This window comes from Anastrepha ludens, chromosome 6, assembly GCF_028408465.1.
Source record: "Anastrepha ludens isolate Willacy chromosome 6, idAnaLude1.1, whole genome shotgun sequence".
NCBI classification, from domain to species: Eukaryota; Metazoa; Arthropoda; class Insecta; order Diptera; family Tephritidae; genus Anastrepha; species Anastrepha ludens.
This window is the reverse complement of record NC_071502.1, coordinates 98858332-99072741: the sequence shown is the minus strand read 5'-3', so window position 1 is coordinate 99072741 and position 214410 is coordinate 98858332. Positions and strand designations below refer to the sequence as shown.

The following is a 214410-nucleotide window of genomic DNA, read 5'->3' as shown; positions in this document are numbered from 1 at the left end:
CATGCCCATACGCCCGCTCTTTTCAAAACCCCAGCTGTCTTTGAGCCTGAACATTCAGGCAAACAAATTGTTCATATAACCAGGCTTATCGGTGTAATATGACAGATTACATCCACTAGATGTGATCTAATCGACTCAGTGATTGCAACATCCTGTCTCGCCTTAGCTGTTGTGGACTGTTCATTATTGTAGAGAAATTTAGAATTACGTCTAAACGCATTTGCAACAAAACAACGAACCGTATGAAATATCGGAGATATCAACGCCTTTTTCATCCATGAAATGAGTTATGAGTATTTTTTTCTAAGTATTTTCTTAGAGGAGATACTTTTTACAATGGACCATATTCAACCTTCAGTTTAACTCCGCATCATAATAGCACCAGACGATTGTGAAAGATATTGATAATTTAGAGAAGGTTGGTTGAGGTTATAACTTTTTCCTTCCGTTCTAAGTGTAGCACGCAAAACTTTCTTCGATTGAATTTAGCTTGAAACGACTTCTCATAAAAATCAATCGCCCGACTTCACTTTTATAGTAAACTTTTGAACGTTGAGCTTCCATTTGGAGATTCCTGTTTTTGCTAAGTCAATTGCTTGCGTATATTACGTAATTTTTACTACAATCTGGCAGCACATTTTAGGTGTGAAAGCGGCTAACAACGATGGCCGATGACAAACCGCATTGACATAAGTACATATTGTACATCCATACCTGTACATACAATATGTGGCAAACAAAGCATGCGTGAGACCAAGCAAATATCGGCGAATGAACGGACAAATTAATGTGTGAGCGAATGAATACGAGGGTACTCTACCAGCAAGTCGTTCAAATTCCAACTTTACACACTAAACGATGAACCGCGTCCCTCCATAAACCGAAATTGGGGATAGCACACACTAGCGCTCACACACACGCACTCTCATGCATACCACACATCGCATGGCATGTAGCTGCCACGCCGCGTTGTGCCATCAGCAGCGCTCTTCTCGCACAACGCATGCGCTTTATTGAGACGACCTTCCAACTCATTATCATTAATGCCTTCCATAGACACCGACGATTGCTGCTTTGACCTCGCCTACGGCTGGCTGGCTGACAGCGATGTCACCAAATCTGCACGCGACCGCTGCCTGTCTATCAACCAGCCGCAAATTTCTTACACGAAATCCAAAGCAATGACAATTGAATTGAGTGGTCGCACGCATAGGCGCTTGCTGCTGAGTCAGCGTTCTCGCCAGAGGAGCCCGGTCGGCGGCTATTCGTACCTACAATTATAAGTACATATTATGAAACCATTAGGGCGGGTGATGCATGCGGCAGCAACAACACGAATGCTATACGGGGCTACCAAGTTTGACATATGTAAATTCATGCGTGTGGACCGAAAGTGTGGCATGCAAGTGAAATGCTCAATGAGTACCAACAATGTGGACGCCCATTGGGTTAGGGGTGAAAAGAGACTTGAGCGTGTGTGTGTCATTACGGACAAGCCACAATTGTAAAGGGTGCAGAAGTGACAAAGGGCCGTGCCGATGGCAGCTTATTGACTAAATAGCGCTCAAGTAGTCTACAGTTGATGAGAGAGAGAGCGCGCACGCGAGAGCTAAAATGTGAGTGACTTATGCTAAGTGAGCGAATTTCGGATATCTTCCTTGTGTGTACATATGCACACAAATGCCTATGCTATCCACATAAATGGGGGAGGTGGCGGTGGTGGTGCTGGTGCTGGTGAAGATTGCTCAGCGCAGTGCAGTGGTGCTTTTGTAGTGACATGTGTATGTTGTTTGTGTGAGTGTGCGTGCATTTGGTCGCAAGAATATTTGAAGAGTGAAAATTATAGGTTAGCAAGTGTCGGCTGTCACCCTTTACGATTCAGTATTGGCGTGTACTCGACACATACGGAGCAGCAGCAGATTTTCACGGCGCAAGCGAACTGAAGAAAAAACTATATTGCATAGCGGACGGTCAGCGCTGTGTCTGTGAAAAATCAGCAGCAAAAAAACACAAAAAAAAACCGTAAAATAACCTAAAATCAAGCAATGTAAATTTCGACTGCAGTGCGGTGGCCAAAAACTGCTGTTTGACAAAATCTGAGTTGATTGTGCGGAGTTGGTAGGGAGAAAAAGGTGTGAACAAAAATTTTTATTAACGGAATTTCAGTGGTGCTCTAGAAAGTGTGTTGCTGAGAAAAATGTGTCTGTGTGCTGCTGAAAATTAGTTTTTTTATGATACAAAATTTTACAAAAAAGCTATGGCCAGCTTCTGCGGTGAAAAAGCAGACTGAAAAAGTGTGAAAAGCGGCTGCAAAATTTTTAAGCAAAAGTGCGAAAGTGTGAGTGTAAAATGAGAAATAACTTTTCTTGCAAACCGAAGAATGTGTGAAAGTTAAAAAAAGAGACTTCGCAGGAAGTAAGCGAAAATTGGTAGAGCGGAGCACGAATAGGAAACGACAAACTAGTGCAAGCAGGCATTGAGACGGTAAAACCGTAAAAGGCATATAAAAGGAGAAAAAAAGAGTTGGTAGCAAGTAGTAGAAAAAAGGAGTAGAAGCCGTATAGGAAGAAGAAGAACAAGCAGAAGAATTGAGGGAATGAAAAGGGAACAGAAATTGAATGTGAAGGGGAAGTAAGAAAGCCAGCGCAGAAAGTAACCAAAAGAGGAAGCAGGCAATGAAGTTTACGGTACATAATACGAAAGTGATAAGAAGATAATACGCAAGTAGCAGACGCAGGAAAATAAGTTACTAAAAGAAAGAGCTAATAGGAAACCAGAAGAGAAATAAAGGAGTAGGCTTAAAAGAGTAGATCAAAAGCAAAAAGGAAAAACCCATATAGGACGCAAATATTTAGAGAAATAAGCTAACAATTTTATATATAGAAAATAGAACAGCAAAAACAAGAATAAAGAGGAATACCTCAATGCTGAAATTGCAGAAAAATTTACAAGTTATTGACAGCCGCAATAGAAACATCAGTAGAAACCGTAGTAGGAAATCGGAGTCAAATTGGAGTAGAACCTGAGTCGCAAGCAGCCACAACAGCATTGGCAAATAATGAGTAAGTACAACATGAGTGGATAACTGTGCTTCTGCTTCTTCTGTGAGTGTATAGGTGGGAGTGTTTGACAGCCGTTTGCCGCTTTGCGGAAAAAGGCGTGTAAATTCTGAGAAACAAGGAAGCTGCCGATACTACTCCTTATTTAATAGAAAGGAAAGACGATAAAAATTCGTTTGACAACCGTGACTTGACTGGCTTTATAGGAAATTTTCTGAGTGGTGCAAGGCGTAAATGGAAATATAAATATAAGAAAAAAAAATAATGCCGAAATTTGTGAAAGTGATTTGTGAAAATTATGGTTTTTAATTCCCACACTGAGTTTTACGTTGCACGTACGTTTTCGTACGACAGCTAATACTTCCTCGAATGCAATGCCGCACGAAAGCGTATGACAGAGACCGTTTCACATTAGACCTCATCATGCGCTTTCAAACGAATATTAAATGTTGTTTTTGTGTGCTTTTAGACTAAGCTGATAGATATTAAAAAAAAAAATTTTTTTTGATACAATTCTCATAGCGCTATGATGATTTTTCGGTGCCAGTTTTGTTTTACAGGGTCATGCATGTGCATGTGGCATGTAAAAGCAATTATAAAATCCAAAATAAGCCACAAAGGAGAACAGTGATCGCTCAGAAATCAATATATAAATATATTACTTTCACTCCGCTTTCTAACAGAAAAAACCCCGCTTGGCTTTCGGTGCAGATTTTCGTCAAATCCGCCTGGCATTCAATGTGCCACCGGAGTACATTTTTAATTGTTATGCTGCAATCTACTTTAGGCTCAATTTCTCCTAATATTTATATGCATACGTCGTGTTTTTACAACAAATTTAGCAATTTTTAGCACCGTTTCCAACTTGCAACTAGTTTTAAAGAGGGCTTCACCAGAAATGCACTGGAAGGATTACAAACTACTTATGAGCGACGGGCAAAAATTGCGGTTTTCACTAAAAGTAAAGTTTTAATTTAGAGAGAGGCAACAAAAAAAAAACAATACTACATCTAGATGAACATATTGCAAGAACCATTCATTTTTAGTACCTACTAACTGCCCTGTAGGTGTGATGAGTTAGGAAAAAAAGAGGAATATTTATCACTGGGAAAACTTCCCAGGCGGCTAATTCTTCCGCAGGAGTGTTGATTACTGATGCACCAAGATGTCTCAGCCTTAGTTATGTGAAAAAATAACCATTGACAAGAAACAGCTGAGATGATTCCACTTAAAGAACTTCTACATAGCGGCCATTAAGAAAAATTTGGTGCGGTACTACATTCTGCTTTAGAATATTATTTTGTATAAAAATTCTGGAAAAAATGCGAAATAAATTCTAAACAGCCCAAATACCTTTGGTCCATAATTCTGTATTTTCAATAATACATATTCCCCTAATACGAGTATAACCTTCTGTAAAGTGTGCTGTTTTTTTCATTATACCTAACATACGGTTCTCAGCATTTGGCAATTCAGACTTTTGCAACATATACTCGTAGAATTTTGAAATATAGAATATGTCACAATACAAATTTTGCACCCAACCCAAAAAAATGTGCTGAAAAGAACATTTTTCAGGTGGCTAATAGATTATTTCTGTTAGATTCATGGGATTTTGATAATGTTTCAGTCTTAGCCTCACGAGATCAGAACCATTGATGAGACGATCTCACATTCCTGTTAGGTAAGATTAGGGTAGCCTGGTTGGTAGCAAGCCACGCATGGGCCTTTTGGTCCCTAGCGATACCAGATGGAGACCGACCTCTATGAATACCGAAAGTAGACATCATGTATGTAGGATGTCAGCGCTTTTGGCGAATTTAAGTAGAGCTGGGAGCTCCGCGTTTGAGACATCCGCCAGACGCTCAAACAATGGAGCTCCCAGGCATTTTAAACGCGTTATTAGTAATGCCGGACAAACGCACAGAAGGTGTTTTAAAGTTTCCTCAACATCCTTCCTGCATTTCCTGCATTTGTCCGCGTTAGCAATCCCTACTTGTACGCCTTCCTGTTAACTGTGGTTCCATATTGATGTAATATGATATAATTTGTGTCGTTTAGGTCGATGTGGCAACAAAATGGTGCGGAGCGTTAGTTGGATTATGGACGAATCGTCACTTAAACCAACCAACCAATCAGGTCGACGTACACACATTTGAAATTTTACGGTTTCTGAAGTGCAATTGATTATTATGAAGTACATTTTACGCTTCCTGAAATACAATTAACTATTCTGAAATACATTTTACGGTTTTTAAAGTATAATTGGTAATTCTGAATTACATTTCACAGTTTCTAAATTACATTTTACGATTTCTGAACTACAATTAACTATTCTGAAATACATTTTAATGTTTCTGAAGTACATTTTACAGTTTCTAAAGTACATTTTACAATTTCTGAAGTATATTTCAGTATTTCGGAACTACAATTAACTATTCTGAAATACATTTTACGTTTTCTGAAGTACATTTGACAATAAAGTGAATTTTATATTACTATTTCTGAATAACATTTTACAGGTTCTAAAGTACTTTTTATGATTTCTGAAGTGCAATTAACTATTATAAATTACATTTTACAGTTTCTAAATTACTTTTTACGATTTCTGAAGTATATTTCAGGATTTCTGAACTATAATTAACTATTCTGAAATACATTTTACTGTTTCTGAAGCACATTTGACCACTATGAAGTGAATTTTACGATTTTCGAATTACATTTCACAGTTTCTAAAGTACATTTTACGATTTCTGAAGTATATTTCAGGATTTCTGAACTATAATTAACTATTCTGAAATACATTTTACTATTTCTGAAGTACATTTGACCACTATGAAGCGAATTTTATGATTTCTGAATTACATTTTACAGTTTCTAATGTACTTTTTACGATTTCTGAAGTGCAATTAACTATTATGAATTACATTTTACAGTTTCTAAATTACTTTTTACGATTTCTGAATTACAATTGGCCATTCTGAAGTACAATTTACAGTTTCTTTGACCCTTTTCGAAGTACTATTGGTAAAGGTGTAAGTGCTGAATTGTTACAGTTTTTTCGGTATAGGTATGTGCATATGTATAAAAAAAAACATATACATATTTATAAACCAATTTCGAGCATACTTTTATTTCATATTCATATTTTGTGTAACTTGTTTTGTTAAAATTTTTGGTTCAAGAGCTTTTTTCTGTTTTTTTTTTTAATTCTCTTTTATTAATTTAGTTCGATATGAAAAAAAAATAATAATATTCGCTGAGCGAATGAAATATGTTTTGAGGAATGAGCAAAAATTAAGAAAAAAATTGTCTATATAGCAGCTAATGACCGCGTACTGAAAACGAGTGTCATAACTACCTGGCACGCTTTATATCATTAAACTAGGTCTTGGAAGCACACCATTTTTTTTTTTGTTTTTTTTGTCGCGGGGGAAAAATAAAAATAAAAAATGCTAAAATTACATTTTTTATTTTTATATTTTCCCTCTCTTTTGCGTTTAAAACCTTAAAATACGCGACAAAATTACAAAAAAAAGGTGTGCTTCCAAAACCTAGTTTAATAATATGAAATTTTCTTACTTAGTATAAAAAAGCATTTAATGGCTCTATAAGCGTTCTCTAAAAATATTTTATTGGTGTAAAATCTCAGCAATTCACACAATCCCCTTTCTACCGATTATTAAATTTTCGATATTCGAAACTCATTTTTAATATTTCTCAACTTCGTGCAAATGAAAAGCGACCCACTTAAATGTAAATGCATTACTATAAATTTAATTTTAGACACATCGTTGATATTATTTTAGCTGAAAATTGATAACTTTACACTCCAAAGAAATCGATAGTTTACACTCAAACGTCACATTGACCTGCATGTGGAAGCAACTCCCTTGTATTTAATTTCTATCGAATTGCGTGAAAAGAAATTATTAATGATTTGAGCCTCTGAATTTGGTACCTCGCTCAGGCTGGGCTTCTGAATTTTAGATTCAGAATTTTGAACTCTGCATTTGAGCTCCAGAATTAAGGCTTCTGAACTTGGGTCTTTGAATACGAGTTTCGGAATTTAGAAATCCTAGTTTGAGCTTCTAAATTTTAGTATTTAAATTTGGGTCTCATAATCAAGAGTTTTCTTTTCCAGCTTCAGGCTTCAGGTTTTATAATTTAGGCTTCTGAATTTTGGTTTTAAATTTGGGGTTGCTTAGTAGAGCTTCGGAATTTTCGTCTTTAAGTACGGGCTGCAGAATTAAGGTGCTTGATTTTGAACTTCAGAACCCATTTTTCATAATTTAGGCTTCTGAATTTTGATTTTTAAATCTGGGCCTCAGAATTAAGGTGCTTGATTTTGTGCTTCAGAATTTAGGGTTCCTAATGTGGGTTGCTGAATTTTGGTCTTTAAATTCGGGCTTCAGAATTTGGCATTCCCAATTTGAGCATCAGAATTTAGGATTCTGACTTTTGGTCTTTAAATTCGGACTTCAAAATAAAAGCTTTTTAATTTCATCTTCCGAATTTAGGCTTGAGAATTTAGGCTTCTGAATTTTGGTCTTTAAATTCGGGCTTGAGAATCCGATTAGAATTAGGGATCCCTAATATGAGCTTTAGAACGTAGACTTCAAAATTTATGCTTCTAAAATTTGGTTATTAAATTCGGTCATTAGAATTTGGGACTCCTTATTTTAGCTTTATAACTTAGGCTTCAGAATTTGGAGATACTCGGCTTGGAGACTCAAATCAAATGAGAATAACTGACATAAAAACATTGGCGAAGCATACGAGGTGGTGCAAACAGAGGAAGTAAAACTACATTCAGCTTCATAGTGCAACAGTGGACGGATTTTTTATTCTAATTAAGCTGGCGGAGGTCCGTTATTGTCTGCTGAGCAGCGAGAATAACAAATAGGCCATTCATGTGAAAGAAGAACATATTCGTGTATGCATATACATATGGACATATACATACATACATATAAATAAGCACAATTGCATTTTCAGTATTATCGGCTGGGCAGTACTATTTTTATGCTAATGCTGCCAAACTTTTTCACACTTGCAAAAGAAAAAATCAAAAAATTCGTAAAATTTAGAAAACATAATAAACTCAAAATATGTAGGTACATATGTATGTAGTTACCTCAGTACAAATACTCAACATACATACATACACGAATATATGCATGTACACAAAATACGTGGACCACGCTAGAGATCTACAACAAAAAAGGTATTTTTAGCACAAGATTTCTATTCTACAGCTCCGTACCCATTGCCAAAGCAGACGCATGAGGCTTGATTATAGCAGCAGCGTCACGTCACCTCATAAAGCATCGCACTTGAGGCGTTTAAATGCCTTTATGGTGATACAAAAAAGAATACGAAGGGGGAAAAAGCGGCACGGCTGTTGGCGCATTCAAAAAAAAAAAACACAAAAAACATAAGAAAACCAATCATTGCAGACGTAACATACAATACATACATACATATGTGCGTATATTGAGGATTCAAGCAGATAGTTTCGTGTATTCTTGGGATCACAGGATTTCGGTCGCTTTTAAGACCCAAAAATCCCGGAATTGTATGCCAACAATTGCGAGATTTTCGGGATTTGCAATTTCATACGTCGCATAGGAAATGGAGATAGAAACACCCGGTTTTATAGTAAAAAAGCAACATTGAAAAGCACTTTGGGCTTACAGGTACAGCACTTTTGTGACAGCAATTAGCTGTTTTTTTGCATTCAAGGTTCAACTCCTCAAATGAGCGAAATATTAATATTCGTGTGGTATGAAATAATAATAAAATGCATAAAGTGCACGGCCATCCACTTTAGGCATGAACATATTTTTATATAAAGGGTGGTTAAATTTCAAGAGCCGATGTTGAATGTGAACCACACCTAAACGTCAAGTTTTTTTCTGCATTCCATTCGACATTTTTCATAGGCATAGAACCTCAATTATGCCTCAGCGTCATCGAAAATTTCGACCATCGGACGGAGGTGTGCCACCGAGGCCGCGGCGGCCATTTGGCCAATATTTTGTTCCACACGTAATTGAACTATACCAATATTATAATAATAAAGAGAAATGACAATAATTTCCTAAAAAAATTGTATTTGATTCAAAATCTACACCGGCCCTTGAAACTTAGCCACCCTTTAAATAGCAAAATATAGCTCTGAAGTTCTAATTTCAAGTTCAAACCACCAGATTACAAGTCCACTGCTTTTGTATAACACAAACTGGAGTCATAATACTGCGCTTCCGTTTCCGTTTCCTCCGTTTTTGCAATGAGCTTTCTTGCACCTTTTTTAAGCAGATAGGTACACGCTACATGATTAAATGCACATAAATTTAGTTGTCGTCTTTTGTTTTGTTACTAATTTTAACTATACATAAAAGATTACATACATTTTCTCATCTCCCTGTGTGTTGTTGAACAACTACCTCACCGACCTTTCTCGCTTTTTCACTTTCCCCCACTAAATCCACGGCGACCCTCTTCACCACCTGGACAAAGGAGGTCAAACTGTCCCTTAAGGTAAAAGACGATGACACACCAATACCGACAGTAAAAAACCCCAAAATGTTGCTCTCCTTCTCAGCGCACACAACCGCAATGTCCACTAAAGTCCAAAACCGCAACAAGGTCCTCAAATCGCTTGCCGGCCGCACTTGGGGCAAAGACAAAGAACTGTTGCTATCGACATTTAAGGCAATTGGTTGGCCGGTTCTAAACTATGCAGCGCATGTCTGGTCACCTGGAACTAGTGAGACGCAGTGGATAAAGCTACATATATGTCAAAATACTGCCATTCGGGCAGGGACCGGTTGCCTCCTGATTTCCCGGGTTCAACACCTACACAACGAGGCACAAATGCTCCCAGTAATAGAGCATAACAAACTGCTCAGCAAGCAGTTCCTGCTGGTATGTTACCGCAGGTTTCACCCCTGCAGACACCTGCTTGAGCCTGAGCCGCCTCCCAGGCACGTCAGGAGACATCTCTTAGACTACGCTAACGAAGTCCCGGACAAAACTGACCGCAATCTACTGAACCAGACAGGGTTTAGACAGTCAATAAACGACATTCACCGGGAGACCGTCACCACCTTTTTAAGCTCCCGTCCTGTGAATGCCGTAATCGGAGTCCAACCTCCACCTACAGCAGATGAAGAGCTCCTGCTTCCTCGCACGACACTAACCACCTTTTCACATGCCCCCTAAAACCGACTCATCTAATACCCCTCTCCCTCTGGACCCATCCCTACGAAACAGCATGTTTCCTGGGCCTACCCCTAGATGAGCTAGACGAAGATGACAGGTTATATACCCGACACTGGCGGGGCTACTATTACTGTTAACAAACAACAAACAAACTGCGTGTTGCTCGGTGACGGGCGAGATGCTAGAAGCAATTTGAGGGTGATTTTCTTTGGTTTTTTGCGTTGAGCTTGTGAGGCACCCAGGCTCCCAATTTTTCGCAGTAAATCCCATTGAATGAAAGTGACTGAAAATCGTTTTATGATCGCAGTTCATTTTTTCCGTCAATTCATGACTTGTTTGGCGACCGTTCCTCCGCTCCTTCAAAAGAGATTTGAGACGTTTTTCATCGAATTCAGAAGGCCTTCCGCTTCGGGACATGTTACCGATGTCAAACTCGCCGTTTTTGAACTTTGCAACCCATTTCCGCACTGTAGACTCGCCTATGGCACAAATGTTTCAGGCTGCTTCGGCAGTTTTTTGACCTCCATGAAATGCAAAGAAGCGCAGGTGTCGAAAATGTTGATTTTTGCCTCCTGGGTATTCCATTTCTAAGCCTCAAAACTCATAAAAGGTTAACTACCTTAAAAATACATTTAAAATAGTTTTGTAAAGCAGCAAAAATTTCTATCGAATGCATATTTACTCTTTGCCAAACAACAAACAAATCGTTGAACAATAAAAGAAAATATAAAAACGCTATGAAGTTATTCCCCAACCCAATATTATATGGGAGAGCAATACATTCATATTAATTCTAAATCCCGAAACCAGTCCCGAAATACCGGGACTCATTCCGGGATCCGAAGATTAATATAATTACAGCACGAGAATACCGGGATCGGGAAATGAGAAAAAATGTCTTCCCCGGGTGTATACTTGTGCACACACGCATGGCCATGTATACATACATATGTATATATGTATATATGTATGTATGTATATACGCCTATGAGTGTACATATGTATAATAGCAATTGAAGCTATTGCAGCAATGCAATAAAAATTAAAGTACTAATTAAAAAAAACAGTACATCAAATCAAAACAAATAAATTTGCAAGCAGATTTTTTCTGCTGATTGCTCATTTTCCAGTTATATAATACGAGCTCGCACCAAACCTCGCAATTATTATGTCATTGCAATTGCCATTGAAAAGTGAAGAAAACAAGTAGCGACAAAACAAAATGCAAAATTATGAACACGAACAAGCACATTAATAATGTACAAAAGCAAAGAACCTCAACTGTTTTTCAACGGACAAACTCGCCACTTCCGCTTTGAGTTCGCAACGAAAAATACAAACATACACACATCCACACATACTTTGCCAAACAAACTGGCAAGCTGCTAGGCTACATAATCGTATGGCTGCTACTGCCATCCTCATCCTCATCACATCGCTTCGCATGGCATCTCATCTCATCACATCACATCTCAATTCATTTATTATTCTACCTCTTGTTCTTACGCTTTATTTTCCTTTTCCATTGTGTGGGTTTCTGGGTTGCCGCAAAATTCCGCTTATGAAATTCTTGCACAATTCCTCGAATGCGGCGACATGTGCGATTGTACGAGCATCAATACAAATACGCATACTTACAGAAATGATTACATACATAAATATATGTATATGTATAGGTGTAGATATGTACCTGCAAATCTTACGAGCATTCATAGAACCACATCATACTAGTCTATTCCATTTTCAACCACTTATGAGTACTTAATTCAGCACAGTTTCATTTTCAGTTTCGGTTACTAGCATTTTGCCGCCCCCACCAGTAACCAGGCACAATGTGGCATGCCACCATACATGGAGCAACTACATACACACATACATACATATAACAGATGGGCTGAAAAGTCCCGGGCCTAACAAAGACATCACATGCTTTTTTGTTCACAATTTGCTTTATTCATCAACGTCATTTCCATCAAGAACAACGCAAACATTTCAACGGCGCACAGTGCGGCCGATTCCCGAAAAGCTGGCCAAAACTCAAAAAATTAAGTAATTGATTAAAAATTTCTTACTCTTAAAATTTTGAAAATCCACCCCCTTCCACCCCTATTGGCCACCCCCTCACGTGAAATAGCGTATATTCAAGAACATAATCAAGATGCATGTAAATTTATATGTTTTCGGGGTCGCTGATTAGCAAGTGGTAGCAGCTGAATCTTGTTTTATTCAGTAACCATTACTTTTTTGAGTAACCTTTAATAGGTTTCAAAGCAGCATATGACGGCGTTGTATTACTATACAGTTTGAAAACTCAAATTTTATAAAAAAAATTGCAAAAAATGTATCTACGTATTGCTGCAGCTAAAAATTTTGTGTCGAGGTATTGATATGTACTAAAGATTTCTCGTATTTTACTAACCTTCCGAAGATGATTCCATTTGGTTTTGTTCAATTTACTCCATTACAAAATCTTTCAAATGTGTACAACTTTCACTATTCGTCGGCAGTAGTACGATGCTCAAACGAAGGCCACGTTGCGACTGAAAATACAGAGGATACTTAGGGTACAGGACGTTGCTATGAACGGTTTTCACTACTCAAGGCATTACTGTAGCCAACCCAAAGACAAAAAAACTCTATCTAGAAACTTTTTTTTCGACTTTTGGCCAGCTTTTTCGGAATCGGCCGCACTGTGCGGCGCTCTAAAATTTCAATACCAAATTTGTAGAACGATTTATCTTTTGTCTCAAAATAGGCCTCAGTTTCAGCGATAACCTCTTCGTTCGAGCGAGATCTCTTACTAGCGAGCATTTGTTTTAAGTCTGTGAAGGCGAGTAGTCGGGAGCCAAATCTGCCGAATAAGTTGAATGTGGGAGCAATTCGAAGTTAAAGTTTCACAGAAAAGTAGTGGTGACACGGTGCGTTGCCTTGATGAAACAAATTTGTTTTCATCTGCGGACGTTTCGGACAATTTCGGCCTACAAACGCTCCAATAACGCTATCCAGTGTTGATCGTATTTCCCTTCTCAAGATAGTCGTTGCATATTACACGATGCACATCCCAAAATACTGAGGCCATAACCTTTCCAGCCGATTGTTGTGCTTTCTGGCGCTTTGGACGATGACGATCGTTTCGATTCCAGAGTAAAGTGATGGATCCATATTTTATCCGGTTTCACTGCTCCAAATCATCAACACGTGCTTGTTTTTGGCCAAAAGTGAGCAAACGTGGCACCCACTTCGAACAGAGCTTTCTCATAGGCAAATGCTCATGCAGGATAAAGCCAATATTGTGGGCAAAAAGTAAGGTTAATTTGGTTGTAAAATGAAGAATCTTTATTTATTCTTGTAAATCAATTTCACCCCCTTCAAAATAATCCCCTCTGGGTGAAATACACTTATGCCAACGATTTTTCCAATCCCCGAAACATGCCAAATAGTCCATTTCCGGTATAGCCATCAGCACCTTCTTCAATTCAGCTTTTAACTCCTCAATCGACTCGAAACGCGTTCCCCGGTGTGGTCTCTTGAGTTTTGTGGGAATAGCCAGAAGTCACACGGAGCCAAATCAGACGAATACGGTGGTTGCGAAACAATATGCGTGGAATTTTTGGCGAAATGGTCTCGAAGAACGAGTGCAGTGTGAGACGGCGCATTATCGTGATGAAAAAACCAAGAGTTGTTGGCCCATAATTCTGGTCTTTTCAAACGAATTGCTTCACGTAAACGACGCATAACGCTCAAATAATATTCCTTATTAACAGTTTGGCCAGGTGGAAGGAATTCATAGTGCACCACACCACGAAAATCGAAAAAAGCTGTCATCATGACCTTTATTTTTGAACGACTTTGACGTGCTCTTTTCGGTCGGGCCTCGCCTTTAGCACGATATTCGTTTGATTGGTCAGTTGTTTCAGGGTCGTAAGCATAAATCCAAGTCTCATCTCCCGTATTGATGCATTTGAGCTTGTCCTGATAGTCTGAAAGCATTGTTTCACACACATCACTCGACGACTTTTTTCCAAGAAATTGAGAGTTTACGGTACCAAACGAGATTTGACTTTCCGTAGGCCCAAATGGTTTTTACATATCCTTCTGATATTCCGATCATTTCAATAAGGTCTTTAACAGTCAACCGACGATTTTTGAGCACTAACTCTTTCACTTTATTGACGTGTTGGTCATGTGTTGACGTCGATGGTCGTCCGGAGTGCTCCAAGTCATCAACACGTTCTCGACCCCCTTAGAAGTCTTTGTACCACTTAGAAACATTTTTCTGCGACATGGTCGAATCACCAAATGCCTTCTGCAAGATGCTAAACGTTTCCGCAGCCGAAATTTCATTCCGCAAACAAAATTTGATGGCACTTCTCTGCTCAATCGAATCAGACATTGTAAAAATCGAAAAATGCACTCTTGGTCGTTTGGTAAACACAAGCGTAAAAATATTACTGATAATGACATTCACATGAAAGTTGGCCCAGATGTTATTAACAGTGCTGCCATGTCATGAAAACAATAACTAGAGCGAAAAAGATTCACCTTACTTTTTGCCCACAGTTCTCCTGATATCTTTACAATGTCAGCGCACTCACGCAACTTCACTTTTCGAACACTCAGAACGATTTTGTGGATTTTTTTGATGTTTTCTGGTGTTACCGCCTTATTTGAACGTCCACTACGTTGTGCATCAGCGGTGCCTCTACGACCACGTTTGAAGTCCCCGTGGAGCGAAGTCCCCGTAACACTTTTCAAGCCATTGCTTTGCTTGAGCGATATTTTTTCCCATCAAGAAGCAGTGTAAAATTAAAACACGAAATTCTTTTTGATTGATTGTTTTGAAAATAACAAAAGTAGCGTCACTCTGAGCACAATAACGCACGAACTAATGGATAGAATATTATGAAATTTTAAGAATTGACTTCTTAAGTTTAATATTAACTGAAAAAGCGATGAATGCAATAAAACTGGTGAGTTAGGCCCGGCACTTTTCAGCCCATGTGTTACTTGTGTTTGTATGCATAAATACCATCCCCCTTAACCAGTGGTCGCCTTTGCGCTGCTGCACGCCTTGTCCCACATGTCGCTACCGCAACTTAATCGTTCGTCCGCTCAACCATTTTTAGTTATATTTTTCAAAGCACACACATTGTCTTTCTGTGCTTTGCATTCTTTCGCAGGCTCGACTCTGTTCGTTTGTATCTTTCTCTGTGCTGCTTTCTGTCCATCTGTAATGTGTGTGGCGATTTTTGTATGTATGTGCCCGTTCGTTGTTTGCTCGCCGCTCGCTCATTCATTCATCCTATGCCCTCAGTGCTGCAGCATCCAAGCTCACTGTTGTTGCCTTCAATTTTCAATCGGCTCTCTATGGTGTTTCAGTGTTGCTGATAACTAACATTCTCACTCACAATTAGGTTGGTTAGTTCGGGTTGCTGTGTTACCTGAAGTACCACCGAATAGTTTGCAGGGTTGCATTTTTGGTAGCGATGAGTGATATTGTGGATTTACGAAACTCAGCTAAATTGTCGCATGGTTTACTTTCAAAAATGCAGCAATGAAATCTGCCTTGCCTTCTTCATTTCACTTCTTTCCCAGTCGCTCTGCTTTGCTTAAAAATTCCAATAAGTGTTGAGATTTTTTTAGCGAGACTCTAACTTTGAATCCGGTAGCAGAAAAATAATTCACTACAGAGTCAAAAAATATAAAAACTCTTTTTAAAAAAATTATTTCTGCCACTTTTGTCCATGAAAAAAAACATACAAATTTTTAAAAATTAAATTTTGATCGGAAGTAGCCCACCAAGACTTCCATGGAGCTTAGGTCCCTACTTATCGCTGTCCATTACAAAGCTGGTATCCTTTCGATTGGAATAAACTCCTTTGTTGTGCACCAGTGAATTGATGCATTGTTCTGCTAGAAGTTTCAGAAACCTCCGTAGAGGTTCCCAGCAAATTCCACCACCAAATGGCTGCATTTGGCTTGGCTGGTATGAAGTGCAGCGTGCACTTTCTAGCAAAAACTGCCTAGTTAATTAGCGATCCGCCACCATGATTTCGTTTTTAGCAAGTTTAGCTGGTTTGCTGCACGTCACGCCAGTATTTATGATAGTCATCCGGTTCGTTCAAATTAAATTATTAAAAATTTTCGTCAACAAATACCTAATGGGTGCTTATTTCCCTTCGTCGTGTCACGTGTCATACCAAGCTGATCCTCAAGGCTGTGGAGTTACTCAGTTAAGAGGAGAGGAATCTCAGCTCTCTCTGAGCACTCAGGCAGCATTAAGTCCACTGCACTGCTCTCGGATTCGCTTTTTAATTATCTTTAAATCTACCCAACCTCCGAAGAAATCCGAGTAGATCTTTCGGTGCCAAAGACCTCAAGCCTGAGCCGAGCGAAGGCCGGGCAGACGCACAGAAAGTGATTCGCCGTCTCATCCTCCTCTCCACATGCTGGGCAGAGTGCAGTGTCTGAGAAGCCTACCCTTTCCAAGTGTTCCGCCCATAGAAAGTGGCCCGCCATCAGTTCAACCAGCTGTCTACAGTCTCTTCTGCTTAATGACAGGAGGATCTGCGACAGTCGGACTTGCACACTAAGCTTAGTAGCAGATTAGTTCGGACTAAATAAATATGGATTGGCAATAAAAATTTTAAAGCCCTTTGCAACATGTAATCGGCTCAGGTCTACTAGCGTGGACCAGCTATTTCATTCTTCAAGTACCCAAATATGAGTCGCAGAACTTTTCAGCGAGATCACTCGGATGAACAGAGCCGCGTGAGCGGTTTTCGAGTTTCGAGATATGAATTTGACTTAATATTTGCTTGGATATCAGAGTAAACAAATATTGCGCCTGCTCTTCATTCGCTCTTTAGCATATCCGCTGTTCTCATAGCTATGGTCACCAACTCCGCCTTGGAGACAGTGATTTTGACGCTAAGGTAGAATAAGAAAGAACTCTAAAAAAAATCAAAATTCACCGAACAACAAAGAAGGAAAAAACGAACCACTGCTGCTGGCAAGCCTTCCGAACCATCACTGCGTCGCTTTGATCGCTGAGGGAGTACCAATGAAACTGTTTTCTGAATTTTAACTCAAAAGCCTTTGTGTAGATTGCTGTCTAGAGCTCTTCCGCTATCCACCCTCACTTCGGCGCTGGGTGAACAACATGCTCTCCGAGTCTGATAAGATATTATCTATCTATCAAAGCACTGGGCTTGTTCTTATCTGATCTATGGTCAACCTGACCAGACTCTTTTTTTAGTATGAATTCGTAATAGTAGCGTAGAAAAATTTGAATCACACTAATGACGTGGCCGACCAAGTCTGGATATATTTCAGTTGCTCATTCAACGAATTTCTATATCGATTTCCTGTTAATCGGGGAATTCGAGACGAATAAAAATTTATTGCCTAAAAAATTACTTCGCAAATATTCCCTGCAATAAAAGTTTGAAGTAAACCAGAACATGCGAATGTAGATAACAGAAATCCTACTACTCGTACAAGGCAATATCTAATCTGCTCGAGGTGCTACCACTTGAGCGGTCATTTTATGGCTGTAGTTTATTTAAAAATTTTATTAATGTCAAAACTGTTCACGTATTAAAAATTACTCAATCTTACGCTCGTATATCTTTCATACACATATTTTTATGTGGGGGTTTTCAATAAGGGTGTCCAATTGGGTGGGTGGCTTGCGTGTTTATACAGAAATAAAAATGAACCAAAATGTTCAGATAGAGGGATGATTTTATATGATTTTTCCAATGAGATTGCCGATCGTATTTATCCCTAGCGCTCACTAATTTTTGGTTCAATTTATATGTATTTAGATAAACGAAGTTTTTCGACAAGGTTTACTTCACCGCAGCCGAGTGGATTTGTGCGTGACTACTATTTGATAGATTCGAAACCATTTGAGGCTGTAATACATCAAATTATAGTATTTTATAGTAACTGTAGCATCTTGGGGCAGGCTAGGGCAAGCTTTTGAATGTATCTCCCACCAAAACGATTATCATAAAAAGCCATCTGTCATTCGAGGGCGGCCTAAATTGTAAGCGCATCCATTTTAGGACAATATCAAGACGCACAATACAAATTTGAGGAGAAGCTAAGCCAAAAACCTAAGAAAGGACTTGCAGTTATAAAGATGAGAGGGGACTAACAAAATTTCGATAAATGAATGATATTTTATGTGTTTTTGAAAAATCTAAAAATGGTATTCGTTTTGTAAAAATCATATGATGTTTCATTCTAAACATGAAGAAAATCGGTAAAAAAGGGGATGAGAATGCAGGGAATTACTGATGAAATGTTGGCAGAAACTTCGCTATCAACGGAGCGAGAAATTCATCATACGATCCCTTACTATGAAAAAATCCTGTGGAAATGTTCAGTGAGCCCCAAACTGCGCATAGAAATTTAGAACGAATACAGCATCTCTTAAGACTATTTGTAAGACGTTTCAACGACAGTCGGTTTTACGTTACTGGGACGAACGTCACTGATTATATTCGACCAAAGACTGTCACTGCAGCAGTGTAGGGAATGTTTATGACGCTAAAATAAGAACAACAACCATTTGTAAGTGGTACCAAAGATACCAGATTGCACATTTTTCAGTGGAGGATAAGCCTCGAGAAGAACGATCAAAATTTTCAACCGACGAGATATAAAAGGCTCTGATGAAGGCATAAATTAGCAAAGGTCTACGAATGAAACAAGAAATAATAGCTAATGAATTCTGCTTGAAGTCGAGAGAGGGTATCCCGAATATGGCACGAAGCAGTCTCACGAATTTTGAATGAGAATCAGAAAGAAGCTTTGGTTCGATTTGCTCAATATTTCCTCGGTAGGTTCGAAAACGGAGAGTCTAACAACTTTCATATGATCGTAACATGCAAAAAAGCTAAGTTTTATAAATTTGAAGTGGAAACCAAACAGCAGTCAATGGCTTGAAGCACACCTACTAAGGTCAGGCAATCAAACAGTCAGCTATGAAAATATTGATCTCGGCTTACTTCAACAGCACAAAAACTGTAGCTGTTAAGCCACTAGACAATTTCATCCGGTAGCTGCCAAATAGTATAAAATATATACTGCTTACAAAAAGTGTGCGAAAATTTGGTAAGGCCTAGACAAAAAGAGAAACTCGGTCGCTGCTTTTTACCCCACCTTAATGCGACTGCTCGTACTGCGAAATGAGAAATTTTCTTTCACTTTTAGACATCGCAGAGATTCATACGTCGGCATCTTCATTAGAGCCGGAACCATGCGATTTCGGGTTACTTTCAAATTAAGTTTCTCAAAAAAAAAAAAAATTTAAGGGGAAAAACTTGAGGGGTAAAGTCTTCGGTGGTGATACAGAGCTAATTACTGCGGTTAATGTAGAAGCTAAGAAACTACAAAAATGTGATTTTGAGTACTATTTTCATGTTTCTGAGAACTGATTATCTACAGATTAAAGAAATAAAGGATGGATAAATTTCAAGGGCCGATGTTGAATGTGAGCCACACCTAAACGTCAACGACACCATTGGACTTCTTTTTTAGGAGTTATTTGAAAGAAAAGGTGTACGTCGATAAGCCAGCAATAATTCAAGAGCTAAAGGATGAGATAATTCGGCAGATTAACGGCATAGAACCTCAATTATGCCTCAGCGTCTTCGAAAAATTGGTCCATCGGCTGAACGTGTGCCCCCGAAGCCATTTGGCCAATATTTTGTTCCATGCATAATTGAGCTATACCAATATTATCATAGTAAAGAGAAATGACAATAATTTCCTAAAACAATTCTAGTTTATTCAAATTCAACACCGGCCCTTGAAACTTAACCACCCTTTATATTGAAATTAATGGGGATTATGTGGAAAACAGTTTTCATGTTTTTGAGGACTGAATCTACAGATTAAAGAAATATATTCAAATTAATGCCGATTATGTAGGTAGGTAGGTATAGTGGTTGTCGGTTGACACACCTAGGCCTGCTGTAGCCCCATTTTGATGACACCAGGGCTGTCTCATCTCCTCACTCTACATTGTCCTCATTGAACTAACCTGTGGCCTTAATATATCTAACAAGGCTTGCTATTTTTATATTGGCTACTTCTGCCAAGTTATGCTGATTATGTGAGAATATATAAAATAATGAAGATTAAAAACGAAAAAAAAACATGTTTGTTTCCATGCAACTAAGAGAATTTTGTTTAGTCTCCTTTTATATGTATGTAGATATGTGGCTCCAAAGGTGCCAGAAAGTTACTACTTTGAGTCTGTACTCAATGAAATGTTAGTGAATGAGAGCTATAGTTTTGTAAAAATCACTCATGTTTGAATTATTAAAAAAAAAAAATTTTTTTTTGCACATTGTTTTTAAAATCCTTCGACTTTAAGTTATTGAAAAAGAAAACAAAAAAAAAAAATTTTTTTTAATAAAAAGCTGGACAACTCCTATTGGAGAACCCATTATCTTCTCCACTATCCGGCTTATTTGCGCACACGTATGACAAATACATTTATTTGCTAAGACTATCACTTTCGTTGATAAGCGCTTATCAGTCTGAATACTTACCAATGCTTATCGAAATTTACAACAGTAGGAGTCAAAGCCATAATTATTCATACAATTTCGGTCAAAGTAGAATAGAAGAAGTTCTTTTATAAGCCACACATTCATACGCACCTACTCGAAGAATGTGTGAGTATGCATACATATATACATTAATACACACACATGCGGCTGAAAAAGCCGGTTGCGTGCAAAACACACAACCGCTCAATTGCAGGCATAGGAAAATTACTAGTTGAGTGAAAATGTGCGAGCGAGCGAGCGAGCTACAGAGAGTGTGAGCATCTGAAATGGTGCTTGTTTCGAGTGATTGTAGTGCAGTGATTTGAGTGCATTTTTTCATACTCTCACCAAGAGCAACTTGCTGGGTAGTGGAAGTGTGTCCACGGAGAAATTATACTCGTATGTATGCATAGGTATACTATGATAAATCAAAGAAAGGGTGGCAGCGTGTAGCGTTGTGCGCGGAAATAACCAAAAAAGTAAAAAATGAAAATGGCAGACAAGCTAAGAAATTTTAGCATTGATTTTCAAGGCAGTTGATGTCAAAAAGGCGGCCGCTACTGCAGCACGTCCGGCAGGTGCGCGCACACGGGAGAGCAAAATATCGAAAAAATCCAAAAAACAAAAACAAAAAATATTGAACTGCTGCAGGCAAACAGGCATATTTGAGAATAATTAAAATTTTACTTTGAAATCAATTTGAGTTGCTTGAAATGTGTTTGTAGAAAGACAGAAAAAAAAAGCAGCAAGTCTCGAATACCAATAACGAAAGGCAGCGCAGTAGACGCGGGTAATTGAGTGTAAGAGTTTTGGGAAAGTGAATGAATTTTTTTTTCGCCACAGCAAAATCAAGCCAACAAATGCCCAATGAAGTGATAAATAGATAAAGTAAAGCAGTGACATTGAGACAGAGCCGCTTACAGGCGCGTGTATGTAGTTGTCCATGGGCACATGCATGGGCATGCAAGTAAGTACATGTGTGTGCGCGTGTTAGTGTTACTTTCTGATACTTTAGAATACGCGACTTTGAAAAACGTGCTTTGATTAGTTAATACTCAGTTTGGCATTGCTGCCAAATCGTATGAAAACAGCAAACAATTGGAAAGAACAGCAAAAATAAGAGAATTAACAACAAAATTGCACCGCATTCATACAGCGCCTCTTTGCATAAGTGTGCAATTGAAAACAATTTTCGCCGAAATTTCTGTGCATTCTAAGCGCAACTTTATTGATTTATTTGCGCAGCGCGCTGACGAAAAGCAGTTTAACAAAATAACAAAAAACAAATCACGAAAAATGTGTGATAGTATTTAGAAATTTTATTATGAAAAAAATTAGGCAAAAAAAAAAAACAACAAATACTTACCAGTCTATAAGCTTGCATTCCCCCGAAAAAAATCAAATCAAATCAAAGAAAAAATTGCCCCTACTCTACTCTCCTTCTTCCCTCTATCTTTCAAACATAGTTTTTACTGCGTTACGTATACGCCAGGCTGCACCTCAAAGTGTAATGAGCAAGTCCGGCACGCTGTGTCGTTGGCACACGCACAGCAGCCGAAATTTTCTGGACGCATTTACAACTTTTACATAAAATTGCCGAAACAGCTGGCGGCTAATGATTTTGCACGCTGCCTCATTGCGTTAGTCAGCAGTTTGTAGCCGTTTTTCGCTTTTTTCTTCTTCTAGATATTAGTAACTTATTCCCTATAAGGCGGTTGTTGTTGTTGTTGTTGTTGTTCGCGTTATCGATGCCGCCAACGCGTCGTCAAATAGGCACTTTTGAACTCATGCTGCTTGTGTATTGTGTGCTGTTGTCTGTTCTTGTTTCGCCATAACTGTGAGTGGTGTTGTAAAAGCAGAACCTGCCTGTGGTAGCTGTTGGCGGCTCATCGGTATGATTCATAACTGAATGTTAAAAGGCAGCAACAAAACACAATTGTTGTGTAAATGCAAAGGTGCGTCTGTGTGTGTACATATATTTATATAATAACTGGATATGCTGGTGCATGGGGTGTTTGCAGGTGTATGCGCGCGAAATGGGCGAAATATGAAGGCACAGAGAATGGATGACATGTGTTGAAGTTTTCCGAAAAAAAAAATTTATATATAACAAAATATGATTAATATAAAAAAAGTAACTCAACCATGTGAAGCGAAAATGAGGAATGCAATTTTAGTAAACAGCAAATAAATGTTAAAGAAAATTAAAAAGTGTCGGTCATTAATTCCTTTCCTCTATAAAAATGTAATAGCAACGAGTCTCATATTTTCAAAACAGTTTTGCTTTGTAAGAGAGACGCCATAATCGAGAGAGACGCCTTAGTCAAGCATTCGCTTGCCTCGCGGCCTAAGCTTACACTGCGCATGAAATATCGCACAATTGGAAAACATTTTCGAAAGTGGTCGTCTCTCAGCAGGCAATAAAAAACGACCTGAAGGCGGCATAAATAATGCAATTTTTTGTTTAATAATGTTTACTTTTTTGGAATATTATTTAAAGGGTGGTTGAACTTCAAGGGCCGATGTTGAATGTGAACCACACCTAAACGTCAAGTTTTTTTCTGCATTTCATTTGATATTTTTTAATCTCAGACTAACTCAATTTGAACCATGGAAAGATACACAGTCGAACAACGCGTCAAAGTTATTCACGCTTATTATGAAAACGGGCGTTCAAACCAAAATGCATATCGCGCACTTCATCTTCAGTGATGAGGCGGATTTTCACCTCAGTGGATTCGTCAATAAGCAGAATTGCCGCACTTGGGCGAATGATAATCCAAGAGTGATTGCCGAAAAACCAATGCATCCACAAAGAGTAACTGGTGCGTGGTGCGGTTTATGGGCCGGCGGCATCATTCGGCCGTATTTTTTCCAAAATGAGGCCAGTCAAGCAGTTACTGTGAATAATGTTCGCAATCGTGAGATGATAACGAACTTTTTATGGCCCGAATTGGAAGATATGGATGTGGACGATATGTGGTTTCAACATGGCGGTGCCTCTTGTCACACAGCTAACGAAACAATGGCTCTTTTGCGCGAAAAATTTGATGGCCGAATAATCTCACGTCGCGACGATGTCAATTAGCCGCCAAGATCATGTGATTTGACACCGTTGGACTTCTTCAGAAGAACACCAACATTAACTGCAATCGCAGGCAATGCTACCAGATGTTAAAAAAGTAAAGCTAAATCAAACTGAATGAATTATTGAACAAATTTTTCAAAAATGTGTACTTTACAAAATTATAAAATTACTTTTAATTAGAAAAAGCTAGAAAAATGCCATGAAGAAAGAACTAAAACTCTGAGACTAAATAACAAAAACAAAAATACTAAAACGACGTAACTCATTGTCAAAGTCGCTGAGCGGAAAGTAACGGTACCACGATAGGTGCCATCTCATTATTCTTTCCATCATGGCCATCACTGCTATGACATTTTCGCACTAAAACTCATTAACGCATCCGCAGGAGAGAGCAGACTGGTCTCCGCTCTTTCAGCGTGACATTTATTGGTTCCACTGGCGGTTGAGGCCTTTTGTGCTCGTGCAGGGTAGATATCCACTCACCTGGGTGTCACAAAGCTCAATAAAAGAATCCGTTCCACAACCTAAGTTACATTGTCGAGAAGGTATGTACATATCTGTAGATAGCTAAAAATTTTATGAGTTCTACGTTTCCCTCATTTTACAATAGGGATTTTGATGTCATTGACAGTAAAATTAAAAATAGACGCACCAGCTATAAAATTTTTTGGCCTCGGTAAAAGTTTAAATTAAGAACTCCATTTATTGCTGCATTGATTGAATGCTTTTTTGCATTCCCGGTTAATGCTTTAATTGCGTGCAGGTGTCAAGCGCTATCATTTTTCAATATCATTTTAGACTTTGTAACTTTAGATAAAATTTCAGTCAATATAATAAATAATGGTTCGATATAATAAATTAATATTATTTGCTTTTTTCAAAAATCATTGCATGTTCTGATAACAGAAACCTATGACCGTAATTTGTATGCCATTTTAAGCACTTTCCCCCCCAAAAAGAAATCAATCAATTTCAATTACTTGCACCAAATAAACGAGAATCAGTTCAGTTATCGGCATAAGTGAATAAGGGCAAAAACGGGATTTTCAACGAACGCGAATTTCGCATAGTTTTTCTTCGAATTTTATAGCACTTTGATGGGCAGGGTTAGGTAAAAAACGGTTACTTAACTCAGCACCATATCGCACATTGGCTTAATTTCAAGATAAAAATATGTACATTTTTCCTTAAATATATTTACATACATATGTATGTACGCATATACTTACTAATATATACATGCATACATATATTGACATAAATTCTATCTATGTAGCACCTTAGAATTTTTTCGCATACGATTTCTCTTCAAACCAACTGATAACCGTAATCTTTCTCAACGTGGCACCACGCACTCACCGAAATGTGTGTGTTTACTGTGTTTGCTGTTGTTGTTGCTATGGTGTGTGGCATTTTATTTTCATCGCCGTCCACTCAACGCTGTCCTCTATCTGTTGCGGTTTATGTTATTGCTTTGCTTGTTCTTAAATTTGCACATTTTATAGCAACCAACCCCCTTCCCTGAAGGAAGGAAGAACGAACAAACAAACAATGCGATTTCCTGCGCCTAACGCCCAACACCCAACGCCCAACTCAGCCGGCGTTCGCAGCAAAAATGCATTATGTCACTTTTTATTGACAACAATTATCATTGAGATTGTTGTTGTTGGCGTGCTGGTGCTGCTATTTTGTGTTTGTTTGCTTGCCTATTATCGTTCTGTTGACGTTGCTGGCCGTTGACGACGTCGGCTCTTTAGTCTAGTTGTCTGCTTTACATGTCACTGCCAGAAGGCCATATGATGCGGCACAGTGGAACGAATATGTAAGGAAAATGTTTAAAAATATTGTGACAAAATGGAAGCGGTAGTTTATGCCTCCGACAAAGGCGGCAAATTCATTATTTGCAGCGATAGTAAATCTGTAATGGGCGCTCTATTGAACCATTCTAGCGAAATTCCAATAATCACTCAAATCCGAAATAATATCTTATCAAATAAAAATTCCATAAGCATCATGTAGGTTCCGGGCCATGTCGGAATACAAGGCAACGAGTGCGTTGATGCTAGTGCCAAAGAAGCCGCCCAAGAACCAAGTGAACATTTTACCATCAAAGATATTCGGCAAATTATACTAAAATCTCTTCTGGATACGTACAATGGTCAATGGATTAATTGCCAACACCACTACAAAAAGTACAATCCTACTGGCATCAAGCCCATATATATCCTACACACAAGTCTTCTCAGAAACTCAAGATATTTACACGACTTCGAATCAGTCACACTATAGCCTCCCATTTTCACATCCTAAACGGCACAGTTAAACCAAACTGACCTTTTTGCAACTCAGACGACTACACGACAACATACCTGTTCGATACCTGCCGAGGATGGGAATACACTAGATATGCAATTAATCCTAGCCTTGAACTTTCGAATCTACTCAACAACACAGATGACAATAGCATTAACTCTAAAAATTGTGTTTTTAGTTAAATTTGTAGGGAAGTCTTTTGTTCCAAAATTTACTCGATAGGTGGTGCTACAGTATGTACGGTCCGATTTGACGCTGATTTTGACGCATGTGCCAGCTGCACGAAGAGAAATGTTTAATCCTAAAATTGAGAGAGCGGCAGCGAAGCGTGGCGAGGTTTACTGGTAAAGTTATAAAAAAAAAGGATAAAAAGAAATCCGCCAAAAATTATGAGCAGCTGCATAAAAGTCTACCGGAGGGGCTGTGTTCCTTATATATTTATCATACATATAGGGTGTGTTTTAAGAGCTTAACCACATAAAGTGATAATACAAAACAGAAATATTTTTCTATTATAATTTGAAACTTTAGAAAAAGGCTAATTAGGAAAGTGTTTTCAAGTATTTGCAGCATTTACTTCTACGCGTCATTTAGTTCTTTGCTTTAATTTTCAGAAAGCTTTAGAAAAGACCTTGAAAATATTTGGAAAGAGTAATTTCTTACTTAAATAGCTTTCACTTTTCCCAAAAGCTCGAAAAATTTAGCATCTGGAAAAAATTAAGCTTAAATGAAATCTGCAGAAAAAGCCTTGAATAAGTTTAGAAAAAAAATTTCCTACTTAAATAGTTTTAATTTTTTCCAACAGCTCGAAAAATTGATCATCCGAAAAAAACTGAGCTTAAATAAAAGCTTAAAAAAAAGCTTTGAAAAAGTTTTGAAAGAATAATTTCGTACCTAAATAGCTTTAATTTTTCCCAAAAGCTCGAAAAAATGATCATCCGAAGAAAAGTAGCTTACATGAAAGCTTGAGAAAAAATCTTGGAAAAGTTTGAAAAAAAAATTTCCTACTTAAATAGTTTTAATTTTTCCCAAAAGCTCGAAAACTTGATCATCCGAAAAAACTGAGCTTAAATGAAAGTTTCAGAAAAAGCATTGAAAAAGTTTGGAAAAAACATGTCCTACTTAAATAGTTAACATTTTTTCCTAAAGCTCGAAAAATTGATCATCCGAAAAAATTGAGCTTAAATGAAAGCTTTAGAAAAAGCCTTGAAAAAGTTTGGAAAAAAAATAGTTTAAATTTTTTGCAAAAGCTCGAAAAAATGTTCATCCGAAAAAACTGAACTTAAATGAAAGCTTCAGAAAAAGCTTTGAAAAAGGTTAGAAAAAAATTTTCCTGCTTAAATAATATAATTTAAATTTTTTCCAAAAGCTCGAAAAAATGTTTATCCGAAAAATTTGAGCTTAAATGAAAGCTTCAGAAAAAGCCTTAAAAAAATGGGAAAGAAAAATTTCCAACTTAAATAGCCTTAGTTTTTCCCAAAAGCTAGAAAAAATGCTGATTCGAAAACAATTGAGCTTAAATGAAAGCTTCAAAAAAAAGTTTTGAAAGAATAATTTCCTACTTAAATAGCTTTAACTTGTCCCAACTTTAACTTGAATAAGCTTGGAAAGAAAATTTTCAAATTTTTATCAGTAAATTGTACAGCTATTTGTGCTTAATTTTCTCCAAAACTGGGCACCAATAAGAGTAAGGAATTTTTTCGGTCTTAATAAAAGCTTTCGAAAGAGGCTGATTGTGAGAGTGTTTTCAAGTTTAATTATTCATCGTTTTTTTTTCGTTTTTTTTTAACCGGCAAAAAAGTTCCGTCTTATATGAATACTTCAGAAAAAATTTATTTGTTTTTACCCTAGCAAACGATGGATAAAATTACAATCAGAAAAGGTTTAGTTTGGTTTAAGTAGCTTTTGAAGCTGTTTCTTTACGAAAGCTCTCAAGTAAGCCCAATAAGCTTTTAACCATTAAACTATATTCAACGCGATTAAATTTAGATTAAATAACCAAATTAAGTTTCATTTCAGACAGCTGGGTAAGGCTTTCTCAAGTGGGCATCAAAATTACCAAAGTGAATATTTTGCGATGAAATTCAGCCAGGACTGAGTTCTATCATCCAGAAGCACACTCAGAAAATTTTGTTGTAAAATTCTAAATGGTTTTTTTTTTATTAACTATCGAAGTTTTTTGCAGCGCTTGAATAATTATCACATTTCTCGTAAAGTAAGTATCCGATTACAACGATTTTTGAACTGCAGACTGATAAAGGATGATATTTTCCAAAAACGTTATTTTTGTTCCGAAACTTGATGTTTTGTTTTTGTAAAAATTTTTTTTTAATAAACAATTAAAAATTTAACTAATTTCTGCGCCTCTGGGATGAAAATTTTTTAAGGATATTAACGTAATACACATCTGTGCATTTATGTATGAAAAAAAATGCGTGCAATTCGAAAAGGATTAATTATAATTAATTTTTTTGTGCCAGAATGCACGCTTCGACTTACGCGGACGCGCACGAACACACAAACGGCGACTCGCAGGCGGCTTGCGAAAAACCGTTTTTCGGACACGTCTCAACGCGATATGCTTCCGTAAGATCAGTTTTGCCGACTTTTCCATTACTGGTGTTTACTTGTTTTTAAAGATTGGCCATATAAATAATTTACGTATAACAGAATTTGCGCTTTGACTCTCGCGGAAATGCGTAATGATATTTAAATCAAATGTATTCAAAGGAATGTATAAGCTGTCATGCAAGGTTTCATATATACTTCTTTATTACTAACGTTTATGTTTACATATCAGATCTATACCTACATTGTAAGTTCAGTCAGCAAATGCCCTTAAAATTTCTCGCTGAAAAACAACAACAATTCACGGACGGACACAAAAATTGAAAAGATATAGAAAGTTATACAGATATCGCATATTCATTTGTTATTTCGAGAAAAAATGAAAATCATTCACGCTTTTTACACTTTTCATATTATTATATAAATTATTTATATGGCCAATCTTTAAAAACAAGTAAACACCAGTAATGGAAAAGTCGGCAAAACTGATCTTACGGAAGCATATCGCGTTGAGACGTGTCCGAAAAACGGTTTTTCGCAAGCCGCCTGCGAGTCGCCGTTTGTGTGTTCGTGCGCGTCCGCGTAAGTCGAAGCGTGCATTCTGGCACAAAAAAATTAATTATAATTAATCCTTTTCGAATTGCACGCATTTTTTTTCATACATAAATGCACAGATGTGTATTACGTTAATATCCTTAAAAAATTTTCATCCCAGAGGCGCAGAAATTAGTTAAATTTTTAATTGTTTATTAAAAAAAAATTTTTACAAAAACAAAACATCAAGTTTCGGAACAAAAATAACGTTTTTGGAAAATATCATCCTTTATCAGTCTGCAGTTCAAAAATCGTTGTAATCGGATACTTACTTTACGAGAAATGTGATAATTATTCAAGCGCTGCAAAAAACTTCGATAGTTAATAAAAAAAAAACCATTTAGAATTTTACAACAAAATTTTCTGAGTGTGCTTCTGGATGATAGAACTCAGTCCTGGCTGAATTTCATCGCAAAATATTCACTTTGGTAATTTTGATGCCCACTTGAGAAAGCCTTACCCAGCTGCAATTTCATTGACTCGAAATCTACAAACGAGCTTTTGTTATTTAATTACTACAAATTTTATTAAATATTTGGGAGAGTAAATTATTTTTGAACACATTTTGTTTAACTCTTCAAAGCGGCTTCAAGCGTATTTTTAGCTATTCATTGACATTTTCTCTAATTTTAGTCATTCAAGTTTCACTGTCCACCGCAACTAACCAACGCTGAAATATATTTTCTGATTATGTTCGCTTTTATTGTGGCTTTTGATTTTCTGCTGTCCATTTCGTTATTTCGCTATTGTGCTATTGTTGCCATTTTTGTTGTTTTTATTAGTCCATTTTTTGCACATCTATGAAATCCAAGAACGGAAATTTAATTTTGTGCACAAGTTGACAGCCAGAATCATTGCTCAGCCGATCAGAAACCTATGAGTAAACGTGGTTATATAATTGGGAAAGGGGTTCTTGGAGATAAAATAAATTTGAAAACGTAAGCATACATTAGACAAATTTTATCGACCGTTGAAAATTTATATAAAGCTTTTAAGCTCTTAATCGGGTTTATTGTTTTCTGCTTCCACTGAGAAGCCTTAAGTTAGGCTGAGAGGAGTTTAAGCTTAATAACGCAAACATTCTATGCGAAAAGCAAAGAGTTGGAGCCAAATAAAATGTACAGATGTCAAATATTTATGTACGCGTGTAGCAGTATGCTGAGGCAGTTAGGCACTAAGTTGTTTTTTCTTTCTGCTGGGCTCGACGTGCCTCAGTTCTTTTTTGCTCAATTGAGTCCATATTCTTAGGGGTTCCATTCCAATCGTATTGAGATACCGACACTTATTGCACAACAAAAGCAAGCCTCTCCTTCTTTTAAAGTGATTCCTTAATCATTTTTATCTGGCGTCTTTTGATAGCAACTTTCATTGAGAGAAACTTACAGGCTATTCTTCAGACTATTACTACTACAGGGTTGGCCATATTCGACGGACCCGACGGATTTCGATGACTCTTTGGGCCCATTCCAATCGACGAGGCTTGTCCGCAGGCAACAATCTTTGCGTCAATTGAATCTTATACTGGAATAAATGCAAATCAATGCGGATAATTCGTTGTAAAGTGGTCCAAGCAATGCCCAACTGCTGAGAAAGGCGATTTTGGGATGTCCTTGGGGACATCTCAACACTGGCCCGTACAAGAGCAATATTCTCATCCGATCGCATTGGTCGGTTTTGATTTGGATTAGAAACCTTTCGTACAAACGATTAATGGTGTTCTTAGAAGGCGCACTTTTCACATTACTTAATTTTTTATACGCACGTTGAGTTTTCACAATTGACTTCTTTTGTTGAATGTAAATTTCAACAATTTGGGAGCGCTCGCGTGGCGTGTACTGTTCCATGGTAAAAATTTGCTTGGACTGACGCTTCCAACGCGGTATGTCATTAAGAGATTTGACGTCTCTGTCAAAAGATACAGGGTTGCCAGATGGGTCGGTCCGTTGAATATTGGCAACCCGTACTACTACTACACTACAAAATTTTTCCAGTTGAGATTTAAGCAGGCGGCTTGCCGTCAAAGCTGGTAAGTTGACATGTCTCCTTTAGAGACAGTCAGGCTCCTTTACAGACACTCACGATTTTCAAGCCCAGATCCCTGCAATCTTATTGACAGCCACTAATCAATCTGTATAGACTCTAATGGACACACGTAGAGAATTGGCTTGCACTTTGGCTAGCACTCGATAAACTAAGGACATGAAACTTATATAGTAAATCAAAAACGAAAATACAGTTTCTCAAAAGAATACGATGAGTAATAGACTATCGATGTGGATGCCTAGTAATTCCTGAAGACTCTGCTTGTATAAAAACGAGGAAGACAGAGAATTCATATGGGACATTTTGTATGAATCCAAGTACTTCGAACAATGTGCTTGAGATTTCAGGAAAAGTACGCCTTTGAAAGCGTTGACAGTTTAGGCATAGTATGGCCGAGAGGTTTGATTGGATTCGCCGAAAGATTTGGATGATCTGAGGACATGAAAGGACATAATTGATGAGATATTTGCTGGGAGGATGAGATATTGATGAGATATTATCTTAATAGATGGCTGTGGCCACTCGGGGCTTATCGAACCTAAACAGACCAAATTTCATATATAAATAAACCTAAACAAGTAATTTATATGAAAATTAGGTTGTCTGATTTAAAAGTAGCGCATTACAGTTATAACTAAAACAAAAAGAAAAGCAACAAAAAATATAGTTACATACTTTTTAGTATAAAATTTGTTAGCTTCTCCTCTGTTTCGATCGCTATAATTAGGGTAGTGATAAGAAATAAAAAAAAAAAAAAAAAAAGAAAGAAAGAAATAAAATATGAAAGCGAAATTAAAGTCTATTTATTATGCCGTCTACCATGCACAACACCTCATGAATGCCCAGTTGCTTTAAGAAATCTAAGGTGGCTCTCTTCTGGTCTGACCAGGCCGAGATGTTCTTGGCACATAAAATAAAATTTGTCTGCAACTTCGCTTGATTTTGATTTAAAAATTCAAAGCACAATGCCTATTTAATTATTGTCCAATATATTTAGTTGTTTTCTATAAATATAGGGTGTTTTTTTTAGAGGTTAGGTTTTCAAGTTGGCACTACTTTTTTCGTAGATGGTCTTTTTGACAGCTGTCACTTGATTTATGCTCAGTTTGGTTTGCCATTTCATAATGAATAGACTTACACCTGAACAACGTTTGCAAATCGTGCAAATTTATTACGAAAATAATGGTTCGGTTCGCGCGACGCATCGAAGAAAATTTTGTTCAGCGATGAAGCTCACTTTTGGTTAAATGGGTATCATTTCTAAAACATAATGGCAAACCCTTATCTTTATAATAAAGCTAAATTCTTGGCCATAACATTAAATTATATACGTTTTATTTCATCTTGAAAACCTAACCTCTAAAAAAAACACCCTATATATAAAAATATTGCTTCAATTTGAATTTTTGATGTTGTGTCAATCTTTTGATATCTTTTCCGCGCTAAGCAAAGCAATTTTTCGAAATGTCTATAGTGGCTCAACTCTTTAACGATATGTTTCAATTGATTTCATATAAAAAATCATTTAAGTCATTGATAAATCTGCAAAATTATAACGAAAAATGTATAAGGAAAAATAATAAATAGAAAGAAGAAACCAATAAGGTGGAAGAATTTAGAAATCGAGGTTGAGTAAAGTAACAAAATAAAATTAAAAAAAAAAAAATTTTACTGCCTAGCGGGCATTTTGAATTCTCACCAAAACAGTTTTCTTTTTTTAACTTTAGTCCGCTTTTTATAGTCTAAAATAAGTTTTAAAATCTTACAACTAATTTAAACTCGAGTCGACGTAATTCCTATGGTTCGTCGCTCTTCATCAGGCTGGCAAATATTTTCTTCGCAGACGACTATTATTTTATCAAGTAACGATTTTGCAATTTTATTAAGTAAAATCATTTTTTTATTTTATTTTTTAAATGAATACACCTGCGAAACCGTATTTTCTAGTCTAAAATGACACATCGCGACTTTTAAATAATTAATAAAAACCTTTAAAAATAGTAAGCAGATAGGTAGGTGAAATGGTTGAAGTGCCGGTCTGGCATTCGTCTAGTAGCACTAAAGCGCCGTTTTGATACCATTATGAGACCTCCAACAGGCAGAAATCGACAGCCAACCAGAGCTGTTGATATAATGGAGAAGATTGATTGGATATAGGTTGGCGCACTGCCCCAGGCTGTCGAAGAAAGGAGCTCCCAGTGACCTTAGTGTTCTAGCTGCCAAACCTGGATATTTACAGAAAAAATGCTCTACAGTCTCCTTGTCTGAATGGTCCCCACAGCTTCTGCAATGGGGGTTAAATGGTAACACACGCGGAAGTGTGCCGATCGTCCAGTGACCGGTAAACACAGCTACGAGCTTGGAAATTGAATGGCGAGGAGTCCAAAGAACTTTCTGAGTCCTTCGTATATCGTATTGGGGCCAAATGGTTTTCGAAATAGCACATGAAGAAATGGAGCTGCATCTTGTGAGCGCTTTCCTGAGAAATAATTTGTGCACTTCCCCTTTAACAACTGTCAAGTAAGTCCATAGTAAGTACAATAAGAAAGTACTATATAAAAAAAAAAGAGTAAAAGGTTGAAAATAGAAGAGTACATATTTTTTGCGAAAAATATGCTCTTTGAGTAAAAATTTAAAATCCAAAAATATATACAAAAAAATGTAAAATTTAATATTTTTTTCTAATTACTGTTCGGTTATTGTATGTAGATACATATATTTTAATTGATTTCTTAAAAATAGCACTTAACATAATTAAAAAAAAAAGTTATAAAAAGAGAAAGTAATATAAGAAAAAAAATGTAAAAGAGGAAAATAGAGAAGCTCAGGTTTTTTGTGAATAAAAGTATGCCTTTTAAGTTAAATAAAAATCTATATATATATAAAAGAAAGTCATGTTAGTTACACTATTTATTACTCAAGAACGGCTGAACCGATTTGGCTGAAAATTGGTGGAGAGGTAGCTTAGAACCAGGAGACAGACATAGGATACTTTTTATCCCATTCGAACGCGTTTCCGTGAAGTCACTATAAATGTATATGTGGTATAACAAAAACGCATCTGATATGGAATAACAAAACGCAAATGACAGCTAAGCGTAATGGTTAAGTAGAAAATTTGATAATATAAATTTTGTCAGAAATATAGGTATAAACACAGTAATTTGTATTCTCTTTCACTCTTTCATCATTATCAATGCCGCGACCAAGACGATCGAGTCTTTCCCGACAAAGTCGTAATGCAAGAAGGATATGAAACATTGTAAATGAAACGACTGAAGAGGCACAAGGAATTGCCCGTGAAGAGCGCCGCTTTAGTGTGGCTCGTCTTCGTGCTTCTCAATCACAAGAGCACAGCGAGGCAGCCCGTGAAACGGCTCGGTTGGCAATGCGAAATCGTCGAGCGAATAACACAGACGAACTTATCAATAAAGTATTCCCAAACATCATTAATAACTACAAAAATAATGAACGGTTGAATGAGCGAGCAATTTTAGCGGCTAAGAATAAAGATGTAGATGACCTAAACCACATAATTCAAAATGATATCATTGGAACAATGCATTCATTCAAATCCATTGACTGTGTAACAAGAAGAAGTTCTCATTCCGAGGATCCCGATGATCCCAACCGATCTTCCGTTTGAGTTTAAAATACTTCAATTTCCGATCCGTCTTGCATTCGCCATGACCATTAACAAATCACAAGGCCAATCCTTGAAAGTTGGTGGACTGAAACTAGAAAATCAAAGTTTCTCACATGGTCAATTATATGTGGCATGTTCACGGGTCGGAAAACCATCTGCGTTGTTTGTTATTGCACCTGGTAATAAAACAAAAAATGTCGTGTATCACAAGGTTCTTAACTGAAAAGTGCAATCTATTAAAGCTTCATTGAAATACTTGATTAATAAAAAAATTTACTTACAGCTAGTAAAAATTATAAATAAAAATAATATTTTTTTGCTTTTAGTCTTTTTTGGGCCACTCCAGATATATTTTGATTGTTTTCTCACAAAAACTAAATTCTTTTATTCACAAAATTAATAAACCTGCAAAACCGTACTTTCTAACGCAAAGGGACTTATCGCGACTTTGAAGTAATTTCAGGAAAGTCTATAAAAATAGGAAACATTATAATAAAAATATTTAAAAGAGAGCAAATAGAGCAGTAAATTTTTTTATTGTGGATAAAAATATTATTTTTTTTTTACTTAAAAACTTTAACGGTTAATGGTTAATGGTAGTAAAGGGCTAAGGTATGGGCATTTAGCACTGCAACCATATTTATCTATGCTGTCTATTGACTGTAAGCATGAACTTGTTTAAAAACCTTTTCTTTCTATGCGTCAACCCCGGGCATTCGATGATGAGATGTTCTATAGACTCCTCATCTTCGTAGCAAAATCTGCAGGTGGTGGTGTTAGTTATGCCTAATTTATGTAGGTGTTTGTTGCAGACGAAGTGACCCGTGAGGGCGCCTGTGAGAGTGCGAATGCTCTTTTTGTTTAACGTGAGGGCCATCTTAGCTCTTTTAGCATTCAAACTTAAGAACTTTTTGGAGTGTCTAAGACTCTCTACCTTGCTCCAATGCTGATTTATTAGAGTTTTGGCCGAGTATTTTACTTTTTGTTCTATGAAATTTGATGTAATTTACATCTGCCCCTTTTTTGGCTTGAAAGTCTGCCTTTTCGTTGCCGTCATATCCCTCATGTCCTGGTACCCAAATTAATGAGATATTGGGGGTTAGTTCTCATAGCCCCTGTGATGAATAGGCAAGCAAGCCTTTGTACTTTTCCCATTTTGGTTACCGCTATTTTTTGAATAGATTTGCTCCACCATACTAGTGCCCCATACAGTATGATTGGTCTAACCATTTGGGCAGGGCCGTAGAGAGCATATCCGGGCCCGGGGGAAAATTGCAAATGCGGGCCAAATCCAATAATGTCTAATTCATATAAATACGTATAATCTCGAGTCCGGGCCCGGGGGAAAAAGTAACTTAACTTACTTAATTTTACCTTAAAGTTTATAGGTTGAGTAGATTCATACTAGAGGAATGGCAAGTCTAAGATATGATTGCGTTTTAACCGTATAGTTTCATTGGTTGTGTCTAATAAACAAATAGCAGCTGGATTTATGTGATTAGATAATCGTTTCAGATATCTAGTACTATATTTTCGATTCTCATTCTTTACAAAAGGAATACCTAAGTCGTTATGGATAGATTCATTGGTAATAAACCAAGGGGCATTAACAAGGCTTCGTAATGTTTTTGATTGGTAACGTTGCAAGATCTCCACATTGGAGTTGCTAGCAGTTCCCCATAGCTGTATTCCGTAGGTCCAAATGGGCTTCAGAATAGCTTTGTAGATCCGTATTTTGTTTTCTAGGCTAAGTTGATAGTTACGGCCAAGCAGCCAGTGCATACGTGTTGTTTTAATTTTTAGTTGTTGTTGCTTCTTAGCGATAAATGCTGTATCATCAGCAAAAGTTGCTACTTCTACTTTTTCTGAATTGGGCATATCATCTGTAAATATAGTATAAAGGACAGGACCTAAGACACTACCTTGGGGTACACCGGCATTAATGTTATAAATTTCAGATGAGGCATCCCCGTGCCTTACATATAAGTGTCTGTCACTTAAATAAGATTTAAGTACCAGATAGAAATGTGCTGGTAATATCTTTTTTACTTTGAACAGAAGTCCCTGGTGCCATACCCTGTCAAATGCTTGTTCAACAACTAAAAAGGCTGCAAAACAGTATTTTTTCTCTTCCAGTGCAGCTGTAATTACATTTGCGACCCTGTGTCACTGCTCTGGTGTACCATGTCTTACTCTAAACCCAAACTGATGTTCAGGTATGATGTTATGATCCTCAATTACAGGCAACATTCTTTGCAAAAATATTCTTTCGAATATTTTCGAAAATGTTACCAGCAGACTAATAGGACGGTAAGACTTGACACTATTCTCGGGTTTATTGGGTTTTGGTACCATGACCACAATGGCACATTTCCACTGGGTGCACCAAGTCATCAACTCATAGGGACCATAGCAGTGGAGAAAGAACCCCCCTTTACTGTTGTTACATTAAGTTCAGCTTGGCCTAACGAGGCTTTAATAATCCTCTGATTAAGCATTTGGCTTATCCAATGTGTTAATATTGGGGTTGCACCTCTTTTCTCGAGTGCTGTTTCCATGGATTTGTAATTTGCGTTGTCGAAGGCTCCCTCTATGTCCATAAAGGAACATAGGGCTATTTCTTTTTGATTTAGGGCCTTTTCTATATTGACAACGAGTGTGTGCAGTGCTGTGACTGTGGATTTCCCTTTTTGGTAAGCAAATTGCAGCTTATGAAGGGGTTTTTTGAAGATTACTTCTTCTCTTAGGTGATATTCGAGTAGTTTTTCCATTGTCTTTAGCATGAACGACGATAGACTGATTGGTCTGTAAGATTTTGGAGAATCAGGGGGTTTGTTACCTCCCTTAGGAATAAATATTACCTTCACTTTCCTCCATATCTTTGGAATGTATCCAATATTAGACTAGCTCTGAAGATTTTCACCATGACAAAAATCTCTAACAATATTAAGTATTATAAAAAAACAAAAAATTAAAACAAAGGAAGAATAAAAATAGAAATAGAAAAAAGTAGTACTTTCTATAAATAAAAAATTTTAATATTAGTATCCTTCATCATTGGCTGCTTATTTAACCCTAGAAGGACATTCATATTTTTAGTACACTAAAGACATTCTTCGTCGAAACGACGACCACTCTTTTTAAGCTTTCCTCAGAATGCACCTAAACCCAAAAAGAATAAAATATAAATAAATGCAGTATTTTACTCTAAATATTTATTTAATAGTTTTAATGCTTGTTTATTTATTTTAATATAATATAAAACTTAAAATTAAAAATATTCATATTCAAAAAAAATTTTTTTTTTTGCTCATAACCTCTGACAAACTTCAACAAAAATGTAATATTAATCAAATTAGAATTCATTAATACTTTAAAAAAGTACATTTTATGCTTAAAACTAAAAAGAAAACTCTGTTTTATAGGTCTTTAACTTTATTTTGCACATGAGGCATAGAGATCAATTTTATGCTCCCCACACAAGCTTTTTTGACATTTGGCGCATGAAGATTTGGTCATTCAGCGTTTGGATGATGGACAAATCGCAAAAATCTTTCTTTTTTTGCTTACTGATACCTCTCCATTGAACTAGTGCGCTTTGTATATTTTGTCGAGCTGCCGTTTTTAAAGTTACCACATTAAGTCTTTTATATAAGTGTTTTTGAATGAGAGCAGAGTGTAAACCTTTCATAAATTTTCTGCGACTGATTCTGTCGGACTGGTTTCTGTCCTAATTGGAACATGTTATGGGTGTAAATAACATAACTATTTATATAAGCCATATTGAGTATACCAAAAAATACCGCCATACCTGTCTTATCGGAGCAAATTAGTCTGCTATCAGACCTACGCGTAGTGCCTTATCATCAACTCGCAAGCAGGACATTAGAAATTTGAATCGGTTGTGAGTCATTGTGGATAGGTATTTTGATCCAGAGTAGGACTGATCAAATAACTCTGCAATTGAGAGGTGGTTATCCCCCATGGCAGCTGTTAAAGCTAACATACCGATCAAAGCTTCAATTTCCTCATTGTTTGCCTATTTTCTTTGCGCCGATTCAGTGGAATTAATACACGATCGTGTGCTGATTTCAACGTTGGTCCACTCAACAATTTCTTCAATTATGGCGTCTGTTATAAAAAGTCTGAAAACTTGTAGAGGATCCACAATAGTTTTGCACAAGTGAGTAGGACCACGTACTTGATGTACAATATTTTGTCCATATCTATGAGACGTAGCTTTTTGCATCGACCACTTATGACGGTTTTTTCCACGTAATATGGTTTTAGGGAAAGTAACTATATCAGACTCTTCAAGCAACACATTCAACGGGACATCGTCTTCGTCTGCAGAAACCTCTTCAGAATAATTTTCTTCGTCCCTTAGCTCTCCCAAGTCTGTCTCAAGCTCGCCAATGGCATAATCATCTTCATCCGAATCTTTTAAGTCCTCGTCTTCAGCAAGAAACTTTTCAATTTCCTTGTCATTTAAAAAGGCTTGTTTTGTCATGTCGAATTGAATTATATAAAATTCTTTAAGGAAAAAAAAAAACCTAAAAGCGATATATTACAATATTTTGTTGCAAAAGTCACACAAAAGACATTCTTCGTCGTTTCGACGACGCAAATTTTTTAAAACGGTACTTACAAGTAACTAGCACAGATGAACGTACGCCCACAAGTAAAGCTCAGCAACGACTAAAGCTGTACGAAAAATTAAAGAAAAACAATGAACGGAAATTATGATAAGCAGTTAAATGCAATCGAGCGTCGTCGAAGCGACGAAGAATGTCCGTCTAGGGTTAAGTTTGCTTTACTCCCATTACATATCTCTAGTAAGCCATCTGAGGAGCCAGCAAACAAATGCTAAATAAATAATAAAATTAATATGTAGGTAAATATGTTAATAACTGTACGTGTATGTGTTGGCTTCAGCACCATTCGTTTGCCATTGTTTTTGGTTATTATTATAATTTGTTCTTTTTTTTTATTAATTCATTACATTCAACACATTCCGTTGCATTCCCATACGCTCGCATGCTAGCCGACTTTTATTCACATTCAGCGGCATTCTTCTATTTTCATTTGTGTAGTTTATAATATTCATTCATTTAGTCTGCTCATTCATTAGGCTAATTATCCACTGTAGCAATGAGCACACGAACACTTAGGCAAAGAGACAAATGTGCGAGAGGAACAAAAAAAAAAATAACAGCGCACACAAATTCACTTACAAACAAGTATACAATCCTGGGGTAGATAGGTACACATTTAAACCTACATGCATACATACATATACTCGTATGTAGGTACGTGGGCATGCATAATAATGCTTCAAGTGTTATCCGCTCCACAATCTCTACAAACACCATACACACTGACACTCATACTGGTATGAGGCTAGGAAGGAGAAAAGGTCTATATTTGCATATGCATATCCGGGTATGTGTAATTGCACTGAACTAATAAACTGGTGAGACAAATTTTCAGCTCGAAACTAGCGGTATTTCGGTAAATCCCAACTAATCTGGAACCTACTACATAAATACCCATTAGTTGAATTGCTACCAAAATGAGGGTTTACGAGTATTAAAGGAAAATTATTACCTTAAAATTAATGGGCATTTTCGTACTCTTTGCTCAATATCTTCTACGGCTGAGTTATTGAGAACTGCGCTCAGTTGACTAATCGAGGAGCCAGATTACACTTAAAAATTAAAGAATGCAAAAATAAAATGTATTAAAGAAAACTTGTGCAAAAATGTTTAGAATATAATAAAAAAATTTTAGATTTAAAAATTTTTGTATTCAAATGAATTAGACTAAAAAGATTTAAGTGTGAAAAACAAATAAAATTTTAATTTCATATAAAAAAACTTGAACAAAATTCAAGAGCTTAATATTTTATTAAAATGAAATAAAATGAAACAAATTTTAAGTTTTTATTCTAAATACAAAATTTTAGCTTGAAATAAGTAAAAAAAGATTATTAAAAAACTCGTAATAAAAAAATCGAAGTTACAAAAAATAGCTTGAATCAAAAAAAGTTTAATTTTAAGTTCAAAAATGTATTTTTTTTGTTTTGTTTTTTATTAATGCATCTTAAAGTATAAACGGAATAACGTTTAGAAATTACAACTAGAACAACTAAATAAAATTACTAGCGAGCAATTTTTATTGAACATGTATAAGTTAATAATTAATATACTCGGGCTGTTCACTTGTGATCTCTAGCACGAAGTTAAATCAGCGAAATAGAATTATTACTTGTTCCTTTATTGGTCAAATCCGTACTGCAATATAAATGACAAAATATTCTTAACATAAGCTAGCCCTGACCTATAATCGCTGTGTCAGCGATTATGCTGAATGGATTATGTTTCAACGTCGCGACGGCGCATGAAATGTTGACGGCAACGTATTGTGGAGTTTGGCATAATTGGCATTAAACATTGTTGCAGCTTTGCTGATCGTGCAGAACTGCAGTCGTTGACTTTGACTGACCGGATGTGTTAACTTATATTAAAAAAGGAAAAACTAAGATGCCCCAATATTCATAAATGCATTATGAATGTATAAATATAATATATAACGTACAGCTGCTACTGGGTGCCCATGTGGGCTAAAACTGTTTTACGCTTGAGCCGCCGATAATGAGTGTTTGGCTGAAGCAAAGCCAATGCTTCAGCGTTGACATGTGTACTTAAACGTTGTCTGTGAGCCATGGCATACTTTTTCGCCACGTCAGTCACGAGTAGCATACCTCTCACATAGTATGGAGCATTGACGATGTTGCGCAACACTTTATTTTTTAATCGTTGGATAATAGTCATGCAAGATTCGCTTGAGCATCCCCATAGTTGAATGCCATACGTCCAGACCGGTTTAATGTGCACTGATTTTGAATTATTTAATTTGATACGCCATTTTTTTGCCCATGTTGCAATTGAACTCACCGCTGATAGCAATTTCGTCGTTGTAGTCTCGATCGCTTCTCCAACTGCTGGGATAGCAGTGTCATTTGCAAGGGTTGCGATAACGTGTTGCTCGTGAACCGGTAAGTCATACGTATACAAGAGGTACAGGGGCAAAATATTCCTGGGCAATATCAATTTTAGTTTGTGGAGTAAGCCCGTATGCCAAACTTTGTCAAACGCCTGCGAGACGTCAAGGAACACCGCTGCGCAAACTTTATTTTCCTCTATCGCACACTCTATGGTTTTAACAACTATGTGAACTTGGTCCATTGTGGAGTGATTTTTTCGAAAGCCAAATCGTTCAAAAAGTTTTGTTGAGTTTCAACTTGTGCTCAGGATATCTGGTTTGCTTCCAACGGGGTCTAAGTTTTCGTTTTTTATTTTTCAGCAACTTGATATACGATGTTTTTTTTTCTTATTTGATGTGACATCTTGCTGGGGCGTAAAAAAGTAAATGAAAAATTTGAAAGAACTTTTCATAAAACAATTCTGTTCATCAATAAAAAAAATTTTAGTTTTTAAACACAGAATTTTAATAAATTATTTTTTAGTACAAATAAAAAAATTCAAAATAAAAAGAATTTTTATAAAAAAGTTCAATTTTATGTGAAATTTAAATTTCTTATAAAAAAAAACTTGAATAAAATTCAAAATTTTAGCTTACTAAAAAAGTCGAAGTTTAAAAAAACAAACAAACTTTAATATAAACTAAAATTTTAATTTAATATAAAAAAACTGGAACAAAATTCAAGAGTTTAATTTTTTTTAATGAAATGTAGTTTCTGAATAACAAATTTTATTGTAAGTTTGAAATATGAAAAAAATTTTAGCTTGAAATATGTAAAAAAAGATTATTAAAAAACTCGTAAAAAATTTAAGTTACAAAAAAATAGTTTGAAATAAAGAAACTTTAATTTTAAGTTGAAAAAAATAAGTGAAAAATTTTAATTTCATATTTGAAAGAATTTTTCATAAAAAAATTCAGTTCATCAGTAAAAAAACTTTTAGTTTTAAAACACAGAACTTTAATAAATTATTTAATAAAATAAAAGTTAAAAATATAGATTTATTTAAAAAAAAAATAAAAGAATTTTTATATTAAAGTTTAATTTTGTGTAAAATTTAATTTAATTATATATAATTGGCGCGCACACCCTTTTCGGGTGTTTGACCGAGCTCCTCCTCCTATTTGTGGTGTGCGTCTTGATGTTCGGCCACAAATGGAGGGACCTACAGTTTCAAGCCGACTCCGAACGGCAGATATTATTTTTTTTTATGAGGCGCTTTTTCATTGACTGCCGATGCGCGACCGCTATTGGAAAAATGTTTTTCTTAATTTTGGTGTTTCACCGAGATTTAAACCGACGTTCTCTCTGTGAATTCCGAATGGTAGTCATGCACCAATCCATTCGGCTACGACAGCCGCCGAGAAATTTAAACTTCTTATAAAAAAACTTGAATAAAATTCAAGATTTTAATTTCTTATTAAAATTAGTTTCGAATAAAAATTGTAATTTATCAATAAAAAATTTTAAGTTTTTAAATAAATATTTTAGCTTCAAATAAATAAAAAACAGTTGAAAAAAATCGTAGTAAAAAAATTTTAGATACAAAAACATAGCTTGAAATAAGAAAACCAGTGATTAAAAAAATGTAATAGTAAACATTTTAAGTTTAAAAAAGCCAAATGAAAAATATAATTTTTTTTTTGAAAGAACTACTGATAGAAAATTTCAGTTTATAAATAAAAAATTTAGTTTTGAAACACGAAAGTTTAATAAAAACTTAAATAAATATTACATTTAAATTTCTTATTTAATTTGAATTTATTATTAAAAATAACTTTTTTATTAAAAATAAACAAAAATTTGTTTCCAATAAAATTTATATTCAAATAAAAAAGTTTTAAATGAAAAGAATTACATATAATCAAAAAATTTTATTTAAAAAATTAAATAAATATTGCATTAAAATTTCTTATTTAATTTAAATTTCTTATTAAAAATAACTTTTTTTATTAAAAAATAAAAAATTTTAAGTTTCAAATAAATTTGATGTTCAAATAAAAAAGTTTTAAATGAAAAGAATTACATATAATCAAAAAATTTTATTTAAAAAATTAAATGAATATTGCATTAAAATTTCTTATTTAATTTAAATTTCTTATTAAAAATAACTTTTTTTATTAAAAAATAAAAAATTTTAAGTTTCAAATAAAATTGATGTTCAAATAAAAACGTTTTAAATAAAAAGAATTTTAATAAAATAATTTTATTTAAGAAAATAATAATAAAAAAATTAAAATAAAATATAAAATTTAAGTTCCTTGTAAAAAATAATTTTTGTATTAAGAAATAAAATTTTTTAGTTTTTTAAGAAAAAATTTAAATTAAGGGGGGAAGCTGGTCTAGAGCGCAAAAAATGGGCATATTTTATGAATTTATTTTGACTCAACAAAGGAATCAATCGAAAATCTGTGAAATAGGTTTAATAATATAGCTTTCATGGTACAAATACAAAATTTTTCGTCTGAATTAATTTCAAAAGGGCCGCTGTCCAGCAGTTCTCCTAGGCGCCTTTTTTTCTAGTGGGTCCATTGCCGAAGACGTAAACTCCTTAATTTTTGTCCTGGATCAAAAAATAAAATTTTTTTAGTTTCTATATAACAACAGAAAGAGACGTACGTAGGATTTTTTCGATATTTTGTTTTTTCGCGAAATGGTGCACGTTTGAACAAAAAGTTACAATTTTCACTATAAAGAACGACATAAAATTGTTGATTAAAAAAAAAACTATGTAATATAAATAAAAAATCCTACGTACGTCTCCGGAGAAAGGTATTTCGAATGTATTGTCAAAATTTCGTAAGAATCGGTAAAGATTTGTTCGAGTTATGTCTTCGGCCAGTTTAAAAAAAGTGATTTCGAGAAAAACGCGTTTAAAGTTGTAAGTAGCGTTCGGGGCATACCTGCGAGGCACTGCCGTCGAATGAAAAATTTGGGCATTTAGACATTTTTGCTGGCATCCCTCATTTGGTATATTATTTCTAAGACCCTAAAGCACCTTTGAAGACAAAAAAAAATTTTTCGATTTTTTCAAAGGGGGGGGAACTTAACAATGAAAATGTTTAATACAGGAAATTTCAGTTGTAATCTAAAATTTTTAATTTAATTTAATTTTTATAAAACACTTATGTATCAAATATTAGTTTTTAGTATATGGGCTTTTATGCATTTTTACTAAGTCACTATTACTTTTTATAGCTTGATTTTAAGTCAAAAAAATATTCAAAATGCTCCCACAGCTGCCAACAGTCACCATAAGCAGTCTTTAGTGGCTTCCTCTACTCTATTGTCTGCTGACCTCCTTCTGAATACAGACTACGCATAAATTAATGCTAACCCTTTATGCGAAAAATTTTCGGCTGAACTACTTCAACTTACCGCAACTCTTTAATTTATTGTCGCCTTCAATTGCATAACACATAACTTTCATTTTCCTTTGCCAATTTTATTTAATCAATTTGCTTACCCAAGTACTCCCCACCGGGCTTATTATTACGCAATACATTAAACGCTTATCAGGTTTCCCTGCGTTGCCCCAACGACAATTAATCATTATTGAGCACTTTTGCTCTATCATTACACCTTTCATAGCATCTCTACTGGTTAACAGTTTGCCATTATCTCCAGTAGCCTCGTTATAGCCATTGTTGGCGAAATAGCCGAGTAAGCTGGTATGTGTATGATATACATATGTATGTATGTGTGCACACATGAATTTAACTATATACATACCGACATAGGAGCATACGCTGTAAGTTATTCCTTTCCATATCACATTACAGCATTTTAATTAATTTACTCTGCTCCATCCTTCATTTTTTCTCTCTTTCATTTGTTGTGTGTATCAGCGCCTCGGTACAGCGTGAAGGGGTAGTGGGGAGTGACTCTTGGGCAGATGTCTCAATTCCCTACTTAATGCTTCATATTGCCTCCTCCATGCGCCCGTTAGGGCATAGCAGATGAGGATATGTATGCATACATACATATATACACACATCCACACATACATATTTATGCATTATAATAAATGTATTGCTACATACATGCGCACGTAATTATTTATTTATTTATTTATCTAGTCAAGCCTTCATGTGCCCTTTATGTTTGGTATATCTCTTTCTCTCTTTTACTCTGCTGCCCTACTGGGTGTGCTTGCTTGCCACTTTATGAGTACCCGCTGCCTCTTGGGCTTTTTCACTCCAAGGATTAATTCTTTTGTAAGTTCTTCGTTGTGCAGGGTAGGTCAACAGACTTTGCATGACAAGCAACAAAAACAAGTGGAAACGTTGCCTAAGTACAGCTAATGTTTATTGTTTAATGTTGTAATTATTGATTCGATCACTAACTCTTGAAGTGTTGCTGAGGTGATGGAGCTTATACCCCAGTAAATAATCTTACACACATATCTACACATACATATACAAGTATGTGCATACTACTATTCTGCTTACATTCGTGGAGGCGACAAGCCCCTTTAAGATCAGCCGATATTCGTGTTACACAGAAATGTGTGCAGGGTAAGGAAAAGTTTTGCTTTTGGCTATTGCATTCATATCACTGAACTTTTTGATGGCGTTAGGATGTCGTTAGAGCTTAACGTGACCTCATTTAAGAAGCTCGTCATTCTGTATCGCCAAAGGTCTGTTAATAAAAATAAACTTTACTTCTTCTTCAACCTAAGTAAGCACAACTCGAAATCAAACATCTGGAAAGAGAATTTTTCGTATAAGTACTTAGGTATAATTACAACCAAGCTTTGGAGTCAGTCATTCATATAAAATACTAAGCTTACTCTGGCTTGTCGCTAATTTCTACAGAAGTTGCCTTAACAGAATTGACTCCACATAGAGGCGATGAATGGCACAACAAAATAGCAGATGAGCTGGCAAAGCAAGCATAATCTGCTTGGAAAGTCATACCCAGAAATGCCGCCCTCTTGCTGCAGAGAGAATTTATATGCACTTGTATGTATAGGCAATGAAATGCAGGTAGGTCTAAATAAGATTAAGCATTGGTGCGAATTGCATGGTCCTTCGGCGAATCCTATAAAAAGTACTTTGGTGTTTTTCACTAGGAAACGCAATATGGACGGCCTGTTACAACCCACATTGAAAAGGGTAACACGCCAACTGTCTTCTGAGGTTAAATACTTAGGAGTAATCCTAGATAGTAGGTTTACCTGGAAGAAGACGTCGAGCAGAAGGTCTCTCAAACACTAAAAGTCTTCTGGCAGTGTAAGAGAACCTTTGGCAAGAGATGGGGTCTAAGACGGGCGATAGTACGGTGGAAGGCTCCAATGGTTAATTCCCGAGGGAAATCCTTATACAGACTACCGACAACTGTTTTCTTGGATATCACAGGTGCTATCAGTACGACATCTGGTGATACCCTTAATGCCATTGTGCACTTGCAACCTCGAGATCTTAAAATTCGAAAAAAAGCAATGAAGGCGGCGTACAGGCTCAAGTTAAACGGAGTTTGGGGAAATGAAGAAAACCCGGAGCAGTGCACACTGTTTTCGATGCCAGTAGACAATCGGGTGCCTTTTGTTGGCTTCAGTAGGAAGTATGATGTTTCGATCCCAGGTAGAGATCAATTGTTAAGTCCAGAGGACCTATTAACGGGATATCAGCACACTTTCTACATCGACGGATCCAAAACCAGTGATGGGAGCGGATCTCGATGATACTTAGACGAAGACACTAAGTACTCCTATGCCACAGAACAGATGGCTACGGTATTTCTTACGGACGTCTATGCCATCTTGAACGTGGCATACGGGATAATTGAGAAAAAGTGGCGGGGTAGCAGTGTTGAAATTTGTTGTGACAGTCAAGCTGCACTGAAAACCATTGCTAACCCACGCTGCTCTTCGAAATTAGTCGGTGAATGTAAGAGAAAACTGAACAGTGTTGCAAAACACAACAAAGTTAGTCTTATTTTAGGTGTCTGGACATTGTGGTATTACAGGGAACGAGTTAGCTGATAAACTGACTAATGAAAGCTCTCCAAGTACGGCACTAGGCCCTGAACCCTTTTTAGGTGTCAATTCTGCATCGATTCAACTATGAATTGACAACTTCATGAGGTCTACCCATAGGCGACGTTGGTCTGGGTTGAACTCGTGCAGAGTAACTAAGTGCTTTGTGAAAGAACCAAAAAGGAAAATAGCGACCTTTTTCCTAAAACTCAGCAGAAAGAAACTGAGAGTACTAGCGGGTGTAATCGCCGGGCACAACGCCTGTGTGGTCAGCATATAGCTGCCATGGGGGTTGTCGGCAACCCGATATGCCTATCCTGTCTTGAGGATGACGACACTGCAGATCATTTTCTCTGTAGCTGTCCGGCGTTTTCCAGAATCAGACTTAGGATATTGGGTTACGATGTACTAAGTATGGAAAAGATGCATACTCTTCCTCTTCCGGATCTCTTAAGACTCATCAAACTAATTTTTCTGTCTAACCACCCACATTTTATCTTTCCTATCTCTATTATTTCTACTGAATTCTATCCAGGTGTAGTACAACGGCCTCCTGACTGACTGCTTGAACTTGTCCAACCCCCCACAAATCGAATCTAATCTAGTCTAATGTATAGGCAAGTTAGTGTGAGATGTAATCAAAGTGGGATTTTTCGTGGCCGATATTCGGGCGAAATCAATCCCACTTCTTGATTGCCTGTGAAAAGAGGATATATCAACAGCCTTTTATGTATGTATATGGGATCATATTTTCTGGTCGACCAAAATCAGTTGGCAAGTATCGACTTGAGTGGGCTGAAGAGACTTATCAGAGTCACTGAATGGTGTAACAAGGAGGGCCATACATTTATTTTCGTCCTGCATTTGATGTTATTCACACTGCCAGCCACCGTAACTTAATTCCCTTCATCATCATCATCATCAGAATCATCGTTTCCGTTTTCTCGGTAGCGATCCCACATGGCTCACGTTGAGCCCGATCGCAGCGTGGCTCTATAGGCAGCATCTTTTCTTTTGGCGGCAACATGACATTCCGCGTCGTACCAACTGTTTTTTCGGGCTCGCCGGGATCCGATTTCTTCTTCGGCGGCGGTACGTAGAGAACGAGAAATGTTGCTCCATTGCTCGTGCATGCCGGTTTTCGGGCAGTACTCTCTGAGAGCAGGAGTGAGAGTCGAGTGGCGTATCTTGTGGCAGTCTGTTGTGGTTGCAGCTTTTCGATGTCGAACATTCTTTGTGTAGTTAGCTGTACGCTTTTTGCTGCACAGAGGCGTGTGCGTAGTTTGGCTTCAACAAGGTAATGATTCGAGTCGATGTTAGGTCCTCGGATCGTACGTACATCTAAAACACTGGAAGCGTGTCTTCCATCTATCACAACATGATCGATCTGGTTTCGCGATTTTCGATCAGGAGAACGCCGCGTTGCTTGGTGTATTTTCTTATGCTGGAAGCTGGTTCTGCACACTAACATGTTTCGGACCCCAGTGAGGTCGATCAGCCTCTGTCTGTTACCGGATGTTTCATTGTGCAGGCTGAATTTTCCGACTGTGGGACCAAAAATTCCCTCCTTGCCCACCCTGGCGTTGAAGTCGCTATGCACGATTTTTATGTCGTGGCGGGGGCAGCGCTCATAGAAGCGTTCCCAGCGCTCATAGAAGGAATCTTTGGTCGCATCGTCCTTCTCTTCCGTCGGGGCGTGGGCGCAAATGAGCGAGATGTTAAAATATCGCGCTTCAATGCGGAGTATTGCGGGACGCTCGTACACCGGAGTGAACGACAATACTTGGCGACGAAGTCTCTCTCCCACAACAAATCCGACACCGAGTGGCGGGTCCCAAACCCAGCGCACAATCAGCTATCCTGTAATGTTTCGCCTTCTCACGTTACCTCACTACCGAACGGCTGTTCGGAAGCTACCCAGAGGATACTTGGGCTAATCCCGTGAGTTGTGAGCTGCTTGAACCATATGCAGAAGAATCGTCCTGGCCACTCCCAAGTGAATGGCGATCAGTAACTTTCCCCATTTGCGTGGACTTCTACATATGGAACCATCCTCCATCATCTAAAAACGTGTGCCCCGATTTTACACATTTGACACATTTCATTTCAACAGGGTGTTGCCAGACGTTTGTTTATAAGAAAGGAATTTTATACAAAATATACATAAGTAGTGCAGCATGAGTATCAAGGCAAATATTTTTAAGAAAAATTTTTTTCAAAAACAATTTTTTTCCATAGCGTTGCCACCTGAACTATATTGTGAATCATAAATTTCACTTGAATATTAGATATAGACACCAAATGAAAGGTGTTTAAACCAATTTTAATAAAAAATTAGAGATTTAATTTCGTACCTAATTATGGATAACTGCAAGAAGATTTAATAAAAGCACATGTTTTAGCTAGAGTTGCCAGCTTTTTTTTTTAATTAAAAAATTGATTACAAAAACATATATCAATGCTATAGCAAAGATATCTGCAATGCAATAATATTTTTAACTAGCGTTGCCATCTAATTTAAAAGAATAACTTTAATTAAGGGGGCAGATACCTGAAAACGGCCATATTTTCCCTGATTCTCATTAAAATTATTTAAAATGAAGAAGTCAATATATTTTTTACAAAACTGGCATACAGTTTATTTATATCTACATTAAAATAATATAAACATTTTTTTTTCTTCTTCTTCTTAACCCATTTGATCCCATTGTACTCGCTTGAGTACAGAAAAAGCATCTTTTTCGAAACGACGTCAAAAGCCAACGCTTACAAAATTTTTAAATGTACTCGCCACTTTATAACACAGAGCAATTTCGAAAAGGAATACACATATCTCCTTACTTTTTTTGAGTCCCGTTATCCGTTATTCACTTGTCTTTGCGTGCACGTTTGCTATTTTTCTTCTTTTCATGGTTTAGTTTGCAATAAGCTCTCTGTTTGACAAAATCTAAGTTATCACGGAAAAAGTTCAGTGTTGTAATATTCATAATATATATAATTTGTATACTTTATAACAAAAATACGAAAAAAGTTTTGGAAAAGTGCATTTCGGTAGGTTTAAATTCTAGTGTACTCGCATGGATACAGTGGGAACATTAATATATATTTTGTGTGCATATTTCATGTAGATTTGGTAATGGATGTAAAAAATTTTATGGAAAGAGGTTTCACAACCTTTCTGCGGCCACCGACTATATTGAATCAAGCGACCGTAGTCACTTCGACTTCGCTATTATACCGCCAAATACCCACTGTGACACAGATGAGGAGGACATTGAAGAGGATAATATATTGCGTGATGATATTCCAAGGGATGTTCCGGGCGAAGTTGACTTATTTTTGAGCAGTGACAGTGACAGTGATGATGATATTCCACTTGCAAGCTTACAAAAAAGGCAAAAGTTGTCAAAAGATCTAAATCCAAAATGGAGAAAGAGAATAACAAGTGCGGAAATTCCAGTAACGCATTTTTACGAACAATCCCAACTTGAAGCGTATTCTTTATTGGTAACTAAGAACCCAGTTGAAATTTTTGAAACTATTTTTGACGATGAGGTGGTAAAATTAATAATCGTTCAAACGAAAATATATGGCTTGCAGCAGAACAAGCATGATTTTTGTTTCAATGAGGAGGGTCTTAAAATTTTTATCGAAATTTTACTCTACAGCGGCTATCACTCAATGCTAAGAGAACGCATGTACTGGCAACTAGATGAAGATACCAGAACACCTTTTATAGCCAACAATATGTAGCGAAATCGCTTTCAAGAAATTAAACAGTTTTTGCTTCTTACTGATAACTCTAATTTAGATTTTAGCGATAAAATGGCAAAGATCTCTCTCTAATTTTATGTAAAAAATTTTGTCAGTTTGGTTATATGCACCAAAAGCTGTCTGTTGACGAATCTATGGTTAGGTATTTTGGAAGCCATTCCGCAAAACAATTCATAAGAGGCAAGCCAGTTCGTTTTGGTTTCAAAAATTGGATGATCAGGAGTAGCTGTGGTTATTTATATGAGTTCGACACATATTGCGGTGCGAAAACGGTTGAACGTCAGATAGAAAGTCTCCCATTAGGTTCAAGGGTCGTCTTTGATCTTTTGGCAAACATTCCACATCCGACCGATCACATCGTATTTTTCGACAACTTCTTTAAAATGTCCTCTGAAAACGAACAAAGAACTACAAAAGAAGCAACGGGGGAGTTTGATTTTATGTAAGTTCATCATAATGCTTTATTTGAATAGTTGTTTTGTATCAAATTTTGTAGGTGTTCTGACTCAGGAATACTTTTTGTGAAGTGGAATGACAACAGCGTTGTGACAGTGGGAACAAACTTTGATAGAATTGAACCTTTACATACCGTCAAACGATGGTCAAGACAAGAGAGGCGCAAGGTGAATGCCCATCAACCGAAGTTGATAGCGGAATACAACTCAGGAATGGGAGGAGTTGACCTCCACGACCAAGCTTTGAATACTTACAATATAAAGTTTAGAGGAAAGAAATGGTGGTGGCCTCTTTTCACCACAATGATAAGCTCGTGCGTAGTAAACGCATGGAAGCTTTATAAAATGGCAAGTAAGAGTCAATGCGACTTGTTGCAATACCAACGTGAAATTGTGCGATTTTATTTACGCAATTATTATATCCGGGACATATCTTCACAACGATCGACAACGGCATCAATAGCTGGTTCCTCATATAACCATTTTCCCAAAAGGATATCGAATCAGCTGAGGTGCAGGGAGTGTCACCAAAGAATTCGATGGATTTGTGAGTTACGCAATGTAGCCCTTTGCGTGGAGAGAGAATGTTTCAAAAACTTCCATACTGTTAATCGAACTAATATCCAAGGAAGTCTTTGAAAGTGTATTTTTATTTAATACTCCATATTTTCATATACAGGCAATGTATATACATATTATCCCATTGTACTCGATTGGGTACAGCCCAAAAAATGCATATCTTTGATTTTTTTTCGTGTTTTTTTAAGGAGCTTAATTACACTATTTCTATAAACGTTTTATAAACGCATTTAAAAAAAACTGTTTTATATAAGGTTGGGCTTTAATAGGTTAATTGACGCTATAACCGCTTACGCGATTTTGGCCGAGTTTAACAAAGCGCGCCAGGCGTTTCTTTCTCGTGCTAACCTGCGCCAGTTGGACGCACCAAGTGAAGCCAAGTCCTTCTCCACCTGATCTTTCCAACGTAGAGAAAGCCTTCCTCTTCCTCTGCTACGACCAGCTGGTACCGCATCAAATACTTTCAGAGCCGGAGCGTTCGTATCCATTCGGACGACATGACCCAGCCAACGTAGCCGCTGGATCTTTATTCGCTGCGATATGTCTATGCCGTCGTAAAGCTCATACAGCGCATCGTTCCATCGTCTGCGATATTCGCCGTTGCCTATGTGCAAAGGTCCAAAAATCTTACGCAGACTCTTTCTCTCAAACACTCCAAGCGGCACTTCATCGAATGTTGTCATCGTCCACGTTAGGACGGGCATGCGCCATACGTTAGGACGGGCATGATGAGAGACTTGTAGAGTCTTAGTTTTGTTCGTCGAGAGAGGGGGCTTTACTGCTCAGTTGCCTACTTAGTCCAAAGTACCACTTGTTGGCAAGAGAGATTTTGCGTTGGAATTCAAGGCTGACATTGTTTTCGGTGTTAATGCTGGTTCCTAAATAAACAAAGTCTTTTACAACCTCGAAATCATAACTGTCAACAGTGACGTGGGTGCCGATACGCGAGTGCGCTGACTGTTTTTTTGAAGACAAGAGGTACTTTGTTTTGTCCACGTTCACCACCAGACCCATTCGCTTTGCCTCTTTATCCAGTTTGGAGAAGGCAGAACTAACAGCGCGGATGTTAAGGCCGATGATGTCAATATCATTTTTTTATTTTAATCATTTGAGTGTACCAATTCTTTCAATATACAATTTCAATCGGCGGGCATTGTAGTATCGGCGTCAGTGACCTGAATACAAAAACCAAAATTGTTTTTGTTTATTAATGTCATAATTTCTATATGAATTAAACAAAAAAGGAAAAAAAAATCGCGGAATAAAATGCTTAAAAAAAGGAATTTTGGGGCGAATTTTCCTACTATTTTTGCTTTGAAAAAATTATTTTTTTGAAAATTTTTCGAAAAATTGTAAATTCATGTAGGAAGTAATATGATAAAAAAGAAGTGTGCTAAATTTTAAGGGAGATCGGTCAATAACTTTTCGAGTTATCGTGTACGCCAATTCGAAAAATATAGTTTTGAGAACAACGCGTCTAAAGTTTGAATACAACGTAACTATACCTCTCCCAGCGCTCGAACGCAAGGAATAGAGTCGTCACGGTTGACGATCTATAATATAAGAAGTACTTAAATTTACGTTCTAAAATTTTTTTTGACATATTCTTAAAGGATTATACTAACATTTTATGGAAAAAAAAATTTTTTTTCGCAGTTTTACAGGTATCTGCCCCTTAATTATGGGTTGATTTTTTGATTACAGAGGAATGTGCAGCTTCTCCTCCTTCCATTTTTGTGACGTACGTCTTGGTGTTGTTCCACAAATGGAAAGAGCTACATTTTTAAGCCGAGTGGTGTTCCATGCACGCAGATTCGAACGTACGCACGTCCGAATGGTAGTCAGGCACCAACCCATTCGGCTACGGCGGCCATATGTATGTTTATGTGCTTTATTGATCGTCGTAATTTATGTAGTGAAATGAAATAATGGAGCGTATCTAATAAAATTATCTGTACTAACTTCTTTAGTCCCATTCCAAGTTAAGCATAATTTAACTAATCCATTATTTTGTGGGCACTGCTGTATCAGTTACTAACTCATTTCATTTAAATAGACTCACATAGATGTATGTATGTGTTATTTTATTATTTCTGCTTTACTATAAAAATACGAATTTAAATTTGCTTGCGTCACAATTTTTATATCCCTCACAGTAATAAAATGCTACATATTACCATTTTTTGTTGTCGTATGTAAAGCAGCCACCGTTAAGACTCTCTTCATCCGCATATGCACGAGTACATAGTACAGTGGTCACACAATTTATTCGTACAGCCTGCGTAGTACAGAAAAAACTTTAGCTTTGCGCAAAATATTTGCTGTGACAATATATTTTTTTTTTGGGTCTGTGGAATGTTACATTCCTGATGAATTGCCGCAAACAAAACTGCCATTATTTCAACTCACACTGAGAGATTCCAAGGAAAGCAGGCAGACATAGCAAAATGCTGCAAAACATTTATTCGTACACTTTCAGTTCAGTTTGTTGCTACAAAAGTAATACTCGTAGTAAAAATCGTTTGTGTTTTTACTAATAAAGGGTGATTTTTTAAGAGCTTTAGGAAAGTTTTTCAAAAAAACACACGTAAAATTCAGAAAAATGCATGAAATTTTCATTTAAATCGATAGCACAGTCCATATAATTTAATGTTTGAAGATTATTTCATGCAAATGTTGACCGCGACTGCGCTTCAAATGGTCCATCCGCTTAGTCCAATTTCGGCATTCTCTTTCCAATGTTTCGGCCGGTATTTCACATATAAATGCTTGAATGTTGTCTTCCAATGCGTTAATTGAGGCAGGCTTGTCTGAATAGACACGAGCTTTAACATAGCCCCACAAAAAATAATCTAAAGGCGTTATATAGCACGATCTGGGTGGCCAATTGACAGGTCCCGAACGTGAAATAAAATGTTCACCGAACTCGCCTCTCAACGAGTCCATTGTTACGCTCGCTGTGTGGCATGTGGCACCGTCTTGCTGAAACCACATGTCATGCAAGTCAAGCTCTTGCATTTTGGGCAAAAAAAATATGGATATCATTTCACGGTAGCGCTCACCATTCACAGTTACGTTACGATTCGCAGCATCTTTGTAGAAGTACGGTCCAATGATACCTCCAGCCCATAAACCGCACCAAACTGTGACCTTTTCTGGCTACATTGGTAGCCCTTGCAATTCTTCTGGCTGATCTTCACTCCAAAATCGACAATTCTGCTTATTTTCGTACCCATTGATCCAAAAATGAGCTTCGTCGCTGAACACAATTTTTCGATAAAAAAGTGGATCTCCGGCCAACTTTCCAAGAGCCCATTCTCCAAAAATTCTGCATTGCGGTAGGTCGTTCAGCTTCAATTCTTGCACCAGCTGTATTTTGAAAGGCTTCACACCTAAATCCTTTCGCAAAATTTTTCACGTCGTTGAGTAACAGAGGCCCAATTGCTGCGAACGGCGATGAATCGTTCATTGATGGTCATCAGTAACACTGGCCGATACAGCTGCGATCTTTTCTTCAGTTCGCACTCTACGTAAGCGTTTTGGTGGTTTGATGTCCATTAATGTAAATTTGGTTCTAAATTTAGTCACTATAGCTCGAATAGGCGTTTCGGTGAGTCGATTAAACTGACCATAAAATGGAAGAAGCACGCGATAAACTTTCTCAACAGAACACGCATTTTTATAATAAAATTCAATGATTTGCTAGCGTTGTTCGTTTGTAAGACGATTCATGGTTAAATTATAGAAAAAACTGAAGATGTTTGACAGTGAAACAAAACACGAAACGTGCGTCACCTGTTTAAACCAACTGTTTAAAAAGTCAATAGCTAAAAAATCACCCGCTATTACTGCAATCAAAATAATACAGTTTTTTTTTAGTTTTTCTCGCTGATTCAGTTTCAGTTGGTGGCAAAATGGGACGAAATGCATAAAATTGTTATGAAATTGTACATGGAAAACAAGTCTCTGCGCGAAATCAGCAAAAAAATTGGCAAATCGCATTATACAGTGCAAAGTGTATTGCTAATTACGTTATATGTACCTGTATATATATATATATATATATATATGTGTACTTGACCCTATTTGGGTGTATGGCCGAACTCCTCCTCCTATTTGTGGTGTGCGTCTTGATGTTGTGCCACAAATGGAGAGACCTACAGTTTTAGCCGACTTCGAACGGCAGATATTTTTATGAGGAGCTTTTTCATGGCAGAAATACACTCGGAGGTTTGCCATTGCCGGCGACATTGGGGCGAACGCTATTAGAAAAATGATTTTCTTACTTTTGGTGTTTCACCGAGATTCGAACCTACGTTCTTTCTGTGAATTCCGAGTGGTAGTCACGCACCAACCCATTCGGCTACGGCAGCTGCTAATTACGTGAATACTGGTAAATTGGAAGCTAATCACCACCAAGCTGAAAGGCGAAAAAAATTGTTTTCACGTGCGGAACGCAACATAGTAGCATCAGTCGCGCAAAATCCCAAAATAACCTCCACGATACAATGCCGAAATATTCTAGAGTCTTTATATAAACAGTCAGCATATAAACAGTCCGTAATTGTCTGCAAAACGGTGGTTATCATAGCAGAGTGGCACGCCGCAAGCCCTACATTTCAGATATTAACACAAAGAATTGGAGTTCGCCAAATGCTATATAAATTATAAATATTCAGTGATAAGTCGAAATTTAATGTTTCCGCATCAGATGGGCCTCTAAAAGTTTGGCGAAAAGAAAATACAGAACGTAATGAAAAAATTCTTATTCCTATCATTAAGGGCACCTACCTTGTGAGCCCGAAAAAATGGACGATTGTCATAATTTTTTTTAAATAGGTCTTAGAACTTTTATTCAAATGAGGCATATATCATACTGAAGTGTAACCCTTGAAGAATACATTTTGGTGTTTTTATTTTAAAAAATGTTATTATTTATTGTTGATACCGCCCCTCCCCCGAAAAGCCGCTTTTTAAAAGAGGTTTGCGGCGATCGCGGTAGCGCATGAGCAGCTCAACTGAAATCAAAAAAAATTAAATGATTATTAAAGAAAAATGTTTTTTAGTGAATCTGAACGGTTTATTTACTCAAAACAATTTTTTCTCGATATGAAAACCGCTTTGAATCAAAAACACGATTTTTGAGGGGTTGAAAAATTAAAAAAAAAATTAGTTCCAGCGTACTATGCAAATATTTATAAAAAGTGAACCGTTCGGAATCACGCGGTTGTAACTTCGAATAATTAAAAAAGGTTTATGCAAATCGGCCAAATAATTTTTGATAAATAATGACCACCGCTACGGTAATTTTCAAAAAACACGACTTCAAGATAATCGCGTCTAAAGTTTTGCGTGCACTTCATTTATGGATAAGGTCGCGCGCTGCCACGGTCTGTAACTTTCGTTCTAGTGCTCTGATCTTTATGATTTTATGAATTTATATTTTCAAGATGATGTATTTTTAGAATATGCCATAAAAAAATTTATGATTTTTTAGTCCAACCAAGGTATATAACCCCTCAAGTATGGCGGGGGGAATGCAATGGTTTGGGGTTGCATCTGGAGTAGGAAAAATGGTTTTTACTGGTGATAAAACCATAAAATGGCCAAAAATTTTAGAGAATAATTTCCATGATTGTGCCGTTAAACTTGGACTGAATGCTAGAGGGTTCTTGTTACAACAAGACAATGACCCAAAACATTCATCGTATCTCATGTAAGAAAGGGTTATTTACCACTATAAGCAGCTTAAATATTCACCTCAATCCCCGGATCTGAACCAAATTGAGCATGTCTAGGAACACTTAGAAAGGAGAATCACAAGGAGAGGAGAAAGGAGAAAGCACAAAATAACGTCATTAAAGACGGCTTTAAGTGTTGAGTGGGAGAAAATTGTAGCTAATAAAACCAAGCTATTGATAAAGAGCATGCAACGACGTTTGGCAGCAGTTATTAAAGCTAAAGGCTGCCCAGCAAAGTATGGGCTATGCACGAACAATATTTTTGCATAGAATCGTACCATATTTCGTTATTGCCTTAAATTCTCTAATTCCCGAAATGAAGTTGAAAGTTTTTGTTCCTTAAATATTGAACAAAAATGTGTTATTCTTTACGAATATATGAAAATTTGGACGTTTGTATACACACATCGGGCTAAGTATCAGGTGTATCTGTTTATAAACGAGTGTACGAATAAATTGTGTGACCACTGTATACATATATGTGCGTGTTTATACGAATGTGCGTGCGTATGTTGCCAGATTTGCTGTTGTTCCACGCTTCGACGCCTGCCATACTTGCCTATGCACATTTTTTGCTCGCCTGAAATTGTGGGAATAAGTTGCCGTAATTTGCTGAAGTTTATGCTGCTCGTATGTGAATAAGGCATATTTTTAGGCGCTAGGTTAAGCATACACTGAAAATTCAAAAATTTAAAATTTAAATGGAGCTACATTAAAGCGCATAAATGAGATTTTAATTACATAAATGAAGAAGCGCGCAGTTTGGCTTGCTGAGAAATTTGCGTTTCTGTTTTCTATCGACTGTGAGTTCTCATTGCCGTCGTACACATTCTCTGTCTTACAAACAGAAGGAGTTCTTGTATAGGTTTGGACAAATGTTTTTTATTCAACAATTCGCCAAATATTCGCCTTCTGTTTCTATACGCAATTTTCTTTTCTTTCTTTTTGCAAGTGATCGAACAAGTTCTTCAGGGGGGAACCCACAGCTGTTTTGGGATTGGATAAAAAAGGTCGACAAAAAAGCTAGTTTTTTTTCTAGTTTTCTGTTTGGATGTACAAATTCTGATGTTAATCGTCAAAAATCACTAGACTATCTAGTTTTAACTCATGAAGCTTAGTTTCGTCTGTTTCCCGTCGATAAGGGATTTAAAACGAGAAAGCCGTTAGAACCCTAAGAAAATCACTAAAAATATTCACTTGTAATCTCGTGATTGTGATTTTTTATTATTTTACAATTAGTAACAGAAGTAAGTATACACCGGACACGTTTTCAATTTTCCTCCAATTGATTCCTTCAAACAACCTAAGTTATAACAAAATTGTGTTTTATTTACATGAATGAAATTCAAAATTATATTTAGTCCAAATAATGACAAAATTTTAAAAAGGAACAAAATTATAGCTTTTTATATTTAACTTTATACAAATTCACGTCTCAAAAGTAAGTATACAGTTCATCATATTATTAATTTGTGAAATCAAAAACATAATTAAAATCAAATCCTAGTATTTGGTAGGTTAACTATTAGACTTTACAATCGCTTTAAAATGTGATCGCATTGATTTCAACAAGTTTTCAGTTGCAGCTGGTGGAATTTTATTCCATTCCTCTTGAAGGACGTTTTTCAGTTGTTCCTTATTTCTAATCGGATGTTTACGTATTTGCCGTTTTAAATGTTCCCATAAATGTTGGATTGCGTTGGTATCCGGGAACTGTGGCGGTGTTTCAGCTGTTTTCGCACATTGTATAACAGCCACTCTCGTACAATGTTGGATGTGTGCTTGGGGTCATTATCCTGCTGGAACATAAACGTTCCTCCAAGGCCCAATATCGTAGCGCTTTCTTTTAAATTAATTTTCAAAATATTTAAATAACCATGTCGGTCCATAATATTTTCGATAAATACCAAGTTTCCAACCCCGTTCGCAGCCATGCATCCCCAAACCAGCACAGAACCCCCTCCATGTTTCACAGTGCCGGTCATATTGTTTGAATCCAATTCCGCGTTAACTTTTCTCCAAACTTTTTCACGGCCATCAGATGCACAGATACTGAACTTACACTCATCAGAAAATATGACTTGGTTCCGAAACGTTTCGTCATATTTTTCATGATCTTTTGCGAATAAAATCCGTTTACTCCGATTGACACTACTCACGAAGGGCTTTTTCCTAACATTGCGCCCATGATAACCTGCACTATGCAAAACCCGGCGAATAGTTTGGGTGCTAAATGGTTTTCCAGTCTCATTTTCAACTTCATATTTCAATTTGGGGGCACTTATTTTGGAGTTTGCCCTGATTTTCCGTACGACTAAGCTTTTTTCTCTGGGACTTAAGAGCGGCGGTTGTGGGCGTGCGCTTCTTATTAGTGGTGCTTCCCGCACTTTTATATTTATTCACAATCTTTTGAACTGTAGCAAAACTCCTATCTATCAAACGACCGATTTCTCGCAATGATTTTTGTTCCTTGTGATATTTTATAATCAGTTTTTTTTAAATCATCAGAAAGCTCTTTTCCTCTCGGTGCCATTACTAAAAATGTCGCAAAAATTAATATAAAACGTACTTCCCTAAATTTGTATACTCACTTTAATTATTTCCTTTTAATAGCTTTAACTTTTTTAATAAATAAAAATAAATAATTGGCGCGTACACTTCTGTTAGGTGTTTGGCCGAGCTCCCCCTCCTATTTGTGGTGTGCCTCTCTATGATGTTCAACAAAATGGAGGGACCTACTATACAGTTTATTAAACCGACTCCGAACGGCAGATATTTTTATGAGGAGCTTTTTCATGGCAGAAATACACTCGTAGGTTTGCCATTGCCTGCCGAGGGGCGACCGCTATTAGAAAAATGTTTTTATTAATTTTGCTTTCACAGAGATTCGAACCAACGACCTCTCTGTGAATTCCGAATGGTAATCACGCACCAACCCATTCGGCTACGGCGGCCGCCAATAATCAATAGGTAAAAATAAAGGTTATGCTAACTGAACAATCGTTTGCTGTATACTAACTTTTGTGACATACATTTCGCTGGCATCAAAGACAAAGCAAAGCGTGGATAACGGTACCTAAAATTTACAGCTAAATTCAGGCGCATATGAAAGCTTATCACAGTACGCAATTACCATGTGTACAATATTTTGATTACATATTAAGGAAAACGTTAGCGTCAAACAATTCCACAAACCAGGCCCCTGTATACTTATTTATGTTAATATACTAACTGTATGTTGTTCTGCTAATAATAATCATCATTGAAAAGATTCACAACTTTTCTTAAGAATTCTAAAAATTTCGTATTTTTAGGAAAAATTGCTGTGGTTTCTCCAAAGGCTAACTTTGAACAAAACAACTATTTTTTTCTCTATTAGTAAAGTAAAAGAAACCAAAATTTGAAAATTTAGAAGCCAGACTGAAAACTCGACCGGCTTAATCGTAATAAAGGGTGGTTAAATTTCAAGGGCCGGTATTGATTTTGAATAAAATACACTTTTTTTAGGAAATTATTGTCATTTCTCTTTATTATGATAATATTGGTATGGCTCAATTACGTGCGGAACAATATCGGCCGCGGCCACGGCGGCACACCCCCATCCGATGGTCCAAATTTTCGATGACGCTGAGGCATAATTGAGGTTCTATGCCGTTAATGTGCCGAATTATCTCATCCTTTAGCTCTTCAATTGTTGCTGGCTTTTCGACCTACACCTTTTCTTTCAAATAACCCCAAAGAAAGAAGTCCAACGGAGTCCAATGACATGATCTTGGCGGTCAATTGACATCGCCGCGACGTGAGATTATTCGGCCATCAAATTTTTCGCCCAAAAGAGCCATTGTTTCGTTAAATGTGTGACAAGTGGCACCGTCCTGTTGAAACCACATATTGTCCACATCCTTATCTTTCAATTCGGGTTATAAAAAGTTCGTTATCATCTCACGATAGCGAACACTATTCACAGTAACTGCCTGACCGGCCTCATTTTCGAAAAAATACGGCCCAATGATGCCGCCGGCCCATAAACCGCACCAAACAGTCACTCTTTGTGGGTGAATTGGTTTTTCGGCAATCACTCTTGGATTATCATTCGCCCAAATGGGGCAATTCTGCTTAGGTGAAAATGTGCCTCATCAGTGAAGATGATTTTCTGCAGAATGCAGAAGAAAACTTGACGTTTAGGTGTGGTTCACATTCAACATCGGTCCTTGAAATTTGCCAACCCTTTGTAATGCCAAAGGCCTCACTGTCCTGACGGCTTGATTGAGTGTCGTACTCATAAACCCAGTTTTCGTCTCCAGTAATGATGCGTTTGATGAATGTTGGATCGAAAATCGGATACAGTCTTGGAAATTTTCAGCTTTAAGGATATCGATGCGGCCCCTTTTCTGCATGAAATTCTGGTGGTCCTTTGGGGCCAATTTTGCAGCAATATGGCTCAAACCCAAATCATTAATTTACCAATAATAATATGCATAACGGATTCATTCATCCTTAAGGAGCTCTCTGATGCATTATTTTCGGTTATTGATACCAGTGTTCTTTCATTTTGTTGATGTTTTTATTAGATTTCGATATCGGCAGTCTGCCACAACATTCTTCATTCTCGATGGACTTTGAAGCGTTCATGCCACTCGGAAAGGGCTGTTTGCTTTAGAGTATCATTACCGTAACAGTTTTCCAACTTTTGTAAGGTTTCTGCACCATTAAATCCATTTTTAACTCAAAATGTAATATAAACTCGTTGTTGAAAAAAGTTCGAATCCAATTTTTAAACTGTAAAAACTGTAAAACACATGCAGCGGCGGCGTAACTTTTATAAATGCCAAGCAATGCCGATAAAATTCTGTTAGGAATGTTAATCGCAGATGTGGCAACCTAAGGAAGAAAAAACAGAACTCAAATCAGTTGACTTAGAGTGTCACCTAGTGGTTATTCCAGAAACTTTTTGATCAAGGTGGTACCCCGCAAACAATTTTTTTTTATTTTTTCGCTTTCGATTTTTTTCGCCTCGCAGATTCACTCGCTGAATTTTCCATAGTTTTCAATGAAAATTTAGCCAAATGCTACTCAAATGTTGCATTATTATATCAAATTGTATCGCAACAAAAAAAAAACTGTACTTAAAAACACATTTTTTAGCTGCGTTTAATACAAAAGCTCAGCAAGGATGATAGACTTACCAGGTTTGCTCTTTAAATATGATGAAAAAGAAAATTGTGAAAGGAACTTCGGCTGCCACGTCATTTGGGAGTTTTAGCCGAATTCTGCACCATCATTTCACATGTATTCACAGACTCGTCCAATTAGTCGTTGTTTAGACGACAACGCAGTGTCGTTGGTTGATCTTTTTCGTACGAGGCGTGTTTTTAAAGTAAGTACCGTTTTCAAATTACGCCTCCGCAACGCTGCGGTCGCCGTTTAGCGCATGAGCGTCGTGTAGCTACATCTATTGGGAAGCCACAGACGCCATTACGGAACCATCCGATCGAGTCTACATATGTTGGCGTGATTTGAAAATGCCTCCACCTATTGAGAATCTCGCCGTCTGTGAAGTGCGTGCTGTCACACGGTTTCTCTGTGCTCAAGGCTTCAGATCAGTTGACATTCATCACCAAATAAGTGAAGTGTATGGTGAAAACATTATGAGGGATGGAATGGTGCGGAAATTGGTTAGGGCCTTTACAGATGGCCGCACAAACATTCACGATGAGGAACGAAAAGGGAGACCTTCAGTCATTACCGATGAACTGATTCAAAAAGTGGACTGTAAAGTGAAAGAGAACAGATCATTTACGGTTTCGTCCTTAGCTGAAAAGTTTTCTGTTGTCCCAAGAAGTGTTCTTTAAGAAATTGTGTCCGAACGTTTAAATTATCCGGAATTGTGTTCACGCTGGGTGCCAAAAGTGTGAAGCAGTGGATGCCTAAGCAGGCGGCAATCTTCTTTGACGATGACATACAAAAGCTGATCCCAAGTTGCGATAAATGCCTCAATAGTAATGGGAATTATGTAGAAAAGTAGAGTAAAGTGTGGCCTTTCAAGTGAATAAATTATTTTTGGAAAAAATTTACTTGTTGTTTTTGTTTTATGTTAAAACGGTATTTACTTTAAAAACAGGCCTCATATATCACCTACACAATTTCAGTGTTTTTGTAAACACATCCCAAGTAGCGTCTCCCTATCTGCTGATTCCGTCAAATTAGCTCAGAGCCGAATAGCAGACTGCTAAAGAGTGCATTTCTAAAAATCTTTTAACCATGAAAGCTCAGCTCTCTCTTTGAAACTCATTCCCCGACCGCGGTACGAAACATACATACCAACAAAGATGACTCAATTCAGGTAGTAGTCTGGTTAAATACTCAATTTTTATAGATATTTATTAGGAATTTTTTTTTTAAGAAAATAAAATGCGATCGTTTTGATTTTATAGTATGTTATTATTGACATCAAATAGTGTACAAAAACAATTTTTATTTTTTTTTTACATATTTTTTTGTAGTAGTGTGGCATCAAAGTAAGCGTCTTAAAAACAGATAGGTGACTTGTCAACAGGATTTTGCTTCTTCAGGACATGTGATTGATCTGAAATTTTCATCAGTTATCCCACACATCAGTAGTTCTGGCAGATGCTACTTTCGTTTCTTTTCAGCCCTAACTTTCCATACTACTACCCAAAAAGCATACCTTTTTTCAAAAGTCCGCCATTTTATTATTTCTAAAAAAACATTTCCCGCTGTCACACCGGCCAGAATGACAAGCCTTTTTCTTCTTCTTAACTGACGCGATAACCGTTTACGCGATTTTGACCGAGTTAACCGAGTTAACCAGTTGAACACACCAAGTGAGGCCAAGCTCTTCTCCACCTGATCTTTCCAACGCAGAAAAGGCCTTCCTCTTCCTCTACTATCACAAGCTGGTACCGCATCGAATACTTTGAGAGCCGGAGCGTTTGTATCCATTCGGACGACATGACCCGGCCAACGTAGCCGCTGGAACTTTATTCGCTGTGCTATGTATATGTCGTCGTAAAGCTCATACAGCTCATCGTTTCATCGTCTACGATATTTGCCGTTGCCAACGTGCAAAGGTCCAAAAATCTTACGCAGAATCCTTCTCTCAAACACTCCAAGCGTCGCTTCATCGGATGTTGTCATCGTCCAAGCTTCTGCGCCATACGTTAGGACGGACATGATGAGAGTCTTGTAGAGTGTTACTTTTCGTTCGTCGAGAGAGGACTTTACTGCTCAGTTGCCTACTTAGTCCAAAGTAGCACTTGTTGGCAAGAGAGATTTTACGTTGGATTTCAAGGCTGACATTGTTATCGGTGTTAATACTGGTTCCTAAATAAACGAAGTCTTTTACAACGTTGAAATCAAGAGTGACGTGGGTACCGATATGCGAGTGCGCCGACTGTTTGTTTTGCCCTCGTTCACCACCAGACCCATTCGCTTTGCCTCTTTATCCATTTTGGAGAGTTAGTTCTCCCTAACAGCGCGGTTGTTAAGGCCGATGATGTCAGTATCATCGGCTTACGCCAGCTATTGTACGCTCTTATAAAATATTGTGCCTAAGCGATTAAGTTCTGCGGCTCGTACGATGCTCTCCAACATCAGGTTAAAGAAGTCACACGACAGCGAGTCACCCTGTCTGAAACCGCGTTTGATATCAAACGGCTCGGAGAGGTCCTTCCCAATTCTGACGGCGCTGCTGATGTTGAGCAACGTCATCTTGCATAGCCGTATTAGCTTTGTGGGGATACCAAATTCAGACATCGCGGCATACAGATAACTCCTTTTCGTACTGTCGAATGCGGCTTTGAAATATGGTGTGTGTCGATTCTCCTTTCATGGGTTTTTTCCAAGATTTGGCGAGTGGTGAATATTTGGTCGATTGTGGATTTTCCAGGTCTAAAGCCACACAGTTGGTTGACGGTGGGTTTCAGCCTTTCACACAATACGCTCGCTAGAACCTTATAGGCGATATTTAGAAGACTAATCCTGCGATAATTGGCACAGATTGCAGGATCGCCCTTCTTATGGATTGGGCAGAGCGCACTTAAATTCCAATCGGCAGGCGGGCTTTCATCCGCCCATATTTTGCATAGAAGCTGATGCATGCACCTTACCAACTCCTCGCCGCCATGGTTGAATAGCTTAGCCGGCAGTCCGTCGGCGCCCGCGACTTTGTTGCTCTTTAGCCGCGGTATCGCTTTTTTCACCTCGTCATGGTCGGGTAGCGGAACGACACGAATGACAGCCCTACAGAATAATAATCAGTTTAAAGTTTTCGTTTCAGATGTCCTGAAGAGCCAAAATCCTCTTGACAAACGATCACATTTTATTTACTTATATTAAAAAAAAAAATTTTAAGAATATCTATAAAAATGAGTATTTGACCAGACTAATTATTGAAATATGCACATCTATGTATTATACACGCATATATTAAAATATGGCAAGGCTGGACTTCTAACATCGAATTCAAAATATGGCGCCACTATTTTTTTTTTTTTGTTTTATAAAAAGTTTAGTTGTCTTTTTGGGGTAGAGGCTAGGCAACACTTTGAAAAACCATGCACAAATAACAAAGATGCGCTGTGTGAACTCAGCCTAAACCTGTCAAGGTTGCAAATGGATTTTTATTATTAATGTTTTTCGTTTTTATGTTTTTCGTAGGCACAAAAAATAAAGAAGATATTCTTAATATTTTTCCTTGAACCGCAAAAAATGCCTACAACATTTTGCTGTCCCATTTTTGTATACTTCGCATATCCGCTTCAGAGTAAGCAATAATATGCATGTACGAGTACAAAAACAACAAACTACAATTTGTCAACAATTTGCGCATATTTCTTTCTTCTTTATTGATATTTATGCATTTTGCATTGCTGTCAGCGTTCCAAAATATAATTTACTATTGTTTTCAGAGCAAATGTTGACAATAGCAAAAAATTGAGTGTTAAAACATGAGTGAAAATAATACAAAAAAAAAACAAAAAAAACCAAAGAAAACCAAAGAAACACTTGCTAAGGGCAACGATTAATAACAGAACTGGTGTCATTAGCATAAAAGGAAACAAAAAACGATTAACGTCAATGGATTTTCTGAACGTCAGTCTGTAGTAAATAAAAGTTGCATTAGCACACAAATATGGATACTCATAAAGTAAATAAATAAAATCACTAGACTGTATGTAAAAAAGTACCTGTAGAATTTCCCATTTCAATAACGCAAAGCGAGATCTTCTTCATTCATTTGTTGTGGGGACAAAGCAACTAGTTTTTATACTGACACATAACGAAGTAGTTGCCCTTGGAAAGCTGACCGCCAACTTTTGAAGTGTTCGAGTGAAAAATACTCCCGCAAAGGCAAAGGAATGCAGGATTCGGTCATATAGCTTTAGGGAGGGATACATATATTGGAGAATTCAATGCCAAGTGATCCAAGTTTTCTGAAAATTATTTTATGTATGCTTGAGTATAATAAGAATTAAACTGAAGATATTAAAAAAAAAAATAAAAATTATTTGGAGATTTTTTCCATGTTGAAAAGTTTGGTATGCACCTTTTGAAGTGAAATATTTTCACATTTTTATAAATTTTTATTTTGTTTTATTTTACAGAATAAAATAGCTTAGGTTAGGTTAGAATGGTTGCCCAAAGACTAGGACCACTTCGGATGAAGAAAGAAATCAAATTCATGCTTTATGATACCATTGTAAGGCAAATAGAGGGAGAGAGAGGAGCAAGTGGGGGGGAGGAGGGTTGAATATATGTGTATCAAGAACGATAACTTAGCTGTGGATGTGTTAACTGCTTTATGATGCTGATGAAGTTCATCAGATTTTTGCTATCAAGGCCTGCTATATCAGCAGGCGTAGGTAAAATGTGAGCGCCAAGATGCCCAAATCTTAATTCTGCGTGAGCAGGGCAGCTAAAAAGAAGTTGCTGAGATGATTTCACCGCATCCTTCATACAGCTGATGCAAAAAGGACTCGAAGAAATTCCAACTCTTACGGCACATCTGTGAAGACAGCCATGAAAATTGAGGGCTGAGATTTTGTCATCCTCAACAAATCCCTCGAACGTCTCCGATTCACAAATTTAAGATAAAACACAATAAGTTTTAGAAAGTTTTCAAGAAATTTCTTTTGAGAATAAAAGTTTCTATATTTTTTATAACTTAATGAATTTAGTAATTGAGATTTATTTTATTATTTTTTTGAGATCAAAAACTACATCTTCGGGCTTTTAACATTCTTATACTTCAAATTCGAAAAAAAAAAATTCTTTGAAAAAAATTTAATTTTTTTGTTAATTTTTTGGTTTTGTTATTTGTGAAAAAACAGTCCTCCTCAGATTTTTTTTCCTATTTACTTTTATTAATTTTTTAAAAAATTTCATTTGAGAATAAAAGTGTGTATATTTTTTATATAAAGGGTTTTTCAATAAGGACGGGTAAGTGTTCAAATGGAATAAAACAAGCTGTGTGTGAGTTATTGACAAAATTATTTTTTTATTTGAAGGGCGCATATATGCCATTAAGTGTGGAATATGACATCATTCAAATGCCCGCTTCGGCTTCTTATGGTGGTACGGATCTGAGTGGTCCAATTTTCAATGACTCTTCCGCATAGATCCGGCTGAATTTGAGCGATGGCCTGTGTTATGTTCACCTTTAGAGCATCGGTCGATTGTGGTTTATTTGCATAGACCTGAGACTGCAAGAAACCCCACAGGAAAAAGTCTAGCGGGGCCAAATCGCATGACCTTGGTGGCCAATTCACATCCCCCCTGCGAGAGATAACCTTACCCTCAAATCGTTCATGCAGAATGTCAATCGTGGCGTTTGCTGTGTGGCACGTAGCGCCGTCCTGCTGGAACCACATGTCGTATAGGTCCATATGGTTCAATATGGGCCATAATAAATTGGTTATCATCGTTGTGTAGCGCTCGCTGTTGACGGTGACCGCCTCACCAACGTCGTTTTCAAAAAAGTACGGACCAATGACGCCGCCGGCCCAAAATCCACACCAAACGGTAACTTTTTGAGGATGCATTATCACTTGGTGAACCTCGTGTGGATTGGTGTCGTTCCATATACGGCAATTTTGTTTGTTAACACAGCCATTCATCCAAAAATGCGCCTCGTCACTAAAGATGATTTTTCGCCCAAAACTGGGGTTCTCTTCCAAACGATTCGAAGCCCAGTCAGCGAACAAACGGCGTTGTCTATGGTCATCATCTTTGAGCTCCTGGGTCAGTTGGATCTTGTACGGGTGTAGGGCCAAGTCCCGACGCAAAATTCGCCAAGTTGAAGTCTGCGAAAGGCCAAGTTCTTCTGCACGGCGAGGAATAGACTGCCTCGGGTTCTGCTGTACACTTTCACGGAACGCGGCAATGTTCTCGGCTGACGCTTACCGAAAAATGGGCGAAATGTGCGCAACGGTTGCGTTAATGAACACTCATTTTGATAATAAAGTTTTATCATTTGAACGTGCTGTTCAATCGTGTAACTTGCCATGATGATTTGGCATAAACAACTGAATAATAAACAAAAGATTTGACAGATGTCACCAAAACAAAATGGCTGCCACAGGGCGCCAAAATCGACCCGCGCCAATTGAAAAACCCTTTACTAATAAATTTAGTACTTTTGAGATTTATTCTATTATTTTTTTGAAATCAAATACAGCATCCTCGGTTTTTGTTTTGTTTTTTGTTTTTTGCGAAATACAATTCCCCTCAGTTTTTTTTCTTACTTTTCTTTCTTAATGGCGGAGACTATGGGCAGTAATCTCAGAAAATTTCACAATGGCATTCCATTTACTTTTTGAGTTATATTCAAATACGTACAGCGAACCAAGGGAAAAAACCTTGTATCGGCTTCTTATGTAGAGGCGCTTCGATCAATTGGCGAACGGACGTAATACCTGTATGTATAAGCGTATGTACGCTAGCGCTTCGTTAGAGCAGCTTTTTGTACTGATTTTCAAGAAAATTTTAATTTTTTTCACGGCAGAACAATTGGCGGTTTTCCATTGCTTGCCGAGTGGCAGCTGTTCTGAGAAACATTTGTTTTCTATCATTTTAAGTTTTAGGTGCCCTTGGCGAATTGTGCTCACGTGCGAACTTATACGGCTATGGTGGCTCAATTATTTACTTCATACTTCGCACTTGAATACAAATATTGGTATAGGAAGCTTCTGGGAGGAACTCTCCATTCTCCAAACGAAGTAGGCGCAAATAATTGAAAATTCGATGGGCTGCTTACTAGCATAACAACCTTTAGGGAGATAAATTAGTATTTTTTTTATTCCGGAAGTGGGGCTACGCCCGGCGAAATCCTAACTGGGAGGGTACAACCAAAAGATGTTTAAACAACTCATAACCCTCCCCAAGGATAATCTGAGAATGCTCACTGGTATCCTCACAGGCCGGCCACCATCTGCACATGACTGGGATTTGGTCTACGGACTCTTGTCGTTTGTGCGACCAATCCCAGGAGACTCCAATGCACCTTCTCCTGGAATGCAGCGCTATAGCGCGGAGAAGGTTGAGACATCTTGGCCAACTGTAGCCAAACGAGAGGCACATACGCTCAATACAACCCAGCTCTATCCTGAGTTTAATAAGGGAACTCGGCTTGGTACTGTGATGAGTAGAGGGCACAAAAGACTATTAGGTGGAAGTGCAAACCTCATCCATTCCTTCATTATTCTGGAAGCCAAGCTGCACTCAAAGACTTAGTGCGCATTGATAGTGCGATTAAAACAGCTCGAACTCATCTCATTCAGTCACAGACAAATTCTTCGCTGTAAAGCTAATATATAAAGGTGGCAGGTAACGGTAATGCATCGCAGGAAACTATAACTATGTAGGCGATGAGCTGATAGGGCACCGCGATTTCTCCGTGCACAACGACAATGGATGTTCCTTTGGCTATTTTTGAACAGGCGGAGCTCAACTCAACTCGGCCGGCACTGAATGAAACATTAACTTGCAGGATTGAACAGACTGCGAATTGAACTAAGTCGGCCGAGTTATCTTCTGGTGTTAAGAAAGCCACATCTCTCGTTAATGGTGGAAATCCTAGCCGGATATGTGATGTCCCAGGAATTCAAGCCATCAGACTCAACATAATTTCAAGTCCTTTGTGTGGGAGCTGTGCGGAATATTAGAAGCTGATATCAACTCAGCAAGGACTTGTAGGCTGTACTACGCCCACAAGGCTTAGATTAAGGTATTTTGGTTCTAACTTTTTAAGCAAAGCTGAGGATGGTTCCATATGTAGAAGTCCACGCAAGTGGGGAAAGTTACTGATCGCCATTCACTTGGGAGTGGCCAGGACGATTCTTCTGTATATGGTTCAAGCAGCTCACAACGGCCGGGATTAGCCCACGTACCCTCTGGGTAGCTTTCGAACACCCGTTCGGGAGTGAGCTAACGTGAGAAGACGAAATATTCCAGGATAGCTGGTTGTGCGCTGGGTTTGGGACCCGCCACTTAAAAATCCCCCCCAATGAAAAGATTAAAAAAGCCTCGGATGAGACCTCCCTATACTGATGACCGGTCAAAATCTCGTAAGCGGTAATAGCGCCAATTAAGAAGAAGAGAGGAGCTTGCTGTTTCAAATATCAGTTGCTATTCCCAACTAGTCACCGCTCCTCCAAATGCCTTTTCTATCATCTTTTCTAAACTTTAATTACTTCTTAATGGCATCGAACTGCCTAAGTGTGGCGCTCTGCCTTTCTCTTTGGGTCAGTCCTACAACCTAACCTAATATATCCCATGGTTCAGTATGCAGTTTAAAGTCATCTGATAAACTTCCTGTGCCACAAATTAGTGTCCCAGTCTATAGGGAACGCACAAATAAAACAAAGATTTATGTTAAAAAATTATTTTGCTGATACTTCCTAGAACATTGCCTTGTGGAGTTCACCACGCATTTACCATAAAAATGGAAATTAGCAGAATAAAACAGAATTACTACTTTACTTTTCAATAAATGCAGTTATTGCGAATTCCACATTTAAACGCATACACTGAGGTACTACGTTTAGGTACTCAAAAAGACGACTGAAGGACTTCGCATGCCAAACTAAGTGCAGCTGACATCATCGAAACGCATTTTATTGGCATTTTTTAATAATACAAAAATTGGCAAAACACTCGAGTAAAGTGGCAAATGACGCTAATGTGACAGCAGCGGTGAAAAAAAGTAGTCACTACTCACATACATACATACATACATAGTTGCAGCAATTCATTTGAAAATTCCCATGTATGCACATCTACTGCCGGGGAGTAGTCACACGTACAAATGCAGTCGTAGGATCGGCAGAAAATTTGTTCATTAAAAAAATATTTGCCATTGAACTCGCTGCATTAGCAGTGTACCACGAAGGCGAGTAAATAAGATGTGCTTCAATGAAACTAAGTAGCAAAAAAATGCGCCAGCAATGCAAATTCAAATAAAACATTAAAACTATGAAGAAGTGCTATGCAAAAAAAAAAACAAAAAAAACAAAAAACATAAAAAATTCCAAAGTGTCGTTCCACTGCAATAAAATCTAAGCTCGTAAATATTGCATCATTTCTACATTACTTTTTCCTGCTTGATTATTTCACTAAGGCATTGTCGGTTGAGCAGGCTGCTTTTGCTTTTTCTTGCAGTTCATTCGCGAAGATGCTGCACTTTTCTCTGAGTCAGCGCACGTTCAATGCCCATTGATGGTAACCATGAATTGTTTTCGACGATTTTATGACGGTATCAAGGTTGCTGGGTTAAGAAAAAATGGAGACAAATAAAAAGAAATTCAGCGAAAAAATTGAAAAGACAAAAAACCCACAAAAGTTGTAATTTTTTAAAGTAAGGTTACCTACTGTATTAATGTACAAGGGCTTCACATATTACAAAAAATTATTGAACAAATAAATACTGATATACATATTTACGGTCGTACGCATGCGTGTATGTATGCATGAGTCTTCTTGAGACGACCATATTAACTGATTGAGAAACTGTTGGTACCGAGATTTCGGGATCCCGGATAATTGGGACCGTCTCAAGATATGCATTTTTTAAATTAAAAAAAAAAACTAAATTATTATTTTGCTTTTTGCTTAATAGTTTTATTTTCCACCATTAGCAAGGCCCATCACTTTCTTATCTGAGATTATCTTCCTCTTTACAATTTTAAAAGGTTAAGTGGTTAGCGGTAGTAAGAATTTTCCAAAAATTGGATCTTTTTATTGCATTTTCTTAAAGTATAATATCTTAAAAGTAGTGTATGAAAATTTGAAGTAAGTCCGACAAATACTTTTCGAGTAACAAAGGGAGCTCGGGCGCTCCGGAGCATTCGAGAGCAAGTAGCAAAACTTTACATGCGTTTTTCTCATAACTTACAAACTGCTTTATGGTTGGTTGGTTGGTTAGAGTGGTGATTCAGCCAGAATCCAACTAGCGCTTCCGCATCATTTTGTTGCCACATCCTCGTTACCAACTTGTTTAACGGTTATTTACAGCATGACTATATCCAGTCTGTGCGGCTTAGGAACCTTATTAGGTTGTTGACGTCTAAGCCAGACAGTTGCTCGAGACTCTCGAACAGCGGTTTACCCAGGGTTAAAATTCTGTTCTTCCATAGGGCAGGACATTCACAGAGGAAATGGAAGATTGTTTCCTTTTTCTCCGGTTGTTGTAAACAAGTATGTGTTGTGAGGGATGCCCATTTTGGTTGCTTGTTCTCCTAAAGACCAAAAGCCAGTTCTGACTGCCGTTAGTCTCCAGGCGTCCCGTCATTTCATGTTTATCAATGTCGAAGATTGTTTGAAATTGTAGGTGGGCCATAACGTATTGCTGATTTTGCATTTCGTCTGGTCTCTCCATCTACAATCTGCGACTCGAAGGTATTTTAGGGAAAGTGCAGTCTTGACCGCACCTAATGGTGTGAATACCGGTACTGCAAGAACGCTATTCATGGCAGATACCCCTCTTGCCACTTTATCGGCTTTTTCGTTACCGGGACCCGCTTTATAGGTTTCAATAAAATTTAAACTGCTTTTGAAAAACATAAAAACCTCGTGCCTGAACTAAGGATTTTTTTTTTCAAAAATTTCGATTTTTTTTAACAATTAATTATCGGTTTTTTGCTCGAAAATCTGAAAAATATTTTCTAAGGCACAAGATTATCTATTAAGGGGTTACATGGGTTTCGTCGGCTAAAAAAAGGCCTCTTTTATTTATATTTTTTTTTTCTATGTAAAAAATTATTTATTTATTTCAAACTTTTTTCTGTCTTATATATACATATTTAAAGTATAATTTCGGTGGTTTCCAAAAAAAAAAAAATTAAAACTCCTCCATTGTGACGTCATTTCCGGTGACCCCTCGAAAAAAAAGGTGCGTCCGCGTTGTCAGCATAACTCCTGACAGGATCATCAAAAATGAAAAAACAAAAATAAGTGTTTTAGTTAAGACCACAAACAAGTGCTTGAACGAAGGAAAGAAAAAGAAGAAAAATTGGAGTTTTGGCAGACATTTTTCCAAAAAAATGAAAATTTCGGTCAAATTTGCTTGACATTTCGTTCTTTTTTAAATAATTGTAATTGAAAAAAAAGCAAAATCCTTCAGTCAAGCACGAGTAAATTGTATCTCGAACACTTGTGTAAAATCTCATCAAGATCGGTTGATCGAGAACATTTGACAACCGACTTTGAAAACACAGTTCCGAGAAAAACGCGTTTAAAGTTTTGAGTAACAATAAAAGTGGCTTGGAGCGCACACCTTCCAAAGGCTGTATCTCCGAAACTATTATTCGGATCGACTTGGAAATTTAGGATAATATTTTTGAGATGTTGTAAAAATTAATAAGCCAAAAAAGTCTATTTTTGAACCCACGAAACCCATTTAACCCCTTAATAGAACTAATTTCTCTTGTACGATTGATTTTAGATGCATTTCCAAAGACTTATGAGGATCAGCGCACAAACAGCGATAACTTTTACAATTATTATTATTATTATTTTTTTTTTTTTTAAATTTTGCTAAAGTCAAGTCGAAGCATGATGTATTAGTGCTATGCTTTTATTTTTGTAAAATAAAGCAACTGACTAGCAACAAAAAAAAAATTTGTTGAAAATCATAAGTATTTCGGGCCTCTGACTACCCCTAACCCCTTAAAAATTACACGCACTCTGCTTTGCACAATTTTTAACAGAACCTAAAGAACGACCGCTGTTTACAGGGTGACATGAGAGTAAATAAAATTTCAAATTTCAAAGCAACAAATTTAGCAACATTTCTCAACCTACCCGAATTTCACAGGCGCTCAACCCATCGAAAGTGTAAGCACATTTGTCTACTTAGGTAGCCAAGTCACACCTGACGGCGACGCTAATACAGACTTTGAGCACAGAATAACGAAAGCCAGATAATCATTCGCAAGGCTTAAAAGCATAAGGTACTCGCAGCAGCTAATCACCAGAAAAAGCGAAGGATTTTCCATTCGAATGTGAAGCCTGTACTGCTGTACGGCTGCGAAACGTGGTCCGAAGCGGTTTTAACAACAAAAAAGCTTCAAACTTTTATAAACCGTTGTTTAACTGCTATACTGCGCATATGGAGGCCAGTTAACTGCATTTCTAATGACGAGCGCACAAAGTCCGACTGAGATTGAAATACGCAAACGAAAGTGGAAATGGATAAGCCATAGAATCCGTAAACCTGCGAATGATATTAGCAGAATGTCACTAGACTGGAATATGCAAAGCTCTCGCTGAAGTGGACGGCCGAAAGGAACATGGAGCTGAAGCCTGTGTGACGAATTCACGACATCTGTGGACTCGCTCACCTGGCCGCAGATAAAGTCAAAAACTGCAAATCGACCCCAATGGAATTTATTTGTATCGACACTTTGGGCCCCCAGCAGCCGCGATAGAAAATAATAATAATGCCCGCATTTTTAGCTTGCGGTATTTTGCTCACATTTTGTTGTTGAATAACTTTTTACTAAAATAAAAATTATTTTGAATGATGGAAATTTTTATTTTGCCTTTTACGCGCCCCCGTGCGTGTCTGTTTGTATAGTACAGCTGTCTAGTTATGGCAGAAATACACTGGGTGGTTTGTCATTACCCGCCGAGCGGCGTTCGCTGTTAGAAAAAGTGTTCCCGATAAAAAACGTTTGATGTTTCGTACACAACGCTTCGAACCTGCGCACTTCCATATGGTAGTACTGCACAAACTCATTCGGCTTCAAATAGGGTGACTAATTTTGTGCCACCTTTTATAAAGGTTATCAAATCAGATACCACAAATAAGGCCAGCCATTTACGCAGTCAGATTAAATAGTACTTAAATTAAATTTTTACAGTTAGTTGCTAAATTTGTTTACGTTTTGTGTTTGCTTTTCTGGGTGAATAAGACTCTGCATATATCCATATATCAGACGTAATACGCTTTATTTTCTATTAAAACAGTAACAAGACGCTTCGGAATAATGGATGAATACACAGAAATACATGGTTTTGTAACTGAGCAACCAAAATGCATCCCAACGGTCATTTTTGTCATTCCGAATCCATAGTCTCTAACTCTTTAGTTTTTCTGGAATTGAAAGGCGATTTTTGATAATTTTTGAATGTACAAAAATTTTAAAATTAAATTTAAAACTTCCGCGAAAATTTGTCTGTAGTTGCCATCTTTCAAGTTGCCAAAGAAGTTATAGAATAATCATTCATCTGAAGGGCTCATGCTGCCTTTTCTGTGGGTGTCGCATAAAGCTGTCATAAACCATAAATTTCCTTATGTCTATGGGTTGGTGCCATTCGGAATTCACAGAGAGAACGTAGGTTCGAATCTCGGTGAAACATCAAAATTAAGAAAAACATAAAAATATATCTGCCGTTCGGAGTCAGTTTAATAAACTGTGTAGTAGGTCCCTCCATTTTGTTGAACAATATAAAGACGCACGTTACAAATAGGAGGAGGAGCTCGGCCAAACACCCAAAAAGGGTGTACCAACGAAAATATTGTCTTTTATTTTGGCGTCAGAAGATTCCGAAAACAGACTCGTTTAGTATTGGAAAGTCGCCCCATCTCGGTCGAACGCTATAACGAAATTCTCTATGAGACCCAGTTTAATATTTAGTGGATGAAGTAACACGTTTTTCGAATCAGTCAGTGGTTTGTTAGAGACGCTTTGGCTACGTGGTGAATAATGGTCGCCAGCAGGCCATTCCTTTTTTGCGCAATGATCCCCTGTTGCGCCATTATCCGGCAGACAAAGAAAGCAACAGCATTTCGAGCAGCCGCTCCGTATCAAAATCAAAATGTCAATATGCAAAATCTGAAAAGTCTGGCTCAGTATTTGAATTCGGTGTGCAAAAATATGTAGGGGATGTATGTTAAGGGGACCCGCTGGTCTAGAAATTTAAAACAATCAATTGTTTGTTTTTTCAATATTTCGAAAGTATAAGCTTTTAAGAATATACTGTGAAATTTTCATGCGGTAATTCCAAATATTGCAAAAGCTGTGCCCATTAACTAGGTAGAGAGCGGTCGCGCGCTCCTGTAACTCAAACTTTAAACTCATTCATCTCGAAACGACTTTTTTCGGCCTGGTGTTGTCAAAAAACAAAAAACAATAACAAAAAACTTTTCAATGGCGGTCGTCCGTAATAGGAGCTTATTATTATTTCAATTATTTCGTATTTTTTTTATTAAAAAAACTGAAAAACCCCCGATTCTTAGAGTGTCAAATTCAAACCCGCGCCATTTCGTTAAATTTCTCAATTTTGTTTTTTATTCTAGTACGGGACATAGCTACAGTCGTACCGATAAATTTTTTTTTGTGATTTCAGATAAATGCAAGAGCCAAAATGAACGGCATCGTCCAGGTCCAATTTTTCGGGAGGGTCAACTTCAGCGCCATTTTTAAAATTATTAAAATTAAAAAAAAAAAATTAGAATATTTTTTTTTAATTATAAAATTTAACAAATGTTTTTTTTAATTAAAAAATTTTGTTTTAATGTTTTTTTTTAATTAAAAAAATTTTTTTTAATGTTTTTTTTTTTTAATTTTTGTTTGTAAAAGAAGTTAAATAAAAAGCCTAAAAAATGTAAATAACAGTTTTGAAGTTTTTTTTATTGTAAAAATAAATTCCTGAAAATACCCTAAATTTTCGAGCTTTAGACCACCAGAACCACTTAAGAAGTGATCTCTTCTCCCACGTCACAAATTTGTAATCCTCTGATATGAATGACGTGACGAAAGAGAGGCAAGGAAACGAAGTAATTAATTTTATGGCAGAAAAAATGCAAAAGGACTTTAGAACAATGCTTACAAATTATTATGCTTAATATTTTATTAAAATTATTTTTACTTATCTTGCTTTTCGGCACTTTCGCATTAATATTTGCTTCCTTTCGACGATTATCCGCTTACTCACAACCGTGTGTCACTTTTGGCCGACTCCATTATAGTGCGTTAGCTGTTTCTCGCCTGCGCTTGCTTGTGCTATGTAGAAATCGCGAACGTTGACAAGCCCTACAGCACTTGGGACTTCCAACGAAGATGTGGACATGGTGCCCCAAAATGGAAGACGGGAACCTTCACCTTTCTCGTCTTCCTTTCTGCGGCACCATGTCGTAGATTCGCCTTGCTGAAGCGTCTTCGTTCATACGCCGTGATATGGCCAAGCCGGCGTAGCCGCTTTATTATGTGTATAGAGATGTTCGAGTGAGTTGGCATCCACTTTTTCTCCCTTCCACAAGACTTGTTTGTTTAATTCATATCTGCGCTCAGTCACCAATTTGCCCATTCGGATGTTGATTAATAGATTTTAAAACATCAATTAAGCTAAGTAAAAAGTAACAACAGCATTTTTCACTCGGTTTCATAAAAAAAATGCGAGCTCTCAATGCAGAAATTTATTTCACTGTAATTTTGCTCACTGCATACTCAATATCATTAAAATGGCATGTCCTTGTGACCCAGTTCGCGGCTATAAAAAAATAAAACAATTGCTTTTCATCACACTGTTCAGTTTAAATACTCGTATGCATGTAATTTATGTTTATTTATTTGTTTCAGGTTTATTTCTGCACTGACGAAATGCAAACGAAAGCTTTACGGAACCAAGTTTGTTTGGCTTTTTTAAGGGATTGACGGTTGGAAGTAGCCAAAAATGGTAAGTAATATCGCTTTTTTTAATATTAATTTACAGATTTACTTATTTGATTCCCTTTACTGATGTTTGCGTATTTCAGTTTTATAAATTCTTCGCAAGTGACTTCGAATTATTTAAAAAACTCAGAAAAGAGTTTGTTAGTTGTTTGGCCGAGCTCCTCGTCCAATTTGAAGTGTGGGTTGATGTTTAGTCATAGCAACGCACTAAGGATCGACCATGAAACAGTTTTAAGTCATTTGCGCAACAATTTTACACAAAAATAATGGATTCCTTTTCGCCAAACTAGTATTTCTTCCATACTGAGGGAGGCGAATTAAGTGTGAACGAATTTCAGGGAGGCTCTTCCTTTGATCAAACTTTTCATTCTTCCTCTGTAGTACATTTTCACTGACAGCTAGACGCCCCGAAAATTCCTCCAACGTTGTCTCTTACGAGTTGGCTGAGTCATTTCTTCCAAATGTAACAAAGGTTTCTGGCCATTGTAACATCGAGGGGGAGTTTTAGGGTCGATGAATTAGCAAGACTTGACACCAAACCAAGGGAGTCTCCCTGGACTCATACGCCGACGACTGCACGATAATCGCGTCGGGCAATGACTCTGATGGCCAAGGTAAACGACTACCTCGCCAGCCTTTCTCGCTTCTTCACTGCGAGGAATTTACAACTCTCCCCCACTAAATCCACGGCGACCCTTTTCACCACCTGGACAAAGGAGGTCACGCTACAACTCAAGGTGAAAGTCGATGATACACAAATTCCGACGGTTAACAATCCCAAAATATTGGAAGTCACCTTTGACAGCTTGCTCTCCTTCTCAGCGCATACAACCGCTATTGCAACTAAAGTACAGAATCGTGACAAGGTTCTCAAGTCGCTCGCTGACTCTCGACTTTTAAAGCAATAGGCCGACCGATTCTAAACTATGCTGCGCCTGTCTGGTCGCCTGGAACCACTGATTCGCAGTGAACGAAGCTTCAGACCTGTCAAAACACTGCAAAAAGGACCGCGACAGGATGTCTTCTGATGTCACCTATACAACACCTTCACAATGAGGCCCTAATGTCGCCTATTAAGGAGCATAATAAATTGCTCAGTAAGCAGTTTCTGCTAGGGTGTTACCGCAGGCCTCACCCATGCAGACACCTGCTCGAGCCTCTGCCCCCTCCTAGGCACATCAGGAACGCATCTCCTCTACTACGTGGACGAGATCTCAGACAAAACCAACAGACAGCTACTGGATCGGACAGTGTGCAAACAGGCCACAAAAGATATTCATCGGAAGACTTTCACCACCTTCTTAAGCTCCTGACCCCCGAATGCCGTTATCGGAGTCCAACCACCACTAATCGCAGTCAAAGAGCTCCAACTTCCCCGAGAGTTCCGCGTAACCTTGGCACAATTACGTTGTGGATATTGTAGCAGGTTAAACTTCTACTTAGCCAGAATCGACCCCGACATACTAAACATACATATGTCCCGGACGACACCAACTACCTTTTCACATGCCCCATTAAACCCAGTCATCTAACACCCCTCTCCCTCTGAACCCAGCCAGTCGAAACAGCTAGTTTCCTGAGCCTACCGTTAGATGGGCTAGACCAAGACGACCGGCGATTACGCTACACTGACAGGGCAAAGGTCCTGCTACAACAACAACAACAACCAAACTTTTTAACGAGAACATAGACCTTAGTAAAGGTATATTCTTGCAAATATCCAAGGTGCTTACTTTCAAGAAACTTTCTAGAGTACCGTACAAAAAAAAAGAGTAAGCAACTGAGATGCAGATTCGCCCATCAATGGTGGCCGACCCTCAGCGCTAGCACACTACCACGCTCAGAGGCTCTAGGACCGCAGACACATTATATACATACCTATGTGTAGATAAAGAATAGAAAGCATCAACTTTGCGTCTTCTGTGCCCCAGCCCTACTCTATCTAGACAAAGATTCATCACTTTAGGTAGGCAATTCTTTAATGAGCTGAAATATCTCAGCACTTGAAAAGTATTAGGGATTTTCTAAAGTGTTTGGTGAGTTCGCATAAGTTTTAGGTAGAGATAAGAACAGCCTCACCATGTGAAATTGCAATGGGATATGAGACTCTGAGAGCTGCTAAATCCTAACCCAAAAAAATATTCTTCTTCTTGATTGATTTTTCAGCCAATTAAGCGATGTTAATCGAGTAAAATAAAGCATCGCATACTTTTCTCTGCTCACGAGCTAACAGGCTTCAATTTATAAGAGTAAATTCTATCCATTTTTTTTTTTTTTTTGATCTTTCCAAGAAGAAAGCGTAAGATTTCAGGTCATGCTTCTGCAAAAACGAAGAATATTGAGTTGTTGCCATACAATATTTTGCTCTCAAAATAAAACGATCTGCAAGGCATTTCATTTTGTTATTATTTGGTGATATAGATTTCTTCAAATATCTATCTCTACTGGCTGCAAGAGTATCTGCAGTGATGTCACATTGATCATGAGCTATTTTTTGTACACATATTTGAATCCATTGGCCAAAGCAAGCAGGCTAAAAAATGTTGCAAATCAGTTAACCAAATCGACAGATAATTGTTTCTTTGAGCTGAGCAGACTCAGTAGGCTAACAAAGTATTCACTCGACGAACGAAAATTACATTTAAGTCTCTCAGACTCTCTTCTAGTCCAATCGCATGAACTTCTTCTTCTTCTTCTTGAGTGTACCCTTCATGCATTTGTTTTCATATGAGCGGAAAAGTTATCGAAAAATTGTGCTTCACATAGAAGGAACCTCGTGCGATTTCATGGTAGTCATATGCTCGCAGTGCATCGCATGGGCTCGCATCTAACGATTAAAACTCCAAAAATTTAAGCATTAAAACTTCCATTTATTTTTTTAATTATTAAAAATTAAATTTCTTTAGTATTTACATTTTTGTTGATTCAATTTATAAGCGTTTACCGCTTCAAAATAATTTCTATTTTCTATTTCTATTTAAATACGACACATTTTTTCTTTCTTTTGGATATGGACATGCGCCAGTGCAGTGCCAATGAACTTCTAGTTCTAAACCCGCAAAGCCTTTAGCTGTACTCGATTGCATGTTCATAAAACACTTAACAATCGTTGAACCAGCTGAGTTGCAGGCTGCCCGTCTGCCTGTCTCACAGCCGCGCACGAAGAACGTAATGGAATAATGCAGCCAAATGCTAACTCAGAGGCATGAAAATGTGCTAAAGCAATGCATTTTGTGTACCCTGCAGAGAAACGATTAAATATTGAAAAATATATCTGGTACAAAACTAATAAGATTTCGCCAAATTTGAGCCATACCCGAGTAGCGGAATCTGTTTCCAGGCTATGACAGTGATGAAGCCAACAAGTAAGTACATTCAATGATGTTGCTAGGTTAGGTTGAAGCGGTTGTCCTCTGAGACACGCTCAGGCTCATACCGCATTGCGATGCCGCGTAGAGAGCTTTCCCTATTTCTACTAAAACCAATGTGGACTTTTAAAAAATTTTAGAATACCTCCTATTTCTGCGGAACTGAGATCCTCCAATTCGTTAAAAAATTGTCTGCCGAGAATAGCAAATCTCCGTCTGGGTAGATCAGGACAATGGCACAGAAGGTGTAAGATTGTCCATTCCTCTTCCTCATCAAGACAACTTCTGCAGAAGTCATGTGCTTGCACACCCATCCTTTGGGCGTGTCTACCTATTAGACAATGTTCCGTTATGACTGAAATCAGTGTGCTAAGACTGTGTTTATTTTGGCTTAGCAAAGATTCTGTGCGTTTAGCATTTAGAGTCGGCGATAGTTGACGGGCGATTTTGCAGGTGGCTACATTACGCCATCTTTCGTTTGCTTTCCTTACGATTTCTTCAAGGATAAGCAGCTCACATGTTTGTAAGGGTATGCCTATGTCATTGTGTATGCCCTCATCGGTCAACTTGGTGCCGAGTCTCGCTAGGTGATCGGCTCTAAAGTTTCCCTCAATGTCGCGATGGCCAAGAATCCATATTATCCTTAGGCGAAATGACTCAGCCATCTCGTTAAGAGATGTGCGGCATTTCCTGGCTACCCTGGAGGTTGTCGACTGTTTTGTGAGGGACTTTATCGCCGCCTGGCTGTCAGTGAAAATGTAGATGTCATTTCCGGATATCGCATCACACTATATCAATGCCGCCGCTTTCGTTATTGCCATCAATTCGGCCTGAAAGACACTACAGTAGTCGGGGAGCCGAAAACTAAAGGAGATCCCCAGATGCTCGGAGTATACACCTCCGTCCACCCTGCCCTCGAGCTTTGAGCCATCTGTGTATACATCTGTGGTTTAAGTCGGGCCGGAGGACGATGAAAACTTTTCGACTTCAATAAACGTAATGGCCCATTTTCACCAAGAACTTACCTTCAATTATTTTAAGAGCTCTGTTCAGCTTCAGTAGTATTAAGCGTTTCGATTGCCATAGAGGTAAACGAAGCAGCTGACTTTTATTTGGATTGAAATTTGTAACGACAATGTCTACCACACCTGGTTGTATTTTTATGTAAAGGTGTGTGGTTGTTTCGGTTAGCCTTTTTCGCATTTAGTATTTCCAAATAATGGTAGTAGTACTCACTTCGCTTATTATAGTAACCATTGAGTTATGCTAAAAAATGGGAGCGAGGCTAAATACTTTTATGTTTGAAAATTCTTTCTGACACACGGCCAGAGAGACTATGGCTATACTGCGTGATTTCCCCCAACAATCCCTTTCGGTGGCATAAACTGGCCACCCAGGTCACCCGATGTTAGTCCTATGGATCTTCCTCTGTGAGGGCACGTCAAAGTAAAATCTGTGAAACAAACCCAGTGGCCACTAATTGAGAATATTATTCGCTAGGTTAATGACATCCGACAGTACTTCTCCAACGAGTGGCACGGAGTAAGGAGGCCAACTGTGTATCTATAAGAAACGTAACGGTCAATATTTAGAGCAAATCATTTTTAACTAATAAACTTTACACTGGCGTTCTTTGTATTGCTATTATCATTAGTAATTCTTTTTTGATTTAGCTTATAATTTCAAATTCTGCCACCGGACATCCTGTATTTATTTATAGGTAAGCGAATCTTTCTTTCACTTACGCTGTAACCGTTTATATTGATGGATTTTGGGCTGGGCCTTCGGAAACCAGCACTGAAATTTTCTGATAAATATTTTAGTTTTCAACCTTCTCTGTTACATCAAAAGCTTTCGTTGGGGGTCTCATAATGATATCGAAATGGCGCTTTAGTGCTTTAGACGCTGGGTAGTGCCAGACTGACACATCAATCATTTCACCTACTTACCTGCCTTTAGTTTTTAAATATGAGCTTTAATATGACTTCTATCAGAAATCGACTTATAGCACTTTTTTTCAAATAAACAAAAGCTGGAGACGTCGACTCAACGTATAACAACTGAGACGTGGTAAACTAGATATTGGCGTTAACACGTTGGGTTTTTGGCAGTACACCACCTTCAATTTCAAGATTGCTTCCTGATGTTTTTTTCACAATTAGAGGGACCTAGGGGCTTATAGCTCCTCTGAACAGATCTTTTTATTTTAGGAGAAGCTTTTTCATGACAGAAATATTCGCGGAGGTTTGCCAGGAGTGACCGCTATTAGAAAAAACGTTTCTCTTATTTTGGAGTATCACGCCGACAGAAGAATACGAAATGTAGTCACGCACCAATCCATTCGGTTATGGTGGTGGCAATTTTTCCTATTACTTTGTCCTACAAAAATCGTCTATCGACACAGCATATTTTTCGCTCAAATGACAACCACGACCACGCTTACAGGAAAATATCCTTTTCATGAAATTTTCCATAACCGAATTCCAAAGTGGCTGCACTATGTCCTCGATAGCCTCACGAGCTCCATCTTTGAGGTCTTGAATCGACCCTGGGCTGTTGGCGTAGACCTTCTCTTTCACGTGGCCCCAAAGAAAAAAGTCACAAGGTGTTAATCACAAGATCTCGGTGACCAATTGTGATCACCTCTTCGAGAATTAACACCGTCCAGAAACTGTATCCCGTAAAAGATCAAGGGTTTCCTTGCTTGTATGGCACGTAGCGCCGTCTTGTTGAAAATAAATTTTGTCCAGATCAATATCAGCCAATTCCGGCCATAAAAAATAACACCTGATATTCGAAAACCCTTTATATTGACCATAACGGTATTAATTGCAGCCTTCAGCGAGAAAATGGTGTTATGAGAATGCTTATTGGTTTCACGCTCAACTACGCCCCATACGTAGTAGTCCAGGGGATTAAGGTCTGAGAAGTTAGGGGGCCATAAGTTTGGTGCTATGTGATGATGGAAATTTTCAGCCACCCAATCTTGTGCCGCCATCGCTTTGTGTGAAGGAGCAGAGTCTTGCTGAAAGATGCGTGGGCTGTCACCGCGTACATTATCAATCCAGGGTTTCACTATTGTCTCGAAAACCAGGATATATGTAGCAGAATTCGCTAGAAATCCTTAACTAAATAATTATAGTGGCATGACTTGTCCTTTGTTGCTCACTTAGAACCATAAAAGTGACTGGAGACTTCGTGTGCAGGAGACTCTGCAGAATTGGAACATAGCCATTTGTCATTTCTGCGGTTGGGCAGTTGGTCTTGGTCAACATGTTTTTCGACAGAATTTACCACAAAATCGCAAGCGCTTTTGGGTGTTTAATTTTGTTTAGATGACATTTTGAACGTATAACTCGCTCTTCTCATGTTTGCTCCAACAAAAATTGTTTTCTGTGCACAACTTGAGATTCATAACAAAGATTTTCATGGATAACTCGACGAATTAAATGCTGAGAAACTTTAAGCTCCTTCGTAAGGGCCTTCATAGATTTTGAGAGGTCCACGTCAATGATCGCTTGAACTGATTGAATTAATTTCGGTGCCAGAACTTTCCTCGTGTTTTTTTGCGTTTCGCAGGTTCTGCATCGCCTCCTGTTGCTTCCAATTCACGGCGAACGCTATGAACGAATGAGCGGGCGCTTTTGTGAAGGTTAGAGATTTCTAAATCGGTGTGATTTGCACATAAAGCGACAATAACTGCGAGGCTCTTCATTTATTGAGTGAAGTTGTAGTCCTCCATGTCTTATCTGAAAAAGAGCAAGCAGAAAAGTAATTGTTTCAGGAAGCTATAGCCATATACATACATATACATATGCATGCCTTCAAATACCGTATGCACCCTGTAGCTGGTTGTATGGAAAATGAAAGTGAGTTCGCATCGCTTGATTTTTCTCTAATTCGTTACCAGTGATCTCCGTTCCCTGCCGGGTATGCAGGCGTTTATTATTCGCATAGAGTTTGTATGCCTGTGTGAAAGTAATTAAATTAAATAATTATGTAAAGCTAAAGATATGTATGTGCATATGTTTGTGTATATGTTAACTGCAAGTCGACATGCAATGTAGGCCTAAGCAAATGGATTTATAAGCAAACATTTACATTTCTATGCAAACACTTGTTTTTAAGCATTTTGCTGGATATACGAAGAGGCAACGTTAAATCAAATAGCACATACATACAAACATACATGCATACATACATATTTATGTAATTGCATAGCTACATAGATTGCATTGGTGTGTGTGTGCGGCTAATCTCGCCTGAACCGGCTACTGTGTGCAAAAAATTAAATCAAGCTGCACTTATGTATGTATGTGTGTATGTATGTATGAATGTATGTATGTACGCATGTATATGTAATGTGTTTGCATACTTGTGCAATTTTTTATTGCATTGAATTGCATGAAAGAAAGAAACATGGAGAAATTGGCCGCGGAAAAACATGTACATGGACATGGACATGGGCATAGAGATGGGGCATAAACATGCACCTATGTAGCAACATATGGATTTGTAATAGCTTTTTGCATTCAATGTAATATTTGCAACGCATCACACCACTGATGTTCACACATCCATACATACCAATATTATATATGTATGTATGTATGTATGCATGTAAAGGGTGGCTAAATTCCAAGGGCCGATGTTGAATGTGAACCACACCTAAACGTCAAGTCTTTTTCTGCATTTCATTTGACATTTTTCAATTTGAGACTAACTCAGTTTCAACCATGGAAAGATACACAATCGAACAGCGCGTTAAAGTTATTCAGGCTTTTATGAAAACGGGCGTTCAAATCAAAATGCATATCGCGCACTTCATCTTCAGTGATGAGGCACCATTTTCACCTTAGTGGATTCGTCAATAAGCAGAATTGCCGCATTTGGGCGAATGATAATCCAAGAGTGATTGCCGAAAAACCAATGCACCCACAAGGAGTGACTGTTTGGTGCGGTTTATGGGCCGGCGGCATCATTGGGCCGTATTTTTTCCAAAATGAGGCCGGTCAGGCAGTTACTGTGAATTGTGTTCGCTATCGTGAGATGATAACGAACTTTTTATGTGGTTTCAACAGAACGGTGTCACTTGTCACACAGCTAACGAAACAATGGCTCTTTTGCGCGAAAAATTTGATGGCCGAATAATCTCACGTCGCGGCGATGTCAATTGGCCGCCAAGATCATGTGATTTGACACCGTTGGACTTCTTTCTTTGGGGTTATTTGAAAGAAAAGGTGTACGTCGATAAGCCAGCAACAATTTAAGAGCTAAAGGATGTGACAATTCGGCACATTAACGGCATAGAACCTCAATTATGCCTCAGCGTCAACGAAAATTTAGACTATCGCATGGCGGTGTGCCGCCGAGGCCGCGGCGGCTATTTGGCCGGTATTTTGTTCTATACGTAATTGAGCCATACCAATATTATCATAAAAAAGAGAAATGACAATAATTTCCTAAAAAAAATTGTAATTTATTCAAAATCAACACCGGCCCTTGAAACTTAACCACCCTTTACTTGAGCATATTTACTACTTTCATAGGCATGCTCGCATCACTCATGCGTCACGTTTCGGTGTCATTGCCAGTGTGTTAGCTAATATCGAATTTTCACATTCTAAGTTATATTTGCCATGCATTGAAGGCCTTAACAAGTGGTCTAAATATACTTTCTCACATACTATATTACATACACACTTATGCACGAATACATACATACACACATACCTTGCAGAGAAAATTTCTACTGGTCAATCAAATTTCTGGTTCAGCTTTAGTGTTCATGCGAGTATAACGCGAGGGAGCCAGTTCGCTGGTGTTTAGAATCTCAGCAGTTGAAAATCAGCCGAAATGTAATGCCATTAAAAACAAGTTTTCTGGTGTATTTTTTTAAGAAATTAGTACACTTTATTAACACGCATTACACACCAAGCAAAAATTCACGCATTATTGACTCAGCAATTGAAGGTAATCTGCCATCCGCCTCGCTATTCTTTCAAAGTATGCGTTGTAGCGCAACCTAATTTGGGCGCCAACTAACAATTGGATAAACGGTGAACAACTCAATGTCAGACCTACCTAACGATTTAGTATCCCTGCTACCGAATGGGCACCCAAAAACTTCGCCTTTTCGAGCTTATCCACTCAGTGCTTGTAAGTTTAGAAGATTATTAGCCATGGCAGCAAATGTTTGCGGTACCTAAAATAGATTTGCTATTCTGCTGTGGACAGCTAGCCTGCGATCGCGCAGAGGGTAGTTACCCAGCACAATATTACTATGTTTCTAGCTTACAGCAGTTGAATAGCTATCAATAATCAACATCCTTTGTTATCCCTTATAAATTTAAGACACTAAAATTTGCCGAACTGTTTTAAAGAATCTTCTCGCTGAAATCCGAGTCGTGTCTTTTCGCTGAATAACAGAAAAGTGAAGAACCCTGATAAACAACAAATCGACGTAGTGAAACTCATTTATTCAGTACTGAGAAACCTGCTATTACATACTTTCATGTAGTTCGGACGCACAACTAAGTATCGTTTAATTGCGCTGATGCGTCACTAGTGAAATCGTAATACTTTTTAACCGAATGGGGTAGTTTTTCATTCAATTCCAAATGGTTAGTTGAAGTGCTACTCCATGATTGTACAACCTTTCTTGGCACAACAATGTGAGAAACGTTGGAGTATACAAGGTGGCGCAAAGTTTATCATAGAATTTTGTTTAATTTTCATAAAATATACTTAAAAAAAAAACTTTTTTTTGGGAAAAAAATATCTATTATTTTGTTGAAAATTTTTGTGGAAAATTTTATTCTCAATTTTCAATATTATGTGAATGAATGGAATTGCGTGTTTTTGAGAAAAAAAAATTTATATATTTTTTTGCTAAACTTTACTTTTTTTTGCCGTTTTTTTTTAATTTTTTGAATGAATGAAATTCCGAGCTTTTGGAAAAAATTATATGTTTTTCCTAAAACTTTTAGGTTAAATTCTTTTTTTGTAATTTTTGAATGCAAGAAAAAATAACTAATATATATATATATATTTTTTATATATTTTTTATATTTTTTTGTTAAACATTTTGGGAATTCTTGTTTTGTAATTTTTAATATTTTTTTAATGAATTAAAACCAAATTTTATTTTTCGGTATATAACACTTTTGGTAAAATGAAATTGCAAGCTTTTGGAAAAACCTCATATACAAGGAACTATATATACCTATGAAATGAGACTTCAGCTATTAGACCATAGATGTCGCTAGGAGTATTTTTGAACCTTCCCAAATGTCTTGTTTTTTTCGTCTGTCATCTGCCAACAATATTCAGTTCATTGTTTGTTACGTTTCATACAACAATGCATTTTTGTCGCTTTTAAAAATGTGGAATTTCGTGCCTTTAAACTACGATTAGCGGACATCGTTGATTTTCTGTTATCAATTGAAGAAAAACGCTTCTCAACCTCATCAAATGCTTATGGTGGATATGCTCTAAGTAGAGCACAGTGCTTCAGGTGGTTTAAAAAATTCAGAAGTAGTGATTTTAGCGTGGAGAACCAGAACCGTGACCGGCCCCCGAAAAAGTTTCAGGACGCCGAATTGCAAGCATTGTTGGATGAAGATGGTGGTCAAACGCAAGAAATGATGGCAGAGCAGTTGGGAGTGACCAAACGTTTGAAAGACATGGGCATGATTTTAAAGGTCGGAAGATGGGTGCCGCATGAACTGACAATGTGACAATGCACCGCCACATCGAACAAGAGCGACCCGGGAATTGGTGTAGGCGCACGATTGGGAACGGCTGGTGCACGCGACTTACTCACCCGACTTGGCGCCTTCCGATTATCATTTGTTTGCATCGATGGGCCACGCACTTTCCGAGCAGCGCTTCAATTCTGACGATAATTTCTTTGCGGCCAAAGACGGCTAATTTTTTTTGGCGCGACATCCACAAATTGGCTGAGAGATGGGAAAAATGTGTCGCTAGCGATGGCTATTATTTTGAAGATTAAATTTGTAACCATTTTTTGTTAATAAACGTTTAAAATTGAATTGGTGATCTGTTTTCTATTAATTTTGTAAATTTTTTGAATACATTACAAGTTTTTTGAATATTTTTTTAAATGAATCAAATATATTTTTTTGTTAACAATTTTTGGACATTTTTTGTCATTTTTCAATATTTTGTAAACGAAACGTGCGTTTGGAAAACAGTTATATTTTTTTGTTAAAATTTTTGGGAATCATTTTTTTGTCTTTTTTTAACGTTTTTAATGAATGAAATTGAAATTTTTTGAAAAAAAAAATATAGTTTTTATTAAAAATGTTGGTTTTTTGTTAAAAATATTGTTTTGTCATTTTTGAGTATTTTTTGAGCGAATGATTTTCGAGGGTTTTAGAGAAAATTATTATTTTTTGCTTGACATATTCTTAAGTTTGTTTGTAAGTTTTTTGTTAAACATATTCTTGAGTTCTCTTTTTTGTAATTTTTGATTATTTTTCGAATAAAGATCGAATATTTAGAAAAAACTTTTATTTTGGAGAACTTTTCTTATCACTTTTCAATATTTTGTGAATGAATGAAATTGCAAGTTTTAGGAAAAATATTATTACATATATAATATATGTTTTTGTTAAAATTTCGGGTAATTTTTTTTATAATTTGGGAATATTTTTTGAATGAATGAAATTTCTAGCTTTTAGGAAAAAGTTATAATTTTCTTGTTTTTCTTTTGAGTTTTGAGAAATACTTCTTTGTTGTAATTTTTGATAAAACAAATTTTTTTTGGTAACATTTTGAGACATATTTTGTTTTTTTGTAATTTTTTAATATGTTTTGATTGAATGGCATTGCAGGTTTCAGAAAAAAATTATATGCTTTGTTTTTTAAATTTCGGATACATTTTTTTATAGCTTATGAATATTTTTTGAATGAATGAAGTTTCCAGTTTTTGAGAAAGAATTATATTTTTTTGTTAAAATTATTAAAATATTTCTTTTTTGTTATTTTCAAATACTTTTTGATTGAATGGTATTGCAGATTTTCGGAAAAAATTATATTTTTTTTTTGATATGGGTACATTTTTTTCTATCAATTTTGGATATCTTTTGAATGCATGAAATTGCAAGACTTTAAAAAAAAGTTTTGGGAAAAAGTTTTTTTTTGGTATTTTTGAAAATTTTTTGAATGCATGAATTGCAAGTTAAATATATGTAGGAGAATGCGAAGAAATGATGCATTATTAAATCTTCTTCTTCTTCTTTAGCATGAAAACTGCTGGAGAAATCATATTTGGGCGCGTTGACCCTTTTTTTTCTAGTTTGCCACTAAGCTATGACCTTGCCAAAAATTGTGATGCCAAAGTCTCGTTGGCGCCAGATGACGCCATTTGCAAAAATAGGAGCATTTCCATGGAATTTTATGTCTTAACACATTCATATGTATGTATGTAAAAGTATGTATGTATACACTTTGCTTAAATGCTTGTAAATTTTGTTGTGCAAGAGGCATATGAAGTTTCTGTGCTTGCAGTCGCGCTCAGGCGCTCAGTCCATTGCACCAAATGTTTATTTTTAATATACTTTTATATAATTTGAAGACTATTTTTCATACTTGAAAATACGGAAATAATTTATTACTTAGGCGCCGCTTATTTTTGTTTTTTATACAAATTGTAATCTAGATAAGTCAAAAAGTTGACAATAGACATAAAATTTCAGATTATTTTACCGGGGCTGCTCTCCTATAACGCTGAACCATATTCCTCCTACCCCCTCTCTTCCCCTGCTGGATGGCAAACTAACTAGTAAATCTTTAAAAAACGTTGCGTTATATGCATACACACACACGCGTACATACACACGTATGTAGTTACAAATAAACCACTCTTTAATTAACGCTTTCTTACTTTCTGCTCTCACTTATGTGCGACTTGAGTTTTACGAATGGCTCTCATTTCGTTTCGCCATGCCAGGCGCATGAACTGCGAGCTATGTTTCTGCGCTCTACTCACCATAATCTTCAATTTCATCTCTGCCTTCATCTACTTGTATGCTTTAATGCTTTCTTTTTATGGCATTTATGCTTTCGCACAGATCGCAATTGTTGTTAGTTGGTTAGGCTGGTTGGACTCGCTCTTCATCTCAATCGCAATCTTCATCTACTGACTCCAACTATTGCCACTGTTCCAACTCCTCCAGTACAGCGTTGCCATTGCATTTCAAGTTTCTTTCACCTCAAATTATCCACAGCTTTCTGCAGCCATGCACACACGAGTACGTACATTTGTATGTGCATCTTTTCTTAGCGAGACGCTTCGCTTGAGCAGGTGCTCGTGCTGGAGCTTAAGTGATCGACTCTTTTACTATGTACTTTTATGTAGTTTCTTTCTTGGGCGTACAGCGGACAGCGCATAGCGGCCAGCGGTCGCGGTGGCGTTGGAAGGTGAGGAAATAGCAAGGCGTTCGAGCGTTTGTGTGTCTGTGCTTTTGGGCTATTGGCCTGCTTGTCGTTTGTGCGGTCACACTATTGGGCAGTCGATTTGTCGTCCGCCTCATCTCTCATTCACTCGCTCGTTTGTCCGTTGGCGACCCGCGCGCGCCTTTTTGCATGTACGTGTTTTCTCTTTGCTATGGATCGAATGTCTGTCGCTTTGCTATAGTTGTTGAGGAGTCAGTGGGACGTTAATTGTACGCCATATGCTCGCGCACTATCTTTCGTACCTTGACATAAAAATCTTTCACTTCTTCGTCAGCGCTTTAGTTCAATTTCGAACGGCTTCACGTCTGGCCACATTTATTGTCACAAACGCCATCTCGTCATCCGGCAGTGTAGACTAACGCGAAAAAATCGGCGAACGCAGTCAAATTATAGTGTTCAAGTGTGCAAGTACGAAGCAAAAAAAAAAAAATTCGCAAAAGTGATTATCGAATGCGAAAACGTTTTTTTTTCTGTTTTCTATTTTATTTGCAGCCTAACGAGGCCTGTTGCACAGTCTGGAACCTGCGGTTTCCACGCCTGCGCAGTGGCTGGCGCTTAACATTCAGCAGCGAGCAGACTTATCGAACGCTTCACTCACTCACCGATCGTTCGATCGTTTGTCCGCCGTGGGTTTCAATTATTCGTTTCATAAGAAAGCCAAAAAACAAAAAAAGACACCCAACACCAGTAATACTTTTCATACTGATACCGTCGATACGCGGCTTTTGGTTTATTTTTTTGATTGCTGCACCATTGCTGCTACCAACATTTTTGCCGCAGCCGATGTTGATGTGCTTTTTGTGCGTTGGCTGAACGCGTAGCGTCTGGGTTTGTGTGCGTGAGGCGGTTGCGTTGCTCGCTTTGTGCGAGAAAGTGAAATTAACGGAGAAATTTTAAGTGACCAATGAAAAGAATTGTAGCTTCTTCGATATTCGTGAAAGAATCTGAGAAGTAAGGCGTAAACCAAGTAAAGAAGAGTTTGAGCTTTTGAATTGCGCGAAACGTGAACTCGAAAACGGACGTGTTTTTAACTACTCAAAGAAAGCATGCAGGCATACATATATGTATGTATTTATTAAAAGATATATACATATTTATAAATTGTCAATAAAATGGTGAAATGGTGTTATTTCTTAACGATTTTTTTCAACAGAAAACGAAAAGTTATACAAGGCCGCTGACCCAATTACAAAGTTACCTGATTGTTAAAGAATTTGTATTGACTCCAAAGTGTTTGGCAAAATAATACAAAAAAAAAGCAAACAAACAAAAAGAAAAAAAACGAAAGGAAGCAGAAGCAACGGAGAAAGAAAAATTTCGTAAAATAAATTTTAATAACACGGGGAATATTCATGTATCCACACACGAATCTGCATACTGGAATAACTGCTGTTGATAGAAAGTGAGTTTGCAAGAGATTTTATAGACCTTTGTTTTGTTTTTCAGTTTGTTATAAAATATGTTCGGATTTTCTTATAAAACATTTAAAATGGGATTGATAAAAGTAAAGTAAACAAATAGAGAGACGTACATATGTACACCCCACCCTGTTTAGAAAACCCTGAGCAGTCTGATTTTAAAAAATTTTAATCAAAATACTTTACTTTATTTGGTCGCTTACACACTTTATTGTGCATTTGGCCGATCACCTCCTCCTATTTTTGCTGCGCGTCCTGAAGTTGTTTCCCAAACGTAGGGACGTACAGTTTTAAACCGCCTTCGAACAGCTGATGGTTTTCACTGAGGAGCTTCGTCATGACAGAATTTCATTCGGAGGTTTGTCATTGTCTGCTGAGCGGCAGGCGCTATTAGAAAAACACTGTTTCTATCATTTGGTCTTTCATGCCTGGATACTCGAACCTGCGCACTTCCGAATGTTAGCACCAACCCATTCGGCTAGGGCGGGCATCGTAGAATGATAGTACGAAAAAAAAAAAATTGTATAATCTATAAAAAACTTAAATCAGTCAATGCGGCTCCAGTGGGCATCCCTTTATTCTCAAGCAAGTTCTGGTTTAGGTGGGTATACAACGCGCAAGCCAACAGTAGATAGGGTGTGGAGCCCATTTCTGAGGTAACAAGCACAGAACTAGATCTCTCATCAAATTAGCCCGTCCTCCAGTTGGCACAGCGGTGCACATAGGACACATAGGTCGCGTATGGGGCTTACCTGACTTCTGTCGCAGCTGCGCCGAGGAGGAGGTGGAGAGCGTTGTACGTTTCCTCTGCTTCTATCCCGCTATGGCCAGAACGCGACATCGCTTTGTAAACTCTTAGCTCTTTGTACGTCTGCCAGACTTAGAATCTGCAACCTCTAACAGCTTTTCATAGTTTATTAGAGAGGCGAAGTGATTTTGGCGCATTGGGAATTAGAGGAGGAACTCGAGCTCAAACGAGTGCTATCACAAAGGGCCCGCGAGCCTAAGTGGGCTCCTTCACGCCGTTACACCATAACCTAACCTAACCTAAACTAAGGTGCCACAGAAACCATATTATGAATTTTCACACAGCTAAAAAATAATTGATTGTGGTTTCAAGTCCTTTAACTATTTAATGGCTAAAAACTTTAAAACTTCTTTAAAAGCCAATGATGCACTTACGGCATCTCGTGAGCCACCTAAGTGTTTTGATTGAAATTGTTACCGGTTTTGGAATTTGTTCGGCGAACCGTGAAAAAATCATTGCTCTAGCGAATATCCATTTGCAAACCAATTTAGGCGTCGCTAAGTATTTTAGTAAGCAGATACTCGGCATCTCGCTGTATTTGCATATAATTTGAAACATCAATAGAGTCTTACTATGGAACTCTCAGCGATTACTGAGCATAGTATCCGCTTTTAATGGGAAAAAAATGAAAAATGTCTGACGAGCTCGGCATGATGAGCTCCGCAAGCATCACATGCGCCACACTGGCCACATGAGTTTCGATGTGGTGCAGCTGCTAATGTTTCTTCGCTTCGCTAGTCCTGAGCTTGCAAGAAATCAGCAAAATGTCAAACCTCTTCTAGCTCACTGCGAGCAATCTCCTTAAAATAAAAAGCATATATATTTTGGGGAATGAAATCAATTTCTGCATTTCAACTGCACTTAGAGAAGTGGTTCCCCACATTCCACACAAATAAATGAAATTGGAAAAATTCAGTGCATCTTCAAGAAATAATTTCTCATGTTTCTCATATAAAGCAAACACAATTTAAAGCACTTTTTGAAAGCAGACAGACAGACAGCGAAATATATGAAGAAAGAAAATTTGGTACTATACTCGCGAATACGTATTTGTAAAGGTCAGACGGCCAACGAGTTACCCACCAAGCGACACAAATATAGCGCCTGCATATTTTTACCAGTTTATGGTATTTTTTTTTTTTTTTGTTTTTTAAGTGTTCATTATTTTTTATAATAATAGAGCTCACTGTCTAACAAAAACCATATTAAAGCAAATTTCGAAGTTTATAAAAAAAAATAAGAAAAATTCCATAAACTTTTCATAAAAATTTCATAATTTTTACATAGAATTTCTAGAAAACTTTTCGGTATGCAGTTTCATAGCCTAATACATTTTAGTTTATTAAAGTGCAAGTTTTAAGTCCTTAAAAATTCCGTTGGTTTTATAATTTTTGTTCTGGAAGATGTTGCGCATTTTCTCGCCAGTGAACGACATTTTTCTTTTATATGGGTGCAAATGCGCAATACTTCAGTGAAAAAAAAAAATGTTTCAAAAATCAACTCGAATTTTGTGCTACTTAAAACTTGGACTTTGTAAAACTAAAATTTAATGAACTATAAAATTGCATGCCAAAAATTTCTTTGGGAATTCGAATAAAAAATAATAATAACGTGGAATTAAGAAGAAAAGTTTGTGAAATTTTTGTGATTTTTATACAAAGTTAGAAACTAGGATTTACATGGTTTTTGTTACAAAAGGAGCTACCCTTTTACAAAAAAAAAAAAAAAAATTAGAACGTAAAAAGGAAGAAAAATATTCAAAATTTAGTAAAAATATATATTAAAAAATATTCAGATGAAAACTTAGACTTTGCAAGACTAAAATTTATTGCACTATAAAACTGCATGCCAAAAATGTCTCTATAAACTGTAATAAAAAACGTGGAATTAAGAAGAAAAGTTGGTGGAATCTAGGATTTATCAAACAATATGGAAAATTAGAAAAAGAAACAAAAATAATCACAACTTTTCAAAATATTCAGATACTATCGTTTATTGCGGAACTGGCTGAGACTGGCTTGGTTTATTCAATCGAAGCCACCTTTTCGATGTTGCGGTACGCATTTATTTTTTCCTTTTGGTGGCTACAAACGTTTTAAATTAATAAAAATTGAACCGAATTATTAAATTCACACATGCGTAGTACATAACATGCACATTTTGATCATCTGCATTTTGCGTCTATCTCCACAACAATTAATTTTTGATGCAACACAACGCAAGTCGGGTGACTCTCAGCTTGCCGTAAGTCTTTGAAAAATCCAAAAAAATGCAAGAGAAGAAAAAATAGCTGTAAATATAATTGAAAAAACGTGGTATCTGGGTATGCACTCACACATGCACGCGCATCTGCTAAAAGCGAACTATGCAAATCAAATATGCGCGAAAAATATATAAATTACATGATATATCGAGTTCAAGGCTCGGAATAAATTAGTTGGATATCAATTTATGAAAACAGATGAGCAAAAACAACGTATTGCTATCATATTTACAAATTCCCACACAACCTTGAGCTCGAAATATAGATTGAAAAATTAATTAGTGATACCAAATATTTTGAAATACATGAAAAGCAAAAAATTAGGTTTCTGTGAAGTTGCTCACACAGTTTTGAGCTGGATTAATTGATTAATAGAAAAATTTAGAAATTGAAAGACAAGTTAATAATTTAAAAAAGTTGAAAAGTGAAAAAAAAAACATTTAAAAAAAATAAAATTTAAAAAAAGATCAGAAATTAAAAAGGTTTAAAATTAAAAAATTAAAATGAAAATTGAAAAAGGTTTAAAATTAAAACAGTTTAAAATTAAGAAAAGTTAGAAATTAAAAAAAGTTGAAACTTAAGGAAAAGGTAAAAATTAAAACAGTTAAAAATTGAAAAAAGTTATGAATCAAAAAAAGTTAAAATTTAAAAAAAATTTAAAGAAAGGTAAAAATAAAAAAAGTTTAAAATCAAAAAAGTTTTAAATTAAAAAAAAATTAGAAAACAGTATAAATTAAATGAAGTTTAAAATTAAGAAAGATAAAAATTAAAGGTTAAAAATTAAACGTAAACTAAAATTAAAAGTAAAAATTAAAAAAAGTTAAAAATTAAAAAAAAAATTACTTAAAGAAAGTTTAAAATTAAAAAAAAGTTTAAGTTTTAAATTTAAAAAAATTAGAAAATGGTATAAATCGTATAAATAATTAAAAAAAGTAATGAATTTAAAAAATTTAAGAATTAAATAAAGGTAAAAATTAAAAAGAAGTTAAAGAATTTGAAAATTAAAAAAATTTATGGATTAGAAAGAGTTAAAAAACACATTTAATAAAAAATGTTTAGACTTACAAAAGGTAAAAATTAAAAAAAGTAATGAATTAGAAAAAATTTAAGGATTAAAAAAGGTAAAAATTAAAAAAAAGTTAAAATTAAAAAAAGTAAAAAATTAAAAATAAGTTAAAATTAAAAAGAGTTAAAAATAAAAAACAAAACAAAGAATTAAATAAAGGTAAAAATTAAAAATAAGTTAAAATTAAAAAACAAAACAAAGAATTAAATAAAGGTAAAAATCAAAAATACAATAAGTTAAAATTAAAAAAAGTTAAAATTTAAAAAAATTACAAAAAGGTAAAAATAAAAAAAAAGTTTTAAATTCAAAAAGTTTTAAATTTAAAAAAGTTAAGAAAATGGTATAAATTAAAAGAAGTTTAAAATCAAGAAAGATAAAAATTAAAAAAAGTAAAAATTAAAAAAATTTAAAATTAAATAAAAATTAATTAAAGAAAGTTTACAATTAAACAAAGTTGTAAATAAAAAAAAAATTAGAAAATGGTATAAATTAAATGAAGTAATGAATTTTAAAAAATTTAAGAATTAAAAAAGGTAAAAATTAAAAAGAAGTTAAAATTAAAAAAAAGTTAAAAATTCAAAAATTTGAAAATTAAGTTAAAGTTAAATTAATTAAAGTTAAAATTAAAAAAAAGTTAAAAATTAAAAAATTTTTAAATAAAAAAAATTTATGAACTAAAACAGTTAAAAAAAAAAACATTTTAATAAAAAAAGTTTCGAATTAAAAAAGGTAAAAATTATAAAAAGTAATGATTTAAAAAAAATTTAAGAATTAAAAAAGAAATTAAAAATTAAAAGAAGTTAAAATAAAAAAAAAAGTTGAAAATTAAAAAAATGTTTAAACTAAAAAAATTTATAAATTCAAAAAAGTTAAAAAAAAAAACATTTTAATAAAAAAAGTTGAGATTAAAAAGGGTAAAAATTAAAAAAAAAAGTTGATAAGTAAAAAATTAAAAAGAAGTTAAAAGTAAAAAAACTCAACGGACGACATAGTGCTCATGGTTTCAGAAATGTTTCCACCCACAATCAGTGAGATTATGGAAGGAGCTCTAGTATTACTCAGCAATTGGGCCACATACTGTGGTTTAAGTGTAAACCGAAGCAAAACCGAACTGATGTTATTCACTAAGACAACCAAGGTACCAAACTTTAATGCCCCAAAACTAGACGGCGTTAGTCTTACGCTAACCCAACAGGCAAAATAAATAGGTGTCATCTTAGACCCCAAACTCAGCTGGAAGTCCAACGTAGAGTACAGGGTAAAGAAAGCGAAGATAGCACTTTACACGAGTAAGAAAATGTTGGGTAAAAAAGGGGGTCTCCAACCAAAACTATCCAATTGGTCCTACACAACCATTGTAAGGCCAATAATAACATATGCGGCACTACTTTGGTAGTCCGCAACAGAAAAGAAATACAACCAAACTAGGCTGAACAAAATAAAAAGAACAGCGTGTGCTACTAAAGCGCTCATAACTTATCTACTGCCATTAGATTTACATATAAAAACAATCACTACTTGCAGCGCGGTGAGACTCAGACATAGGAAGCTGGACGACAAAGTCCTGCCATCACAGTAAGATCTTACTACAGGGACCCACGCTGCTCAAAAACCGATCAGACTACACAGTCCCCGACCTAAACTTCAAGAAAGACTTTACGGTACGTTTTCCACCGAGAGCCGAATGGAGCAAAGGGAAGGTGATTGGAAAATACGATATTGAAATCTATACTGACGGTTCTAAGATGAACTGTGATGTAGGAGCTGGCTTCCATTCGGAGCCACTCAATCAATCTCAGTCAATCCGACTTCCTGACTATGCCAGCGTGTTCCAGGCAGAACTCGTAGCGATCGAAGAAGCATGCAAATGATTAAAACTGTACAAGGAAGTTGGTGCAAGAGTAGCTACATATATTCTCCGACAGTCAAGCAGCTATCAAGGCCTTAGACTCCAACTCCATTTCATCCAAAGTACTCTTACAGTGTAGAGAGGAGCTGGAACTACTTAGTCATTAGCTTGAAATTACTCTGATATGGGTTCCCGGTCATAGGAACATACGGGGTAATGAGATAGCAGATGAGCTAGCAAGAAAATATTCGATACTAAACATAGCAGAGGCGGTGGTAGTCTCCACATCTCTGAATACAATAAAAGTATCCATTGCTTCACACTATCATGCTTTAACCGAAAGAAGATGGAAGCAATTAACTAGATGCACTACAACAAGAAAAACATGGCCGTGGTATAAAATCGAAAGAAGGAATCACTTGTTCTCGACCAAACATTTCACGCATCACTGCAGCCCTTACAGGTCACTGGAAGGTAGGGGATCATGCAGCCAGACTCAACCTCCCCTTCAATCCCATCTGCAGAAACTGTCAAGCGGAGGTGGTGAAGGAAAGTCTTTTCCACTACTTATGTGAATGTCCAGGGCTAGGTAGGGCACGACTCCGCTCCTTTGGTAAGCCTTTCCTGCAGCAAATTAATGAGATCTCAGACATCGGGATAAAGAATTTGCTGCTATACTTGGACCTTTATTAAAAAAAAAACAAAGACATCATCACACGAGGACAGTGGTAGTAAAACGGTGCTGGTCACTATTTAGGATTATTTCAGTCGAAATACTCAACCACTTCAACAACAACAACAGCAACAACAACAAAAAACTCAAGATTAGAAAATTAGAAATTAAGAAAACGTTAAATTTAAACGAACTTTAAAATTAAAAAGGGAGAAATTAAAAAAAATGTTTAATTAAAAAAATTTAAAATTAGAAAGAGGTTTAAAATTAAAAAAAAAATTTTAAAAAATTAAAATCAAAGAATATATTTAAAAAGTTAAAAATTAAAAAAGTTGAAAATTAAGAAAAAGTTAAAAATTAAAAAAAGCTTAAAATTAAAAAGGGAAAAATTAAAAAAAGTATGAAAATTAAAAAAAAGTTTAATATAAAAAATGTTAAAAATTAGAAAGAAGGTAAAAATTATAGAGCAGATGATAATATATAATAAAGCAATTATTTATTATTTAATTCAAAAAGGAGTTTATTATCTGGAAACTAAAGCTTTGCAAAATAATTTTCGGAAGAAATTTTTTATGACACACAATAAAAAGTGGCGCAAAATTAATCACCCTGTCGAAAAATTTATAGTTTTGGAGTCTATCAAGTATTAAGAATCGATTATCAAAAAAATTATTCTCGAGAAAATAAATGTTTCCAAAATAATGTTTGAAAGATTTTTTATGACACGAAATAAAAAGCTTTGTAGCTTTGGAGTCTATTATCTATCAGGAATCTATTATCTATCAGGAATCTATTATCAAAAAATTATTCTCCAGAAAATTAATTTTTCCTAAATAGTTTTTGAAAGAATTTTTATGACACGAAATAAAAAGTGGCGCAAAATTAATCACCCTGTCGAAAGGTTTATAGTTTTGGAGTCTATTACCTATTAAGAATCTATTATCAAAAAAATTATTATCTGGAAACTAAATTTTTGCAAAATAATTTTTGAAACAATTTTTATGACACGAAATAAAAAGTGGCGCAAAATTAATCACCCTATGGAAAGATTTATTTTTTTGGAAATTACTTTGTGTGTCAAGCATATTTGACACTTGCGAACTAAACAGTTGGAGTATTTAAACAGACAAACAATGGAACGCGCAAAGGTAAAAATAAAGATTTCCATTACTCAAAATGATTATTCATTTAGTAAAAAAGTTATTCAAAAACAAAATGGGATGATTAGTTTTGCGCCACCTTGTATAATGCCGTATTGAATATTGTCTTCCATTACACTAAAAAATGTGGTTCAAACAGCCTAAATATCATCCTCTGATAAGCCAAAAACTTACCAACTTGTTAATGAATCACAATCAATGGTCCACCGACACATGCATACATAAACACACACACACACATCTCGACGTGCTAACTATAAAATGTTGCCCAGAGGTAAGCGAAACCTTTCAAGGTTACAAGCGCACATAATCTATGTATGTATGCAAAGTGTATGTATGTATGTGCAAAACTTCCATATATTTGTATTTGTAAATATTCAACTAACAATTTCACTTAAATTCCACTACGATTTCAATGAAACTTTCCCGCCCAGTCTGAGATTCAAGTGTAAGAGTGATTCGTAAATTAAAAAACAACAAAATCCTACAAATGATTGGAGACTAAATAAATAGTATTCTTAGCACATCTTTGTTGTATTTATTATTGGAATTTACACATCGAACGGAACGGAACTCTCGCACAAATAAAACATATTTTTTTGGACAAAAAACAAAAAAGAAAAAAAATAATAAAAGCATCACTCGACAGTAACTCAACATGTGTATACACTTGTGTACATATGTACATATGTGTGTGTGTGCCTGTTTGCATACATAAAAACGACAGATTGCGCATGCGCATGGGATTTTGTTAAAATAAAATCAGCTACAGTGAAAAGCGCGTGTGACTTTTTTCTTTTGCTATTTCGGTAAACAAAGGAGTGCTCGGGGAGTTCATAACACACACACACATGCATTCATACCTACATATTGTACATATAAACTTGTTCATGGTTATGCAATCTTGGAGTCGCGTAATGATTGAGCAGTAAAGTGCCTTTTGAGGGAGTCGGGGAGGTAGCGTGTCCAATGAAATTTAAGATATTTCGATGCTACTTTTTCAAAATGATTTATATGTAGAAGATATGAGCAGTTAAAAAACACACAAGTTGTTCAAAATATGTATGCACATATGTATGCTATAATAAAAATGATTAAAATTAATGAAAAACGTTTCTTCTCAAAATTGGATAAAAAAAACTTAAAATTTGAGAATTCATAAAAATTATAATAATTATGGAAAATTTTAAAATTTTGAAATATAATAAAAAAATAAGATTTTAAAAATAATAAAAACACTGAAAATTAAAGAAAACTTTAAAATTTTGAAAATTAATATAGTTAAAAACAAATTAAAGTTTCAAAATTAGTAAAAGTTCTAAAACTTAAAGAAAAACTCTAAAATTTTGAGAATTGGTCAAAAAACTTAAAATTTTAAAATTGATAAAGTTTTAAAATTAATAAAAATTATAAACATTAATGGAAACCTTTAAAATTTTGAGAATTATCCAAAAAACAACTTAAAATTTGAAAATTAATAATAATTAATGAAAAACTTAAAATTTTGAGAATTGATAAAAAATAGTGCACAACTTTAAAATTTTGAGAATTATTAAAAAAAAAGTTTAAGTTAATAAAAATTTTAAAAATTATGAAAAACTTTACAATTTTGAGAATTAAATAAAAAAACTTAAAATTTGAAAATTCATAAAAATTAATATATAATAATTATGAAAAACTTAAAAATTTTGAGGTACAACAAAAAATTAATAGAAACTATAAAAATTCATAAAAAATTTAAAATTTTGAGAACTAATAAAAAAACTTCAAATTTGAAAATTAATAAAATTTATTATTAAAATTAAAACTAATTAAATTTAAAAAAAATATTAAAAATAATTATGGAAAACTTTGAAATTTTGAGAATTATTAAAAAAAAATTAAAAATTAATGGAAAACTTTAAAATTTTGAGAATTAAAATCTTTAAATTTGAAAATTAATGAAAAACTTAAACTTTTGAGAATTGATAAAAAATAGTGCAAAACTTTAAAATTTTGAGAATTAGTAGAACAAAAAAGTTTAAGTTAATAAAATATTTTCAAAATTATGAAAAATTTTAAAACTTTGAGATATAATAAAAAAAAACGATTTAAATTAATGTATAATAAATTAAACTATAAAAATTAATAAAAACCTTCTAATTTGTAAATTCATAAAATTTATTATTAAAATTAAGCCTAAATAAATTTAAAAAAATACATTAAAAATACTTATGAAAAACTTTTTAAACTTTGAGAAATATTAAAAAAAAATTTGAAAATTAATAAAAATTAATGAAAAACTTTAAGATTTTGAGAATTAGTCAAAACAAAAATTTTTTTAAATTAATGAAAAATTTTAAGTAGTGAAAACCTTTAAAATTTGGAGAATTAGTTATAAATAAAATTATAAATTTTAATAATTATAAATTTTCACAATTGGTAAAAAAAATTATATTTGAAAATTAAAAAAAATTATAAAAACTAATAAAAGTTTTAAAATTTTGAAAACTAGTTAGAAAAAACTTCAAATTTGGAAATTAGTAAAAATTCTAAAACTTAACGAAAAACAATGAAATTTTGATAATTAGTAAAGAAATTAAACTTGAAAATTAATAAAAATTATAAAAACTAAAAAAATGTTCCAACTTCATTTAAATTTATGAAAAACTTTAAAATTCTGAAAATTAGACAACAAAATCTTCAAATTTGAAAAAAAAGAATTTGAAAATGAAAAACAAAAATTTTAAAATTAATAAAGAACTTAAAATGTTGAGAATTAGTGAAAAAAAACACACTGAAACCTCATACAAATTAATGAAAAACTTTAAAATTTTAAAAATTTGTCAAAAGAAACTTAAATTTTGAAAAAAATTGAATTTGAAAATTAAAAAAATTCCAAAAATTAATAAAGAACTTAAAATTTGGAGAATTAATCATTGATAATTGAATTGATAAAAATTAATGAAAAACTTTACAATTTTAAGAATTTTACTAATTAATTTACTAGCCAACAGTTTAAAACTTTAAAATTGGTAAAAAAGTGAAAATTATAAAAATTAATGAAAAACTTTCCAAATTTTTTAAAAATTGGCGAGAATTTTAAAAATTGATAAAGTAAACACTAAAACACGTTTTATTACAAAGTTTGCTTAATTTTTGTATGACATCAAAAATTGTGAGCAAAAAATAAATTTAAAAAAAAAAAATGAAAGCATTAAACTTTTGATTTCAATAAAAATGCGTTTTAAGTGGTTTATTAAAAAACAAATAGATGGATGTATACATATGTATATTTTTCAAAAGGTACAAACTCTTATTTATTTGGTGAAAAATTGCAAAAATAATATTTTTGATAAACATTAAAACATAAACGTTTTTGAATTAAAAAAAACATCATTGACAATTTTTTTCATTTTTTATTAAAAAAAATATATGTGCGTATGTGTAAATTTTCCAAAAAGTTAGAAATATCTTTTATTTTCGAAAATATTGGAGAAATAATATTTTTAACAAAACTTTGAAACAAAAACATTTTTTAGTTACAAAAACATGCATTTTAAATTTTTTATAAAAAAAACTATATTTGGGTATAGTTTCAGATACATAATTTTGTTTATTTAGGGAAATATTAATTCTTGCACAAATTTCTGAAAAATCTATACTCTTTTAATATAAATATGACAGAAAATATTTCCCAGTTACTATTTTGGATATTATGAATTAAGTTTTTTTCTTCAGAAATTCCCGCTTTACTTTATAATGCAATAGTATTTTCATCAAAAAAGTCAATATTGCCTTATCGCTAAAGCTTCACATCTCATATTTGCACTCGTACTTTTAACTGTTACCTGTCGACTGTTGCTGAAATGAATTATCTGTGAGTGGCGCTTAGCAGAAGCAGACTCAGTTAATCGCACAGAAACGTACAAACCAGCAACACGTAATAATCATTCATCAACAGTCCACAATGGACGAGCTACCAAGTAATGCACCGATCGGTCAACTAAACGAGAGCCAATCAGCCGACAACCTCAACAGCTCAACTTTGACAGCAACAAATCAGGCAATGATGCGCGAAGACACAAGTAAACACATACAAACGCACGAAAATTTTAAAAATGTAAAATGAAAAATTTAAAAATTTTAATGCTTTTGAAAACTTGTAAGCCATAAAAATATGGGTGTAAGTATGGAAGTGTTACTACATGTGTACGTGTATGTGTATGTGTATGTGTTTGTGTACATGTATGACCCACTTCCACCTGTTGGCTATAGCGGCTTTTGTTAATGGGCCAAGACGTTAAGGCATAAATGTGTCGTCGTCGGCGTCGTCTTCGTCATCGGCGTCGTCATTTAAGCCTTTGAAATCAGCGTTTGCGCATGCGTACTGGTGTGCTCGTTTGCGAGGCGTGGAGTTATGCGAATTCGTGCGTGCTTTCAAATTTTTATACATACATACACATGTAAATATGTATACTTCTTAATTCGCTAACCGCGGAGACTTTCTTCTGTACGCAAGCGCCCACTTTTCGTTTCCCCATTTCCCAACACGTTTGTTCTCTTTCGTCATACGTTCTAGTGCCGCCTGGCGGTTAAGCAAGCAACCGCAACACACTAACCAGTTTAACGCTCCACTCGACCACTCAACTAAGCTTATTCATTCAGTTCGACACACTGACGTATTGAGCAGCGTAAGCGATAATTTGAAACATTTATAATTTTTTTTTGTTACTTGTTTTTGTTTCCGAAAAAAAGAAAGACGAAAAATGAGTTGACCTACTTCCGCTTTACGGTTTATTTAGCCTAAAAATTAAACCAGTTAACTTGTCGGTCTACAACAACCCGGTTTGGATGTTTCAAAGTTAGTTGGCGGACCATTTGAGACTCGGTTAATTACGGGAGGCCCAGTCACAGTATTTGAAGCGTGCAATTAATATTAAAAACATTTTTTGTGATAATATCTCAAAAAGTCCACATCTCTGCTTGATAGTTAAAAGGCAAGCATATGATTCCCTATGAGACTACTAATGGTAGGTTTGGTTATGAACCACATCGCTGGGAGGTATGAGAGGTATAGTCAATGCTTCCTGGGCAAATGGTGTGCACTTTAAGTTTTTTGGGGTCTCACATATAGGAAGGCTGAGCAATTTAGTGCAGAATGCAAGGGCTGATTGGATTCGTCAAGAAATTAAGAGCATGAAAGGAAAGAATGCAGATTGACTGAGCGAAAAAATAGTTATTTGTGGTCAACATAGAAACTATGTTGCTTAAGAGCAGTCCACCTGATATTCTCTTCTAGTATCATCACAATTTGTATGAGCTGCTGAAAATATGACAAATATGCATATTAAACCATGCCAACTTACTGGAAAAAAGTCTGCACACATCCCTCAGTCTAAAGTATTTTTTGCAAGGCAATTTCGAAAACGGGTTGGTGCGTGACTATCATTCGGAGTTCACAGAGAGAACGTCGGTTCGAATCTCGGTGAAACAACAAAATTAAGAAAAATATTTTTCTAATAGCGGTCGCCCCTCGGCAGGCAATGGCAAACCTCCAAGTGTATTTCTGCCATGAAAAAGCTCCTCATAAAAATATCTGCCGCTCGGAGTCGGCTGGAAACTGTAGGTCCCCCATTAGTGGAACAACATCAAGACGCACGCCATAAATAGGAGGAGGAGCTCGGCCAAATACCCAAGAAGGGTGTACGCGCCAATTATATATAGTATATATATAATTTCGAAAACAAATGCAGTCGAAAAAAATTTTTTTTAAAGATTTTTCATCATATCTTCAGCATGTAGAATCGGACCATAAAGTGTGATATATCGATGTTTTTTTTTTTGGTTCAAAGTTTCTGGAATTCAAGAACCTTCTATTATACTTACTTACTTACCATAATTTAGCTCTCATATCATCCTTAAAGCGTAGGCCTGCTCGGTTAACTTTTTTTTGCGGTACGGTCTAGGCCACAATGGGCCAATGAATGATATATAAATTAGCCGAAATGAGTGCAAGGTCCCAATATTAAGCTCTTAAAGTTGCAGCACCTTACAGTGAGAGTATTTATAGGGAAAAAATTCAGAGGGCTCGCCAAATTCAGAGCGTTAACCGGCTCTCAGCGCATTTGAAAGCATCGGCTGATGGATTGACGTTAGGTAGGTAGGTAGGCTGGCTGTCGCAATGACACACTTAGACCTTTCATAGGTACATTGTGCTACCACTGGAACTTATCCTTACCCTGTCTGTTCCTTTTCAAACCACCCGATAGCCTTAACAAACGAGCAAAGCGTCGTTAGTTTTAGATGCGCTAAGTCCGCTACATCAATTAAAAATGCCATGTGAAGAGTGCGGCGCCTCCTCGTCGCTAAGCTTTCACACTCACTTAAAAGATGTCTGACCGTTTCTTCTTCTTCTGTATTTAGACAGCTTCTACAGAAATCGAAGCACGGGAGTCCTGACCTCCTAGCGTGGCTGCCTATTAAGCAATCATCAGTGAATACCACTATAATTTTTCTTATAGCTTCTCTGTTAAATCTTAATATGCTTTTAGATCGACCGCTGTTCCATTTCAGCCATGTCTGTCTGCTTAGTTCGCCTGTTGAGAGGTTTTGCCAACTTGTATGCACCTTTTTGATGGTTTCCTTATCTATAAGTAGCTTACAAGTGGCTATAGGCATAGGAATCAGCGTCTTATCCACTTGGAGGTCGAGCGTTGTACCGATTCGAGCAAGTTCATCTGCCTTGCAGTTCCCTGCTATACTGACGTTGACGGTTGACGTTACCGCGCAGTTGCAGCCAACACTTGAAAGGGATTATCTTTAAAAAATAAAAGTCATGAATGGTTCTACACAAAAATAATTCAATTTGAATATTCGTTGTTTTATTTAAATGTATAATCCGATACCTCTAAATTGATCACCCTTTACAAGAAAAATACAAATTGGCTGAAAGATAAGAAAACTATTACTGGGCATTACTAATAAAAAAAAAAAATGAAAGTGCATTTTGTATACAAAAAAAAAAATAATAATAATAAAATATGGTTTCATAGATATGTCGTGAAGAAATAACACAGGTCTACATGGTTTTTTATATGCAACTAGTGGCCGGTATATTTTTGTGTATTAAATACTATTCTTGCATCCAAAAAATCCGTACTATTGAATACGTAATTTTTAATTAAAAAAAACTGACAGCAAATTTGTAAACAACAACAAACCCGAAAACCGCTGATTAGCCATTTTGAAAAACTTAACTCAATGTAAGTTAATAATTTGCAACTCAAATATATCACTAGACCTCAAAAGATTAACACCATTTCACTCAAAGCGGTTTACTTTTTTTGGCACTGGTGCGGAGGCTTTTTATAGCGTAATTCCGAAGCTTTATTTCTTAGTATTTTAGAGTACATGGATTGAAGTCTCACGTTTTCGAGAAAAAAAATGATAAAACAACTACAAAAAACTTCAAACATACATTTTCATGGGTTTTCCCCCCAACTTTCTTAAAACTTTTTGGACACTTTAGGCCTCTCAATCATGTTTAAAATAAATAAATAATTGGCGTGTACACTTCTGTTAGGTGTTTGGCCGAGCTCCTCCTCCTATTTGTGGTGTGCGTCTTGATGTTGTTCCACAAATGGAGGGACCTACAGTTTCAAGCCGACTCCGAACGGCAGATATTTTTATGAGGAGCTTTTTCAAGGCAGAAATACACTCGGAGGTTTGCCATTGCCTGCCGAGGGGCGACCGTTATTAGAAAAATGTTTTTATTAATTTTGCCTTCACCGAGATTCGAACCAACGACCTCTCTGTGAATTCCGAATGGTAATCACGCACCAACCCATTCGGCTACGGCGACCGTCATGTTTAGCTCACCAAAATACATCGAAAACCAATCCCATGTACCCAATTTTTATTACCCCAATTTTCTTAAAACCATGACTTGTTGGACACTTATGGAGCACAAAATTATCCTATGATCAGAGAGATAATAATAAGAAATAAAACAAAACAGGGTTAAATTTCAGGCAAATTTATTTTAACTCCTTCAAAATATGACCCGTCTGAAGCAACACACATGTGCCAACGTTTAACCCAGTCCTCCATGCACCCCTGGTAGGCCGACGAAGGGATGGCCTTCAGCTTCTTCGTCGCATTCGCTTTGATCTCCTCTATCGACTGAAATATCCTTCCACGAAGTGGTAACTTCAACTTGGGAAGCAAAAAGAAGTCGCACGGAGCCATATCAGGTGAATATGGGGCTTGCACGATGGTATTTACTTGGTGTTTGGTCAAATTATCCAGCACAATTTGGGCTCATTGCGATGTCGCGTCATCATCATGCAAAATCCAAGAATTGTTTGCCCACATTTCCGGCCGTTTGCGACGTACAGCATCTCTTAAACGATCCGATGACGCTAAAAAGTGACTGATGTGTGTCTTACAGTCCTACAGGGTTTGATTGATAAGTAATGAGGAGGAAAATGATCGTTGGACCTTCCCCTTCCACTAGAAACCGGTCCCAATTCGCTGGCAACAGCGGTGCAGTCAACATCGCTCCGCGCGTGAAAGCTGTTTTAAAAGTGTGTTAGGATTTTGCGGTGGCGAAAATGCAGCGATCGTTGGAGCAACGTTACTCGATCAAATTTTGCGTAAAGCTAAACAAAACGAGTACCGAAACCATTGGGCTACTCAAGGAGGCCTACGGGGACCAATATCTGTCCAGTGCCCAGGTAAAACGGTGGCACAAGTCGCTCAAGGAAGGTCGGAAGGACGTCGAAAACGAACAGCGACCTGGAAGACCGTCGACGACGCAAACAGATGAAGATGTGAACCGGGTTCGTGAATTTTTGAACAATGACCGTCGTGCTAGTCTACGTGAGATCAGTAAAGAGTTAAGTTTAACTTATTACAAAGTGCGGGAAATCGTGAGCGGAAAACTTGAAATGCGCAAACTGTGTGCCAAATTGTTCCAAAGGTTTTGACTTCCGCTGCACCTCTGCATTGGCCAAGATGGGGGTTCCGGTGCTTCCCTACCCTCCCTACAGCCCAGACCTGTCTCCTCCGGACTTCTTCTTGTTCCCGCGCCTGAAAAGAAAGCTGAAGGGGAGGCGTTTCGACTCCATCGAGCCGATCCAAAAAACTGTGACAGCCGAATTGAACGCGATTCCGGCGGATGAGTTTAAAAAATGTTTCCTGCAGTGGGAGGACCACGACCAGCGGTGTATTGACGCTCAAGAGTCCTATTTTGAAGAATATTAGTTGTATAAGCCAAAAGGTTTAATAAAACTGCTAAACAAAAAATAAGGCTCATTACTTTTCAATCAAACCCTGTACTAACATAAGAAAAAATATGGGCCGGTTGCCACATGCACGGTTCGTTTAAATTAAACATTCCCGGTACTTTTTGATCATAGGGTATGTTCAGCGCACAAAAATACATCGACATCCAGTGCCATGTCAAATCAAACAAAAAAAAAACCTGAATTTTCTAGACCTGTGTAACTGCGCTATTATTGTGTGTGAAAAAATAATCATGCAATTCATTCTCACAAAAATTCCCATTTGGCCATTTTTGGGCACCATTTGTTCACATGAAATTCACGCTAAAGCAGAGAAACAGTTTCAATTGATAATCCTCCAATTTTTGCTAAAAACTATGCATTAAAGTGATGTGCTGATCGTATCTTGATATGAAAAATTCACGATGCCTCAATATCAGCTCAACCTGACGCTTTGAATTGGATGTGTCCATATGGACGCACACATACATAGGTACGTACAAGAGGTCATAAAATACATTGTCATAATATTTGTGGTGCAATTGTGTAAGTATGTATGTGTATTTCTCAATTTTTGTTTTTTATTTGCTCGTTTCTTTTGCGCGATTTCAGTTGCCGTCTTAAAATATGTATTTAACCCATTTAATGGACGATTACTTTGACTTGGTCATAACACACGCTCACACCGGGTCATGGCCACACAGAGCGGTCACTCTTTAGGCAGTCTACACATTCTCTCTTTCTCTTTCATTTATACATAAACTTATACAGCCCCTTTCGCTTTTCTGGTTTTATTTATATTTTTAGCTGCTTCTCTTTCTCTTGTTTTTTTTTTTTTTTTGTTTACTTCCCCATCAACAACAACGCAGCTTAATGGAAAATTAACATTAAAATACATTCATTATTTCTTAAACATTTTCACGCCTCAACTAATAAAGCTGGCCATTCTCAATGCGCTTTTCTTTAGTTGACTTACGAGTATGGCTGCTCTGCGCTCATTGTTTGGCAGTTAAAGCAGGCTTTCAAAGTGTCATAGTTTATACCTACTAAGTAGATGGCTATTGAGTGCCTGTCTAGTTGACTGCATATATGTAAAAATGTACACATACATATCCATACACACATACATAAGCATGCATATGCACATGTATCCATTAATGCCACTGTCCATCTATGCGCTGAGACACTTTCATGCATAATAAAAATAATAATAATAATCACAATCAATGACACACAGCAGACGAATGTGAAGAAAGCCAAGAGAATGGCAACAACAAATAATAAAAAAAAATCAAAATGTTTATCAAACATATCACGTTCAAGTAACACTTTTTTGGTCATTGACACGTCCATGTGGATGCATACAGACATACATATATATGTATGCATATGCTTGCATTAGCATGAACATAAGCATATGGATATAATCGTATATGAATACATAGACACATACATATACATACTTATCCACAATGTCGAAACCTGCCATATGTCCGTCATATCCACAGCCGCAGTCCACTACTTAAGTAGAGCCTCATCAGCCGAGCCGCAGCCGCAGCCCAGTCAAGCAACCCACACGCCACATTACATCCGTACATAAAAGTCTGCTCATCAAGCGAAAAATCGTAGACGTATATACATATATGCATGTACGTATATTTGTTTACTTAGACAGTTTGTCAGCCAAGCTGTCTTTGGAGTACAAATATATCTATTTTCCTGTTGTCAAAGACTTAACAGCATAAGTGATAAGTTTTTAGTGCATGAATTCAATGAAAAAAATGTATAGACACTGCCTCAAAACTTCCCGGAATTTGATATGTACATTAGACTAAATCTACTTAGGTAGGTAGGCGAAGTTTTTGAAGTACTGCTCTGGCAGTCCCAAAGTTGCCGTTTTGATACCAGTATGAGACCTGCAATAGGCAGATATATCTAGAGCCGGCCACAGCTGTTGATATATTGGAGAAGATTGATGGGATTTAGGTTGGCGCACTGTCTCATGCTGTCGCAGAAATGAGCAGCCAGTGACCTTAATCGTTGAACTGTCAAACTCGGACGTTACGGAGAAAATTCTAAACAGTCTTCTTCTCTGAAAGGTCCCCACAGCGTCTGCAATGGAGATTAAATGGTTCACTTAACTTTTCCGCATGTGTGCGGATCGTTCACTGACCGGTAAATACAGCTACGAGTTTGGAAATTGACTGGCGTGAAGTCCCCTAAACTTTCTGAGTCCTCCTTTTATTGTACTGGGGTCGAAGGGTTTTTGAAATAGAACATGAAGAAATGGAACTCCGTCTTTTTTGCGCTTTCCTGAGAAGTAAGTTTTACAAGCCCCCTTTAATCGATGGCCAGGTAGGAGATCTCTTAGACCAACTAGTTCCCTTCCTGGCAAGCTCATCAGCAATTTCATTTCCCTCCATACTTCTATTTCCTGGAACCCAGATCAGAGAAACGTTACCTTCACACCCAAGATATTTGATCTCCTCCTTACAGCAGTTTACTAGTTGGGTTCTGCACCATGGAGTCGTCAGAGCCTTGACTATCGGAGAAAATGATAATATCTCCCTTGCTCCCACGATGCCTAAGCATTTTGCATGCCTGCATGATCGCAAAGACTTCTGCCTGAAATACACTAGCAGTGTTCCGCAATTTTAAGGAGGTATGTAGATAAATTTGCTGATTTAGAGAAAACTCCTGCTCCGATTCTCGATACCATCTTGGAATCAAACAAAATATTTTTAGCCGCGTTGCTGCTACCGTGATTAGTGATCAGTAAGCGGCCGATTTCAAAAGGCTTCCTTAGGTAAGATTAGATATGGTTAGCCGACAGTTCTATTACGAGGTCTTTAAGAAAAGTCTATTTCCATGTCATGAAACGCCAGAAAAAACATTTTTCAACGTCTATCCGCCTCCATATTCCGTTCTTGCCGCGAGTCGATTACATCGTCGAATGAAGCTGTAGAACCTAGACTATTTGGATGATCAAAAAAGTGGTATCCAAGAAATCAGAGCGCATTCTTCTCAGTTTTGGGCAATTGCATGGGAAATGTTGCGGGAGTGACAAACCTCGGCCTATATGTGCAAGTAGCGGTTCCGAAAACGAGCCACTAGTTGGCTCGCTAGTAAAGCACCTACCACTCCTGAATAGATCTCAACACCGTCAATATATAAGTACTTACGTAGGCCATCTGCTCCAACCACGATTAAAAAGCTTGTTTCCTGGGGTAGCCGTTAGAAGATCTCGATGGCATACTCAACGGTACTATCATTTATAGTAGGATTTAGTACTTTTAATTCATGAGAACAACATCATAGACTGTTCTTTTCTGTACTTCTGCCGACAGATTTGGCACCGCGTACATTCGGGGCTGGTACGTTAGTACGCATTCGGTCGACTTGAGCAGCCAGCTGAAACCACTTATGGAGTTGTAGTCATATAGCGCATAATTTTGCTGCAGCTTGAAACGTTTCGTAACTCTGCAAAGAAACTTCTTTTGAACACCTCAAGCATTGTCTCATCTATTGCACTTGTTCGAGCTTCTGCACTATACTACTGGATGTGCATAGGTGTGGCCAATATCAGACCATCTCTCAGCGATTTTAAAGGAATGAGCTAATTTACTGACGTAACCGGGCTTATGACGGGAAAATTACATTGTGTTAGTGATATACGAAACAAATTAACGTAGTAGTCCATACCCAAATGACTTTGTTGCTGTCTGAACAACGACTGATTGGACGAATGTATGAAATGAGCGGCCTTCGAATTCCCGATGACGTGACAGCCGAAGTTATTCTCACAATTTTGCTTCGGATAGCCAAACCTTGTAATCTATGCTTGGACTTATGTATATAGCAAATTGTTTTCCTTAAATGAGAACTCTTTTCTCATTTCCCTTTCTTCATTTCTATGATTAATTCATAACTTTTTCCAAAGTATATCTTTTAATTATATAATGAGTAAGCAGGCTGACATTATATTCCTTGCTAACGTTTTTTCTTAGACGGTGGGAGCCCTATTTTCCCTTGAAATGATAGTTCTTAACAGGAGCATAGGAGACGAGTGCATTCAAATTTTCTTTTCCTTTTTTTGAAACATGTGACACCTTGTTTTGTACTCGCTCGACACTATGAGTCGATAGTTGTGTGCATATTTGGCATGAGAGTCGGATTGAACAAATTCTAAACTTTCCCCTCAACATCGGGTGCATCAAAGGTTTTGAAAATTTTGATAGCTATCGAAACCAGTCAACGTCCATAGCAAATAGCTCGGCATGTATGTATGTATGTATCTACATAGTATACATGTGAACAGTAAACAAATTAAAGCATTCCCTATATTATTTAATGCATGAACCCACAAATGAGAAGTCTTTTACGATAAGCCTTCGCAAGTTGCTCAAATAGTTAAGAAGTTCTGAAAAGCCTAGACTTAGGTAAAAAAAAACTGAAAACCATCTCGCCACTACTCTCAATAATTTACGACAATGTGAGCATCAAAGTCATTCTCAATTTACACTTCAGCCTAGACCACTTCTCTCCCATCTGACAAGCTATTCAATGCTGTTTGATGTCATTGCATTTTTTTTTTGCTTTTTTTATTTATTAATAATTTTTCTATTATTGCACAGTTTATTATTAACTGCTGCTTTTATTGTGATCCAATTATGTTGTTGTTACTTTTTGTTACAATTGTTACACTTGGTAGGAATTTATTCTGTATCTGATTGCCATTTGCTTATCTCCGTATATCAACACCTACACATTCACATGCGCATATACTACTTGTGCTTGCAAGGCAGTCAGTCGTCTTGTGGAATTCGAAAAGTGAAATTTTCTGTTACGTTTTTTGTTGTCGTACACATACGGCACACACGCACGCACATATATACGTACTCAAATATAACAAAGTTGGACTTTGGTCGCTCATAAAAATTGTGTTACTTTGTATTTGTGTTTTTTTTTTTTTACTTTTTTTATATAAAGTTACCTGCATATTCGTTAAGTTTGTCATAATTTACGCATTTGAATGAATTTGATGTTATTTCAGGTTTGAGTGTCTTTTTTCAAGTTACATATACTTAGTTCAATGAAAGTGTAAGAGTTACGATATTTTTTTCTTATTGATTTGAGTTAACCATTTTATTTGGTGTTTTGTTATACAGCAACTGAATTTCATCTAGTTTGGGTTCGTGCTTCATTAGCGTTGCATGAGGACATGTGGGATAATTCTTTTGAGATTACACCGTATGGAGGGCGTACAGTGCTACATAAAATATTTCCATTGTTGCCGATTTCTCGCTTAAGGGATTATATACAGTTAGAAAACTGAAACAAACCGAATTTTCCATAATTTTTTCTGAGAAAACTTTTAAATTTATTGATCTAAAAATTTGTACACATATTATGCTGTCTTTTAACTGTATTTTAAGATTTGATATTAGTAAAAATATTTATTTGGAAAGGAGCTACAGCTGATCTCCGAGAGCTCCTCTCAAAACAGACGTTTTGCGATGACCACTATATCTCTGAACTGGGTCCTCTGAAATTAAAAAACCAAACAGATTTCGTTAAAGTAATGTTAAATCTAGTAATTAATTTAAAGAATAAGCAAAGTAATTTGCTTTTTGACCAAATGGCGGTTTCTCAAAAAAAAAAAAAAAAAAAACGAATTTCGGCCTTAAATTGTTTGTAAAAAAAACTATTTATCGATGAGAAAACATCTTCGATTAATTACTAAAAAATATACAATATTTAAAAAGCTCGTGTTGAAATTTTAGACTATTCGGCTTAGCTGTTTTCGAGTTGGTCAGCCAACTTAGAAAACACCATTTTGAGAAAAACGTCTTTAAAGTTTGCCTTGTACTTTCCAGCACTCTGAAAACCTTTTCACATTTGCGTGTCACTTCGAAAATATTCATTTATATATAAATTTTCTGTGTAAGAAAAACAAAAATAAATAAAAAATCGATTGTTTGAAAATTCCAACTGTATATAACGCCTGGCCGCCGTAGCCGAATGGGTTGGTGCGTGATTACCATTCGCAATTCACAGAGAGAACGTCGGTTCGAATCTCGGTGAAACACCAAAATTAAGAAAAAAAAACATTTTTCTAATAGCAATCGCCCCTCGGCAGGCAATGGCAAACCTCCGAGTGTACTTCTGCCATGAAAAAGCTCCTCATAAAAATATCTGCCGTTCGGAGTCGGCTTAAAACTGAAGGTCCCTCCATTTGTGGAACAACATCAAGACGCACACCACAAATAGGCGAAGGAGCTCGGCCAAACACCCAAAAAGGGTGTACGCGCCAATTATATATATATATATAGGGTTATTCAATAGGTGCGCCTCAACTTTTTTCCGATAGGGAGGGCGAACGACGCAATATTTTTTATTTTTCGCTTGTCATTTGCAAACTTCATTAGTATACATTTCATCATGGAACGCTACACACTTGAGCAACGATTGCAAATCGTGCAAATTTTTTATGAAAATAATCGTTCTGTTGCTGCTACTTTAAGAGCATTACGGCCATTTTACGGTCCATTTAACAAGCCGTCCCGTTTTGGGGTTATGTGAAGTCATTGGTCTACAGTAACAAGCCGGCGACGATTTGTGAGCTCAGAGCCAATATTGAACGCGAAATTGCTGGAATTTCGGCCGATTTATGCAAAAGAGTGGTCGAAAATTGGGTTCAACGATTGGACTTCGTAAAACGTGCACGCGGTGGTCATGCAAAAGAAATCGAATTTCATACTTAAATGTATATATTCAAACTCGATAATAAAAAAAAAATTAGTTAAAATAGTCAAACTGTTTGTGTTTTATTCAAAAAAGTTCAAAAGTTGAAGCGCTCTTACTGAAAACCCCTATATATATAACGCCTTAAGTCTTCAGTTGGTTTCATGTTAGTGCGCTATCAACTGCTTGGAATTCAGATTGAATAGATATACTCGTATAACCTTTGACTTTTCCTCGTTCGCAGGAGGACTCCACTCTAGTGCTATCTTACCAAGATAAGATTCGGGTTTTCGTAGGGTATGTCCCAGCCATCTCCATTTTCATTCTCTAATTTCAATATTGATGATTTTGTTTCTTCACTTCATAAGTTAGTTCCTCGTTGGATATCCAATTTTCCGGGCACCAGATTGGCAAGATTATACGGAGGCATCTATCACACAGACACAGATCTGCTGTTTTTCCGATATTTCCTTGGGACGCCCTCCATGTTTCACGGTTACATGGGATTTGAACAACCGTAATTTGGTTTTTTTTTGCTCATTCTATAGAATACAAAATACATTATAGGCCAGCGAATTCACACTTTGTTTTTCGAATTCTTGCGCCGCTGTCGTTCTTTGCTCCTCCCTCAGGTGCTACCAGGCTGCCCAAATAGGTGAAATCCTTCACTTCATCAATTGGTTTGTCGCAAACCTTGAAAGGTGCAGGGGAAGTGTTAGTTAGTTAGTTAGTTTAGAGCTCTCGTTTTAGCAAAATTTATGTAGAGGCAAAGACTTGCTGTTTGGGAAGCTAAAAAGTCCAGTTTTGATTGCATATGGTTTTTTTCGGCTGAAGAGAAACTGTGTCGTCCACAAAGGCTAAATCTTCCAGGTGTCGTATACGTATTGGGTGCCATAAAATAGGTCTTCTCGTCTATTGCTGCGCAAGTAACTTGTCAATAACGATGAGAAATAGGAGTGGCGAAAGGATGTAGCCTTGCCGGACTCCTGCCGTAGGCTCAATTGGGTTAGATAAGGCATCGTCGTGCAAAACACTGCACTGAAATCCTGCATAATGTGCTTTAATAAGTCGACATATTGTTGTTGACCGCTTGCGTCACATTGCCATTTCCAAGTCGATAAATATCATATCATCAGCTCTATCATGCAATTCATCGAATATTGTTTTTCGTAGAAACTAAGAAATTGTAATCATACAATTCGAATAGTTTCGAAATTCGTAGAGTGGCATTCACCTGACACTCGTAACGTCAAATCTTAAGCTAGATATACACGAGGCAACCGTTGAAGCAACGTGTTGTTTAAGAAACACGTTGCGACCGTTGCTTCAATCTCAGTATTGTGTATAACTGTGGTGCAGGAAAGACACAAGCGGAAGATACGTAAAATTTTTGAAATGATCGACGAAATACGTAAAATTACTTCTCTTATTATAATTGACGAACTTTTGTACGAAAATGAGGAAGAAGAGATGCAACAAAAGAAGAGAAAGAAATGTTGGTCCAAAAATTGGCTTTTAAAAAAAATCGAATTTTCGAACGAGAGGCTGCTGAAAGAATTGAAGGAAAATGAGCCAGCGGACTATAAAAATTACATGAGGAAAGACGAAGCCCTGTTTAGAAAATTGTTGGACTTCGTAAAGGCCAAAATAACGAAACAAGATACCATAATGAGAGAGGCAATATCAGCAGAAATTAGACTGGCAATAACTTTGCGGTATCTTGCAACAGGAAACTCTTTTGCGGACTTGAAATTTTCGACTTTATTTTTATATTTTTCACTACTTATATCCCACAGCTCTCTCAAATTTTTATATTCGTTAATAAAACTAACATAATTTTCATTATTTTCAATTGCCATTTTTTCCTTTTTCACTTTATTTTACTCCGCACGAACCTCCTTCTTCGCTTGTTTTCAACGAACTGAACGAGTAAAAGCAGTAAACAGTGATACACACGAAGCAACGGTTGCAACAACCTATCCCAAAAATCAAATTTATTTGATATTTCAGGCAACGGTTTTAGCAACACGAAAATCAATTGGCAACACAGCTACATACGAGGCAACGGTTGCTTCAACATGGCCGTGTTGCTGCAACGGTTGCCTGGTGTGTATTTAGCTTTAGAGTTTCGCACAATTTTTCTACGACGAAGTTAGACTAACGGACAAAAATTAGAATGAGTAATAAAAAGGAAACAAATAAAAAAGCGGTCCTATATTAACCAAGCTATAAATAAATAGAAATTTCGGAAGTATATGTAGTTTTATGTGACTTCCACAGGGGTAAAGTTGTAACAACACGGCAGCAGTATGCTCCGTTGTTGGAGCTAATAAAGGAGAAATCAATCGTGGCATTGATACTGTTGTAGCCCTTCCGGTTGTAGTAGAGGAATTTTTCTCTTGTGAGGAAAATAATTTGTATCTACGTCCTATCCACACACACAAAATTATGCAAGGAAATCTATAGTTTTGAGATAATTCCATCCTGCTTTCCCATTTTTCATTGGCGCTCATGTCGAGATTTACCCATTGTGCACACAATCGTGTTTGTAGTGACGCCAATATGTCTTTTATTACATAGCTAAATGTCGACTGCCCCATTCGCATGTCGAAATTTTCGCCAGCTCCGTGCTGATGGCATCCCTCCGCAAGAAACCGTAAAACAGGATAGTCGGAGAGCTGGAGTTATGGTTGACGCTCTCACTGAGCTTGCGTCGTCTTCAATAAAACTCAAAACTTACGTAAATGCAGCTTTATTTAACCGGTAATTTTTGATAAACCTGTTTTAAACCGCATTTAAGTAAACTTCTTCTTTAACAAAAATGCAATTCATTCATATCGCGAGAGTTGCTTGCATCTCTCAATATTTTTCGCTCGATTCTGAGATTTCGTTTGCTTCTCTCTCTTTCCTTCTCCATTAACACAACCGCACTTGCCAACGAATACATTTTAATATGAAAATTCAGCTAACTTGACCAAACACTTAAAGATTATTTGCTCTTGTTTACATTGAAGTCAGCTGTTGTCGAAATATCAAAATTTGACATTTGAGTTTCTGCAGCATTTTTTCGAGTTCACATGGAATCTATGACTACAATTTTTTCGTATTCGTTGTAGACTTTCGTATTCGAAGGTTTTCTACGACGGATTCTATGATAGGGCTGAACATCATTTGTGAATTAAGAAGTAGAAAAACTTTGAGGCGCATGGAGAGTTCATCAAAGAAAATAGCAAATCTATATCATTTTTGATATGTTCAGACACGCTTATATTTCTTAATTGCGCAATTAGGGCCTTAATTTACAATACGAAAACTTTATTAATAAATTGTGAAATTAATTAGAATAACACCCTGATTGCCCAATGTTAGTCGTTTTGCCTACTAACGATGAGCTATAAATAAATAAATAATCGGCGCGTACACTTCTGCTAGGTGTTTAGCCGAGTTCCTCTTCCCATTTGTGGTGTGCGTCTTGTTGTTGTTCCATATATGAACGTATAACTGAAGCATAAAAACTATCATTGGCTAATCAGGGTTAAGGCACAAAATTTCGTCAATTTCCCAATGCAACCTTGTAAAATATGTTTAACAAGAAGAGAGAAGTCTATTCAGAGAGAAATCAAAGTGTCATGAAAACGAAAATGAAAAAAAAACAAGTAAAAACAAACGGGATACAAAATTGTTGGTTTATAAATTAAAAATTTCTTTTGAAATTGTGTTTTTAAAAAGCTTCGTCTATGAAAAATTGTTTCAAAAGTAGCACCAAAGCAAAAGTGAAAAAGACAGAGGTGGGAAGTAAATAGAGAAGTAAGTGGCGCTCCATGTTTTGTGGCGGACTAAATGTGCAGAAATTGAACTTCTCAGCTAGGAAAGTGCAAGTAAAATTGAAATTTTACAAAAACAAAAAAAATTACAAAAAAAAAAATACGAGGAAAATCAAACATATTCAAAGCAAAACATCTTTAAGCTGTCAAATGCTAATTGAGTAAGCTTAATTAACTGTGTCTGTGTTTGACACCAAAGCCGATAACCCGATTCAAAACTTAATTGCCTCCATTAAGGGGAATATCTAGACATATATATATGTAAGTATTACAAGCTGCTTCAGGGTAGTGACGTACCTCCGCAATTGTTAAAAAGTGGGGCCTAAACGTATGCATGAAATGTTTGTGTGAAATTTTTTTGAAAATGCAAAGCATCGTCAGATAAAAAAATTAATAAAAATCAACAAAACGTAAACAAAATTTTGAGCGTCTTCAAACTTGCACTTTGTTCTACAAAAATTTTATGGACTATGGAGGTGCGTAACCAACGCGATTAAAAAATGTGCAGTTTTGAATTTAGACAAAGAGCTATGCTTTTATAAAAAAAATAATAAACATTAACTAAAAAAAATTGTCAGAACTGATCAAAATAGTTGTCATGCTTTCTTTTGGCGCGTGCTTTATTACGTATAATTTTTACTTTTTATTTATTTACTAACAAACAGACTAAAAAGCGTTTTCGAAATTATTTCATAGTTCATTCAAAACTAAATTGAAGTTATATTTACTGCAAAAGAAATCAATCGTAGAAGAGTTTGAGAGCAGATTGAACTCTTTTAACTATTTTCTATAAATAAAAGCTTTAACAGCTTAATTAGTTTTGACTATTTCCAGTGAAAAAAATGCCTAATTGCTTAAGCGGCTCTGCGGATCGAAACTCATTATAAGGGAATTTAGCACTGAGAGATCTATTGTGCCGACTTGCGGAAAGATAACTCTTATAAAATTATTACACTGAGTAAACCCTGAATACTACTGTAAACTCAAGGTTTTTTCGATAGCCTAGAACCCTGTTTTACAAGCATTCATCCATTCAAATTTTCTTATTTCCCTCCTCAAAGCTTTAATGGAGAGAACCGGGAACGTTTGTATTGTGACAAAGGCGAATTACGAATGTTCTGTGTCTCATTTCAGCATTAAAGAAACTTAAGAAAAACATAGTACTCACTCCTCACCACACCTTTGCGCTCAGCTCCTTTAACCGATTGAATGGAGAAGTTTAAAATAACTGTGTTTGCGAATGTTAATTCATCATTACCTAATCGGCGCTCTTAATTGAGTATTGCTTGCAAAAACAAATACAAATTACACAACGCGATTGATTTCCTTATCATATTTCTTCTCGTTATTTTCTTCGTTATTTGCTGCAAAACAGCAGCAAAAATACAATAATAATAATTGCAAGCAGTTCTTGTAACTGTTTAAGCTATCAATGAGCAGCCGCTACAAAAAGAAAACACAAGCCACTAGCAACACACAATAGCACAAGCACAGGCACACATTTAAGCATGTAACTTCAAGTTGTAGTCTTACAACTTCCATGGCTAGGCTTTAGTAAATTTGTCCCTTAAGCTTCACTTGCTTTGGGTATATCACACTTTTCTCTTCAATCGTTATTACTTGCATTCTCCGCCGTACTCTTCGCCTGTTACACCTGCTGTGCTCATGGTCGCTTCATCGCCCTTTCTTGCTTGCGCTTGGCTCAGTTACAAGTGAAATTGCTTGAATTTCCACTTCATAACTGCTTATTTTCGTCTTTCCCATTCGCCACTCTACACGCTCAGTGTTACATTCATTTTTCGCCTCCCCATTTACCTGCACTGCAATCTTTCTCTCCCTTGATGCACTCACTCACCTGCTGAGATTTTCTATCCACAATCCGCTTAACTCGCATATTGCATACTTACTTTTATAGTTTAGCGTAACTTTTTATGCTGATTACAGGTTCTCATTTTTTTCTTCTCTCCGCCGCTCTATTCCTGTTGCACATCACTCAGTTGCGCGGTAGAAAAAAAAACAAAAAAAAAACAACATAACATTAACATACAAACGGTCGTTGCGCATGGTAATCGTCCTCTACAAATCATCAATGTTTAGGTGTTGTTCCCCTTCGTACTTCCTTCGCTTCCTCACCTATTTGTTGGTGCATTCTCGTTCTTCTGTGTTCTTCAGCGCTACCTACATTGCGTTTTGCGAATGGCGTCGCCATTGAGACCATCAACAGCTATTTATGTAGTAGTTCCCCTCCTTCATCTTGGCCGCCAACGATGTCATGCTATGCTTGGTGACCCAATTATTCGGCGGCATGCAAACAACAATTATATGTTGCAACCACTGTTTAGCTTGATTTCGGTTGCAGTTGTATTTGTTTCTTATGTGTTGTTCTGCGCTTTGTTAATCATAGTTGCATATGTACTTGGTCGATTTTCTATATTATTATTTTTGTTTCCCCCTCGTTTTTTCGTTGTGTGCTTTATCATGATTCATCTTTCAAACAATAGAACCCAAAATTGTGCTTTCATTTTGACATGTCGAATTGTTTCTGATGCACCGCAGACGTGCTTGACAGTTTTTAGGGCTTTTTAGTGTAAACTTATTCCCCCCAAGCTGTTTGTTCATCAGCTTTTTTGTTCTTCAATTTTCAGTTTTTTACTATTACTCACCTAAGCACAAGGTGATACGAGCATCATTTGTATTAATTTCAAGAACATTTTTCTATATGTTTTATTGACTTCTTCTGTCCAGTTATCGTGCCATACAAGGCACGGAGAATGCTGCTGGAGTGACAGCTCTTGGTCGGATATAAAGCCGGGTGGTTCGGATAACGAGAACTGCCATGTTTAGCGACTTTCTTCTCGTTTACTTTCTTTTTCTAGCCGACGGCCTTCAGCTGCTAGTGCTAGAAATTAAAATTAAAATTTGTGATTTATTTACTTTATTAAGTATGGTAAATAATAATAATAATACTTTCTTTTAGGTTGTCAAAAGAGTATTTTACTGATAAACCATCAACTTTGTCTAAAATAGCTACTATTGGCAAGCGAAGTTTTGCGTGAATGCGCTGACTACCTGTTTATTGACATTATTTTGTCTGTCTTTCTTATTGTTGTGAGAGCTTGAAACATTCACACTCTGGGAGGTTCTGCAACGATCCACTTTACCTTCGTTTAGTTGGATTTTAAAGTATTATTTATTTCACTGTCAATTAATTTGGATATAAGACTTTGCGCGGTTGAAGATTAGGGTCACTAACGCATGCAAAACAAATCAATATTTCATTGATAACCTCGAACAAAGTAGGAGAAGTACGGAGAGCAATCAGAAGGTATTCAAAAAACTCAAATTATAACCTTTCGTAAATTTCGTTGTAACCTCAAACCGAGTTTGATCGCAATTCGAAAAAAGTGCAAACCAAATACACAAAAAACAAAAACAAAAAACAAAATAAAAAACAGATGCATTAAAACGGTCAAGTAAAAATAGCAAACAAATGCATGTAAGTCTCCACAAGCGACGGCTTCGTCACGCCTCATTTTACGTTTGTGTAAAAAAAGGCAAATTGATCGCGCAATCCTCGAAAGCAAAATTTTTTGTGCCACGACAAATTGATTGCAAATTTTTAAAATTGAAACCTGTTCGGATGAACTAAAATGTCACAAGAATCAGTAGTTGTTTTTGTTTATTTAACATAACTTTATTTATCAAAGCGACTATTAACATTTTTTCGTCATGTCATAACCTTGTGCCCGAAAGCAAAATTGATTGAACAAAAAAAAAAAGAGCGAAGAAAAGAAATAGGAAGAGGCATGAATAGAAAACATAGAAAATAAATATAAAGGCGCGCGCATAGAAATGTGTACAGAAAAAAACGGTTAGATACAATTTTAATTGGCGATAGAACTATAGCAATTTCAAACTTAGTTAACTTAACTTAAATTAACTTAACTTAACTTGACTTGATTAATTTAATTTAACTTAACTTAACTTAACTTAACTTAACTTAACTTAACTTAACTTAACTTAACTTAACTTAACTTAACTTAACTTAACTTAACTTAACTTAACTTAACTTAACTTAACTTAACTTAACTTAACTTAACTTAACTTAACTTAACTTAACTTGATTAATTTAATTTAACTTAACTTAACTTAACTTAACTTAACTTAACTTAACTTAACTTAACTTAACTTAACTTAACTTAACTTAACTTAACTTAACTTAACTTAACTTAACTTAACTTAACTTAACTTAACTTAACTTAACTTAACTTAACTTAACTTAACTTAACTTAACTTAACTTAACTTAACTTAACTTAACTTAACTTAACTTAACTTAACTTAACTTAACTTAACTTAACTTAACTTAACTTAACTTAACTTAACTTAACTTAACATAACTTAACTTAACTTAACTTAATTTAACTTCACTTCACTTAATTTAATTTAACCTAAGAAATTTCGAACTCATCAAAATTTTGTTTTCGCATCTTCCTTATAACCTGTACTACAAAATAAGTTAATTTTGTTTTCAAAAATTTTTATTTTCAAAAAATGTAATATATTAATTATTTTAAGGAATATTAAAATAGACGACATAGCAAGCTGAAATCAGCGCGCAGTTTACGTAAGGCCAAAACTTAAGAGTGGAAAGTATACTCAGGTTACCGGCCCACTGCAGTGTGTTCCAGGCAAAGGTAGCCGCACTCAAGGAGGCAGCTGATCACCTGCTCAAATGCGTACTAACAGACAAGAAAGTAAATATTTACTCCGACAGCCTCGGATCTATGACGGTACATTCGGACCTTGACGGTGCTTGACCTCACATTCGACTGCGTCCGAATTCTTTGACATCAGCCTCATCTGGGTTCCTGGTCACAGCGACATTGCGGGAAACTGTGAGGCGGATGAGCTGGCCAGACAAGGGACATGTGAGGTGATTTCCCCGCGAAGTGAGAGAATTGGGATCCCCCTGACTACCTGCGGTCTGCTCCTAAGAAGATGGTCATCGCGCCAACTCAGCGTGCGCTGGACAAGTACACAAACGTGTAAGGGCGCGAAATCCTTTTGGCCACGTGCGGACCGGAGGCGCTCGGGCGGGCTTCTGAGGCTGACAAAATATCAACTCTCTAATCTAGTGGGTTCTCGCACAGGACGCAATGCGCGAATAATGCATGCTGTGAGACTTGGAATCGCCTCGAGTCCTTTTTGCGCTGGATGTATGGAGGATGAGGTGGAATCATCTCAGCACCTTCTTCTTAGCTGCCCTGCTCTGGCGGGGCTAAGATCCAGGCATCTTGGCTCTTACTTCTTTGCCACGCCAGCTGATTTAGCTGGCGCTAACATTAAAAATCTGATGGATTTCATCAGCAGCACAAAGCGGTTGACGCAAACATAGTCATCGTTCGTAGTCCGCACGCTCCTAACCATGCCTTCACCACCTCTTCCCGCCCTCACCCTGCATCCCATCGGTCTTACCCTTTCACCTCACCTCCTTCATAATGGTATCACAAAGGACGAATCGTTCTTCGTCCCAGTGTGCTCATTCCCTGGGCAACCATACCAACCTAACCTAACCTATACTGACTCTTAAGTTTTTAAGTTAAGTTAAGTTTTAACTAACCGCCAACACAGATTTCCATATTTCAAATTATTAAGTTGAATTAAGTTACGTGAATTAAGTCTAGACCAACATATTTTCTTAGTCTCCGAAAAGTATATTTTTCTCTCCGTTAGACAAAAATGTACTCTTGTTACTTTTCCTAACTTTTATGGAATTTGGTATTTGTTGATTCACGTCCCACAGTTGGCACCGAACTCGTTACCAAACAAATTGTAGTTATCACAATAGTATTTGGGCTACATAAAAATTCGATATTTGCGAATCGAGTATCAAACTTTGTTCGCTATTTCTCCAACTCTTCCTCTACTTTAGCTGTTTGAGATGACGACTTTTGCTTTGAGAAAAGCTATGCGGCCGAGCTTTTTATCTGGCTGTGACTTAAACTATTTTGTTATCTTTGAAATTTGTTGCTATTTTGTAAACAATTGTTGCATAAAAAAACCAAGCAAGCACATACACACACTCCAATTTATTTACATGTGTGTTTACACCATTTTCAGCTGTTCGGCTTAATTTACGCATGCGCTCGCTCATGCATACATACAGCGCATCCAACTCAAAAGTGAAGCGTTTATTTGTCCAACGACCTGTCCAATGGGCACACATACACACATACCCAAGTGTCAACACCTCTAATCGCCATGCGTCCATTCCCAACTCTTGCAGCCACCTGCGTCACCAGACTTGGTTGGTACATCTTCTTCTTGTCCATCAAATTTCAATTTCGCTTTCAAAATCATTCACTTGGTTTTGTTAGTAATTTATGTTAATTTTTTCATCTCGCTGAGGCCTCACACTGTGTCGCACTACGAAATGCTTTGCAGATGTTGCAAAGTTTCAAAAAACAAGAAAAAAAAACAGAAATGATGCAAAATAACTAAAGCATAAAAAATAGGAAAAAATGCCAACTAGTTGGGTAAAAAATTTGGCACACGAACTATTGTGACATTTCTTCTTTGCAGCTTCGTTTTTACGCTATTTTTCCCTACTTAGGTTTTTTTTTTGTGTTATTTCGTGTTGACCATCATCCACATCAGACGCTCGTTAAAAGTTGTCCAAATCAGTGCGCATTTAAATCGTAAAATACGAATGACTTATGAATATTTTTATTTGATCTAAATGTAGTGTGGCAATTGTGCAGTCAATGGGGCTATGCGCGTTGTCATTTGTTTGGTTATTTAAATGAGTATGCGAGCACGCGTCCAATGTGAACGCGGTATTATTATTTTTATACAATTCGTGGTTTGCCTCTGGTATTCCACAAATGGCCGAGTGTTTTATGCCGACTCTGAACGACGGATGGCTTTTATGGGATGGTTTTTTATGGCAGAATTGTGCTTAGAGATTGTCATTTCGTGATTAGAAAGGACCATTTTTAGAAAAAAGTTTACGATGAAATGTTTCATGCTCATAGTGGACTTCGAACCCTGACCCCCTCATTTTGAGCAATGCCAATTATGCCATAAGACGCAGAAGTGTGACCGATATCAACTCTCGATAAGGCACATCTCCATAAACAAAGTTCAGTTCATTCAGATCAGACGTCATGATACTGTCAGTGAAGCCTCAACTTCTAAGACCTTAAGGTATTCTACTTAATAGCCGCTGATGGTAAGCTAGGAAATACCATATGGAGAAAGACATCAAACGAAATTTGTTACAATATTAAAATCAGTTTGCCTATTGCATGTAAATACTTTTGGCTCATAAATTTGCCAACCACCGAAACGCAGCCGATTTTAGATCAGCAGTTGGTGTCGGGAACCCCTTAAAAATAGCACTAAACAAAATTGTATTAAAGTAATTTTTTTAGGTAAATTAATTTTTTTTGAAGTAAAAAAAAAATTTAAAACAAAAATACTAACTTTCCCTTAATTTTAACTAACAAAATCAAATAAAAAAAATAATTTCTCGTTTCCGAATCTTAGCCCACTTTAAAGACTAAACAAAAATATTTACTCTCTTCTTAGTTTTGGGCCCAAAGAATTTGAAAATTGAAAAAAAAACAAAAATATTTTGTAGGCCTAAAAAATGTTTAATAACAAAAGCAAATTTCTTCTTAATTATGGCCTAAAAAATCTAAAAAATAAACAAGAATATTTTTTTCCCCTATTTTGAGCCCAAAGAATTTAAAAATTAAAAAAAAAAAATTATTTATTTTTTATTGTTGGCCTAAAAAATTTGTAATAACAACTTTTGTCGCGATTTAGTCCTCAAAATATTTAAAAATAAAAATAAATATTTACGTTTTTCAAAGAATTTTAAATTTACTTTTTTTAAAGAATTTAAAAATTAAAAAAAAACATTTATTTTTTATTTTTGAGCTAAATAATTTTTACTAACAAAAACAACATTTTTCTTAATTAAGGCCTAAAAAATTTAAAAACTAAACAAAAATATTTTTACTAACAAAAGTAACATTTTTCTTAATTTGGCCTAAAAAATTTAACAACTAAACAAAAATATTTCTCTAAAAAAATTTTTACTAACAAAAACAACTTTTTTCTTAATGTTGGCCTAAAAAATTTAAAAACTACACAAAAATATTTTTCTTACTTTGGACCCAAAGAATTTAAAAACAAAAATATTTATTTTCTATTACGGCCTAAAAAATTTTTGACAACAGAAAAAATTTGGTCTCAATTTTGTCCTCAAATACAAACAAATATTTACTTTTTTCTTAATTTTGGGCCTAAAAATTTAAAAATTAATAAACACAAAAAAATATTTTTTTGGCCAAAAAAATTTTTAATAACAAAAACAAATTTCTTCTTAATTTTGGCCTAAAAAATCTAAAAACTAAACAAAAAATTTTTCTTTTTTCTTACTTTGAGCCCAAAGAATTAAAAAAAAAATATTTATTTCTTATTTGTGGCCTAAAAAATGTGTAATAACAAAACACTTTTGTCTCAATTTAGTCCTCAAAATATTTAAAAATAAAAATAAACATTAACTTTTGCAAAGAATTTAAAAATTAATAAAACAAAAACATTTATTTTTTATTTTTGGGCTAAATAATTTTTACCAATAAAAACAACTTTTTTCTTAATTTTGGCCTAAAAAATTTAAAAACTAAAACAAATATTTTCTTTTTTTCTTATTTTGGACCCAAAGAATTTAAAAATTTAAAAACAAAAATATTTATTTTCTATTTGTGGACTAAAAAAGGTTTGACAACAGAAAAAATTTGGTCTCAATTTTGTCCTCGAAATATTATATTTAAAATTATAAACAAATATTTACTTTTTTCTTAATGTTGGGCCTAAAGAATTTAAAAATTAAAAATCAAAAAACCCAAATAGGGTTTAAAAGCCGCACAATTCAAATAAAACTAAAACAAAATTTTAAAGATTAAAAAAAAAAAAATTTTAATTTAAAAACAGAAGGACTAACTTTTTTCTTAATTTTTGCCTAAAAAATTTAAAATCAAAAAAATATTTATTAGTTTCTTAATTTTCGCCTACTTAAAAAAACAAAAAAAAAAAATATTTAATTTTTTTATTAATTTTGCGCCTAAATAATTTAAAAATTAGAAAATAAAAATATTTAAATTTTTTTGTCTTCCGGACTAAACAATTTTTAATAACAAAAAATGTATTATTTTAAACTTTTTTTAAATTTTTTAAATTGTTTGAAAAAACTTGTTTGTTTAACCTAAAGAGTTGTAGTTTTTTTCAGCGCCCCTATACATTTTTTTTAATGATATATGAATTTTTTTATTAAAGCAAATTTAAGTTTTTGAAATAAAAAAAAAAAATTAAAGGAACTGATTAAATAATATCGATCTGTAAGCATTCTATAGAGACTTTATGAAGAAGTGCATTCTCTCCGAGAAATAAACAAACAAACAAAAATTCAAAAAAAAAAAAAAAAACAATTGACACCAAGTTTTTTATAGAATAAATTCGAGTTTATACATTAATTTTTTTATAGAATAAATTAAAATTTATACACTAATTTGTTTTTTATAGAATAAATTAAAGTTTAGATACCTATGTTTTTTATGGAATAAGTTACAGTTACATAGGGTTGTTCAATAGGTGCGCTTCAACTTTTTTCCGATAGGGAGGGCGAACGACACAATATGTCATTTGTAAACTTCATTAGTATACATTTCATCAGGGAACGCTACACACTTGAGCAACGATTGCAAATCGTGCAAATTTTTTATGAAAATAATCGTTCTGTTGCTGCTACTTTAAGAGCATCACGGCCAATTTAGGTCCATTTAACAAGCGGTCCCGTTTTGGGGTTATGTGAAGTCATTGGTGTACAGTAACAAGTCGGCGACGATTTGTGAGCTCAGAGCCAATATTGAACGCGAAATTGCTGGAATTTCGGCCGATTTATGCAAAAGAGTGGTCGAAAATTGGGTTCAACGATTGGACTTCGTAAAACGTGCACGCGGTGGTCATGCAAAAGAAATCGAATTTCATACTTAAATGTATATGTTCAAACTCGATAATAAAAAAAAAATTAGTTAAAAAAGTCAAACCGTTTGTGTTTTATTTAAAAAAGTTCAAAAGTTGAAGCGCTCTTACTGAAAAACCCTATATATCTATTTTTTGTTTTTATAGAATAAATTCGGGTGCAATCACAAAAAAATGTTTTTTCTTGGCCAACCTACCATATATACATAGTATATATTTTATAGCAATGCCGGAAATTTTATTCAGTAAGTTTTTTGGACCATACGATTTTTTAAAGTATATAAAATCACAAATTTCATGCATAAAAGATTTCCTAATAAAAGCATTTTCGAGGTGCGGACCCTTGTGCGCGCACAGGCGAGTATTAATTTGTCAATTACAGCGCAAGACCTAAGCACCCGAAGATGTTGAATTAAGTGGAGCGAGTCACGCCTCTAGCTTTTTTTCATAAGCAACAATTTTTTCTTTTTCAATATTCGCTGAAAATATCACAAAAAAACTTTACCCAGCTAACACAACTAACCCATTTCATCACGAGCCTTCTAATGTCAAAAAGTGACTATCAAAATATTTACTCTACACAAACAACAACTAGAATATGTAAATGAAACTTCTTGACTTAGCCTACGACCTTTTTGCCTTTTTTGGAGGACCTGCCAAAGTAAAAACAGTAATTCTTAATATATTCTGCAGCATGACATACAAGAGGAGGAAGAAAAATCCAGTGGCATCCTTCGCACGCTGTATGTGTAATGCAGATAATAGTGTAGCACTCGTACCTCATTATTTACATACACACATACACACATACGCTTTTTATGCCTAGGCATGTGCGCTCGCTACGAATGCTCACGAGTAGTTGGTTCATATCAATATTTTATGATAATGTCGGCTTGTCGGCTTTCATTGTGGTTGGTGCCCAAGGTGGGCCTACGAAGGCGAGTAGGTAGAATTCGCTGAAGAATGCTGAATGCTAGATACGTACAGCTATGCAAGTGGTACACACACACACACACACAAACTTATGCTGCTGTTGGTGAAATATGCAAATGTGAAACCACATCAAACATTAAATAGGCTACATAATTCATAGTGTAGGTTCAGGCGGGTGTGAGTGCTTGAGTTGGGTGGGTGGGTCTCTGGTTAGTTGGTTGTGTCTGATAGGCGCGTGGCAGTCCGAGTGACGCTTGCTTATCTCTTCTACGCATAAAACTCAGTGGCGATTTAAAAATTGGGCATGAAAAGTGCAAATTCTGCGTTGAAATATTAATACGCATGTGTGTATGTGTGCAGAAGTTTTAAGACTATTTGCTGCGCATTCATACCAATAGATCTTATGCAATAGGGTGATCGGTAATTTTGATTTTTTTTTTCAAGTCGGATATTTTGAGTTAAGTACCTGCAGTGATCTTTGGTTATGCCACTACATCAGCTCCAGGCAAAGAATTTTAAAGAAAATTTCAAATTTTTGTAAAAACACTCAATGGCATAGCGAAAGAGTCGCTGTCATCGTGTTGTGACTCCAAAGACTTTTTTGAGAATTTAATAAAGTGTTCACTTTGTTGATTTTCCCTTAGTGCTTTTTTTTTTTTTTTAATTTTGTTTTATATATATTTTTTAATTCTTTATTTATTTATCTATATATTTTTATTTTATATTTTATATTTTTTTATTTATTGAATTATTTATTTATTTAGTTCTTTATTAATATTTTTATTTTATAATTTATTCATTCATTGCAGTAAATTTATAATAAATTATAAAATGTAATAGCTTGGTTCCACCGCTAACTACCAGGGCTTATTTATTTATATTTTATTATTTATAACTCAATTGCGAACATAGTGAATTTTGTAACATCGCACGGTGGTTCAGAACCTTAAAATAACCAAAAATTAAAATAAATTTGCATATTGTCATATCTGACACTTGCGAAGTGGAGAGCTGCAGTATAAATAAAGTTCAAAATAAAGATTTCTATTACTCAAACTAATTTTTTTTATTTAGTAAAAAAGTTATTCAATAAAAAGGCTGGGTGATTAATTTTGCGCCACCTTGTACCACTCAAAAACTATTTTTAATACAAAAGTTATTAAAAAAAGACTGGATGATTAATTTTGCGCCACCTTGTACCACTTAAACATATTTTTAGTAAACAAGTTATTAAAATAAGACTGGGTGATTAATTTTGCGCCACCTTGTATCACTCAAAATCATTTTATTTTAAATGTTTATTTCTCAAACCCATTTTTCTTTTATTTAGTAAAAAAGCTATTAAAAAATGACTGAATAATTTATTTTGCGTCACCTTACATGACTCAAAATCATTAATTTAAATGTTTATAACTCAAAATCATGTTTTGTATATAGTAAAAAAGTTATTTCAAAACAAGACTGGATGATTAATTTTGTGCGGCCTTGTATCACTCAAAAACATTTTTTTTTTACAATATTTAGTAAAAAAATTATTCAAAAACAAAGATAAGCTCATTAATTTTGTGCCACCTTGCACCACTCAAAAATATTTTTATTTGAGATGCCTATCACTCAAAATATTTTTTTTTGTAGTAAAAAAGTTATTAAAAAAAAAGACTGGATGACTAATTTTGCGCCACCTTGCATCACTCAAACCCATCTTTTTCAAGATGTCTATTACTCAAAATAATTTTATTTGTAGTAAAAAAGTTATTAAATAAAAGACTGGATGACTAATTTTGCGCCACCTTGCATCACTCAAACCCATCTTTTTCAAGATGTCTATTACTCAAAATTATTTTTTTTTGTGGTAAAAAAGTTATTCAAAAACAAAACTGGATGATTAATTTTGCGCCACTTTGTACCACTCAAAAACATTTTCTTTAAGATCTCCATTACTCAAAATAATTTTTTGTTTTAGTAAATAAAATAGTGATTCAAAAACAAAACTGGATGATTAATTTTGCACCACCTTGTACTACTCAAAAACATTTTTTTAAGATTTCTTTCACTGAAATTTTTAACCACTGTGCCTCGCAGTAATATGTTTGTAAAGCAACTACGCAATTTTTATTTTTTATTGTAGATTTTCTCTGCAAAAAACAAAAAAAAAATAAAACAAACTTTCGTCAACTGAAATAAATTTCGTATACGTGCACGGTCTATTTGATTTTCGCAATAATAAAATTAAAAAAAAAATAGCTTGAAAAAATGTAGATATACTAATTTACAACTCAAGCCGGTGTACGAAATGCGTACCGACCACCCTCATACTAAGCAATCCTGTGTGTTGGCAAATATATGTATGTTGCACACGCAAAAAGATGCTGCTCTGTGTGGCTCGCAGGCAAATAAAATTTATGACATTTACCGTTCGTACTTAAAAGCAAACAGCAAAAACAACAACACAAATTTATGCGCTCCCATTACTGTCATAATAATGGATGGATGATGGCTATTTTGACAAATAATTTATTTTTAAATTTGCTACGAATACTAATTTAATTTGCGGCTTTTTATCATACACAGAAAATTAATTTAATTTGAAAATTGAAAAAAAAAAAAAAATAAAACAAAAAAAGGAAATTTTTGCAGTAAACTTACTGAATGGCAAAAAAAACACTGTAATATATAAATAGCAATAAGAGTAGTAATTAAGAGTCTCATAGAAATTTCACTGGAATTCGCAAAGCTTACAAATATTAGCTAAAAACTTTTCATATTTACTTTTATACATTTGCTTTCTCGAGTGCATTTTAGAGCAAATATTTCCATATGCAAGCCTTTTCTAAAATGCAATTCACACTTGTTAGCAAAACATTTTTATACTGAGCAAATTTTACAGCCATAAGAAAGAAGCTTGAATCTACAGGGCATATTTTTGCATATTTTCGTGAGAGTAGAAGAAAATTTAAAAAACAAATAAATTCGAAAAGTGCTATTGCTTTTATGGCACTTTGTAACTGAAAATTTATACAATGAAAATATTGTTTACAAACAAAGTATAGGCCATAAATTACACACTCTGCGATAAAAGTACCGACAAAGTATTCGGATGCGGCCGAATGAGAGGTCAGACATTCAACGCTCAAAAGCGCGATCAGTGCTGTTTGGCTGTCAGAATAAATATTTGTTTCCTTTAGAAGTTGTCACTCAAGAAAGCAGCCAATCAACTGCTTGTTTTCACAGCAGCTGCCTCTGATTAGGAAACATTGCACTGGTGCGATAGCTTAAACGCGTGGTTGATGGGAGGCTCCTCGCAGAATATCCTTATGAAAAAAATCCTACCACATAATTTCAAACTAAAATAAAATTAGTTAAGTATTTTCATGAACGATCTTGAAAGCAACAGTTACGTCCAGTGGCGCCTTCTGTACAGCGCAAAGCTGAATCCAGTTTTGGAATAGTTGACTTCGACCATAATTTTTTTCACTAAAACTTCTAAAAATCAGCTTTTTCTTCATTAGAGTAGTAGAAATTCTTTTTTTTAATAAAAATTCTTTAACAGGTGCGCATGCCAAAACATATATTTGCCAAATTTTCCATACTTTTCATCCCTCGCAACCTTTAACGTTGAATAGCTTTTAGTTTGACAGACTTTGTTCTGCTGATTTGAAGGATTTTGGCAGCACTCAAATGCATTTAAGAGACCTCAAAAGTCTTCTAAGAGTATTTGGATGCTACATTTGTCTGTTTGAAGTGCTGCATATAACGGAAAGCCTACATGAATGGCAAAAAAAAAAGTTTCAAAGTATTTTGACAGCACTCGAAACGCATTTCAAATGCTTCTGGTTGTTATGAATCTGTGTGCAAAAAATATATTTATGTATCCAGGTACACCCAAAAAGGGTAGCATTGAGAATATTTCACTAAAACTATTCGATTATCCGAAAAACTAAAGGAGTGAGCACTTAATGTTAAATAATGTTGGTGTAAATGTGAGTTTGAAATTGTGACCCAACCAAATTGCCAAACACCGAAGAAAAAGACATGCAGAGTTACCGGGTAACTGGTCCTAAATACTTAAAAGATTATTATGTATTTAGGTAATTTTTAGTCAATTTAGTTATATTTTTTTCAGTTTTTAGATAAAGGGTTTGCCAATTAATAAAAATCATCAATGAAATTTGAACAAAGACATGTAAAAATGGCCGCTTGATAAAGTTATGAATTTACGATTTTTCACAGTGTTTCCTACTTCATATCATTACAAAAACACACAAGCTGTTTGCAAATTATTTAAAAAACTAGTATGCCTTTTTAGCTGCCTGGAATAGTATTAATGTCTACGAATAATTTAATGGAGTAGATTCAAGAGATAGTCCTCCATAACAACGAAATATTAAAACCAAATACTACCTGTTTAGTACCAGCCGAATTTAAAGAAAATAATGAGAATTTTTTTTGGAATTGAGGCGGTCATGAAGAGAACGAATCACGATGTGTAAAAAAGTTGAAGTTCTTGATTTATTCAAGTTTTTTGATTTATTTAACTATATTGGCAATTTTTACCTTCTTATAAAATTTTACACTTCTCTACTTGAACCCGCAATCTGCGTACGGGTTACCTCTTTAATTAAATAAGTTTTAAATAGCTCAAGAAAAAAAATATGTGCATACTTTTCAGCTCGTTGTTGTTGTTGCAGCAGTGACTTTGTACTGTCAGAGTAGTGCAAATCACCGATCGACTTCTTCTAGCTCATCTAACGGTAGGCCCAGGAAATTTGCTGTTTCGACAGGTTGGGTCCTGAGGGAGAGGGGTGTTAGATGAGTGGGTTTGAAGGGGCCATGTGAAAAGGTGATTAGTATCGTGCGGAGTGCCTTCACATGCCTTCCCATGGCAGCCGGCTCTACGTTACCGGAATGAATCGGGTATTTCCCGACCAAGGGCTGCCGCCACAGTAAACTAGACCTGCCTAGTGTACCGTACCCCACCTTTCAGCTCGTTCTCCTTTCTGTATTGAAAAAACGTAAAAAATTAATTGATTATATGAAATAAATCCTTTATGAAATTAAATAAATAAAATGAATTCCGTTGAAATTCTCAAGTCCTTTAAAAAATTTCAACCAATTGAATTAAATTAAATTAAATTTATATAAATTAAATTAGGTCATTTGAAATTCCGAATTCCATTAAAAAATTAAATAAAATGAAGTCCTTTGGAATTTTAAAGTTCCTAAAAAATGAAATAAAATAATGAGGAAATTCTAGAGTCCTTTAAAAAATTAAAAAAAAAAAAAACTAAATTAAATAAAGTCCTTTTAAATTCTATAGACCTTTAAAAAATTAAATAAATAAAATTAAATAAAATCAAGTCCTTTGAAATCCCAAATTCCTTTAAAAATTAAATAAATAAAATTAATATTAAAATCAAGTCCTTTGAAACCCAAATTCCTTTAAAAATTAAATTAAATAAAGTCCTTTGAACTTCCAAATTCCAAAAATTATTAATTTTTAAATTTAAATTTAATTGAATTAAATAAAATGAATTCCTTTGAAATTCCAAATTACTTTAAAAAGTTAAATAAATTAATTTAAATAAAATGAAGGTCTTTGAAATTTTAAAGTCCCTAAAAATTTTAAATAAAATAAAGTCCTTTGAAAACCTAAAGTCCCATAAAAAAATAAAATAAATAAAATTAAATTAAATGAAGGCCTTTGAAATTCCAACTTCCTTTAAAAAATTAACTTAATAAAGTTAAGTTAAATGAAGTCCTTTGAAGTTTTAAAGTCCCTAAAAAAATTAGATAAAATGAAGTTCTTTGAAATTCTAAAGTCCTTTAAAAAATGAAATAAATAAAATAAAGTCCTATAAAAATTAAATTAAATAAAACAAAGCCCTTTGAAATTCTTAAGTCCTTTAAAAATTAAATTGATGTGAACATGAAAAACAGAGTTGTAGTAGTACTATATAAAATCGATTGTTTGACAAAAAAAAGTTGATTTCTGAAACAGCTTAACAAAGGCACGGCATTTTTTTTTATGTAGAGAAAATGCGCAACATCATCAGCGCACAAAATTATCAAAAATCAACTAGGCATCTGAATTACTTCAAATATGCATTTTATTGTACTAAAATTTAATGGGCTATAAAACGGCGTACCCATTTCTTCTCTTAATTCTGATGAAAAAGTTTGAAATTTTGATAAAAATGTGGCGAGTTTTTAAAAGTCTCGTACAAGGTTTTCAGCTTGGATTAATAGGATCGTTTTTATAGGATAAGTTATATTTTTATAAGAAAATTAAGAAACAAGTTAATTTGAAAAAAAAAAATTTATAAAAAATTTTCGAAGCTTATCGACTTATGTATATATCACTTTTTGACAGTAAATTAAACTTCTAGCATTATAGTGTAAAAAGAAGGCTATTGGTTTGAGAAAGTTGTCCTTAAGAAAACCAATATTTTCTTCTGTTGTTTTAGAGCTACATTAGCAGTAAATGGGTTAATATAGTAGGTGTAGTACTCGTTTAGGATCTAAATTTAAAATTAGCGCTGCACCTTTATTGCAATTCCTCTTGAGCCTTGTGCAAATTATTCCATGCTCACTTGCACTGTGATCGATCAAATAATGCTCAACTGAGTATGCGACAAGTTTTTGCCTTTTAAGGCATGCACAAACACAAGCATATAATAACTGCGGAAAAAAATCGATTCAAATAAAAAGTAAAACTATACTTGCCGAACGCACCCAAATACCTTAAGTAGATCTTAGTTTTGCTCAAGTGTTGACAACAGACAGCCATTGTGTGGTGGGTGGAAGGGGGATGTTATAAAAAATAATAATGCAGAAAGTGCAGGACAGAGAAAAGTAAACATCTGCTAAAAAGTAATGAAAACTCATAAAGAATGAAATGGCAAAAGGCAGAGTGACGCGCATGTGGCTGTGTGAGAACTGGTAATATTGACATGTCATATTCGTGAGTTCGTTTGAGGCTGTGTCGAGCCTGGAAGGGCGCGCAACCAGCAAAATCAACCAGCTTGCGGGGCAAGGCGCAGCCATGAAGCCTTGTGCTTTCCCCAGTATTTGTGCATTTGTGTGCGCCAGCGTATTTACTCAGTCAATACGGCACTCGCTCACACACACACGCGCACACATTCAGCCAAGAACAGGCAAGCGCGTAAGCCGGTTTCCGTTTTTGTCAACAAATTTTGCTTGTATGTGTAGTACATTTCCGTAAGAAGTATTCAAGCAAACGGTACTCATAGAACTAACTGCTTTAACAGCGACTTAATATTCTAAGCGAAAAATAAATAAATAAATAAAAAACAGGAAAACATAAAATAAATACATTGACTGGGCTGCAAAGTACCCCCAACCCTAAGAACACAAACTATGCACACTGAGGCTGAGTAGCATCCGCTTGCCTGCGCGCACATACATATTTACCCACATGCACATACAGTGGAGGGCATAACTGTGTGTATGAGAAGTTTTCTTTTTGTATATTCACAATGTTTTTTGAATTGAATTTTTTTGTAATTTTTTTTTAATATTTTGCATTCTTTAACCCAAAGTTTCAAACTCTTTACAAAAGACAAAAATCAAAAATGATCTCATCTAAATGTTGAACTTTTTAAGCAGAAACTTTAGAAAATTTTCGTGTACACAGTTCAAGGTTCATGAAAATTTAGTATATGGGTACACAGTTTTAGTATGTAGTACACATAACAGAAGTGGAACTTTCAAGGCAGGCAAAGAAAGACCGAAGAGAGAATGAGGGAGAGAGAGAGAGAGAGAGAGAAAGAATATATATCTAAATAAATTCACAACGTTTGCAGGGAATACAAATAGACAAAATTTACAAAAAACGGAGAAGGGTCGACCGGTGTAGGTAAGCGCCGAACACAAACCGTGGCAACAAAACGCACTACTCCGAGCGTTTATCACCCGCACAAACGCAGCGATTCCAGAAGCGCAGCAACGGCACAAATTACCGCAAGGCAATACCAATAAATCCGATGCCGGAATGGATAGCACTTTATAGTACGCACAAGCACTAGCCAGGAAACGGAATTAAGCGTCAAAAAGTAGGCACCAAAAAAAACAACGCCCAAAAAAAATTGAGACCAAAAAACGCCCCAAACAGTAGGCATCAAGGAAATATAACGCCAAAAAGTAGACACCAAAAATATATTTCCTACAAGTTTGCACCAACAAACAAGCGCCAAAAAGTAGGCAGTGTTATTTCCCACTAGAAATTAGCAACCACAAGAAAAAACTCAGAAAAAATAGCCTAAAGTGTATCTGAGATATATATAAGGTATAGCTCTCTCTCTCTCTCCTTTTCCTCTTCGTTATATCTTTTTCTCTCTCGCAGAACGAAAATGCCCAAAACGTTGCATAGCCTTGAAATTTTATTCTCCATTCTCGCTCATCCATCGACGCCTAAGAAGTTTCACTTCAAAAAAAAAAATTTTATTTTTCATCTAAATCTTGAATTTTTCAATCAGAATCTTCAGAAAATGTTCGGGCTAAAGAGCCGCTTGAATTAAAGAAAAAAAATCCGACGTTTTTAATTTATTTAGTATCAAAATCAATCTCTTGTGGAAGAAACCCGTTAAAAAAAAACTAAAAATAATCAACCCCAGTTTTTATAAATTGCACTGTTTGTATGAATACGCAAGAGCTGTCAATAAATTTTTTTTTAATCAACGCCAATCTTTAGCCACATAAAACTTGCACTTTATTACACCAAATTTTAATCGGCTATAAGATTGCAAACCCAATTTTTTTTTCTAAAAACTTAGATTAGAAACTTCGAAATTTAGATGGAAATTCGTTGAATTTTTTGTGCACTTCAGAATTGAGATGGAAATTCGTTGAATTCTTTTAAATTCATTGAATTCTTCTAAATTAATTGAATTTTTCAAAATTTTGTATAAAGCTTCAAATTTAGATTTACAAGGTTTTGATTACAAAGTTATCAATATTTAAAAAGCAGAATAAAAAAAGTTTCAAACCGAAAAATATTGCAAATATTAGAAACAAATTATCATGCACTCATTTATGCCCGCCACTGTACCTAGGCTCCATTGCAGCGCGCACTCTGTACCTGCTCATCTGCCCTCCGCACTTATCCAAAGTCCATTACTTTGCAGGGCATCTTACCTCCCTCAACCACCCACTGTACTCCATCCTTTTGCACACATTTTTAGGTTTAATTTTTATTTTTGTTTGTCAGTTTGTGTTTGATGCGGAAGCTACAAATAACTGCGACGTTGTAGCGGCTCAGCGCATTCGCAACGTTGGCTTTGTAACGCGCGGTTTATGGCGGTCTGCCGGTGTACTCCCTTAAGTGCCTATCTACTACTCGTATACTAACTTACCTACCTACTTACTTGCCTACTTACTTATGTGCATGCTAATTTGCATATGTAGATTTATGCTGCTGTGTGATGCTTGTTGATTTTTTTTTTAGTGAATTCGAATGAAATTAACTCACGTACACGTTTTGTGCACCCACCGGAGTCCTTCGACAGGCTTTCTCGTTCATTCATAAATAATTTGTGAAACAGCAACGCCGCGAGCAGTGTGTTGAAGTGAGTGAAAAAAGGATACAAATTTATGAAATCAAAAGTGTAAGGTACTTTCAGAAATTTGCCAAAAATTAAATCAAAATTTAATTGAAAGGAAATAAAAAGCATTTATAGAATATTTTCATGAACTAAATAACTGAAATAAGTTAAACAACGCCTATTTATTGTAAAACAAAGTATTTATTTTTAAATTTTTGAACTCTAAATTGACCTACACAGGACGCATTACAAGTAAAAGTTAAATATTACATTAGATTAAAATATATTACCTTCAAACACGGTTTCCTCATAATTACCTTTTTTCAAATTCAAATAAATTAAATAAATAACAGAGGCTTATACCCTTTCTGGGTGTTTGACGGAGTTCCTCCTCCCATTTGTGTGCATCCTAATGTTGTTCCACAAATGGAGTGACCTACAGTTTTAAATCTCCCGACTCCGGGCGGTAGATGGTCGTTTATGAGAAGCTTTTTGACTGCAATATTATAATCGGAGGTTTTCCATTGGATACGGAAGGGCGCCCATTTTTAGAAATCACGTTTTCTATCATTTGACGTGTCATACTCGGCGCTAAGAACCTATGTTCGCTCTGAATTCCGAATGGCAGTCACACACTATGCATTACAGCAGCCGCATACGGGCAGTTAACATCCGATTTGACTGAGCCGTTTGGAATAAATTTTGACGCATTTGAGTTTTTCACATGTCCTGAGTACGAATTCATCATAATTTAAACGAAAAAAAGAAGCAAAAAAGTTTTTTTTTTTATTTAACATCATTATTCAATGCATTCTTTACTACTGGTGGTAATCTTGGTGCGTTCGAATCTTTAAAATATCCTGAGAACTGGGAACTCATCATAATTTGGCCCCAAAAAAAATGTTTTTTCTTTCAACTTTTGAAGAAATGTATTTTTTTTTATTTTTATAATTTTTCGGATTTTTCACCAATTCCGACTTTCCTCATTCAGATAATTTTTGAATTTTGTGTGTCACTCTTTCCATTCCAACGATAAGTTGTCCGCCATGCGACTAGGATTTTTCAAGAGCTTAATTTTGGCGCTCTTTAAAACATCGTGCAACAGTAAAAGTTATCGGGGAAAAATTCCATCTACACATCAAACTATGGATTTTATAGAGTGCGTACTTAGTTTTTTTATTTCTTTTCAATTAAATTTTTAAAATTTTTTTCATGGACTAAATTAAAAAAAAAAAATCAAATTAAATACTATTAATATATATAAATATGGATATTAAGTCTAGTTACTAAAAATATTCTTTTTTTCACTTTTCAATTTCCCTCCGCTTATGGGAAAAAAATTTGTAAAAAACATAATATAGTTTTAGTCCTCTGCAATAAAGTATACGCGACGAATATTATAATATTTTTTTATGTATTTTATTTTCCATTTTATTTTCATATATTTGTTCTGACAAAAAGTAAAATAGTTCAATTTTATATCCTCGGTATATCCTCTTTAATATCATAGGTATTCGCCGTAGCCGAATGGGTTGGTGCGTGATTACCATTCGGAATTCACAGAGAGGTCGTTGGTTCGAATCTCGGTGAAAGCAAAATTAATAAAAACATTTTTCTAATAGCGGTCGCCCCTCGGCAGGCAATGGCAAACCTCCGAGTGTATTTCTGCCATGGAAAAGCTCCTCATAAAAAAAAATATCAGCCGTTCGGAGTCGGCTTGAAACTGTAGGTCCCTCCATTTGTGGAACAACATCAAATTGCACACCAAAAATAGGAGGAGCAGCTCGGCCAAACACCTAACAGAAGTGTACGCGCCAATTATTTATTTTTTTTTTTTATAATATCAAAGAGTGAGTAAAAGTACTTAAGTACGTTTTTTGGGAAAATTTAGTCCACTGCAGCTCTAAGGTTCTTTAAGAATTGAATGTATGAGAAAATGAACAACTAAGAAACAAACAAAACGTTACACATTCCGTCCTTTGAAAAGTTCCATGTTGGAGCTAAAAAAAATATATAAAATTATAAAAAGATAACTTAAAATCATGTTGACCTCAAATGCGTCCTCAGACTATTAAATTTTATCTCATTGAATACATATTAAGTTCTCAAATTAGGGGCCTTCATCACAAGCTTTTTAATTTTTTATTTGTTTGGCCCCACTCTACAAACTCGGCTCTACACTTACAGAAAAAAATGATAGAATTGCTATATTTTGACTAGTTTTAACTACTTTTCATTGTATTCTGAATTATCATAAATTGTTTGCAAAAACATAACTCATTCTATAACAAATATTTATAAATCAAAGTTTCAACTTTACACAAGATCCATAAAAAATCGATACAAGTTAATTAAAACTCCAAACTTTTTGAGTAGAATTTAATTCAGAATCAAAATTTTGGTGCGCAGTTTTATAGTCCATGAAGTTTTAGTCTAATGAAGTGCAAGTTTGAAGTAGCTCAAAGTTCACGTTGATTTTTGATAATTTTTGCCCCTGATGTTGTTGCGCATTTTTTCCATATAAAAAGAATTCATTATTTTGCAATTGGACTTTTTATCGACAATTTTATAAACAATCAACTTGAAATTCTTCGCCTTCCACACAAAATATAGTTCAGTCTGACTGGGCTCCTCATGATATGTGTTCATCAAAATATTCTTGTAAATATTCTTGTGTATTGTCCTGCTTATATAGGCATTAAGGGGGTAGTATGGTATTTTTTTTTTTTCATTTTTTTTGTTTTTTTTTTTTAAATTATTCTATAACATCTTAAGATTATTGTGTGAAAGTTTGAAGTGCATTAGAGTAAAATTGACAAAGACACAAAGGATTAAGTATCTACCTCTCCAACCGGATTTCACGCTGCCGAAAATCTTTAAACGCGTTTTTCTCACACTTGCCTTTTTTACGGTCGGTGTCCACTGTAGATTCATATCTACTGCACCGATTCTTTTCAAATTTGGTTTTTTTGTTTCTTTACTTTATTCACGAGGTAATGACGTCGAGTTTTTTTTTTTTTTAAATTTTGTCATATTTTAAAACAACAAAGTTTTCAAGTTTTTTTTATGAAAAATCGGTGTTTTGACTTCAAAGACAAAAAATTAAAAAAAAAAAAAAAAAAAAAAAAATTCGACGTTGTTACCTGCGAAACTTTATTAGCTGATGAAATCAATTTGGTTTTTTGAATCCAGTAATCAGTTCTGAGGGACACCCCATAAAAATTTTTATGAGACGCCCGCGAAGATTCGCTGCCACCAACTCATTTCTTCATAAAAATCAATGAAAATTTCACACAATATTCTTTAAATATGACTTTATAATGAAGTAATTTTAAAATTTTGAATAAATCAACTGTGTCGACAAAAAAAATTTCGAAAAATATGCTTGTTTTATACCGAATTAACCATACTACCCCCTTAAAATTTATAAAAAGTATTTGACATAAGTTTAGCAAAGTCTCAGCTCTCGAGTTTTGCGGGTGCTCTGACTCTCCAACAAAAAAACGAAATTTTCAAAAATTTTGAACAAAAAATAAAATGTTGTTTTCCAAAACAAAGATTCTCAAAAGGTATATTCAAATATATATTTCAAGAAAAATTTTAAAAATGTTAAGAACTGAAGATATTACATATATTTCACTTTACAAAAGCTATGAAACCTTCAGTGATTTTTGAGCGTAGTCTTAGCTGCTAATGAAAAAAGTAAGAAAAAAATCTGAGTCAGGGGTTTTTCAAAAATTACAAAAGCAAAAATTTTCTCAAAACTTAAAAAAAAATAACATTTTTTTTTTCCAAAACAAATATTTTTAAAAAGTACGTTTTATTAGGGAAAAATTAGGATAAAAAAATGTTAAAAAGAACTGAAGATACCTCAAAGAAATAAGTATATGTGCAAGGGTATTTTCACATGAAAAACTATAAAGAAGCAGGAGAAAGGTTCAACCAATAATTTAAATATATATTTAGGAAAAATAGGAACAAAAAATTATACAACAAAAGTTCAACTTGACTAAACTTATTAAATTAAAAAAGAAATTAAAATAACTTCATATGAAACAAGTGTATGTGCATCGGCCTTTCTTAACACTTTTTTAGAATGTTTCTGTAACTTTCGATTTTCCAATAATTAATATGTCTTCCATTTTGAGAAAGGACATCATTTATACGTTTAGGCATAGAGTCTGTCTGGTTTTGAAGAGTGGAATCGCCTATCTTATCCCACTCTTCCACTAAAGCACCTTTAAGGTGTTTGATTGTCTCAAACTGCCGACCATTTTTATAAATACGTTCCGACAATATTCCCCAGAGGTCCTCAATTGGGTCTAAATCGGGACTTAGTGCTGGCCAATCAAGAACGGAATTTTTTCTTGACGATAGGAAGGCCTTAGTTAAACGAGCCGCATAGATTGGGGCGTTGTCTTGCTGGAGCACCCAGTCGTCTCCGTATATGTTTCCCGAAAATTCAATGAGAGCATCCTCTAATATTTCAACATAGAACTCTGCGTTGGTTCTTCTCGGAATAAAACAAATTGGAGACTTTCCATCATGACCGAAAGCGGCCCAAATCATCAAAGACCCGCCACCGTGGTTCCACCTATGGCGCGTTTGCCGTGGTTGACTAAGGACCCGGCAATATTTCTGGCAACCATCTGGACCATTTAAATTGAACTTTGTTTCGTCCGAAAATGCAACGTTTCGGAATTCGTTAGTCCAAAACTTATATTTTCCGGCAAATGCCAAACGAGCCTTAATGTGGCCTGCTAATAGTCTTGGTACCGGCTCCCGCAAACAATATTTAAGTGTCCTCGACCAAAATTTGATGTATTCGTCTATCGGTGACCTTAAGACATAAATGGTGTTTCATTTCCTTGCAAGACATTTCTTTTTGATCAGCCAGGCGGCGAATTTCTCGTTTGCATCTGCTGTCGATGTTAGTTGGCCTGCCGCTTCGTTTGAGTTGACCATATGTTTCTGGATTTTTAAGAAAGTTGCTGAGGGTATTCCTATGCCGATTTACTCTAGCAGCCATTTCATGAATACGTTTGCCACTTTCGCTTAGCCCTTTAATCAGCCCACGCTTTTCATCGGATAAATGTCGTCCACGTGGCATTCTACCGATTAACCCATCAATAATTCAATTATTCTTTATTCAAAAGAAGTAATCTATTTTATTTACATTTTTCTTTATGATATCAATACAAATAACACTTTTTGATAACTTGCTCTCTATGCGTGTCAAATCAATACTGATCTCTGATTGCACATATACTTATTTCTGTGAGGTATTTCACTTTAAAAAACTCTATACTAAAATATTCAACATCGAATAAATCTCAAAATTATAAATGTTTGCAAAATTGTTTCAGTTTACTTCTAATTGCGTTCAAGTCCATAAATAAATCAAATTTCAGAAACATTTACGGCAACGTCCAAAATACTTCGATTACCTGACCGGGTCCCACTATAAAACCTTCAAAGATTCTTGAGCATAGTCAACTATTAATGAAAAAAATCTGGGTTGGTATTTTTCTAAAAATTACAACAACAAAACGTCCCAAAAATGTTGAACAAAAAAGAATTTTTTTCGAAAAGAAATATTGTTCAAGCGCATAATTTAATAAAAACATTTTAAAATATCAGAAATAAATGAAGTTCTTTCACTTAAGGGGTTACATGTGTTTCGTCGGGTAAAAAAGGCCTATTTTCAATTTTATTTTCTATGTAAAAAATTATTTATTTAATTCAAACTTTTTTCTGTAGAATAATTTCTGAAATTTTCAAAAAAAAAAATTAAACTCCTCCATTGTGACGTCATTTCTGGTGACCCCTCGGTGCGTCCGCGGTGTCAGCATAATTCCTGACAGGATCATCAAAAATTAAAAAAACAAAAATAAGTTTTTTAGTTAGAAGTTTAGAAATTGGAAAATTTCGGTCAAAGTTGCTTGACATTTTTTGTTTTTTTAAATAGTAGCAATTCAAAACAAAAAAATCCTTCGTTCAAGCACGAGTAAATATTATCTCGAACACCTGTGTAAAATTTCATCAAGTTTTCGAGAACATTTGACAACCGACTTTGAAAACACGATTCCGAGAAAAACGCGTTTAAAGTTTTGAGTAACAATAAAAGTGGCTCGGAGCGCACACCTTCCAAAGGCTGTATCTCCGAAACTATTATTCGGATCGACTTGGAAATTTCGAATAATATTCTTGAGATATTGTAAAACTTAATAAGCCAAAAAAAAATTCGATTTTTTTAACCCACGAAACCCATGTAACCCCTTAAAAAGAATCTATACCCGAATAATAAAATAAAAATAATCTATACGCGAATAAATCTCAAAATTTTAAAATTCTTTGCAAAACTTTTTCATTGTGTTTCTGACTCAAGTCTACAAAATAAATTAATTTTCAGAAAATTTTCCGACATTGTCCTAAATCCTTGGATCACTTCATATAGAATCGCTCAACTAGGATATAATATCTACAATTTAAGGGGGCAGATACCTGTAAACGGCCATAGTTTCCCTGATTTTCATTAAAATTATTTAAAATAAATATTTTTTTCAAAACTGGCATGCAGTTTATTTATACATTAAAATAATATAAATTTTTTTTAATAATTTAAAATGGCGGATGTACAGTCAATTCTTCCAGGAGGGTCGCAGCGGGGCTTCTCAATCGGCGGGCATTGTAGCATCGGCGTCAGTGACCGGAATACAAAAAACAAAATTTTTTTTGTTTATTAATGTCATAATTTCTATATGAATTAAAAAAAAAATAGGGGAAAAAATTAGCGAAATAAAATGTTAAAAAATAAAAATGAAGTTTGGGGCAAATTTTCCTACTATTTTTGCTTCGAAAAAATTATTTTTTCGAAAACCTGAAGCACATAGGAAGCAATGTCATACAAATTATGTGTGCAAAATTTCTGGCAGATCGGTCAATAACCTTTCGAGTTATCGTGTACGCCAATTCGAAAAATATAATATAGTTTTGAGAAAAACGCGTCTAAAGTTTGAATGCATGAAAATTCACCCTCTCCCAGCGCTCGAACGCAAAGAATAGAGTTGTCACGGTTGACGATCGATAATATAAGAAATACCTAAATTTACGTTCTAAAAATTTGTTTACATATTCTTAAAGGATTATATTAACATTTTATAAAAAACAAAAATTTGTTTTCCAAATTTTACAGGTATCTGACCCCTTAGTTCAAAAAGGCTTAATCAAATTGATCTGCCAAACCAATCGTCAATCCTTTCCCAAATTGGAGTTGTGATTAAGAAATTACATTTTTTCACTTTATCCGCCCCGAGGCATCTGTTATTCTGTACAAATCTGTTGCAAGATATTCCTCTTACAGACTAACTAAACTAATACTTTTTTGCAACTGAAGGCAATCGCCCAACTTGAAGGTCGGATTTATTTTAAGCATAAAACTTCCAAAATCATGAAACGTGTATTGATAAAATTTGATTGGGTTGCGATTTCTCTGTAAGCGTTTAAGGGTAAATTAAAAACTAAAACTTTACACCTAAATATAAAAAAGGCTCAATGCAGCTAAAGAAAGAATGATGTACTAAATTTTCTCTTACCTTTTTCTATCCATACAAATTATATACTACATTTTTATCTTCGCACTTTTTCACTTCACCCTTTCTGATTCATCCATGACATTTGTTATTTCTTATTGAAACCTCAACTTAGTCTCGATTGTAATAAGAACTAAAAATAGCACTTTTTGACACTTTGTCATATATTCGTGCCAATTGCGCGTGCATTTAGGCTTCCGTTTGTATTTTTGTCACACATCAATAACAATTCGACCCAAACTCAACATCAACTATGCACGCTCTTATTCACTGCCTTATAACCAGCCGAAGAATGGTGTGAAAGGCGGTTGAAGGCATTTGGATGACGCAAAATAACTTACGCACTTCGGGGAAAGCGAGACTAGACACTCATACAATTGCCTGCACTAACTACAAGACTGTCAATCCTTGCTCAAAGTCAAATCAAATACATACAAACATATAGTACACGTGTATGTGCGTGTATATGGACTTTTATATGGAATTGCATTTCAATTGCTAAATTTGGCAGGAAAGAGCACACGACGTTCAGCGTGGAATTTTTATTAGCTAAAAACCGAAGTTAGTTTGACAATTTTTTGTTCCGCAAGTCCATATGAGGATTTGTTACAATTTCGTAGTCGGCACGCCAAATAAACTGACGGAAATATTCTGTGAAGCGCACATCAATGAAGCAAAGCATTAAATTCATTTGAACTTTTTCATGTGACTGCGTCCAAATTAGGACGAAATGCCCTCGGCTGCACTCATTTAAATGCTGGCGACCACTAATAATAGCCTTCAAATGGTTATTATACACAAAATATGAAATAGCAAATATTTCGAGTAAAGCGCAGGAAAACACACTTTATTTGAACGCCTCGAGTGGGCAAAATCGGGTTGTTGAGTAAAGGCACCATTCATTGTGACGCCATTGGTTATGAAGGAAAAAAGGGTTGGGGGAAAATTAGATAGCTTCTCAAGCGTGCGTAGAAAGTGTACGTCAAGATGTGCAGTTTTTAAACGCGCGAAAGCACTACTAAATGTTGCGAAGATACCACATCATAATAAAGGGTTTTCCAATAGGAGGTGTTACTTTGAAAAAAGATCAATGGTTTCGTTGCTTGTGTGGCACGTAGCGCGATCTTGTTGAAAATAAACGTTGTCTAGATCAATACCATCCAATTCCGGCCATAAAAAATCGTTAATCATCTCTCGATAGCGCAATTCATTCACCGTAACTGTTGCTCCAGCTTCATTTTCGAAAAAGTAAGATCCAATGACTCCGCCGGACCATAAACCGCACCAAACAGTCACACATTGAGGATAGAGAGGCTTTTCAACAATAACTCTTGGATTTTCTGAGCCCCAGATCCGACAAATTTGCTTGTTGACGAAGCCACCGAGGGCCCATTTTCGCCCATCACTCAAAATGATTGGAATTCCGTATAATTTTTATGCATTTCAACGACCCAATCAGCAAAAACATCACATTGTTGATGATCGGCCGGGTTGAGTTCTTGTGTTAACTGGACTTTGTAGGCCTTAAGACCCAAATCTTTATGGAAAAAAAAAATTCTGTGTAATGACGTTTGTGGAATGCCTAATACCAAAGAACGAAGAGCAATGGACAAACCTGGGTTTTCTTCAACACTTTCGGCTACAACAGCAATTGTTTCGGCTGTTCTTGAGCGACGTGCACGGGTTTTATTCTTCACATCACTAACTTGTCCCAACAGCTCGAATTTTTCACCTATTTCTGTAATGCGGTCCGACAATGTGCTTCACGATGGCCCAAAAATGTTCGAGTTTTACGAACCTCTCTGCCAAATTTTCACCATTTTTATTGTGAATTTTAATAATTTCCATTTTTATTAATGGCGTAGTTTTTCTAAATACTTGTGAAATATCAAAAAATGACTGCTTCAAAAGGGACATCTACCGAAATAGCGGGCTATTCAAAATAACACCTATTATTGGAAAACCCTTTATCTTAGTTACTCGAAGTTTGATTTCTGTTAGACAGTGTTCGGTAAAGACTTCCATGACAACAACATATCCCAGAAGCTTCCTCTACGGTCTCAGATCGGCGCAAAGATTTCGCAACTTATCATGCCAATATTTTGGTTCGGCACTCACCGAGCTCAGGTTATTCTCCCTATATCTCTTTGCACTACTAAGCCAACTCAAGTGTGGCGATGCCTAGCCAGCTTATCAACCATGTGACTTCCGCTAGCGACTATCTCCGCTTCGAAAATACTACAGAGATTCGCTAAGCCATGTTTTGAATTTACATCCCGACAAGTCGGTCGTTAGACAAAAGGTCGTACAACCTTAAAAACTACTCCGTTTCCATACAAAGTTGTGCTGTCCAAGCACATTCAATACACACCAATTACCATTTAGAGGCTTCATAGAACTAGATAGGTACTAATAGAAGGGCAAAAGGTGCTTAGGTAAATGATCTTTCTGTTTAATCTGTTTTCAAAGTAATGGATGCTTACAAAGCCACATCACTATTCGAATTTTTGGACAACTGCAGAACTGTTATGAACCAACTGAGTTGCCATAGTGAGTTCTATGCAGAGTTTCTAGCGAATCGTTTGGTAACAGTGGAGGGACTGACTGCCTTGAGTAATATGCAATTTACTTTGCCCATAAGAAGAACTGCTAAAGCAATAAATGTACCTTTGTGACTGAAAGGAGAAACTCGACAGCACGACGTACGAATCATTTTTATTTTAGCGCTGGGCCAAGATAGTCAGAAGCTGCTTATGCGTCGATATCTAAAATTGTTCAATTACAGAAAAAATCCATCAGTTAAAAGTTAAAAGTATACCATCGGTTTGCCCACAGGGAGCAGAGCCAATAATCGGAATCAGTTCTGCAGGAACCATCAAGGAATGGATCAGCGATTATGTATGCAATTTATATAAAGAGCGATGGTCCGGTCTAGAACGCTGCAGCACTGCAAAGTGTATTGTGACAAGCCCGAATAGAAAACCCTTGAACTTTTTTCTAAAACTTGGAAGAAACGACGTTCGGTTGATGGTTGGTATTATTACAAGACACAATCTATGGGGCCAACATACGACCGTCATTGGAATTATTGAGGAAACGATTTGCCTGTCTACCTTAGAGGAGGCGGATAGCACTGAGCATTTTTTCTGTGAGTGTCCTGCATTTGCTAGAGCAAGTCTGCGAATTTTGATTTCCGATGTCATGATAAAAGTTCGTTCTCTCAAAACGGAGGAATTTTCAGATTTACCTAAGAATCTGGGAAATTCTCATAGGTCTAACTACCTCTATTTCTCTATTCTATGCTATATTTTTGCGGCTGTTACCTCTCTCCTTTCCTCCTTAACGCTATCTACCCTTTCACTCTCTAGGGCTTCAAATATAATGGGCTTTTTATCCTGAGTTTTTTAGGAGTTACCAAATCTCTCGCTGCTTCTTGGCACGACTTTTCAAATTTCAATTTCAAAAATTTCAAATACCATCGTGAATCATTTAGCGAGAGAGAAGAGCATCTTTCGGCACAGAAAAAGTGCTGGATTGAGAGTTGCAGACTTGGCATGAATGAATGTCAATGGTTCATTGAAGTCGTAATTCGTTTTACGTACGCGAGGGCAAGCTTCGAGGTAACCACTGCTGGAGGAAATCGTGTGCAGTTTTTTGAACCTATTCTGCGTGAGTGTGAGGGATGATGGGCCATAGATTCTTACAACGTTTGTTAATTTTTTACAAAGTTTTAAAGTTAAGACCCGCTGAAGTTATTACTGAAAATGGTTATAGAATTTTAGATTTTTAGTTATAGATTTTTTAAATTATATTTTAAGGCGGTTCGTCTAATAAGAAAGCTTATTCTAATGCAGTTGTTCTTTCTTTCTCTTTCTTTACAGTTAATTACGCCCATTTTGTACACACCATGCTCCTCCACACATTTGGAACGAAAAGATTGAATTTTTGAAATTCAGACAACATGGATAAACGCTCAAACGTAGAAAGAACATACTTAAGCAGTTGATAAAGACACAAACGACACAAAAGAAATCTACATTTATTTATACAAGTAAATATTAAAGCTAAATTAAAACGCGAAAACAATTTTACGAAAGAAAAAAGCGCGGTTGATAATTATGCATGAAAGGAAATACATAAACGGATGATAGCAAAGAGGAAACTACAATTATTACAGCAAAACAAAAGAAAAAGAAAATTAATAATTAGACATATTTCTGTAAGCCTCTTACAAACGTACATACATACATATATACTATAACCAATTCTAGCCGTTCTACGCTTGTCTCCACTATACACGACTAAACGCTAATATCTCTACAACTAAAACACGCCACAAAATTGCAAAGCTAGAGAACAAAATCAGGGAGCACCACTAATTGCTGAGCAAATAAAAACCGCTATTAATTTGGCAACACTGGCACAGGTATCTTCCGTACGCTTCCAACGTCGCCGAAGGAGAAGTAAATAAACGAAAATCTAAAGAATTTGTCAAGACCAGACTATTGAAAAAGAAAAGCGAAGAAATAATAAGAAAGCAACAACGATTATCGTGGGAAGAAGCGATTTTTTTGTAGAATGCAAAGCAGTTGACAAACTCCCCTCCAGCAAAAGCGAAAATCCTTAAATTAAAATAAAAATATATGTAAAGGAGAATATTTACAATTAGCAGCTGAGCAATAATTTAGTTATTTAAACCAAATTTTTCGCAAGCGTGCTGAACAAAGCAATTAAATAATTGAGCAAACAATTAAAGCATTAACCAAGCAACTGAGAAAAATAAATCCAAATCCAAATTTAAATTTAAATTAAAAAAAAAAAAAGATTTAAATAAAAAAGAAGAGTATAAATCGCGCACATTCGAAAATATTACTGCTTCCTAATTTAGACAAGAAAAAAACAAACTAAGACAAAATTATTTATAAACTAGAAAAAGTAGTTCATACAGCAACTAGGCGAGCCATCAAGCATTCTAAACTATATAAAAAGAAGTATTCAAATTTAATTGTTTACTAATATAAACAAGAGACAAAAATTTAACTAAATATTTCAATTTCAATTGCGATTAAAGTCGCCACGTTACATACATACTTACTATCCACGTCTAACCCAAGCTACAAAACGCGCAAACCACCTTCAACTTGAAAGAGAACTCATCGAAACCCACAAGCAACCATCACAACAAATACAATTGCAATTATCTACAAAGCGGAAAGCGACGGAAATTATTAGAAATTTACAATTAAACAAATATAGTGAATTAGCAGAAAATCCAAAATCATTCCATTGTAAACTACGAAAATCTAGTTCTAACCTAACTATTACAAACAAAAACAAAAACAACATAGAAAACAATAATTTGATATAAACCCAAATCCCCGTATCCAACCACTACTAACTAACTACTTATACTCTACATATACATATATACTCTATATACTAAACGAGTCAAAGTCAAGTATAATGGAGGGTTCCAACGAAATGTTGCTGTTCAACGGGCATGCCGAGGCCGCTGCACACCTACTGGGTCTTACAAATGGCAGTGCCGGTGGCAGTGGTGGCAGCAGTTTGCCTGCAAGCAACGTCAAATCCGATCACTTTAACGGTGATGATATATTATCTAGTTATATGTCCATTCCACAATTCTATGCGGGTCGTAGTGTATTCATAACAGGCGGTACCGGCTTCATGGGAAAGGTGAGTTACTTTAGACAAACAAAAATAATAATATTAGTAATGTTTATTTAGAAAGTGAGTGACGTGCTGATACGAGGGGTGCCTTTTATATGTCGGGATTAGAGAACAAAAACAAATTTTATTCATCGAAAATCACTTTATTGTTTTTCAAAATATTCTCCATGAAGATCTATACACTTTGGCATGCATTTGAACCAATTGTCGAAGCACTTTTGCCACTCTGAATGAGGTACCTCCAAAAACATGCATTCTGAATGCCGCAACCGCTTCTTCATGACCTCTCAGCTTGTTTTTTACGTACGGGAATAAAAAGAAGTCATTCGGTGCCAAGTCAGGACTATACGGCAGATTACCCATTAATTCGATGTTTTGGGTGCTCAAAAACGCAGTTGTTTGAGCCGATGTGTGAGAGCTCGCATTGTCCTGGTGAAGAGTGATGCGTCTTTGACGATTGGTTTTCCTAATTTCTTGGAAGACAACTGGCAAACAAATGGTTGTGTACCACTCAGAATTTACTGTTCTGCGTTGTCCTAGTGGAACGGTTGCGACATGCCCAGTCCGAAAAAACTGGCGACCATTTGCTTGGAAGTGCTTCGTGCGCGAACAACTTTTGTTGGATTTGGCTCATCTTGAAACACCCATACAGTCGACTGCTGTTTACTTTCGGGCTCATACGCGTAAATCCATGATTCATCACCTGTCACGATGTCATGGACGTGTTTCGAAGCCCCGCGATCGTATTTTTTGAGCATTTCCTTCGACCAATCGACACGAGCCTTTTTTTGAGCGATTGACAAAATGTGTGGGATGCAACGCGAACAAATTTTTTTGGCAGTCAAATGTTTATGCAATATTGAATGTATGCTGGTCCCACTAATGCCTAAGATTGTCTCAATCTCACGATAGGGTTGCCAAATCCCGAAATATAAAAGGCACCCCTCGTAAGGTCAACAGCTATTATTTTTTTGTATAAATCATATTTAATTTTTTAACACAATATGCATAAATCCAGGTTTGAAATCAACTCAATTTCAATCCATTCAACTTTCATCACTTTGCATCAAAATTTCACACTTTTGTGTACGTAGTTGTGAAGCCTATTTCATTCTATGTTTTTAGATAAGTTAGAAATTTAATCTTGAAAAACTTTAAGGGATTGTATACTTACAGTTAGAAGGCCGAAAAAAACGAGTTTTCTAGAATTTTTTCTGAAAAAACTCTTAAATTTATTGATCTGTCTTTTAACTCTATTTTAAGACTTGAAATTGAAATTTGAACAGGTCGAGCCAAGGAGCATCAGGAGGTTTGGTGGCTCCTAAAACACTCAGGCTAAAAAGCCCATTGTATTTAAAGCTCTTGAAAGGGAGTGGATAGTCAAGGAGGGAAGGAGAAAAGTATCAAAGAAAGAGATATGAGAGAATAGAGACAGAGATAGAGATAGTTAGTCCTGTGAGAATTTTCCCGATTCTTTGGCAAATCTGTAAATATCCTTCAGTTTTAGAGAACGAATATTACTCATTCTCATGAAATCGGAACCGAAAACCCGTAGCAGTGCTATCCGCCTCCTCCAAGCATGACAGGCACACTAGGTCCTCAATGATTCCAATGGTGGTCATATGCTGACCCCATAGGTTGTGTCCTGTAATAATACCGACCATCAACCGAACTTCTTTCCTTCCAAGTTTTAGTAGAAAGTTTGACAGTTTTCTGTTCGGACTTGTTACAAAACACTTTGCAGTTCTGCAGCGTTCTAGACCGGACCATGGCTCTTTATGCAGATTGCCTACATAATCGCTGATCCAATTCATGATTTCTGCGGAACTGATTCCGATTATTGGCTCTGGCCCCTGTGGGGGCACCGCGGGTTCACGGTTGGCCAATTCGTCGGCGATTTCGTTTCCTTGAACACCGGAATTTTAAGACTTAGTATTAGTAAACATATTTATTTGCAAAGGAACTACACTGATCGCCGGGAGCTCCTCCTACAAAAGACGTTTTGCGCTAACCACTATATCTCTGAAGTGGATCCTCTGAAATTAAAAAAACAAACAGATTTCGTTAAAGTAATGTTAAATCTAGTAATTAATCCAAGGAAAAAGCAAAATATTTTTTTATTATATTACAAAATGGCGGTTTCTCAAAACAAAAAATCGATTTTTGACCAAAATTTCGGCCTTAAATTGTTTATAAAAAAATATTTATAGGTGATAAAAAATCTTCGAGTAATTACTAAAAAATATATTTAAGAAGCTCGTGCTAAAATTTCGACTTAGAAAACACCATTTTGAGAAAAACGCCTTTAAAGTTTGCCTTGTACTTTCAAGCACTCTGAAACGCCTTTTCAAATTTGCGTGTAACTTCAAAAATATTCACTGAACGATATTAAATTTTCTGTGTGTATTCTTAAATATATGTACATTAAGAAGAAAAAACAATAAAAAATCGATTTTTTGAAAATGCTAACTGCATATAACCCCTTAAGTTTAGTCAAGGCGCATTCATTGCAGATAATGGCACTAGGCCAGCAACAATGTTTTCAACGTTTGGCTGTCAAAGCAAAGTATTGGAATAGTAGAAAAGAAAGAATGAATTCGTTTTAACTCGGCTGACAGCCACATGGACACGGCGAAAGAAAAAAAAACAAATCAGCTGATTTACCGATACCACCCAAGGCAAATTGAGTACTGTAGGTGGCGCCTTCCCAAAGCAGTTACTTTATTTTTCGTGATTTTGACAACTCCGGCGTCAGTTCCCTTCCCAATACTAAGCAAACGAACGGAGGAGAACTTATATGTTTGTAAAAATTCAGTGTATGTCCTTGTATTATGATTTGTGATATTTAAACTAAACAAACTAATGCAAACGAAGTGCGGCATATTAAATTAATATAAAGCCTGCAAATGCAGTTTGTTTGCGTTTTTATGCGAAAGACCCCGTGTCAAAAAAATGTGTGGATTTGTGCGCATAATTTCTTTTTTTTGTTGTTTCCATTGCTTTCGCTTACTTTTTCTCTTCAGAAACAAGTAATTTGCCTTCCTTTTATTTGCTTATTCATGGGCTCTTACGACACAGCGAATTCGGAAGACGCAACAATGTGTTCTACCATTCGCGGATATCACTTTTAAGGGGGCAGCTCCTCCAGCACTTTCAAATTTTCCATTTTGTTTTTTACTTTAAAATTTTATTTACCATCTAAAGAATTCCTTTTTTTTTTTGAATGTTTTAAGCTAAATAGAAAGTCTAAAAAGTCCCTATAACTTAGTGAAGGGATAAACGTCGAACGAAAGCTGAGTAAGAACGAAAACTTTAAACGCGTTTTTCTCGAAATACAATACGTTTTTTTTCGCTCTGTCGAATACAACTAAAAAAGCAATTAAATTATCCACTTCAAATTTTATAGGGATATTTTTTAACATATTGGCCTTTGCGAGTACCTCAAATTTTATATTAACTATCACTAAAAATATTGTTTTGATCAGTTTGTTTATAAAAAAAAGGGAGTTGTCTGTAAAGTCGGTTTACTGACGATAGTTTCACGTGACAACGTCATAAGAAAATACTAATGTAATGGTTGCAATTTTCAAAAGAAAATTTTAATTTTATTTGTTTTATAGATATTTTGTATGGATATAGAGGAGGAGGTAAATGGAATCGCAATGTAATAGGTCAAGTTACATTTACACAAACGTGAAAAATTACAAAACATTTATCAAATTCACGGAAGGTACAATTCCGATTGTGCATCAGACGTTAATAAGTCAACAACACTAAGAGGCAACATCATCGATTTGCCTTTTTCAAGACACATTACACTCGAAACACTCCCTTTCTTTTCCTACTTTTCCCATCATCATCCTATTATCAACAGAGAAATGGTTCATTACCATGCACACAGGAAGAAGGCATATGCAAATACAAGTATGTGAATTTATATACAAATGCATACATACATATACATACATATATATGCTCACTCAAGTAGGACAGAGCCAGATGTCGAACGTTGCCGAACGTGGTTGCCGATTGTGCCTCTTTGTCGTTCGTTCCGCGCTCTCGGTTGCAGTTCAAGCAAGGTAACGCCGCATGAGCAAGATAACGCCGCATTTTTTGGTGCGTGCAGCCGGCTACATCGAATTATAAGACATTACCACGTGAAAAACGTGTAATTTTTTTCTTTATCACTTCAAATTTTCATTTTTGTTTTCGTTAAAAATAGGTTACTGCAAAGCCGAATAACTTATTTTAATGAAAACATTTTATCTGGTTGATCTCAGTTGATTACAAGAGGCTGTACATTCCACAGCGCCACGTTTGAGCAGCTGTAACTCTGCCATTTCTTTTTTTTTTTTTATTTAAAAAAAATCTATATATTCATTTAAGTTTTAATATGTCATTTATTTTAAGATAATAAATATTCTCAGTTTTTCGTAAAAAATGATTGAACAACTCGTTGTCTGGAGGCGCTGGCCCTCTTAATAGATTCGCCTTGGTATTTTCGCTTGCGCTTATTGTTCAGTTACGTTTTTCTTCACCGAACGGGGCTTACTCGCCACCATTGTACAGAAGACAAGTAAAAACACTCTTCTTCTTCCTATTTTTTTGACAGGCACCCTAGTTATGAGTTTGGCAGGTACCTAAGTGTGTAATAGTGTAGTGTATGGTCGCTTTGCTTGAGGGTATTGACGTCATTGCTAAATTAAAATTTTTGTGGTAACATTAAAAACAATAGAATATAGACTAAAAATACAAAATAATATCTTTTACTTACAGAATTCATAATAACAAATATTTTTAATAGATTCTTTTTAGCTAGAATACTGCTTTTTTATTGAGAAATATATAACGAATTTTTTTTTTTTAGAATTGTTGACACGATTTTCCATGAAACTTAAACATTTCTTATGCAACCATATTACAAAAAAGATGGTTTTGAAATCAGGTGATCTCAGCTGTGAGCACTCTTTGACAACCCACTCAGCTGGTTTTTACTTATTTACTGTATTAACTTATGGATCTGCCAAGTTGTTCTTATTGTCTAATAGGCCACATATGCGTTGTTGTTGTTGTAGCAGCACATACATTCCCCATCTATCTACGGGGAATGCTGCTGGGGTGACAGTCCTTGGCCAAATACAAATCCGGGTCGTTCCGGTAACGTAGAACCGACTGTCATGGGAATGAGTCGTAGGCGTCTTAAGGTCATTAAAATCTTAAAAACTAATTCGTATGGTCTAGTTATATCAGCCTAGATTAGCCTAACTCCTAGGATATGTCATAAACTGTGCTATAACCACACCCGCTTTAATGTTCTATAATTACGAAATTTTCGCCACAAAATGTACTTTTAAATAGTTAATGTATTTACTATAGAATGCGCGTGCAATTGTTAAGCTTAGTATGTTGCAACATTTTCTTTTTTCTACGCTTTATTCTATCGTTGATTCATCATTCAACCTCCCCATTGTTATCTGTTTGTTTACATTAATTTGAAGATTACTTTGCTGCCTGAAACGTTGGCGTAAGCCACGCGGGACAATGAAAAACTATCTGCTACAAACTAAAAGCAGTAAAGGCGAAGTTATAATAATGAATGCTGGTTAAAAAAGCAACAAAAAAATAAAAGTTCAAGCAATGATAAATGACACTGAGACATTTGTTGCGCATTTCTTGCTGGTATCTCATTTTGTGTGCGGCGGAGTGTGTGGGCTTTCTTTTTTTGTTGGGTGAATATTACATACAATTTGCTATTAATTTTTTAGTAGATATACTAAAATTCGTAGTCTTCCGTTAATTTAGTGGACAATGGGCCGTTGACGGTATGGTGTTGTTTTTTTTTTCAAGTGCCTCCTTTTCTTTTTGCATCAAAAATTTGAAATATGGGAAATTAGGGCAAAATAGCTAAACACGCAATCAAATTAGAATCGTTCGCTCTCCACGATCTTAGAGAGATCTTAATTTTTGGAAATATTCTAAAGAGTGGTTAAGTTTCAAGGGCCGGTGTTGATTTTAAATAAAATACAATGTTTCTTAGGAAATTATTGTCATTTCTCTTTATTATGATAATATTGGTATGGCTCAATTACGTGTGGAACAAAATATCGGCCAAATGGCCTCGGCGGCACACCTCCATCCGATGGACCAAATTTTCGATGACGCTGAGGCATAATTGAGGTTCTATGCCGTTAATGTGCTGAATTATCTCATCCTTTAGCTCTTGAATTGTTGCTGGCTTATCGACGTACACCTTTTCTTTCAAATAACTCCAAAGAAAGAAGTTCAACTGTGTCGTTGACGTTTAGGTGTGGTTCACATTCAACATCGGCCCTTGAAATTTAACCACCCTTTATTATGGCTCTATAGAATAAGTAACCCTATTAACTCGCAATATGAAATAACACATGAGCTGAAAAGTCCCGGGCCTAACAAAGAAAGCACATTTTTTTTGTTCAAAATTAGATTTATTTATCTACGTAATTTCCATCAAGCACAACGCAATCATTCCAGCGCCGCTCTAACATTTCAGTACAATTTTTGTAAAACGATTTAATTTCATTTGTCTCAAAATAGACTCGAGTTCCAGCGATAACCTCTTCATTCGAGCGAAATTTCTTACCGGTGAGAGCCAATTAACGATCTAATATTGGCCACACCTGTAAACAACTTTTCACCATGTATCGGCCATAGAGTTTCGACCTAGCATCAAGCGTTTATCAACTTTTCAAACATTTTTAGGATTTTATTGATGGAAATAAGCTAGTAAATTTTATCGTTAAAAACGAGGATCTCCCTCGACAGTTGATTCTACGTTACCGGAATGTTTTAAATCTGACTAGAAACAGTTGCTTCCGTAGCATTCCTCCAACAATTTATAGGAAATGTTTTATGTTGCTACAACAGTAACAACAGGATTTCTTTTACTTTTTCACCGCGGAATTATGAATTTCCCTTCGAAATGGGCAAAAAGATTTTTCGATCAAAACAGCGCATATTTTATATGAATCTGAAAATCCTAACTATTTTAGATATATATATATATAATTGGCGCGTATACCCTTTTTTGGGTGTTTGGTCGAGCTCCTCCTCCTATTTGTGGTGTGCGTCTTGATGTAGTTCCACAAATGGGGGGACCTACAGTTTCAGGCCGACTCCGAACGGCAGATATTTTTTATGAGGTGCTTTTTCATGGCAGAAATACACTCGGAGGTTTGCCATTGCTTGCCGAGGGGCGACCGCTATTAGAAAAATGTTTTTCATAATTTTGGTGTTTCACCGAGATTCGAACCTACGTTCTCTCTGTGAATTCTGAATGGTAGTCACGCACCAACTCATTCGGCTACGGCGGCCGGATGCATCATCGAAATAAAGCAAATGAAAATGCTCAAAACTTTCTTTTGGGTTGGCAACTAAGTAATTGCGATTTTTTTTTAGGAAATCAAAGAAAAATTTTTCATAGAATTTTGATCAATGACCTTCTTTCAGGCAGCATCATAATCCCACGTGCATAATCAGGTACGATTTGACATAATAATCATTATTGAAAATTTTACCATTCAAGTAGTTTTGTAAAGATCGAAACAAAAAGTAATCAGATGGTGCAAGGTTAGGACTATATGGTGGATCTCGCAAGGCATCCCAACCAAGCTCCAATAATCTTTGCCGAGTGGCCAATACTTTTTCGATTTGTCAATTCGTTCCGCTTTTCATCAACTGCATTGTTTAATTTCGTTAGTTGTTCAATGTAGACATCAGAAATGATCGTTCAGTTGTGTGGTAAGAGTTCAAAGTAGACAATTTCTTTGTAATCCCACCAAACTGATAGCAAAACCTTCCTTTGATGAATATCAGCTTTTGATGTTGTCTGAGTTGGTACACCTGGCCTGCTTCACGATCATTCCCGCTTGATATTGTAGTAAACAACCCATTTTTCATCGCCAGTTATCAGTCGTTTTAAAAATGGATCATTTTCATTACGTTTCTTTAGCAAATCGCAGCTGTTAAAGCGTTGCGTTAAATGCGTTTCTCTCAGTTCGTGAGGAACCCATGAATCGCGTTTTTGAACATAACCAAGTTGTTTTAAATGATTTTCAATGCATGTATGTGTATGTATGCGGTACATGAACCTGCAATCTCACATGTTGTACTGTGCGATCCGAATCGATTATTGCTTTGATTAGGGCGTCATCAACTTCAACTGGACGACCAGAGCGTTTTTTATCTTGGAGTGAAAAATCATCAGAACGAAATCGTCACAATAAACAGCACATAACTTTTTATGAGCTTGCGATGCGGTTTTCCCTTTGCGGAAATAAAAAAGTAAAATATGACGAAAATGTTTCTTTTGATCTTCCATTTTTCAACAAACTGATTGACAGCTAAATATCAAATAACAAAATGTGTTTTACATTTGTACTACGTCTGCAAACCTAAAAATTCAACTGAAGCCATCTATAAGTGAAATCCGCAATTACCTAGTTGCCAACCCAATACTTGACTTATTACTCAAAATTCGTTTCAGTTGCAAATATTTTGTTCGTCCCTGTGAATAGACGTTACGTATCGTAACGTTAATCTCTAATTCCTTGATATGCGATTCCAGTTAATAAGCGATTCAAAGTATTTGCGATATATCTACACCTTTGCCTGTAAGGGCCTTCCGCACTAACACGGCGACAGATGCGAATACGGACGCCGTGCGCACACGTACAGGATATCTTTATTTACTTATCACTCAAGCACTTGAGTGCAACGGCATGCATGCCCCATTGTGTGTGTTGTACTTTGATACCTGAGTAGGCACAGCGTGATGCAGTTTGTAACAGGTTAGTACGATTTGACGAAAGTGCGACCATAAAAATAATGAGACCTATAAAAAATATGCATTGAGGGCAACATGCGGGCAAGTAAACTATCAAATTAAACAAGGGTTTGTGTTGGCAAAGATGTGCTACGAATTAATGATGGCGACAACGACGATTGTGGGTTTGCGTGTCTAAGCGGTTAGATATATAGATATAATTGGCGCCGTTTGGTATTTGGCCGAGCTCCTCCTCCTATTTGTGGTGTGCGCCTTGATGTTGTTCCACAAATGGAGGGACCTACTGTTTCAAGCCGACTCCCAACGGCAGATATTTTTTATGAGGAGCTTTTTCATTGCAGACATAGACTCGAAGGTTTGTCATTGCCTGCCGAGAGGCGACCGCTATTGGAAAAATGTTTTTATTAATTTTGGTGTTTCACCGAGGCTCGAACCTACGTGCTCTCTGTGAATTCCGAATGGTAGTCACGCACCAACCCATTCGGCTACGGCGGCCGCTCTAAGCTGTTACTCGTGCATTTATTCACTCAAAATGTGCGTACCTTTGCCCATTCACACACGTGCGTCCAACCAAGCCAATCACACTGCAGTACAGAGTATGTGAAACTATGCAGTAGTTCGTAAATGTGGGAGAGTAAAAGATTCCGCCGTTGATGGGTGGTGGAAGAGTAGGGCATGGACGATGGATGGGTATAGAAACAATGAAGGTTAGGTGGTGTTGCAGTCTACTTAAGCGCGAGTGCAACAGGATGGGGTATTGGAGCTAAATAAGCGTCGTTTACCAGAAAAACTTGCCCTATGTGATTTAGGCGGCAAGAAAGAGTTATTAATATTATATGTACATTTGTGGTTAATGGGATCAAAGTGCCAGTTGACTGTGGCCAAGTACTCTGTTCCCCGCAGAAAGCGATACATGCTTAGGTCTTTCAAAACCGATTAGTGTATTGTTAATGCTGCTTAAAAACGACCTAGGGTGGGTTTATCCTCAAAATTACAGTTAATTAGTACTCACCTCGTTGTCATTTGCCATGCCATTAGCTTCTTGTGTCCGAGCTGATAATCATTAACCGGCTATAATAAAGTGAGTAAAACTACAAAAAACAAAAGGAACTAATAAAAAATTAAAGTGGCTCACCAAATGGGTGAGTAGAAGAGTTCTAGAAAGTGCGGAGAACATGTAAATTCCGAAGCAGCGTGAGTGTATAGTATATTTTTAGACGTTAGCTCATTGATTCGTGCCCATATGAGGCATAGGTATACTCATTTTTTCTGCCATTGTTGTTGTCGACACGGGTGTATTACTTGTATATGTGGTAATTGCATTTAATTACTTATGTTTTTGTTGCTACAGTCGCTGTGCTGGATTTGCTTTATTCGCCATTTGTGCGTGTGTGTGTGTGTTTCTTCATTTTTTCTGACATTTTAATGACCGCCCCTACCAGCTGGTCGTGGCTACTGTCGCCACCGTTTAGCAAAATTATTGTTTTAATTTTTCCTAGCAGTGGCGACATATGAGGATTTAGAATGCCTTTTGCCTGCACACACACACGCACACATAGTTACATGCATGTACTACTAAATGTAATATAAGGTAAATATGTGCGTGTGTATGTGTATATGCACGACAGTACGTTGCTCCTGATGATCTCAACACCTGCTGTCGCAAAGTGGTTTGAAGATTTAACACTGGGTGAGTGAGGGTTTAAGGTGCATATTTCCATAACAGGTTTTCATTTTCGTGGGTTCATAGAATTTTTTTTATAACTCACGCTTTTCTTTGCTTTTAATAAGTGAAAGTTCTATAGTCATTTCAGGCTAAAAATTGGGCATATTTTTTCTTATCTGAGTATATAAGCGAGATAATAAATAAAAAAAACATCGAGCATCGTGAATTAAATACAGAATACTTCCAAAAGTTGTCAAGCGAAACAAATAAAAGAACAAAATTTAGTTCCATAAACAGCGAATATTTTTTATTTTGCTAACAAAGCCTTAATATACCAAACAAAATATAATTTTTTGTTAGATTTTATTAATAACCACCTTTTAGCGGTCGAGCATTTTTCCATTCCATTTCGCTCGCTTCCGCGAAAGGTCATTGGCTCGTATATATGCAAGTCATGATTACTGATGGACATCCATATTGTGGTTACAAAGGAATAAATTATTTTTAGCCTACTTTATGGCGTGGAAGCAATAGAAAGTACTGTTGGAAGCTACACAAGTATGTGGGAGTGTGTAGGCAGGATGAAATGAATGGTTGTCCGTTAACGCTATTTAAGCAACCAATTAAGTGCACGAATATCATAAAATATTTTTTTAACAAAAACAATAAATAAATAAATATGAAGTGGTTATTCAAAAAAGAAAAAAAGAATTAAACATAATTTTGATAGCACATTTTTTAAGCTTAGGTTTTATATCTTGTAAGGGCTTTAACCACAAGTTAAGAATAAAAAAAAATGTTTTTCTTAAAAAATAGTATTTAAGAGTTGTTAAAATTTTTTTTACTATTTTTGAAGTTTAGACAAATTATTAAATTAAAAAAAAAAACATTTTCCTACAAAAAATCTTTCAAAAATTATTCACTTTACTTTTTTCGTAAAACACAAATCTGTAAAAACTTTAAAAATTTTTTTTTCTAATTTCTAAGTTTGAAAAAAATTCTCAATTTAGAAAAATAATTAAAAATACTTTAAAATTGGTTTCTATTTTCTAATTTTTGGAAAAGTTATTAAATATTATAATTATAATTATTATTATAACTTTTCTTAGAAAAAATATTTAAAATATTTATATTAAATTTTTTTTTCTGTTTTATAATTTAAAAAAATTGATATCATATAAATAAATATTGGGAGGTTGAATTAGTTTTAAAGGTGACACACAGATGGCGCTATTTATCACTTTATCGCGTTGGCAATACTGAATATACATATATTCATGACAAAGCCTCATCCTGTCAAAAAATACCTTGGAACGCTTGGCTGGGAAGTGTTACCCCACCCGCCGTATAGTCCAGACATAGCTCCCTCCGATTATCATTTGTTCCGGCATATGAGTCTCGATTTGGCGGACCAGCGGTTCTCCTCGTACGAGGCTACCAAAATATGGGTTGAGTCATGGATAGCCAAGCAGCGGCCAGAATTTTGGAGAAACGGCATCCGGAAATTGCCCGAAAGATGGGCGAAAGTTGTAGCTAGCGATGGCCAATACTTCAAATAAAATATTTTGTACCGTTTTTTCACAATAAAGCCCCAAATCTTCGAAAAAAACCTTTAAAACTAATTCAACCTCCCAATATTTTCTTAAAAGAAACACGATTTATTTCGCTCTACTTTTTTCTTAAAAAAATATTTAAAATATTTGAACTTTTTTTTTCTTTTTTATAATTAAAAAAAAAAATAGAGATTATATAAATAAATATTTTCTTAAAAGAAGAAAGACAAAAATCTCTAAACACTTTTTAAATTTTTTTTCTAATTCTTAAGTTTGAAAAAATTCTTAATTTATAAAAATAATTAAAAATACTTTAAAATTTGTTTCTATTTTATAATTTTTAGAAAAGTTATTAAATATTATAATTATAATTATTATTATAACTTTTCCTAGAAAAAAAAAATTTAAAATACTTAATTTTTTTCTGTTTTATAATAAAAAAAATAGATATAATATAAATAAATAATTTCTTAATAGAAAAACTATTTATTTCACTTTACTTTTTTCTTAAAAAAGGTTTAAATTTCTTTAAAAAAAATATTTTTTATAAATATTCATAAATTGTTTTTAATAAAAACTGAAAAATCAATGTATTTTAAGAACTCTTCCAAATGCTCAGAAAAATGTTTAGATTAAGAAAATATTTAGTTCCCTTATGTCTTAAAAACATACAGTAGACTCGGGGTTGAGGGAACTAATTCGTGCAAGGGCTATTCCCCTCAACCCAGACTTTCCCTTCAATTGAGATTGAAATTATACATGTACAGAAGTGGGTGGATTATAAATATTTTATTTATTTAAAGAAGTCCAATATAGTACTTTGTTTATTCTTAGCTTCCAGTGATTTTTTCACTGCAATATCCCTGATATTGTTAAGAAAAATTATGTGTTCGAGCGAGTTGGTATTGTGGATTGCTTTGTCAAAAATTTTAATGGCTTATTTTTATTATGGCTTATCTTTACTTCGTCATGCTCTTCCTCATCCATCATCATCGATAACGCCCTCAGTACCATTAGCGCAATTGTCATCTTTTCCTGTCCATATTCTTAGTTCGTTGACACTTAGGTTTGACTGAAATAAAAAAATTATGGCATGTTAAGTGCACGTGTAACTGTAATGATTGTTTACCTGTGGAAATGCAGTTTCAGTTAAATTAAGTAATTGTTCAAATTCGGAATGCTGTTGTGCAACTATCTGCTGTCTTAAAACACTGAGAGGCACATCATCCTCGATACACTCATCATTGTCTATCGGATGTTTATAGTCAAGTAATGGACACCAGCATTTTTAATAACGTCGGCATCGACTTTTTGCCATGCTTGGGTCAAAAGGCAAATGGCATCTTTCAAAGTAGTTTTTTTTAAAAGTCGCCTATTTCGACTTTACGTATTTGTTCTATAGTGCAACCTGGTTAACCTTATTAAATTCTGGTCCATCGGCTGGAGAAGGGGTGTTACATTTGGTGGCATATATAAAACGAAAATTGCACCACATTCTGTTTTTAATAACTCTTGTTTTGGATGCCACGGTGCATTATCTAAGATCAAAACAGCTTTGACTGGTAGACCCTCATGTATTAGGAATGTGGTAACCTAAAAAACAAAAAAAAAATTTATTTAGTTCAATTTATTACTTACATATGTTATGATTTATTAATTTATTTTACCTCTGGTACAAAGGAATTGTGGAACCATTCTTCGAAAATGTCCGCAGTCATCCATGCACTTTTTGAGCACCTGTAGTTCAACGGAAGCTGAAAATTTCTGAATGATCGTGGTTTTTTGGCTTGACATATTACTAAAGGCTTTAATTTGTGTTTGCCAGTTGCATTAGTGCACACTAAAACTGTGACTCGCGCCTTTTCACTTTTTCTTCCGCACGCATTTTTTTCATTTCAAAAATAATCCAGTTTCGTCAGCATTGTAAACCTAGTTTTCATCCAACTGTAAATCAATTTTTAGTCGCCAAAATTTTGCCTTGAATGCTGGCACTGCTGCTTTTTGATCAGAAGACAGTATTTCACCGTAAATTTTCAACAATCTAATTCCAAATCTAGCATTGAATCCATTTAGCCAGCCTGAACTTGCGATAAAGCCACTTCCATTTCCAAAAATGTTTGCATGCACTTCTTTAGCTTTTTCTTTAATATGGTTTCCAGATATTGGAATATATCGACTTCTTTGAGTGATGAACCATTTATATACAATAGCTTAGTTTCTATATTAGCAAACTCACCCTTCTTCAGATACTTCCGTTTAATGCTGCACGCTGTAGATGCTTTTACAATCTTTCTTTTGCCATTTTTTATACGTGATATGGTCGATTTGGTAACACCATATTGATAAGCCAATGATTTTAATGTAAAGCCTTTATCGAGCTTTTGTATAATTTCAGATTTTCTTTTGAGGGGTAAAAATCTACACAATATACATATATGTATGTATGTATATACCAATCATATACGCATTCTAACATAACTGTAAAATAACTGAAATTGCATAAAAATTTTAAGGCTCCTTCTACTCGGTACTTATTAGATTGAAGGTTCCCTCTACAGGGTACACAATGAAAGAATTTTCGTAGTCCCCTCAACCGAGTAGTTCCCTCAATCCGGGGTTCCCTCAACCGCGAGTCTACTGTAATATATTTTCTTAAAAACAATCTTTAATTTGCCTTACTTTTTCCTTATAAAAATATAAAATATAAATATTTTTGTATTATAACGTTTAAAAAATTATTAAATTAAAAAAAATATATTTTTTCAATAAATTCTCTAAAAACCGGTGTACTATAAGTTTTTTTTTTTTAATTTCAAAAATTGCTTACAAATTTTGTGCTATATGCTTTTCTAATTTTTAGAAAAAATTCTTATATGAAAAATTATTTTCTTAAAGAAATGTTTAAACACCGTTTCACTATACTCTATTTTTTTTTCAACAAAATTTTCAAAAAGTGTTTGCAATTTTTTTGCTATACGGTATTCTAATTTTTAGAAAAATTTTGAATTCAAAAAATATTTTTTCTAAAATATGCTTTATTTTTTCTTAAAAAAAACATATTTTTTTCTTTAAATCTTCAAAAACTGTTTAAATGTTTTTTGCTATATGGTTTTCTAATTTTTAGAAAAACTCTAATTAAAAAATATTTTACCAGAAAAAATTTTTTTATACAAAAAATAGTTACCTTATTTTGCTTTACTTTTTTCTTCAAACAGGAATCTTTAAAAACTGTTTACAAATTTGTTTCAAATTTCTTTGGCGAAAATTAGAGAGTCTGCACAATTCAGTATTCCCTCTGAAAAGCTCAGATATTCATTATTTTAAAACCATAATCACATCAGATTTTATGCATAGTTAAAAGTTACTCTCTGCTTGATTCCAAGAACTTTTGATACCCTTTTACCAGATATGGTAACTCGAGAATATTTAAGAATTTTTTTTATTTAATATACCTTTTTATTTTCCATTTATCTTTTTAACAACAATACTTTTTTTCGCTTTTCAGGTTCTTGTTGAAAAATTATTACGTTCATGTCCAGACATAAAAAATATTTATCTATTGATACGACCAAAACGGGGACAAGAAGTCTCAGCGCGTCTGAATGAGCTGCTTAATGCACCGGTAAGTAATAAAAGAATTGAAAAGAATTTTAGCGAAAATTATAACTCATTAATGATCACCCGGCTTACACAAGTTATTTTAACAATTCTTCTGGCTAATGCCAACATCAGTCAAAAGTAAAATTTAAAACACAAATTATAAAATAATTTCACTTAAGGTGCAGAAATATTTTCCACATATCTCGAATTTTTAATTCTGCGTATTCATTTTGATTTGTAGAAAGAAGTAATTTAATTTTTTAGTGGGTATGTTTCTCAAATATGTACACCATTTTTTTTCGCAAGCCTTGAGGCGATTTAAAAAAATAGTAGAACACTTTTCAATTTTATGCTCTTACTGCCTCGTAAGATTTTTTATACAAGTGGCTTATATAAGAATATTTTTATATGCATTTTTATATACATATTTATAAACCCATTCTATTTAAAAATATATTTAATGAGTACTCATTATTTCTTACATACCAATAGCTTTTCGAGACATTGCGACGGGAGAAACCAAAGGAATTGAGTAAAGTGATTCCTATATCTGGTGATATAACTTCCGAGGAATTGGGCATCTGCGAAAATGATCAGGTAATTGTCTGAAAAATATTTGTCTACTTATTTTCGCTTTTAATTAAACAATTTTTTTTTCAATTTTTTCAAACTTTAGATTTTGTTTTCTTTGAATATTTTCAAATTTTTTTTTGGAGTTTTTTAATTTTTTGTTTTTTTTTTTAATTTTTCTCCCTATTTTTCATTTTAATTTCTTAATTTTTTATTTTTAAATTTTTTTTAAACTTTAGTTTTTCATTTCTTTGAATATTTTTAAATTTGTTTTTAGTTTTTTAATTGTTTTCCTATTTTTATTTTAGCTGAAATATAATATTTCTTCTTTTATTTTTTTAATTTATATTAATTATAATCATTATTATTGTTATAATTATATTTTTTCATTTTTTAATATATTTTTGTTTTAATTTTTCCCCCCTATTTCTCATTTTAATTTCTGAATTTTTTTATTTAAATTTTTAATTTTTATTTTTTTTTAATTTTTATTTTATTTTTAAACTTTAAGTTGTTTTAATATATTTGTTAATGGCTTTTGTTTAGGTCTTTTTAATTTTTAATTTATTTAATTTTTTTTTAGTTTTAATTTCCTTGGTTTAATTTTTCCCCCTTTTTAAGTTAAAACTTTTTTAAATATTTTAATTTTTTATTTTTTAGTATATTTTTGTAATTTTCCCCCTTTTTAATTTAAATTTCTTAAATATTTAAAATTCTTTTTTTTAATTTTTTATTTTATTTTTGTAATTTTTCCCCCTTTTTAATTTAAATTTTTTGAAATATTTTAATTTATTTAATTTAATTTATTTTTTACATTTTTTATTTTTGTAATTTTTTTACTTAACATTTTTTTTAATTTTTAGTTTTTTGTTTTAATTTTTGCAAATTTTTTTTTAATTTCTTAAATATTTTTAATTTTTTTTTTAAGTTTTTAAATGTTTTCCCCATTTTAATTTTATTCTTAAATTTTAATTTTGTTTTAGTTTTAAGTTTATTAAATATTTTAATTTTTTTTTAATATATTTTTGTAATTTTCGCTCTTTTTAATTTAAATTTTTTAAATATTAAAAATTTTTTTTTTAATTTCTTATAATATTTTTGTAATTTTCCCCCTTTTTAATTTAAATTTTTTGAAATATTTTTAAATTTTTGTTTACATTTTGGATTACATTTTTGTAATTTTTTTAATTAACATTTTTTTTTAATTTTTAGTTTTTTGTTTAAATTTTAAATTTTTGCAATTTTTTTTTATTTCTTTAATATTTTTAATTGTTTGGTTTAAGTTTTTAATTTTTTTCCAATTTTTATTTTATTTTTAAATTTCAATTTTGTTTTAATTTTAAGTTTTTTAAATATTTTTTTTAATTTTTTAAATTCTTTGGTTGGTTGGTTGGTTTAAGGGTGACCCCGCATCGGAGTGCCACATAGACCGCAAGTTGGGTCCGTTGTGTTGCCCTAGAGCTCATTGTGTTATATGATTTCCCCACCTAACCGAGATTTTTTTTTTTTTAATTTTATATTTATCATTTTTCGTTATTTTCTTTTAATTTTTCCATGTTTTTTTGTATTCAAATCTGGATTTGCTTCATTTTAAATTTTTAAATTTTATTTTTTTAATTGTTGTTTAGGTTTTTTTAATTCTTTATTTTAATTTTTTATTTTTTTTCCCCCTATTTAATTTAAATTTTTTATTTTTATTTTAAGTTTTAATTTTTATTTTATTTTTTAATTTTTGATTATTTTTCCCCCCTATTTAACTTACATTTTTTTTATATATTTTTGTATTCAAATCTGCATTTGTTTATTCTGCATTGGGCTCGAGATCTCAAAACAATACAAATCTCTTTTATTCTATTTCCTTGCAGGCGCTACTCTGTCGCACAGTATCCATTGTATTCCATTCAGCTGCCACCGTCAAATTCGACGAAAAGCTCAAATTATCTGTCACAATCAATATGCTTGGGACAAAGCGTTTGGTTGAGTTGTGCCATCGCATGATGTCCTTAGATGTAAGTATCGGTGGTTTAAGTAACAAATATGAATTGATAGTTTCTTGAAATTTTTTTTTTAATTTTTATGTTAATTAAATTTAAATCAAAAAATTTTATTTTAATTTTAATTTAAATTAATTTAATTTCATTTAAAAAATTAAAAAAAAAATTTTTGTTTTCGTTTTTACTAGAACCAATTATTTAATAGAAATGTTATTTAAAATCATAATTTTTTATTCTATGATTCCCCTTATCCGTTTCGCAGGCACTAATACACGTCTCCACTGCCTATTGCAATTGCGATAGAACCGAGGTATCAGAGGTGATATATGCACCACCCTATAATCCCGACGATATTATTTCACTGATCAATTGGCTTCCTGAGGATATGCTCGATCAGGTAAATATCTGTAGTGAACTAACTAAGAAAATTACAACGAAATGTGAAATATTTTTGGTTCCAAAAAAGCACCAGAAAGTAAGAAACATAAATTCGCGAAAAATTATCTCATGGGATATTTCAATAATATTGGTTATATTTCTCTCATAAATCATATTTTTTTGGCAGCCCCAAGTATCGAAGTTATTTCTATATTTTTTTTATTTCTTCATTTTCAGCTGACACCATCGCTGATTGGTAAACGCCCCAATACGTATACATTTACGAAAGCCTTAGCGGAGCATATGCTTCTCAAAGAAGCTGGTAATCTGCCTGTTGCCATTGTGCGGCCATCAATAGGTGAGTAAAAATTCATAGCCACCCAATATTTTGGATGGCAATTTTAGTAATAATAATAACTGACATCAATAATAATATAAACTATAATCGTTTCTTCGTTTCCAGTGATTGCCAGCTTGAATGAACCATTCGCTGGTTGGGTAGATAATTTTAATGGTCCAACCGGTTTGGTGGCTGCCGTCGGCAAAGGTTTATTCCGTACAATAATGTGTGAAAAGAATTATGTTGCCGATATGGTACCTGTCGATATTGTGATTAATTTAATGATTGCCGCAGCATGGCGCACAGCGACGCGAAAATCCGATAATTTGGCGATATATAATTGTTGTACTGGACAACGACATCCCATACAGTGGGGTGAATTTGTGAAATATGCCATGAAACACGTACGAAAGCATCCATTGGGTGAGTCTACCTGTATATGAAATGTCAATGCTACGCTATAAAGCCCTGCCAAAACTGCAAGGCATACTAACTCAGCGCGCTCGGCTAGCAATAAGTACACGAAAATTTCTTTGAATATCGACGGTTCAAATGAAATAGAAACAGTCGTAGAAGGTGTAGTTAAGAACATACGGCGTTTCCCCATATGCAGAACAAATACTTATATACAGGGTCCGACACTCGAAGTGTAACCAATTAAAAAGGCCATAAATTTAGTTTGGAAAATTACTTTTATTCAATTCAAAGTAAAAAATGTGTGAAAATAAAACAAAATTAAGAATCAATCGCTTTGAGACGGTCCAGAAACGAATCGCAAGCTGCCCGTATGTGACTTACAGGTATTTTGGCCCACTCACGGACAATGGTTTTTTTCACCGCCTCGTGACTGGTGAATCTTTTAGTTCAGTCTTTGCTCTCCAAAATGACCCAAAGTGAATAATACCTCGGATTCGCATCTGGTGGATTTGAGAGTCATTGTGTGGACGTTATGAAGTTCGGAACATTGTTTTTTAGCCATTCTTGGTTCACTCGAGCTTTGTGACATGGTGCCGAGCCCTGTTGAAACGTCCATTTGTCTGCCCACGGCTTCAAAGCAAACTTCCGAATACTTTCCCGAAAATATTTCGCATTTACCTTGACTCCAGGCTCATAAAAAACGATTGGAGAGTGCCCATCTGCGATTACAGCGGCCCACACCATTGGTACTGCCTCCTGGTTACACTTCGAGTGCTGGACCGTGTAGGTATGAGTGTTAGTTTTTCTTTTTAATAAGGGCTACTTTTTTACCCAGAATACCGCGTGATTCGCCAGCGGTAATTCAAGTTCTACAACAGTGTTTTGCGGTGATTGGTCTCCAATTACTGCATTTACGTAGCGAGAGTTGTCACATGACTTTCAGAGCATGTTATTTAAAATATGTCTATCGCTGAACCGTCGTTATCGAGGCTAGTTTTATGTACTTCTCCTGCTCGTCCGTAAAGTCCAGATGTGGCACTAATAAGTCGTGACCTTTGGAAACAAAAATAGAAGACAAAAAATCATTTCCACGACAGTCGGTTCTACGTTACTGAAACGACCCGGATCTATATCCGGTCAAGGACTGTCACTCCAGCAGCATTCCCCGTATGTAAGTATGGGGAATGTTTATGCTGCTACAACAACAACAACAAAAAATCATTCGATGAAGTATAAAATTGGAATGTGTTTGCTTTACATAGTTCTTGATTATTAGAAAATTTTTGCCAAATTACGAATTGCTTAGTCATAAATTTCCCCTATCTCCAAAATCATCAAATCATGTTTTCTAAGCACTACTCTGTCCTGCATTGTTGTTTCTCGCACACTCAATTTCTTTTCTTCCCTACAGAGGGCTGCCTGTGGTACCCGACGGGTGTGTTGCGTATGAATCGTCCATTGAATGCAGCACATGGCTTCCTCGTACACTACTTACCGGCCTATATATTGGACATTGTTGCGCGACTAATGGGCAAAAAGCCATTGTGAGTATTTCAATCTAATTTAAGTAAATGGCAACAATTCCCTGCACTTCTTTTATTCAAACTTACCCACTTTAAATGCTCGTTGTTTGTGTTTTTTTTTTCTTTTTACTTCTTTTATTTTGTTTTACGCATACCTGTAGCATGGCAAATATCCAAAATAAAATTGCCAAAGCTGTTGGTTGTTTAGAATACTTTGCCACGCACCAGTGGCGATTCAAAGATGACAATGTGCACGCACTCCTCAATGCGCTGAGTCAGAAGGATCGCGAAACGTTTGTGTTCGATGTACGCACGATTGACTGGGAGAACTATGTGGAACGTTATGTGTTGGGCTATAGGGAATTCTTATTTAAACAACGTCCAGAATCACTACCTGCGTGTCGAAAGCGAATGATGCGGTAAGTAGAGTCGCCGAAATTGTGTGAAGTAATAATTGTATGCCATTGAGTATGTAACAAACACTTTCTCTCTCTCCCTTTTCGTTTGCCATTCACAATAGATTGTACTATTTGCATCAGCTGACCAAAGTGGTGGCGGTGATGTGCACTTGGCGCTTCCTAATGGCGCACTCGAAGCGTCTGAATGCATTGTGGACAGCATTTTTGCAGAATGTTTTCAAGCTAATACGACTAATACCGTTTTTGTAATATTCAAAGGTGAACAAAGAAGAAGCTAATGCAAAAACAAGCAGCAAAGAGCACACTTACGCTGGTAGAGTGGCATAAATGATTGAATTGATTGTATTAAATATTGAATTAATACAATTTATATATATACTATAAATATATATAAATACATAAATATATTTTTTGTTATTGTTTTTCTATATTTTATGGCAGTTAAGTTTAAATTAACTTAATTACTTTCTTTTATAATTTTTGTATTGTAATAAAATTGTAATCGAACGAAGCTGAAGAGAAAGAAATAAATACAAATAAAAATGTCGAAGGGTTAATAGTAGTAAAAAACAAAATATTAAAAAATATACATATATAATAAAAATTGCGTAGAAATATTAGTGCGTGAGGTTAAGAAATAAAGTTTAATATAAACAAAAAAAGAAAATATAATAATAATTAACGATTGCAATTACGCTAAAGCAAATATAGTATAACGAAAAATTAAAAATGTGGTACCAAATAAAGGAAAAATAAAATATACATACATTTAAATAAAAGAATAAAAAAATTTTCAACAAACGATTTTTGTATGAAGTTTATGCCAAGCATTGCAGCAAATTTTTATGCTATTTGACTCTCATTTCATTCCCCTTTCTTAGGCTACTCTTTTATTAAATTCTTGCTATTAAAAATAAAAATTAGCAGACAACTCTATTTATAGTAATGTACGAATTGTTTTTGTTTTGTTTGCAATTTAATAAATTTTCAAAATTTGAAAAAAGTGAAAAATTTGCTAAATTGTTTTTTATTTTATTTTTAATTTTTTTTTTTTTTTGCCATGCAAAGCAACAAAAGCAATTTTATTGGTATATATGTAATTAGGCAAGGAAAGAAACCAACTATTAAATATACATACATACACATATATAATTATATATAATATGTGAAATATTTGCAATAAAGGCACTAGCAAGTGGAAAATTAGTTTAAACAATAAAACTTCAAATTTAGTTTATTTTAAATTTAAAAGTGAAATAAAATAAAAATCTGCGTGAAATAAAAGTATAAATGAGATACTAAAAAATTGCATGCTACATAAAATAAACAATAAAAACAAAAACATTATAAGTCTAATAGCGTTAGTAGATTTACGATTAAATTGTATGGAGCATTTTGGTTAAAGCATAATTCCCGGAATAAAAATTAAAAGGCAAAGATAAAGAAAAAATGAAATCCTACAAATAAATAATACACAAAATTAAAAGCATGCAAATAAAATCTGAAAAGCATAGGAAGCATATAAAGAGAAAATAGAAGCATGATTTAATTTAATTTGATAGAAAAAAAAGAAAAATTATACAAAATTTAAATCCAGAAATTTTAAGAAACCATTAAATTTATATAAAGCAAAAATAAAAAATAAAAAACAAAAACAAAACAAATACAGTCAGCGGCAGTTTACAAGTATAAGTAGACAAAGAAATGATATAAGCAAAATATAAAAATACAAAACAAATAAATTGCTTGTTATAAATTACTTTACATTTAAAAAATAAAACAATTAAATAAAGACAAACAAAAAAAACAAAAACAACACAAGAAATGTAATAGCGAACTAAATTTATGCATTAAAATTATGAAAATAAAATTAAAAGGTATAAAATAAAATAAAAAGTGAAAAAACAGGAATGTTTCTCTTCTATTGATTATAAAGGGTTTTCCAATAGCAGGTGTTATTGGTGAATGGATTGCGCTATCGAGAGAAAATTAACGATTTTTTATGGCCGGAATTGGATGGTATTGATCTCGACAAAGTTTATTTACAACAAGACGGCGTTACGTGCCATACAAGCAACGAAACCATTGATCTTTTACGAGAAAATTTTCCTGACCATGTTATCTCTCGAAGAGGTGATCACAATTGGCCAGCGAGGTTTTGTGATTTAACACCTTGTGACTTTTTTCTTTGGGGCCTCGTAAAAGAGAATAGCCCAGGGTCGATTTAAGACCTCAAAGATGGAATTCGTGAGGCTATCGAGGACATAGGGCAGCCACTTTGCGATTCGGTTATGGAAATTTTCATGAAAAGGATATTGTCCTATACCTAAGCGTGGTCGTGGTGGTCATTTGCCTGATGTTAATATCAAAATAACACCTGCTATTGGAAAACCCTTTATTGCACATAGCAAACATTTTAGGAACGGACATTGAACGACCTCTTCTTCTTCTTAATTGCGCGATAATCACTTACGCGATGTTGGCCGAGTTAACCGGCCAGTTGGACACATCAAGTGCAGCCAAACCCTTCTCCACCTGATCTTACAACACAGAGCAGGCCTTCCTCTTCCTGTGCTACCACCAGCTGTTACCGCATCGAATACTTTCAGAGCCGGAGCGTTTCTATCCAATCGGACGACATGAGCCAGCCAACGTAGCCGCTGGATCTTTATTCGCTGCGCTATGTCTATGTCGTCTTAAAGCTCATACAGCTCATCGTTCCATCGCCTGCGATATTCGCCGTTGCCAATGTGCAAAGGTCAAAAAATCTTACGCAGAATCTTTCTCTCGAACACTCCAAGCGTGGCTTCATCAGATGTTGTCATCGTCCAAGCTTCTGCGCAATACGTTAGGACGGGCATGATGAGAGTCTTGTAGAGGGTTAGTTTTGTTCGTCGAGAGAGGACTTTACTGCTCAGTTGCCTACTTAGTCCAAGGTAGCACTTGTTGGCAAGAGAGATACCATGTTGGATTTCCAGGCTGACATTGTTATCGGTGGTTCCTAAATAAACGAATTCTTTTACAACCTCGAAATCATAACTGTCAACAGTGACGTGGGTGCCGATACGCGAGTGCGCCGACTGTTTGTTTGATGTCAGGAGGTACTTCGTTTTGTCCTCGTTCACCACCAGACCCATTCGCTTTGCCTCTTTATCCAGTTTGGAGAAGGCAGAACTAACAGCGCGGTTGTTAAGGCCGATGATGTCAATTTCATCGGCATACGCCAACAATAAAAAATTGGGCCTGGGCGATTAAGTTTTGCGGCTTGTACGATCCGCTCCAACATCGGGCTAAAGAAGTCACACGACAGCGAGTCACCCTGTCTGAAACCTCGTTTGGTATCAAACGGCTCGGAGAGGTCCTTCCCAATTCTGACGGCGCTGCTGGTGTTGACCAACGACATCTTGCAAAGCCGTATTACGTTGCGGGGATACCAAATTCAGACATCCCGGCATATAGGTAACTCCTTTCCGTACGCTCGAATGCAGCTTTGAAGTCGACGAAACGATGGTGTGTGTCGATTCTTCTTTCATGGGTATTTTACAAGATTTGGCGTATTGTGAATATTTGGTCGATGGTTGACTTTCCAGGTCTAAAGCCACACTGATAAGGCCCAATCAGTTGGTTGACGGTGGGCTTCAGCCTTTCACACAATACGCTCGCTAGAACCTTATAGGCGATATTTAGAAGACTAATCCCGCGGTAATTGGCACAAATTGCAGGATCGCCCTTCTTATGGATTGGGCAGAGCACACTTAAATTCCAATCGGCAGGCATACTTTCATCCGACCATATTCTGCATAGTAGCTGATGCATGCACCTTACCAGCTCTTCGCCGCCATGTTTGAATAGCTCAGCCGGCAGTCCGTTGGCGCCCGCGTCTTTGTTGTTCTTTAGCCGCGTTATCGCTATTCTCACCTCGTCATGGTCGGGTAGCGGAACGACAATTCCGTCGTCAACGCTTGGGGTATCGGGATCTTCACATTCTCTGTGATATGCACAGCTGTCACTATTTAACAGGTTCGAGAAGTGTTCCCTCCATAATTTAAGACTGCTCTGGATGTCAGTCACCAGATCTTAACAAGAATTAGTATATAAAATATCACGTGACCCAAAGTACAATTAAAGAAAAAATTCTCTATGGTCTGCATCATTTCTTCTTGAAATGTTGATGGATCTGTAAAAAGTAAAAAAAATTCTTGTAAAGTGAAATTGTAGTCACAGTCTGTCGAACTGGATTTTTGAATTTCGAAAAATTGTGCAATTTACGGCATTTTAAAAAAAAGTTTTACGTCATAAATGTCACGCTTTAATTATGTTTATAAAATTTTTTAATAAAAATATCAGCACCCGGGTTCATCTTAAAAATATACTATAAAAATTTCAGACAGAAATTTTAATTATTTTTAAAGTTATAGCTAAAATAAGAGACCGCGCCGTAGTGTGTGTATGAAAGCGAATTCGACTTACATAGACAAAATATAAGAATTTGGTACAATATACTGATCTGCACCATCGAGCAGTTCATCAGTAAACGTTTTGCACTCGACGAATACACACTGCTCTGAAATGGGAAACAAGCGCTTTAGTGGAGGTTGGCACAAGAATAAAGGTGAAAGAAAGAGATCATTTAAGGGGAATCAATTTACTGCAGAAGCTGATACTGATTTTGTGAGTACAAGCGCACGTATTTTGAGCGCAGAGAAAACTGCAGAAGCCAGCTGTAAAGAGTCTAGAACTTTACGTAGGGATCTAAAAGCTGCTGAAAATGACAACTTTGAGGAAAAGGAAGGACTGCTCTACGCACCAGGCATAGCGGGTTAATGCTAGTAAGGCGTTTTGCAATAGGTGCGCTTCAACTTTTTTCCAATAGAGAGGGCGAACGACGCAATATTTTTTATTTTTCGCTTGCCATTTGTAAACTTCATTAGTATACATTTCATCATGGAACGCTACACACTTGAGCAACGATTGCAAATCGTGCAAATTTTTTATGAAAATTTATAAATTTTCCAAAAAATCATCTTCAGTGATGAAGCTCACTTTTGGCTCAATGGCTTTCTCAACAAGCAAAATATGCGTTACTGGGCAGAAAGCAATCCACACGTGATTCATGAGGCACCGTTGCATCCCGAAAAAATCACTGTTTGCTGCGGTTTACATGCCGGCGGCGTAATTGGCCCATATTTTTTCGTTGACGAGAACGATCGCCACGTTACTGTGAATGGAAATCGATACCGCGACATGATAAACGATTATTTTTGGCCGCAATTGAATGGTATGGACTTAGACGACATGTGGTTTCAACAGGACGGGGCCACAAGCCACACAGCACACGCTACAATTGATTTGTTGAAGAGTAAGTTCGATGAGCGCATTATTTCCAGAAATGGACCGGTCGAATGACCGCCGCGCTCGAGTGATTTGACGCCTCTAGACTATTTCCTTTGGGGTTATGTGAAGTCATTGGTCCACAGTAACAAGCCGGCGACGATTTGTGAGCTCAGAGCCAATATTGAACGCGAAATTGCTGGAATTTCGGCCGATTTATGCAAAAGAGTGGTCGAAAATTGGGTTCAACGATTGGACTTCGTAAAACGTGCACGCGGTGGTCATGCAAAAGAAATCGAATTTCATACTTAAATGTATATGTTCAAACTCTATAATAAAAAAAAAAAATTGAAGCGCTCTCACTGAAAAACGCTTTATAATTTTTTTATAAAAAATCTGTTGTCGAAACTTTAAACGCGTTTTTCTCAAAACCATGTTTTCGAAATTTCGGAGAATCACTGACTAAAAACTATTCAACCGATTTGGCTAAAAATTGAACCCGTTATTATAGACACACATATCTAGATCCCGGACCTTTAAAACATTTAATTTTTTAATAATAAACTATTTCATTTAAACAATTTATGAAGAAAACAAATTAGATTTTGAGAACTTTTTTCACAAGTCCGCCATTTTGTTTTTGTTTTTTTTTTATTTTAATATATATTTTAGGTTCGGGACCTAAACTAAAGCCTGCAGTATAATAATCTCTTTGCATTTTTTATTTCAGATGACTTTGGAAGGCTGTGTGTTTTCCCGAACCAACTCATCTTTTTTTAAGGACTCCACTTTGACGTCAAAAATTTTAAACAAATCAATATAAAATTAACTTTAAAAAAATTTTTTTATATACTTCAAAACACCAATAAAAACATGTAAAAACTTTAAAACGATCGCATTTTATTTTCTTTTTAAAAAAGATTCATGAAAAAAGGTCGAAATTTCGGTCGTTACACCGGTCGTTACTACCTTATCGTAGAATGTCGCCCATACGGCATTTTTCATTTGCGTTGTGTCATTTTGAAGTGAGTCAATATTATTTCTAATTGACAAACCGTAATAAATAGTTAGCTCATCTATTACTTTGGCAGTTAATTTTCCTCTTCCTCTCAAACTAACGCGTTTGATTTGATTCGATGTATTTGAATTTTCCTTCGTTGTTGTTGTTGTAGCAGCATAAACATTCCCCGTGCATATACGAGGAATGCTGTTGAAGTGACAGTGCTTGGCCGGATATAAATCCGGGTCGTTACGGTTACGTAGAACCGACTGTTGTGCGAACGTTGTCTTCGTAGTCGTTGGTTTCTCTCTTTTCATGATTGACGTCGATTTTTTACTGTCATTGACGACTTGGCGAAGACGCTTACCCATACGTTTTTGGACATGTGCCACGCATTCTTTCTTCTTTACTTCCAGATCTTGATACGGCTGAGCATTCGTGAAGTTTTTGTAACACCGTCACCTATGTTATATGCATATTGAAAAGTAATGAGCCTTCCCGCGCGGAGCGTCTGCCAAGCGATCAACCGAATTGGCTGGTGGGGGAAAATGATCGTTGGACCTTCCCCTTCCACTAGAAATCGGTCCCAGTTCGCTGGCAACAGCGGTGCAGTCAACATCGCTCCGCGCGTGAAAGCTGTTTTAAAAGTGTGTTAGGATTTTGCAGTGGCGAAAATGCAGCGATCGTTGGAGCAACGTTACTCGATCAAATTTTGCGTAAAGCTAAACAAGGAGTTTGTACCTCCAGGAAACACTGTAAACGCGGCATTTTACAAAGAAGTACTCCTTCGGCTGAAAAACCGCGTCGCCCGGGTTCGGCCCGACCTCGCCAACAATTGAACCCTTCATCACGACAATACGCCGGCGCACACCGCCTTCCTCTGCACCTCTGCATTGGCCAAGATGGGTGTTCCGCTGCTTCCCCACCCTCCCTATAGCCAAGACCTGTCCCCTCCGTACTTTTTCTTGTTCCCGCGCCTGAAAAGAAAGCTGAAGGGGAGGCGTTTTGACTCCATCGAGGCAATCCAAAAAACTGTGACAGCCGAATTGAACGCGATTCCGGCGGATGAGTTTAAAAAATGTTTCCTGCAGTGGAAGGACCGCTACCAGCGGTGTATTGACGCTCAAGGGTCCTATTTTGAAGAATATTAGTCGGCCGCCGTAGCCGAATGGGTTGGTGCGTGATTACCATTCGGAATTCACAGAGAGGTCGTTGGTCGAATCTCGGTGAAAGCAAAATTAATAAAAACATTTTTCTAATAGCGGTCGCCCCTCGGCAGGCAATGGCAAACCTCCGAGTGTATTTCTGCCATGAAAAAGCTCCTCATAAAAATATCTGCCGTTCGGAGTCGGCTTGAAACTGTAGCTCCCTCCATTTGTGGAACAACATCAAGACGCACACCACAAATAAGAGGAGGAGCTCGGCCAAACACCTAACAGGAGTGTACGCGCCAATTATTTATTTTTTTTTTTTTTAAGCCAAAAGGTTTAATAAAACTGCTTAAAAAAAAATAAGGCTCATTACTTTTCAATCAAACCCTGTATTTGACCCCATAGTTTTCTAATGATCTCCGAAACATTTCCACCGCACTATCTGGCTTCATTTTCCCAGAGCTACCTTTGTGATCTGCTGCACAATTTTCGCGATGATATTCTAACCACCATTCATACTCAGCCGTACCTTTGTGCTTTTCGTGAATTTCGCACACTTTGCAATGTCTGCTTTTTACCAAACAGTCGACCACTTTTCCCGAGAAATAACCAACTAAATTTTTTTATAAATTTGAATTTTGCCGCCCACTTTTTAGTGCACAAACTGCACGGCAGTGTGACACGCATCTCACGAGGCAACTTGAGCTCTTCGTCTAAGCCTTTTCGTCCACTGCCTTTTTTCACCATTGATTCTTGGTGTTTGGATGTTATTTTTATATGGCATTTATTCATATTCAGAAAAAGTATACAATATCAGTTAAATACAATGTAAATATTGTAAAAGACAGTAACACTTATTGTCTAATAAAATACAATTGATAATAATATCTAGTACGCATGCAGAAATTTATTTATATCTAAACCGCATTTAATGCCTACTCGAATAGACTAAAAAAAAATGTATCGATATACTACATTTAAAATATTAAATGTTTCAGTTGATTGAAAAATTGCAATTCTAATCATTTTGTAGAGTATTAGTAGTTTTATTGCATGCTGCTATCGCACCTAGGTTATATAATTTCATATGAGAATTACTACGCGCCGATGTATGTATGTATGTACTGTATATATATAATTGTACAAAAATGTTGCGATTTTTAAAGAAACCTTACAGGCTACTTTTGCATATTGGTGAATACTTTTATAACCAGCACAAGGAAAAAAGAGCTGGATCACAATGAAATGTATAATTATTATTAGAAATATAATTTAAAGATTTAACATACTTTCGTAATATTATTTAAATTTCGACAATAAATAGCTAAAATAGCATAAATAGTATTGATATCATTTAGTTGAATTAAAATTTTGCTTAACAAATTTCAGCCACCATTTGCCATAATTTTGAGTAAATTTTGCAGTGTTTTTTTTTTTTTTAACAAACAAAATAATGCTGCAATATCCGCAAAACGGCTACACGTTTCCGCATTTCAGTACTGAATCACACCCATTGCACAGCAAAAAAGTTTTACAATACAAATTGTGCGCCAGTGTTAACATAATCGTGAATATGAATGCATGATTCGCTGTTCGTATGTGCGTTGTGCTTCTTTTTTTAATTACATAGTTTGTATTATTAATTAAAATATTATTTAAAATGTCTTTTAAATGCTTCTCCATGAATATCGCGATATTTGTATTTGTCTTTTTACGCTATTTTTCACACATTTTGCTTTGCTGATCTTTGGTCAAAATCTACGATTCATGCCAATCTGTCACTTGTCAACTAGGAACTCACTTCGGCGAAGGAAAAACTTAGCAAACAGCCCACCTCAAGATTTGATACTTCCTGAAATTATGCAGCATATTAATGAGCGTTCCTTAATCAATTACACTCACTCACTTTCGCTACGAATTCACGCACACTAGTGCCCGCCAAATGAAAGATCACCGGTTGCTCACATTCACGTCTGCGCTGCCTCAGCACATCGCAGGCATCGTATAAGAAATCATCTGTCACACCCTCACATTGCTCGACATTGACTCGTTTGAGGTGCGGGCAACGGCGCAACAACACTAAAAGTCCGATATTTGTAATTGCACGACAATTTTTTATGTCCAACTCTTCCAGCAGCGTCAAACGTTCGGCGAATTCGAAGAGACATTCATCCGTTAGATTGTCATTATTTGGGCAGCTTAGGTTGCGTAACTGTTGCAGCCTTGATAGGTAGATGGCACGTTCGTGTGTTATGCAATTTCTTGCCGATATCTCGAGTTGCTCCAGCTGCTGCGCTTTATGTGCCGACAGCGCAATGAATAGTGTTTCACGTACTGCGCCGAACGAATGCACGGCGAGTCGGCGCAGCGAATGCAGTTGCGCTACACAATCGTAGTTCACCTCCTTTTCGCAGGAGATTTTCAACTGCTCCAATTGACGGCAGTGTCGTACCATTTCGTTGTAGGCGCGCGAGGTAAGCATCTTACAATGGCGTATATCCAAGCTACGTAAATTGAATAGACATTTGCATATGTCGCTGAAGTGACTCGTCTGCACATTTTCGCATCCATACAGGCTTAACTCGTGCAATTGGTATAATTTATTTAGATTTTTTCCTGCAAATGCGAGTTGGAAAAGGGTGAATTGCAGATATAAGGAATTAAAAATACGCACCCGTTAACTCGAAACTTTGGTCCAGCACCAATGCACGCAAATTGGGCAGTTTTCTTAAGGCAAGCACAGCGTTGTCGTTCAGCGAGAAGTTGTGCAATTCAACATAAGTGACGGCATGAAAACGCTCCAACAACCGCAACAAACTGGCGGACTCTACGTTGTTGCAATTGAGGTTCACGCGTCGCACTTTTGGACTCATTTCGCTAATGAAATCAATGCGTTCTTGATAGTTATAAGGCACCGAACCAATCAGCTCTTCTATATTAGCGCCAGCCATTTCAAAGAATTCGCGTATATCCCACAAAGTCATGCCAATCAGTTGATTCATGTTGAAAACTTTAGGTGCACACTTGCAGGTATGCTTGAAAATATCACGAAAGCGTCGACATACACGCGAAAAACGTATTTGGTCTCGCAATGGTAAATACAGGCAAATCACTTCCAAGCATTCGTCATTCAATTGCAAGATATTGGTGCGTATGGGAGTGTAGAAATCAATCAAGTCACCGTTTAGATTGAGCGCAGCAATGCGCGCGTTAAAATCGACACCACCTTTATATGCCTCAGGTTGCTCCCAACTCTCGCAGGCATTGACAAAGAAGCGCTTCTTTTGCAATTCATGGCAGGACCGCTGGAGTGCCCTTAAACATGGTGAGGGGGAAATAAAGGAATTAGCACGTTTAAGCTTTCTTATGCAAGCAAATGTGTGTTTGTTTAGAATAATGCAATTGTACACCTACTTCGCGGCCGCTATTGGATGTGCGAAGTGCACTACGCCAATTGGCGGTTCTGTAGTTCCGGTTGCATGTTTATCGCGCATCAAAAATACCTTGAGTACGTCACCGAATTGTGTAAAGTATTTCAAAAGTTCCACCTCGGTTACCTGCAAAGATTCGCATAATTACTTTATTAACTATAACTGGGGCAAAGGTCACAGAAGTATGTACTTTGCCATGCAGTTGGTACGCCGTGACATTGTAGACGAGTAGATCATCTTCCGTGTACGCTTTATCATCGAGGAAGTAGTAATTGGATTTAACTGCGAAGTAAACAGGTACGTACATACATATCTATTATTTTAAAATCTCTTCTGAAGCTGTTCTTTGTCACCGCTTTACACTTACGCTTTGTGAAATCCATCTGCCGTTCCAAAATGACAATCTCGCTTTACCGACACCTTTTCGCTCTGAAATTAGCATTAATTTTTAATTGTTTTAAACCATTACTCACTTAATTGGCCACAACAAACTAAACCCATCACCACCAAATAAATATTACCTAAAAATAAATTCTAATTGGATGTTTCTTGCTCTTACTACAGCGCGTATTCACAATGGTTATGTGTAAAGTAAGCACTGCGTGCAAACAGACGAGTAGTCGGATCGATTTGTGTCATGGATAATAAGATGGGAAACTCTTTCATTTTGAGAGAGATTGCGCCCATGAGGGCGTTTCAAAACTTGGCAGCACTCACACATTATGGGATTTTGAACAGCTGATAGGCGAAATGGCAGGCTGCCAGAAGAAATGCGCCTAAAATAACTGACGACACCAGTTCGTGTTTACTTAATGGAGAAATGACGTGTTGAGATGTTTATAATTATTTGTGTTAAAATTAAAAAGTTTATAGAATCCAAAGCTCGTTATATCCTTTTCGACTTCTACTTTTAATTAGCCTTATGTACATAATGTAATTTTATTGAAAACAGTGTGTTGGTTTATGTAAATTTCAGTAATTTCATTACTTTATTATTATTAACTTACTTTTGCATATCAGTCTTAAATAATTTCATTTACATATAAATTTTTAAATTTTTTGGCTATTTATGCACATATTTCATACGGATTGTGCTTATTTTTAGTATATGTAGGTGTTTACGAGTGATATAAGGCAATTGGGCAACCCGCACACTAAATACTAGCCTCAATGGTGGTGTGGAAACTAAAATTTCCCAATTTGTGTTTAAAAAATACCCAAATCATTTTTCTACCGGTGTGGCAATATTGGCAAATGTTATAAAAAATGCACATTTTTCAGCGCTCTCACGAGAAAAAGAGTTTCCCATCTAGTCATCTATGATTTGTGTTTCCTGCGTGTAATAAGATTTTAATAAGCACTCATGATCGCGAATCAATTTTTCAGTTCGTTCTATATACAAGGTGAAGTCTAAAATATACGAGACTGAACTAAAATGGAAACGACAGCAGCTTTGTTCTGATAACTTTGAGTTTATTTATTCCAAATAATGCCCTCTGGCCTCGATACACTGTTTTGCGCGTTCTAAAAGCTCTTCGAAAGAGTGTTTCAGCTCATTGACTGGAATTTCCTTCAGGATGTCGGTACAAGCCTTTTCTACGCACACAAAACATTTTCCTTTCATGGCCAAATACAATTTTCCTAATAGGTAGAAATCACAGGGAGTCATATCAGGCGAATACAGTGAGTGATTATTGATGGTTAAAATGCAATTTCTAGTCAAAAAATCAATCACAAGGGTGGATCGATGAGATGGTGCATTACCATGCAAAAAGCGCCAGCTTCCTCCTTCGCGGTATTCAGTTCGAATTCGACGAATGCGACACAAAAAACGCTTCAAAACGCTAAGATGAAAAATCGGATTGACAGTTTGGCCCGTTATCACGAACTCTTTGTGGAAAATTCCCTTGGAATCGTAAAAAGAAATGAGCATCGATTTGATTTTTGACTTCGGCAGACGCAATTTTTCGGGTGGTCGCTCGTTTGGGGCCTTCCATTCGGCACTTTGATGCTTAGTTTCAGGTTCATGGAGGAAAAACCACTATTCACCACCGGTTACAATGTTGTAAAGGAAGTTCGCGTCTTTTCTCGCCTCTTTAATGAGGTCTTTTGAATGTTGAATTCTGAGCAATTTTTGGTCCTCAGTTAACTTGTGCGGAATGAAACGTGCACAGACCTTTCTTAAGCTCAAATGATCAGTTAAAATGCAATAAATCAATGTTTTGGATATTCAACTCCGATTCCATGAATTTCAACGATGATTTCGGTTCATTTGTGTTAAATTTACAAACAATTTCGATGGAGTTTTCGGCGATTACAGATTTTGGGCGGCTCGTATGTGCATTGACAATCATTGCCATACACTTTTTTCAACAATTCAAATGTTTCGGTAAACGTATTACCGATTTTAAAACTAAATTTGAAAGTACCTCTTTATTCGAAACTCATTTTTGTACCAATGACCAGGGCCGTAGAGAGCATATCCGGGCCCGGGGGAAAATCCGGGCCCCGGGGGAAAATTGCAAATGCGGGCCCATTCATATGATGTCTAATTCATATAAATACGTATAATCTCGAGTCCGGGCCCCTCTGAAATCTCCGGCCCGGGGGAAAAAGTATTTATGACACCAGTCTTGTTTAGTTTGGACTTCACCTTGTAAATGAAGACCCCTTAGAATTATTATGGGTTCGATTATCAATGTGGAAATTAAACCATAACTAATGACGTCGAAATATTGAAGAAATTCAGCCGCGGTGATTCAAAGTACTTCTATGACATGGGTGCTCCAAGACGAACTAAATCCAATAAAAATTGTTTTTTTTTGCGGGACAGACTAGCAAGTGCAGCACTCAGACACAATCAAATCTTTTGTACTGCACTCGTATTCCCTTTTTACTTTTCTTTAAATCTACTCGACCTCCGAAGAAATCTGAGTAGATCTTGTGATGACTAGAAGCCAAGGTGCTTGCTTCTTAAGACAGACATGCTTTCAAAGACTTCAAGCCTGATTCGAGCGAAGGCGGAGCAGACGCACAGAAAGTGGTCCGCCGTCTCATCAAAAAGTTGGCCTCAGAGCCCAGTGTAGCTAAAGAGTCAGAGATCTCGTTACTCGCGATCCCCACGTGTCCCGGGATCCATGTTAGCATTAGGCTATTATGTCTACCGATATAGTTCAGCCTGGATTTACAGGACTCGACTACCCTTAAAGTGGTTGGGGGGCTGTCTAAGGCCTAGACACATATAGATCTGCCTCTACATCTGTTTTCCACAACAAAGTTCATCGCTTCTTGAACAGCATACACCTCCACAGATGCATTCATTCCAAGAGCAAAGTGCAGTTTTGTCGCGCTGGATTCCATGTAGACCCCAGAACCGGAGCCGTGCTCGGTGAAAATGCGAAAACAGTGTTTGCCGGGCTCATTTTCTAAGTTTGACCACAATTGAGCCTCTGGCAGCACCACACTGTATCTCTGGCATGGAGTCAAGGGGCATAGCAAGGACCGTTAGATCGAAGTCTATGCCTATTCTGTTGTCCAGTGCCGTATAGGGGCAGTACCAATTCCCATTGTGTTTCAGTCTGCAGATGGCCTTCAAGGCCTCTCCTTGAATGAAAACATCAAGTGGTGATAGACTAATCAGCGCATTTGCAGGTATTCATTTCTCAATGGCAAAAGTGCTTTGAAAATTGCTTCGAGCGAATGTAGAAGTGTTCTGACTTCCTAGTAGAATATTAAAAAAGAGTCATTTTCTTTATTATTTTACTGTGTTTTCATTATTAGACACATAATATAAAATGCAACCCTTATATAACATTTTGAGGGATTAACTGTTTCGCTTGGAAATGAATATCTTGAGTAAGCAAGCAAATATGATATATTTTTATTTTTTATGGCTGGGAGAACATCACGGACCACCCTTAAAATGAGTAATAATTTAAGATTTATCACAAATTTGCCTAGAAGCGTAATATAAAATTAAGTAAATATGAGCCCAGCGACACAACACACCTTCGATGAACCTTCTTAAACTGCATCCAAAATTTTTCAAACCATTTCTGCCAAAAAGGTGTGGAATTTTTCAAAAAAAGCAAAAGCAAATCCCCACACCAAATAAAAAAACCAACAATGTTACATTATGATTACTTCCTGTTTATTCATATTTTCCATTTTCACATTTAGATGTAATTCTTGATACAATTTTTATTTTGTATTCATTGTTTTTGTTACATTGTTTTTTCACATCGTCGTTTTTTGAATGTATGCATGTATGTTCATATGCTATGCGCTTAAAATACTCCTTTGCCATATTTTTGTGTTTTCTGTTTAAACTAAAATTTTGTAAATTCTTCTTATTTCTCATTAATAGTACAAATAAATACCTGTAAATATATAATACAGTTACTGGCTTTAATATTCATGTTCCTCATATTTCTAATTTGATTTCATTATTTAAGCAAACTTGCATTATGTTATGAGCATATTTTCACTCGTATATGTTTGTGTTATTGAGCAAATGTCGGTGTGTGTGTGTTTGAGCGTGCTTTTAACGTATGCTTTTATGCTTTTATTGTTTAATTGTATATTTATTATTTCTTATGCAGTGTTGTATTTTAAAAATTTTCAATATACTTTTTTTCTCTCTTTGTGTGTTTTGTGAAATTGGTTTTCAAATATGTATATGTATGTATGTATGCATATATACAGTGGGTTTATTTCAAAGAAATATTTTCGTATGTGCTAAATATTAAGTAAGTTTTATTTTTTGTTTTTTTCGTTTAAAAACTAGTTTCGTAACTCTGTAAACTACTGCAGTTACAATCAGCATTTTTTGGCATTTCACTCCAATATCAAATAAATTAATTTAATTTTGTTATGTGTAATTTCATTTTACTTTTTTTATTTAATTTCATCTAATTTTATTTATTTTCATTTCCTTTTGTTGTAATTCATTTTATTTTATTTTATTTTCTTTCATTTTATTTTATTTAAATCTAATTTAATTATATCTTATTTTATTTAAATTTTGTTGATTTTATTTTAATTTATTTGAATTCATTTTATTTTATTTTACTTTCTTTCAACTCCTTTTATTTTAATGTATTTTATCTCATTTCATTCATTTTATTTGATTGCATCTTATTTTTTATTTAACTTTATTTTATTTCATTTTATTTCACTTTATTTTATTATATTTTGCTTTTCTTTATTTCATTTAACTTTATTTCATTTTATTTTGCTTTTTTCATTTCATTTTATTTTATTTAATTTGTTTATTTTATTTCATCTCATTTTATTTTATTTTATCTCATTTCACTTACTAAATTTTATGCCATTTTATTTCATTTCATCTGATTTTACTTTTTGTGCTTCACTTCATTTTATTTTGCTTTACTTCACTTCATTTCATTTTAATTTATTTAATTTAGTTTAATTTTATTTTATTTTATATTATTTTATTTCATTTCAAATCATTTCATTTCATTTCATTTTATTTTATTTTATTTTATTTTATTTTATTTTATTTTATTTTATTTTATTTTATTTTATTTTATTTTATTTTATTTTATTTTATTTTATTTTATTTTATTTTATTTTATTTTATTTTATTTTATTTTATTGTATTTTATTTTATTTTATTTTATTTTATTTTATTTTATTTTATTTTATTTTATTTTATTTTATTTTATTTTATTTTATTTTATTTTATCTCATTTTATTTTATTTTAGTTTATTTCATTTCAATTCATTCTATTTTATTTTTTTTTTTTTTTTATATTATTTAAATTTAATTTATTTTATTTTATTTTATTTTTATTTTTTAATTTAATTTAATTTTATTTTATTTTATTCCATTTTATTTCATTTTATTTGAATTTATTTATTCTTATTTAATTTACTTTATTTTTGTTCTCTTTATAAATTAAAATATTTTAAGTCTACGCGTAAATAGTATATGCCTTAATGTTTAAAAATATAAAATTATTTACTCAAAACCTATTGCCCTTTTTATATGCCTCTGTCTCTCTCTCTCGCACATTACTTACTAAATGGACTTGTTTTCTTCGTTTTTCATGTATTTTTTCTGCATATAATTTCTATGTTTATTATTTAAATTTTATTTATATGAAATCTTTTAAATTTATTGTATTCAGTTGTTTTTACGTGGCGCCACTGCTCACCATACATAGATACAGTTATTTATAGAGTGACCAGTTTATGCTTTTGTTTATGGTCAGTCAGAAGCGTCCAAATAAAAGTTATATTTAATATTAAACTTTGCATGAGTTTCGATTATTTTGCCACATAATGTTTACACATTTTATTGGTTGCTTTAACTGACTTTTGTTTTTCTCCATTGTAAGTTTGCTTCGCTTTAGACTTGCATACATTTATACTTAAGTTTATATGTTTCGCTTTCAAGTAATGAAACAAAACTTGTTTTTAATTACATTTTAGTTTACATAAATTATAATTATTTTTAGTCACATTCTCACCCTATTATTATTATTTTTTTTCATGCCCGTCATTTCATGCCATGTCTTTTCTCATTCTCTTCCATTTTCTCTTTTTTCACTTCCTTAAGCATTCTACCTTTTGCTTAATTAAAATATAAATATCTAGTCTTTGCGTTGCTTGTATGCGTTTCTTTTGCTCCTTATGGGCTTCCTTGCCAGCCAAACATACTTCCATCAGTTTTTGTAATATTCATTACTTTACTCTCTTAAATCTGTTACATTTCTACTTTATTCCTAATGTAGCCTTTAAATAGTATTTACCTAAAATTTGTATTAGCGCCGCATCGGCTTTTGTTTTCATACATCCAAAAATATGTTTTTGGTTCAAATTACACTCGCTCAAAAAAAAAAAAATCCATAAACTAAGCAATTAACTCTTTTTTCACTTCACTATTTCAGCACTTAAATGTACAAGTTTAATTATTTTCTATTTTTTATCAAAAAAAAAAAAAAATATTACTTGTTAAAAATTTCGTTGCTAATTTTTTTATTTGTATGTAATGTGTTTTTTGATCTCGCCTTTACTCCGTTTGAAGAGTAGCCGGATAGTTTTGCCATGGCTCAAATATTTGTTTGTAGTATTTTACAAAGAGAAGTTTCTAAAGTTGAAATATTTGCCATGCCAGTCTACTATTGCGACAAACTCAGTTAATCTCGGTGAGGACTGACTACATCGTCCCGACGGTAACATTCAATAGGAATTTTGCCACTCTCTTTCCATCTAAGGAGGAATGGAATAAGAGATTCTCACTAAACAACTTCGACACTACAGTCTATACAGATGGTTCTAAAATGGATTGTGATGTTGGAGCTGGTATATACATACTCTCATATACTTAAAATTGAAAAATCTGTGCGTCTCCCCAATGCCTGCAGTGTCTTCCAGGCGGAAGTACTGGCAATTGGGGAAGCTGGTAGGCTACTAATCGCAGAACATTTTTGTATGGGCAATAACGCTATTCTTTCGGATAGCCAAGCTGCAATCCAGGCACTGGGACTAGCCTTACCACTTTGAGTGTAAACCATAAAGTTACCTTAATCTGGGTGCCGGGACATCGGAATATGGATGGAACGATAAAGCAGATGAGCTGGCAAGAAAGGGATCTGCCATAAATAACGCTCTTGCAGAATCGGTATTCACACCATTAGGTGCAGTCAAGAGTACAATTTCTTAGATGTCAACAACCTAATAAGGTTCTTAAACCGCACAGACTGGATATAGTCATGTCGTAAATAACTGGTAAACAAGTTGGTAACGAGGATGTGGCAACAAAATGGTGCGGAAGCGCTAGTTGGATTCTAGAAGAAGCACCACAAAAACCAACCAACCAACCAAGGAAAGAAAAGCCTAAGATTTATTTCGAAGGCGTTTTAAAAGAATTACTTAACTATTTTCTTGATCCGCAAATGCTTGAATTATATTATTTAAAGCTTAAAAGTACCTAGCTTTTGAGAATTAGCCTTTGTCGTAGCAAATTTTGAGCTGCTGGGCGCTGATTTACAACTACAGGTGTCTCATAATTTAATACGCCGTCTAATTCTCGCTTTTTCTTTATAAAAACTTCAGTACATTTTTTTTGAGTGTTTTGTCCATGTTCATGTATGTGTGTGCATCTGTGCGTGTATTTGTGCATATATTTTTAAAGAATATTTTTAACAACATTTTTTTTCCTAACTCACAGTGTATAAATAAATAACTTATATATTTTAAAGCCTTTTGATGCAGATTATTTGTGAAATATTAAAAAAAAATTCTTAATTTAAGCAAAACGCTTTTTCATTATTTTAAATATAAGAAAAGTTAGTGAAATATAACAATGATTTCAACAATTTCGTTTTTGTTTGTCAAAGATTAAAAGTAGAACCAAAATTTTAGCTCGAAAAAAAAATCTTACAAACAATTCGGTTTATAATTTTTAGCTAGAATCCAAAATTTTATGGTAACTGTAATTTAAAATATATACTTTTTCTGAAATAAAATAAAAAATTTAATAATAATTGCAAGGAATGAATAGTCTTTAATTGAAAATACTAAAAGATTTAAGTTTTTTATAAAAATAATTTGTTGTTCCTCATTATTTTTTCTTCAAACAATTTTTTAACAGCAAACCTTAAAGTCACCAAATTTGCATATAAAACTAAGAATTTTGGGGTGTGCTGTAAATTAAGGCGGAACAAGAGGGTGTTCAGGTGCTGCGTATTAACATAGAGCATTTCACTGCAAAATGCAGATTTTTCAAAAGTTATCATTTTTTTTTTAATTTTGTTAATAGAACATTTAGATTTAAAAAAATATTAATAAAAATACTTTTCAAAAATTGTAATTTAAAAAGAAAATTTTATTGAAAGAACATTTAGAACTAAAAAAAATATTAATAATTACGGGAACTCTCCTTCCTTTTACAAAATAATATTTTTTTTTAATTTTAGTAAAGGAACTTTTGGAATTAAAAAAATATTAATAAATAGAGAAAACTTTATTTTCTGAATAACGGTTAAAATTACAAAACTTTTCGTTAAGCGTAAAACAAAACATTTTTTTAATATTTCGCAGAACTTTTTTTCATAAAACATTTCTTTCCACCTCAGCCAATTTGATGATGAATCTCAGCTGATGGCCTTGAACTAGTGCTATTCTTTTTTTTTTGCTCGTTTTTCTATATTTAAATAAAACATAATTCTGATTCTGCTGATGAAAATATTTCCTAATTCACTTATAAAAAAATTAATTACTCTGAGTTAATCTTACACTCCCATTGGTTATTTTTTTATTTATTGCTTTATAAATTGAATTAAATGTGTCTCTTTTGCGGTTATAAATTTTATTGTAAAGAAACTGTCACAAAATCGACATAATAAACAAAAACATAACCAATAAAAATTTTTTTTATATAAAAATTGTGAAATGCTTTGAAAAACTTGTATGAAAATAGGATTTTATAAATTACTTGCAAGAAATACATTTTTTTTATAAATAGGAATTCAAATTATTTTGAGTATTTGAATGTAGCAAAAATTTCGACAATAGTTTTCTTAAGAAACTAGCCATTTCAGCTTGGCCAGACGACATCATGAGCCAATTGACCGTGCACCAAAGAGACATCGTACGCAGTTTCACCAGACATCTTGAGAGCTTGGACTTCAGCGATGACATCTGCCTCCTCTCTTACAACCTCTCAGATACGCAAGCAAAGGCGGATAGATAAGTCAAGTTGGCACCCACTGTCGGACTAGAGGTCAATTACGCCCGGACTAAACTCATAAGAGTCAACCACAATAAAGCAGGACATACATACATATAACAGTTGACGGGTGCCGGGGGGCTCTAAACGGCGAATATACAGCTCATGTGTGGAATCAGTATTGATTTACGGAAGTGAAACATGTCTGGTCTCCAACACCATCACACAGAGACTACAATCTATCGTCAACAAATGGCTCCGCATCATCTGCAGAATATTCTGGCCAAATACCATTAGCAACGAGGCGCTGTGGAGATCAACGAATGAGGAACCCATCCTATAGCAAATCAAACGCAGAGAGTGCCGTTGGCTAGGCCACACGCTTAGAAAACCACCAGCTAGCATCACGAGAATGTCGCTGAACTGGAACTCACAAGGGAGCGGAGGTCGTGGTCGGTCAAAGAATACTTGATAAAGATGCTCGATGTTGGCGAGCTAGTAGATGCCGGCATCACTCGGACGGCGCAAAAACAACAGCCCAGAACCGTCGACCGTAGAAGAGTCTTGTTGGAAAAAAATTTATAGTTTATTTAATTATTTAAAATAACTACTTTTTAATATGAATTGCAAAGTAAGCAGAAAATACATAACACGGAAAATCCACGGCCAAATTGAAAAGCTACTTTTTAGCGAGTCGAGCTCGGATCGATTCATAACGGACATGGCTATTATTCGTATTTAGTTAAATTTTGTTGTTTCTTGCATTTTTTAACCACGACAAAAGTACGTTGCCCATGGCTGGCTTGTGAGTTTGATCTATTTGACTCGCCTTCGCGACGATTTTTGTTTTAGCCTCTCATCATTCAGACGAGCGAATGTCGAAAAGTTTGCATTTGGGATGTAACCTAAATTTTGCTGTTTTGCCAGTTTTATAACTTTAACTCTCGCGCGTACTTTGCAGGTTTTGGGCTGATCGGTTTGAAAGTTCAATTGTGTGGTTGTTTATTGTTATTGTCGTTTAATTTCAACTTTGAACTTTCTTTGTGGGTTAAGCCTAAGCTGTTTTCAGCTGCCTTCGACTCTCGTTTGTGGTGCTTCAGTAAACTCTTGTTGGCCTGCGAGTTTTACTCTTTCGCGTGGTTTGTGACTCTTTCCGTTTGACTCGGAACAAAATTTTACATACTTTCTGCACTTTTCCATGTATAATATCTACTCTCACTATTTTTTGGAAATAATACACTTTGCTCCAAGCATGGATTACTGTTGTTAGAAAATAACGCAAGAAATACTCAAAATTTCGGTTTTTAAGTTTTTAAATTATAATGAAAAAAAGGAAGTTATTAAAAGTATATGAAAGTATATGGTATACATAATTAATTTGAAATATTTTAATACGCAAATTACTTTAAAATCATATTTTTCGTCTTTACTGCTGATAACTTTGAAATATATGAGTATATTTTTTTGTAACAAAATGAGCTATCAATGAAAAAATTAATTTCCTCTTCTATAATCGCAAGTTTCATATTTCTTAAATTTAAATTTAAAAATATTCTCAACGTACACGCATTTAATTACCCTGTAACCAGCACAATGCAAGCTTCTTAGCCTAAGTAATAGTAACAATGGGGTAACGAAAAAAGTAACAATTTACAAGTCTAAAAAATATTTCGCTATTGTACTTTTTTGTATACATTTCAAACATGTGTGTTTTTATTGTTGTTTTTTGTTTTTAGCTTATAAGTAATACATAGTTTTTTGCCATAATGTCATACTTAATATTCATACTACGACGGAATCTATTTATGATCAATCTTAAATTTACTACAGTTACATACAAAATGTACATATGTATGCATGTATTTGTGAACAATTATTTGAATTGTACAATCGTTACGAATATAATTTATTTTTAATAATATAATTTATTTTAAAAATTTTTATTTAGTTGTCTTTTTTTACAAAATGTCGCATTAAACGAACTCCAAGTTTAATAAATTAATACTAAAATAGGAGAGAAAAAAATGAAATAATTAAATGGGAGCAAAAAAGGAGGGCTGATAATATTACGTCCCTTATTTGTATGAAATAAAAAACATAAGCAATTTTTTTTTTTTATACTTGAAACGGCTTAATTCAGTAACTAAATGTAAATAAAAAAGGAATAATGTTTTGTTTTTACTTACACATTGAAAAGCGCAATACAGATGGAGGTCTGAAACACTAAGATCAAAAACACTATGGCCTCAATACGATAGCCACAGAACGCTTAAGGTGATGGGAAGCCCCCACCATTCAATTTCCAAACTCATTGCGGTGTTCACTGGTCACTGGGTGCTTGGTACTCATGCGGAGAAGCTTGGAATTCCGTACTATCCCTATTGCTGAAGTTGTGGGGATGTTGCAGAGAAAGAGGCTGTTGACCACTTTCTCTGCAAATGTCCGGCTCTGGCGGCTAGGCGCTTGAGATGCCTTAGCGTACCCTTTGGGGAGACTTGAAGAATTTCTCCAGCCTAGATCTCTTTTCTCTCCTCCGCTACATCAACAGCACTGGATGGCCGTAGACGGTTTTTTCTCTTTCCTAAATCCTTTCACAAGGAGTGGTCCACATTATGGTACCAAAACGGCACGTAAGTGCTACTTGTAGTGTACCTGGGGTACTCTTGCCATCTTACCTATCTACCTACCTACCTACACATTGAACACAATTTTTGAAAAAATTCAACTATTCGAGGTCTTGCAATACTTTTGCCAGCACACGGATTGCTTTTTCATATGCATTTGCTGGATCCGACTAAGGCAGATTGCCAACTTAGTGTTGAGAATGATGAGATGTCTAAGCATATTTTGCGTACACGTCCGGTTTTGCTTGGTTAGCCATTGAAACATTACAATTTCAGTGGTGTCTAAGTGGCAGGAATTCGCCCACCAAGGATCCCAGTAAGACTAAACGCATTCACTGAAGGCCAATCATAGTTAGGCACATATTATGCTGATACAAAGAAGTTTTAGATCGCAATGTTTATTCGTTCTGCTACCTTCGCTCTGCCACCTCAAATTTTCTTTCCATCAATCTATCTAAAGTAGCGAAATGAAAAATTGGGCATAGTTAGCAACGAGAGCAGATCAAAATTTACACTGACAGTTTCGTTGCATAAAGGGTACCGGACATAAGGGCATTGCAGGACATAAGGGCATTGTTTACAGACAATTCGTACAAGAAAACGACATACTGAAACCTTTAAATACGGTACGCAAAGACATCGATGCGGACATGAAAATAGGGCAGACAGGAGGTGGAACAATCTAGCCACTTGCAAAACCGCGAAAATCATGTGTACACAGAGTGCAGATAAATACTTCCGATTCGTACTAGCTCTGTCTAGAAAATAAAGCAGAACTATCGTCGGTATGCTGACAGGCCACAGTTTGCTAGCGGCGCACGCATACAAGATAGGAATTACAAACAACGATAGCTGCAGATTTTGCAATGAACTAGAAGAGTGGGAAGCGCTAGAACACCTTCTATGTTCCTACTCTGCATCAGCTAGAACCAAATTAAAATGCTTATGAGCTTTACAATATGAGAAGTTGGAATACCTCTCGGGGATAGAGCTCCAAAGTTTACTTAGACTCGCAAAAGACGCAGATGTATTACAAGATGTCTATTACGAAGAAATGTAGGTCTACTACAAAGAAAACTACTACAAAGTCGAGCTCTATCTGGTAACACTAAGGATTAATAGGTCTATGTGATGGCTTTCAGCCAGCCAGCCAGCCAGCTTAACCTAATCTTCGTTTCTGGAATTTTCCAAAAAAAAAAAAAAACAAGTGATTATGTTTGAATATAAATATAAGGGTGGCCCAAAAAAGTTTTTTCTTGGTTTTATGGCTCCTTTTATTTTTTATGTAAAGCACCTTTCTGGTCTAGAATCGATTTTTTTTTCATGTTATGATAGTTTATACTTTCAAAAATATATTTGCAAAATTTTATATTGAAATTCGTTGTAGTTTAGACGTTACAGTCCTTTAAAATGAGACCGGTTTGGAGTACGACGCCCAGGTATAAGCGCTTAGACCGTGTTTTTCTCGAAACTAAATATTTTTTCCGAGTTGGCATTGGTAATTTCTTAAAAAGTACTAAACCGATTGATTTGAATTTTTAAAATGGTATTGAGTAGACTTGTGGCTCTCGCGGGTAGCAGAATTATAATTTTATAATCAACTTTTCTATTTTTTTAGGAGCGAGAACGTGAAAAAAATCCTTTCAGATAAAAAAATCTAGAAAAAAAAATTTTTTGTGTATATCTGCTACCCACCATAGCAACGTAACTCCTGATGAATAATCCACCGATTTTTTTTCCGACGTACCTGAGCAGCCCAATCAGTGGCATGTGTTACGTCAGCGAAAGCTATTTTTTTTAAATTGTCATTAAAAAAATATTTTTTTTTTTTTTGTAAATTGTAAATGTAAGAATTGCTCTAATGAATAAAAACGATTTTCAATTGATACCGATTGTTTTTCTTCAATTTTCAACGCCTTCAATTTTCACGTCTCTAGACTAGAAAGGAACCTTAATATTATCCATGCCGTCAACGTTTTGAAAATTACAATTGAATAATTATCGGAGGAAATTAACTTTTCTATTGCGTAAGTTCAATATTTTTTATTTTCCTCTTTTAATTTCACTTCACAAATCTCCACAAAATATTTAATAAAAAAAAGTCGAGTTGAATATTATTTTTTTTTTTAATTTTTAATAATTATTTTAATTTGGAGGACTTTCAGGGTATTTATAAAAAGTACATAAAGCATAGGTTTTTATGTAATTTTAAACATTTGTGCAGGTAAATTTAAAGAGCAGATTAAATAATATGAATCTGAAAGCATTTTATACCAAATTCACCGCATTTTTAGAGAAACCCCACTTGAAGCTGCTGACATTTAACCATTGGAAAAATAGTACAGGCTTTCTACAAAGTAATGAAAGGCGAATATATACTGACTTAACATGAGCCATAATCCCTTTGGATAGTTACCATAAGTATCATCGGCAGTTCCATATGCTTACTTGTCTCCCTAGTGCACGTACCGGCCATTTGGTAGTGGAACTTGCCCACTTTAAGGTTTTCGTATACCAACCATCCTTTTTCTAGGCAAAAATGCTGGTACGCATGGAAAATTGCGTGTCTATTTTTAACAATATTTACGAAAATCTCCAACTATTGCATATCTAGCGCATAGTTCGAAAAAACCTAACAATTTTTAAACTGTTTTCCAGTTTACTTTTATTTTTTCATTGGATAAGCGTACAACTGTTCGAAATATTCAAATTGTTTGTAATTATTGGCGGGTGATATAATTTGAAAATTATTGTGAGAAAAGATTGCTTTGATAAAAGTTGCTATAAAGAAGTTTAATCAGAACTGGTTGAAATGGTTGAACTTTTGCTTTTATACGAATGCGTACAATTTTTTGCTATTGACCTTAATTTTGATATCTCGTTCGGATTATATGGAGGAAAAATTTAAATATAATATAATTTCCCATAAGATAAGTACGCCCCTAATGTACTTATATATATGTGGAAATTCTCGTATAACAAAAACGTTTTTGCTATGTCTTTGATGCGGTATACTTAAATATTTTTGAAAGTTTTGTTTCTTACACTGCGAAGAAATTAAAAAGAAAATTATTTTGCCCTCTAAACTGCGCTCTCTATTGTGAGAAAAGATTGCTTTGATAAAAATTGCTATAAAGAACTTTAGTCAGAACTGGTTAAAATGGCTGAACTTTTGCTTTTATACGAATGCGTACAATTGTTTGCTATTGACCTTAATTTTGATATCTCGTTCGGATTATATGGAGGAAAAATTTAAATATAATATAATTTCCCATAAGATAAGTACGCCCCTAATGTACTTATATATATGTGGAAATTCTCGTATAACAAAAACGTTTTTGCTATGTCTTTGATACGGTATACTTAAATATTTTTGAAAGTTTTGTTTCTTACACTGCGAAGAAATTAAAAAGAAAATTATTTTGCCCTCTAAACTGCGCTCTCTATTGTGAGAATAGATTGCTTTGATAAAAATTGCTATAAAGAACTTTAGTCAGAACTGGTTAAAATGGCTGAACTTTTGCTTTTATACGAATGCGTACAATTGTTTGCTATTGACCTTAATTTTGATATCTCGTTCGGATTATATGGAGGAAAAATTTAAATATAATATAATTTCCCATAAGATAAGTACGCCCCTAATGTACTTATATATATGTGGAAATTCTCGTATAACAAAAACGTTTTTGCTATGTCTTTGATGCGGTATACTTAAATATTTTTGAAAGTTTTGTTTCTTACACTGCGAAGAAATTAAAAAGAAAATTATTTTGCCCTCTAAACTGCGCTCTCTATTGTGAGAAAAGATTGCTTTGATAAAAATTGCTATAAAGAACTTTAGTCAGAACTGGTTAAAATGGCTGAACTTTTGCTTTTATACGAATGCGTACAATTGTTTGCTATTGACCTTAATTTTGATATCTCGTTCGGATTATATGGAGGAAAAATTTAAATATAATATAATTTCCCATAAGATAAGTACGCCCCTAATGTACTTATATATATGTGGAAATTCTCGTATAACAAAAACGTTTTTGCTATGTCTTTGATGCGGTATACTTAAATATTTTTGAAAGTTTTGTTTCTTACACTGCGAAGAAATTAAAAAGAAAATTATTTTGCCCTCTAAACTGCGCTCTCTATTGTGAGAATAGATTGCTTTGATAAAAATTGCTATAAAGAACTTTAGTCAGAACTGGTTAAAATGGCTGAACTTTTGCTTTTATACGAATGCGTACAATTGTTTGCTATTGACCTTAATTTTGATATCTCGTTCGGATTATATGGAGGAAAAATTTAAATATAATATAATTTCCCATAAGATAAGTACGCCCCTAATGTACTTATATATATGTGGAAATTCTCGTATAACAAAAACGTTTTTGCTATGTCTTTGATGCGGTATACTTAAATATTTTTGAAAGTTTTGTTTCTTACACTGCGAAGAAATTAAAAAGAAAATTATTTTGCCCTCTAAACTGCGCTCTCTATTGTGAGAAAAGATTGCTTTGATAAAAATTGCTATAAAGAAGTTTAGTCAGAACTGGTTAAAATGGCTGAACTTTTGCTTTTATACGAATGCGTACAATTGTTTGCTATTGACCTTAATTTTGATATCTCGTTCGGATTATATGGAGGAAAAATTTAAATATAATATAATTTCCCATAAGATAAGTACGCCCCTAATGTACTTATATATATGTGGAAATTCTCGTATAACAAAAACGTTTTTGCTATGTCTTTGATGCGGTATACTTAAATATTTTTGAAAGTTTTGTTTCTTACACTGCGAAGAAATTAAAAAGAAAATTATTTTGCCCTCTAAACTGCGCTCTCTATTGTGAGAATAGATTGCTTTGATAAAAATTGCTATAAAGAACTTTAGTCAGAACTGGTTAAAATGGCTGAACTTTTGCTTTTATACGAATGCGTACAATTTTTTTGCATTGACCTTAATTTTGATATCTCGTTCGGATTATATGGAGGAAAAATTTAAATATAATATAATTTCCCATAAGATAAGTACGCCCCTAATGTACTTATATATATGTGGAAATTCTCGTATAACAAAAACGTTTTTGCTATGTCTTTGATGCGGTATACTTAAATATTTTTGAAAGTTTTGTTTCTTACACTGCGAAGAAATTAAAAAGAAAATTATTTTGCCCTCTAAACTGCGCTCTCTATTGTGAGAATAGATTGCTTTGATAAAAATTGCTATAAAGAACTTTAGTCAGAACTGGTTAAAATGGCTGAACTTTTGCTTTTATACGAATGCGTACAATTGTTTGCTATTGACCTTAATTTTGATATCTCGTTCGGATTATATGGAGGAAAAATTTAAATATAATATAATTTCCCATAAGATAAGTACGCCCCTAATGTACTTATATATATGTGGAAATTCTCGTATAACAAAAACGTTTTTGCTATGTCTTTGATGCGGTATACTTAAATATTTTTGAAAGTTTTGTTTCTTACACTGCGAAGAAATTAAAAAGAAAATTATTTTGCCCTCTAAACTGCGCTCTCTATTGTGAGAATAGATTGCTTTGATAAAAATTGCTATAAAGAACTTTAGTCAGAACTGGTTAAAATGGCTGAACTTTTGCTTTTATACGAATGCGTACAATTGTTTGCTATTGACCTTAATTTTGATATCTCGTTCGGATTATATGGAGGAAAAATTTAAATATAATATAATTTCCCATAAGATAAGTACGCCCCTAATGTACTTATATATATGTGGAAATTCTCGTATAACAAAAACGTTTTTGCTATGTCTTTGATGCGGTATACTTAAATATTTTTGAAAGTTTTGTTTCTTACACTGCGAAGAAATTAAAAAGAAAATTATTTTGCCCTCTAAACTGCGCTCTCTATTGTGAGAATAGATTGCTTTGATAAAAATTGCTATAAAGAACTTTAGTCAGAACTGGTTAAAATGGCTGAACTTTTGCTTTTATACGAATGCGTACAATTGTTTGCTATTGACCTTAATTTTGATATCTCGTTCGGATTATATGGAGGAAAAATTTAAATATAATATAATTTCCCATAAGATAAGTACGCCCCTAATGCACTTATATATATGTGGAAATTCTCGTATAACAAAAACGTTTTTGCTATGTCTTTGATGCGGTATACTTAAATATTTTTGAAAGTTTTGTTTCTTACACTGCGAAGAAATTAAAAAGAAAATTATTTTGCCCTCTAAACTGCGCTCTCTATTGTGAGAATAGATTGCTTTGATAAAAATTGCTATAAAGAACTTTAGTCAGAACTGGTTAAAATGGCTGAACTTTTGCTTTTATACGAATGCGTACAATTGTTTGCTATTGACCTTAATTTTGATATCTCGTTCGGATTATATGGAGGAAAAATTTAAATATAATATAATTTCCCATAAGATAAGTACGCCCCTAATGTACTTATATATATGTGGAAATTCTCATATAACAAAAACGTTTTTGCTATGTCTTTGATGCGGTATACTTAAATATTTTTGAAAGTTTTGTTTCTTACACTGCGAAGAAATTAAAAAGAAAATTATTTTGCCCTCTAAACTGCGCTCTCTATTGTGAGAAAAGATTGCTTTGATAAAAATTGCTATAAAGAACTTTAGTCAGAACTGGTTAAAATGGCTGAACTTTTGCTTTTATACGAATGCGTACAATTGTTTGCTATTGACCTTAATTTTGATATCTCGTTCGGATTATATGGAGGAAAAATTTAAATATAATATAATTTCCCATAAGATAAGTACGCCCCTAATGTACTTATATATATGTGGAAATTCTCATATAACAAAAACGTTTTTGCTATGTCTTTGATGCGGTATACTTAAATATTTTTGAAAGTTTTGTTTCTTACACTGCGAAGAAATTAAAAAGAAAATTATTTTGCCCTCTAAACTGCGCTCTCTATTGTGAGAAAAGATTGCTTTGATAAAAATTGCTATAAAGAAGTTTAGTCAGAACTGGTTAAAATGGCTGAACTTTTGCTTTTATACGAATGCGTACAATTGTTTGCTATTGACCTTAATTTTGATATCTCGTTCGGATTATATGGAGGAAAAATTTAAATATAATATAATTTCCCATAAGATAAGTACGCCCCTAATGTACTTATATATATGTGGAAATTCTCGTATAACAAAAACGTTTTTGCTATGTCTTTGATGCGGTATACTTAAATATTTTTGAAAGTTTTGTTTCTTACACTGCGAAGAAATTAAAAAGAAAATTATTTTGCCCTCTAAACTGCGCTCTCTATTGTGAGAATAGATTGCTTTGATAAAAATTGCTATAAAGAACTTTAGTCAGAACTGGTTAAAATGGCTGAACTTTTGCTTTTATACGAATGCGTACAATTGTTTGCTATTGACCTTAATTTTGATATCTCGTTCGGATTATATGGAGGAAAAATTTAAATATAATATAATTTCCCATAAGATAAGTACGCCCCTAATGTACTTATATATATGTGGAAATTCTCGTATAACGAAAACGTTTTTGCTATGTCTTTGATGCGGTATACTTAAATATTTTTGAAAGTTTTGTTTCTTACACTGCGAAGAAATTAAAAAGAAAATTATTTTGCCCTCTAAACTGCGCTCTCTATTGTGAGAAAAGATTGCTTTGATAAAAATTGCTATAAAGAACTTTAGTCAGAACTGGTTAAAATGGCTGAACTTTTGCTTTTATACGAATGCGTACAATTTTTTTGCATTGACCTTAATTTTGATATCTCGTTCGGATTATATGGAGGAAAAATTTAAATATAATATAATTTCCCATAAGATAAGTACGCCCCTAATGTACTTATATATATGTGGAAATTCTCGTATAACAAAAACGTTTTTGCTATGTCTTTGATGCGGTATACTTAAATATTTTTGAAAGTTTTGTTTCTTACACTGCGAAGAAATTAAAAAGAAAATTATTTTGCCCTCTAAACTGCGCTCTCTATTGTGAGAGAAGATTGCTTTGATAAAAGTTGCTATAAAGAAGTTTAACCAGAACTGATTGAAATGGCTGAACTTTTGCTTTTAAACGAATGCGTACAATTTTTTTGCATTGACCTTAATTTTGATATCTCGTTCGGATTATATGGAGGAAAAATTTAAATATAATATAATTTCCCATAAGATAAGTACGCCCCTAATGTACTTATATATATGTGGAAATTCTCGTATGCACAAATTCTCGTATAACAAAAACGTTTTTGCTATGTCTTTGATGCGGTATACTTAAATATTTTTGAAAGTTTTGTTTCTTACACTGCGAAGAAATTAAAAAGAAAATTATTTTGCCCTCTAAACTGCGCTCTCTAGTTGTTTTTGTACGTCATTCAAGCATTTATTTGTGTGATAATTTTCAAATTATTATTCCCTTAGAGCAGAAGTGCCCTCAAACGATAAAAAAAGTAATAAAATAATAATTAATTTTCTTTGCTTATATCTGCATAATTTTAATGAAGTTTTATGCTTTTTATTGATTTGATTGATATTTTTGAAAGCTGTTGACGTAGTTAGGCTTTATTTTTGCTTATACCTGGAGTTTCTTTTTATATTGATATTTTTTTTTGCAAGCTGATGACATACATATATATTTTTTATTTTTTTTTATTTTTAATTTAACCTGTTTTTTGTTTGCAATTTCAATAAAAAAAAATGTAGTTTGGTTCATTTATTTCTTCATTTATTAATTGTTTTGTATCTAATATTCCTCCAACATTTTACTCCTTCTGTAGTTTTACCTTTTATCCCATTTTTATTATTTAAATTTTTTTTATTGATTGTTGTAAAAATATATCCAAAGCATGTATTTTTTGCTATTCATAATATGCCACACAAATTGTTCCCAAATCCAAACGGGAGTGCATGAAACCTTACTGTACTATTTTCTGCACAATTAAAGCGGAAGGTTTTCAAAGTTGGGATCCTCTGAACAAAAATTGTTTGGTCTCAATTTGGCTAATTTAATTACTCTAAGCCTTTCTCAGTACCTACGCAACAACCTAAAAGAGATTTCTAAAGTAATTACCCACACGGGTACACCTTGGGAAGTTGACGCCAAAGCTCAAACTCGCAGCTGAATGTAAAACTTGGAAGAACAGAAGAACAGACGTTCGGTTGATGGTCGATAATATTCCAGGACACAATCCATGGGGTCAACATGTGATCACAATTGGAATCATTGGGAACCCGATTTTCCTATCTTGCGGGCGAAGGAGGCGGATAGCACTAAGCAATTCCTCTGTGAGTGTCTTGCATTTGCTGGAGCAAGACTACGAATTTTAGGCCCGGATGTCATGAGAACGCGTAAAATTTGTTTTCTCAAACTAGAGGATATTTTCAGATTTACCAAAGCATCTGCAGGATTCTCACAGGTCTAACTACCTCTATTTCTCTATTGCATCCTATCTTTTCCCTTCTGTTACTTCTCTCCTTTGCTCCTTCACTATCTACCTTTTCACATTCCAGAGCTTTAAATACAATGGGCTTTTTAGCCTGAGTCTTTTAGGAGTTATCAAATCTCTCGTTGCTTCTTGGCTCGACTTTTCAAATTTCAATCAAATTCAAACAGATTTGATACAACGAAAGTGCTTAAAGGGCCATCAACTCTACAAAGACTGCGAATGAACCTATTAGAGTAAGGTTTTTAAGACTTTTCAAAAATACGTTTAATGTAAAAAAAAAACACCGAAAATGTTCGTATTGCATTATTTCATATGGATTTTCTTAAATGACGACTGAAGTTTAGAAATTACATATGGAAGAGTAAAGGGAACAGCTTACTACAGCGGTTGTTCTTCCAAAAGTAGTTCAAAGTACATGCAAAGTTCAAGTACATTTCGTTGAAGGAATAATTTATTAATATCTGTACATTGGCAGAAGGGCACTTGCGCCTCTCATGACTACGTAAATAATTCTTCTGCTTGGAGGTTTTCTGAAGTTATCTTAAATTCAAATTGATTCTAAAAGGGGTTGGACAGTTTTTTTTCTCCATGTAACATCAAAGGGAGAAACAAAAGTTCACGCAAAAGCTCAACATCGATCGCTTTTGAGGTGCATTGTGAAGGAAGCTTTGAAGTACTCCGCTTTGTTATCAAAGAAGAAGAAGACCTCAAAGCGGGTAAAGAGCCAGGGTGAGTTACACTACAAAATAAGCGCATGCAGCTAACATAAATTATTGCAAAGTGCAGCGGTTGTTGGAACAAAATGTTTAAACCAAATTTTTCGCTAATTTTAATGCTAAGAAAAGCTAAACCTCCTTGAATTATTTTATTTTTTATTTATTTTTAACTGAACTTTTTATTATTTTGTCATCAGCTGTGTTAATGAGTCTTTGTTTTTGGGTTTTACTATTTCGTGCTTTATTTCTATTTGCAGATTTATTGTACTGGATTTTCTTAGCATTCGCTACTTGGTTTTTGTTTTTTGCTTCTTTATATTTTCCTTTCATATACATATGTACATATATATGTTGGTATATATTTTACGGTATATTTTATCTCTAATTTACATACATACACAACTTTATTCAATATTGGTGCTACCGTGGCGACTAAAATTGATTATCAACACTTAGAGGAGTCAGCAAGACAATAAAAAGAATTTTGCTATAATGATTTTTTTTTCGAATATGGCAAAGTTTTCGAGTTATGGGTATTAAAAAACAAGTTGTAATATAAATTTAATAAAAAATATAATAACGAAGTAGTTAGTTTCAATATTTATAGTATTTTTGTAGTAAATTTTTTCCTGAGACACCTGTCAGTGCTGGCCATTTGTTGGATAAATTTTTTGTCGCATAGAATTCAACTAGAGAGGATTTGTTTACCTCTGCCATCGCCGAATTACCTAATTTTCTTAGCATTTAAGTAATCTGAATTAAAAATACGCAAACAAGAAGCCGCCGTGTAAATGTACGAAGATATGCGAAGACTTCTTTAAAAGCGAATGTGCAAAAACCCCAGGCTGAAAAGCCATGGTGTAAACTGCCTCTCAGATGTTGAATGTTCCTCTAAAAACAAACAACAAATATGAATTATAAGTTTTGAGTTATGTTCGATTGCCAAAAGAAATGTTTTGGATTTAAGACTTCTCCTAGTTCGCTTATTTGATGCTTAGTTAAGGGAAATTCTACGGGCGCACAAACCATAGAATTTGTGGAAATCACGGAACGAACATATTTTCCAATTCTCAATCGAAAAATACAATCCTTCCAAATATTGTGGAACAGTTTCAAATGTATAACAAATATTCCAAATGAGGACGAGTTTTTTAGTCCACCATTATTGCGACGGCGGCTTTGATAATGCATTCTAAACCTCTTCATTCGCACAAAACAAAAAAAAAGTGCGTGTAGCGTAGTACACATAACAGAAGGGAAATTTTCAAGGCAGACAAAGAAAGAGGGAGAGACCCGCGAGAGATAATGAGAGAGAGAGAGAGAGAGAGAGATAGAGAATGAATACATATCTAAATAAATTCACAACATTTGCAGGGAATACAAATAGACAAAATTTACAAAACACGGAGAAAAGTCGACCGGTGTAGGTAAACGCCGGACACAAACCATGGCAACAAAGCGCACTTCTCCGAGCATTTATCATCCACACAAACGCAGCGATTCCAGCAGCGCAGCAACGGCACAAATTACCGCAAGGCAATACCAATAAATCCGATGCCGGAATGGATAGCACTTTACAGTACGCACAAGCACTACCCAGGAAACGGAATTAAGCGTCAAAAAGTAGGCACCAAAAAAAACAACGCCCAAAAAAAATTGAGACCAAAAAACGCCCCAAACAGTAGGCACCAAGGAAATATAACGCCAAAAAGTGGACACCAAAAATATATTTCCTACAAGTTTGCACCAACAAACAAGCGCCAAAAAGTAGGCAGTGTTATTTCTCACTAGAAATTAGCAACCACAAGGAAAAACTCGGTAAATAGCCTAAAGAGTATCTAAGATGTATATAAGGTATATCTCTCTCTCTCTTTCTCCTTTTCCTCTACGTTATATCTTTTTTCTCTCTCGCGGAACAAAACGCCTAAAACGTTGCATGGCCTTGAAATTTTACTCTCCATTCTCGCTCGTCCAACGACGCCTAAGAGGTTTCACTTCAAAAAAATTATTATTTAAAAAATTTTCACCGATGCCCATACAAAATAATATTAAAAATGCCATTTCAATTTTTAATTATTTTTATATACCTTTTTTCATTAAAAATCAAGAACTTTTAAATTTTGTTAGTTTAAAAAAAAACATAACGGGTAATTATTTTTTTAAGTTTCAAAATCATGTTTAGAAAAATTCAGATATGGAAAAATAATATTTAAATGTTTGCTTTAACTCACAGAACTTCATAGGAAATTGTCTTAGAATTAAAAAAAAAAGCAAAAAAACAAACAATAAAACGGACACCTAGTGTTCTGTTTTTTAATTTCAAATTCCGGAGGGATACCGAAAAATTACATTACACTTATCATTGTATTTCAGCTGCATATCAAAATTGGTGAAATGCAGTGATAGCTTTAAATGTAGTTGTATTAAAAAAAATTATAAATAGTTATTATGATTTTAGAGTGTGAAAGTTTTTAAGAAGTCGTTATAATTTTTTTTAGTATAAAAGAAAACGATAAAAAATAACGCGTAATTAAAAATTTTCCAATTTCGAATGATTTTAAAAGAAGGTAGATGCCGAAAAATCACATTAAATCTTTTATTTTATTATATCAAGTTTTATAAAAGTAATTATAGAGTTTTTATATTAAAATATTATTATAATTTCTTTGAAAGTGAACATTTTTCCAACAAAATGAGGGAGTCGTTATAATTTTTTTTGTTTAATGTAAAATAAAACAATAAGAAATAATAGATTATCATGATTTTGTTTTGAGTTAAAAAAAATTTCAACGAAGAGAGATATCGAAAAGTTCTATTCAAATGTTTCGTTGAGTTCTATGAGAAATAGTAAAATTTTCTTTTAAATATTAAAAATTTAAATATTAAAAAACTTTAAAAAAAAAAGAGTTGTAAGTATTGAAAAAATATTTCAGCTATTAATCGCCTAAGTTAATCGAGTTACTTGTAAAAAGCCATCTTAAAAATGTTGTATCAAAAATTGTTCTATTATTAATTAGAAAAAAGTTATGGCTGAAAATCTTCTAAACTAAACGAGATACTTATAAAAAGTCATCGTTAGAGTTTCGTACTAGAACATTTTTCATTATTATGGTTTTTTGAATTTGAAAACCTGT

The 214410-nt window shown here is 35.1% G+C and overlaps 2 protein-coding genes across 13 annotated transcripts; one reads left to right on the top strand and one right to left on the bottom strand.

Annotated features, from left to right (window-relative positions):
- The first annotated feature begins 1879 nt into the window (after positions 1-1879).
- On the top strand, positions 1880-179458 carry LOC128868237 (putative fatty acyl-CoA reductase CG5065). Of its 12 annotated transcripts, none has more exons than XM_054110085.1 (13): positions 1880-2132; positions 2884-3062; positions 79782-79878; positions 154813-156628; positions 172168-172284; positions 172755-172859; positions 174698-174841; positions 175089-175223; positions 175442-175562; positions 175668-175967; positions 177373-177505; positions 177646-177903; positions 178005-179458. In XM_054110085.1, exons 4-13 carry the CDS (start codon positions 156395-156397, stop codon positions 178150-178152), a joined length of 1695 nt encoding a protein of 564 aa, XP_053966060.1. In that variant the 5' UTR covers positions 1880-2132; positions 2884-3062; positions 79782-79878; positions 154813-156394; the 3' UTR covers positions 178153-179458. The 12 variants fall into 12 exon arrangements, with proteins under 12 accessions (XP_053966060.1, XP_053966061.1, XP_053966058.1 ...); XM_054110086.1 differs by having other exon boundaries at positions 1880-2338; positions 2940-3062; XM_054110083.1 differs by having other exon boundaries at positions 1880-2338.
- Positions 179459-186620: 7162 nt separating this feature from the next.
- LOC128867359 (F-box/LRR-repeat protein 2-like) lies at positions 186621-189354 on the bottom strand. Its single transcript, XM_054108508.1, has 6 exons — positions 189184-189354; positions 189007-189098; positions 188800-188942; positions 188060-188700; positions 187292-188001; positions 186621-187237 (listed from the first exon to the last, which is right to left on the bottom strand). Exons 1-6 carry the CDS (start codon positions 189197-189199, stop codon positions 187175-187177), a joined length of 1665 nt encoding a protein of 554 aa, XP_053964483.1. The 5' UTR covers positions 189200-189354; the 3' UTR covers positions 186621-187174.
- Positions 189355-214410: the final 25056 nt, after the last annotated feature.

What these genes read in the sequence shown, in the direction of transcription:
- LOC128868237 (XM_054110085.1), top strand. Translation starts at nt 156,395, where the DNA reads ATGGAGGGTTCCAACGAAATGTTGCTGTTCAACGGGCATGCCGAGGCC. An exon ending in GTACCGGCTTCATGGGAAAG is followed by an intron (nt 156,629 to 172,167) that starts GTGAGTTACTTT and finishes TTCGCTTTTCAG; the next exon opens with GTTCTTGTTGAAAAATTATT. An exon ending in CTGAGGATATGCTCGATCAG is followed by an intron (nt 175,224 to 175,441) that starts GTAAATATCTGT and finishes CTTCATTTTCAG; the next exon opens with CTGACACCATCGCTGATTGG.
- LOC128867359 (XM_054108508.1), bottom strand. An exon ending in CCAAAGTTTCGAGTTAACGG is followed by an intron (nt 188,002 to 188,059) that starts GTGCGTATTTTT and finishes TCGCATTTGCAG; the next exon opens with GAAAAAATCTAAATAAATTA. An exon ending in TGCGTGAATTCGTAGCGAAA is followed by an intron (nt 187,238 to 187,291) that starts GTGAGTGAGTGT and finishes GCATAATTTCAG; the next exon opens with GAAGTATCAAATCTTGAGGT.